Here is a 263,918-nt window from a genome sequence, read left to right on the forward strand (position 1 = left end):
GGGGGAGCCGGAGGGATCTTTGCACCACAGCACCGGATATGCTTAAGATGGCCCTGCCTCTTCTAATGTATAAGCAGCAGCAATCAACATTTACAAGCATGGCCCATGGAAGTTAATTACCGTATTTTTTGCTCTATAAGACTCACTTTTTCCCTCCTGAAAAGTAAGGGGAAATGTGTGTGCATCTTATGGAGCGCATACAGGCTGTGCAGCTATCCCAGAAGCCAGAACAGCAAGAGGGATTGCTGCTTTCACTGCACAGCGATCCCTCTTGCTGTTCTGGCTTCTGAGATTCAGAATATTTTTTATCTTGTTTTACTCCTCCAAAAACTAGGTGCGTCTTGTGGTCTGGTGCGTCTTATAGAGCGAAAAATACGGTACCACCATCACTATATTAAATATGTTCATAGCCTTCTTTTCTCCCAAGCTGGAATTTGAGGTGGCTTGCAACATTAAAAAAAAAAAAAACCATGATAAAATGCAAAGTAATAAAAACAAACTAGTGAAAAACAATAATTAAAATGCATCAGAACACCTTTAGAACCGGCCATTAAAATACAGTTTGCCTTGACAGGAAGCTAGCGGTCACCACTGTCTGCTCCTTCGTTTTCAAAGGCCTGTCTGAACAGGAAGCTTTGGACCTGCTGGCAGAAGAATAACAAAAAGGGAGCCCGTCTAACTTCTATTGGGAGGGAATTCCACAATATAAGCAAGAATTGGACTAGAAATGTCTTTAAGGTCCTTTTGAAGACTTAGCAATGATGGAGCCATGTAGATCTTCCTACATGGTGTGTCTGGGTTTTTGTTATTTTATATTTTAATTGCATTTATTTATTGTGCTCTGGTATTTATATTTACTGTAGGGTAGGTTTTTTGTATTTTCTTTTGCCTTAATCCAGTGGTTCTCAAACTTTTTCCCCTGGGCACCTCAAACATGTGGTCACCATTGCTGGACTACAAGACCTGGACTGCAGCATTTTTCAATTACAACTACCATTTATTATGGTGTCGACAGACCATTCTCTTATGCAAAGGAATGGGGCAACAAATTGCACAGTCAAGAGAAGACGGCGGGTTCTGAAAACGTCCTCGGAGCCAAAGACCGAAGAGATAAAGCAGACCCTCTTCAGCCCAAGAGGGAATGTACATAATGAAGTTGTCAAAGGCACCCATGTGGGGCGGGAATTCTACAGCTCACTCCCAGACTGCCATTGCTCCAAACTTCTGAGAGCAATAGACCACCAAGAGGGCCCTCTATGCCAGTCTTAACAACCAAGAAGACTTGCAGGCAAGAAGATGGTATTTCTCAGACCTAAGTCATTGAGCACGGGTGGCGCTGTGGGTTAAACCACAAAGCCTAGGGCTTGCCAATCAGAAGGTTGGTGGTTCAAATCCCCGCGATGGGGTGAGCTCCCGTTGCTCGGTCCCTGCTCCTGCCAACCTAGCAGTTCAAAAGTAAGTCAAAGTGCAAGTAGATAAATAGGTACCGCTCCAGCGGGAAGGTTAACAGTGTTTCTGTGCACTGCTCTGGTTCGCCAGAAGAGGCTTAGTCATGCTGGCCACATGACCTGGAAGCTGTACGCCGGTTCCCTTGGCCAGTAAAGCGAGATGAGCGCCGCAACCCCAGAGTCGTCCGCGACTGGACCTAATGGTCAGGGGTCCCTTTACCTTTAAGTCATTGAGGGCTTTGAACACTAGAATTGAACCCAGAATATACACCAGTGTTGCTGGTTTGGGGCAGCGCTGTCCAACTTTAATATCAAAGGAATACGCAACAGTACATCCAGAAATAATATTTTGTTCAATTCTTTTTGTGTAATCCCAATCAACCATAAGCCTAGGCATTTGCAGAGGAATATTCCACAAAGACCAAATCTTCCCTCATCTCATATTTACATCAGATTTGATACGAAAGCCTCAGCGCCTAGGACTTGCCGATCGAAAGGTCGGCGGTTCGAATCCCTGCTGCGGGGTGCGCTCCCGCTGCTCGGTCCCAGCGCCTGCCAACCTAGCAGTTCGAAAGCAACTCCGGGTGCAAGTAGATAAATAGGGACCGCTTACCAGCGGGAAGGTAAACGGCGTTTCCGTGTGCGGCTCTGGCTCGCCAGATGCAGCTTTGTCACGCTGGCCACGTGACCCGGAAGTGTCTCCGGACAGCGCTGGCCCCTGGCCTCTTAAGTGAGATGGGCGCACAACCCCAGAGTCTGTCAAGACTGGCCCGTACGGGCAGGGGTACCTTTACCTTTACCTTGATCCCATGTTCAGGTAACTTGCAACCCAAGCCATCTCTGGCTACATCGTCCAGACCCTGCAGTGTTAACATTTTAAAGGCAGACTCTAAAGCAGCTTCCCTGAGTTAACCTGGTGACCCCCAGATGTTTTGGATTCCAAATCCAGTCAGTCCCAGCCGGCACAGGCTGGGGTTTATGGGGGTTAGAATTCAAAACATCTGGAAGGCACCAGGATGGGGGAAGACTGCAAAAACGTAGCTGGATTTTGTTGGCAAACATCAAACTAATAGCGTTTAAGCTGCAAGGATGCGCTGGTTGGAACCCTTCATTATCTTCACATTATGCATTTATTTGCTTGACTGTAAATGCATCTGATTCTATTAATCTCTCTCTTAAAGGCACGTGCAATTTGAGCAGCCTGAACAGGAACTTTGTGGCTTAATGGCGACTCAAGAGCACCCTCTTGTGTCTTCTTGTTGCCATTAAAAAAGATCCTCAACCTTGTCAAAACGGATCACATTTTGCACTGCAGCGTACTCTCAAAAACTCCTGATATGTCAGAGAAAACGTATAGGAAATCAGACCATTCCATCTGGTTTGGTCTGGGGCAGGGGTAAACAACATGGTTTTCTCCAGATGTTGTTGGAGCAGCAACATCTGGAGGTAACTTGGTTATTCCTGGATAGCTGCAATCTCTTCTGGGTCACGGGCAGAGCAGGGCTTTTACCTGATCCTGTTGACTGGAGGTGCCAGCAGGAACCAAACTGGTGTCCTTCTGTATACATGGTATACCCATGGATAGTCTTGTCCCCCATGAATTTCTCTAATCGTCTTTAAAAACCATCCAAGTTGGTGGCCATCACTGCATCTTATGGAAGTGAGTTCCATCGCGGGTGGCGCTGTGGGTTAAACCACAGAGCCTAGGACTTGCCGATCAGAAGAAGGTCAGCGGTTCGAATCCCCGCGACGGGTGAGCTCCCGTTGCTCGGTCCCAGCTCCTGCCAACCTAGCAGTTTGAAAGCACGTCAAAGTGCAAGTAGATAAATAAGTACCGCTCCGGTGGGAAGGTAAACAGCGTTTCCATGCGCTGCTCTGGTTCGCCAGAAGCGGCTTAGTCATGCTGGCCACATGACCCGGAAGCTGTATGGCGGCTCCCTCGGCCAATAAAGCGAGATGAGCGCCGCAACCCCAGAGTCGGCCATGACTGGACCTAATGGTCAGGGGTCCCTTTACCCTTTACCTTTTTACATGAAGAAGGACGTTATTTCATCTCTCCCGAATCTTCCAATATTCAGCTTCACTGGATGTCCATGACTTCTAGTCTTGCATTAAAAGGCTGCATCTAAACATTACAGCATGGATAGTTCAGTTGGTTAGAGCTTGGTGTCGATAATGCCAAGGTTGCGGCTGCATGTTTCTGCATTGCAGAGGGTTGGACTAGATGATCCCCAGGGTTCCTTCCAACTCTGTGATCTGTCTCTTGGCCACTGCATCCAGGGAAGCTCCTCTCCATTTCACAATTGAAGAATGGTTCCCACCATATGTATTTATCAGCTGATGATTTAACAGTATTGAAGGATGACTTGTGTGTTTGTGAATGGTTCATCCTGGACAGAACTTTCCTTTGACCTCAGGCCACCCAGTGTTTAACAGAAGGCTCCTCCAGATGTCAGGATTATTCAGCATTCTTCCGGATTTGCTTGCACAGTGCTTACATGGAGGCTAGATTATAGAATGGTACCTCTGGTTACAAAGACAGGAGTGCCTGGCGTGCTCTAGTCCATGGGGTCATGAAGAGTCGGTCACGACTAAACGACTAAACAACAACAACCTCTGGTTACGTACTTAATTCGTTCCGGAGGTCTATTCTTAACCTGAAACTGTTCTTAACCTGAAGCACCACTTTAGCTAATGGGGCCTCCCGCTGCTGCCGCGCCGCCGGAGCGCGATTTCTGTTCTCATCCTGAAGCAAAGTTCTTAAGCCGAGGAATAATTTCTGGGTTAGCGGAGTCTGTAACCTGAAGCGTATATAACCTGAAGCGTATGTAACCCGAGGTACCACTGTATTGCGGTTTCGTTTAATTTGCGGAGCGGTTACATGACAACAAACATCTGCTCTGAGGTGTTCCACGTCTTCCCAGGAACAATTTGTTCATCTCACGCTTTACAATGCGATTCCTCATCACTTTCCAAACCTCAAAATCCTGTGGTGATTTTATTCAAAAAAGTGGATTTGTTGTTCTAGGTCATGGGTAGGCAAACTAAGGCCCAGGGGCTAGATCCGTCCAAATCGCCTTCTAAATCTGGCCTGCGGACCGTCCAGAAATCAGAGTGTTTTTACATGAGTAGAATGTGTCCTTTTATTTAAAATGCATCTCTCGGTTATTTGTGGGGCAAAGGAATCCATTCATTTTTTCCACCAAAATATAGTCCAGCCCCCCACAAGGTCTGAGGGACAGTGGACCGGCCCCCTGCTGAAAAAGTTTGCTGACCCCTGCAGTAGGTTCTCTTCGCTGCCACCCGGTGGTGACTGGCACTCATTGGCACAGCTGGCTGGAAGGCAGAGAGGGGGAGACGGAGCCAATGGCAGGTCAAGCCAACTAATTTTAAGTTAGAATCCATGGGGAATTTCGAAAAACCAGTGAAATTGTCTCAGCTAAAATGGCCGCTGTTTCTTTCATGCTTAAAAAGCTGGGTCAGCATGAGTCAGTGGCCTGCACCGGGTTGTATATATAGAGTGAGAAATGTTAGTTTGGTGTTGGGTTGGTTGGTTGGTTAGTGAAAGCTGGTAGTGTTGATGTGTGCACAGTTGGTTAGTCGCTTTTGCAGAAAGGCTTTTAAGAATAAAAGCAGAAAGTACTCTGCAAGGATACTTTTCTCGTGGACTCTTTTATGCCGACAAGGGTCCGAGGACCAGGCTGAGGCAGTGTGGTGTAGTGGTTAAGAGCGGTAGTCTCGTAATCCTGGGGAACCAGGTTCGAGTCTCCGCTCCTCCACATGCAGCTGCTGGGTGACCTTGGGCCAGTCACACTTCTCTGAAGTCTCTCAGCCCCACTCACCTCACAGAGTGTTTCTTGTGGGGGAGGAAGGGAAAGGAGAATGTTAGCCGCTTTGAGACTCCTTAAAGGGAGTGAAAGGAGGGATATCAAATCCAAACTCTTCTTCTTCTCTTCTTGAGGCAACAAGAAGTGTTTTTTTTACAAACACTGACAGGTTATGGGCCCAGTGTTTCTGAGCATGTGCAGAGTGCAAAACGACTGACAGCATCTCAGCAGGGAGCTGTTGAGTCCTGGTGGTTCATGGAGGCAATGGCTGTGCATTTGAGCAGTTGGTGGCAAGCTGTAACTGTCTGCAGTGATGCTGGAGCGGCTAGGATCTGAGGATCAGGAAAGCACTCAGCGTCGGCTACTGGAACAGTTTGAACTGCTACAGGACCACAGTAGGTGACTCACAGAGCGGCTACACCAGTTGCAGAGTCTGGGATTTTGCCAACAGAACCGGGAAGTGTTTGTTTGAGTATCAACAACTTTTGTGTCTGGATTTTTTTACTTCTTGAAAAACATGGCAATCCTACCTGCAATGCACAAACCCAGTGCTCTCCCCCCCCCAAAATATTTCAGGCTACTCTCATTTTCCTACTCATATTGAAATACCGCCCCTCAATGAGGCCAAACTTAGATTCACAAAATGTTTAGGGGTATGTATACCCCTGCGTCCCACCAGAAAAAAACAACACTTCATGAATCTTTTGCACAACTCGGGTCTCGAACCCACAACCCTGAGAGTAGGAATCTCATGCTCTACCGACTGAGCTATCCCAGCTATAATCCTGATGGGTCATGCAAATTTCATTACAGATAATAATAATAATAATAATAATATATTTATACCCTGCCCATCTGGCTGGGTTTCCCCAGCTACTCTGGGCGGCTCCCAAGAGAATATTAAAAACATGATAAAACATCAAACATTAGAAACTTCCCTAAACAGGGCTGCCTTCAGGTGTCTTCTAAAAGTCAGATAGTTGTTTATTTCCTTGACATCTGATGGGAGGGCTTTCCACAAGGCGGGCACCACCACCGAGAAGGCCCTCTGCCTGGTTCCCTGTAACCTCACTTCCTGCAGTGAGGGAACCACCAGAAGGCCCTTGGCACAGGACCTCAGTGTCTGGGCTGGATGATGGAGGTGGAAACACTCTTTCAGGTATACTGGGCTAAGGCCATTTAAAGGTCAGCACCAACACTTTGAATTGTGCTCGGAAACGTACTGGGAGCCAATGGAGGTCTTTCAAGGACTGGAGTTATATGTTCTCGGAGGCCGCTCCCAGTCACCAGTCTAGCTGCTGCATTCTGGATTAGTTGTAGTTTCCAGGTCACCTTCAAAGGTAGCCCCACGAAGAGCACATTGCAGTAGTCCAAGCGGGAGATAGCAAGAGCATGCACCACTCTGGCGAGACAGTCCGCGGGCAGGTAGAGTCTCAGCCAGCATACCTTTGACTACCACCTCTGGCCAATTTATTTATTTAGTAGTGTCAATATATTTTTAAATCCCTAAAAGGCACACACACACAAAACAACAGAGAACAGTACGTTAGGAAGAGTAAAACAGCATTATAAAACCAAAAACGGGTAAAACTAGGAATTCTGAAATAACGGGGTCTTTATAGGTCAAGGAACTCCTGGGCAAAAAGCTAGTGCTTCCTTTCACAGCTGAGATGGAGTGAGGACAAAAGAAAGGAATATAGTGCAGAACTCTGCACACAGAATCACACCATGGGTAAGAATAGCCTTTTCACCTTAGGTAGCCGATTTTGGGTCTTGCGAACAGGTCTCAGAGGCTAGGTCTGCTACCCAGTGGATGTGATGAAAGGTCAACAAATGGCCATTTGGTTTCTTATTATTGCACCTTGACTGCCAGGGAGCAGGTGGATTTTCTGCTTCAGGTACCAAAATGACTTGATTGGGCTTGGTTACTGCACATTGAATATATTGACTTTTTATTTTTCGTACTTTTATGGGTGGAGTGTCTGATTGTACCCAAAAAGGAATGTTATACAGCTGCCAGTCCCCACCTTTATATAACCGCAAGAGAAGACAGACACAAAATGTCCTTTAATGCTTTATTCTCATTTTCGCTGATTAATGCAGTTCTTGTAAGCAAGGCTTCGTGTTGGTGCGTACAGTGTGCACAGCATATATTTTTTTTAAATCTGTTTTGCTTTTCTTCTTAAAGGTTAAGCAACTCATATGCAACAAAAGAAACCCTCTCCTCTTAGTAATTATGATGCACCACTTACGCTACACATAAAAGAGAAGAGAATGCAGATTATCCAACGCAATGAAAGGAAAACAGCATTCTTTTTCTTTGGCGATCACTCGTAGTCATGTAAAATTGTCTTTCATTAACATGATTTTAACAGTGAGTCCATAGGTGACTGTGGAGGCCAATTCTGGATCCACACATCTTTCCACAGTGGGGACATAGGTTTCCAGGCAGGAGCTGGTCACGGTGAGGGTTTGCCAAACGTGCCTTCCTCTTAGCACATTTATCCTTTTCACTCTGATTTTGTGCTTTTTTAAAATATATGTTCTTATTAATTTTTAGCATACAAAATTATTAAAGACATACCACACAAGTTATTACAGACATATCCTTATTTGGACTTCCCTCAGCACCTCTGATAATCCTCCGTCTTAATTATTTCTCCTGCAATTCTTAACTTAATATTGCCTTTACATTTTCAAACAAATCATTTCTCCATTTCCATTTTTACAATATTTCTTAAATTACTCCTCACAGAACATCTTGCAATCCTACTTTACTTGTAATCTTACTTTGTGCTTTTTCAAAGTCCATGACACCTTTGGTAAAGGCTGTTCTCCAATTGGAGCACTTGCAGGCCGGTGTTTCCGAGTTGTCAGTGTTTATACTACATTTTTTTTTTACCTTGAGAGAGTCTTAAAACTTCTTTTTTTAATAATAATAATAATAATCAGCATTATTCTTTCCATTTTTAAGTTTGAATAGAATAGTTGCTTTGGAAGACGATAATCAGGCATCCAAACAACATGACCAGCCCAGCGAAGCTGATGTTGAAGAATCATTGCTTTAACACTGGTGATCTTTGCTTTTTCCAGTACACTGGTATTAGTTCGCCTGTATTCCCAAGTGATGTGTAAAATTTTTCGTATACACCGTTGATTGAATATTTCAAGGAGTTGGAGGTGGCATTTATAAGTGATCCATGTTTCACAAGCATTCAGTAAGGTTGGTAGTACAATAGCTTTGTTAACAAGCATTTTGGTTCCATGTGAATGTCTTGGTCCTCAAACACTTCAATTGGGAGAAAGCTGCACTCGCAGAGCTCAGGCAATGCGGGTTTTTGGCATCAATGTCGGCCGCTGTGGAAATAACTGCCCAGGTAGGAGAAGTGATCAACACTTTCCAATGTTACACCATCGAGTTGGATTTGTGGCACTGCAGAGGGGTTGTTTTGTGCTTGGTGCAGCACTTTGGTTTTTTGGCTGTTGAACAATAGGCCAAGCTTTTCATAAGCTTCTGCAAAGATATTTAGGATGGTTTGGAGGTCATCCTCTGAGGGTGCACAACACTACCTTGTCATCAGCCTACTGAAGCTCTCAAACCAGCCAGAAGGTTTTAAATGCTAGGAGGACCCCTGTTGTCTGTTTTCATATTTATATTAAAACAGTACCAGTTTTTAAGCAGAGGTTGGATGGCCATCTGTCATGGATGCTTTAGCTGAGATTCCTGCATTGCAGGGGGCTGGACTAGATGACCCTTGGGGTACCTTCCAACTCTCCAATTCTATGATTCAATTACTCATTCTGCCATAAACTTGTCTGTGATTTTTTTTCTTTCCCCTCCCTTGCCATTTTTAGCTTATTTGTAAATTCCCCATTTAAAGAAATCTGCCACGTCATTTGCTGTCACCATGTTGTGAGAGTTGCCCCTTCCAAAAACTGCCAACCACAAACCTGGCCGCAACCAGTAAATATCCAATTAATGGTTTAAAGTGAACATGCAGGTTTTCACCTTGAAATAAATTCAACAGGGCTAGCTCATTGGTTTTCTGAAGGCGTTGGGCTTTGATTTCACAAATCTCTGCGAAGATGAAATCCCCAGGAGACTTTGTCGCATTGCCACCACATGTGGAGGAAGGTTCCCTTAATTTTGCTCCCGCTGCAACACAGTGGGGCGTTGGATTCATATGCTGCAGGCATAAGATGCCATTTCTGAATAGTTTTCAGTGCAATTTCTTTGCATGAAACTGAGATTGCTTTGTAGGCGGGGTTTTGTCCACATGCACACAGCATCATTCTAATAATCTAACGGTGCTTTGACTTGGGCCGGGGGCAGGAGAAATGTTGCTTGCTGCTCTGCTTCAGGCAGCAAAATGTCTTGGGCTGTTCCTGACTACTGGCCTATTCATCCTGTGTCTACTCAACCTCTCTGGCTGCTTGACACCCATGTTTAAACTGGAGGATGCCAAGAATCAAACCTAGGATCTTTTACATGCCGAGTACGCACTCCTCGTCAGTGACTGCCTTTCCCCATCACAATGCAAATGGTAAATTATAAGCAGTGACTTGAGGCTGCATTTGCATCCATCTTCCCAAGCTATCTTTTCGTTCTAGGCACTAAATAAGCAACTAAATTGCATACCGATGGCTTTTTCAGCGGAATGGATTCTGCTTTTGCTAGCTTCAGCAGCAATCAAAAGTGCTTCGGCTTCCTGAGCTGTCTGCATGGCTGCATAAGTAACTTGTCTTATACAAGGTCAGGCAAGTTGCCCCCTCCCCAAGCAAACTGCTGGGGAATCTGCAGTCTTCCAGGGCCAGCTCCCAAGACCCCCAGCAGCCAGCATGTCCAAAGGTGATGGGTGTGGCAGGGCATATTCAAATCATACATTCAAAGCACTATGATCTACTCTAAGCAGTCAAGGTTTTCCCCAAAGAATTCTGGGAGCTGTAGTTTGTTAAGGATGCCGAGAGTTGGCCAGAGGCTCCTATTCCTTACTCAGAGTCAGAATTTCATGAGCAGCTTAACAATCCATCTCTCTTCCCAGGGAACTCTGGGAATTGTAGTTCTGTGAGGGGAATAAAGGTAAAGGGACCCCTGACTATTAGGTCCAGTTGTGACCGACTCTGGGGTTGCGGCGCTCATCTCACTTTATTGGCCGAGGGAACTGGCGTGCAGCTTCCGGGTCATGACTAAGCCACTTCTGGCGAACCAGAGCAGCACACGGAAACGCCGTTTACCTTCCTGCCGGAGCGGTACCTATTTATCTACTTGCACTTTGACATGCTTTCGAACTGCTAGGTTGGCAGGAGAGGAATAGGGACCTTTTAAAAAGCCATTTACATTGGCAGCCATCACTCCTTCCAGTGGGAGTGAGTTCCATAGTTTAACTATGTGCTGTGTAGGTCTGAGCGATTTCTGATTTACAACATAGCAATATACTGTATCCAGTTAAACATCACAATATACCAATACAGTATATCACCATGTCTGAAATAAGGATGGAGTTCGGTAGAGGCATTGGCTGGCTTCATGGTTTTTCCTGCATCATGATTTTTTGCTGGCGCCTGCTCTTGTGATTCACTGCCCCCTGCAGGAGGCAGGGGAGAGCTGAGCTGGCAGAGTTAACAGGGGGCTGCAGGAATCGAGAGGAGCATTGGCTGGCTTCACAGTTTCCCCTACATTGTGATTTTTGCATAGCACCCCAACCCACCCACTGTCACAGTCCAGTTCACAGGCGATTGAAGTCCCAGCAGGGGACATCAGGACTGGGGGCAAGATGGCGGGGTGGGAGCAGGAACGGGGGTCCAGAAGCCAGGAAGCCAAGAGGCCGAGGGTCAGAGAGCCAGGAGTCAAGAAGCCAAGGGTCTGAGGGTCAGGAATCAAGGAGTCATGAGGTCAAGTGTCCGAGGATCAAGAAGTAATGAGTCAAGAAGCCGAGGTTCAAGAAGCCAAATGCAGCAAGGCAGGCTGTGGCAAAGAGCCGAAGGGAAATGCTGAACTTATATCCCTTCCCAGCTCTTGCCACCAGGTGCTGTGAGTTACCAATCGGCCTCACCTGTGCGGCCTCTTCAGAACAAACTTAGGAAAGCCCCAGTCTTGCAAAGTCCTACTGGTCACAGGGCCTGGCTCCTGCATGCACTCCTAACAACCACCATGATTCGCGCTATATCGCCAGGTCAAAAATTTTGAAACCAATATCACTATATGGACTGCAAACCGGTTTGGGATGTTATATCAGTATATTGTCCAGCCCCAGGGCTCTGTGTAGAAGTACTTTAGCTGTCCTGAATCTTCCAACATTCCTTGTTGTTGGATGTCAATGAGTTCTAGTGTTATGAGACAGGGAGAAAAATGTCTATACACTTTCCGCACGCCACACATAATTATATATACTTCTAGCATGTCACCTTTTACCTGCCTTCTCTCTAAAGTCCCAAACACTGCAAGCTTTCCCTATAGGAAAGTTTAAAGCTCATTTAAAGTTTAAAGGGACGCGGGTGGCACTGTGGGTTAAACCACAGAGCCTAGGACTTGCCAATCAGAAGGTCGGCGGTGCGAATCCCGGCAACAGGGTGAGCTCCCGTTGCTCGGTCCCTGCTCCTGCCAAGCTAGCAGTTCAAAAGCACGTCAAAGTGCAAGTAGATAAATAGATACCACTCTGGCGGGAAGGTAAACAGCATTTCCGTGCGCTGCTCTGGTTCGCCAGAAGCGGCTTAGTCATGCTGGCCACTTGATCCGGAAGCTGTACGCCGGCTCCCTTGGCCAATAAAGCGAGATGAGCGTTGCAACCCCAGAGTCGTCCACAAGTGGACCTAATGGTCAGGGGTCCCTTTACCTTTACCTTTACCTAAAGCTCGTCCAGGGGCTTCACTTGTCATTGGCTCTGGCGCCACCTACTGTTGGCCTCCTTGATTTTTGTCCCACTAGCTCCAAACAGCAACGGCCGTCGTCACCTGTGGGTTGGGCAAGATGTGCCCTGGATTTGAAACAGGCTTGGACTTACGACCAGGGTCGCCCAGAATCCTGCCAGCAAGTGAACCAGGGTTCTCAGATGCTCGACGTCTTTGCAAGGCAGCTTGGGAGAGGCGGATGGGTCCTGACAGATAGCGGAAGAGCGTATGTCGAGCATGACCCATTTTTCAAAGATGCCTGCGCTGGGTATCTATGGTACGATGAGCGACTGATGGAACAGAGAATGACACGGACCTTTAGCAGCTAGGAGCTCAAGCTCTCACTCGAGGGCAGAGCGTATGCAAAATGAAACACTGTCAGAAAGAGTAGCAGAAGAAGGGAGAGAGAAAAAGATTAACGGAGCAGGATTTAGAGAGGAAAGCCTTGCCTGCCTGCCTGCCTGCCTGCCTGCTACTCTTGCAAAAGTGCTTAGCTCTTTATGGTGTCACCCTAGAAAAGTCTGTATGAGACTCTTAATCTCAGGGTTGCGGGTTCAAGCCCCACATTGGGCAAAAAGTTCCTGCATTGCAGGGGGTTGCACTAGATGACCCTCGTGGTCCCTTCCAACTCTACAATTCTAAACTGCTATCTCAAGGCAATTGATTTATTCATTCATTTCATAAAATTATATACCGTATTGCTTGATTGTAAGAAACCTCAAATGCCGTCATTCTAGATATCTGAGTAGGATAAGGCAATCTCTCTCTCTCTCTCCTTTTTAAGGCAATATCATGTAAGAGAATAAAAAACTTAAAAGCAACTCTGTGCCACAGAGAACTAGTAGGCTCCTTACTGACCGTGGAACCATTAGTGATCTCTCAGCAATGGAAGAACCAGACTGAAATGCCCCTGAACATACGTATGGGAAAATAATATTTGGGATACAGCAATGTCTGAGCATCTCACCAGATACAGGAGGTCAATTAAAGGCATAATGAATACAGACACCTTTCTGGACCCCTTTCTTTAACTATGTTAATGGCCAAAATCAAGACCTTCCTATTCCAACCGCTCAGTATTCTCAGTGGAGAGGTTACATTAAGTAATATGTTTGAATGTTGACTGTGTAAGTGCATGTCTAGAGACAATGGATAAAACAAACACCATTATTGGTGCTGCTGGATAAGTGTTTAATGGGCATCTGAGATCTTTGGATGACAGCCACCACGTTGTGGGGTTCTCCTATGCCCCACCGGGACTTCATTTGGGGGGACCCTTCTCATGCTAAAGTGCCAAAGTTGTGGTTAAAGCATTCCTGGGAACTTCTGAACCACAGGGAAGAAATATCAGCCGATTTTCTTTCTGGGCTTGGTTACCTGGTGCCCTGCAGTCCAGTGGGTGGACCAGGACTGCATGATTCTCCCAGCTGTGTTTTTCCATAACACAAAACAGCCTGCTTGCTTCTGTTATGTAAATGAGGCTGTTGTACTTACAGAAGCCTGGTCTTTGGTCTCCTCCCAGCTTCTCACAAAGTATGAGTCATCTTCCAGCTGAGGACACTGATACTTGTTCCCAGCCAAAGTTCAAGGTGCTCTTTTTGATCTTCATGAAGTTAGGGGGGGGGGAATCTTTTTCAGATTGAGGTCTGCATTCCCTTCTGGGCAGTTTCTGAGGGTCACATACCAGTGGTGGACAGGGACAGACCCTAAAGTGGGATTACATTTTACCTTTTTGTACAGTGAGCTACTTGCTACTATTTTTTACACATCACTTGGGAAAACAGACGAACTAATCCCTGTGTACCGGAAGAAGCAAAGATCACCAGTGTTGAAGCAATGATTCTTCAACATCAACCTCGCTGGGCTGGTCATGTTGTTTGGATGCCTGATTATCGTCTTCCAAAGTAGTAGTGGTAGTAGTAGTAGTAATAATAATAATAATAATAATAATAATAATAATAATAATAATAATAATAATAATAATAATTTATTATTTATACCCTGCCCCAGCCACTCTGGACGGCTTCCAGCAGAATATTAAAAAACAATGATTCATCCAGTATTAAAAGCTTCACTAAACAGGGCTGCCTTCAGATGTCTTCTAAAAGTCAGAGAGTTGTTTATTTCCTTGACATCTGTTGGGAGGGTGTTCCACAGGGCGGGCGCCACTACTGCAACTACTCTATTCTCAACTTAAGAATGGAAAGTGAAATACTGGTGGACAACAAAAGAGTTATAAAATGTAGTATAAGAAGTGATAACTGGGAAACACTGGCCTGTGAGTGCTCCAGTTGGAGAATAGCCTTTACCAAACGTGTTGGGGTCTTTGAAGAAGTACGAACTCAGGGCAAAAAGGAGAAGCAAGCTAAGAGGAAGGCACGTTTGGCAAACCCTCGCCGTGATCAGCTCCCGCCCGGAAACCTCTGTCCCCACTGTGGAAGGACATGTGAATCCAGAACTGGCCTCCACAGTCACTTATGGACTCACTGTTAAAATTGTTATCACGGAAGACAATCTTACTCGGCTACGAGCAATTGCCACAGAAGAAAGAAGAACTAGGATTGTGCAACAAATCTGTCTGAAGAGGCTGGTGTCTGGGGATGAAAGGTGGCTGAAATTCACCTTCAGAAGCCGGTAGAAATTTGTGGGTAGAAACCTGGGAATAAATGTGAATGAATGGAGATTTTGAATATGGCAGAAGCAAAATGTGTGTGCCTGAGCATGGAAGGGATATGCAAAGCGAAATTGGTTGATATTCCTGAATAGATCACCATCTTTAATTTATGTGCCACTCACATGCCCAAATGGCTTTTAAGCGGCTTATATGAATAATATTGGTTGTATGTGTGAGCTCTTCGGGTTCTTTTCTTCCTCTCAGAAGAGTTACTCAGAAAGTCTTCCTACATCTTCACAGCAGCAGCAGCAGTCCACCCCTCTCTTGGTGGATTCCCATGACAGGAATAACCACCTCACTCATCCAATTTTTTCTCTAAAGTCTTTATTATTTACATTACAAGTTGCAAAACAGTAGTGGCCTGTGGAACTATGTACAGATCTCTGCTCCCTTCAGCCATCTGGCCAGAGAGAGAGAGACTCACAGGCTTATTATGGCACACACTGACCAACCCTGACTGCCTCACAATTCACAGTATCTCCTCCAGATATGCCCTGATAAAGACGTCTGTGGCTGGGGAGAATTCTCATGGCTAAGCGGATGTTTTAGGCGTGCTTCAAGGCTCGTTTCAAGTTTATTTTGGCAATACTCCAACAGTATGAAACCCTGTGGAAGTTGGCTGGCAGAAGTTAGTGGGTGAAATCACTGGGTGAGGTTTTCTGAAGACCACCCGAGAAAGCAATTAAGACAGCTATACTGGTTAAGCAAGGCAGCTTATATTTATTATATTTATTTCCATTATTTTTCTTCAAAGACAGGTAATAGAAAGGTAATACAATATACAATATCTTTATTGTCACTGTCCCATGCAGAACAATTACATTGAAAAACTACATAAAACATTAAAAAACCCTTAAAAACTCTGAAACCCCATTTTAAAATATAATATACTATAGAGACCCCTTATGCTGCGTTTAGAACCAGAATTGCATTTGCGTAGAAACTGTTTCTCAGGCGGCTAGTCCTAGTCTTAATAACCCTGTACCTTCTTCCAGAAGGCAGAAGCTGAAAGAGATCATTTCCAGGGTGCGTACTATCCTGCGCTATCTCTGCAGCTTTCTTATGGCACCTGACAGCATAGATTTGATCTAAGGTGGGAAGAGTACACCCAATTATTCTCTCTCCAGTCTTTACAACCCTGGACATCATTGTTTTTTCCCTGGCCGTGCAGCTCCCAAACCACACAAAAAGACCATACTGGAAGCTAGTATCAGTACATAGGGCTGCCAAACGTTCAGATTTTCCTGGACATTACCAGGAAAGGTGGATTTTTTGGGGTGTATTTGTAAAAAAGAAAGAAAGAAAAAAAGCTCAACAGCTTTCTGGGTGTCCCAGTTTTTACTTTTTGAAATATGGCAACCCTATCATTATATAAAATGTACATACCACTTGATTGTGGGGGGGGGACTCTAAGCAGGTTACATGCTACCTCTTTTGCTAAATTCATGCCCTTCTCTTCCACTTGGAACAGCTTTTACGTGCTTTATTGTTGGAATTATATATATATAATGCATAAAATAAATAAATAATGCAGTTTTACAAGCAGGCCACAAGAGGCCAGGACGACCCCAGGGAGTGTGCTCAGGAACACCAGATGACTGTCAAACACCGGTCTACTGCTCCTTGAAAAGAAAAGAAGAAGCAACTATGATAAACCCTCAGCATCCTCCAGCTGCCTCCAAAATGATGCATGCAAAGCAGAATGCATTTTTAAAACCAGGCTCTCCCATGCATGAACTTTTGATATTGTGAATCCCACTCATTATCCTCAAGAAAAGTAAGTAAATGAATAAAAAAGTATGTGTGTGTTGGGGTGGAGCCATTGTTTCTTGGGTGTGTTTGTGTGTGGAATTACTCTAGAGAAGGGAGGAGATACCTGTATTGAAGGGCTAGACAATAAATAATGAATGTTACTCAGTAGCCTCATCCTGGTTTGCACAGACTGCCTTGTCCTGAGAGATTATGACTTTTGGATGTACATGCATGATTAATGATCTCGTTCCCTACAGGCAACCATAACAGGAGGAGGACGATGTCAAACCTGTTTTAAACAAAAGCCAGGCGTCACTCTGCAGCAGATTCTAGGATTACCGCCCACAAAACGACTCTCCTTCCAGCTGGGTTTTTACACGGCAAGTGGGATCTGCAACAAAATGCTGCAGCGTGGATGTGCCCCAATCAGAATTGCTGTCTCTCCATCCCATCCCCTGCTTTTTAATTTCCTTTTCCCGGCTGACATTCCATGCACACTGAAGCTGGTCCAAAGGCTCAGGACCAGGTGACTTTAACTTCAGGAATAGCTCAGTTGGCAGAGCACGAGACTCTTAATCTCAGGGTGTTGGGTTCGAATCCCACATTTGGCAGAAGAATCCTGCACTGTAGGGGGCAGGGCTAGATGACCCTTGTGGTCCCTTCTAACTCTACAATTATATGATTCTGGCAGCACCTTCACCTCCTTTGCTTCAGAGGAACACCACCAAATAGCCCTCGTTGTTCAGGTTGCACCTGAAGCAGATACATGCTTCCTTCTAAAAATATTTATTGGTGCTGAAACTTCTACACTGGCCAGAGTTGTATTATTACACTTATTGTAATAATGCAAATTTATTCTTGGAAATTTTATTTTATTGGGGGCGGGGCGGGTATGAAGAAACGAAAACAATAAACAGATCAAAATAAACAAACCCCTCTGGTGCTTTTCCAGTTTCTACTCTATCCATCAATTCCAATTTGAAACTGCCCATTGCTGAATGAGAAGACTAAATTAAGCTCAGCTGGGTGGCAAAGCCTGTTAAAATCCAGTTAAGCGGCAAGCGAGGTGGCTCCAGCGTTGGATAAAAGGAAACTGCAATGGACGTCCATAGAAAATGATGCAGTTCATGGTGTGCTAATGTAATAGCGAGTTACTACAACATCTTCATCATGGCTCACAGGGAACTGGGTGGTTAATGAAAGGTCTGAGAAATGGAGAGTGTGACAGGCAGGGCAGTGACTCAGGACAGAGGTGGTAGTCAGCAGTATCTTGGGAGATCTGGAAGAAGCAAATGAAAGATGTCTGGGAGGCTGGAGCAGCAAAAAGCAGGGCAGGCTCTATTATGCTGAGTGAGGTTGGTATCACAGGTCTTGGGCACATGGCAGGGATGGCACTGCTGAGTCTACAAACTTAGCCTTATCTCCCTAGAGAGACTTGCTTGGCTCCCACACTGCAATCCTTTAACGCCAGGTGAAAACATTTTTGTCCTTCACATTCAAAGCGCATTTCTCCTCTCAAAGAATTCCAGGCACTGTAGTGTGTTAAGGTTTGTGGGGAACTATAACTGCAAGTAAACTGCAATGCCCAGAATTCTTTGAGGGGAAGAAGAATGTGTTTTGAATGTGCTCTAAAAGCATAGTATGCACACTGCCTTAGCTGGTCAGCCAGGTATCTCCTTTCTGAACATAGAGGAATTTTTTTAGGCTGGGGGAAAACAACCACCTTGGTTCATGAATGTTAGGAGCAAGCCAGCAATAAATCACACAGAGTACGAAAAGTACATTCTTTATTAGAAGAAACAAGGTCTTCTTAGGAGTGCCTAATGAGCACAGCAACTCTTCTTTGCTAGGTCCCACCCCTGTGAGGCAGTTGTGGAGGCTGAAGGTCCCCACCTTCACACAGGTGCCTAAATCTGCTCCCCCCAGGTCCTTCCCAAGAGCCAGTGTGGTGTAGTGGTTAAGAGCGGTAGACTCATAATCTGGGGAACCGGGTTCGCGTCTTCACTCCTCCACATGCAGCTGCTGGGTGACCTTGGGCCAGTCATACTTCTTTGAAGTCTCTCAGCCCCACTCACCTCACAGAGTGTTTGTTGTGGGGGAGGAAGGGAAGGGAGAATGTTAGCCGCTTTGAGACTCCTTTGGGTAGTGATAAAGCGGGATATCAAATCCAAATCCAATCTGAGACTACGCTGGCACACCTGCCTTTGCTCCTCCCACGTCATACCTCTCCTGGTCCCAGGAGACCAGGAGTGAGGGTAGCTGGTCGCAGGAGGAGGAGGAGACACCCATGCTTCTTCACCAGCGTGACTCATTTCTGCCTTTTGGCTTCCCTCCATTAGCTTCTGCCTCTGATTTTTGACTTCTCTCTGCCACAGGAGCGTAGGAAGGGGGCGTGGGGGGCGTTCCGCCCCGGTGGCATCATGGGTTGGTTTTTTTTGACAAATTATCAAGGAACAATTACTGCCCTACTAGGGCGGTTCATAAAAAAAACTTTTTTTAAAAAAATGACTGCTCCAAAGGTCTTATCTTACTACACTAGGGATTATATAGCTATATCTGAAATCTCATGCATATCAGTTGATATCTTGACCCTCCTCCACGAAAATAACGGTTTACTTGGCCATATCATATGTCACGAAGGCTGAAATTTCAATTCAGTGGAGCCAAAACACAATCCATCCTGTAGGTTTAAGTGTCTGTCCACAGTCGCCTATTTGTTATCAGGGGCCCTGAATCCACATCCCTTTGTAAGAAAATATGAAATGATGTAAAACCATTTTTGCAGGCCAAAACCCCCCACAGTGTGTGTGTGTGTGGGGGGGGGGTGACAAGAAATTTTCCACACCGGGTACCCCCTGACCTTCCTACACCTCTGCTCTGCCATAGACTCTTCCGGCTCTCTAAATCCTGTTACCTCTTCAGCTTCCATCACCTCCTTCCTGGGTTCTGAGCCTTTTCCCCTCTGTATCCAGCCAGTCCATGACAATGAAGCACAATTTCTTCTCAAATGTATGCCACCCCAAGGGCAGAAAATTACAACTCTTGTTTATGTAGTGGTGTTAATGAACGCCAGTGATGCTGTCATGCATATCACAGGGAATGAATAGAAGAGGTGTCCTTTTTTTGGGGGGGGGGGAGACCAGATTTCAGTTGCCTTTAGGACTTCTCTGAACTTCCCTGACAAACTGCACTACATGACAATGAGAGATTTGGTAGGTCAATTTTACCATCCACAGACCTGAGATCTTCTGGTATCAAATGACCATCTTCTCTATCCTTCACCTCCCATCAGCCAACGCAATCTCCTCAACATGCAATCTCCTCAACAAATGATTTATTGACTAGCCACTTAAACAGCATTAAGGAAGCAATATTTTGATGATACGCCTTGATGTTCAATGGGGTTTGGCAAACCAGAAAACTGCAGAAGACTACTCTAGTGACTGCCTGTTTGTTCTTAAAGCAGGGGTGCTAAACCCAGACCCTGAGAGACGTTCTCTAGTATGAAGGGTGCTTCCAGACAGGTATTTATTATGGGATTATTAGGATGCGGGTGGCGCTTGTTGTGGGGATCAAATGAGGAGGAGGACAACCATGTGTGCTACTTTGAGCTCCTTGGAGAAAACAGTGGGATATAATTGCAATCAACAAATTTTCAACAAACACCATCAGAAACTAAAAATAATAATAATGCACACAAACAAATGAGTTACTTACTATTCCCTTTGTTATAAACATGGCATCTTTTGTTAACGAAGTATTTGCATAGAATTGCAAACCCCAAAGATTAGCCCAATCCCTCCTTGATCGCTGTTAAATACATTCCGTCAAGGAGTATCATTCCAAGTGATTCTGTCACAGGGCTCCGCTAAGTAACTTGATTTGAGAGGAACTCCAACCTGCTCAGCTAATCCCTGCACCACATCACTGGGCCCAAAAATATTCTCCTAATTAGCTGGATGGCAGCAATATCAAGGCTGCCTACCTGGTAGCACTACGGCACTAAAGGAGATCAAGGTGCTGTGATAGTCAGCAAAGGCCCCTCTGAATGGACAGGTGATGTGACAGCAAAGTGCACAATCCCCAATAGAAAAGTCAATTATCTAAGCTATCTGATTTGCTGTGGCTCATACGAAGCTGGAACTGAAGATGCCAGGGTGTTAGGTAAAGGTAAAGGGACCCCTGATCAGTAGGTCCAGTCGTGGCCGACTCTGGGGTTGTGGCGCTCATCTCACTTTATTGGCCGAGGGAGCCAGCGTACAGTTTCTGGGTCATGTGGCCAGTATGACTAAACCGCTTCTGGCAAACCAGAGCAACGCACAGAAACGCTGTTTACCTTCTCGCTGGAGCGGTACCTATCTACTTGCACTTTGACTTGCTTTCGAACTGCTAGGTTGGCAGGAGCAGGGACCGAGCAACACGAGCTCACCCCATCACGGGGATTCGAACCACCGACCTTCTGATCGGCAAGTCCTAGGCTCAGTGGTTTAACCCACAGCGCCACCCGCCAGGGTGTTAGGTGCATGGAAATGCTTGAAAACACTTTTCTTCGATTTCTTCAGACCCTAAAAAGCTCACTGGGTAACCTTGGGCTATTCACTACCTCTCAGCTTCAACTACCTCACACGGTTGTTGCAGAGTTCCAGTGAGGAAGGGGAAAGCCGTCTATGCCACCTTGAGCTCCTCGGGTCTCCCTCAGGAGATGGTGGACTATCCTTCATTGGAGGTTTCTAAGCAGAGGTTGGATGGCCACCTGTCATGGATGCTTTATCTGTGATACCTGCATTGCAGGGGGCTGGACTAGATGACCCTCGGAGTCCCTTCCAACTCTATGATTCCACACATGCATTTTAAGAACTGATTAACCACCCCAGCTGATCCATAGATCTTTTCGCACCAACTTTTTTCTGGGTCACAATACCAACTGCAATTGTAGGGTGGTGCTGTGGTCTAAATCACCAAACCTCTTGGGCTTGCTGATTAGAAGGTCCACAGTTTGAATCCCTGCGACGGGGGTGAACTCCCGTTGCTCTGTCCCAGCTTCTGCCAATCTAGCAGTTCGAAAGCACACCAGTGCAAGTAGATAAATAGGTACCGCTGCGGTGGGAAAGTAAACAGCATTAACATGCACTCTGGCTTCCGTCATGGTGTTCTGTTGCACCAGAAGCAGTTTAGTCATGCTGGCCACATGACCTGGAAAGTTGTCTGTGGACAAACACCGGCTCCCTTGGCCTGAAAAGCAAGTTATGCACCTCAAGTCGCCTTTCACTGGACTTAACCGTCCAGAGGTCTTTTACTTTTACTTTACCAAGTGCAACACAAAGCAGTGTGTAGAATTATTAACAGGTAGAAAGCTTTCCTTACTTGGCCAAGACAAGAGAAAATTCTTAGCAGTGTTCAAAGGTGAGAACTACACCAGCCCTATTTATGATGGTGACCCACCACAACCGATGCATGTATGGGGAACCAAAAAAAAACCTTAAGATGAACTGCTGGATTATTCCCGCACACCCTTTCACTGACCTGGATCATCCTCCAGTTTTCTGGCGACTAGCCAAGGGGGCCGCATCCTGGTTTTCATAATAGATAGATAGATAGACAGAGTGCCAAATTGACCCCACGATTGTGGGTACCCAGCCCCTTCATGGGGAATTTTGTGGGTACCCAGAGCCCCGGCACCTATGATAGATAGATGATAGATAGATGATAGATAGATAGATATAGATGGATAGATAGATAGATAGGCGTAGTGTGGGGGTGCAGGGGGGCCGGCCGCACCAAGCGCAACATCTGGGGGTTAGGGTTAGGGGGCGCAAATCCACGGGTTAGGGGGCACAAATCCACGGGTTAGGGGGCACAAATTACTTGCCTTGCCCCGAGTGCTGACAACTCACGCTACGCCACTGGATAGATAGATTAGATAGATAGATAGATAGATAGATAGTTGATAGATAGAAGCCAACGACTAGGGGCTGAGGTCCCTTCGCGCTCACCCCACCCAATGAAATATTTGGGGGGCTGGGCTCCCCCAAAGTTAATGGCCAGGCCTATTGCCATTCAAATAGTGTGGGAGTGCGGTGACATGTGGTTGCTTATGCGCGGGAGGGGGGGGGCAAAATAATATTTTATTCAAGTTGGCGCTCCTGGAAAGCAAGAAATGGCACCTCTCCTCTGCCCCCCCCCCCCAGCTTCCCGTCTCGCCGCTTAGGGCTCAAAGGAGCAAAAGCAAGACGGCCGCGTACTCCTCCTCGCCGAGCCCGCCCCCGGGGCGCTCGGCTCCGCTCCGCCCGCCCTGCCGTCGCAACCAAACTCCTCACCAGCCAAGGGAGGGAGAGGGAGAGACGGGGAAGCCGCCGCCGCCGCCGCCACCCGCGCCAAGCCGCCGAGGGCGCACGGGCGCGCACGACGCTTGTGCCACGGAGAAGCCTCGACGGCGTCACCTGATCTAACCTGGCGGCTTGGCTGCCGGAGGAGGCAGCCCGAGAGGGAAGGGCAGGGCTGGGCTGGGAGTACCGGGAGGGGTGGAGGGAAGGGAGAGAGAGGAGGAGGAGGAGGGCGAGGGAAGCGAAGAGCCGCCTCCTGACGTCTGGAACCTGCTGTGCAAGTGAGCGCAGGCGGCGGCGGCGCTCCTTGTGTCCTCCTCCCCGGGGCGAGAGAAAGGACGATCCCTCGGTGCGCGGCCATGGCAGAAGCCCAGCAGCGCCGGATCCGGAGAGGCTAGGGGAGGCTGACGGTGCGCCCTGGGGCTTGGATCGGGCGCCCCGCACCTGGCGCAGCGCTGGAGGGCGGAGAGCCGGGGGCCGCCACGCCGGGTAAGGCTGCGCCGAGTCAGGGGTGGTGGCGGTGGTGGTCGGGGCAGGCGGAGCCCACCCTCGGGGAAGGCGGGCAGGCCGGCGCGCAGGTCCGCCCCGCAGACAGGAAACAGCTGATCGCGCCTGCTGGGCTTTGGCCTGCGGCCTCCGGAGGCGCAGGGAGCACCTGGCCGCGTTGCGATGCGCCGTGCCAGCCCGGCCGGGTCAAGGGCCTGCCTGTCTGCGGGGTTGGAGAGCCGGGCATGCGGGGACTGCACAGGAGGAGGAGGAGGGAAAGGCGCGCTTCCCTCTGCTGCAGGATCGGGGCTGGGGAGAGGAGGTGGGGATGGAGAGCAGACCTCTTGGAAGGTGATTGTTGTTGTTATTATTATTATTATTATTATTATTATTATTATTATTATTATTTTGAGGGGGGGTGTATAGAATTGGTGGAGACTGGCCAGGCCCTCCCTCCCCATCTTTCTCAGACACAAAAGGAGGTGGGCTTGCTGCTGCTGCTGCTGCTAAGGCCAGATTTTGAATGGGAGCGGGTGCATCTATGGGGACAGAGGAGGGGGAGCATCTCAGATGGGGGAGGTGTCATTGAGAGATGGCCGCTGGTGCCGCAAGTACAGAGCCCAGCCCAGGTAAGGGGAGGGGAGGCCAAGCGAGGAGCTTGTGGGTGGATTGTGGCCAAGTCCTCTCCCAAAAGGGGTCCCCGGAGCCTTGGGGCGGGGGGTCTCAGCTGTTGGATAATGGGGGGGGGGATGTCAGTGCATCCAGCGTGGCAGGTAGGAGGTTCCCTTTATCTCTCAACAGCGAGAGAGGTATACAAAAGAGCAGAAGGCCACTTTGGGTAGGGACTGGCGGCGAGGGATCAATAGAGCTGGAGGCTTCCTCTTCCTCCTCCCGGATTCTGCTGCTCCCTGCTAGCTTCCTACCAAAATAATACCACCACCCCTTCCCAGGGATTCACACCGCTCGCCAGCTTGGATTCCTGCTGCAGCCCCAGATTCTTCCTAAACAAAGAGACGAAGGGTCCCTCCAGTCGACTTATCTATCCCCAACCCCCCTGGGGGTTTGAATGCTCCCCCACCCCTCGAAAGAGAGACAGATTTATCCGGCTGGCTGGCGGCTTTATTGTTGCACCTTCGGATTCTCTCCCCCCCCCCCAATCCTTTCCTTGGGTGTGGATAGCTGCCGGCAGTCGCTTTGTAATGGTGGCAATATCTGGGAGAAATCGCCTGGCTCAGCCAGTTGAACTGGCATCTGGTGGCACCAGGCAACCAAATGCTAACCATCTTTTGGAGCTGGTTTTTCTCCCTCTTGCTTGTTATGTGTGCTGGCTTCTCTCATTCTCCTTCTCTTGTAATGCTTTCCCCCCCAATCATGCGCTTCATTTAACCCCTTTCCTCTTCTCACCCCTTCCTCTTCCTCCTCTTCTTGTTTTAAAGCCTGCAACAAAAAGAAAACGAAAAAAACAACAACAATCAGGTGGCTTATGGTGGGCTCGATCTGTGGGTCTGGCTTGTGTGTTTTCCTTTAAATCTTCCCCTCCTGCTGGCAAAATGTCCATAATAAGCATTAGTTGTGGCAGAATCTGCTGCTAAGGTTTAGGGCGAGCTGATTAAAGCTACAGCCGCCGAGCAAAAGAAAAACGAAAAACGTTGGGGGGTGGGAAGAGAATAGAGTTGCAGGCTCCAGTCACTGCTCTGACTTGTGTCTGCTTTTGTGGGCCAATGGGGGCTCTTGCCCAGAGTGTTTATTCCCTTCCTCCTAGCAACAGATGCCAACATGCCCCTGCAGCTCCTAGCATGCACTGGAAGAGGGAGTGGGAAAATGCAGCGTCAAAAGGAGGAAAGTGTGAGGCCTGGGTTTCAGCAGTTTCCCAGGAAAGGGCTATATAGCTCAGGGGCAGTGCATCTGATTGGCATGCAGGAGGACTCAGGACCCATCCCCGGCATCTTCAGGTGAGGCTAGGAGAGACCCTGCCAGTCAATTTAGGCAGTGAGTTAGATGGACCACTGACATAAGGCAGCCTCTTAGGTTCATACTTAGCTTTCACATAGTGCTTTGTGAATGTTCAAAGCACTTACAGTTGCATGAAAAATCCAGCATTGCAGGGGGTTGGGCTAGGTGTCCCTTCCAACTCTACATTTCTGTGAAAATGTAGTGCTAAGGCTAACCTTGCATCAGTGCAAGCATTTGTCCTTGTGCAACAGGATGGCCCCCTTCTCTCTCTCTCCTTTGTGCACCATAAATTTGCTCTGGTGGTTCCCTGTGATTTTGCAACAGTCTGGGGTGTGAAAGTCCTGTTCTGCAGGTGCAATAATTTAGTTCACTTCAGACATAGGTAATGTCTTGCGAATCCACCTAACAGGAGGGGACATTGGCAGATAGATCCAGCACCTTAAGACAGCAATAGCTGGATAGCCCACAAACAAGAGTACTTATTCAAAAGTGTACTTATTTCAGTCATCAGACATTGCATGGTATGCAGATGGAGGCATGGGAGGGGAGCTGCTTTGAATTAAGTGAGGCGCAAAGGGAGCAAATTTACAAGTGAAATCTTCCATGCAGGAGAACCTTCCTTCCTCTATCAGCTCAGTGGTGAGGCAGCCTTTTCCCTTGATATGTTAAATTTCCTGCCCCAACTCTTACAGGGGGGATTTATAAAAACTAGGAAGTTGGAACATATTTCCCCGCCCCCCACTTTCACAGCAGCCTAACACACAGAAACATCTATTTATTACCTTTTAAAATAAGCATCACCCGTCAATTGCTTTGGACGTCTTGCACATAAAATATATGTTTGCTTTTCCCTGACCCATAAGATTGGACCAGATGTCTGTCTTTCATCTCTGTTTTTATGACTCTTTAGAAATTGATTTTGTATGTTTGGAGTTTTGTGCACTACGTACTTAGAGGTTTTGAAGATTCCGCAGTTTGTAAGTGCTTTGAAATAAACAAATGGGGTTTATTTTAAGCCTAGACCTCTGCACCCCAAGTTGCTCAGGACAGCACACAGGGTCTCTCTTCCCCCAGTCATAGAATCTGAAGGGACCACAGGGATCATCTAGTCCAACCCTCTGCAACGCAGGAATCTCTTGCCCAACATGGAGATTAAGAGGAGTCTCATGCTCTACCAGCTGAGCCATCATTTATAAGCTGGAACATTGGAAGCTGATTTATAGTGAGTCAGAACACTGGTCCACACTGGTCCCACACTGTCACCAGCTCTCTGGGGTTTCCTACCTGGAGATGCCAGGGTTTGAACCTTCAACCTTCCGGATGCAAAGCAGATGCTCAACCACTGAGCCACGGCCTTTCCCCAGGTCATAGGTTAGGCTAAGAGCTAGTGACAACTCCAGGTCACCTAATGAGCTCCATGACTGAGTGGGGGTTTGAGCCCAGCTCTCTCCAGTCAGTCCAACAGTCTTCACCGAGAATGAGATGGGTTGGCCCTCCAGAGATCAGACTACAGCTCCCATTACCCCTACCTGTTGGCTGTGCTGGCTGGGGCTGGTAGGACCTGCAGCCCAACAACAGCACCTGGAGATCACAGGTGCTCCATCCTTGCTCTAACCACAGGTGTGGAGATAAGGAGTGGGAAGAGTGCTGAATTCCTGTGTGTCAGTCTGCTGTTAAAGGTGTAGGATCAGGTTATAGGTCAAAACTTGAAATGCCTCTCTGTACTTCCCTAGAGCATCAGGTGGGCCTTCCAGGTGAGGCACAGGTGGTAACCAGGAAGGAAGGCACTCAACTCTAATCTATCCCGGAGACTTCTTGACATAGACTGGCTTGTTCCGTATGACCTGCTCTGCCTGTTTCCGTGTGTGGATGTTGTGCATGGAATTCTGTGAGCATTCTGTGTTTTCCTGCCTCCTTTCTCCTTTTGTGTTGGGCTTCTTGAATGCTTTGTGCATGTAAATCCTCCTAGCACTGAAAGTTCAGCGTCACCAAGAGAAAGGCTGCTTTTAAAAAAGTCTATAAGGCAGAGGTGTTCAACCTTTTTGAGTCCATGGCTCCCTTGACTAACTATATTTTTTCTGTGGTACCCCTGCGGGGCTCAGGAGCCCAGTTATGTCGTTCCTTGCCTGTGGAGTCAGCAGCCCCTCGCCCCTTTTTGAACACCCTCCCTTGGGGAGTGTTCCTTTGGCCTCCTCTCTTCTCCTTGGGAGGCCTCTGGGCAGCCAGAACTGCTGCCCTGGTCTCTGAGCTGCTCCCCCTGCCCCAAAGAGAGGTGCCTCCTCAAATTGCGCCACAGGGGCCTGGGAGGGTACCATTCGCCTGCGGAGCTTGTAGCCAGGGCTGAAGCAACAAACAGCTGTGTAAGCCTTTGGGAGGCAGAGATGCAAGAGGGCATCAGAGGAATCATAGAATCATAGAGTTGGAAGAGACCACAAGGGCCATCGAGTCCAACCCCCTGCCAAGCAGGAAACACCATCAGAGCACTCCTGACATATGGTTGTCAAGCCTCTGCTTAAAGACCTCCAAAGAAGGAGACTCCACCACACTCCTTGGCAGCAAATTCCACTGTCGAACAGCTCTTACTGTCAGGAAGTTCTTCCTAATGTTTAGGTGCAATCTTCTTTCTTGTAGTTTGGATCCATTGCTCCGTGTCCGCTTCTCTGGAGCAGCAGAAAACAACCTTTCTCCCTCCTCTATGTGACATCCTTTTATATATTTGAACATGGCTATCATATCACCCCTTAACCTCCTCTTCTCCAGGCTAAACATGCCCAGCTCCCTTAGCCGTTCCTCATAAGGCATCGTTTCCAGGCCTTTGACCCTTTTGGTTGCCCTCCTCTGGACGCGTTCCAGTTTGTCAGTGTCCTTCTTGAACTGTGGTGCCCAGAACTGGACACAGTACTCCAGGTGAGGTCTGACCAGAGCAGAATACAGTGGCACTATTACGAGGAGGGAGGGAAGGAATGAAGGACAGAGACCAGTGTTGCCCACGGCATCCCTGACCATCATTCAAGGCACACTGGTTGAAAACTACTGCTATAAGGTGTTCGAGACCCGAGCTCAAGTGCTTTAAGCATGATTCCAGGCTTGATGTCTGGTGGGCTTTGGCTCCTACTGAACTTCCTGGGCTTTGAGATTATCATCCAAAGCTCTTTTTCATGTGTCACCTCTGAGGATGGTGATGAAAGAAGGGGCCATTTCTGCCCACCACTGATACTCTCCTTGGAGAGGCCCTCCTGGTGCCAACTTTGCCATGTTTCTGTGCCAGGCAAAGTCTGTTTTTGTTTTCCTCGGCAATTGGACATCACCAGTGAGTGGATCTTTTTGTTCTGTGTTTTTAATATGCTTTTTTATTCTTGCTGTAAAAAGTCTTGCTTTTCAGGACTTTTTGTTGTGGGAAGTGGTTTGTAAATTCAGCAAACCTAACCAAACCTTTCCTTGTCTTCCTGGTTGGCTTTGGGTGGATATTTTCTCCATTTCCCTTTTATAATAACTCTGTGAACTACCGGTTGGGAGGCTCCCTGGCTCAGTGGTAGAACATTTGCTTTGCCCACAGAAAGTCCCAGGTTCCTTCTCGAGCATTTCCAGGTTGGGAAACTCCCTGGTCTGAAACCCTGGAGAGCTGGTTTTGGTCAGCAAAGAACGGGGCTGGGAAACACCTGGACCTCCAAATGTTGCCGAACTGCAGCTCTGAATTTCTGCACACCTGCACCTGGGGGACCAGAGGTGGGCAAAGGGTGCATTAGGATCTGTACTGTTGGTGCATCTCTGGGTGATTTTGAAGTAGATCCGCGGGGATTTCTGACTCCCAGTTATTTAACAACGGCAATATCAAAATATCTAACCAGGAGCGGGTTTTTGTGACTGTGAGCTCGGTTCAGTTTTGGTACCCAGAACAAATTCCTGGGCTCAGGATGCTTTAATCCTAAATGCATGCTGTTAGCTCCTGACTCCTTAGTTGATAGATATTTGTGTATTAGTAAAAAGCAAAGTAGGTCTTGAAATCTGCCCTCATATGCGGTGGTAAAGGAATTAGTGGTCATGCTTTTTTCCCCCCTCTCTCATCTAGGATGGTGAAAAGTTGAAGTGCCAAACACCAAAATGAGTGTGACGTCATGGTTTCTGGTGAGCAGTGCAGGCATTCGCCACCGGCTCCCTCGGGAGATGATCTTTGTTGGCAGAGAAGACTGTGAGCTGATGCTCCAGGTAAGTGATTATGCCTCCGTTCTCATAATTAGCACAACTTGGGTTTCATCTCTGAAAAAGAGCAAGGACACACAAACACCCCTCATGCATTTAGAACACCTGTAGTACACACTTTTTAACAGTTGTGGAGATCTCGGGAACTTTAGTTTGCTAAGGGTCCTGACTTTACTGTTGAAGTAGTGTGAGTGCTTCAAATGTGGATTTTTCTTGAGACTCCAAATGCAATAGTAGAACTTGGCATGTGCCCCCAAACCGAAAACGTTATGGGTCTCTGTACAGAGCGTATCTGAGTGCTCAAAATTTGGTGATATTCGTAGTTGCTCAATTTCTATGCAGACAAAGACTTTTAGCATGGTGACACCAGTGATTTGTTGGAATTAGCTTGGCACCTACAATCCTGGTATTTTATCACCTGCTGAAAATGTTTTTTTCCTTTCTTTTCATTTCTTTGAGAGTTTTTACAGAATTGATCCAGGAGTGGTTGTTTGCTCTGTATTTTTTAATTTTATTTAACCTTTTTTATTTTATTTTGATGGTTTTGTTGTATAGCACCACAGTGAGCTGGAGATTTATAAATTTTCTTACAAAACAAATAATTAAACATTATCCCCGTATTTCAGCAAGGGGTAAATAGTAAGACTTATGGACTAGGAATATGCCTGAGGCACCTTAGTAAAACTCGAGTTAGATTAGCGAAAGGTAGATTAGGATTTATGGGTAGATCTCTGGGCAACCAGAAGTAGATCGGTTCTTCTTATGAATATTTCAGTTCTGTATTTGTTTAAATCACTGGTTCTTTATCCTTTTTCATACCCTGCCCCTGGGCTCTGTTGGAGGAAGGCTGATTCATAAATACAATAAATAATAAATTAGGATAAATAATGCTGAGCATCAGGAAGAACCAACTAGATCAGGCCGATGGCATATCATCCAATTCTCACGTGGCCAACCAGGTGCTATATAAAGGTAAAGGGACCCTGACCATTAGGTCCAGTCGTGACCGACTCTGGGGTTGCAGTGCTCATCTCGCTCTATAGGCCGACGGAGCCGGCGTACAGCTTCCGGGTCATGTGGCCAGCATGACTAAGCCACTTCTGGCAAACCAGAGCAGCGCACAGAAACGCCGTTTACCTTCCCGCCGAAGCGGTACCTATTTATCTACTTGCACTTTGACGTGCTTTCAAACTGCTAGGTTGGCAGGAGCAGGGACAGAGCAACGGGAACACACCCCATCGTGGGGATTTGAACCACCGACCTTCTGATCGGCAAGTCCTAGGCTCTGTGGTTTAACCCAAAGCACCACCCGAATCCCTAGGTGCCTATATAGGAAGCTCAAAATAAAGGAAGCTGCGGGGAAGGCAGAGAGTGTAACCAGACATGGATTTTTGTGCAGCAGGACTGGGGCTGGGTGATAGCTGGTTTTCAGCATCTCGATATATCACCAGCTAAACACAGCTGTATACTGACCCTTGGGGTGCCTTCTAATTATTTTCCCAGTGATCAAAACTGCTAGCAAGAAAACCTTGGGGGAAACCTTGTGTGAATCAGCAGTGAAACAGTACAGAAATTGTGATTTCTGGCATGATGTGGTGGTTTGAGTGTTGCACTTGGAATGGGGGCAGCCAAGTTCAAATCCCCTCTCAGATGCTCAGCTTATTATGTGATGTTGGGCTGCTTGCTGTCATTCAGCCCAATGTACCCCATAGGTTTGTTAGGATAAATTCTCTGTGTGTGTTGAAGAAGGGCCTTTGATGAGCTCCTTTGGAAGACGGGACAGTATAAGAATGAATGGATTAACACCATTCAGTCGATTCAGCACTTCTTCATTCATCTTTATAGCTGTTCCATTCATCCAAGCAAGCATCCCAACCTGCATGTGTAGCTATAAAAAAATAAGTATTTGCAAGTGGGTGCTCAGCATCGTTCTTCCACACACATTCTGTACTTAACCCTTGTTTGCTTTGATTTCACCCATGAATTTAGATAGGTCGCTGGGGGCAATATTGAGATGGGTGAAGGTGGTAGTCTTGAAGCTTGGGTATTTTGCTGTTGGGGGAAAAAAGCTTAATCTTTCAGGAAACCTTCTGTGCCTACTTTACGGCTTGGAAATACTTAAAATATTTGTGAGGATTAAGAAGCATGTATTGCTGAATTTCAGGTTGTGATTAGAATATTTAGAGGAAAACTGAGCATGCATTTACTCTTTTCCTGGGGGAGGGGAGTTAAGTTAGGTGCTTAGCGCCTGTTGCAGGCTGAATTCTGCCACTCTTTGTGTGCCAGAAATGCAATGGGGGGTCTGCTTTGAGTGTTGTATTTAGATCTGGAAATGCTCCCAGACTTGCAGAGATTGCACATGTCCACTCAGTGTTCCGGGCTTGTGTGCTTGCACCAAAAGATCAAGTCGTGGGTGCCAGAAGTTCTGTGGAGGGGATAGGCAGGTCTCCCTCAAATTGTCTGTAGGTGCAGTAAGTGGCAACCCTAAACAGGGCTTACTAGGGAGTAAGCCTCATTGAAACCAATGGAACTGCATAGGACTGGAGCTCCATGTCTTGCATTTATTAGGGATCCAGTTAACAAAAGTATAATGACGGCCAAAATGTGTGTGTGTGTGTAAAGTTTGTATGCTACAAGAGGAATTGAAGGTTAGATGCATGTTAGAAGCCGCTTAGCAAATGGGTTGTTTTATGTCCTGTGTCTGTTTTTGTGTTTTCATTTTGCAAATTTGTTTTAATGGCTATTCGGATTTTGAAATTGGCGAGGTGCCTTGGAGATTTTGCTGTTGTTCCAAAGGCAGGATAGGAATATTTTGATGTATTTGGGTAAGGACTTTATACTGTGTCCTCATACTTTGTCCATTTAGGTTGGTGTTGTCTGCACTGACTGGCAGCGGCTCTCCAGAGTTCCAGGCAAGGAATATTTCCCAGCCCTACCTGGCGAAACTGAACCTGGCACCTTTTGCATAGAATGCTAAGCAGAAGCTCTTCCCCCGGAGATTAAAGATTAAAAGAGTCCAAAGATTAAAATTACCCAAATGCACTAGGATGCTTTGATGCCACCTGTGCTGCAGCTGACAGGTGTGGAGCATCCCAAGATCATTGGTTAGGGTGTCGGATTGGAAGGTAAAGGTAAAGGGACCCTTGACCATTAGGTCCAGTCGTGACCAACTTTGGGGTTGCGGCTCTCATCTCGCTTTACTGGCCGAGGGAGCCGGCGTACAGCTTCCGGGTCATGTGGCCAGCATGACTAAGCCGCTTCTGGCGAACCAGAGCAGCGCACGGAAATGCCATTTACCTTCCTGCCAGAGCGGTACCTATTTATCTACTTGCACTTTGACGTGCTTTCGAACTGCAGGAGCAGGGACCGAGCAACGGAAGCTCACCCCGTCGCAGGGATTTGAACCGCTGACCTTCTGATCGGCAAGTCCTAGGCTCTGTAGTTTAACCCAAAGCGCCACCCGCGTCCCTCAGCCATGGTGCGCGCTGAGTGACCTTGGGGCAGTCACTGCCTCTCAGCCTAACCAACCTCTCAGGGTTGTTGTGGAGGATTAAATGAGGAGGTAGAAGGGGAACCGTGTGAACCACCTTGAACTCCTTGGAGTAAAAGGTGGGATAGAAATGACATGGCATGAAATGAATAAATTAATAAAATTGCCCCCAAAGCCCTTATCCTATCCATGAACCATGATTGACGGCACAAAGGGGGGAAAAGGAGTGATATAAGTTGGACATTTTGCAGTGGGCAACCTGTTGACTGATAGAGAAATATGTCTGCATATATGTATATTTTTTTGAGCATTAGGGAACTGTGTGCCCCCCCACTTTTCATCCAGAAAAACAACCTGCGCCATTGTACATAAAAAAAATTATTTATTTCAAATTATTACCAGTCATTCTCGCTCTCAAGTCTCAAGGCAGGTTGCAGCAATTTGAGACGCTACATCCACCTCTTTGCTTTGCTTCCTTGTTTATGTTTGGAATAGCACATACCATGCAATTAATTGCCCAATGAAATATAGATAACTTACCCTTTAAGCAGTAGATTTGGAGGGGATGCAATTCATCAAATGCCACATCCATTTCTAAATGACTGCAGCGCTTTCTCGAGAAGCGCCAGCTGGCTTGAAATGATAGCTTTGTATTTGCTTTTATATGTTTGTCAAGTGTTAGTCCTCTGACAGCACAGTCCTAACCAGGCCTACTCAGAAGTAAGTCCCCAGAGGAAGGACCGTGGAGCATGTGAAAGACATCTCCCTGTGACCTTTGAGAACCAAGACTCAATACTGAGGGATCCTGGCCTGGAGGGACAAATAGTATTTCCTGGTCTAAGGCAGCTCCTTCCGTTTCTATGAATTGCACAAGAAACCAAGGCTACGAGTCAGTGTAAAATCATATTCATTCACGTCGGCACATTCCCCTCAGCATCTCCTTCAGGAAACATCGTAGGGTTTTGACACCCAGTGTCCATAATGCACACTTTCTGCCTTCAAGGTGTAGTTTTTTCAGCTGATAGTAGCTTTCTTTTGATGGTGAAGATAACTCACGACAATTACAGAAGGGTGTAAAATGTGTGTAGAGAAAGAGGACAGAGGGGCATTCCTCTCCCTCTCTCGTAATTCTACAGCTCGCAGCCGTCCGGTGAAACTGAATGGCGGGAGGTTCAGAACAACAAACTCTTGTGTTGCAAACTTGACGCAACAAGCAATACAATTAACACGAAGACCAGTATACTAGATAGCACTGCAATTCTTATTGCATGATATACATGATTTAGTACAACAAAAACACAATGTGTACACTTGTAAATTCTCTAATATATTTGAAATAAATGAACACACGTCTGTCCATCTTTGAAAGTCCGTAGAAGTATAATAAGTCTATGGTTGAAACAAAATAATAGATGCTATCCTGTGGGCTAAATGGTAAAACTTTTTTTAGGCGTTCATGGTGCTGAATTAGTAAGTGAATAACAACGTAGGACAGTGATCCCGGATAATCTGACTGTTTCGCTGGAACCTTCTTCAGCACAACCCATAGATTAGAAAAATGCACATGGAGCAGTGGTCATGAGAATATTTACAAGTGTACACATTGTGTTTTTGTTGTACTAAATCATGTATATCATGCAATAAGAATTGCAACGCTATCTAGTATACTGGTCTTCGTGTCGCTCGTATTGTTTGTTGTGGCGGGAGGTTCAGGAGAGGTGAGGAACGGCTTCTTCACACAGCGCATAGTTAAACTGTGGAGTTTGCTACCACCATAGGCACCAACTTGAACAAAATAGGTCACCCCTTGCCTGCAGAGCTGGCAGCCCCTCACCCCTTTTTGAACACCCTCCCTTGGGAGTCCTCTGAGCTGCACCCCCCTTCCCTCAAAGAGAGGTGGCTCCACTTACTGCCCCACAGGGGCCTGGGAAGCACCCCCCAGCCAGCCCAAGAGGCACCATTCGCCTGGGGAGCTTGTAGCCAGGGCTGCTGCAGCAAACAGTTGTGTAAGCCTTTGGGTGGCAGAGATGCGAGAGGGCATCAGAGGAGGGAGGGAAGGAAAGAGGGACAGAGGCCAGTGTTGCCCACAGTGCCCCTGACCATCATTCAAGGCAGTCCAGGGTGGCACGGCACACTGGTTGAAGACCACTGTCAAAGCGGTTGACAACACATTAAAACATCAAATAGAACAGTCCAGAATAAAACAAACTCAAACTTCAAGGAAAATAATTCAGATCCTCCTCTTGGTGACTTTTGTTTTCCCCAGTTGCCAGCCTGGCATCCAGAGATCTCCACTTGGTCGCAGTTGGACCTGTGCCTATCACAAAACATGCCTGGCACCTAGCTAATTTCTAATGCCGGCCAAATAGGGGCCTGGAGGGACATAGTTGGCACCTACACCTGTGCTTCCCTGCCCCATGCCACTGTAGCAACATGCTGGATGAGACAGATAGCTAGGCTACAGGGCAGACAGTGCCCCATGATGGTCCTGTATACATGAAGGAGCGTCTCCACCCCCATCGTTCTGCCCAGATACTGAGATCCAGCTCCGAGGGCCTTCTGGCGGTTCCCCCGCTGCGAGAAGTGAGGTTACGGGGAACCAGGCAGAGGGCCTTTTCGGTAGTGGCACCTGCCCTGTGGAACACCCTCCCAGCAGATGTCAGGGCAATAAACAACTATTTTACTTTTAAAAGACACCTGAAGGTGGCCCTGTTTAGGGAAGTTTTTAATGTCTGGCGCTGTATTGTTTTTGATATTTGGTTGGAAGCCGCCCAGAGTGGCTGGGGAGACCCAGTCAGATGGGCGGGGTATAAATAATAAACTATTATTATTATTATTATTATTATTGAAAGGAGATCTCCATCACTTAACGACTTCTGTCGGAGGCATTGTGGCTCCAAATACCAGTTTCTGGGAATAGCAAGTGGGGAGAGTGTGGTTGTGTCTACCTTGCAGGCTTTTCACAGGCACCTCCTTGGCTGTTATGAGAACAGGATCCTGGCAGACCAGATGGGCCTTTGGCCTGATCCAGCAGGCACTTCTTATGTTCCTGTATTCAGGGCTCTTGCATTCCTAACAAACCTTCCTTGCATCCATTTTTTTCCATCCTGCCAGTTTGCAGGGTGGTGGCCTTGGTCCTGCTTCTGGGTCGCGGCAGGGAAATAGAAACACTTGCTCAGCATCTGCGAAGCTTTAATTGCACATTCAAGGAGTGCCCTATTAGAAGAAAACATGCACGGCGGCTTTGACTAACTTCCTGTTTCTGTCCATTTATTTAGAGAGGGTCGGCAGGCTGCAGATTGTGTCAATGTTTACCCTGCGCAAATTAGAAGCTGCACGTTCTCATGTTAGGAATTTATACAAAGTCCTTTGTGTGCATCGAGGGGGCTGCTATGTGCTGTGAAGTGTGAAGTCCCCCTAAAACACACAATTAAGTAACATGGCTCTGCTTTTTGACATTTGTTTTGGTGTAGCCTTGTTCTTAGACAGATGCAGATGAGGTGTTAAAACTCTGGACTAGGGATGTTGTCAACGGGAGCAGAAATTACCTGTTCTCTCTTGTTTGCCCTTTGTCCAGAATGGATCCAGCGAATATGATTGGCATTTGCTGCTGTTGTTTTCCAGTCTGAAAATGATATGCAATTGATGATGTACCCCTTCCACCCCCTCATTTGTATTGCATCTCCTATGCATTGAAATGAATGGCTTTTGCATTGGAATGAACTGTCTGGAATAATGTAATGATTACATAATCAATTACAGTTCAGGTTTATTTCTTTTAAACTTTATTTACCAAAATTTATATACCACTTGATTGTAAGAAAAACCTGTAAGTGGTTTATAAATATATATTAAAAAATTAAAATTATTGATAAACAGTTAAAAACAGGTATTTGGTGATAACATTCCAAAAATGATTAAAATCTACAGTAGGGAAAAAGAAAGAAAACACATACAACTTCTACTTGTTCAGATAGGCTTGTTTAAATGAAAATGTTTGAAGTAGGCATTGAAAAGAGCACAGGGAAGGGTCCTGCCTAGTATCAATTGGCAGGGAGTTCCAAGGTTTTAAGTGCTGCCACATTAAAAGATTGATGTCTTACAAGTGTGGAACAATATTATGCGGCACTTGTAACAGTGCCAGTTCTGCAGATCGAAGCAGTCTAGTGGGCATATATTGGGTAAAGAAATCCAGCCACTAAACTGGCCCCAAACTGTAAACAGCTTTATATCCTGATACACTTTGAACTTGCCTTGGTAGCAAATGGACTACCGGTGCAGATTTCTGACAGGGTCTCCCTCCTATCAGCAGCCATGTAGGGGCAGCCTTAATTGCACTAACTCCAGCCTCTGGGTTGAGCCCAACACAAAGCACATTGCAATAATCTAGCCTTGAAGTCACCAGTCCCTGAACAACTGTTTACTATCTCATCTGCTTTTCTTGGGTTCCCTGGCTGCTGTTGGACTACAACTCCCATCATCTTTAGCTAGCAGGACCAGCGGTCAGGGATGATGGGAGTTGTAGTCCCAACAACAGCCGGGGGAACCCAAGTTTGAGAAACACTGGTAAGACCTATGCCGTCACACTGGAACAGGTGCCAGGGCTAGGCACACACCCTAGCAGGTAATGTTGTATGTTGTCTTGGATGCCCTTGGAACAAAGGGCACTGCTCCTAAATTATGATAAATATAGATCAGTTTACTGACTCAGTAGGTACATTTCCCTCTTATGTTGAAGAAGTCTCTCTTGCTACATTGCTGCAGCTGTTAGAGCAATCTTTTGTCTTGCAGAACTGACATGTATAACTCTGCCTTCTTGGAGGAAATGTGGAGTGATGGGAACGTACAGTCATATGTGGTGGGATTGTCTGTTAGTTAATGAATTCCAGAAACAGATTGGTATAGAAATACTGGGAATTGTGGGTAGGAAGGTGGGAATATCTAAATTCATGGTTCTTATTAGCCTGAATAGCACCGAGTTAGAAACAAAAGAGGAATGTAAATGGGTAATTGCAGCCAGACAGGTTATAGCGAGTACTGTAATTGGAAAACTACAGAAGAGCTAGGGGTGAACCAATGGAGGAAAAAATGGAAAAACATTATAATCTTAAAATATCTAACTGTGAAGATACATAAAATGAAAGGGTTTAAGGTCAGTGAGAAGGAGGAGGATTGGTTTGAGAAGATACTGAATTATTTGGGTAGGTTTGAACAATTTGGGGCAATTAAAATGTTAAAAGTTAAATAAACCTTGTGGAGGGAGGAGTGTTAAAGGTATATAGAATTGTACATATGGTTGATTTGAGTATGTAATTATTTATTATGTATACCCAATGTATCAGACACCTGGGGGGGTTTCACTGTTTGTGTTTTGGTTGTTGGTAAAAAATAAAAAAATTAAAAATTAAAACAAAACTCTGCCTTCCTTCCCCCAGTCTCGCAGTGTGGATAAGCAACATGCCGTCATCAACTACGACAAGGAGAAAGATGAGCACTGGGTGAAGGATTTGGGAAGCTTAAATGGGGTAAGTAAGGAAGTCGGCTGCTGGATGGGACGGCTTCATTCCTGCTGGTGTTTGGCTGTGCGTTTCCATTTTGCTTTGCTAGGAGCGCTCCAAAGATCTATGTGCTGAAGGCGATTGAAGCATCTCAACGCGAAGTCAGTAGGGTTGATGCTAATCATGGAAGGATGTTGCTGTTGTTTAGTCGTTTAGTCGTGTCTGACTCTTCGTGACCCCATGGACCAGAGCACGCCAGACACTCCTGTCCTCCACTGCCTCCCGCAGCTTGGTCAAACTCATGTTAGTAGCTTTGAGAACACTGTCCAACCATCTCGTCCTCTGTTATCCCCTTCTCCTTGTGCCCTCAATCTTTCCCAACATCAGGGTCTTTTCCAGGGAGTCTTCTCTTCTCATGAGGTGGCCAAAGTATTTTGGTGGAACCCCTGGGTATAATGGATAGGCCAGCCCCAGCTGTACCTCCATAGATGCTTCAGAGTGTTTGGCTAGATCTGTCAGACGTTCAGTTTTTCTCCTCCTCCTCCTCATGTTATGGAAGGTCCGCAAAGGCCTGAAAGACATTTTGACTGGTAGCAATGCTGGTAAGGGTTGTTCTGCTTTCTTGTGGATTGAAACAAGACTTCCGAGTTACGTCTTCTGCTGTAGAACAGAACTTGCTGGATCAGGTCCAAGGACCATTTGCATGCAGGCTTCTTATACGCATCTGGTTGACCACAGTGAAAACAGGATATTGCCCTTCAACTGATCCAGCAGAGCTCTTCTTCTTATGTTCCCAATTGACGTATTTCAGATATTTCTGTTGTCCAAATTAAATTCTATCTATCCGTATTACGACTCGCCTTGTATTAAGGTATTTGGCCTTACTGGCAGCTTCATTTGTAATTTTAGTAGAAAGTTTTGGGTTGCATTCAATGTGCTGCTAAGGTGAATGTTCTGCTGGCAAAAGGATTTCTCCATGTGCGATGCGATGCCCTCCCTCTGTTCCCCTTGTATGCAGCCTAAATATGTCCTAGGTTTACTCACAATCCTCTGGAGCAAATACCATTGCACAAGCCCTAATAGTAGCAAAATAGGTTTGTTGAATACTGCTTATCCCTTTCTATGTGCATAGTTTTCTATAGAGTATCTGTGCCTGCTGGTAAGCAATAAAACAGGCATAGGCAAACTCCGGCCCTCCAGATGTTTGGGACTACAATTCCCATCATCCCTAGCTAACAGGACCAGTGGTCGGGGATGATGGGAATTGTAGTCCCAAACATCTGGAGGGCCGGAGTTTGCCTGCAAAAAAATAAACAGCTGCATTTTTAAAAAAATTGGGGGGCTGTTAGAAAGGGAGTAATTCCATCAGAAAACATTTGGAAGTTTTTATCGCTAAAGAAATAAGACCTGACCTCTGAAATAAAAGAAGACAACTTTTCAGAGAAACCATGGATAAATCAGAGGTATTCTTGGTGGTAAAGTATATAAACTTTTGAAAGCTAAATAAACACATTTTTTTAAAAAAGCTTTTCGGAGAAATGAGCTTTGAAAAGTTTTCAATGGCATGAAATGAAAGAACTGAGGGCTGAGCTTCTTGCTGAGAAGGAATGTGACTTTACAGATCCTGTAAGGAAGAGGAACTCTCAGTCAATGTGACTGTCTACTGGAAATACAAGTATTTCATATAGAGAGATACATGCAGAACCACTGACTCATGCATGACTATCTCCCAGATTGACAATCTCCCAGCTACTCTACCCCTGTATTCTACTGCATGTACAGATCTGGACATCAACACCATCTCCCATAATTGGTTGGGGTCCAACAACATCTGGAAGGCTAGAAATTCCCCATCCCTGGGGTAGACCTTGTTGCTGGGGCTAGATGAATATGGCAGGTCTTAAACTTGGGTCTCCAGCTTTTTTTTTGGGACTACAACTCCCATCATCCCTAGCTGGCAGGACCTGCAGTCAGGAATGATGGGAGTTGTAGTCCAATAACAGCTGGAGCCCCAGGTTGGGAAACCCTGGCCTAACACTTCTAAAGCAGAAATCCACTTCTGAAGCATTGTTTCAAATTGAGATTGGGAGCACAACTGTGGTTATAGCAAAACCACGCTGCATCATGGTTAGCTTCAAGAATGAAAGGGGATGGGGTAGAAAGTAGAAAGGGAGGAAGGAAGGAAGCAGGACAGAGTGTTTGAGCCCAAGAGATCTCCTTGCTGTAGGTAAGGGACCCACCCAACAGAGTTACTGATGTCTGCAAGAGGCCTTAGCTTGCATAAAAGATGTACCTTGCACAAGGCGCATAGTGAAAGGATTTTAAATGATTTCAGACATGTCCTGGTGCACAGAGCTCTCTCTTTTGGCTCCCCAAACCCCCTTCTTAACCTTGTGTGAGCCCCACTTTTTTACATCTGTGCTGTCGCTGTGGCAACATACGGCGACACATAATTTCCTGTCTCTGTTTGCTGTGCAAGTCCCATCTGCAAAAGATTGCTTGTGCTCTGGATTTTCAAATCCAAGTGCAGCTGTACGTGGTTTGGCTTTTTCAGCGTGCCAGCACATGTTTGCAACGTATTTGCATTTTAAGGGTGGAGAGAAGGCATTTGTTTCTTTGCACGTGCACACCCCTGAATGAGCAGAGCGGCTTTGTAGTTTAGGCTCAGGGCAGCCACTCGGACGCTGTCTTTGCAGCAGACCTCCAGTAGTGCCTTGGGTGAAAAACCTCAGGGGTCAAATGTGGCTCCCTAGGCTTCTCTTTCTGGCCCTTGGGATGGGAGACAAAAGCAGAGCAACTCAGACCTGTCTCTGTGCCCTCTTTGCACCCCCAACTAATCCAGCAGCCACAAGCTGCCGCTGCGTGAAAATGGCAAGGGAAAGAAAATCTGAATTCCGCAAGCTTTTACAAGCTATGCAAAGCAGAGGAGGAGGATCTTATCCAGCCCAAGGAACTGCCCAGCTTCCTCTGTGCTTGTCCTTCAAAAGTGCAGGCCATGACTTTCTCTCTACAGGACATTTGCACAACGGAGCTTAGGTACCCCTGGGAATTTGGCACCCCGGGCGGTTGCCAGTGCCGATGGTTGAATTTGCCCTCCGAGCCAAAGGCAGAAAGCCCAGCCAGCAGCCAAACGAAGCCTCAAGCGGTGGTTCCCACAGCGCAGCAACCCAGCAAAGGGGATGCAGCAAGGAAAAACACCGTCACCTCTTCACTGGGAAGCGCTGAGCAAAGGCGAGTCCCCAGGCAACGCGGCCAGGCACAAGGCATGCAAGCTCCACCCCCCAGTCGTTCTTAGACTCCTTATTGGGTGAGCAACGCAGCCAAGCAACACAGTTGGAGCCTCCCTCCTCCCTGGCTGGCAGGCAGGGAGGGAGAGGAGCTGCTTCCTTTGAAACCCAGGAAATTTAAGGGACATCGTCAGTAAGGGACAGCAGCAGGACACAGCGCTGGGATAAGGGACTTTCCCGCCAAATAAGGAATGGTTGACAGCTATGGCTATGCTCTATTACAGATCTTATGGCCTTTCCCCATTTTCCTGTGCTGCCCAGCTTTGGGCTTAGAATGAACATAGCTCTTCCCAGCTGAACTGTCTGTGTTAGCTGCTTTGTCGTTGTTATCTCCGTGGGGCCTCAAATAGGTTTTATTTCAAAAGCCCAAGGTCTTGACTTATGAAAGCTCACCAGGCCGACGTCTGAGAACACTCTGCTCTAAAGTTCAGAGCAAACACATTTACTAGACGGCGGCTGCTCTCTAGCATCGCCCGCTTATCAAATTTCAGAGTCTCTTCCTTGCTGTGATGCCAAGGAAGGCGAAACCACTTTGAGATTCCTTGGGCTGCCTGCAGATGTGTAGAATTCGTACTCTGCTTGGGTGAATAGTCCGAAGGCCTCTCCGCACATGGGTTGTTCAATAAATACGGCAAAAACCAATTGCATCTCTCTGCATCTTTCTCAAGGCGGATAAAGTGTGTGTGTGTGTGTGTGTGTGTGTGTGTATCATTGCAGCAATCGCAGTAAAGGGTGTCTGTTGCATTGCCTGGGCAGGGTTAGTCAGTGTGGTTTTCGGTTAGCTAGGTGTTGTTCAGTTCCAGCCAGCACAACCAGTAGTCAGGGATGATGGGATCTGTAGTCCATAACATCTGAAGGATGCCTCATTGGCTGCCAGTTAATTTCCAGGCCCAATCCAAAAGGCTGCTGTTGACCTATAAAGTCTTAAATGGCTCAGGACGGCAATACCCCAAGGACTGCCTCTCCGCAATTGAACCGACCCAAACCCTGCAATCATCATCTGAGACGTCTGGAGGATGGCAACATGAGAAAGGGCTTTTCCTGCAGTGGCCCCCCATTTGTGGAATGATCTGTCCAAAGAGGCTCGTCTGGCACCTTCATTGCATATATTTAGATGCTAGGTGAAAACGTTTGTCTGCCCCCAAGCACTCAACTCATTAGCATTCTATGGATTTTTAAATACCGTATTGGCCCGGATATAAGCCGCACCTGAATATAAGACACTCCCTTAAAATTCTGCAGGCACTCACACCCGTTTTGTTTTACCGTAGGTCTGTTTCAGCAGTGATATCGTAAAAGCCATTTTTTGTAAGGTCACGAATTTAAGCCGCACTTTTAACTTTTCATTGTTGGAATTTGGGGGCGGGGGGAAGTGAGGCTTATATTCAGGCCCACAAATGGTATGTTTGTGGGAGGGAGGTTATTGGTTTGTTATTGGTTTTGTTTTATGTCTTTTGTATTCTCATTTTGTATTTTTCTGTTGTGAACCGCCCTGTGATGCAGGGTGGCATACAAATTTTAACAACAACAACAGTCTTTTAAATGACTTTTTGCCCTTCTTCTCCACAGACTTTTGTGAATGATGTGCGGATTCCAGACCAGAAGTACATCACGCTAAGACTGAACGATGTGATCCGTTTCGGCTATGATATCCTTTTTGGGCATGCTCTATGGGCAGAATTTTGTGGGACCCTTAGCAACGTCCTTCCTTCCCACCGTGAGCCAATCCTGACTTCATGGGGCACTGTCCACTCCTGAAAGTCCGCCATAATAATAATAATACCATTATTGTCAATGTACAACCTGTGTACAATGAAATTAATGCACTCCTTAATGAAATTTACGGTTATTGCACTCTCTTGCAGCCTCATTTTGGAGAGGCAGTGTGGTATAGTGGTTAAAATTTTGGACTAGGACTGAGAAGACTCAGGTTGAGATTTCCATTCATCTGTGAAACTCATGGGGTGACCTTGAGGCCTATTTTTTCTGTGTATAAGACGCCCCCCCCCAATGTATAAGACGCCCCCTATTTTTGGGGACCCAAATGTAGGAAAATGGGGGGAGATGGCACAGAGTTGTTGAACTTTTTGGGGGGGAGGATTGCCCAGATTGCTTTTTTTTTTTTGCAGAGGATTGCTCAGGGGGGATTGCCAAAAATTGCCCACCCCGACGCGTCGCAACATCCGCCTCTCGTTTGTTCCCTCACCGACAGAAGCTGCCAATCACCCGCTCAATTACCGCAGTGTCAGCCAATCAACACCCCCCATTGACGCAGCAACCAATAACACGCCCAATAGCCACTGACAGCCATGGCAGCAACCAATCAAACGTGCACCCTATGCAAAATCCATGTATAAGACCACCCAAACTTCTTAGCGTAATTTTAAAAGAAAATAACCTAGTCTTATACACCGAAAAGTATGGTACTTCACAGGGTTGCTGTGAACAACTTGCTCGTTTGTTTATTTATTTGTGGCATTTATAACTTGCATATTTATTTGCAGAATTTGTAACTCGGTTCATTTATTAATTTGCAGCATTTGTAGCCAGTAAGTAGTGGCTTGCAAACTTCTGTCCTAAGACGGTCCCTGCCCTCAGCCTCACAATCTAAAACATCAGTTCTCAACCTGTGGGTACCCAGATGATGTTGGACTACAACTCCCATCATCCCTAGCTAGTAAGGTCGGAGCTCAGGGATGATGGGAGTTGTAGTTCAACAACATCTAGGGACCCACAGGTTAAGAACCGCTGATCTAAAAGGACACAACACACAAGGAAAAGGAAATGGGAGGGAGGAGATACTAAGGCAGTTTGAATCCTCATGGTGGTGTGTGTGTGTGTGTGTGTGTGCGCGCGTGCGTGCCTTGAGGGAGTTATCCTGCCCCCTTGCCAATGCCTGTGGCGGTTTGTATTTGGACAGTGAGTTAATATAGGTCACTCTGAGGATATGAAATGCAGGATATGAAAGCAAAGTTCTTTCCCTGAGACTCTCGTGGAAGAGCTTGCTTTAGATTTCACCCTCCGTCTCTTGGAGGTTTTTGGACATTTGGCACATGAAAAAATGTTTGCATCCTGGCCTTGAGCAAAGCCAAACAGTGGATTTTGTTGGCTTCAGTGGGGAATTCCCTCTGGATCCCCCTAAATTGGCAACAACAGCACTCTCGCTTTCCATCCCTGCCTCCCAAACCGGGATCGGTTGAAAAAACTTTCACTTGGCATCAGCTCCAGAGGGAAAGAATGCAATTGCTTAACTCTTTTGGAAACATCTGTGAGATGGAGCTGCAGAAGCTTTTGAGGCTGGGCTTTTAACCTCTTCATCAGAGTATCGTCTCCCAGTTGTCTGGTATCTTCAGCCAGTTACCAGTGTTGTGATCGCTTTCTGTGTGCGCTCTAGGCCAGGATTTTTAATAAAAATTGGCAGGTGGATGGACCATTTCCTCTGTGATAGAACCATAGTTGTCAACTTTCAGATTTGAAAATAAGGGATCAGCAGCCTCACCTGTCCTGAGGACAGTCTGCGGGATATCTAACAATCCAGGATAAGGGAATTTCCCGCAAAAAAAGGGAAGGTTGACAGCTATGTATGGAACCCATGATTTGCCTGAAGAAGGTTCCAGGTTAAATCCTGCACACCTGAGGTTAGCAGGTGCCAGGAGAGATTTCTTGCCTGATATCCAGGCAGCTGCTTTCAGCTGGAGTAGACCAGCCTTGTAAATAAGCCCCCAGAGGTTACTAGCCTGCAGCAATTACCGTATTTTTCGCTCTATTGGACGCAGTTTTTCCCCTCCAAAAATTGAGGGGAAATGTGTGTGCGTCCTATGGAGCGAATGCAGGCTTGTGCCATAGCCGCGCGCAACCCCTCCGGCAGGGAGAGGCTGCACGGGGCTATGGCTTCTTTAGCCCTGCGCAGCGTCTCCCGGCAAGGAGAGGCTGCACGGGGCTAAAGGGGAAGCCAAAACAGCGAGCGGGATCCATCCTTGCCTTCTTCCATAGCTGCGCGCAACCCCTCCGGCAGAGAGAGGTTGTGTGCAGCCTGTACGTTGCTCTTTGGGGCTAGGGGGAAAAATATTTTTTTCCTTGATTTCCCCCCCTAAAAACTGGGTGCACCCTATGGTCCGGTGCACCCTATGGTGCGAAAAATACGGTACTACTAGTGTGCTAGGCCCCGTGTTAGAAATTAGCCTGGTGTGTTTTGCGACCATCTATGGATGCCAGGTTGGCAACTGGGGAAAGCAAAACGTTACTTGGAAGAGTAGGATCTGAAATATTTTCCTTGAAGCTTGGTTTAATTCTGGATCGTTTGATGTTTTAAGGTATTGCAACCCGCTTTGAGATTTGTTCTTTAAAATATAAAGTGGTATAGACATGAAAGTAATAATAACAATAACAATTCCCATTGTGAAAAATGCACCTGGATATTCCATGGTGGCAACCGCAATTCAGGTTTAAGGTGCCATTTGGCGATTAGATTCTATATCTGAGTTTTTAACTCTAGCTGGGACTGGAGCAAGTTGGTAGGAGAGAGATGGAGAGAGCTAGGAAGGGCATGGCTGAGAGGACCTTTCGCCTCTGGCACATGCTAGGTTTCCGTGCTTGGCACAGTCCACTCACTTTTCTGCTTCCAGCTCTTCATTGCCTGCTTGCGATAGTCGTCTTCTTCTTCTTCTTCTTCTTCTTCTTCTTCTTCTTCTTCTTCTTCTTCTTCTTCTTCTTCTTCTTCTTTAGTGATCACTCGTAGCTGAGTAAGATGGTCTTCCATGAACATGGTCTTAACAGTGAGTCCATAAGTGACTGTGGAGGCCAGTTCTGGATCCACACGTCCTTCCACGGTGGGGACATAGGTTTCCGGGTGGGAGTTGATCACGGTGTGCATTTGCCAAGTGTGACTTCCTCTTAGCACGTTTCTCCCTTTCGTCCTGAGTTTGAGCGTCTTCAAAGTCCATTTGGTAAAGGCTGTTCTCCAACTGGAGCACTCGCAGGCCAGTGTTTCCCAGTTGTCAGTGTTTATACTACTTTTTTTTTATAGATTTGCCTTTCGAGAGTCTTTGAACCTCTTTTGTTGACCATTAGCATTACGCTTACCATTTTAAAGTTGGGAATAGAGTACAATGGTACCTCGGTTTACAAACTTAATCCATTCCGGAAGTCCGTTCTTAAACCAAAGCTATTGTTGAACTGAGACACGCTTTCCCTAATGTGGCCTCCCGCTGCCAGTGCCCTTCCACCTTTTTGGATTCTGTTCTTAGAGTAAGGTAAAGTTTGCAAACTGGGACACTACTTCCGGTTTTGTAGAGTTCGTAAACCGAATAGTTCGTAAACAGGGCTGTTCTTAAACTGAGGTACCACTGTAGTTGCTTTGGAAGACGATAATCAGGCATCCGCACAACATGACCAGTCCAGCGATACTAAGTGCTTTATGGCTACCAGGCTTAAATGCAAGGCTGGAATGGATAGCACTGGTCTAGACAAGCAAATAGCCTGACCTAGTTTAAGGCCACGTCTGTTTCATGCATTTAAAGCGCTCATATACCACTTCAAACATCCGTGGTTTCCCCGCACAGAACCCTGGGAGCTGGAGTTTGCTAAGGGTGCTGAGAGTTGCTAGAGAACCCTATTCCCTGTGCAGTACGACAATTCCCAGAATCCTTCAACAATCCAACCTCCTTCTGGTGGAATTGTAACTGTGGGGTGGGTGGGCAGAAAAATAAGGGATTGGGCCACGAAGATGATTTGGTATACGCAAGTTCATGACGCCTTTTCCTTTTTTGATTTGTTTGCCATGTTGTGGGTTCGAGGGACGTATGACCACAGGGGAAAAATCATCTGGCCCGTATTGATATAAATAAATGAAATATAAATATATGAATTTATATTATTATAAATTTAATAAAATAGTAAAATAATAATAATATTATGCTGGTACCGAGAGTAAATGGGATGTAAAAGGCGAAAGATTTATACGATCTGAAGAGAAACCAGAGTGTGTGCTAAACTTTGCTTATCCTGTGATCTGTATGATGAATGGTGGTGTTGGAGAACAGCTCTCTGGTGTGACATGTGCCTCCGGCCTATTCCCACCCACCCCTAATTTATATCGACCTCCTTTCATTAAACAGCCTTGATGCTAAAATCAGGTCAATGGGCAAAAAATTCCTGATTAGCAAGGCATTGATTTTTAAGCAGGTTCCTGAATTACCCCATGGTCCAGACCCACTTCTGGCTTTTTAATTTTTTCTTTAATTCGTCTACATTTCAACACTGTGTTTTCTGTCGAGTGCAAAAACGGGCATTATTCCACTTTAACATGCTTTGTGGACAAGCAAGGTTCTCTCTCCCAAATAGAGGGTGGCGGGGCTGGCATTTCAGTGCATCTTGGCAGCAGACACGGGTCTCTCTGCAGGCCTTGGCGTTTGTTCGGATCCTTGTGGTGTGTTTGTGTCGGAGGGAGAGAGACAGAGAAAGGGCAGCGGTGGTTGCAGGGCTAGGGAGAACCTTTTGCTGAAATGGAATCTTTTGCAGATGAAATTGCATGCCGAATTCCTGCAACCTGGTGCAGTTTACTCCATCCTCTCCCTACCATCTGACGGGCATTTTCCAAAAAAGCATTCTGTCTGTCCCCTTCTCGTTCAGCTCTTTATAGCTCGCATTGCCTGAGTCAGCAGTGTTCTCATGCAGAAGGCGACGCATCTGCCGCCGCGACAAAAACTGGCCGGTTTCCCCAACTGTGCCCTTGTCCTTGGTCTGTTCCCCTCTCTCTAAAAGCAACATGCACAATCCTTTCTTGCGGTTCCAAACATTCCCAAACAACCTCCCACCCTCCTCTGTCGGTGAAGTGCAAGCCAGCTATTCTGTGCAGCTGTAATGTGAGCTGTGTCAACGTTGCTCGTTTAAAACGGTTCGTTGTGCTTTCGAAGGGGCAGTCTTTTGTGCTGCGTCTATACTTATTGCTCCGGAGGCAGAGCCTGGTGTCTGGGTGTGGCAGACGCATTTTTGCACAATGCTGCTTTATTTGTGTGCCTGCCTTGCCTTCCCATTTCTCTCCATCCCAGGTGTTCTACTGTCTACCTGCACACAAAGCTCCCAGGATACAGTCCTGTGTTCCATTTTAAGCTGGAGCCTGTCTGGGCAATGGGCACCAAATCCATGGTGGAGCTCTGAACTTTCATTTTAGACTGCCCTTGATTGTGACAAACAGGGAAGCCTTTCCTTTCTTCCAAATAAATAAATACATACATACATACATACAGATGCTTATAGCATCTGCGCTTTCAGTTCATAGAGCCCTTTCTACAGATCAGTTACATTCAATGGGACTACAGTGGTACCTCACTTCTCAAATGCCTTGGGTCTCAAACGCCCAAACCTCGGAAGTAAGTGTTCTGGTTTCTGAACATTTTTCGGAAGCCAAACGTCCAATGTGGCTGTCGGCTATTGTTTCTGGGCCGCCTGCACCAATCAGAAGCTGCGCTTTGGTTTTCGAACATTTTGGAAGTCAAACAGACTTCTAGAACGGATTAAGTTTGGTGCTTTTGTTTTTGCTATTTATTTTTCATTTTTGAGGCTTTTCCGGTTAATTTGTTATTGTTACTGTGTGGAACCCAGTTCAGCTACTGATTGATTGATTGATTGTGTGACTGCGGAAATGGATAAAAAAGCCCCCCATCCAAACAATGACTATCATCAGTGCAGGTAAGATTTTTTTTTAATTTTTTTTTTTATCATCTACAATACTGTCTTATTTATTTTATAGTACAGTACATTGATTATTGCTTTCATTTTATGGTTCAATGGTCTCATTAGATAGTAAAATCCATGTTAAATTGCTGTTTTAAGGGTTGTTTATAAAAGTCTGGAATGGATTAATCCGTTTTGCATTACTTTCTATGGGAAGATGCCGCTTGGTTTTGGCACGCTTTGGTTTTGGAACGGACTTCCGGAACAGATTAAGTTTGAGAACCAAGGTACCACTGTAAAGTTACAGACAGTATGAGGCTGGAGGAGGAGGAGGAGAGAGAAAGGGGGCAGATAGCAAACTCTGGTATTTTTACATGGTGTGTGCATGAGGTTTTGGTGTCAGTGTCACGTGGGTAGGTTCTTTATCTATTATTAGTTTTTGTTGGCGATGAGAGAGATTGAGGGGCCCAGGACATGGTTGGAAAACCTTTTTGTCACCTGAGCAAACCTGGACCACCCACAGCTGAGTTTCTCAAATATCCCCCCTCCCCCTCTCTGCTCTTAAGGGTGTTGCCTTTCACCTGCATGGAGTGGAACAGGCCCAGCCAAGGATTCCTCTGGCAGCGAATCTGCCCTTCCCATGTGATTTTGGAAGCTGGACAGCTCAGCGCCCGTGTGCCACAGTGTCTGTGGTGGTCATGGTGGTCAAGGGGGCGGAAGGGGATGTGCACTTTCTAGCTGCCTCTGCTGAGCAGTGGCCAAACAGGGATGTATGGCCTGTGCAGCAGCGTTCGAAACTCCCATTGTTCTAGGCCAGGCATCCCCAAATTCGCCCTCCAGCTGTTTTGGGACTACAACTCCCATCATCCCTAGCTAACAGGACCAGTGGTCAGGGATGATGGGAATTGTAGTTCCAAAGCAGCTGGTGGGCTGAGTTTTGGGGATGCCTGTTCTAGACACATTTTGCGATAGGGGGTTTCATTAGCGTGAGCATTTTCTGAGCTCTGGGCGCAGTACTGTGCCTAAGATTTCAAGATAAAAATTGCAGAGTGGAAGGAAAGGAGGACCTTTTTCTGCCTCCCCGCTTCCAGTGACTCTCGGAAGACTGGAGAAGAGACCCTCTCAAGAATATTATTGGTGTGGGCAGGGGAAGGACTAGACCATGTGAAAAACGAATGTAATATTTTAGCTGCTGTTCATTCATTTTCAGCTTTGTATTCTTGTTATTTAAAAGGCACGCCTAGACATTCCGTTTAACCTGGGTTTAAGGTGCCGTTTAGCTCCTAACTTTCATATTTTGGTTTCTAACACTGCTGTGCAGGGATGGCCACATTTATGTCTGTGAAGAGGCCTGTGCGATAGTGTTGGTTTTCCGAACTGTGTGCAGTAGTGATGACCATTGACTTGGACTAGGTGTGCCTTTGGTCTGATCCAGCAGGGATTTTCCTAGGTGGTTCTCCTCTTCTTCCTCTTCCTCTTCCTCCTCCTCCTCCTCCTTTTAAAAATCTTTTAGTGTGAGCAACCCTTCATAGGAGAACTCATTTGAAATGAATGGAATGCACTCTGTTTGTTGCAAGGGCATGCCCTGGATTGGGGCAGCCATTCAGGGACTCTCAAGTGTCCTCCTTGCCAATTGAAGTATAGCTTAATTTAATTGCAGCTGGATGGATAGGTGTAAGAGGACTTGGCAGGAAGGGTGGGGGTGGGGGGGGAAGAGGCAGGCAGGGAGAAAGGAATGATGTCATCGCATAAACTTTCTCCTCTTGTGATTCTGAATCACCTGTTTTTTTCTCTCTTGACCACCTGAGGTTTTTGTTTTTTTACTTCCTTGTAGAAATGATGTAAGTTTTGGCTGCAAGGTGATCCTAGCTGGTGTGCTGTGTGTTTTTTCTTTTGAAGATGCAGTGACTTCCTTGTCTTTATTGATTTGTAGAATTTGTATACTGTGTTCTCTCTCTCTCTCTCTCTCTCTCTCTCTCTCTCTCTCTCTCTCTCTCTCTCTCTTTATGCAAATAATGATATAATCGGGGGGGGGGGGGTCTAGTGTCGAGAGCCAGTGTGGTGTAGTGGTTAAGAGCGGTGGACTCGTAATCTGGGGAACCGGGTTCACGTCCCAGCTCCTCCACATGCAGCTGCTGGGTGACCTTGGGCCAGTCACACTTCTCTGAAGGCTCTCACCTTAATCACCTCACAGAGTGTTTGTTGTGGGGGAGGAAGGGAAAGGAGAATGTAAGCCGCTTTGAGACTCCTTCGAGTAGTAATAAAGCGGGATATCAAATCCAAACTCTTCTTCTTCTATATCCTTTCATGTACATATATAACAATAACAAATGACACTTTCTAAAAACTAAGCAGAAACAGAATAAACCTGTATTATAAGTAAAACTGGGCAGTGTACGATTGAAAGTTGAGAATTGGAGAGCTTGAAATATTGCGTAAACTTCTTAAAGAGGCATCTAAAGCTGGCGTCTGTCTCTGCCTCTCAAAACAACAAGGGGGACAGTATTCTAAAGATGGGAGCTACAACCCAGAAGTCCTGCTTCCTCATCAATAAGTGATAATCTGCTGGTCATGGGATGACTATCAGGATCTCCTCGGAAGATCTTAAAGCTCTATTGGGCCTGTGCTGAGACGGCCAGGGATCTGCTGGATCCCAAGCTGTTGCATCACCTCATCGGGCCTGATCTGGGGCTGATCATCCTGCTCTGCAACTTCCACCCCAGCTGTCATGAACAGCAGGCCTGCAGATGTTTTGATAGCTCCCCGCTGGCGGGAGTGGGAAAATTTGGATTGCACCTCAATTATAACAGCAATGTTCAGTTTTGACATATGCACTGCATCGCAAACCAGTCTTGTCACAGATGGTGAATCTGCATCCCTTACACACTTTCCCTTTCCAGCCGCTGTACGATGAATGTTTATTTATGGCTCCTTTGAAATCATCTGACATGACCGTGTTGGGAGAGGAGTTGCCGTTGGCTTCTAATAATGTTACAGTTGGCTTCTAATAATGTTACAGTAGATGAGTCCTGCAAAAATAATTCCCTCTGCCTCTTTCCTTAACGTGGTCTCTACATGCCAACATGTATGTGCTTGAACACATCCAACACAAGGTCCCAGAAGAAGCACTAAAGGTGAGCATTTGCATTCCTTTTTGTGTTTGTTTGTTGGGGCGAGCGGGCAGGATGAGAATAAGGGGGGCTATTTATGACACGCTTCTTGTGCTAGTGAACTATTCCTGCAGCTCAGGGAGATTGCATGAGTGGCTCGACACCATTTTCTTTCGGCTGCTTAGCTTGCAAAATCCCCCAAAACGGGCGTCGGGGAAATGGGATTTCCCAGATTCATAGGAGGCGTGGGATCTGATGCCTCTGATAGCTCTCAGAGGGGCTGCGTGGCTCAGTGGTGGGATGCATGCTCTGCATGTTTCCATGGATAAGCTGATATTGGGAAGGTCATTTCTGTGCCTGTAGAGAGTGTCAGGGAATTCTACGCAATATTGATCCAGAGCAGATTCCAAAGTATAGTTAGCAGAGTAAAAACTTAAACATGTTGCAGGATTCCCCAAAAATAGACCAGAGGCAATTAATATTTCATCCAGCAGAGCTTTACTGCTACTGAAGGCAAATGAGCATAGTGGTCACAAATCCAATACAATCAGGATTGGCACTGACCACAAGAAATCCAGTTGCAGCAGACTTGAACTTAAATTTACAATAACTTATGATAAGACTAAACCTTAACACTAAGCATACTATGTACAGAACACCACACCAGAAGGAAGAGAGATAGAAACAATTAGAATAGGAAAGATCTCTACACATCAGATCAATACTTTCTGCGCTAAGAAATGCAAACGGACTCTCGCCCTGCATCTGGGTAGATAGTATTGGCTTAAGCTTAGGTGTGGGGAACATTTGGCCTTCCAGATGTTCATATAGGGTTGGGAGGAATCTCAGTTAGATCATACAGGACTGATGGTGATCGAACCTCTGCTTAGAAACCCCCAGTGGAGGAGAGTGAGTGTGGTGTGCACAATTCATTCTGAGCTTCTCATTCAGCCTTGTTGATGAGAACAGGTGTTGTGCAAAAAGCACAGATGCACCTTTGCACCACCACTCCCATTTATTTCAGAGCTTTCCCATGAGAAACACCCAGTGCAGTATGCTGAAACAATCTTAGATCAGAGTTAATCCCCAGCTGGCAGTTCCGTGTTTTGCCAAGACTGTTACTTCGCTGATTATTATATATCTCCACCTGTTCCATAGGATAGGCTGCCTTCTTCCCCTTGGCAAGGTTTTGGCCCATAGTCATGAGCATTAGCAATTTCACTTACTTATTCTTTTAAAGGGAGCCAATGACAAGGTTCTTGTGAAAGTCCATGGCTCAGGCAAAGTTGTCGGGCAGGATTCGGGCCATGTTTTGGCTGCCCGAGCCTGAGAAAATAATATGCACATCGTAAGAAAGAAACACAACAGTGCAGATTGGAGATCTTGTGTGAATTCTGTGGCAGGGCAAAAGAGCTTCTACAAAAGATCGGGGGGGGGGGGGTGTATTTGGAAAGAGTGGCTTGTTTCAGCAACGGGTTATAAGAAATGTCTCCAGCCTTCTTAGAAATCCTGGAAGCTGCCATGGACACACAAATACAGTGGTGCCTCGCAAGCCCATTTGCGAAGCAAGCCCATTGACAGCTTAGCGGATTAGCGCTACAGCTGTCAAGCGGCTTCCAGCAATCAGCTGTTAAGCGGCTTATCAGCGGAACAGCTGATAAGCGGCTTCTTGCGAAGCAACCCCATAGGGGAATTCGTTTTGCGAAGCGCCTCCAAAACGGAAAACCCTTTCGTCTAGTGGGTTTTTCGTCTTGCGAGGCGTTCGTCTTGCGGGGCACCACTGTAAAGCCCATTTCACAGAAAGAAAAACTAGTGATGGTCGCCTTTCCGAACAGCAACAGGCAGAACATCTACAACCCCCACAAAAAATAAAACACGCACACACACAAGTAGGCAGGCTCCCCAAGCAGGCAGACCACCTCAAAAGTCCAACCCCATCAGTTTTTTAAAATATTAAAAATAAGGGGTCTGAGGGTGCCATGGTGTCTATATGCACTGCCCCGGGACTTTGAAGAAGCCCCTTTTCTCCTCCTCAAGCTTCTTGCCTCTGTGCACCCGCCCTGCAAAATACTACCAAAATGTTTTGCGTTTCCCCGTTCCTATTTAATCCTCACACTGTAACAATGACAAATTATTAATTTCAGTTACAAGGTTCCTGCATTGCAGGGGGTTGGACTAGATGACTCTGATGTTCCTTTACAATTCTATGATTCTGGGTGTGTTTTCCCCCCCATGGGCCAGGCAGTCCCATCCAAGCACTGACTAGGCCCAGAGATGCTTTGCTTTGCATTCAGACCCATGCCCTGAGCCTTCACATCAACCTGTTTGCAGGTGTTCATGTCAACCGTTCCTCTGTGTCCACACACACTCCCAAGTCACACTTCTCACCATCTCTGACTTGTTTTTGCCTGGCTGGAATGTGTCCTTGAACAGTGCCGGATTTACGTATAAGCTAAACAAGCTATAGCTTAGGGCCCCACTCTCTTGGGCCACCCCTCCAAAAAAAAAACTAAAGGAAAAAAACCCCTGAATGTACAATTGTAAAATACAAGATAAAAAACAAATAAAATAAAATCTACATACAGCAACAGTGTTTTGTGTTGTGTAGGCTCCTATGAAGTAAGTAATGGGCCCCGCCTGCTAGTCTGCTCCCTAAAATATCACATATAAAGGGTCCCATTGCCTTCAGTAGCTTAAAGGATAAAGGGACCCCTGACTGTTAGATCCAGTCGTGGCCGACTCTGGGGTTGCGGCGCTCATCTCGCTTTACTGGCCGAGGGAGCCGGCGTACAGCTTCTGGGTCATGTGACCAGCATGACTAAGCCACTTCTGGCAAACCAGAGCAGCGCACGGAAACACTGTTTACCTTCCTGCAGGAGCGGTACCTATTTATCTACTTGCACTGGTGTGCTTTCGAACTGCTAGGTTGGCAGGAGCAGGGACCGAGCAACAGGAGCTCACCCCATCACGGGGATTCGAACTGCGACCTTCTGATCGGCAAGTCCTAGGCTCTGTGGTTTAACCCACAGTGCCACCCGCGTCCCTTTTCAGTAGCTTAGGGCCTCATCAAATCTAAATCTGGCCCTGTCCTTGAACTCCGACAATACTTCTTGCTTGCCTGGATAGTGGCTAGAGAGTGTATGAATAAGCTTGCCTGTGAATCAACTTAACGCTTATTTTGCTCTACCCAAAAATTGTATTGCGGCCCCCAAAGGCTTGCTCAGAATGGGAGTGTTGCCCTTGGGCTGGGAGAGGTTTTTCCCCCACCCCACCCTTGCGCTATAGACGTTTGTGTGTCTCTCTTTTGCCCTTCAGCATGAGAAGTACACCAGCCAGCTGCAGATGAGCTTCAAAAGTGCAGTCATGAAAAGGGTAGAGCAGCCTTTGGAGCACGGCGGAGAGACCGAGTCGCCCCAAGCGAAGCTGGAGAAAGGCGAGAAGAAAGCAATTACAGGTACCTGTATGGGAAAACCAGTTGGCCGGGCACCGAAACGAAACTCCCTCCCTCTCTCTCTCTGTTGCAAGTCTTGATTTTGCCAGTGATTAGGAGTTAGCCGTTCAGCAGGAGTGGGGGATTGCCATCGTGGATCTGGCGCAGTGTAATCTTGTCTCTCCTTAAAAGGTAAAGGGACCCCTGACTGTTAGGTCCAGTCACAGACAACTTGGGGGTTGCAGTGCTCATCTCACTTTATTGGCCGAGGGAGCTGGCGTACAGCTTCCGGGTCATGTGGCCGGCATGACTAAGCCGCTTCTGGCAAACCAGAGCAGCGCACGGAAATGCCGTTTACCTTCCCGCTGGAGCGGTACCTATTTATCTACTTGCACTTTGACGTGCTTTCGGACTGCTAGGTGGGCAGGAGCAGGGACCGAACAATGGGAGCTCACTCTGTTGCGGGGATTCGAACCGCCAACCTTCTGATCGGCAAGCCCTAGGCTCTGTGGTTTAGACCACAGCGCCACCCGTGTCCCATATTGCCTCTCCTTACCCATACCAAAATGAGATCTGTGTGAGATTTGAACTCGCTCCCACAGGAGGCAGCGATGGGCTTGGGTGGCATTAAAAGAGAACTTTGGCAGATTTGCGGAGGAAAAAGTTATGAGTGGCTACCAGCCAGAATGGTTTTGTTCTGCCTCCATGGATGGAGGTAGCAAAACTTAAACTGTAGGGTTTAAAAAAATTGTTTTAGTTCATTATTATGGTATGTATGTTTGTGTTTTTATATTGTAAACCTCCTTGTGATTTGTGGATGAAGGGCATAATAATAATAATAATAATAATAATAATAATAATAATAATAATAATGCTAGTGAATAGCAGTTCCTGGAAACCGGAGAGGTGATTGCTCTTGTGATAAAATCCTGCTTTCAGCTTTCCCACAGACATCCAATCGGCCACTGGCTTGATCCAGCAGCCTTCTCTCTTCAGGTTACTATTCTTAAGAGGGTCTTCTTTGATTACTTTTTATCTGGTTATACAGGCATTTTGTTTAAGGCAGCTTTTTAGCTGTTCTGCGTTGTCTTGCCATTTTGCTTCTTACGTCGACGCTTTTGTCAAACCGACCTATATAGGGAGCATTATTGCAGTATAAAGAAATAATAAAAGGAATAAATAATAAAGTTGCATTCAGTGCTGGTCACACTGAGAGTTGACCTATAAATGGACTTAGATTAGTCGTATCTGTTCCTTTTCAGTGTGACTAGCACTGACTACAACCCTAAATCTCTGATAAATGGGGGCAACCAGAACTGCATCAAATACAAGGCAGGTTTTTCCTTCCCTTCCCCCCTGTTTTCCTCAGGTTTCTCTATTTCAGGGTTAAGCAAAAATCTCACTTTCAAATAAACGCGAGTCCTCTTGATTCCAGGCGTTTCCTCCTTGGGGATTAGCCCGTAAGCCAAATATTTCACCCAGTTTCATCATGCGCTGAGGTGGGAAGAAAGGCTTCTCTCTGGCATCGCTCGAGAGGCCGCCATCTTGAATGGCAGATGCCCTCTAGTTTTTGCTGGACTCCAGCTCCTATTAGTCTTGCTCAGTATGGCCAGTGGTAAAGGGTGGTGGAAATTCCAGTCAGCAAAAACCATGTTTCCTGGCCATCTGCCTGGCCTTAGGTCTGATCCAGCAGCTAGACCCATCTCATGTTCTTATTGGAGGGCCTCAGTTTGGGGCGAGGCTGGTGTGGAGAACAGAATAAATGTATGGAAAGGGTCTGAGGAGAACTAGGCCGAGGAGTATAGCTTGGCGTAGTTGTGCTTTAATTGAATTAATTATATTTTAAGAATGTGCACACCTCAGTAAAGCTTAAGCGATATTCCAAAAGGTATGGGGCAGGGGTGGTGAAAGCTGAAGAGACCGACCGACCCCTTCCTCTCCCCTCAACCACGTATTATTAGCGTTGTCTTGAAGGCCAGTTGTTGCCCTGGCAACCCCTTGTGCGTTAGAAGGAAGGAAGGCAGCCAGGAAGTTTTGATTCTTTATTCTGCTTTATATTTGCTGGAAGCCGCCCCAGAGTGGTTGGGGCAACCCAGTCAGATGGGCGGGGTGCAAATAATGCAATTGTTGTTATGATTAAGACTGACAGGAGTCTCCTTTCAGTTCACCCTTAAAGCCCATCTCAGTTGCAAAGGGAAGGGAAAGGGATCCTTTGCTGGACTTATGGAGGCTGGTCTCAGTGATGGCAGTTTCTCGTGACCTTAATCTTCCATGCGGGCGTATTTGTCCTTGCAAAAATCCTCTCTAAGCTGGGATCAGGTATTAGAGCCATCCTTTCCCTGTCGGTTCTTTATTTGAGCTGAGAGAGAGAGAGAGAGAGAGTTCGCAGGCATGCGTCTACTTCTTTTTCTTTCATGTGTTGTGTTCAAAAGGCACACCTCCTCCCTTTCGGGGCTTGTCTCCATTTACCTTTCCTCCGTTCTTTCCAGGCACAGTCTGTGATTTGAAGCTCCAGGTCCGAGAGGCCTTTTTTGCCTTGAGCTTTCCCTGCCAACCCCCCCCCCCCAGCTCTTTTTAAAGCTCGATTGGAGCAAACCGTCAATCTGAGGAAAACCCAAATTGATGTTTGCTCGGATTCAGCTTAAAAGAGCTGGTTTCTGTGGGGAAAGTTCGGGGCAAATACAAATATAAATGCTTGGACATTGAGCTTTAAATCGTGGAAAGAGAGGGGCAAAATATAAGGGCGAGCAAGCCCTGTGTGGCTGGTGGCTGTCAGTTTTACCTGTGATGTCTCCAGCAGACATGACAAGCTCCGTTTTGCATTGCTCGGAGCAAGCCAGGAGTTTGCGTTCAGCAGGAGCCGCTTCCCGTGATGAGCTGCGACAGCAGACAAAGGTGAAAGGAAGCGACTGTCTTCTCAGCCCTGAAGGAAACTTCCCAGTGGCAACAGCTGTCATGCGAGCCAGATCCTGGCCGTGCCGTTGTAAAGCACAACCGCCCTCCCGTGTCAATCCCCAGAGTAATTAATTCACATCCCTTGCCCGTCTTATCTTGTCGGCTGCTGGAGATTACACAAGTTCGCCTACATCTGGGGCAGCCAATGTGCTATCATCCAGATTCTGGACTGTAGCTGCCATCATCCCTAACCATTGGCCGTGCTAGCTGGGGGTGACGGAAGTCTCAGCCCAGGACCATGTGGAAAGCTGCCATGTTGACTATGCACCATATGGACCAGCTCCTTGCAAACTAACATTTGCAGTAGGTTGAAAATTGGTGGGAAGTTTGGGCATGCTCAGAGTTCTGTTAGAACCCAGCTTTACAGGTCTGCAGGCCATCCTGCTGCTTTTGAGCCTGTTGGCCGTGCCCGTCCATTGCCTGCACATTTGCAAAGCTAAACAGGGTCTGGTATGGTTTCAGATTGGATGGGGGGCTGCGTGTTGAGATTCCTGCATTGCAGGGGGTTGGACGAGATGACCCTGGGAGTCCCTTCCAGCCCTACAATTCTATGGTTCTATGTTTAGCATTACTAAGAAGAGGATCTAAGTGTGTACAGTTGCATTGCTGCAGCACCTGTGGGTGCCCGGCGTGTGGCCAGTTGGGTGCTAGGTGTTTGAAGCCATGGCCAATAGATGTGGTTTTGCCTTCCCTGCCATGCATTTGGTGTATGGGCAGATGTCTGTCCATACCACCTGTCTGGGCAAGTAGTAGTAGTAGTAGTAATAATAATAATAATAATAATAATAATATATTTATACCCTGCCCATCTGACCGGGCCTCCCCAGCCACTCTGGGCAGCTTCCAACAAAATATTAAAATACAGTAATGCATCACACATTAAAAGCTTCCCTAAACAAGGCTGCCTTCAGATGTCTTCTAAAAGTCTGGTAGTTATTTTTCTCTTTGACATCTGATGGGAGGGCGTTCCACAGGGCGGGCGCCACTACCGAGAAGGCCCTCTGCCTGGTTCCCTGTAACTTGGCTTCTCACAGTGAGGGAACCGCCAGAAGACCCTAGGTGCTGGACCTCAGTGTCCGGGTAGAACGATGGGGGTGGAGACGCTCCTACAGATATACCAAGGCCGTAGCTGTATCAAAATCCAGATCTGGAAGTGTGTGTTCTAAAAGTCATGAGAAGTACCTTGGGGAATGGCAGTTCGTTAAGGGTGCAGAGTAGAGGTAACCAATGTGGAGCTTCCAGATGTTGTTAGACTACAACTCCCATCATCCACTGCTGGCTGAGGCTGATACCTGATGCTGATTGCCCCTGCTGGAGAGCACTATTGCACCAATTTAACACTCATGGCTCGCCCCAAAGAATCACTGGAGCTCTGCAAAGAGTGCAGAGAGTTGTCAAGAGATGCCTATTCGCTTCACAGAGCTACAATTCCCAGAGTTCCTTGATTGCTAAACCACTCTGGGAATTGTAGCTCTGTGTGGGGAATAGGGATTGCCTGTCAACTCTCAGCGCCTTTAACAAACTGCAGGTCCCTGCATTCTTAGGGGAAGCCGTGGCTGCAGCGGCGTAGCGTGGGTTGTCAGCACCCGGGGCAAGGCAAGTAATTTGCGCCCCATAACCCGGGGCAAGGCAAGTAATTTGCGCCCCTAACCCCTAACCTGCCGCCGCTGCCAGCTTCTTGCTGCTGCCTGGGCCGGGTATTCACAGTTCTACAAATCTTTGGCGCTGGCTTGCTCCATTAGTTTAACTTGGGGGGGGGGTGAGAGAGAGATTGCAATCGTGCTATGTGCACCGAGAGGGGGGGGGCACGGTTGTAACGCAGTGGGGGGGGGAGAGAAGAAGAGAAACTAGCAGGAGAACCTTGATTTCCCTCTGCAGCTCTGTGGGGAAGGAGGGCGCAGACTGGGCTCCTTCCTCGCCACAAGATCCCTCGGCTGGCCGGGCCTAGGCCCCGCGGGGCTCCTCCGCGCTCCCCTCCCCCGGCCGGCAGCGCCTGCAAAGGCTGCGGGTTCCGCTGCACCTCCGTCTCTCTTTCCACTGGTAGCGAGAGCGGGTGGGAGGAGGCCACCCGGGAGCCGGAAATGGGCGCCAAATAAGGAGAGCGGGGCGGGCCTGGATCCTGGCCTTGTTTGGCGCTTCCCCTCGGCCGGTCGCCCAGCCAAGCCCGCGGCGGCGGCGAGGCGATGCCCGCGCAGGGGGGCGCCCACCCCTCGGCCCCGCCCGGCACTGCCGCCCCAGCACCTGCCCGCTCCTCCCAAGGGGCCTCCTCTCCCTCCCGCCTCTTCGCAGCAGTCCTCGCGGGGCGGACAGGCTCGACTCTCCCCTCCCTCTTGCGCCCCATCCCGCGCCCGATCCTGGCCAGGCTCCGGCTCCGGACCTCCTTGCTGGCGCCTGCTGCTCCCCCTGGTCACCCAGCCCGACCCCTCCTCCCAAAGGAGCTGAGCCCCGAGGCTCTTCGGCGACTCTGGAGGTGGCGAGTGCGCCCCCCCAGATGTTGCGCCCGGAGCGGCCGGCACCCCTTGCACCCCCCACGCTACGCCACTGCGTGGCTGTTTAAAGTGGTGTCATGCTGCTTTTAAGTGTATTGTGCGGATGTTGTCCCACCAGAGTAAGGACTTCAATGGGAGCCCTGCAGTGCAGGTGGAACATGGTAGACTGACCGGGCAATGGGAAAAGGCGAGGCCCCTGTTATTTCTGCCATGCCTCGCCAATGCAGAGGCTTCATAATATCTGCCAATTACAACACCTGATGTTGCACAGCCCCATTCACTTCTGAGGCGGAACAGGGCTCTAGGGCTTGAGCACTCACTTGTCCCAGGTCACTCACAAATTTAGATATCAGACTCAGGCTTAGTCTATGTTCTGGAATCCTTTGGTCTAAAATTGCTTGCTTTCCACAGGCGGGGAATCTCTTTTTGAGGAAAGGCAAGGGGAAGGAAGAATAATCATTTACAGATTTAGTAGTCTGGGAAAATACGAAAAAGGTCTTCAGTGCCAGAAAAGCTAGCAGAGTAGTCCCAAGGTGAACCTCCCCTAGAAAGTGCATTCCATAATTGTGGGGCCACCACTGAGAAGGCACCTGCCTCATTTCTGATGCTCACCTGGAGAAAGGCCTCCTGCAAAGGGGTTTCTTCAGGTGTCGTGGTCCTGAATTGTACAGGGCTTTATGTGGCGGATGCATTTGATCATGTTCCGGGCTGTGAACCACCCTAAGGTATTTGGATGAAACATACAAATTTAAACAATAAATAGTTGATCAGTTTTGTTGAGTTGATTATTAAACCGATTAGTTTTAATGGGGTTTTGAATAAATGTTCAGTTAATTGCCACTGCTATGAATTCCATTGTGCTATTGTGAGACTCCTAATCTCAGGGTTGTGGGTTTGAATCTCATGTTGGGCAAAAGATTCCTGCATTGCAGGGGGTTGGTCTAAATGATCCTTGTGGTCCTTTCCAACTCTGATTCTATGCTTCTAAGTTATCCCTTCTTCATTATTCTGAAGGAGTCCAACGATCCCACGAGGGCTGTATTGTACTCTTCTCAACGCATTGATCCGTTAATGAAAGTCTCGTGCAACAGGTGTATGGTTTTGCATTACACCACCAATCCGGCTCTTGTAGACCCTTTTAGTCATCCCCCTCCCTAAGTTTGAGGATTGGAAGTGGGTTTAAATCATTAATGGAATAAAGAACATAATACCTTTAGCAGAAAAGTGGGCTTACTCAGTCATGGTGGAAAAGAAGCTTTGGAAGGAAAACTGCTGGGTTAAGCCTATAGGTATTTAGTAATTTGCTTCTAGCAAATTGAAGCAAGCTCTGAGGTGAGCAAATTTCATTTGTTTGTTTTCCTTCTGTTGGAAGTTGAGAGCCCAGGAGAACCGAGCTAGGAATCCAAACAAGTAAAGCCTCTTTCAATCCCTCTCATTGCCTGCAATACGTTTTTGTAAAATGTTGAAAAAGCAACACAGTGAAAGTTTGTATGAGATGATGATTATTATTTTGCTACCTTTTCTCAATACATCGCAGAAGCCAGCTTCAGCAAGTGTCATTCCACGGCCCTGAGAACTTTTATTGAGACCCAAGTCTGTTTCAATTCCCGATCGTCAGTTGCCTGTGCTTTGCAATATTTTGTTTTCATTTCATAAAACAGATTGAAAAAGAGAGCTCTGTCCTCTTGCAATTTAGGAATTAGCTGATCCCCCTGATTAGATTAGGAAGGAGTATAGCACATGATTTGCCCCTGGGCTCATCCTGCAGCTCTGAAGTCATCTTCCTTCTCTCCTGAGCCCCAGGTAGGCTTTACCATTTGTTTTCCTTTATGCATGGAAGCTGGCTGCAAATTTGCGTCTTTTGGAAGTGATTTGTGGAACAGCACAGGACGTTGGCAGTTGGGGTTGTGGATTCTTTGCAGGTATGAAGTGATTTAGTTCTCTTGGTCAGCCCAAAATACTGTTTTAAACCCCGGTGCGGCCCTAAGTATATCTACTGTGAAATAGCCTCACTCTGTTCTATGGGGCTAAATTTGCTTAGCATTAACAATGATCTCCCCCCTACTTTTTTTTGAGAAATGAATGTGGTTTTCAAAGAGATGTGCTCTTATTGTGTTATCTATCTATCTATCTATCTATCTATCTATCTATCATCTATCTATCTATCTATCATCTATCTATCTATCATCTATCATCTATCTATCATCTATCTATCATCTATATCTATCTATCATCTATCTATCTATCTATCTATCTATCATCTATCTATCTATCTATCTATCTCTATCTATCTATCATCTATCTATCTATCTATCATCTATCTATCTATCATCTATCTATCATCTATCATCTATCTATCATCTATCTATCTATCTATCTATCTATCTATCTATCTATCTATCTATCTATCTATCTATCATCTATCTATCATCTATCATCTATCTTTCTTTCTATCTATCTATCTATCTATCTATCTATCTATCTATCTACCATCATCTATATCTATCTATCTATCTATCTATCTATCTATCTATCTATCTATCTATCTATCTATCTATCATCTATCTATCTATCTATCATCTATCTATCTATCTATCTATCTATCTATCTATCTATCTATCATCTATCTATCTATCTATCTATCTATCATCTATCTATCTATCTATCTATCTATCATCTATCTATCTATCTATCTATCTATCTATCTATCTATCTATCTATCATCTATCTATCTATCTATCTATCTATCTATCTATCTATCTATCTATCATCTATCTATCTATCATCTATCATCTATCTATCATCTATCTATCTATCATCTATCATCTATCTATCATCTATCATATCCTGTTCTTCCTTCTGCTAAGAAGGCTTCGGTATTGTTTAAAAAACCCTGCAATACCTGTTTTGCCTGGGTGCAAAGGATGTGTGGTACATTGTGGCCAGTAGGACAGGTCTCTGATTTAATCCCTGAAGTTCAAGATGCAGTTCCTCTCCTACCAGTGAGAGTGATGTGTGCCTGAAAATATGTGAATGAGCATATCTCTGTGTGTGACCAGGCCCTCGGAGGGGGTGACTGGACACCCCCTGAGCTGTAAAAGATAAACTGCCCCTCTAATTCTTGAGGGACAGGTAGGGAGGGGGAAGGCTTGAGCGCCTCCTTTTCCCCCTCACCATGTTCTGAACCCTGCAGCAGCTGCCATGATGGAAACTGCCAGGCAACCGGGCTTCCTCACCACAGCTTCTGCTCACTCCAGGAGAAGTCTAGAAAGCCATAGAAATAGGCCAGAAAGTGATCCCTTCTCCATGCAGAGCTTCATCACTCTAGGCATAGCAATAGGAAAATGGGGGCAGTGGTTGGCCAGAAATACATACCTGCTGAAAAGCCCTGCTCTTTAAGCTGGATAGCTCAGTTGGTTAGAGCATTGTGCTGGTCATGCCAAGGTTGCAGGTTTGATCCCCGTAAGGGACAGCTGCATATTCCTGCATTGCAAGGGGGTTGGACTAGATCAGGCATAGGCAAACTCGGCCCTCCAGATGTTTTGGGACTACAGCTCCCATCATCCCTAGCTAACAGGACCAGTGGTCAGGGATGATGGGAATTGTAGTCCCAAAACATCTGGAGGGCCGAGTTTGCCTATGCCTGGACTAGACGAACACAAGGGCCTCTTCCAACTCTACAATTCTATGATACTTCTTCTTCTTTGTTGATCACTCATAGCCGAATAAGATTGTCTTCCATGAACATGGTTTCCACTGTAAGTCCATAAGTGACTGTGGAGGCCAATTCTGGATCCACACATCCTTCCACAGTGGGGACATAGGTTTCTGGGTGGTATTGATCATGGTGTCTTCCTCTTAGCATGTTTCTCCCTTTTGTCCTGAGTTTGAGCGTCTTCAAAGTCCATGAAACCTTTGGTAAAGGCTGCTCTCCAACTGGAGCTTTGGCAGGCCAGTGTTTCCCAGGTGTTGGTGTTTATACTACATTTTTTTAGATTTGCCTTGTGAGAGTCTTTAAACCTCTTTTGTTGACCACCGGCATTACACTTTCCATTTTTAAGTTTGGAATAGAGTAGCTGCTTTGGAAGATGATAATCAGGCATCCGAACAACATGACCAGCCCAGCGAAGTTGATGTTGAAGAATCATTGCTTCGACAATGGTGACCTTTGCTTCTTCCAATACACTGACATTAGTTTGCCTGTCTTCCCAAGTGATGTGCAATTTTTTTTGGAGATACCGTTGATGGAATCTTTCAAGGAGTTGGAGATGGTGTTTATAAGTGGTCCATGTTTCACAAGCACTTGCAGTACACATGGAAACTGAATGAGTGTCTCATCAGAAGAATGTGCCCTGGCCAGGACACCATGTGTAGTGCTCCTTTGGTCCAGTTGGCCTTCGCTGGAGTCCAACATGACAGCATCCGCTTGGTGTTGTGACCCCATGATCCACCTTTAGCTCCCGACCCCTTCGTTGAAGACCTGTGATTTAAACCACCAAAGATTCAATCAGATTCCCCACCCTGCTTTTCTGCTATTTTTTCCCCTCACTGCCAGTCCATTCGTTATCTGTGTCTGCTGGAGATGGAAGCTGTTAATAATGAATGGGGAAAAGGCTAGACTGCAGTGGTATGGATTTTCATTTTGAGAGAGATGCCTTTGTTACAATCCGCCACTTTTTCTTTGTCTCTCTGAAGGATGCTTTTCCTTTCTTTGGGGTGTGTGTGTGTGTGGGAGAGGGGTCACTTAAAAACTTCCATTGGCAGCCCAGGCACTCGTATGTGTGTGTGTGTTTGTGTGCTACTTTTGTGGGGGGGAAATGTGCAGAAATATTTTGGTTCCAAAGAAAATAGAGTGAGCCGTTGCCATGATCAAAGCTGCAGGAACCATCAATTAAAAGCCGTCTCTTGGGACAACTGCCCTTATTCCAATGCCTGGCTCTCCTTCCTCTGATCTGCCCAGACGGTATTTTTAGATCAGCACTCAAGTTCATTGTCTGGAGAGAGCTGGTGCAGTGCCCTCTTTGCAATCGCTCATTTTATTTTTATTGACGTTTTAGTGGGACAGAGAGGGGGTTGGGTGCCACGCTGCTTCTCCTAACGCACTGCTGGGTTGATCTAACGTGGCTCCTGGCCTCCCGTCCCAGTTATGGCTAATGGCTCCCTCTTCCCACCTCTTTTTTTCTTTGCCACTTTCTGCCACATCTGCTGGGGAATTCCAAACTCTGCAGAACTTAAAAAGATCCTTCCAGTAGCACCTTAAAGACCAACTAAGTTAGTTTTTGGTATGAGCTTTCGTGTGCATGCACACTTCTTCAGATACCAAGTATTCTTCAGATACTTCTTCAGATATCTGAAGAAGTGTGCATGCACACGAAAGCTCATACCAAAAACTAACTTAGTTGGTCTTTAAGGTGCTACTGGAAGGAATTTTTTTGTTTTGACTATGGCAGACCAACACGGCTACCTATCTGTATCTGCAGAACTTGCACGCCATAGATCTAAAGCACATCCAACACGTGCCCTTTCAAGTGTGTGATGCGCCCTCTGGTTGCCGTCACCTACTCAGGTCCCAAAAACCACTGCTGCCTTTGTGCATTAACCCTGCTGTCGCCCTCCTGCAATCAGCTCGTACCATGGATTTGTTAGCACTGTTTCCCCCAGTACTCCCATTGGCCCTCAAATTCCTTCTCCCGTGAGCTTGAACAAAAGAGTTCAATCCAAAGAACCGAACAGGGCATCCTGGAAATTCAGGAGTACCAGGATTGGGAAGGACTCTTCCCCCCGCCCCCTTGTGACTCGAGGGAGGTGGGTTCAAGAGATGTTGCCAGTCAGTGCTGGCAGTGCCAGGAAGAAACCGTCCGTGGCTCAGGTGAGGCAGCAGTGTTCATTCGTGTTTGTTCAGCCAAAGGCCTGGTTGTAGAGCAACGTTGTTGCCTGGCTCCTAAAGATATGTAGTGAAGGTGCCAGGCAAGCCTCCCCGGGGAGAGCTTTCCACAAACAATGAGCCACCGCAGAAAAGGCCCGTTCTCATATTGCTGCCCTCCTGACCTCTCGTGGGAGAAACATGCAAAGAAGGGCCATGGAAGAGGATCGCAGGGTCCGGGTTGGTTCTTATGGGGAGAGGAAGTCCTTGAGTGTCTTGAGCTGTGAGTGATGGCAAATGGGACCTGCAGCCAAATTTTGCAGGGTGCGAGCTAGTTCTGCCTTCCCCCCAGTATATTCCATCTCTCTCTCTGCCACCAGTTTTCCACTGAACACACACACAGTCTTGTGGATTCTCCCATCTCAAGCCTTGATTCTACCACCCGACTTTTCTTGTTGTATTTCTGCAAATGTTGAGATTCTTCCCCATCAACCTCTTGTCCCTTCTTTGGCTACCTAATAATTGGCTCCTGGAGAATTAAGTTCGTTATTAGTATATACATGATGGATGGCACCTTGTTCTGGAACTCCCATAATTCTTTGCTGGGTTAAATACAGTCCACTGGAACTTGATAATTTTGATTGGCGGTGCTCTGTTGGTCTTCCTTTTCATCTTTTTTCCTTGCCCATTTTTATCTTGTGAATCCAACTCTCGCTCTCTCCCCGCCCCCAAATGTTGGTGGTGTTTGTAGTATCGCTACCGCCACCCAACAGTTCAATATTTATCTAGACTAGTGACCTCGATCTTGTCATTTAAAGGGATGCTGTTCCCCACTTCGCCCTCCCTGGGCTGTCTGGCTGGATTGATGAGCCAAGAAAAGTGCCTGAATGAATTGGAGCCATCTGGACAGGCTGGCATAAAAAGTTGTGGCAGAGGGTTGGGGCGGCGGATGGGTGCTTAATGAGCCAGGCTCGGAGACACTGGCTCTAATACAATTAGGACGACAGAACTGTTTAGTTACTTTTCACTGAAGCTTCAGGCACTGCCGGTTGGCTCTTTATGTAGGCTTCTTCTGTGCTGTGGGTTAGGGGGTTTAGGCTAAACCCAGGCTCCAGGTCATGGCTTCAGCCTCAGCGGGTCCAGGTGAGATCAGTGCTTGGGATAGGAAACTTCCCGGAAACCCTATTGCAGTGGTACAATTCGGTGGTTTTAGAATCTGGACTTGATGGTCTTATCACAGCAGTGGAGAACCTCTAGCCCATGGGTCCATTCAGTCATTCAGTTTGTACTCCACCCTTCATTTGAGGATCACAGGGTGGTTTACAATATAAAAGCACAAATTGTTGTTGTTAAAATTTCTATAACACCGTTCACCCAAGGATCACAGTATAAAAACAGCTCCAGCTAACGTGGTCAGTGGTCAGGGATGATGGGAGTTGGGAGTCCACAAGTGAGAGCCAGGGTGGTGTAGTGGTTAAGAGCAGTGGACTCGTAATCTGGTGAACCGGGTTCGATTCCCCGCTCCTCCACATGCAGCTGCTGGGTGACCTTGGGCCAGTCACACTTCTCTGAAGTCTCTCAGCCCCACTCACCAGAGTGTTTGTTGTGGGGGAGGAAGGGAAAGGAGATTGTTAGCCACTTTTAGACTCCTTAGGGTAGTGATAAAGCAGGATATCAAATCCAAACTCCTCCTCCTCCTCCTCACAAACATCTGGAGCAGGGGTCAGCAACCTTTTTCCGCCATGGGCCGGTCCACCGTCCTTTAGACCATGTGGGGGGCCAGACTATATTTTGAAGAAAAAAAATGAACGAATTCCTATGCCCCACAAATAACCCAGAGATGCATTTTAAATAAAAGCACACATTCTACTCATGTCAAAACACCAGGCAGGCCCCACAAATAACCCAGAGATTCATTTTAAATAAAAGGACACATTCTACTCATGTAAAAACATGCTGATTCCCGGACTGTCCGCCGGCAGGATTGAGAAGGTGATTGGGCCGCATCCGGCCCCCAGTGCCTTAGGTTGCCTACCCTCATCTGGAGGCACCATATTGCCTGTCCCCAGTGTAGAGTAATTTCTAACCTGACCCTTCCCGCCCTCGCCCCCCGGTCTCCATAAGAAGAGCCCTGCTGTATTGGACTAAAAGATATATCTAGTCCAGCATGGTGTTCTCCTGGTGGCCAACCTCCTGCTTCTGGGAAGCCCACCAGCAGAATATGAGCATAATGGCCCTTTCCCTATCTGTGAAATGGGTATAATGATGACCTACCTCAAAGCAATGGTTTAAGACCACGATGGGGAACCCTGGAGCCCAGCAGATGTTGTCGGACTGCAAGTCTCATCGCCCTTGATCACATCTGGAGGGCCAGAGCTTCCCCATCCCTGATTTATGGCAAAACAGTAGAGTACAGCAGTTTTTTTGTGAGATAAAAGTGCTACAAAAAGCGTTGCTTTTATTAATACTGATGGAAGAAGGATGGGCAAGTCGGTACACATCATGGAAAGAGATTTCAGGGGAGGCATCCAGAAAGAGAGCAATAATTATGCGTTTCAAGTTCTTGCTTGCTTTATCCTCGGCTCTTGGGGTGTGAATTATAATTTTAAAAGGGTACATAGCATGTCCAGGGCTGGATTTAGGTTTGATGAGGTCCTAAGCTACTGAAGGTAATGGGGCCTTTTATATGTCCAGCTGTCTTTTGTCAACAACAAATTGTCGCTGTTTTTAGTGTTGAATATATGCTGTATGGTAATTTATGGACCTAATAGGTATCTAAAGACATTTGCACATAACAAAATAGGTATTTTATCAAAGTAATTGTTGAACTGAAATACAATTAAGAAGTGTATTAATAGTGAAATACAATTAAGAAGTATATTCATAGTGAAATAATTATTAAGCTCTAACTGTATGTAGGTTTTATTTTATTTGTTTTTTATCTTATATTTTGGAAATGTACATCCAGTTTTTTCCCCTTTAATTTTTTTGGGGGGCCCCCAAGAGAGTGGGGCCCTAAGCTATAGCTTGTTTAGCTTATAAGTAAATCCGGCACTGAGCATGTCAGGCTGAAGCAGAACCCATGTGCCGAAGATTTCAGCCCCCTTTTAAACCACTTATGCTGGTCCCCACAAACCAACCTCGGTCTTCTGAAGATAAAGTTCAGGTGGGTTACTAGGGAGGCCAGTCACCCAGAGCGAATGTCTTTGTGCAGCCTGAATTTGCTACACAAAGGAAGCAGTTGCAAGAGTACCTTTTTGCTTGTTGGGATGTGGAGGTGATTCTGCATGGCTCTCCCAATATGACAATAAGTGCTTGTGTGTATTTTTAGTGGGGTGTGTTAGGATGACTGGAAGCCCAAGGAACCTGTATTTCCTGTTCCCCTTGCTTATTCCTGCATGGGAAATGGCTCTCAGGTAGCTGAACCTGTTTATTTAAGTGCCCATGTGCCCATTTGCATGCATGGTACTGAGTTTAAGCCACTATCTCCCTGGCTGGTGTGAACTGGCAGGGTTTTGGATGTGATGCTAGATCTACCACGCCATTCCTCTCCTGACCCCACTTAGGATTGCTCTGTCTGTGCTGTAAGAAGTCTGTGGATGGATAAAAGAATACTTGTAAGCCTTCTGCAGGTTTAAAACTACAGTGGTACCTTGGGTTATAGACGCTTCAGGTTACAGACTCCACTAACCCAAAAATAGTACCTTGGGTTGCGAACATTACCTCAGGATGAGAAGGGATATCGTGCGCCGGCAGCGTGGTGGCAGTGGGAGGTCCCATTAGCTAAAGTGGTACCTCAGGTTAAGAACAGTTTCAGGTTAAGAACGGACCTCTGGAATGAATTAAGTTCCTGAGGTACCACTGTATATATTTGTCTCGTTTAAATCTCTTACAGTGGTATCTCGGGTTAAGTAATTAATTCATTCCGGAGGTCCATTCTTAACCTGAAACTGTACTTAACCTGAAGCACCACTTTAGCTAATGGGGCCTCCTGCTGTTGCCGCGCCGCCGAAGCACTATTTCTGTTCTCATCCTGAAGCAAAGTTCTTAACCCGAGGTAATATTTCTGGGTTAGCGGGGTCTGTAACTTGAAGCGTATGTAACCTGAAGCGTATGTAACCTGAGGTACCACTGTATTGGTAATACATTGTTAGCATCAGGACTTGTCAACAGCCTGGTTTTAGAAAGACTTGGAAAGGACGTCCTTATTGAACTGACTTAACAAAGTTTGGCAATTGGCCCTGACAGAGAAATTGACCAAACAAAATACCACTAGCTGAAGTACAGAGACTCATTTAAAACTCACCGGTACTGTTTTAATGAATAATAATAAAGAACTTCTGCAGGCAATCGAGACTTTTTTGGTTGGTCTTTTTCTGCAGGCAATCGAGACTTTTTTGGTTAAATAATAGTCCACGTTTTAGACTTCTGACGTGTGTGCTATGCTGTGTTTTCAGTATATGCCTTGCAATGATTTTTTTTTAAAAAAAATAAAAAATAAAAATCAAGTTACACACATGTCTTCAAGTGTAACTTGCTAGGTATTCCAAATAACCAAGATTTGGAAGCAAGGTTTGCATTTGGTAGCACCATTTAAAAGCCAGTCTGACTACTTCAGAAGCCTAAGCGATGAGCAGTTGGTTTATGGAACACTTTTCATTAAATATTTTCATTACCGTATTTTTCGCCCCATAGGACGCACCAAGTTTTTTGGGGGGAAATAAAGAAAAAAAAATTATTTTCCCCCCCAGGCGCTCGCGGGGCAGGCAGCGGGGAGAAGCGCTCTTCTCCCCACCGCCTGCCTGCAGACCAGGTCCAGGGACAGCGGGAAGACACGCTGCACCTCCCCGCTGTCCCCGGAGCTCACGGGGCTGGCGGCGGGGAGAAGCACGCGTCTCCCCGCCGTCAGCCTCCAAACCACATCAGGAGACAGCGGGATGGCGGCGTTCTGCCTCCCCACTGTCCCCCGACCTTGTGGGGCTGGCGCTGCGGCTCTCCTGAAGCCTGGAGAGCGAGAGGGGTCGGTGCGCACCGACCCCTCCCGCTCTCCAGGCATCAGCGAAAGCCTGCATTCGCCCCATAGGACGCACACACATTCCCCCCTCATTTTTGGAGGGGGGAAAGTGTGTCCTATAGGGTGAAAAATACGGTAAATATTGTTGCCCTTAGTTTTCTAAAAGGTGTCTTTTGGAGTAGGTGTCCCTTTGCCACCATCTTGAACTTGATAGCAATAGCTGCCAGCAAACTAATGCTACCTTTTGTGTGTGTGTTGTCTACCTCCAGAGACGACAACTACTTACCGCACACCCCTTTATGGCCAGCCATCATGGTGGGGGGAAGATGATGAAAACAACAAGTTGGAGTCAGCAGATGACAGAAGGCAAGACGAGCCGTATCCAGGTAAATATACCTGTTGCTTCTCTTTTCAACAGTTAAGGGTGAATAGTGTGATAGAAACTTTACATAACTGTGACTTTATTGAATTGCATTAATTCATTTTGAGTAATTTGCTGGTATTGTGTGCTTTAACTGTATGCTACTGTGTTTGGTTCATTTTATTTATTTCAAACAATTTATATACTGTTTGATTGTAGGGGGGGACTTTGAGGCAGTTTACAAAAAAGATAAAGCAATAAAATGATCACTAAAAGATTTGCAACCATATTTTAAAACCTACAGAAACTTAAAACTGCAACAGAATAGACTGAAATTGATTCAAACTCGTATAAACTTTCAAAACTTCTACGTAGACTTTGATTTTGATATTGGGATGTTTGCTGTTGGTTTTTTTTAAATGCTTCTGTTGTGATTGTTGTGAGCTGCTTTGTGTTCTGTGTTTGTTGTTGGAAGAGTGGAAGGCAAGTATTAAATAAAAATAAAAATCTTTGATGTCAAATTAAAAGAATAAAAGCAAAACAATACTTCCCTCCCCCCTTTACCCCGCAGAGAGAACAAAAGACATAGGTCAGCACGGAGAGGAAATCAATGGGAACATCACCGGCTACAGCGATCCTCAAGGCGACTCTGTCTACGCCTTCCGAAGGGAGCCTAGTTACTTTGAAATCCCAACGAAAGAATTCCAGCAGCCGGTGAAAACTCCAGAGGCCCAGGTCCACGAAATCCCCACCAAAGACGTTGACGCGGTGGCGCTGCCCGTTGTGCAGAGCCACGCCTCTTTCACCATAGAGTTTGACGACTGCACCCCGGGTAAAATAAAGATAAAAGATCACGTCACCAAATTTTCGCTCCGGCAGAGAAGGAACCTCGGCAAAGAAGGCGGCCACGCGGAAATGATCTCGGCAGAGAGCAAAGTGGCCGACTGGCTGGTGCAGAACGACCCGAGTCTTATGAGGAGGCCGTCCCCGGGAGAGGACGTGTACAGTACGAAAAGCGACCTCCCAGTTCACGTCAGGACTCTGAAAGGTAAATGCCAGTGTTGCTAGAGTTGCTAGCTGTGGTCCAGGGCATTCGTTGGCTATAGATGCCTTCCTTATTCGTCTTTGAAGGGATGGGGCGCATTTGAAATTGCAAACATTTGGAATGTGAACTTACACAGTTTGGAAATCCCTGCTACATTGTGAACTTGAGTTTCATTCTCTGCATTAGGCCCTTGTTCATCATGGGGTTTGTCCTGCTACCGGCCATCTTTCTGTTCCATTTCTCCTATCCTTCCAAGGATACTCTTCCCAAAGCGAGGGAGGAGTTTCTTGGAGCCGGGTGGTCTTGCTTTTGGGTGCACAAGAAATCTTGCAGGTCTGTTTATGCTAGCGCACATGCTTGGGAGCATCATCCCGCCAGGGTTCATGAGATTTGTAGTGTCCTGTGCATAGCTGTCAACCGTCCCTTATTTGGCGGGAAACTCCCTTATCCCAGCGCCATGTCCCGCTGCTGTCCCTTATTGATGATGTCCCTTAAATTTCCCGGGTTTCAAAGGAAGCCGCTCCTCTCCCTCCCTCCCTGCCAGCCAGGGAGCAGGGAGGCTCCATCTGTGTTGCTTGGCTGCATTGCTAACCCAATAAGAAGTCTAAGAACGACTGGGGGGTGGAGCTTGCATGCCTTGGGCTGATCAAATCGGCCGCATTGCCTGGGGACTTGCCTTTGCTCAGTGCTTCCCAGCGGAGGGGTGAGGTGGTTTTCCTTGCTGCATCCCCTTTGGCGGGATGCTGCACTGTGGGAACCACCACTTGAGGCTTCGTTTGGCTTCTGGCTGGGCTTTCTGCCTTTGGCTCAGAAGTTGAACATACCTGTGCTTGGAAAATCCCTTGTTTTGGCTGCTGATCCCTTATTTTCGAGGCTGCTAGTCCCTTATTTTCAAATCTGTAAGTTGACAGCTATGGTCCTGTGACTCCTCACAAACATGAACCGGGAGGCACAGAAAGCCATGAACCCCAGCAGCAGATGTTGTCTACCTTTAAACAGAAGTCTGCAAGACCATTTAATAAGAATAATAATAATAATAATAATAATAATAATAATAATAATAATAATAATTTTTTATTTATACCCCGCCCTCCCCAGCCAAGGCCGGGCTCAGAGCGGCTTACAAGCAATAATAAAAACAAGATGAATGATTACAACTTAAAAATAAAAATAAAATACAACATTAAAATAATGGAACATTAAAATATTAAAATGTAGCCTCATCGCAGGAGGAGAAGGAAAAGAAAGGGAAAAAAAAGGAAAAAAAAGAGAGGGAGGGAATCAAATTGGCTCCAAGCCAAAGGCCAGGCGGAACAACTCTGTCTTACAGGCCCTGCGGAAAGAAATCAGATACTGCAGGGCCCTGGTCTCATGAGGCAGAGCGTTCCACCAGGCTGGAGCCAGAGGTGAAAAGGCCCTGGCTCTGGTTGAAGCCAATCTAACTTATTTAGGCCCTGGGACCACTAGGGTGTTGTTATTATTTGTGGTCTCAATGAGTCCTCTCTGCCAGGAGTTTGCCTGTCCTTTGGAAGCATAAGTCTGCTTGGAAGTGGGGAGACTGTCAAGGAAGGGGAAGGGTTGCTTTCCTTTTATCCCTCCACCCCGAAAAGATTAGAAGCCCTTCTGGGGGACAGTTCACTGAGTAAGCTCAGAAAAAAACAAGTTGTTTCCCAAGGGAAATAAACTGTGTGCATGGTTAAACTGTGGAATTCACATTCTCAAGATGTAGGTATGGCCACCGACTTGGATGGCTTAAAAAGAGGAGAGGACAAATTCATGGAAGATAAAGCTGTCATTGGATAATAGCTGCAATGACTATGTTCTGCGTCTCCTGTTGCAGGCAGTATTCCTGCAAATCCAAGTTGCTGGGAATTGCAAATGGAGAGAAAGTGCTTTGGCCACCCAGGTCCTGCTTGCAGGATTAGATGGGCTCCTCTGTTGATGTTTGGGGCAGTGGCACAGCAGTAAGTACTCTCTGTCCCAGGACAACTCTAATTGCACATCCACTTTGCAGGGAACAGGCATGAAGATGGAACTCAGAGCGACTCTGAAGACCCAGTAGCCCCCAAAGAGGATGAGACTCCTAGTAAAGAACATCTGGCTGAGCAAGCCCGGCTCCAGCGCCAGATCCGCCGCGACCCCCAGGAGATGCTCCACAACCAGCAGGCCTTCGTCATCGAGTTCTTTGACGACGACACGCCTCGGAAGAAGAGGTCGCAGTCCTTCACGCACAGCGGCCAGTCCAACCAGAACGACGTGGACCCCGCCTTGAAGACCAAGATTGAGAAGCGCAAGATTACCGTCCCCGCGGAGAAACCGGGGAGCTCTGTGCTCTCATCCCATCTGCCTCCGGCAGGAACCAAGGGTCCAAGCAACTCTTTCACAGCCCCCAGAGCCGGATCCTTTAAGCGGGAAAAGACGGAGGAGCGGATCAGCTCGTCGTCGTCGTCGAGGACCTCTGGAAAGAACCATGGCAGTGTGGGGAGAAAGTCGAAGATCACTCAGGAGTTTGCTGCCGAGTGTTTAAGGGAGAGCTCTCAAGCTGCGAAGGCTAGTGTTGAGAAGCCAGCCCCGACACCGGCACCACTCACCCCGCGGGTTGTAGTGCCACCACCACCGCCGCCACCAGCGCCCGAAATAGTCCCTGAGCCAGTGGCTGCCGATCCTAAGTTGGTCAAAGCGAGGAAGCAAGAGGAAGACGACAGCTTGAGTGAAACGGGCACGTATACCATTGAGACGGAGTCACAAGATAAAGAAGTCGAAGAGGCTCGAAAAATGATCGATCAGGTGAGTCTGCCGTTCTTCGGAAAATTGAAGTTTGTGTAGTTTGGCCCCCTTGATAGTTGCAGCAATAGGTGTAAACAGAGCAAGGCCCAGGGCAAATGTAATAATAATAATAATAATAATAATAATAATAATAATAATAATAATTTATACCCTGCCCTCCCCAGCCAAGGCTGGGCTCAGGGCGGGTAACAAGCAATAATAAAAATAAGTTGAATGAATACAACTTAAAAACAAGATTAAAATACAACATTAAAATATTGAAACATTAAAATATTAAAATGCAGCCTCATCGCAGGAGGAGAAAGGAAAAGAAAAAAGAAAGAGGGGGAGGGAATCAAATTGGCTCCAAGCCAAAGGCTAGGTGGAACAACTCTGTCTTACAGGCCCTGTGGAAAGAAATCAGATCCTGCAGGGCCCTGGTTTCATGAGACAGAGCGTTCCACCAGGCCGGAGTCAGTGTTGAAAAGGCCCTGGCTCTGGCTGAAGCTAATCTAACTTCCTTAGGGCCCGGGACCTCTAGGGTGTTGCTAATTATGGACCTTGAGGCTCTCCGTGGAGCATACCGGGAGAGGCGGTCCCGTAGGTATGAGGGTCCTAGGCCGTGAAGGGCTTTAAAGGTCAAAAGCAGCACCTTAAATCTGACCCTGTACTCCACCGGGAGCCAGTGCAGCTTAAAAAGCACTGGGTGAATATTCTCCCATGGCAGAGACCCCGTGAGGAGCCTCACTGCAGCATTCTGCACCTGCTGGAGTTTCTGGGACAGCTTCAAGGGCAGTCCCGCGTAATTACAGTAGTCAAGCCTGGAGGTGACCGTCGCATGGATCATGCATCACAAATGTAATGCTTGTTGACCTCGTGGATAGGATATTCACTGTTTTGTTCTAAGCTGCCTCTCCCCCATCTCTTGGGTTTATCAGGTGTTTGGCGTTTTGGAGTCTCCGGTATTTTCCAGAATTTCCCCTGCCTTCAGGCCCGTCATAAAAGGTGAGAAGGAGGAGCTGGCTCACTTGATGGGCGAAAATGGCTCAAGCCCCAAGGTTACCATGATGCAGGTCATCGCTTCCAAAGTTGCCAGTGAGCATCACGCGGAGATGCAGGTACAGTGAATGTGTGAAGGGCCCAGCTCTCACTTTGACTTTCCTTGCACTTGAGGGCAACTTGCATGCCTATTTCTGGTCCTCATGGCCTGCGAAGATTTTGTTTTGTTATATACCGAACAAAATTGTAGACCTCATTGACTGGTCCTCAAACGAAAGACCCCTAAGCGATTTAGAAAAAACTTGTTAAAAATACCTATAGAAGCAAACCTTTAAAAAGAAGTTACATGAAAAAAGACTAGCGGTTTTATTAGAGGTGAAAGTAAGTGAGCGAGACTTTGCTAGTAACAATCACTATTTGTTCCCAAGTATTGTGCGGTGAACAATGCGGAAGCCCTGCCTGCAGGCTTGCAACCTAATGGAACTGTAAATCTTGCTAAGTCGCCCAAGGCAGTTTGGCGATGGTGCAGGCTTTGCAGAAGAGATCAGGGAGCAAGACTTCAGTGCCCTTCATAGTTTGTTACTCTTCTCCATGCTTTGCAGGAACAGAATAAATTATGTGAAATAAGCAGATATATTTGCATCATTTAAACAGGTAGCAGAGTTTAGCGCTTTCATGAGCCTAGGTGGAACAGAGGGCACACACAAGCCCTGCCTGCATACTGAAACCTTAATAATTTAAAAATGCCAAACAACAGTTAATTAGCTAGCTTTCGGCACCTGCTCAAAACTTTGTTCGGCAAGCCTGCCCAGGCATGCAATTTGATTATAGATCTGTATCTATGTTCTAAAGCTATTGATTTTGCTTATATTTTGATATGATTTCATGTCAATTTGATTTTATCAGCATTTTCAACAAATATTTTATATTGCTCTGTGTCCGGGTTTCCCAAACTTTGTTCCCCAGCTGTTTTTAAACCACAACTCCCATCTTCCCTAGCTAGCAGGACCACAATGGTCAGGGATGATGGGAATTGTAGTCCAAAAAACCCCCAAAAAACCAGATGCAGATCTAAGTCTGGGAAACCCTGCTCTACCTAAACCACTAAGAGCCTTTTGTTGTGTTAATCAGTATATAGATCTTTTCCAATAAATGAAATAAATAAATGAATATAATCCTGTTGAATCCAAATTTGGCTTACGTCTGAGTAGCCACGTAGGGTTGAATTGAACATTGCACATTAGCATCATTCCATCGGCTCAAGAATCTCTGCATGCCAAATCTCCACTCCCCTCCCTCTGTTCTGCACATTCTCCCACCCACCCCAAGCCAGTTTGGAGGGGAAGATCGGGGAGGAGGAAAGCCCCATTGTGATAGCAGAACTTCTGCCAGCTCATGCTAGCACAAATAATTACTTGAGTCTTGCCCCATAACGTTTGCTTGTTTTCTGTAGACATCCTCAGGCAATGATGGGTTGTATCCAATTGTACACTGCCCTGGGATCTTTTTTTAATGAAGGGTGATTTTGAGTTTTTCAAAATAAACCAAACAGACAAATAGTGCCCCTCTGGTTGCAGAAGGCTAGTGGATCCAGGTATCAGTTCTCTTCAAGGATTATATATTGGCATAGCATAGCATTTCCTGCTGGGAATTGAGCCATAGCAAATGTTGCCAAAAACAAAATGGCCAAATACTGTGCATTATGGTGAGAGTTTGTATGAACGGTGTGGGATTTCCCCTTCTCTCTCTATCTGCAGTTACCATTGGCATCTCAAGGTGGTCAGAAATGGGTATCGAGATGGGCAAGCCTTGCAGATAGCTATACAGACTCAGGATCTGCTCCGGGAGTTGGGGATGCTCACCTGCAGGGACCCCTCTCTCAGGCTGGCATAGGTAAGTACAGCACCTGGCATCATTTCCACATTGCCAAAGGACTTTACCTAAAAAGGGACAGGTGACAAGCGCCCCTGGTTCGTGCTTCCTCTTTCTGCTGCTGCTGCTGCTTAGGCCTAATGTTCTATTCTGAGAGGTCTGGAATGGGCAACACGAGAATGGGCCTTTTCTGCAGTGGCCCCCTGTTTGTGGAATGCTCTCCCCAGGGAGGTTCAGCTGTTGCCTTCATTATACACCTTTAGGCGCCAGGCGAAAACATTCTTCTTCAACCAGACCTTTGGTTGATTGACATCCAATGCCCTTTTAAATGGGTCGTGGGCGAGGGGATTATTGGTTTGTTTTTGTTCTTATTTTTATTGTGTACAGTGGTACCTTGGTTTTCGAACAGAATTCGTTCCAGGAGTCCGTTTGACTCCCGGAACCGATTGAATACCAAAGTGCGGCTTCCAATTGGGTGCAGGAGCGTCCTGCAGCCAATCAGAAGCTGTGCCGGACGTTTGGCTTCTGAAAATTGTTTGAAAACCACAACACTCACTTCTGAGTTTCAATCGTTTGGGAGCCAAGGTGTTCGGCTTCCAAGGTATGACTGCATTTTGTGTTTTTTATATTGTAATTTTATGTTGTAAACTGTCCTGAGATCTTTTGATGAAAGGTTTTATATCATCATCATCATCATCATCATTACTAAACTGCCTGTTTTGTTGTCTTCAGTAAATGTATTTTCTTTTTTTTTGTATATATTTTTATTGGGGTTTTTTTAAAACATATTTCCAACCATTCATATAACATAACTTCTTATCTTATACAATGTTTTAGACTTCCGTCAACACCTCTGATGGTTTTTTGTTTTTTATCACTTATTCTGCATTTCTTAATTTTTCTATTACTCTTCATTATAATTCTCCTCATAGTGTTTCTTGCAATCTTTCAGTTAATCCTCCTTACAAAACTTCTTGCACTCCTACTATCGTTATTTGTTCATTACCATTACTTTTCAAATAGTTCATATGTTTACTCCAGTCTTCTAAGAATCTCTGATCCCGCAGGTTTTGAACCCTTCCTGTTCATTTATCTAGTTCTGCATAGTCTCAGTACATGTATTTTCATTCCCCTTAGAAAGGGACTGCGGTCCCAGAGTGGCAGAGTCTGAGAGCTCCCTGGCGTTACGGACGAGGCGTCTTCTTCCCCAGCTCCCTCCGGGTGACAAGCCGGAAAGCCCTACGCCAACCATTTTGATTTGTCCAGAGGCATATTCCGACACTTCACCAAGGAACGCTGCTAATAGCCACGTAGCAGAAATGTTTGTAGATCCTTCCAGCCGACTGGTGGTTCAGGAAGATTTGGATCCCGATAGCCTTAGTGACGCCAGCAAATCTGACGACGGATTTGGCTTGGGAAAACGCAGGAAGAGCCACAACAGCACCAAAACACTGGAGCAGAACCAGGGAAAGGCGGAAAACGTGAAAGCCAAAAACCACCAGCACACGGTGCCGAAACTGTCGGGTCTAAGAGCTTCCAGCGACCCGCTGTCGACATCTTTCTATATTGGCGACGATGAAGAGGAAGTCGGAGTTCCTTCGAAACTTCCTTCCAGCATTTCTCCTACTCAGGCGGAAAAAGAAGAGGCTCTTTTCAAGTGCGGGAAGCCGGCGGCCAAAGGTGTCAGCAATACCTATGTCAGCTCCAACGGGAAAATGGTGATTTCGTTGCACCAGGGGCTTCCGCTTCCGGAGCAAGAGGTCGTGGCTGCGAAAGAAGCGTCGTCCTTCGTCCGTCAGGAAAGCTTTACCAAAGAGAAATCGAGCAGCAATGTTCCTCAAAACCGGCTGCCGCATATCTCAAGCCACCCTCTGCTCAAAGATCTCGATGTCACCCGAGCAAATCGCATGGACTATAACCAAGACACCCACCTCCTCCTTAAAGATACCGAAACTGCCCTGGCAGCCCTGGAAGCCAAAATACTCTGCCAAACCAACCAGCTGGACACTCTGGAGAATTCGCCGGGGCAGTTGGAAGACTCCTTGTCCGGAGAATCTGACGTGGACACGGCTAGCACCGTCAGCTTGGTGAGCGGCAAAAACTTACCCAGCCACTCGCCGAAGGGCAAACCCGTGACAACCTCGCAAAAAGAGAAGACTTCTCCCACGCCTTCTGCCCAGGATCAGAGTCTTCAACCCAGCGCAAGGGAGAGGCTTTCAGAGAAGCGGAAAACTCTTCCGCTTGAGGCGGGGAGCAAAGGCGAAAACGCGAGACGCTTCCAAGTTAAGCGTAGCCCAGGGACGGGGGGTTCCCTGGACTATACAGATGATGAACGAAGTAGCAGCCTCCCATATCTGCCAGCGAATGAAATCGCCTCATCTGACCATGAGCAATCCACCTCGAGGCCTATCTCCAGGAAGAAGCCCTTCTCGCAGTCCACGAAAGAGGAGCACAGCAAAGTGACGCCCACCGTGCAAAAGATCCAGCAGGTTCTCACCAGGTCCAATAGTTTGTCTACCCCGAGGCCCACCAGAGCCTCCAAACTTCGCCGGGCCCGGCTGGGGGACACCTCGGACAACGAGAGCGCCGATACCGAGAAAGCGACGCCTCACCACGAAGGAACGGCGGCGCCTTCCAAGCAGCCGGCGGAGGCCAAGAAGCTGTCGAGGCTCGACATCCTGGCCATGCCCAGGAAACGGGCGGGGTCTTTCACCGTGCCGAGCGACTCGGAGAGCGCGCCAGCCAGGCCGACGTTCTCCGGGCGCAGCGCAGAGTCCTATTATTCTACCCGGAAGCCCCCCGTGTCGGAAGCCAGGAATGCCGCTAGGAAAACGGCGGCGGCAGTCGCTGCTTCGAAGCAGCCTTTCAGCAGGACACGCTCCAGCAGTGTCAAATACTCCTCTTCTTCTAGTGAGTAACTGTGTGTGTGTGTGTGTGTGTGGAGTGCTTGATCCTGCCATTGCTTGGAGGTAGAGCATCTGTTTTGCGTGCAGAAGGTCCCCAGGTTTGATCCCTGGCATCTCCAGGTAGGGCTGGAGAAAAGTCACCTGTCTGAAATGGCGGAGGGCTGCTGCCAGTCAGTGTAGACACCACTAAACTACATGTAACCAAGAGTCTGACTTCGCAGGGGTTCCCAGACTTGGGTTTCCAGCTGATTCTGGACCACAACTCCCAGGGATTGTGGGAACTGGTAGTCCAAAAACAGCTGAAGACCCAAGTTTGGGATCCCTGGACTATGCTATAAGGCAACTTCCTATGTTTCCACATGTGTTGTTAGGATTTTAAAAAAATTCCAATCCAGAAGAAAACAATTTGGAAATAAATCTGCAGCCCTTTGCAACGGATACAGAGCCCCGTTCTTTTTTAAATATTAAGCGCTGGGATTTTATAACCCAAAGAGAGTTGCCTTCTCCCTTGGTTTGTATCTGTGGCGAATGTTGGCTGCCATTTCAATGCAGAAGCTCTGATAGCCCAACATCTGGTAATTCTGTAGCATAACCCTGCTTGATAGCTTATTGAATCATCTGGTGGTATAGGCAGAAAACACTGAACGGGGGTGGACTCTTGGCTTGTTGCAATAAGGTAATTATTATATACTCTCAGTGCCCTTGCTTTGAATTGTTCTGTGACCTCTGAATACTCACTAGCTGCTTGTTCTTACGTCAGGCTTGCCTCGTCGCCTGTGGTGAGTACAGATCTTCTCCTGGCAACCAGACAGGGGAACTTGTGGAATTGCAGGAAGGTTAGAGTTTGAAACTTTCAGCCAGCAATGTGCCAATCAGTCACAAGCATTGCTTAGGAACTTTTGCTTAGAAACACTGAAAAGGGGACTAATTTTTCTCAGTTGTTTAAAAAAAAGGGGGGTCACCCTGAAATGAAAAGCTGGGCTCACCATATATGTAACCGTTACTACTCATATTAGTATTAGCACTTTTAAAAAGTGTATGGAACTGTCTAGAATTTTTACAGCTGCCTGGAACTTCCTAAAACTGTGTTGGCGAATCACTGGAAGCAGGAGCCATCCATGCGCCAGATACCAAGAAATAATCAGTGTGCAGAATGTGCAGTCAAAGTGATGCGGGAACTTTATGGTGCTTGCAGCGGAAACAAAGGCAAACTGCAACCTTGACTGATTCTAAGCAATAATGTACATTGTACAAAACATTATACAAGTATTAGAAAACTTGCAAGCCCTATTTTTCCTGTATACATGCTATGTATATAACATAATACAGTGTACAGTTACATATACAAAAAATGATTTATTGATTTCAGGGTCACCTTTCTTTTCAAAAGATTTGGAAATGACAGTTCATCCCTTTGTTTTTAGGGGAAAGTTCATCTAACTAATCTACAGGAACACGAGGTTGTAAAAAAAGGTTATAACCCTAGTAATCATATGTCTTGTCAGACCTTTGCAAGCTGCAGGAGTCACCCTGCATTAATTCCCCACCCATCTGCATTGAACATGGGGGAAATATTCCATCTGATGTAGAGCATGGCTGGGGAATGTCTGGCCCTCCAGGTGTTCTCGGGACACAGCTTCAAACAACCCTGGCCTTTGGGCCATGCTGGCTGAGGCTGATAGGAATGGGACTCCCAACAGCATCCTGCAAACTGACCTCCCCCTCTTCCTAGGAGTTAATTCCTATTACTTTTCATTCAGCACAAGCACAAACTGAGATTGCAGGAAGTTCCTTTGACCTGATGCACTCCTAGCGGCTGAGCCCTGGGCGATGCAGTTCCTTTTAATTTATGAGTAGCTGCTGCTTGTTGCTGGATAATGCTTAAGCCGTTCACCACTCCAATGATTTAAACTTTGCAGATGACACTGTGATTTAATGGTGCTGTGTGCATAATAACAAAGCAGGGATCGCGGTGTGCATTGTTGGTACTGCAGAGCTGAAGTGGTTTAATCGCCATGACTTCCCTCGAGGAACCCTGCGACTCACCGCCTGGCGACACCGCCGAGTCGCTTTGCCGAGAGACGACGGCCCGTCCTAACCGTGCCTAATCTTGTTCCAAATGAATTGGTTTTTGTCTTCCATTTCCTTTGCCCCAACGGCTAACCGGGTTTTAGTGTCAAATTAACCTTGGGAGTTACTATGCATCAGTATACGACTAACATGACTAACCTACTAATTCCACCGGGGTTATGGACCTTGTGCAGGCATTATGCTTGGTTCTCGTGTCATATATGGTGCCAGGTGTGGGACACATAAGGGCAGGCTCTGGCAGAAAACCCTTTGGGCAGCACATCCCAAGTACCGACAATTAGCTTGTTTTGGGGCAGTGCAGAAGCGCTTTGCAAGCCCTGTGCTTGTCACTTGGGGAGCACTGAGCATGGGGCTTGCAAAGTGATGCATGCTTGCAAAGCCCCTTTGGGCCAAGCCTCGTCCTTACCTTTCCCATACCTGATGTCATATAAAATATTAGAGGTGGAGCATGTTGGCTGTGGTTTGGCTGAAACAGCCTTTGGGGCCAAATGGGGAGGGCTGGCGGGCCCAATTTGGCACATGGGCTGGAGGTTCCCCACTGTTTACACACACACTCAGAGTCTGGGAGAGGAGATTGTGGCCGCTTTGCTCCTCGCTGCTTGTCCCATTGTTGAGCTGAGCTATGCCACGCTTTGCCTTAGCATGCCTTCCAAAACCAGGTTTGTGGATTAGCTCTCTCCAGGCTCTCTCAGGGGTAGAACATCTGCTTTGTACATAGGAGATCCTTGGTTCAATCCTGGCATCGCCAGGAGAGAACCCTGCCTCAGTTCTTGGAGACTCAGTCGGTGTAGACAATAATAAGCTAGATTGACTCAAATGGTCTGATTCAGTTTAGGGCAGTTTCATATGTTCCTGTGGGCTCTGCACAGCAGCAGAATGACCAGGGGTGAGCAAAGCGGTCGCAGTCTCCTCTACCAGAGCCTGTGCAAGAGCACTAAGCCAAGGTTTGGTGTGGTGTGTTGTGCAAACCAGACAACAGAGTTCCAGCTTCCCAGTTATGTGTCTTTTTTCTCGTGAGCAAATGGATAAGAGAAAAAAGTCAGCGTGGAGAAATGTAAACACCGCAAAGCAGCTGATAATCACTTATCAGAATTGGTGCACTCTGATAAAGCACAATAACTTTGAAGCTGAAAAAAGGATCTTTCCGTAGCCCGGTAAAAGAATTTCCAGGGAAACAAAATGAGTGGTTTCTATCCCCTTGACCAGGAACATCTCTTTTGGGTGTAAAAGGGTGTTGCCTGTAAACTGCAGCCAAATGCAGCATGTAAATGCTGCAGGGCAAACCCAGGGATCTCATGGAAATAATTATGATCATGAACATGATGTGAGCAATCTCCAAATGGGGCTGCCCTTCTGGTTGAAGTTTCCTCTTTCACTTGGCTGAGCTTGTTTACACAGTCAGTAATCCCGAGGCAATTAATACTCATGGAGTTGTTAAATGGTGTGCATGAAGCAAGTCAAAAGTAAGGGAAGATCCCTCTGGAACCACCAGGCCTCTGAATTTGCCACTGTTCTATCTTGAAGCAAATAACCGCATGTAGTAACTTAGCATGGCTGTTGCATTGGGTGTCAAGAGATGCAGCGGGAGTTCAGGGGGAAGGCCCCTAGCTCAGTGGTAGAGCACCTGCTTGGCATGCAGAATATCCCAGGTTCTATCCGCAGCAAGAGTGCTAGGAAAGACCCCCATCTCCTGAAGCCCTGGAGAGCAGCTTCCAGTCAGAGCTGACAATAATAAATGGGCCAGTGATCTGGCTTGCTGGAAGGCAGCTTATGATATTTGGAAAGAACCTTCTCCAACGTGGTGCCTTCCACATATTTTGGGCTACCCCAGCCAGCATTGTGCAAATTTCAATCAGGAGATCTTTTATGGAACAGACTCATAGAATGGTAGAGCTGGAAGTGAACCCTAGGGTGATCGAGTCCAACCCCCTACAATGCAGGAATCTCAGCTAAATCATCCATGACAGATGGCCATCCAACCATGCTTGGGAGGTTGTAGACTCTCCTTCCTTGGAGGTTTCTAAGCAGAGGTTGGACGGCTGCCTTTCATGGATGCTTTAGTTGAGATTCCTGCATTGCAGGGGGTTGGACCAGATGATCCTTGTGGTCCCTTTCAACTCTGCCATTCTATGATTTTATGATGCCTTCAGTGCTGATGGGAGTTGTTGTCCAAAACATCTGAAGGGTACCAGGTTCAGGAAGGCTTTTTTGGAATGTAAGTAAGCAGGCCGTGAGTGGTATGATGGTGCTCCAGTTTTAGGGACCCTGGCCTAAATCAGGGGTGGGGAACCTGCCGAGAAGGGAAATAGCCCAGTGGCATAGAACATCTGCATTGCATGCAGAAGGTCCTAGGTTCAATTTCTGGCCTCTTCAATTAGAGCTAGAAGAAACTCCTTGCCAGGAACCCTGCCAGTCAGTGAAGACAACTGTGAGATAGATGGACCAAATGTACTCACTTGTACACATCTTCATCTGTTTATTGGGAGGAAAGTGTATTTGGGTGTACCTGAAGCAAGCACCTCACCCCCTCTACTCCCTACCCTTCATACCATTTGTGCCCATCACTAAATTTGAGAACCACTGGATTAAGGATGACAACAGGATGATCTCTGTAAACAGACCAGGGGTTTCCTGAGTGTGTAAACAAGCCAGCTGTTTCTGCTCTCCATCTTGGAAGTCCTTAACCTGTGTGGAAATGAAGTCACCTGAACTGGTGGTTTGCTGAGGGGGGACACCTGGAAGTCTAACCTGCCTGACGTTTCCTCCTGGGGCCTCCTGTGCATGTGGCAATTCAGGACCACACCCCACGCTGGAAAATCCCTCCAGTGGAAGGCGCTTCCGTACAGGGATTCACGCGAGGTGCCTTCCACACAGGAAATTTGTAACATGAGCGTATACATTTTGCCACCATAGAATTGCAGCAACCTTCTCTGTTGCGACTGGTTAATTTGTGGAAGCGGAGGGCGGGTACAAATGGCCATTTCGCCAAAAAAATTATCACACGTCTGCACCTGATCTGTGGTAAAAAAATTCTCTTTACTATTTGACTGGCTGGTGGAAATAGCCCTCCACTGTTGCTGCGACCACAGGGTAAGCTCTCTCTCCCTGGTTGTTGTGTGGCTGCCTTTATCTTCCTTGCCTTATTCATGTGCCAGAGAAACAAAACTTTAATGTCTGAATAAGAGGCCAATGGGGCTTCACCCTAGACACCGCCCTCAGTATCATCTGCCCGCTCGGCTTCACCCCTCCAAACGTCCGCCAGTCAGGCAGAAATCTGAAGGTGGAGCCAGCTGTCCTCATATAGGTTCCTTGACGGGATCCAAATGGGCGTGTGGTAACATATTCTCACTCGTCTCCCTGCTAATGCTCTTTTGGCAGAAGAGGGGAGCAGGATCTGGCCAATGGGACCAAGTCTGACAGGTTTGTGGGGGAAGCCTGAGAGGCCCAGGTTAGACCCTCAGGTTGCCCCTATGCTAGAAATGAGCTCCTGTCATATTTCATTATTTATCTGTTTAAGCAACTTATATGCCGCTTAACTGCAGTAGTCCCTTAATCGGTTTACAAAGGGGCAATGCAAAAGAAATGAAAACCCGTTAAATCTATAAAATTCCAACGTCAGTTAGAATGCCAGTCAATTAAAGATCAGGTGCAGAAGTGCGATAACGTTATATGGTTGTTGTTTTTTTTTAAAAAAGGTGGCATCTGTATTCGCCCACAGTAAAAATGCAAACAATTCCATCTTTTTATTCCTCCAAAGTTCTCTGCATTTGGTGGGATGCACAGGAGTTTCCTAGTTCACCTTCCTGCTCCTCCTGCTCCTTGGGCTGTTTTTGCATTCACGGTTTTTTGTTTGTTTCTTAACCTTTTGAAGCCTGTCTCAAAAGTCTTTTTCTTTGCCTTCTCTCCTTCCTATTCTTCTTCCCCACCACCGCCGCCCGAAACCAATTCATTTCTTATAAGCTTCAAGGCGGCGGCCGCAGGGCTCAGATTACACTTCCACTTCCGAGGAGGAGTATGGCTCAAACCACAGCTCCCCTAAACACAAACGCTCCCATACTTCAACAGCTACCCAGACGCCCAGGGCCCGGGGCTCCGGACTGAATAAGCAGAAGCACAGCAACAGCAGGGAGACGGAAGACGAAGACTACGACGATCACGACCCCTACAACTTCATGGCGCAGACGGCAGAGATTGCCGAAATCGCCAGGTGAGGGACGGGTTGCGGCGGCATGTTGAGCTGTTGGAACCTAAACCATTGGTGGCACACTGTGGGTCAGGTGAGAAGAGAAGGTAGGAATGAAGGAGGGTGGAATATTGGTTGTGTAGTGTTATGCAAGGTAGAAAGAGCTGGGCCCAGGGGTTGGTAAACTTTTTCAGCAGGGGGCCGGTCCACTGTCCCTCAGACCTTGTGGGGGGCCAGACTATATTTTGAAAAAAAATAAAATAAAAAATGAACGAATTCCTATGCACACTGCACATATTTTATTTTATTATTACGGTCACAGACCAGTTCCGGCTCACTTACAATATCAGGAAAATCATAAAACACAACAGGAATACATTGAATTGCAATTGAATATAACAGAGACAATTCAGATATTTGTTGTTGTTTAGTTGTTGAGTCGTGTCCGACTCTTCATGACCCCATGGACCAGAGCACGCCAGGCACTCCTGTCTTCCATTGCCTCCCGCAGTTTGGTCAAACTCATGTTGGTAGCTTCGAGAACACTGTCCAACCATCTCATCCTCTGTCGTCCCCTTCTCCTTGTGCCCTCCATCTTTCCCAACATCAGGGTCTTTTCCAGGGAGTCTTCTCTTCTCATGAGGTGGCCAAAGTATTGGAGCCTCAGCTTCAGGATCTGTCCTTCCAGTGAGCACTCAGGGCTGATTTCCTTCAGAATGGAGAGGTTTGATCTTCTTGCAGTCCATGGGACTCTCAAGAGTCTCCTCCAGCACCACAATTCAAAAGCATCAATTCTTCGGCGATCAGCCTTCTTTATGGTCCAGCTCTCACTTCCATACATCACTACTGGGAAAATTCAGATATAGAGGCAGTTAAAAATATATATTAAATCTTGATCACTGCACATATTGTATTTGAAGTGCATAAAAAACAGGAAAAACAATACAAATAACCCAGAGATGCATTTTAAATAAAAGGATACAGCATGAAGGAGCACCAGGCAGGCCCCACAATTAACCCAGAGATGCATTTTAAATGGACACAGCCACCCCCCCAATGACTCTCCTCTCCCTTCTCCACAGCACCAGACAAGCCCCAGTGGTTGCTTATCTGTGTCTTGTGAGTGGCAGGGGCTGGCGGCGGCAGAGGGATGATGAGCGGCGTGCGAAAGGGCTCCGGAGAGGGGCTGCTTTAAATGGCCGCTCGACCTCTCATGCTGCTGCTGCTGGCACCGACAAAGCCCTGCCCCTTCCTCTCAACTCTAGGCAGAGCAAGGAGAAGCCAGGAGGAGGGAGGGAGGCGCCGGCGCCACGGTGTGTGGGTGTGTGTGGGGAGGGGGAACGGCACAGCCCAAATGTTCAGATCCGCACGGCAATTCCCAGACCATCCGCAGGCCGAATCCAGAAGGCAACTGGGCCGGATCCGGCCCCTGGGCCTTAGTTTGCCAACCCAAGAGCTGGGCTCATCTGCGCTATGCGGCTCCAAAAGTTGGGTGCCTCCCCCGTTCTTTATCTCCCACAGCAGTGCAAACCGCCTCCAGACAGCCTGCCCAAGATGGACACACACACCCTTGTCCTTCTTGCTTCTTCCCAGCAACCCTTGCTCAAAACTCTCTTTTTCTGTCACCTCACACCCAGTTGCCCTGGCCGACTTACAAAGCTCCAGTCTCTGTTCACAACTAAGGGCAGAACAGTTCTCTTGCATTGCCAATGGCTCTCAACGGCCCTGTATTGCTTCTTAATGGCCTTAGCTTGGCCTGGGGTCATTTTGTATATTCTAGCCCAGGAATTCCTCTGTAGTTTGTATTTCGCCCTTCACACCCCAAATCATCAAAACCCTACTATTTATTAATGTCTTGGCTTTAGCCCTGCCCCCCAAATCTATAACAATACATTTAAAGCAGTATCACCCCACTTCTAACAGTCGTGGCTCCCCCCCCCAAGAATTATGGGAGCTGTAGTTTGTTAAGGGTGTTGAGAGTTGTTAGGAGACCCCTGTTCCTCTCACAGAGCCACAATTCCCAGTGTTTCCTGGAGAGGAAGTTGTGGACTCTCCTTCCTTGGGGGCTTTTAAGCAGAGGCTGGATGGCTATCGGTCATGGATGCTTTAGCTGAGATTCCTGGATTGCAGGGGGCTGGACTAGATGACCCTCGAGGTCCCTTCCAAGTCTACAATTCTAGGATTCTGTGATTGATAACCATTCTGGGAATTGTAGGTCTGGGAGGACAATAGTTTTTGGTTTTGACTCAACCCACTGTGGATATGACAGCAACCATGCTTTTGCCATTCCACTGAACTGGGAAACCATGGTTAATTAGAAGCCTGGTTGCTCATGATGCAAAGGGAGGAATGAAGGGTTTTGTGTGCTTGAGCAAAAGGGCCTGTTCTCCAAACTCTTACTGTCCAAACTATTCATTTGGCACCTTAAGAACTAGCCGATTTATTGTAGCGTAAGCATCAATCTAGGCTGACTCAGTGTAAGGCAACTTTCTTTACCAATATGAAAGGTTGTTGCAAGGCTTACTGAGATAATGCTAATCCCCCTCAACACTATAATAAGGTTAAGTATTATATTATTAGCATTCTCCTTTTAAAAAATCATATGCGTCAAAAAACGCGTAGGAAAAGTTCAGGTTGCACAGCTGTTAACGGGAAAGCCTTGTGGGAAGGTTGCGTTACACAATCTTGCCGTTGTAGTTGCTGAATAAATCTGGCGGTCGGCTCATTCTGGTGCGGTACGTTGTCTTCTTGATAATGGCACAGCTGGGTGTTTAAGGGATGGCAGCTCTTCAGGAACTTAAGCATTACACAGCTCTCTGTGTTCTATAAATACTTTCTGCTTAAGAAGCCAGCTCTCACAGATTGCAGAAGCTAAGGCTGCATGCTTGCCTGTGATCCGTCTGGCGTCAGGGGCAGAAGGTGCTCTGCCGGATTTTGCAAAAAGGCCGCCCCATAATTGCAGTCTTTGCCTCCCGCCTCTGCTGCGGCTTCTGAATCAACAGGGAGGCACAGTCTAGAATAGCAAGTGAGGGTTCAAAGGGAAATTAGTCCCCCTTGTTTACACTGGGCTTAATCACGTAATTGAGGCATCAGAAGAAACTGCTTCGGCCCCAGACAAACCTAGCCACTCAATTAGTCATGCAGTTCTGAATATTACTCCATTTTAGCTCACTTGTGCCTTTTTGTTTCCAAGGAAACAGCTGAAAGGTACCGTATTTCTGTAACCTTGCATGTTTCTGCGGAATCTTATTCACCGCATAGAAAACAGGACTGCAACCTTCAATCCCTTTAGCTGGTAAATTAATCAACTAAAGTTTTAGCTGATAAATTTTCAGGAGGCCAGTTTTCATCAGTGAAGCTGAACATTCAGAGCACACTTGCCTAGTTTCTGAGATTATCTTTATTCTGCTTAGTTGCACCAATCAGGAATTTTAAAAAGAAAATGTTAACAGTTGACATTTCCATGTAATGATAAGTGATAGTTTTGATCAAATTGTGACTTAACTCACGCTTCATTTAGTATCGCAGAAAGGTGTTGGGAAATTCCAATTTAATTACATGTCTTTGATTAATAAATCATTTGGTTAGAAACAAACGATGATCAATTAAAACCCCCCACAAAAAGACAACAGAAGAGATAATGCAAGAACCAGATTTTAATGTATTGTCCTGAGGTAGCAAAATAGACGTTCTGCAATTTCATAATTTAATAAGTGTAACTGCAAAACTAAATTGGGTTGTGCATTTTTCAAGGGCGAGGATCTTTCCCTTGGTGTGTGAGACAGAGTGAGTGAGTGAGAGAGAGAGAATTATAGTTCCAGTTTTTTCTTGAGTACAGTGGTACCTTGGGTTAAGTACTTTATTCGTTCTGGAGGTCTGTTCTTAACCTGAACCTGTTCTTAACCTGAAGCACCACTTTAGCTAATGGGGCCTCCTGCTGCCGCAGCACGATTTCTGTTCTCATCCTGAAGCAAAGTTCTTAACCTGAAGCATTATTTCTGGGTTAGCGGAGTCTGTAACCTGAAGTGTATGTAACCTGAAGCGAGGTACCGCTGTATATCCCCTGTCTAGATAAGATGTAGACAAGGGCTGAGCATGATGGCTTTGTAGCTGAACGTTCCTCAGTCCTTAAGTTCTCCATGCTGTTCCTCCAGATTGAGCCAGACTTTGGTGAAGGACGTAGCGATCCTTGCTCGAGAGATTCATGACGTTGCTGGAGATGGAGATTCCCAGAGCTCATCGGGAACGGGGCCAAGCACCTCCCACAGTTCTGTGCCTAACACCCCTGCCTCTACCATATCAGCAAGGGAAGAGGTAAGATGCCGGCTTAAGACCTATGCGGTAGTGAATGCAACCAAAATACAGAGGTTAGAGGAAGCTTCATTAGGTCAGAGCAGCATTTCCCAAACGTGGGTCTCCAGCTGGTTTTGGACTACAATTCCTATCATCCATGGCCACTGGTCTTGCTAGCTAGGGATGATGGGAGTTGTAGTCCAACAACAGCTAGAGACCCAAGTTTGGGAAAAGCTGAGCCAGAGGCTCCCAGTCGACCCAATCCCTGTTTCAGAAATTCTGTACCAGCTAAGGCCCATCTAAATTCCCCTTGATTTCCTCTCCTTCTTGGGAGCAGAGGAAGAAAAACACACGCCACGCTCTCAATTTAGTAAAATTAACTTTAGCTCACCCCACCTATGCCCTTTTTGCTTGTTCTTTCTTTTGTAGCAAAATGATGTCAAAAGCTGTTGGGATACAAAACCAGTTCTCCACCAAAATGTTTAGTTACAGAGACTCCTGCCGTATTTCCGCAACCCTCTCAGCAGCTTCCAGTAATGGGGACCAGGAAGAGGGACTGTGATGGGATGCCAGGCATGGGGTGGTGGTAACGGCAGTCCCGTGCCCAGTTCTTCCTCTTCTCCAAGTGACACTTGGTTCCTGAAATGTGTGACCTGTCTTCATCACACCCTGTGTTTCTCTGCCCCCAAGCCTTGTGGCTGGTTACCGGTTGCTGTTAGATTGGGGTAGGAACATGCACAATGCCCTGATGTTGCGTCTTGTTCCTCCCTATGTTTTGCAATCAGTTTCCCTTTCACAAAGAATTCTGGTGTTGGATATTGGAAATCTGCTGTATTCAAGGTCAGCTCTCCCCACTGAAAGTCAAGCCTTCGTTTTGGGATTTTTGTTAAGTTGTGGGTGAACATATCAGACGACACAGCGATTCTTCAAACAGCTCTTGTTTATTCACAGGCCAGAACATAACTGAACTGAAGGGTTCAGTCAGCCTGCTTATATAGAGCTCCAGTACAATGTTACTGTAACAAATTTCTAAAACTATCCAATCACTGAACGTCACTTTCGATCCCTTATTTGCATAACTATCTACAGTATCCCCCTGCTGGCCCAGGGTGAGAACTTCAGTACATAACAATTTTTATAAGACATGGTGCACTCCCCACAAACACCCCTCCTTTCTCACTAAGATTCAGTAACTGGCTAGCTTTTCTACATTACATCCAAGTTTTATACTCCACGATCATTCATTTTGCATGCACATTCATATGCAAAGCTGCAACATGTATCTTTTCAGTTAAGGAGGGAGTAAGAGGTACTTCTTTCTGGTTGCACTCTCTGTCATAGTGCCATTATCGTGCATGGCGCTTTACAGAGTTCGAGCGAATCGGTCCCTTCCTCCTGGAGTTTATAACCAGAAATTCAACACAGGAGGAAGTGAGAGAGGAGACAGGGAGGGAAGGGGTAACAGACTCCTGTTCTTGAGAACAAAACTACTAAAACTCTTGGAGCATGCAACTGTGGTTAATGGGGACTGGGGCGAGATCAGGGCATTACATCAATGTTTCATCACCTTCAATGGCTTCTAGCCAATTCAGAGTACAGGGATTAATGTCTAAAGCCCTAAATGGCTTGAGGTCAGGATACCAGAAGGATCACCTCCCCTGTACATACCTGCCCGGACTATAAGAGCCTCACTGGAGACCCTTTTTCCAGGTTCCCCCACCTAGTGAAGTGAGCTGGATGGATACTAGGGATAGGGCCTTCTCAGTGGTGGTGCCCTGTTCCTGGAATGCTCTCCCCAGAGAGGTTGGCCTGGAGTTTGCATTGGGAATTTTCAGTGATAGCAGGGAGACCATTTCATGTTTTTAGTTCTTGCAACTACTTTGTTTCCCCCCTGGTCGGTTGTTAGTGTTGTTGCATTGATCCTATGCTGCTTTGTTCGCTGGTTTTTGCTCATTTTATGTAGGTGCTGCTTTTATATTGATTGTTTTCGTGATGGTATTTAAATTCAATGAAATGCAATTTCTGGACTGCCCAGAGGACATGGTTAACCGGGAGGTATTAAACGTGATTGCTTTGCAACTGAAATCTCTTTCGCTTGCACAGCCCTGCATCTCTCTAATTTGAAACCTCCGTCCAGTGGTTGCCCCCTGCAGTTCCTGAGCAGGAGGACCCTGTTCTGCCAAGTCAGTTTTGAGAAGAGCAATTCCTCTTTTAGCAAAAATAGCCATTCAAGGGTACTGCCAACAAATCCAATTCAGCACCTCTGAAAGCAAAGACAGGAAAAGTTAAGCTAAATAATAATACAGCTGGCAGTGGTTAGAGGGTTGGGCTAGGACCCAGGAGATGAGAGTTCGAATCTCCACTCAGCCATGAAGCCTGCTCAATGACCTTAGGGTAGAAATATAATCATATGTGTGTACATTGTGTCTTGGCCTCCTCACACTGGAGTTAGAATCCCTACTGTAAACCATCGGAAAAGCCTTAGTTCTGTTGTTATGTTCTTCTGGTGGTTGTATATTATGAGTTACCAAGGCAGAGCCCGGGGCACTCAGTTGGGAGGGCGATATTTTCCCAACAGAGAATGGGTAACATTGGGTTATTAAATTACTTACTTGCAGATCTTGTCGTTTGAAGCTGCCAAATAACCATTCTCCCTCTTATCTCTCAGTTCCATATGGACTTTTTATTGCCTGTAAGTAAAATATTAATAGAAATAGATTAGTATAGTATAGAGAAGTCTTCGTGTGTGTGTGTGTGGTGTTTTGTAGACCTGCTGTACTTCCCCACCTTTAAAATCTGGTTGAAATAGCAGTGATTTGCAGGTGGAAAAGAAACCCTGTAGCTCCCATTCTCATACAAGCAAGCTAGGCTTAGATGCATGTGGTGGTCTGTAAACTATGGGACTTGATCTTGTGTCTATAAATAAGGATACCTGCTGGGAAGGCTGGAGAACTAAGGTGTTAAAGTTGAGAGGAAAACGCCATTAAAATATGATAACCCCAACCTGAACGTTTTGTTTGTTTGAGCTATAGGTGCAATCCTAATCCCAACTAATGGAGATAGTGCAGCAATTGAGTCTGGATTGAACCCAATGCTGTCCTGTGATGGCGGGTGGGGCCAGCTCAGCCACTCTCCACCCCCATGTTGGGGCTTTTGGCTGGCAGCCCCTAGCAACAGGGAACCTGCCAACAGCACTGGCCCCCCTTCCTGCACATTTGGTGGGCACAATGGGGAATTTTATGCCAGCGGAGTGCCTCTGTGCAATCCAGCCTCCCCAACCTGGCACAAAGTGGGTTTGGATTCCACCCTGGGACCTGAAAGGGGGACACCCCTAACCCAAAATAAAGGCTGCCACCTTCCCATCACTAACCCGGAGACAAGAGGTCATGGTTGATGCTGTCAGTCTACTTGGAGTGATATCCCGCTTTATCACTACCCTAAGGAGTCTCAAAGCGGCCAACAACCTCCTTTCCCTTCCTCCCCCACAACAAACACTCTGTGAGGTGAGTGGGGCTGAGAGACTTCAAAGAAGTGTGACTAGCCCAAGGTCACCCAGCAGCTGCACGTGGAGGAGTGGGGAAGCGAACCCGGTTCACCAGATTACGAGTCCACCACTCTTAACCACTACACCACACTGGCTCTTGGGGAGTTGGGGAGATTTGTTCCTCCCTCCCTTAATGCCAGCAGCCTGCAGGCTTAACCCCCACCTCAAAGATCACCCCACCCCAAGTCCAAAGATCACCCTACAGTGTCCTTAAAAGATGCTCAGTGTAAGATTTTAGCAGCACTTCAAGGGCTTTTCTCTGTTGCTTTTGGACATCTGCTAGTGCCTCTCTCTGTGCTCCGGTCCAGTTTTGGTATCTAAACGCAGCTCTTGGAAAGCAACCAAGAGTCCCTGCCATCTTAAAGCCATATCTTGCACAATTTTCTATTTTCCATAATTTTTCAGAAGGATACCTTAATCTACATACATTCATGATGATTATTTTTTTTCTGGAGAATACCTTGATTAGTAAATCTTGACTCATCATAGTGTCATTTCCTGTTAAACGATCTTGGGTACCAGCGCTGGGAAGGAGCCGCCATCAGTTCAGGAACCTCTGCCAATCAGAACAGACAATTCAAGACAACATGGATCCTAACTCAATAGGAGGCAGTTTTGCATGCTTGAATGCTATGTTTGAACTTTCTATGATAACATTGCCGCTTCTTTGATTTGCTTTTTGCTTTCTCAGTTACATTATTCTGTACTTTTGCCTTTTGGCTCACCCTCTCTGTATATGTGTGTGCAAATTCTGTTGCTCTTATGATCAACATTGATCTCTTTCTATCTCTTCTTTTTCTTTTCTTTTTTTAAATGCAGATTGCTCATTCATCTTTGCGGGCAGCAATTCCATCTCAGGTGCATTTTCCATCCCACTTATTTCTACTTTTTAAAGCGCTCTTAAAGTTGCTTTTTTAAAAAACAACAACCCTCATTTAAATTAATATGTTTTAAGCTAGGGATGTAGGGTTTTTTTAAAATTAAAAAAAACTATTATTATTTGGCTAATCTTTATGGCATCACCGTTCTCTGCCTTTGTTTTCCTTCCCTGAATTTTCTAGCATTGCATTAATTGCATTTCTTTGATCTGGTTATGTTATATATTTATTAAAGATGAAGTTCAAATAGGAAAAGATGCAATCGGGAGCCGATTATTCCTCCTCGCTCCTGCCCCAACTTTCCCCACCCGTGACCCGAGTATGTTTGACACAACATCTACATGGCATGTATGCACTTAGAGTTCTGTTCACCTGTGCCAGGCCTGTGACATATTTGCCCTTTGATTTTTGGGCTTTTCAGAACGCTGGTTTGTGGAAGTGAACTTGATAGCCCCATTCCCAAAGAAAACGTGCCACCCCCTGCCCCAATTTCTGCTTGTTTGGTGGAAGTTCCGAACTGAAAGCCTGCATGCATATAACTGTATACCCAGGGCTACTTCAAGCCATTTCACTGCATGAAACAAAGGACAATTTCCATATAGAGAAGCTGCCTGGACTGACAGCTGAATTGTACTGAATTGGCCCGAATATAAGCCACACCTTGACAATTCGGCGGCTTGGGGGAGGCTTGGGAGCAGCAGGCGGGCTAGACGCTGTTGCCCCATGCTCCTGGGTTGCTTCCTGGGGAGAGTGGAAGAGAGCTGCACCGCTTTGCCGGTGGCATATGGTTGCGAATATAAGCCACACTTTAACTTTTCACGATTGGAATTTGGAAAACAAAAGTTCGGCTTATATTCAGGCCAATACGGTACTTCAGCGCTGGGGACTAGATAGTGTCCAGCGCTGCACCTAAGCTCTACAGGCCAGATTAGGGGAGACTGTGTGGTCACAGAGCTGTGTCTTTCATCCCCTCACCCCATACACACACACCGGCCCCAGCATCTGCCACTTGAGGCAGCTATACCTAACGGTAGAGCCGGCTGTTTGTATGCACATTAGTTTCCTCCACACGGCTGGCAACCTTGCACAATACGGATCCCAAACTGCTCTGAGGAGCCTAGCACTGCACCCACGTGGGCCTCTCATTCACACCTCCCACCAAACACGCAGAGATTTGGAGGCAGAGCCTGTTGTCCCTGGGTGCAGCCTCCTTCCCTCTTCTGCATGTTCCTGCATCACAAAATTGTATAGTTGGAGGGGCCCCAAAGGCCATCCAGTCTAACCCTCTGCAATGCAGTGAAAGTGCGAAGGGCATTTTTTAAAAAAAATGGTAAGGATTGTATGTTACTTGGGTTTATGCACATGGTAACCTAAGCTGATATGCGCTATTAATACGTGACAGCAAGCATGTGCGGACTGGGAGCATGCTTGCCTGCCACATGGCTGGCTTCGCCCAGTTCAGCTGTGATGTAGGGATGTGCAGATCAGTTTGTTTTGGTTACTCTCTGTTTCTCGTTTGTCAATTCACTTATCCCCGTTTTCACATCAGTTTACATTTTTTAAAAAACAACCACATGAAAATTTGTAGGCTTTTTTGTGTCCCTTTCACCCCATGTACACATTTTTCCTATGCAATTTTGCCTAATATACACTTTTCTTGTTTGCAAGCACCCCCCCCCCCCAATTTCATGCTCTCTTGTGCACTGATAGAACCGTTTTGTCACCTTGCTTTCCCCAATGTACACTTCTTTAAGAAAGCATTTTTTGCTGGTGGGAGAGCTGCACCGCAAAATTCGGTGAACGGCTGGTTGTCACGTTTCGCGTATTTGCGTGGAAAGGGCGAGTTGGGTAGCTCCATGTTAAATTGCGAACTGAACACATTTTTTTTTACTTCCATCCCTGGAGAGATGCAAACAAACGTAAGAACTGCCTGGAAAACGGGTTAACTGAGCAGTGAGCTGAATAGAAAAAGGTGTGCAGAATGCCTTGTGCTGTTTTGATAGTTTCCCTGTGAAATTTTGACTAAACCTAATGGGGGCGTCGGGAAAAGGCCTCAAGATTTTGGAATGGCTAAGGCTGAAAAGACGCATGACACAGGAATGCTGTTGAAAGTGTCGCTGCATCGATAATCTGTTCTCCTCTACTCAACCTGTGATGGGACACCATCACGTTATGAGTTTTTCTTGCGGTTGTAGCTGGTGTTGTCGAACTGGGGCAGGAAAACAGGCTGTGTGATGTCATCAAGTCACATGGAGGGCACCCGTATGCATTAAAGAGGGAAATAACTAGAGGTTGGGCTGCCATTTTCAGGCATGTCCCTGGGATACGTGTAACATGTAGTTTGGCCTAGATGAAGCAGGGCGTAGTGTTCACCTGTGTCAGGCATACCCAAAGTCTGTTTTGGGGGCTTAATCCTGCCCGCTGGATGGTTTAATTCGCCCCTGTGGCAGTTTATTTCCAGGGGGTAAAATCCAAAAAATACCCTCTACAAATTCAATCCTAAGCTCAACAATTTTGGGGTAAAATCATAAAAAAGGTCAACAACTCATGGGGACCTCATGGTCCTTCACTTCATCAAATCTGGCCCTCTTTGAAAAAAGTTTGGACATCACTGATCTATGTGCTTTACCCTACAATTTTATTCCTCTGTCCCGATATACAATAAATTCTCTCGTTGTTTGTTATGTATTTCAAAGCTGGTGCAGCACATACCAGAAGCAAGCCTGAACTACCAGAAGGTGCCTCCTGGCTCAATGGGATTCCACGATTATGACCAAAATATGAATGACAGCCGAGAAGAGGATCTCACAAGGAAAACAAGGATGATGAGAAACAGGGAAGAGGTAAGTTCTTGCCAAGTGTGCTCACAAGCCACACAGCAGATAGTTTAACACCAGGTTGTCAAAGTTGGCAGTTACAGGGCCGCCCACCTGTCAGTCACCTGACGTCGCATAGAGCACAACTCTAGGCTAGCTGATCAGCTGATCCTCAGGGCATGTAGGGAAGGTGGGTGTGGCTCAGGCAAATGGGAAGGTCTTTCGTTCTAATCAGGCCCATGGAAAAAGCCAGGGGTGAGAAGGTGAAAAATGGCTTTGTCATGTATAATGAGACATCAGGAATCACAAGACAGAGAAACCAGTAGGAGAACACTTCAATCTCCCAGGACATTCTATACAAGATCTCAAAGTAGCTGTTTTACTACAAAGGAATTTCAGAAATAGACTGGAAAGAGAAGCTGCTGAATTGCAACTTATTACCAAACTTAAAACCATGGAGAGACCTGGTCTGAACAAAGATATTGGATTCTTATCTCATTATACATGACAAAGCCATTTTTCACCTTCTCACCCCTTGCTTTTTCCTGTAAGACCTATTGCAGTCGTTAAGAGTCGTCAACAGGCTCATCACAGCTATCTGCCAATCACCCATTCCCACCACCCTTCTGAGTAACACCCCTCCCCACCTTCTCACTATATAGAAGGGTCTGGTGACTTCTGTTTCAGTGTATCTGAAGAAGTGTGCATGCACACGAAATCTCATACCAAGAACTAACTTGGTTGGTCTTTAAGGTGCTACTGGAAGGAATTTTTTTTGTTTTGACTATGGCAGACCAACACGGCTACCTATCTGTAATAATAATAATAATAATAATAATAATAATAATAATAATAATAATAATAATTTATTGTTTATACCCTGCCCATCTGGCTGGGTTTCCCCAGCCGCTATGGGCGACTTCCAACAAAAGATTAAAAATACATTAAAACATCAGTCATTAAAAACTTCCCTAAAGAGGGCCTCCTTCAGTTGTCTTTTAAAAGTAAAATAGTTGTTTATTGCCTTGACATCTGAAGGGAGGGTGTTCCACAGGGCAGGCACCACTACCAAGCAGGCCCTCTGCCTGGTTCCCTGTAACCTCAGTTCTCACAGTGAGAAAACTGCCAGAAGGCCCTCAGAGCTGGACCTCAGGGTCCGGGCTGAATGATGGGAGTGGAGATGCTCCTTCAGGTATACCATCAAGCCCAGCCAACATGATCCAGTGGTCAAGGAACAGGGTAGTTGCAATCTAGCATAGTCTAGCAGGCCACAGGTTTCCCATCCCTGTTTCAGTTTAGCTGATCGAGCAGTAGCCTTTTTGTGATTATTTTTTTAAATTGTTTTTAAAATCATGGAAGGACTTCAGGAAGTTTCAGCAGATTCAAACCAGCTTGTGTGAAAAAAGTACATTGGCTAGGATCCTATGAAATTCTAAATGTATACACCAAGCTTCCCATGCAACCATTTGTATTCTGCCCATTGACACTTATCATATCATCTTATAATCTGCCACTGAAGCCTTTCTCAACCTGTGGGTCCCCAGATGTTGTTGAACTACAACTCCCATCACCCCTAGCTAGCAAGGCCAGAGCTCAGGGATGGTGGGAGTTGTAGTCCAACAACATCTGGGGACCCACAGGTTGAGAACCGCTGTTCTACAAGAAGACCTGATCCCTTCCCTGTTGTCAGTAACACAAAACATTGTTTCCTTTGGGAAAACACCGTGAATATATCCTCCAAATGCTGGGGTCTAATCCTGTTGTAGTACCACTTCTGATAAACACCATCTTCTGCTAAAAGAAATGTTGTTGTTTGTGGTGTTGCGTTTCAGGTAATCTTTGACAACTTGATGCTGAATCCAGTGTCCCAGTTATCCCACACCATCCGGGAACACACAGAGAACCTGGCAGAGAAAATGAAGTGAGTGGATGCCCTCAGTCTAAACTTCACAGTGGCAAAGCTGTGGAGGAAACCTGTTGCACGCTAACCCAGACTCCTGGGTCCGGAGGAGATGACTGATTCAAATAGCGAGGTTTTTTCCTGCCAAGATCTGCACATTTCCCAAGGCCTGTTGGAGATAATGTACTGTATATTGACAGGGAAATGTGGACAATTTGAGAGCCAGTGTGGTGTGGTGGTTAAGAGCGGTGGACTCGTAATCTGGGGAACCGGGTTCGCTTCCCCGCTCCTCCACATGCAGCTGCTGGGTGACCTTGGGCTAGTCACACTTCTCTGAAGTCTCTCAGCCCCACTCACCTCACAGAGTGTTTGTTGTGGGGGAGGAAGGGAAAGGAGGTTGTTAGCTGCTCAGAGACTCCTTAGGGTAGTGAAAGATGGGATATCAAGTCCAAACAACAACAACAACAACTCCTCTTCTTCTTCTTCTTCTTCTTCTTCTTCTTCTTCTTCTTCTTCTTCTTCTTCTTCTTGGAAATATTATGTGCACATTCTCCATGAGGCCTTCTGAATGTGCACTGTAGCAGGTCGTTATACATGTTAATCCCTCCCTCTCTTTATAATACAGTTTCTGTGGGCTCATTTAGAAGCCTAAATTGGAACTGCTGCCTCCCTCCCAATGCCCCTGACTTCAGAATGCAGGGGAGCTCAGAGAACGGTCTTTGATAGAATCATAGAATTGGAAGGGACCCCCAAGAGTCATCTAGTCCAACCCCCTGCAATGCAGGATTCTCAATAGATCACACATGACGGATGGCCATCCAACCTCTGATAAAAACTTCCAAGGAAGGAGAGTCCACAACCTCCCGAGGGAGACCTTTCCACTGGCGAACAGCTCTTAACCACCAGAAAGTTCTTTGTATGTTTCATTGAAATCTCCTTTCCCATAACTAAGGATGATCTTAATGCATCGACAGGCAGATGTGGGAAGTATAAATCTATAAGCCAGGGGCAGGGGAATCTGTGGTTGTCCAGTTGTTGTTGGACTACAACTCCCATCACCCCTATCATCAGCTTGGGCCTGATGGGAATTTAATTTAATTTAATTTTTAATTTATTAAATGTGTAGACCATCCTTCACCCAAAGATCTCAGGGCGATTCACAGCATACAAATATAAAAGGAAGAAGATAAAATACATAATAAAAAAGAGAGAGAGTGGAGACCACAAGGGCCACAGGTTCTCCACCCTAGTTTATTACTGTATTCCCGAGTGTGTTTCTTTTTTTAACAAAATATTATCTTATGTTGTGTGTCAGAATTCTGTTCCAGAATACTGAGCGGACATGGGAGGAGATGGAGGCCAAGATTAACTCTGAAAATGAAGTGCCAATTCTAAAGACCTCAAACAAGGTGGGGAATGTTTGTCCTGAACTGTGCGCTTGGTTTTACAAGATGTCTTTATCGATCTGCAACCCTTAGACTTACATGCACAAACCTACCTTCCTTCTTTTATTTATTTATGGCACAGTTGAGATGAATGCAGGGCACTGGAACGAGTGCAAGGGGGGGGGGCATGATAGAGGTGTATAAAATTATGCGAGAATTCAGGGACAACCAGCAAAACAAAGCTGAATTTTGGAAAGTTCAGGACAGACAGAAGAAAGCAATTTCTTAATGGAGCACATCGTTAAACTATGGAAAGTGCTTCCACTAGAACCACCAACTTGAGTGACTTCGTAAGAGGATTATGCCTCTGATTATCAGTTCCTGGAAATCACAATTGGAGAAAGTGCTGTCACTTTCAAGATCTTCCCCTAAGCATCTTTTCAGCCACTGTGAGAATATGATGTTGGACTAGGCAGCCTCTTCTTCTGTTACGTTCATTGAAATGTGCATCTGAAGCAGAAATCTCGAAACCTGGCACGTTACAGATTTTGGTTCTTAATTTTGTCTCCTTTTTTCACACTTCTTTTTTTTTGAAAGGGCACTGGTACATGGCTGCTCTTAAATGTCAGCAGCAATATCTGCACATTTGTAAGGTCAAAATATTGAGTTTTACTACTACTAGAGGGCGGGTGGGGTGAAGCTTTCAAAAACCAAATGTGACTTTTAAAACCTTTAAATAGAAAAAAATAGAGGCAAATTTAGAAACTTTGCCCCAGTTTATGTTTTAATATGGGAAGTTGAACAGATCTGGAGCTAAACAGAAATTGCTTTCACTGATAGAATAAACGCATTCTCAGTCCCTTGAGCATTTGAATTACTAAACATTTCGTTCTTTATTACTAGGAAATCAGCTCTATTTTGAAGGAGCTCCGCAGAGTCCAGAAACAACTAGAAGGTTTGCCTTATTTTGACTTCCCTGTTTCTCTTTGATTTGCGATAAATGCAGTTTATTGTATTAAGAGCTGGGCTGGATCTACACTCACCTTTTTAAACGTCATTAGAGCGATATTGCCTATGCTGTTCTAAAACGTCACAGGGCATACTGCAAAAATTACATTCATTACCTTATTGTTATTCCTCTGTTCCCCTTACTGCCCGGTTCCTGGTTGCTCTGCAGGGCCCTCTGGTGTCACATTTACTAACGCTTTATTAACCTTCTTAGCAAAACGTAATGTGACCCTTACGTTTTGGAAATCATCCCTTAACTCTTTCTTAAAGTTATAAACCATGAGTGTAGATCCACCCACAGATAAAAGGGAAAGAAGAACATATGTACGTTTCCGAGCACAATTCAAAGTGTTGGTGCTGACCTTTAAAGCCCTAAACGCCTCGGTCCAGTATACCTGAAGGACCGTCTCCACCCCTATCATTCAACTGGGACACTGAGGTCCAGCTCCGAGGGCCTTCTGGCAGTTCCCTCACTGCGAGAAGCAAAGTTACAGGGAACCAGGCAGAGGGGCCATCTCGGTAGTGGCGCCCGCCCTGTGGAAAGCCCTCCCATCTGATTTCAAGGAAGTAAACAACTATCTGACTTTTAGAAGACAGCTGAAGGCAGCCCTGTTTAGGGAAGTTTTTAATGTTTGCTGTTTTATTGCTTTTTATTTATTATTATCATTAATATTTTGTTGGGAGCCGCCCAGAGGGGCTGGGGAAACTCAGCCAGATAGGTGGGGTATAAATAATAAATTATTATTATATTATTATAGTGCCACCTGCTGCCCAGCTCCCTGCATTCCAGGTTTTATATCACCTGGCATTGTTTTGGAGATGGTGATGATGATGGTGATGATGATGATGATGATAATAATAATAATAATAATAATAATAATATTTATACCCTGCTCTTCTGGTTGGGCCTCCCCAGCCACTCTGGGCGGCTCCCAACAGAATATTAATAATAATAATAATAAAGCGATAAAACAGATAACACTTAAGAAACAAAATAAAATAGAAGCCTTTCATCTGCTTGACTGCCAGCCATCAAGTGTGAAGTAACTGGGTTTTAGCATTGAGTGGAGAGAGAGTGAGAGAGAGAGAGAGAGAGAGAGAGAGAGAGAATATGAGAATGTGTAGCCAGCCCTGTAACCCTATAAATCCATCTTAAGTCTGACTTGGCTTTCTCCCCCTCTTTTCTGCAGTTATAAACGCCATCATTGACCCAAGTGGAAACTTGGATGTGCTCGCCAATAACAAAATGTCTTCTGCTACAACACAGTCTGTGGCGGCGAAAATCAGGACTGCTAACAACAGCTCCGGGTCCACGTTGGAGGCGTTGTCTCCTGTCAAGAAGAGAAATTACGTGCAGAAATCAAACTTTGGCTCTGCTAGCCTGCAGGATTCTACGTTTGTTCCGGATGGGGAGAAATACGTGATCTAGCAAGAAAGTTTTCTATCGCTTTTCCTCTTGTCTGTAATTTGCCGTGGTGTTAGTATTGTGTACGAGTGGTTGTGGGCAAGTCCGTGTGGAGCAGTTGTTTAGATTGCTAACACATTGCACAAAAGAAAAGAAAACGAAAAGGTACAATCTCTGCTGTGTGAGCATGAGTGGAAGGCCTATGTATACGCCTTCTGGAAGGGGAAAAAATGGACTGTGGAACAGCACATACTCAGCACAGAGGCAGACTCTGATTATTTTTTTTAAACAGAAAGCAAGTGATGCATAATTTCTCCAATGTGCCATAGCAAACAGGCTTTGCGTATTCTTCACTCTGTACTGCCGAAGCTCTGATATGTTATTGTATTTAGCCTGTTTATAGCTGTCTGTTTTAGTTGTATAGAGGCTCCGTTTTGAAAATGTACCTTTTGGGGGCACTGGCTGGCTGTTGCTGTATATTTAATTTTAAATACAATCGTTAAATGGTTCAGCCAAAACTGATTTCCCCCCCTCTCACGCTTGTCAGCTGAGCAATGCACCGTGGAAGTCTTTTTTCCCCTTTTCCTTTCAGAGATCCAAGAGCAGTTAACTTGCAAACATCTCCAAAAAGGAAACCAAGCTGACATTGAATCATTCCGCTTCCAATCACACAGCTTTTACGATTCCACTGGGAATGAGTAATAAAGAGTACAGATGATGGAGAGGCAGTGATTAAGTTTGCATTTTTGATTCCCTTATTGTAATCAGTAAAAGAGGGAGGGGGGAGAAATTCAGGTGTAAAGGAGGCAGCAAATTAGTCACAAGGTCAGGATTTTGTATAGTGAAGTTGCCAAATTTGTACTATTTCATGGCAGTTGTTTCATAACTAAGTTTTCGGGTGGTCAAAATGTGTTTTTAATGCAGTCCACAAAGTCTCCTGTTTATGGCATAGAATTCTGAAGGCGCTAAAGAATTGAGTATTACATGTGTGAGCAATTAAGATCACCATCCTGTGCTTCTGAATCTCATTGACATGCATAGGAAGTTTAAGAGCATAAGGGTTGAGCTGCTTTTTGCACTCACAGGAATCCTGTCTTGAGCCTCGTTCCTCACCCTGCAAGGCATGCTAAATGGAGGCCTCCTTAATAGAGCTTGAGGAGTGCAAACTAAGAATTGTCTTGTGCTGCCTCCAACTTCCTTGGGTGCTCTCATGCAGCTCTGTTGAGCCAGCAAGACCCTGGGCTCCTCTTTTGTGCTCTAGCCAGCTTGTCAATCATTTTGCAGCGAGATCACCGATCGCAGGCATGGCACCTTCTGCAATTCCCCTGGTCTCCCCAAAATTCAGGCTGGCAATAATGAAAGTTGTTGCCACAAATCATGGTGAGATTCCAACTTTTACTGCCTTACGTTGATTGCATGAATGTGGATTTCGGGAGTCCGTCTTAGAAGCATCCCACCTGGGGTTTCCATGGGTGGGTTCAGAGTTCACCCTCGTGTTTGTCTCTGTTACCTTATTTGGTCCCATTTTGTATGTTGTCTCAAGCATTCCTACCAAGATGAATGGGGAATTTGAGTTGGCAAATCCGGGCAAACTGTAATGGTGAATGTATTGCTCTCGTTCTTTCCCTGCAACACGCACAAACAGCTGGAACCTCAGTTTACTTCAAGCACTGTGTCCACCCTGCGACTGTCGAATCCAGATATGTGAGCCCTTCCGGCTAGTAAGAATTAAGTGAGTGAAGTGGGTGGCTTTTAAATACAGTATTATTGAAATGATCTTATACTTCCACCAATACAATCTCGGATAAGGCCAAGGATAGTTTTGCAGCAATTCTGAGGTGTATGCTAATAAAAACACAATTTTTAAAATAATAATAATAATTTTTAAAAATTCATTATTTCCCACTCCCACTTGCCAAATTAGTGCTTGCTGTCTGGGAGGGGGCTGCACGTATTGAGATGCCAGTGAATTTTTTCTACTACAAAATTCCTCTTTTGCCTAAATAGCTAAAAAAATAAAATAAGGAACGTGCGTCTTTGTTGTGAAAAAGACAGTACTGAACTGGCTTGGCCTTTCCCAACCCAATGCTCTGCAGACATTTTGTGTTACAACTCCTGGGGGTTGATGGGTGTTTTAGACCAAAACATCTGGAAGTCTGGGGAAGGCTAAGCTAGGTGGACTAACGATGCAAACCAGCACCGTCTATGATTTCTGGTGGTAGAAAGATAATTCTTTTTAGAACTGACTTCTGTAGTCTCGGGTTCTCCCCCAGTTATGTATACTTAACCCCCATCTCTTATGGGACTTATGTGGGTAAGGAGAAGACAGGAAATGTAAGCAATTACACTTAGAACATCTTGGGCATTTGCAATGCTCTTTATCCTAACGACTATTTGCTAGGTTATTTTGTTGTGCTGCTTGGTTAACAAACAGGTTATCTGCATGGCCCTGGCAGTCGACAAGGAGAATTTCACTACTCCCCGGTCTGGTTGGGTTCCTGACAAGGTGCAAATGTGGAGTCAAATTCCCTTCATCACTTGCCAGAGTGATACAGAGGACTGTTACAACTGCCTACATACAGCCCTCCAATAGCTATTTATGAAGCAGTAGGCTTCATGTATTCATCCTGAGTCTGTGAAATTGTACACAAAATGTCTTAACGCTGCCGGGGTGGATCTCGTGTCCGTCTTTTTGAAAATGAATGGAATTGAATGATTTTCTGGGGGAGGGGCACTGTTAGTCTGATGATCCCCAGTTGCCGTAGATGGGGGTTAGGAAAGGGGGTGGTGGCTGTTTTTGTTGTTGTAGGTGGGAACCTACTGGTAATGTGGGCCTGGGGATAGTGGCTGTATTCAGTAGAGAGGACGGCTAGTCTATTAAATGGAATTTGTTTAAAACAATGCAGGAGATGGCAGGAAGCAAAGTGGTCTGGCAAGTGAACAACATACGCAGCCTCCTTGTGTTTCTCTAACGGCTTGTGGAAGACCCATGATGTCTAACTGGTTTTAGTTTTATAGCATGCGTCTTTCTTAGATAAGTTGGTTGTGTAACTTAGAATGCTGCCATTGCTGTAGAGACACAGCAGTAAAGGTTTCCAAAGCTCTTCTTACTTAAAGAAGGACCCAGCAAGTTACACATTCAGTTATTTAGGTCAAATCCACACCATACATTTAAAGGGCAATTCCGCCAAAGAGTCCTGGGAACTGTAGTTTTAGCCTTTCCAGAGGTACGATTCCCATCAAACTGCAGTTCCCAGAATTCTTTGGGAGAAGCCATGTGCTTTGAATATGTGGTGTGGATCGGACCTTCAGTTCCACACGGGGGAGTGGTGGTGTTTGCCAACTCAGCTTAGGGTGCATCCAGCCACGTTGAGGAGATGTCAGCTGTTGATCTTGGCATGTGGTCAGCCGATTTGTTCCTGTCTGTGAAATCAATAAACCACATGGGAATGGTGGAGCACATCAAATTCACCTAAAGACCTACTTCAGACTGGGTTGTCCCACAAGAGACTGAGAAGAGGCTGTAACCTGGGCAATGCTTGCCTGTGTCCACTTGGTTTTTAAGGCTGAGATATTATTATTTTTGCCTCCCCCTTGATCAAGTTATTCAGTAATATATTCCAGGACATTATTCCAGGACTTTGAAATAATGAGCAAGCCCAGAGGAGGTGGCTGGATCACACCATCGTTTGACTTCCCCAGTTCTTCCCCATGATCAAACAGAGATGCAACACAACTCTTGTGTTTGCCAACACCAAGTCTAAATTTGATTCTCTTTTAATATAATGCTGTAATTTTTTTTAGCACAGGCTTAGTTTGAACAAGCTTAGAACACTCTTAGGGAAGGGTAGTATCTGTCAACCTCTTGGATAATCCCACATACGGTAGGTTGTAATGCTTTCGTAGGGTCTACAGATGTAGACCCAAACTACACTGTAGTTTACCTTTTTTTAAAAAATAAAATCTGGGCAGTGGTCCTGTCATTCAGGTCTAAATGTGAGGTATTTTATGTGCACACATGCTAAGCAGGTACTACATTTACATGTGGATATTCCCTGTACTCTAGCATCTGGGTGGCAAAGGGTGATCCAGTGTGTTTTCCTGCTGCACATTGCATTATAGGTTAATCAAAACAGGGCCTGCAGTCTGGTCTGTATTAAATTGTCACATGTAGTTATGCCAAAGAGGAAACCTCATGACTCTAAACTCTGTCCAGCTTTGGGTCCCTCTGACATATACAAACGTAAATCTCCAGTTTTATGCTGCATACTCTTCGTCCTGATACTTCTTGAGTAGTCCAGATCCTATTTACTTTAGGGTTTCAACTTTTGTGGTTTCTTTCTTTCCTAGAGTGTCTTGGCTCAATGACCCCTTCCTGTTTTCACGTGTATTGTCATGCTCTGTTTTTTTCTTCTTCAAATGTTTATGCTAAACATCTATCTTTGGCTCGTAAGTTTTCAGAGAAATAAAAAGCCCATATCCCGTTGAAATTAAGTGGTGAGGTGGGTATCAGTTTGCCTCAGGATTCTTTCTGAAAACTGAGCTTGGTTCTATATGTTGGGGGGGGGGAGTGAGTTTTATTTTGGGTATGTTAACATGTTGCATTCTTGTTGTTCATAATGATGGAATGGATGTATATATCTGAGAGCGAGAGAGTGAGCGCACATGGTTGCATTGAGCATATAATGTGCAGCCTGTCACTCTCATGCTGTTGGTGACAACAATGCTGAATTAAGTGGCAATTCGCAGGACCATTTTTAACCAGGTCAAAGTCTTTGCACAAGTTCGAAACACTCTTTTCCAACAATTCGGCATGTGCCTAGATGATGAGCCCAAGATGTTTGAGATACACTCACCCTGCAGGGTTCCTCCCCCAGGGTACATTCAGGAGCTTTGTTCACAGGTTCAGTGACCAAACATGTCCATTTGAGGGAGGTTGGAAGTGGAATTGGCTTGTGTTGATGAACCTGAGAAAACTTGACCTGCAAATCAGCCGGGGGGTGGGGAATCTTCACACATTACAGGCAAAATAAGGTTTGTCACGGGAGCGTGCACTGATTGTATTAGCATGGTACACCTATTCTCCTCTTTTCCTCTCGCACACTTTGTTATTTTGGGATGCACTTAACAGGTCTTAGGTGTACACCTAAAACCCATAATGTGTGAATGGCCCCCGACTCATCCTTCAATGAGTTAAAGAAAACGTTTACAGATGACCTACTTTAAAAATAAAAATAAAAGTGTATGAGTGCAAAGATGCTACTGATATTGGTAAACTGATGCGAGGTCTTTCTCTTTTATTTTGAATCCAGCAAATGTATACATTGCAGCTGTAAAATGTACATTAACTACCTGTTCACTTTCTGATGTGCCCCTTGCTGAATTGTGCCTAACTATATGCTGTTGTTATGCTGCTGAAATCATTTTCTGCTGTTCAGAAACACACACAAACTGTTCATGGAGTCATTCATTCCATCTGCATGCGACACAAATGCAAGCTGGGCTGTATAGCAGAAATTCAACTTTGTATAATTCAAAACTGTTTCAGTGACTTGTCTTTTCTTTCATTTCCACACCCTCTCTTGAAATACTCTGTATAATTTTAATCCGGAATACCCCCGTCAATTCGTACATAGTGGGGCATTTCCCATCCTCCCTTATTTTTTCTTTTTTAAAAAAAAATATGGTAATTTATTTCATTTGGTTGATAGGCAACTTATCTGTATATTTTTGTTCGAAGGTGATGTTGTGGATGTCTTTAAAAACAAAATAAATTGTTATTTTATATAATTTTATCATAAATTTGCTATAATAAATCATTCTTTTTTGTTTTCCACGAGAGGTTTTCTTTCATCTCCAAAAATGTTTTCTCAAGTCCTTTTAAGACTTAATTTTAATAAATTGAAATACAGTGGTACCTTGGGTTAAGAACTTAATTTGTTCCAGAGGTCCGTTCTTAACCTGAAACTGTTCTTAACCTGAAGCACCACTTTAGTTAATGGGGCCTCCCACTGCCACCGCGCCGCCGCTGCATGATTTCTCTTCTCATCCTGAAGCAAAGTTCTTAACCCGAGGTAATATTTCTGGGTTAGCGGAGTCTGTAACCTGAAGCGTATATAACCTGAAGCGTTTGTAACCCGAGGTACTACTGTAAATGTCAGGGAAAGGCTGAAAAAGGGGGAAAAATATATACACCTCAGTTTTGGGAGCACAGCCAACCTGGATCAAATGTAAATTTGGGGGAAGGCTTAGATGACTATGATGGCTAGTGGCCTTATCCTTTGATACAAGAGTGGAGAACCTCTTGTTCAGGGAACAAGGTTGTTCAGGTTCAGGGAACAAGCACAGAACTCCAGGCCTCCCTAACTGGTCCCCAGCGCTTTCTCTAAGCTTTGCATCCGCTCTCCAAGCCGCCACACTCCTGACTGGCCCTGCTCTACAACCTTGAGGGCTTCCCAAGAGGAAGGTTGCAGAATTATGATGAAGTTGGGGATGAAAGGCAATGGATGGGGGAGCGAAAAATCAGTTTGAAGAGAACAGAGCATGCTCAGTCTTCACATGTTGATGGGGCGGGGTGGAGGCAATCCGAGGGTGAGGCAGAATGGAATGGAGTATTCTTGAAAGGGGGATGGATGGCTGGGACCCTGAACAGAAAAAGTATTCCACACTGCAACATTTTGTTGCAGGTCCTACTTGAACTCTTCCCCCTGACTACTGCAATCTCCTTTCTAGCCTTCTATTGTGTCATTTCTATTCATCACCCTGCTGCCCGATTCCTTCCCCACTCCTTAAACTCCTACACTGGCTTTATGCTCTCTTCCAGATCGAGCACTGATTTGGGAATCTTGCTGAAAACCAGCTTTTGCTAGACGGCATCAAACATGGGCATTGCAAAGGGGTGCCTCAAGAGGAAAACTACGTCCTCCCGACCAGCCCCTGTTTGTGCAAAGTGCTATGATTTGCTTGTGGTGTTTATTCTCATCCCACAAAGTACTCCGGCAAGCAGGTTTTTGCAGCCTTTCAGAAACCTGCTGAAAATAATATACTGTATTTTAATATTTTGTTGGAAGCCACCCAGAGTGGCTGGGGAATCCCAGGCAGATGGGCGGGGTATAAATAAAATAATAATAATAATAATAATAATAATAATAATAATAATAATAATAATAATAATTTATTATAACCTGTTTGACCAGAGATGACAATAGTATATACACTTAAGGGCAGTGATCCCTCTACAATGGTCCTGACATTTTTTGAGAAATCTAATGCGAAACTATTCACTTCTTGAGGCAGTGTGTGTAGCACAGATAGCCTTTACCAGACAGTCTCTATTATTCAAATCTAGCAGCTGTGAAATTCTGGTTTGAAAGGGGAAGTTCCACTTGTGGCACTGTGGGGGAGGAAAAGCAACACGCACAGCTTGTGGCTAATTGATGAAACCCCGCTCAAACAGTAGCAGAGTGTTACTTGCTCCTCTGAAGGAGGTAGAAAGACTTCTACCTGGAACGACCTAAGACGGTGAGCATTTTTGAATGATTTGGAGACAATTGGTCACTGATTACTTAAATGCACTAGTGAAGCTAAGAGATGGTTTGGGTTGGGGTGCTCACTAACAGAGGGCATGTCTTTGTGTGCAGAAAATCAGTCCCTAGTCTCTTAATGAAGTGGGGTCTTAGATAGCAGGTCCGGGGAAAGACCCCCAGCATGAGACCTTGGAGAACTGTTGACAGCTGAGGTAGATCTGGTGGAGAACCTGTGGTGTGTTGAACCTTGCAGAGGTTGCTGGATTCCAGCTGCCATTGTCCTTGAACATTGGTCATGTTGTCTGTGGGCTGATGGGTGTTGGGGTCCAACAACACCTGGACGACCACAGGTCCCCCATCCCTGGGCTAAATAGAGCAACTATCTGACTCTGCATAAGGCAATTTCATCTGAAGTAGACTTTCTGGGAGCACTGAAGCCATTCGCTCTATTTCTTCCAGTTCCTTGCCATGCGTTTCTGTGTTATAGATCATGAAACACGCCCCAATGAACCCACTGAGGACAAACAGGCCCTTTTATTTGAAATTGCACCCAAGCGAGCAAACGTGCATTAATGTGGTAAGTACCAGAATAAAACCAAGTTGCACCTACTAGGCGGTGAATAAATGTCTCTCTGAATTAGCTTGACTAAGCAGAATCTTAGTCCTGTGGTAGAAGAATAGAACCCTCCGTGTCAAGTCTTTAGGAGGGTTGTACTTCAAAACTGGTTCCTTCACTCCAGTCATCAGCCAGCAGAGAAGGGTGGTCAGAGAGGGGTGGTAATAGGTTGGTGAATGTCCCCTCCAGTCTTTCAGTGTCAGGTTCCTCTTGGACTCTTGACCATCATTCAAGGACAATCCTGTTACTGAGTAGCAACCTTCAGGCTACACAGTGAAGGGTGTCAAGAATGGGTCAGCAATAAAACACACGGAGTGAGTGAAGTCAACGCTTTACTAGAAGAAACAAGGTTGCTCAGAAGTGCCCAGTCTAATGAGCACAGCAACTCTTCCTCATAAGTCTTGCCCCTATGAAGCAGTTATGGAGACTGAAGGTCCTCACCTTTCCATAGCTGCCTAAGCCGCCTCCTCTCTCGGGTCCTTCCCAAGCAATCTGAGACTCCGCCGGCACGTCTGCCTCTGTTCCTCCCTCTTCATACCTTTTCTGGTTCTGGGAGACCCAAGGGGAGGGGAGCTTGTCACAGCAGGAGGGGGACAACACCTTGGCTTCATCACTGGCCTGACTCATCTCTGCCTATTGACCTCCCTCCTCTCCTGCTTCTGATTCTGGACTTTGATCTGACACAGACTCTCCCTGCTCACTACGCCCCGTGACCTCTTCAGCTTCTGACGCCTCTTCCTCCAGCTCTTCTCCCTCTGCACACCCATTCGTCCCACCACCAACCCCTGGGCTCTGAGTCTTCTTCCCTTGGGGTTTCCCCAGCTGGTGCCTCATTCCTCTGCATCCAGCCAGTGCATGACAAAGGGGGTATATATTATCTGATGTCAGGAATTGATGTCTGAATAGTACAGCAAACGATAGCCCAAACAGGGCCCATGATGAAATGTTGAAGAAATTAAGGATGTTTAACCTGGGGTCTAAATGTTGCCTCATGGAGATCAGTAATGGTTGATGACCTCCCCAAAAGAGATTACTTCTACTGCAACTACTGCTACTACTTAGAAGGGCCATACCCCAGTGCTGGAGTCCGTGTCCGAAAGCTGCTGCCAGTCAGTGTAGACAATACTGACCAGTGGTATAAGGCAGCTTCCTATGTACTACTACTATGTATCAAGCATTTAACATTTTTTAAAAGACATTCCCTGCCCACAGGCTCCCAGTCTAGCTAGCATAATACAAAAGGGAAAGGAATGGAGGTGCAAGCAAATTTAGAGACCAAGAAGAATCATCTGATCTGGGTGGCAGGGCCGCCTCTGCCATTGGTCGCTGTGAAGTGGCCTGGCTGCCTCAGGTTGCCTATTCTGGTTGTTTAATGAAAGCCCAGCAAATTGTTAGTTATTTGATTTATTTTTTACTTCCCGGGAGAGGTGCTTGTGGAGTCTTCTGCCTCAGGTGCCAAAATAACCCACCTAACCTTGAGTACCATACACTTTGGTTTGCGGGGAGAGGGGGCACCGTTTGCTCGTCCTCCTCAGGCAGCAAAATGTTTTGCTTCCAGCCCTGCAGGTGGGCTGCACTGACATTTCCCTGTACTTTATTATAACCGCACTGTGATGAAAATATAAAGAGGAAGTCTCATCCACCTGCTATATGACACAGGCGGATGGTTAGCAGAGTTTCACTCTCTTTAATAAATGAAACTGGTTTTGAGCTTGAGAACTGAAATGAGACTTAAACCCATTCCCTCCCTCCCCAAATTGCAAATGTGGTAAAAGGATGGATTATGTGTGTACCAAAGGAATAGAATCAAAATCCTGAATTTGATATACTTAACTATATAAAACCTATGAAGGAACAGATTCACACTCTAACCTTCTTATGGGCTAATAGACATTGCCAAAAGGCTACTCAATCTCAGGAGCTGGTGTGGTTAAGAGCAGGAGTTAAAAGATCCCTGATTTAAATCTCAGCAGTAAAGTAAAGGTAAAGGTACCCCTGCCCGTACGGGCCAGTCTTGCCAGACTCTGGGGTTGTGCACCCATCTCACTCAAGAGGCCAGGGGCCAGCGCTGTCCAAAGACACTTCCGGGTCACGTGGCCAGCGTGACATCGCTGCTCTGGCGAGCCAGAGCTGCACACGGAAACGCCGTTTACCTTCCCGCTAGAAAGCGGTCCCTATTTATCTACTTGCACCCGAGGGTGCTTTCGAACTGCTAGGTTGGCAGGCGCTGGGACCGAACAACGGGAGCGCACCCCGCCGCGGGGATTCGAACCGCCGACCTTTCGATCGGCAAGCCCTAGGCGCTGAGGCTTTAATCCACAGCGCCACCCGCATCCCCTAATCTCAGCAGTACCAGAATGTTATTGGGCTGTTCAAGATAAGGCTCTTTTGTCCCTCCTCCATCTTCCATTTGTTGTTGTTGTTGTTTAGTCGTTTAGTCGTGTCCGACTCTTCGTGACCCCATGGACCAGAGCACGCCAGGCACTCCTGTTTTCCACTGCCTCCCGCAGTTTGGTCAAACTCATGCCTGTAGCTTCGAGAACACTATCCAACCATCTCGTCCTCTGTCGCCCCCTTCTCCTTGTGCCCTCCATCTTTCCCAACATCAGGGTCTTTTCCAGGGAGTCTTCTCTTCTCATGAGGTGGCCAAAATATTGGAGCCTCAGATTCATGATCTGTCCTTCCAGTGAGCACTCAGGGCTGATTTCCTTCAGAATGGATAGGTTTGATCTTCTTGCAGTCCATGGGACTCTCAAGAGTCTCCTCCAGCACCATAATTCAAAAGCATCAATTCTTTGGCGATCAGCCTTCTTTATGGTCCAGCTATCACTTCCATACATCACTACTGGCTCAGAGAAGTGCTGCCAGACAACATTTCATGCATGTTCTTTCCATGTTCCAGGTGTTTGGACTGCTTGCAGCAGCTGGGCTTCTGTTTGTGATAAGAATTCATGTCATGAAACCCTCCACTGCAGTTTCTCCGGGAGAGGAAGACACCCACAATAACGAAGATCAAAACACAGAAAGAGACAGAGTGATTAAGACGGACAGCAGCCCTAGATGCAATGATTCATGCAAGTAAGACAAGCAAAGTGTTTTTTCCCCCTGGGGTGTGTGTGTGTTTCCAGTGGCTTTTTTGGTCCCAGCATAAGAAGTGCCCCTGCAGGATGAGGCCAGTGGCCTATTTAGTCCAGCATCCTGTTCTCACAGTGGCCAACCAGATGCTTGTGGGAAACTCGCAAAAAGGAACAGTACTCTCCCTATTTGCAGTTCCCACCCACTGGCCTTCAGAGCCACACTGCCTTCGAGCATGGAATAATAATAATAATAATAATAATAATAATAATAATAATAATAATAATTTATTATTTATTATTTATACCCCGCCCATCTGGCTGAGTTTCCCCAGCCACTCTGGGCGGCTTCCAAACGAGTGTTAAAAACAATACAGAATTAAATATTAAAAACTTCTCTAAGCAGGGCTGCCTTCAGATGTCTTTTAAAGATAAGATATCTGCTTATTTCCTTCACATCTGAAGGGAGGACGTTCCACAGGGCGGGTGCCACTACCAAGAAGGCCCTTGGTAGTAACCTGTAACCTCACTTCTCTCAATGAGGGAACTGCCAGAAGGCCCTTGGTGCTGGATCTCAGAGTCTGGGCTGAACGATGGGGGTGGAGACGCTCCTTCAGATATACTGGGCCAAGGCCGTTTAGGGCTTTAAAGGTCATCACCAAAACTTTGAATTGTGCTTGGAAACGTACTGGGAGGCAATGCAGATCTCTCAGGACTGGTGTTATGTGGTCCCGGCGGCCACTCCCACACTTGCTGTGACTAGTAGCCGCCATCTTTTTAAAATGTAAGTGTTGTGAATGTGCCTGATACAGCATGCAATATTACTTCATTTTATTTTTTTAATTGGAGCGTTTATTTACGTATTTGCACATTGACTTTCATAGAACATCTCAAGGCGGTGCACAAAAGAAAATACGCAATCGTTCATTAAACACATTAAAGCATTGTTAAAATCTTTGACAACTAAGATACACCAGTGATCCATGGCAAAAGCAGCACAATTCCGCCCCACATAGGGTTGCCATAGTTCAAAAAGTAAAAAACAGGACACCCCGAAAGTTGTTGAACTTTTAAAAAATAAAACACCCAAAAAAATCCCATGATCTTTCGATTGACTTGCCTGAGATTCAGGACAAAGCGCCACCTTTTGGATATTCCCTCTGGCTTTGAAATACCGGTAATGTCTGAAAAAAACAAGACGTATGGCTGTCCTAACTCACAGGAATGACGTGGGAACAGAAATACGTCTTCAAAAGCCACTGGAGCATCCAAAAGTGTTGGGACTTTACAAGTTCAAGGCAGAAGTAATTCCACAGAAAGGGGGCCACCACAGAGAAGGTCCTCTTCTCCTAGTCAATACAAAATCAGTACCAATCTATAATAGAGATACTGCCCTAAACACACACACACACACACACACACACACACACACACACACACTCATTATAGAGAAAAGTGTATGTGATTGAATAAAGGAACTGATCAAAATTACAGCTGTCACCTATATTGGAATGAATTTGTTTTACATACTCCTTCCTTCTCTAATTTGGATGTGACAGGTTAATTTTGGCATAATTGCAAAGCCTGGAACATAGGAAGCTAACCTATACGGAGTCAGATCATCGGTTCATCTAGCTCAGTCTACACTGACAATGGAAGTGGCTCTCCAGGGTTTTAGATGAGAACATTCCTAGCCCTACCTGGAGGTACTAGTGGTTGAGTCTGGAATCTTCTATGCGCCAAGCAGATCCTCTGCCACTGGGCCTCAGCCCTTGTCCTGTGTGTGAGCAGCCAGAAACTGTCTGACACAAGCGGAACAACACATTTCTTTCAATCTGAGGCAGCAGACAGCATGTCTGTTACTAAGCCAAAGGGCATCTTTTCTATATTATCCCGTTCATTTGTAAATTACCCTGGAAGAAATGTTTACGGAGGGTGGTATGCAAATTCCTTCAGTCAAGGGTGGCCAAGCCTTTTCAGCTTGAGGGATGTTTTGAGGGTTGGCCACCCCTCTGATGGCTGCGTGCCAAAGATGGCCGCCGCCAACCCACTGATGTGCACAACAACTCTTGCTATGCTTATGACGCACGAAAATTGGCAGGCAGGCACACAAACATCCAGGCAGGCAGAAAGCCTGGAAACACACACACACACACACACACACACAGCAGAGGGATGGCTGGACAAGGGTGGAGAACCTCAGCTCAGGGGCAGAATGTGGCCCTCCAAGCCTGCCTATCTGGCCCTTGAGACACTCCCCAGGCCACCACCACTTTCTGCAGCCCTGATCTTGTTCTGCTCCCTCCCTGAGTGGCTGGAATGCATCACTGAACTCCTGAACTGGCTCTTTAGCACACATTTAGCACACCAAGCATGCACATGCTAGAAGGCTGATTCTAACTTCCACTACTGCTTTTTTTGTTTTAAGGCAGCTAAAAGTAAAATATAATCTGGCAGGGGGACTCGACATCTTGCCTTTTACACAAGCCAGTTTGAAAACAATCCGGAAGGCTGGTTGGTCTGACATTATTATGCAGATGTGGCTAATTCAGGAAAAAATGTTACTGACCTTTTCTCTCACCCTGAAGTCTACCCTGTGAACTGGGGACTTAGCTCAGGTTGTCTTGGCGGCAACTGTTTTGACTGCGAAGTATTCTGCTACCCCTTCCCTCTTGCAGTTTCCAGCTAGTGGAAAGCCTTCCTTGGGACATGCCTTATGGACCAAACAGCAGTGCTGCAAAGCCTTTATACCAAGCATGGATGGAGTTGTTAAATATAACCCAGGAAAGCATTCACGTGGCTTCTTATTATTGGAGCTTGACTGGAGAAGACCTTGGAGTAAATGACACATCGTCTAAGCAGGTGAGATAAGAAAGGGTTGTTTTTTAAATAATACTGTATTTTTCGCCCCATAGGGCACACCTGCCCATAGGGCGCACCTAGTTTTTTTTTTGGGGGGGAAATAAAGAAAAAAAATTTTATTCCCACCCCCCCCCCAGGTGCGGGGCTGGGGCGGGGGAAGCCCGAGCTTCCCCCGACCCCAGAACAGGCTGCTATCCACAAGCCTAGGGAGCCCGGTGGGAAGCCGCGCCGGTCTCCCCAGGCTTGCGGATAGCTTCCTGAAGCCTGGAGAGCGAGAGGGGTCGGTGCGCACTGACCCCTCTCACTCTCCAGGCTTCAGCAAAAGCCTGCATTCGCCCCATAGGACGCACACACATTTCCCCTTCATTTTGGGAGGGGGAAAAGTGCGTCCTATAGGGCCAAAAATACGGTAATAATAATAAAATCAGCAGCTGTGTGTAGGCAGCATTTTAAAGGATGGGAAGACTTTACCACCACGTTGTTGACAAACCAACCTGTCTCGCATCCCCCGATCTGGAGGGATATTTCCCATGCAGAATTAGGCATGTGCCGCCCCTCGTTCGATACAAGTAAGCGATTTGCCTTCTGTAGGGTGAAGATGTTCTCAAGAAATTCGAAAGCCTGCTTCTGAAGAATGTGTCTGTGTTTATTGCAACAAGTGTGCCATCTAAGGCTAAACATTCAACTGATCTTGAAGCCCTGGAGAAAAGAGGTAACTGTTTATTAAAATACTTCTATTCTGCCTTTTGGCACAGCAGCCCACCCCCCCCCCCAGCAGCAAACAACATGAAAACAGTCATAAAATGCTTATGACCTCCCCCCCCACTCCCACTGAGACAACTAAAAATCCAGCAACTAAAAATCTTACACAAGAATTAATACACAAGTGTTAAACTGCAGGGCCTCTTAAAACTGCCATATCTTTGTTGCACACCAAAAGGTGAGCAAAGAGGGAACTAAATGAAGCCTCCTAGTCCTGATGACTCTGAATGCTAGTTGCTGTTTTGTTATTATATTTCATAGAATCGTGGAAACATATAATTGTAGAGTTGGAAGGGACCACGAGGGTCATCTAGTTCAACCCTCTACAGGAATCTCAACTAGATCATACATGGCAGATGGCCATCCAACATCTGCTTAAAAACCTCCAAGGAAGGAGAGACTCCCCGCAAGGGGGTCCATTCCTCTGTCCAACCGCTCTTACTATCAGATAGTTCTTCGTGATGTTTAGTCAGAATCTCTCTTGAATCCATTGGTTCAAGTCCTAACATCTGGAGCAGGAGAAAACAAGCTTGCTCCATCCTGGTTATCTCCCGCTTGGACTACTGCAATGCACTCTACGTGGGGCTACCTTTGAAGGTGACCCAGAAACTACAACTAATCCAGCACGTGGCAGCCAGACTGGTGAATGGGAGCGGCCGCCGAGAATATATAACACCGGTCTTGAAAGACCTACATTGGCTCCCAGTACGTTTCCGAGCACAATTCAAAGTGTTGGCGCTGTCCTTTAAAACCCTAAACGGCCTCGGTCCAGTATATCTGAAGGAGCGTCTCCACCCCCATCGTTCTACCCGGACACTGAGGTCCAGCACCGAGGGTCTTCTGGCAGTTCCCTCACTGTGAGAAGCCAAGTTACAGGGAACCAGGCAGAGGGCCTTCTCGGAACGTCCTCCCACCAGATGTCAAAGAGAACTACAACTACCAGACTTTTAGAAGACATCTGAAGGCAGCCCTGTTTAGGGAAGCTTTTAATGTTTGATGTATCACAGTATTTTAATATTCTTTTGGAAGCCACCCAGAGTGGCTGGGGAAGCCCAGCCAGATGGGTGGGGTATAAATAATAAATTATTATTATTATTATTATTATTATTATTATTATTATTATTATTATTATCCTCCATGTGGCTGCCTTTGAGATATTTGAAGATCACCATCATAGCTCCTCTCAGTGTCTTCTTCTCCAGGCTAAACATACCCAACGCCCTCAACTGTTCCTCATAAGGCTTGGTTTCCAGATCCTTCTGAGATCAACAGTCTTACTACGTGCCTCAGTCCCACAACTCTGTAGGGGGTATTTAGTGAATTTGCATAAGGGCTTCCAGTGAATGTGTGTTACAGCTTGAGAGCATCTCAAGAAACAGTTCTTTGATCTCTTAAAAAACAACATTTTTTTCCATAGGAGCCCACATAAAAAGGATTAATTTTGGACAGCTCACCCAAGGTGTCATGCACACCAAATTCTGGATTGTAGACATGAAACACGTATTTCTTGGTAGTGCCAACATAGACTGGAGAGCCCTGACTCAGGTGAGAGATTTAAGGCTATTAAGCTGAAGCAGCACAGGGGTGGGAGTGGGGAGACTGAGTTCACAATACTTAACAAGAAGACAAAATTTGTGCGGAAACATCCTGAGAACCAGTTCTGTTAAGACAGGTGATTTTATTTGGGGAGAACATAAAAACTTATTACCTGGCCAAGCTCAGTTGTCTTCTTTCCTTCCAGCTGTCGGAACATTTTGTTAGTCTTATACTATCTATTTAAAGATGCAAACGAGCTTGTCCTACATTTGTGTTTCTAACCATAGCCACTCAAGTTGTTACGCTACATCAGTAGTTTTCAGATTTTTCTGCCTTGAGGGGACTCTTTCCATGTTGCCTGCCAAGACACTGCTCCAGCTTGGCTGTGTGTTGAACAGGATTCTGGGTACACACTCCATTCACACATGGTATTGCTATGGTTCTTGGGCCACTGTCATCCTGTGCCAACTAAGGGCCAAACTTGACATGATGTGGTAGATCTGCAAATTGAATTTCTAAAGCGCTACTAGTTGCAGGGCAGTTTGGATTGGGAGTATGGCATTGAGGGAAAACTGCCTAATCCCTTCCCTGCACTATTTCCCCATACCGTATCGTTAATTCTCCTTTCCCAAATGCTCTGGTCCAATGGCGTAGCGTGGGGGGTGCAGGGGGGGCCGGCCGCACCGGGTGCAACATCTGGGGGTTAGGGTTAGGGGGCGCAAATCCACAGGTTAGGGGCGCAAATTACTTGCCTTGCCTCGGGTGCTGACAACCCACGCTACGCCACTGCTCTGGTCCACCCAGATCTCCAATGTCACACCCACTTGGGACGTCAGATTGCACCTTTGCAGCAGAGGTGCTTGGTGCAGTTGCACCAGGCGCTGCCCTGCAGACGGGCACCAAAACAATGCTGTAGAACAGAGTACGAGAGGTGGGGTGGTGGGTGGACACTGAATTATAGTGTCGAACAGGGCACTGCTGAAATCTGAGAGCCCAATTCTGCCGCTGTTTGGAGACACCCAACATCCCTCTATGGCTGCATGTTATGGAGAAAGATCAGTTTTAGTGGGCAGGTTTATCCTTCAGGAAAGCTAGTCCATTGTTACTGCTCTTTCCGTGAAGATGGAATGATTAGGTAACGAGAGAGCGAGAGCACAGGTGTTCTTTAATAGTTTTATAGAAGAGGGAATTTCAACAGGCCTAGCTTCTCATGCAACTATCAAGTGTACAAGAGAGCTCTTTGCTATTTGGGGTTACCCTACTTGGATGACTCCTGACAAGTTCCTGAGAACCCAAGAGTTCTAATATTCCACACACATTATCATAGTAAGCTGCCTTGTGGTCAGGCTGGTTGCCCATGTAGTCCAGTATTGCCTACTTGGACTGGCAGCAGCCCTCCAGGTTACGATCCCCAGAACCCAGGTTGTGCTACGTGACTGCAGAGGTGTTGAACTGCTGAGCTCCGAAGCACTTGTAAAAGGGCATTTCCGCTTTCTGTATTTTGCTCTATGATTTCATTCAAACTTATGCCCTTGCTAGATATATTACCACACCAGTACAAAGAAAGAGTGAAAGCAACAATTTCCGCCCCCCTTCCCAACAGGTGGGTGGGGTTTGCGACACCGAGGAGGCTTACCTGGTCTGGTGCCTCCCAGCTGGGTCAGGCTGGCTATCGTCCAGCCTCTGGCCTGGGAGAACAATGGACGGCCAGCTGGGGCTGGGGCGAAGGCCAAGGGAAAGAGGCCGACCCCTTTGGCCAAACCTCACTTTGTTTCTTCCTCTTCCAGGTTTGGTTTGGAATATTGGTCTCCAGTTTCTCTCTTTCTGCAGGTGAAAGAAGTGGGGGTTTTGCTCAGCAACTGCAGCTGCTTAGCTAAGGATCTCTGGAAAACCTTCAAAACCTACTGGGATCTTGGGGAAGCAAACGCCACCATCCCATCTCCATGGCTGAGCAATTATTCTACCAATATCAACAGCTACAGTCCTTTGGAAGTGCAGTTAAATGGAACCAGCACTGAAGCTTATTTTTCTGTAAGCAGACAGTTCCTAAGCATGTTTTCCTCAGATTAACCCTACTGAATTCAGTGGGATTTCCTCTCTAGTGAGTGTGCATAGGATTACAATGAAACCTTCTGTAGGAAATGTTTATTCTCACTGAAAAAAACATGGGGATCAATAGATGATGTAGTAATTAAAGTTCTCCTTTCCTCTAGGCTTCTCCTGCTTCCTTTTGTCCAGGGGGTCGCACCTTTGATCTCGTGGCAATTCTCGATGTTATCTACGATGCAGAAAAATTTGTCTATGTCTCCATGATGGATTATTTCCCTACGAGCCGCTTCAGACACCCACCAAGGTATGAAGTGAAACCTGAATATATGTGCACCCTTTTATATTCTTAGCTAAATGCCAATTAGTTGTTTGACTGCTCCCTGCACCATCAGCTCTGAATTACACAGGTTTTGGGGTGTCACACTGTAAAAGCAATGCAGGTCAGCCTGGGCTTCATGGGACAATAATGTAGTGAAAGACAGCTAGCTAGCACCAGAAGCTGTTACTTCTCTGCTTTAGTAGGAAGCCCAAAACTGAATAGTTCTTGTGTCTATAAAGCTCCCCATTGATTGTTTTACAAGCGTTTGTGGCTGCTGTTCACTTGGACTGGTGAGGTGTAAGGCAGGAGGCCAACAGTAGGTGGAGCCAGAGCCAATGAATTATAGTTTCCTTCCCATTCTCCTCCCAAGTTCTACAAGGGCAACTGAGACGGAGGAAGCTAACAGCTAGTACCACCCTCTGGTTTGGTTGTAAGCAAGAAGGCAGGCAGGTGGGGGGCTGAAACTGAGGTTAATGGGGCAGTACCCATTTGCCCTTATGGTCCAACCTTCACTAATTACAATGTTGTTTTTGTAGATACTGGCCACCCATCGACAATGCTCTGAGGAGTGTGGCGTTACACCAAAATATACACATACGGCTTTTAATCAACTGCTGGGTCCATACTGATTCTTCCATGTTTCGTTTCTTGGAGTCACTGAGTGTCCTTAGTGATCAACATGCCAACATCACAATCGAAGTGGTAAAACAAGCATGCGTTTGGGCCATGGGCTCCTTACAGATGCACATGTGTCATGTTCCTGGTATTGATAGTGACTTATGTAGTTTGTACACCAAGTTTTAAGGGTCTTTTCTGGGTCATATATCATAGTGTAAAATGTGAACATGACAACCCTCAGACTCTGTTGCTTTTTCTGCACCTATAATGCCAACTTTTTAAAAATCTACACTGGCTAGAGCTGGACTGCAGTTTTAAAATGCAACAAAGTCTTCCAAACTTTCCTCATAGGTCTTCTTTCCCAGACAGTTGACCATCTTCGTTGTCCTCCTCATCTGTGCCAATTGAGATGATGTGCACCCAAAAGGCACTATTAAATGCAAAGCTCTCTTATAATTTTTAGCAGTGGGTTTTTCCTTTTTCTTTTACTGGCGAATGGAAGTGGAAAGTCTACTCTAGCTTAGCCAAAAGCTATTCCTATTTTATTTCCATTACTTGGAAAAGGCAGGCAATTGTTGGAAACTCATAAAGTCATCTGTGTTTAATTCCCACTCATTGTAGACATGTTTTTATATTTACATCTTACCAGAAAATCTTCACTGTTCCAGTTGGAAATCACACAAACATCCCCTTTGCAAGGCTGAATCACAGCAAATATATGGTGACTGACAAGGCAGTCTATATTGGTAAGTGTTGTGGCCTGGTAGAGATTGTGGTCCATGTAGAAGTCAGCTATACAGCTGCAAACATAACATTTCAAGTGCATTATACAGTGCTTAAAAAAAATATGTTTAGGGGTACTGTCATTTTCCTACTCATATTGAAATACTGCCCCTCAATGAGGCCACACTTAGATTCACAAATGTTTAGGGGTATGTGTACCCCTTGTTAGTTTCTGTTTGCCACTGAGCAGCTGCTTTTGGAGTCACAGGACTCTGTTTACATTCCAGGGATTCCAGGCTATTGGAAGTCTCATGGGAGAAGGGAGACGGATGTGACGTACTGGTTTCTCTGTTCTTTTGTTCCTTTGTTCAGTTGCTCTCTGTCTTTCATAGAGAGAGGATGTATACCATATTTTTCGCTCAATAAGACGCACCAGACCACAAGACGCACCTAGCTTTTGGAGGAGGAAAACAAGAAAAAAAATATTCTGAATCTCAGAAGACAGAACAGCAAGGGGGATCGCTGCGCAGTGAAAGCAGCAATCCCTTTTCCTGTTCTGGCTTCTGGGATAGCTGCACAGCCTGCATTCGCTCCATAAGATGCACACACATTTCCCCTTACTTTTTAGGAGGGAAAAAGTGAGTCTTATAGAGCAAAAAATACGGTATTTCTTTGCTGTCTGCGTAGTAAGAAATGAAGCATAGTGATGTAGCCATAAATCTCATCACTTCTGCTGCTTTGAAGCTCTGCTGAATGGGGGAACGTGCCTGAGGCCTTATCTGAGGAAAATGAGCTTTATCAGTTTGGCCAAGAGGAGATTCCGACATCCCTGTGTACCCCCAGAAAAAAAGCACTGTACAAATGTGACACTAGATGGCAATGGTGAGCTCATGGCAAATTCAATATATTTTTCAAAATGTTTTTTTAAAAAAACATTTTCACAGCATTTTAAAATATGTGTTTAGATTCCACCCTAGAGCACATTGCAATAATCAAGTCTTGAGGTTACTGGGGCATGAATCACCATGTCCAAAAATAGCCATAAGCTGATAAAAAGCACTCCTAATAATTCACATTAGTTTTGGGTTTTTCTTGACACTGGATCCTGCCTGTTTCAATCTCTTTCCTCTCCCTCTTCCTTGAACTCTGCAGCTTTTGCTTCAAGTGAATATTGTAGCAATAGTGCTTTCAATTGTTTGAAACCAGAAATCTTATACGTTTGCCATAACAGGGAAATTTGAGCTTTTTTTGGGGGGGGTGACTAGATAAAATAAAATTGCACCCTTATATACACTGCATTTTATACATCTCTAGGAACTTCTAACTGGTCAGAAGAGTACTTCAGCATCACTGCAGGTGTGGGACTGGTTGCCAAGCAGTCTTCAACAGACGCCACCAAGAAAAACCCTACAATACAGGAGCAACTGAGGGCTCTCTTTGAACGAGACTGGAATTCCAAATATTCGGTAAAAATGGAAGACCTGCCTGGGCAGAAAGACTGTGCTTGGGAAGATGGATTTAAAAGTTCTTTTAAAAGCTAAATTATTCTTATTTTTTATTGCTAATGGGAATTCAGTTACGAGCTTTCTGCGTGTGAAATCTAGGATTGTTGTGGATTTGCCAGATGATGAATGTTTTAGTTCAGGATGTCTCAAACCTTGATCACGGAGTAGTCCTGTTCACAAATTTCATTTTTATGGAATCGTATAGCTGCAAGGGAACTTGGATGTCATGTAATTCAATACACTGCTCAGTGCAGGATCTACAATGCAAAATGCAACCGCAGTGTCCCTGGAAGGTGACCACTTAAATGCACTCAGTGAATGATAGCCCATTGCCTCCCAAGAAAGTCTGTTCCTAACAGTAAGAGCTATTTGACATGGAAGTTTTGCCTAATGTTTAGCTGAAACATGCTTCTCTGCAATTTCTATTCACTGGTTATATGGTGGTACCTCTGGTTACGAACTTAATTTGTTCTGGAGGTCCGTTCTTAAGCTGAAACCGTTTTTATCCTGAGGCACGCTTTCGCTAATGGGGCCTCCCGCTGCACGTGTGCCTCTGGGGCGCGATTGCCATTCACATCCTGGGGCAAAGTTCACAACCAGGAGCAGCTACTTCTGGGTTAGCGGAGCTCGTAACCTGAAGTGTTCGTAACCAGAGGTACCACTGTAGTCATGTTGTATACTATAAAGCAACAGAGAACCTGTCTGCTCCATCTTCTGCACGGCAGTCCTTCAGATATTTGAAGACCACTATAATGACTCCTCTTAAATCTTATCCTCTCCTGGCTATGCATATCTGCAGCTTTGATCCAATATTGTGTATCGTGGAATGGCTAGGTTAGAAGATGTATTATAAGAGGGTACATGAGAATTGGCCATCACTTGTCGACACTTGATCCTTATCCTTATTAATACCTTGACAATAAATGATATTCTATGGTGTGCTTTGCCTTTTAGTCCGCACCCTTTGAAAAGCGATTTCAAGCCAGCACACTCAAAAAAATAAACCCCAAGAAGGGAAAGCTAATTCTTTAGTTGTACTGCGTTGAAATTGTGCAAATACTCATTGGTTGTACAATTTCAAATTGCAGCCCAGAGATCAAAATAGAGTTACGCAACCGGGCAATTGTTGCATTAGCAAAATTCCACAAGGTGGCAATGTTTGAGAAAATTATGGCCTGCTTTACTTTGCTCCCCCCTCCCCGCCCATTAAAAGCTGTGCTTCATAAACCACTAACATTCTGTTTCTCAGTTCAGAACTGACTTCATCAGCACTGCTCCAGAAAGGTTTGAAGACTGTACCCTCAATTCTGCCTGAAAAAGGCAGCTGCAGAATAGCAGTTTTAAAAAGCTTTGTCTGCTGTTGCCAGCAAGAGTTGCTTATTAAATTAGATTTCTATGGCCTTCTGTATTACGGTTCCTTGAATTTCAAGGTGGCTAGTAACATTAATTGTTATATCTGCCTTGTATTGGAAGTCATTTCTATTTTGCTTTTAAAAATAGGGAACTGAGGCCACCAAGTGAATTGACCCAGGCCTGCCTAGTAAATCTGTGTCCAAGCCGGTTATGGGCTTGAATAAGGAAAATTTATTATGTTTTCCGTATACATTACTGTGGGATGTAATTATGTAAATATATCTAAATAAACATTTTGGTGTGGGTGATGTGCATATTTATATTGTCACCAACTACTTATAAGGCCACTTTACACCTATTTTCTCCACATGGAAAAATAGGACATACGGTATATACCTGTGTTCAGCTTTCTGAATTGAAATCATATGAATATATATTTTGCTTTGATGATTTGTGTTTAGGAGTCACAGTGCAGAATGAGCCTCAACTAAACAGACGTGTTTTCGATCACATGCCCCATCTTCCTATTGCTCCAGATCTATAAACTATGGCCAGAGTGAATCCATCTTCTTGTTTCCTGGTTTGAATGGTTACTCTCTAGTTCTTTCCATGGCATGGGCATATGTGGACATCATATCTCAGGTTTTGCAAATGCTAGAAACTTACGTTTTCTAAATAAATAAACAAATAAATAAAATCCGGATATCTGGGGATTATGGTATGTCTACATAGGGTGGAATGGAGGGACTTGGTTGGCGCTGTGGTCTAAACCACAGAGCCTAGGGCCTGCTGAGCAGAAGGTCGGCGGTTCGAATCACCGTAACAGAGTGAGCTTCCGTCGCTCGGTCCCTGCTCCTGCCAACCTAGCAGTTCGAAAGCACATCAAAGTGCAAGTAGATAAATAGGTACCGCTCAGGTGGGAAGGTAAACAGCATTTCTGTGCGCTGCTTTGGTTCGTCAGAAGCAGCTTAGTCATGCTGGCCACATGAGTGTCTGTTGACTCCCACTTCCCTTTCCCGGGCGCAATATTTTTCCCACCTGAGGCCAAAGTCTCATAAGGCTACAGTACCCCCCTGAAAAAAACCATTTAGCTTATACAGTGGTACCTCAGGTTAAGTACTTAATTTGTTCTGGAGGTTCGTTCTTAACTTGAAACTGTTCTTAACCTGAAACACCACTTTAACTAATGGGGCCTCCTGCTGCTGTTGCGCCGCCAGAGCATGATTTCTGTTCTCATCCTGAAGCAAAGTTCTTAAACTGAGGTAATATTTCTGGGTTAGCGGAGTCTGTAACCTGAAGCATATGTAACCTGAAGCATATGTAACCTGAGGTACCACTGTACGTAAATCCGGCATTGCTTGGAGGCCAACAAGTGGCACAACTTCCCTCACCGTGAAACGACCACAATGTCTACCATGGGTGGAATATCCAAGGAGAATAAGGATATTGATTTGCGCACATCGTGAAGCTGTAATAAAAATGCATAAAGGCCTAATGGAAATTGGACTGCTGGGCTCTGACGGTGGAAAGACCCACGGCAAATTTTGTTAACTGTGAACTCAGCATGCCGAAAATATGTTTATTGTTCCTTTGTCTTAACTGTGCTTGCAGAGTTGGTGTGGACATTTGTGCTAAATTAATGGGCATTTATTTAAAAAATGGAGGAAGGATACAACTGATAAGGAAAGTTGAAATAGACCCGCTTCTGTCTCTCTGTAATTCTTAGCCGGGAAGCAGTAGGCATAGCTTTATATATTAAAAAGTGACAATATACTGCTTCTACTAGGCCTGGGGTAACTTTTTCCAGGAGTAAAATGTGTGGATGGGACCGGTTGAAATCAAGAGAAGTTCCTTCAAATAATCTAGTCCCAAGCCATTTTGCACCGTTGTGATAATTACCAGCACTTTGAATGATATCTGGAAATGAACTAGAGGCCAGTGTAGCTGAAAAGCCGAACGCTCAAGTCCTTCTTAAAAAAACCTGCTTTGACTAACCTCCTGGTGTGGCATTATATTATTTTAAACTGACTTGCTTTTACACTTTCTACTTTTGTGGTTTTAAAGGCTTTTTTTTAAAAAAACAACAACAAAAATTGTTGCACGGATTACATTACTTTTTTAAAAATTAGATATCTGTGTTTTTAATTTGGAGGCTGCCTTGAGGACCCTGTGGGGGCCAAAAGCCAGGGTGGAACCATTTTGAATACATAATTGGGTACATGCTTTCATGTCCATCAATACCACAGGGCAGGGGTCAGCAAAAGAAGGCCGTGGGCCGGATCAGGCCCAATTGCCTTCAGGATCTGTCTGCCGGACTCTCCGTGGATCAGCATGCCATTCCCCCCCCCCGCACCATTCCATTCCCCCCTCTGCCTCTCACAAATTGGCTGGCTGAGCGCCATTTTAAGCAGCCCCTCTTCCCTCTGCTGCCGCTGCTGCCCTGGTGCTCCTGTGGACCAGAGAGCAGAGCAAACAAGCTCCCTCTGCCTACCGACGAGAAGCAGCAGTGGCCCATGCCCCCCTTGCCTATTCTTGCTGCCCCCCCCCCGGTGCCGCTTCTCCAGCCCGCCACAAGGTCTGAGGGACAGTGGACCGGACCGTGGCTAATTTTTTTGCCAACCCCTGCCACAGGGCAACCCAGTCAGAAGGTTGGCATATAATTAAATTACTAAGGCCCTAATTTCGTGGGGGAGTTCACCAATGGCCTGAGCTTCCACGGTGCAGCAACAGCAACCACCCCTGTCACTTGCCCACCCCTGTGGGTAGGGCAATTTGACTCCCTCTAGCTTCTCAGTGCCACGCTACTGACATATTGCCATGGACTCTCTAAACCCGGAAAATGACCCTGTAATCTAGCACTGGTGGCTAGCGATCATTCGCTTATTTACGTCACATGTGGCTTGATTGTAACAAACACATAAATAACCTCAAAGCAGTTATCATTAAAATCTATGGCACAAAGTAAATGGGCTGTAACTGGCAAGTGTATAGAGGACTGACAAATTACCCGCCGAACCCAGGTTTTGTTGTTCTCGGGTACTTTCTGACATCTGCAGTTCACATGGCACAGTAGTAGTTTCACCTACTACTTTGGAAATTGTCCCAGGTCCCCCTGCAGACTTTATCTACAGTACAGGCTTAACAGTCATTGTCAGACTGCTAAACTTGAATGCAAGAGAAGATAATTTCCAGATTTGCAGATAATTCCCAAATCTGCAGATGGAAGGGAAGGAGTTCCATCTCAGGGACATTCTCTCAGGGACATTCCAGGGTTTTGTTGTATTTGTTTTTGCAAATGAACTCAGAATCCTAGTCCTAACAACCAGAGATTCCCCAATCCCCAACTTTCCCAGACATTTTAGATAGCCACACCGGCATGTTAGCATGGATAGTATTTCTTCAGAATCAGAATGACGATCACAATACTAATGGTACTACTTTTATTTCTGTATCAGGAGGAGCATAGCCAGGATACAATCAACATTATTGCCGTACATAAGCACAATGTTTCGCAGGCATGTGTGTACCATCTTGTTGGCTGCATACGTGTAGCAAGCATTCATATAATCCAAAAGGCAAACAATAACTATTTACAACCTATATCCTTAGGAAAGTTAAAGCCACTTACATATGCTCCCTTCCATCTTATCCAAGCACTAAACTCCTGACTATTAAGTTTTATTTCTGAAGTCACTTGAACGCCAGTTTACAATCCAGTCACACTGAAGTACACACCTTAAGCCACTTCAGCCCCCATTGTGTAGGGGTACTGTTGTGGTCAGAAGGTTCTCTTTATCAAGACAGTTGGATCTTATGACCCTTGTCTTAAGATTGGAGTCAACGAATGCCGCTTTTGAATGGTTAGATGGATTAATGAATGTGACGGCTTTGGTCTGCCCAACACATGTCTTTGGACTGAGAGTGATTACTGGTGATCATGTGGTTACATATCTGTACCTGGCCTGTGGGGGTTTGTTTTTACTGCTCAGCAGAAGGGTACCAAACAACACTGGGGTGAATGAGTCACCCTGGGGTGAATGAATGTCAACAAATGAATACAGATTATGGTGGACAAGTCATAACTTATGATGTAGGCATTTTCACGTCAACTGTAACCCCCTTCATGCCTCATATGGCTGAAGTGGGGATGACCCCATGGACCTTACCCCACCCAGTCTGTCATGACCTGGCAACTGACACCATTGTCCTCCACGTTTAGAAAAATACTTCAGCGCCAGGGATCCTTCTGAATCCCTTGCACAATTTAGAACACTGGTGAATCCGATGCTCTAAATCACACGGGCAGCCTAAATGTGTACAGGAAGGTCCCTAAGGTTAGCTCTGCCATTAGGCAGAGTGGAGCGATTGCCTCAGGCAGATACTAGGTGGAGACAAGCAGCAAGGTGTTGGAGGACAGAGCAGTGTGTGCCACAATATTGCCCTGTGTCCCCTGTAGGTGAGCCCTCTGCCCTCAGATGCACTGTTCTACCTGCTGGCAGTGTTGCAGTAAGGTTCAGTCGGCAGTCTGCTTGGCTTCTGTATGAGGAATAGGGGAAAGGGGGGCATCTTGTCTTTCACCTCAGGTAGCATGTCTTGAGCTGGCTCTCCCCCATCACACAATAATGAGGGAAGAACAACAGAAGAGGCTTGTTTTGTCTTGCAAAATTGCATGAGGAATTCTGCCGCATTTCTCTACCTGATTAGAAATGTGAGGAGGTGTGGGTCAAACTCTCGCCGCTTGGCAGGACAAAACAGACACCAATTAAATATGCACCGCGGCAAGTTTTCACATAGTAAGTCATTTGTATCCATCCTGTATCCACCATACAGGCATACAGCCTGTATCTGCTCAGGTAATCATTTACAGGCATGGTAGCCACAGGAATTTTGTGTGTGTTGGCCTCCAGTCAGTAGGAAACTGGCTGTGTGCATCATGTACCAGGTTCAACTTTTGACTCCCCAGTGCAAAGGTTTGAAAAAATATTTGCAGGGGCATAGTTAAAACTGCTTCTTCCGTACAGTGGCAAATGCATTTACCCAACTTGCCACAGGACAAGCATGAAGGCAAGCAATATTTTTCTTATAGCTACTTTTCACCCAGGTGACCAGATGTTGGCTAGTCCCGATATTTTACATATATAAAATTTCAAAAGGCACGCTAACACATATCTTAAGACACTGGTGCTAAGATTTTTTGTCATTAAAAAGAAATTTCAGAAGTAACATTTATATATGCTGTTCTGCAAAATGTTTAGGACTGATATGCAATGTCTTTTAGGTGCCGATACTTCAGTTTAACTGATAGTCTTGAAAACTGGCAAGATGCTTTGTGACTGGAAAGGAAGAATAAGCATTGTAACATTTACAGTATTATTTCCATTTGGTCTATGTTTCAAAACGATCCTGAAATATGCCTATTGCTCAAAGATAATGAAAATATATTTATATATACTTTTCATAAGATAGCAGCAGAAATACAGTTAAAAAAATAAAATCTAAAAAAGAAAATATGTCTTCTAATTCTCCCAGCGCTAGCTTCCTAATACTCTGCAAATAATCTAGAACAAAATCATTGCTGTGATTTGATTCTCAACTTTTGTCCAGTCTTTATTCCTCTAAGTAGGTCTGAAGAAGGAACACTTGTGGGAATTAATAGAAAGGGTCTTTGTTGGTTTCGTTAGAACTACGGATGTCTCTTGTCAGTAGCTTCCTTTGTCTAATTTGTTTCCTTATGTCTCATGCAACAAGTGTTTTTGTTAAGAACTATTTTTCTATATTTCAATGAGCTTGAAAACAGTACTGTAATTTTAATCAAAACATTTCTTTGATCCTTTTAATGTAATGTTTTGTTTTCTTTTGCTGGAAAGAAGGCAATGTGTTTTCTAATTCTCCCCTGCCTAGAAAAGTGTTTCATCACATTTTTATGTATGCTTGAATTTTGAAGGAAAAGAAACCATCTTAATTTTATGCCTCTTCAGGAACGCTTTGGGTTGGAGCTTTCCCTTTCTCTAGCAGTATCAATTCAGTTCTTGCAGAAGATGAAACAATGGGTGTGGTCTCTGAGGTTTCACTCTCTGCGATTGTCTCATTAGGTGGCAAGCATTCTTGTGCATCAAAAAAAGTTTCTGATTTTTCTGTTGGACTTTCCTCATCCTGAGCTTTTTCTTCTTTTGGACCTGTCTCTTCTGCTTTATCAGTTTCCCTTCCCTTTTTTGTTGGAGATGAAAAACCTAACTTAGGGAATCTAAACCACCCAGCTTTTTCAGTTTGTTTGGCAGTGTCACTGTCTGATGTGGATGGGACATCGACTTGTGTCTCTTCTTGAGATGGTTTTTGAACTTCAGGTTTGGAATCTGTGTCTGTGTCATCAACAGAGGAAGAAAACCCAAGACTTGGAAGCCAAAATTTAAACCTGCCAGAAGATCTCTTACTATCAGATTTTTCCTTTGGATCTGTTGTTGACTCTTCTTCAGCCCTTGCAACTTCAGTTTCTTCGGTAATTTCTACAGCTGATTCAGACATCATTGAACTGTCTGCAAACTCATCAGAAGATTGTACTTCAACTGCAAATGCTTTCAGCTTTGCCAGCTTAGTAGCAGAAGATGCTTCTTCAGTAAGTTCTTGGCCTTTGTCTGATACTTTCAGTTCAGCAAAGCTGGTCTTTTGTGTTGTTTCTCTTCCCTTTTCACCTGAAGGTTGGTGATCTTTACTCTCAAACATTTCATTCGTATATTCTGTAGAAGACAGTTTCACTGGCATATCCAAGTTCACAAGTGATTCCTGAATTTTCACTTTTAAAAGAGAAAACCCATAGGTGGCAGTTTGAACTTCTGATGGAGGAATCTCTGATTCTCTCACTATCTGAGTTGAGAAAGATTCCTGACTTTCAGAATTGCAGGAGTCAAACGCAGATTTACCTTGTAGCTGTTTTCCGTTTCCTTCAAAGTATGGTCCTTCAATGTGCAGTGATGAACTTTGAATAAATGTCTCAGTAGATGGGAGTTTACACTCAAGTTGTGTTGTCTGAATATCTGGTTCTGTCAGTGTTGTAATTTTAGCTACTGATTTTTGGACTTTACCGTTCATGGTGTCTATTTTTTCTGTAGGGAATTTAATGTTGAATTCCACTGGCCTCTGTATGAGTGTTGTTGTCTCCTCAAAAGAACGATCTGTAGATGGCAGTTTAGTTTCCACTTGTGTTCTTTGGATGTCAGACAATGTTGTAATTCTGACTGTTGATTTCTGGATATTACAACCAATGTCTTCTACCTTCTTATCGAGGAATGTAGTTCTGAATTCTTGTTGAGGGGCACAATCACCATCTGTATCAGTAGCAGCACATTTCATGTGTGTTGTGTCTTCTGAAGTCAACACTTGTCCTTCAGCTACAGATGTGCTGTATGTGAACTTGGGTATTTTAAGTTTGTGAATATGGAAATTTATCTCTGAATCTTCAAAATCTTGTTTGCCTGTGGTGTCTCCTGGTTTCTCCGCAAGGTCAAGCTTTCTACTTTTCATGTCAACAAACTCTTCTGCTTTTTGAGCCTGGATTCCAAATATCTGTCCTTCAGTTTTATCTAATGACACCTCAGCCTCTGTTTTTGGTGGGTCAGCATCAACTTCTGCACTTCGTGATTTGGTACGTAAACTGCCAAACTTTGGCATCTTGAATTTTGATGATTTTGTTTTACTTGAGCCATCTGTCCCTTCTGCTTTCACTTCTTCCACGGGCAAATCTTTTTCAAAGCCTTCTATTGGGTACTCTATTATTTCAAAGTCTTCATCAGTGACTGAAACATCCATTCTAACTTCTGGTGGTCTAACATCAGGCTCTTGCAAGTCAGATGTAGCATCATCAACTTTCTTGGTGGCTTTTGTGGTTGACCATCCAAAAGAAGGCACACTGAACTTTGGCATTTTGAATATGCTTTCTTTTCCTTGAATATCCTTTTTGGGTGATTTTATTTGGCTCTCCTTTTCAGCCTTTGCATCAGGGCTTTGCTCAGCGACGTTTGCCTCTGTAATGATAGCACCAACTTTTTCCTCTGTTCCAGCCACTGTAATTTTAGTGGCATGTGTCTCAGCCACTGTCATGTCAATATCCACATTTGGTACACTGATTTCTGATGTGGGGTCAGTGGATGAAGTTTTATGTACCTGTACAATCTGTCCTTCAGCACCATGCTTAACTACATCAGCATATGTTTTAGATCCCAGGGGACTTATTGTATCGTCAGCTTTTCCTGAGGCCTGTGAAAAACTGCCTTCCCCCATTAATAGGCCAGGTCTGAAGTCCTTTTCCTTCTGTATTGAAACTCCACCTTTTGTAATGTCCTCCTGAGGAAACATGACTTTGCCTTCTAAAATGTCCTGTCCAGAATACAATTCACTAACCACATGGGGAGACTGGGTTGCCAATTCAGGAGCTTTTATTTCTACTTCAGCAAGAGGAGCTTTTCCTGTACTGCCATCTCCTTCGGCATCACCTTTTTTCCCCTTTGAAGATGATCGGCCAAATGAAGGCATCCTAAACTTTGGCATTTTAAACCAACCCGGAGACTCCTCAGTTTGACTCTCTCCAGACTTTGCTTCATGTTCTCCTTGTTCTTTTGCATCCTGCTCAGCAGGGCTGCGAACAGATATGTCAGATACTTCGATGTCAACTCCGGGCATTTGTATTTCTCTAGCTGACACCTTTATTTCTGCATCAGCGGGTTCAGCTTTTACTTCCAAGGTTGGAGCTTCTCCGCAAAGTCTCTCAAAGTCTTTTGTTGCTTGTAGATGAGAAACTTCAGCTTCCATTTCGGGTAAGGTGACCCCAGTCTCTGGCAATTTTCCTTCTGGAACTGAAATTCCAAATTTTGGCATTTGGAGTTTTAGCATTCTAATTGTGCCCTCCGCAACATCAGTTTTCATACTTCCACTATCCACATTGATTTCACTTTCAGATCCTATTTCTGCACTTTTCAGTTCAACTGAACTATCTATGGTGGGCTCCTTAATATCAACTTTAATATCGGTATCTACTTGGGGAGCTTTGATTTCCACTTTTGATGTGCCCTTTGGCATTTTTATGCATATTTCGGTTTCTTCTTCTTCCTGTGTGGTAAAACTGCTCTCTATATCAGGTATGTGTACCAAAGCCCCTTCTCTTTCCACGGTAATATCTGCCTCCACTTTTGGCAGGCTACCCTGCGATTTCGGTAGCTTTGGCCTGTGAAGGGAGATTTTGGGCATATTAAAATGTGGCCTTTTCATCTGACCTTTTTTCGTAGCTATTTCAGCATCTAGCTCCATGTGGACTTCTTGATCTTCTGACAGAACTGCTGTTAGTTCTGCATCTGTATCATCTGATAAGATAGTCAGTTTAGGTTCTTCCAGAGGTTCCTTTGCAGTAGTTTTAAGACTTGCTTCCTTTTTAGGTGACCAATTAAATGATGGCAATTTGAATTTTGGCATTTTGAAATGCCCTTCTTTTTCTTCTGCATCTATACTTCCAGTCTTTATATCTCCCTCAAATTTAGCATCTTTTGCTGCAGCAACCAAATCTTGAGCCTCCGTCTCTGGCTGTGCCACAGAAAGACCCACTGATGGTAATTTTATGTCTATTGCTGGAATCTTCATGTCGGCTCTAGGGATTGGGGGCATTTTAATTTTTCCTTCGGGGCCGGTTTTTCCTGAACCAGCTAAGTCACCTTCTCCTTCAAGTGTTGGAGCCTCTACTGCAATATCTGCAATATCTGCAGTCGTTTTCAACTGAGGAACTTTTGCATCTTCAGATGGTAAACTAATCTCGGTGTCTGGAGTTTTTCCTTTAGAAAATGAGATTCCAAACTTAGGCCTTTGGAATTTAGGCCTTTTCATCTTCCCATCCATCCCTTCAGTTTTTATCTCTGTTCCATCTACAGAGATATCAGTGGACGGTCCTTCGACTCCTACTTCTAGGCCTTTCACCACAGGGACTTTAATTTCTGCCATTGTTTTACTAACATTATCACCAACATCAAGTGATTTTAATTCTGCTTCTGAAAGACTGGCATCAGGTATAGAAAGTTTGACATCACTTTCAGGTAAGCTGATTTCCATGTCCATTTTTGGAACTTTAAGTTCTGGTTTGGAAAGTTCTAGGCTTGGAAGCTTAATTTCGGGCATTTTAATGCCTTTTCTAGAATCACTACCACTGATATCTGTATCCCGCATTTCTAGTGACATCTTTCCTTCATCCTCTATCGTAGATACTGTCATGTCAGCATGCAACTGTGGTACAGATATTTCTGCTTTATGACTTTTCATTTTTGGAAGCGATATCCTTGGCATGCTAAAATGAGGCCTTCTGATTTTGGTTTTCTCGCTGTCTTTATCAAAAGATATATGTCCCTCCAGGTCTTCAATGTGGACTTCACCTTCCTCTACAGTGAGTGTTAATTCAGATTCAATATCACCTGTTGGAACTGGAACTGAGGAATCTTCTAAATTTGCATAAATATCAGTAGAAACACTTGCTTCTTTCTTTGGAGACCAGCTAAATGATGGAAGCTTGAATTTTGGCATTTTAAATTTGCTTTCTTTTTCAACAATTTCTTTTTCATAGCTTTCACGTTTAATATTTTTGCCTTCTGAATCTGGTCCTTGGATGTCAGCATCTGATTTTGGAACAGAAATATCCACAGATGGAAAAGTGATCTCCTCGTCTGCACCTTTCGCTTTGGAAAGCGAAATTCCAAATTTGGGCGCTTGGAGCTTTGGCATCTTAAATTTACTGTCTAGGCCCTCCATCTTTGCCTCAGCACCATCCAGAGTAATCTCAGCAGAAGGTACCTCTATTTGTAGGTCTGCAGCTCTCAGTTCCAAGGAAGTCTCCCCCTTTGGAATATTCACATCAGGTGCGGAGAACTTGACATCTGCTGAAATGTTCCCTGTCTTCATCTCAGGCTTGGTTACACTCACATCCGGAAGAGCAATGTCAACCTTGGGTGCACTGACATCCACATCGACTTTCGGACCTTTAATTTCTGGTTTGGAGAAACCCATGCGCGGCATCTTGAACTTTGGCATGTGTATTTTCATCCCGCCACCATCAATGCTGCCTTCTGCATCAGGCACCTTAACAGAGACCTCTGCCTCTGGAACTTCCACTTTTGCTTTGGGAAGGGAGATGTCTGCTTCAACCTTTGGCAGCGAGACTCCCACTTGAGGAGTCTTCAGCTTGGGAACTTTGACGCTTGGCATTTTGACATCAGGCATTTGAATTTTGCCCTTCTCAGCGACCTCCAACTCCACACTAGGTGCCTTCATTTCAGATCTGGGCAATTTCACGTCAGTCTCGATGCCCACAGAGGGCAGGGTCACTTCCCCTTTCAGTTCTGGTTTGGAGATATCCACTTCCACAGAAGGTAAGGTGATTTCTCCCTCTACAGTGGCTTTCCCCTTGTGAAGTGACATTCCAAACTTGGGCTTTTGGAATTTTGGCATCTTAAATTTACTATCCGTGCCCTCCAGCTTCGCTTCAATTCCACCTAGAGTGACATCTGCTGATGGTGCCTCAACGTTTAGGTCTGGAGCCTTCAGTTCCAAGGAAGTCTCTCCTTTTGGAAACTTCATGTCAGGTGCTGAAAGGCTGGTGTCTGCTGAAATGTCGCCTGCTTTGATCTCAGGCTTGGTTACACTGACGTCTGGAAGAGCAATGTCAACCTTGGGTGCGCTGACGTCCACATCGACTTTCGGACCTTTGATCTCTGGTTTGGAGAAACCCATGCTGGGCATCTTGAACTTTGGCATGTGTATTTTCATCCCTCCACCCTCGATGCTTCCTTCTGCATCAGGCACCTTAACAGAGACCTCTGCCTCTGGAATTTCCACTTTTGCTTTGGGTACAGAGATGTCTGCCTCAACCTCTGGCATCGAGACTCCCACTTGAGGAGTCTTCATTTTGGGCATTTTGACACCAGGCATTTTGATATTGCCCTTCTCAGCGACTTCCAGCTCCACACTAGGTCCCTTCATTTCAGCTCCGGGCAATTTCACATCAGTCTCGATGCCCACAGAGGGGAGGGTCACGTCCCCTTTCAGTTCTGGTTTGGAGATATCCATATCAACAGAAAGTAAGGTGATTTCTCCCTCTGCAGTGGCTTTCCCTTTGGGAAGTGACATTCCGAACTTGGGCATTTGGAATTTTGGCATCTTAAATTTAGTGTCGGTGCCCTCCAGCTTCACTTCAACTCCACCTAGAGTGACATCTGCCGATGGTGCCTCAAGCTTTAGGTCTGGAGCCTTCAGTTCCAAGGAAGTCTCTCCTTTTGGAAACTTCACGTCAGGTGCTGAAAGGCTGATGTCTGCTGAAATGTCGCCTGCTTTGATCTCAGGCTTGGATACACTGACGTCTGGAAGATCAATGTCAACTTTGGGTGCGCTGATGTCCACATCGACTTTTGGAAATTTGATTTCTGGTTTGGAGAAACCTATGCTGGGCATCTTGAACCTTGGCATGTGCATTTTCATTCCGCCACCCTCGATTCTTCCTTCTGCATCAGGCACCTTAACAGAGACCTCTGCCTCTGGAATTTCCACTTTTGCTTTGGGAACAGAGATGTCTGCTTCAACCTTCGGCAGCGAGACTCCCACCTGAGGAGTCTTCAGATCAGGGACCTTCATACTGGGCATTTTGACGTCAGGCATTTTGATTTTGCCCTTCTCAGAGACCTCCAACTCCACACTAGGTGCCTTCATTTCAGCTCCGGGCAATTTCACGTCAGTCTCGATGCCCACAGAGGGCAGTGTCACTTCCCCTTTCAGTTCTGGTTTGGAGATATCCACTTCCACAGAAGGTAAGGTGATTTCTCCCTCTGCAGTGGCTTTCCCCTTGGGAAGTGACATTCCAAACTTGGGCATTTGGAATTTTGGCATCTTAAATTTAGTGTCAGTGCCCTCCAGCTTCGCTTCAACTCCACCTAGAGCGACATCTGCCGATGGTGCCTCAATGTTCAGGTCTGGAGCCTTCAGTTCCAAGGAAGCCTCCCCCTTTGGAATCTTTATGTCAGGTGCTGTGAACTTCATGTCCGCTGAAATGTCACCTGCTTTGATTTCAGGCTTGGTTACACTGACATCAGGAAGATCAATGTCAACTTTGGGTGAGCTGATGTCCACATCAACTTTGGGACCTTTGATTTCTGGTTTGGAAAAACCCATGCTGGGCATCTTGAACTTTGGCATGTGTATTTTCATCCCGCCACTCTTAATGCTACTTTCTGCATGAGGCACATTGACAGATGCGGAAGCCTCTGGATTCTCCATTGCTGCTGTGGGAAGAGAGATGTCTGCTTGGACTTTTGGCAGTGAGACTCCCACCTGAGGAGTCCTCATTTTGGGGACCTTGACGCTTGACATTTTGACATCGGGCGCTTTGATTTTTCCTTTCTCAGAGACCTCCAATTCCGCACTAGGTGCCCGTATTTCAGCTCCTTGCAATTTCAAATCTGTCTCAATGCTCATAGAGGGCAGTATGACTTCGCCTTTCTTTTCTGGTATGGAGACATCTACTTCAACAGAAGGTAGGGTGCCCATGCCATCTACACTGGCTTTACCTTTGGGAAATGAAATTCCAAACTTGGGCATTTGGAATTTAGGCCTTTTAAATTTACTGTCCATGCCTTCCACCTTTGTCTCAACACCTCCCAAATCAACATCGACTAGTGGTGCCTCAACTTTAACGTCTGGAGCCTTCAGTTCCAAGGAAGCCTCCCCCTTTGGAAACTGTATGTCAGGTGCTGTGAACTTCATGTCTGCTGAAATGTCACCTGCTTTGATTTCAGGCTTGATTACACTGACGTCTGGAAGATCAATGTTAAACTTGGGTGCGCTGACGTCCACATCGACATTGGGACCTTTGATTTCTGGTTTGGAGAAACCCATGCTGGGCATCTTGAACTTTGGCATGTGTATTTTCATTCCGCCACCTTCGATGCTCCCTTCGGCATCAGGCACCTTAACAGAGACCTCTGCCTCTGGAATTTCCACTTTTGCTTTGGGAACAGAGATGTCTGCTTCAACCTTGGGCAGTGAGACTCCCACTTGAGGAGTCTTCATTTTGGGCATTTTGACACCAGGCATTTTGATTTTGCCCTTCTCAACGACCTCCAACTCCACACTAGGTCCCTTCATTTCAGCTCCGGGCAATTTCACGTCAGTCTCGATGCCCACAGAGGGCAGGGTCACTTCCCCTTTCAGTTCTGGTTTGGAGATATCCACTTGCACAGAAGGTAAGCTGATTTCTCCCTCTGCAGTGCCTTTACCCTTGGGAGGTGACATTCCAAACTTGGGCATTTGGAATTTTGGCATCTTAAATTTACTGTCCGTACCCTCCAGCTTAGCTTCAATGCCACCTACATCAATATCAGCCGATGGTGCCTCAACCTTAAAGTCTGGAGCCTTCAGTTCCAAGGAAGCCTCCCCCTTTGGAATCTTTATGTCAGGTGCTCTGAACTTCGTGTCTGTTGAAATGTCACCTGATTTGATCTCAGGCTTGTTTACACTGATGTCTGGAACAGCAATGTCAACCTTGGGGGTGCTGACGTCCATATCGACTTTGGGACCTTTGATCTCTGATTTGGAGAATCCCATGCTGGGCATCTTGAACTTTGGCATGTGTATTTTCATCTCTCCACTCTCAATTTTCCCTTCTGCATCAGGCACCTTAACAGAGACCTCCGCCTCTGGAATTTCCACTTTTGCTTTGGGAAGGGAGATGTCTGCTTCAACCTTGGGCAGCGAGACTCCCACTTGAGGAGTCTTCATTTTGGGCATTTTGACACCAGGCATTTTGATTTTGCCCTTCTCAGATACCTCTAACTCCACACTAGGTCCCTTCATTTCAGCTCCGGGCAATTTCACATCAGTCTCGATGCCCACAGAGGGGAGGGTCACGTCGCCTTTCAGTTCTGGTTTGGAGATATCCACTTCCACAGAAGGTAAGGTGATTTCTCCCTCTGCAGTGGCTTTTCCTTTGGGAAGTGACATTCCAAATTGGGGCATTTGGAATTTTGGCATCTTAAATTTAGTTTCGGTGCTCTCCAGCTTCGTTTCAACTCCACCTAGAGTGACATCTGCCGATGGTACCTCAAGCTTTAGTTCTGGAGCCTTCAGCTCCAAGGAAGCCTCCCCCTTTGGAAACTGTACGTCAGGTGCTGTGAACTTCATGTCTGCTGAAATGTCACCTGCTTTGATCTCAGGCTTGGTTACACTGACGTCCGGAAGAGCAATGTCAACCTTGGGGGTGCTGACGTCCACATCGACTTTGGGACCTTTGATCTCTGGTTTGGAGAAACCCATGCTGGGCATCTTGAACTTTGGCATGTGTATTTTCATCCCTCCACTCTCGATTTTCCCTTCTGCATCAGGCACCTTAACAGAGACCTCTACCTCTGGAATTTCCACTTTTGCTTTGGGAAGGGAGATGTCTGCTTCAACCTTTGGCAGTGAGACTCCCACTTGAGGGGTTTTTATTTTTGGGACCTTGACGCTTGGCATTTTGACATCAGGCATTTTGATTTTGCCGTTCTCAGCGACTTCCAACTCCACACTAGGTGCCTTCATTTCAGTTCCGGGCAATTTCACATCAGTCTCGATGCCCACAGAGGACAGGGTCACTTCCCCTTTCAGTTCTGGTTTGGAAACATCCACTTCCACAGACGGTAAGGTGATTTCTCCCTCTGCAGTGGCTTTCCCCTTGGGAAGTGACATTACAAACTTGGGCATTTGGAATTTTGGCATCTTAAATTTACTGTCCGTGCCCTCCAGCTTCACTTCAACTCCACCTAGAGCGACATCTGCCGATGGTGCCTCAACCTTTACGTCTGGTGTCTTCAGTTCCAAGGAAGTTTCTCCTTTTGGAAACTTCACGTCAGGTGCTGAAAGGCTGATGTCCGCTGAAATGTCACCTGCTTTGATCTCAGGCTTGTTTACACTGACGTCTGGAAGAGCAATGTCAACCTTGGGGGCGCTGACGTCCACATTGACTTTGGGACCTTTTATTTCTGGTTTGGAGAAACCTATGCTGGGCATCTTGAACTTTGGCATGTGTATTTTCATTCCGCCCCCCTCGATGCTTCCTTCTGCATCAGGCACCTTAACAGAGACCTCTGCCTCTGGAATTTCCACTTTTGCTTTGGGTACAGAGATGTCTGCTTCAACCTTGGGCAGTGAGACTGCCACTTGAGGAGTCTTCAGCTTGGGAACCTTGACACTTGGCATTTTGACATCAGGCATTTTGATCTTGCCCTTCTCAGCGACTTCCAATTCCACACTAGGTCCCTTCATTTCAGCTCCGGGCAATTTCACATCAGTCTCGATGCCCACAGAGGGCAGGGTCACTTCCCCTTTCAGTTCTGGTTTGGAAACATCCACTTCCACAGAAGGTAAGGTGATTTCTCCCTCTGCAGCGGATTTCCCTTTGGGAAGTGACATTCCAAACTTGGGCATTTGGAGTTTTGGCATCTTAAATTTACTGTCCGTGCCCTCCAGCTTAGCTTCAATGCCACCTACATCAGTATCAGCCGATGGTGCCACAAGCTTGAGGTCTGGAGCCTTCAGTTCCAAGGAAGCCTCCCCCTTTGGAATCTTGACGTCGGGTGCTGTGAACTTGATATCTGCTGAGATGTCACCTGCTTTGATTTCAGGCTTGGTTACACTGACATCTGGAAGAGCGATGTCAACCTTGGGGGCGCTGACGTCCACATCAACTTTGGGACCTTTGATTTCTGGTTTGGAGAAACCCATGCTGGGCATCTTGAACTTTGGCATGTGTATTTTCATTCCGCCCCCCTTGATGCTTCCTTCTGCAACAGGCACCTTAACAGAGACCTCTGCCTCTGGAATTTCCACTTTTGCTTTGGGAAGGGAGATGTCTGCTTCAACCTTGGGCAGCGAGACTCCCACTTGAGGAGTCTTCATTTTGGGCATTTTGACACCAGGCATTTTGATTTTGCCCTTCTCAGATACCTCCAACTCCACACTAGGTCCCTTCATTTCAGCTCCGGGCAATTTCACGTCAGTCTCGATGCCCACAGAGGGCAGGGTCACTTCCCCTTTCAGTTCTGGTTTGGAGATATCCACTTCCACAGAAGGTAAGCTGATTTCTCCCTCTGCAGTGGCTTTCCCCTTGAGAGGTGACATTCCAAACTTGGGCATTTGGAATTTTGGCATCTTAAATTTAGTGTCAGTGCCCTCCAGCTTCGCTTCAACTCCACCTGGAGCGACATCTGCCGATGGTGCCTCAAGCTTTAGGTCTGGTGTCTTCAGTTCCAAGGAAGCCTCCCCCTTTGGAAACTGTATGTCAGGTGCTGTGAACTTCATGTCTGCTGAAATGTCGCCTGCTTTGATCTCAGGCTTGGTTACACTGACGTCCGGAAGAGCAATGTCAACCTTGGGTGTGCTGACATCCACATCGACTTTGGGACCTTTGATCTCTGGTTTGGAGAAACCCATGCTGGGCTTCTTGAACTTTGGCATGTGCATTTTCATCCCTCCACTCTCGATTTTCCCTTCTGCATCAGGCACCTTAACAGAGACCTCTGCCTCTGGAATTTCCACTTTTGCTTTGGGAAGGGAGATGTCTGCTTCAACCTTTGGCAGCGAGACTCCCACTTGAGGGGTTTTTATTTTTGGGACCTTGACGCTTGGCATTTTGACATCAGGCATTTTGATTTTGCCCTTCTCAGCAACCTCCAACTCCACACTTGGTGCCTTCATTTCAGCTCCGGGCAATTTCACATCAGTCTCGATGCCCACAGAGGGCAGTGTCACTTCCCCTTTCAGTTCTGGTTTGGAGATATCCACATCAACAGAAGGTAAGCTGATATCTCCCTCTGCAGTGGCGTTCCCTTTTGGAAGTGACATTCCAAACTTCGGCATTTGGAGTTTTGGCATCTTAAATCTACTGTCCGTACCCTCCAGCTTCGCTTCAACTCCACCTAGAACAACATCCGCCGATGGTGCCTCAAGCTTTAGGTCTGCAGCCTTCAGTTCCAAGGAAGCCTCCCCCTTTGGAAATTGTACGTCAGGTGCTGTGAACTTCATGTCTGCTGAAATGTCACCTGCTTTGATCTCAGGCTTGGTTACACTGACGTCCGGAAGAGCAATGTCAACCTTGGGTGCGCTGACATCCACATCGACTTTGGGACCTTTGATCTCTGGTTTGGAGAAACCCATGCTGGGCATCTTGAACTTTGGCATGTGTATTTTCATCCCGCCACCCTCGATGCTCCCTTCTGCATCAGGCACCTTAACAGAGACCTCTGCTTCTGGAATTTCCACTTTTGCTTTGGGAACAGAGATGTCTGCCTCAACCTCTGGCATCGAGACTCCAACTTGAGGAGTCTTCAGCTTGGGAACCTTGACGCTTGGCATTTTGACATCAGGCATTTTGATTTTGCCCTTCTCAGCAACCTCGAACTCCACACTTGGGGCCTTCATTTCAGCTCTGGGCAATTTCACGTCAGTCTCGATGTCCACAGAGGGGAAGGTCACGTCCCCTTTCAGTTCTGGTTTGGAAACATCCACTTCCACAGAAGGTAAGGTGATTTCTCCCTCTGCAGTGGCTTTCCCTTTGGGAAGTGACATTCCAAACTTGGGCATTTGGAATTTTGGCATCTTAAATTTACTGTCCGTACCCTCCAGCTTAGCTTCAATGCCACCTACATCAATATCAGCCGATGGTGCCTCAACCTTAAAGTCTGGAGCCTTCAGTTCCAAGGAAGCTTGTCCCTTTGGAATCTTTATGTCAGGTGCTGTCAACTTCATGTCTGCTGAAATGTCGCCTGCTTTGATCTCAGGCTTGGTTATACTGACGTCTGGAAGATCAATGTCCACCTTGGGTGCGCTGACATCCACATCAACTTTGGGACCTTTGATCTCTGGTTTGGAGAATCCCATGCTGGGCATCTTGAACTTTGGCATGTGTATTTTCATCCCTCCACCCTCGATGCTTCCTTCTGCATCAGGGACCTTAACAGAGACCTCCGCCTCTGGAATTTCCACTTTTGCTTTGGGAACAGAGATGTCTGCTTCAACCTTCGGCAGCGAGACTCCCACCTGAGGAGTCTTCATACCAGGGACTTTCATGCTTGGCATTTTGACATCAGGCATTTTGTTTTTTCCCTTCTCAGATACCTCCAACTCCAGACTAGGTGCCTTCATTTGAGCTCCGGGCAATTTCACATCAGTCTCGATGCCCACAGAGGGCAGGGTCACTTCCCCTTTCAGTTCTGGTTTGGAGATATCCACTTCCACAGAAGGTAAGGTGATTTCTCCCTCTGCAGCAGCTTTCCCTGTGGGAAGTGACATTCCAAACTTGGGCATTTGGAATTTTGGCATCTTAAATTTACTGTCCGTGCCCTCCAGCTTCGCTTCAATTCCACCTAGAGCGACATCTGCCGATGGTGCCTCAAGCTTTAGGTCTGGAGCCTTCAGTTCCAAGGAAGTCTCTCCTTTTGGAAACTTCACGTCAGGTGCTGAAAGGCTGATGTCTGCTGAAATGTCGCCTGCTTTGATCTCAGGCTTGGATACACTGACGTCTGGAAGATCAATGTCAACTTTGGGTGCGCTGATGTCCACATCGACTTTTGGAAATTTGATTTCTGGTTTGGAGAATCCCATGCTGGGCATCTTGAACTTTGGCATGTGTATTTTCATCCCTCCACCCTCGATGCTGCCTTCTGCATCAGGGACCTTAACAGAGAACTCTGCTTCTGGAATTTCCACTTTTGCTTTGGGAACAGAGATGTCTGCCTCAACCTCTGGCAGCAAGACTCCCACTTCAGGGCTTTTTATTTTTGGAACCTTGACGCTTGGCATTTTGACATCAGGCATTTTGATTTTGCCCTTCTCAGCAACCTCCAACTCCACAGTAGGTCCCTTCATTTCAGCTCCGGGCAATTTCACATCAGTCTCGATGCCCACAGAGGGTAGGGTCACTTCCACTTTCAGTTCTGGTTTGGAAACATCCACTTCCACAGACGGTAAGGTGATTTCTCCCTCTGCAGCGGATTTCCCTTTGGGAAGTGACATTCCAAACTTGGGCATTTGGAATTTTGGCATCTTATATTTACTGTCCGTACTCTCCAACTTCGCTTCAACTCCATCTAGAACGACATCCGGCGATGGTGCCTCAAGCTTTAGTTCTGGACCCTTCAGTTCCAAGGAAGCCTCTCCTTTTGGAAACTTCATGTCAGGTGCTGAAAGGCTGATGTCTGCTGAAATGTCACCTGCTTTGATCTCAGGCTTGGTTATACTGACGTCCGGAAGAGCAATGTCAACCTTGGGTGCGCTGATGTCCATATCAACTTTGGGACCTTTGATTTCTGGTTTGGAGAAACCCATGCTGGGCTTCTTGAACTTTGGCAAGTGTATTTTCATCCCTCCACCCTCCATGCTACCTTCTGCATCAGGCACCTTAACAGAGACCTCTGCCTCTGGAATTTCCACCTTTGCTTTGGGAGCAGAGATGTCTGCCTCAATCTTGGGCAGTGAGACTCCCACTTGAGGAGTTTTTATTTTTGGGACCTTGACACTTGGCATTTTGATTTTGCCCTTCTCAGAGACCTCCAACTCCACACTAGGCACCTTCATTTGAGCTCCGGGCAATTTCACGTCAGTCTCGATGCCCACAGAGGGTAGGGTCACTTCCCCTTTCAGTTCTGGTTTGGAAATATCCACTTCCACAGAAGGTAAGGCGATTTCTCCCTCTGCAGCGGCTTTCTCTGTGGGAAGTGACATTCCAAACTTGGGCATTTGGAGTTTTGGCATCTTAAATATACTGTGTGTACCCTCCGGCTTCGCTTCAACTCCACCTAGAGCGACATCTGCTGATGGTGCCTCAACGTTTAGGTCTGGAGCCTTCTGTTCCAAGGATATCTCTCCTTTTGGAAACTTCACATCAGGTGCTGAAAGGCTGATGTCTGCTGAAATGTCGCCTGCTTTGATCTCAGGCTTGGTTATACTGACGTCCGGAAGAGCAATGTCAACCTTGGGGGCGCTGATGTCCACATCAACTTTGGGACCTTTGATCTCTGGTTTGGAGAATCCCATGCTGGGCATCTTGAACTTTGGCATGTGCATTTTCATCCCTCCACCCTCAATGCTCTCTTCTGCATCAGGCACTTTAACAGAGACCTCTGCCTCTGGAATTTCCACTTTTGCTTTGGGAACAGAGATGTCTGCCTCAACCTTTGGCAGCGAGACTCCCACTTGAGGAGTCTTCAGATCAGGGACCTTCATACTTGGCATTTTGACGTCAGGCATTTTGATTTTGCCCTTCTCAGAGACCTCCAACTCCACACTTGGTGCCTTCATTTCAGCTCCGGGCAATTTCACGTCAGTCTCGATGCCCACAGAGGGCAGTGTCACTTCCCCTTTCAGTTCTGGTTTGGAGATATCCACTTCCACAGAAGGTAAGGTGATTTCTCCCTCTGCAGCGGCTTTCCCTTTGGGAAGTGATATTCCAAATTTGGGCATTTGGAGTTTTGGCATCTTAAATTTACTGTCCGTACCCTCCAACTTCACTTCAACTCCACCTAGAACGACATCCGCCGATGGTGCCTCAAGCTTTAGGTCTGGTGTCTTCAGTTCCAAGGAAGCCTCCCCCTTTGGAAACTGTACGTCAGTTGCTGTGAACTCCATGTCTGCTGAAATGTCACCTGCTTTGATCTCAGGCTTGGTTACACTGACGTCTGGAAGAGCAATGTCAACCTTGGGTGCGCTGACGGCCACATCGACTTTCGGACCTTTGATCTCTGGTTTGGAGAAACCCATGCTGGGCATCTTGAACTTTGGCATGTGTATTTTCATTCCGCCACCCTCGATGCTCCCTTCTGCATCAGGCACCTTAACAGAGACCTCTGCTTCTGGAATTTCCACTTTTGCTTTGGGAACAGAGATGTCTGCCTCAACCTTCGGCAGCGAGACTCCCACTTGAGGAGTCTTCAGATCAGGGACCTTCATACTTGGCATTTTGACGTCAGGCATTTTGATTTTGCCCTTCTCAGAGACCTCCAACTCCACACTTGGTGCCTTCATTTCAGCACCGTGCAATTTCACATCAGTCTCGATGCCCACAGAGGGCAGTGTCACTTCCCCTTTCAGTTCTGGTTTGGAAACATCCACTTCCACAGAAGGTAAGGTAATTTCTCCCTCTGCTGTGGTTTTCCCTTTGGGAAGTGACATTCCAAACTTGGGCATTTGGAGTTTTGGCATCTTAAATTTACTGTCCGTGCCCTCCAGCTTCGCTTCAACTCCACCTAGAATGACATCCGCCCATGGTGCCTCAAGCTTTAGGTCTGGAGCCTTTAGTTCCAAAGAAGCCTCCCCCGTTGGAATCTTTATGTCGGTGGCTGAGAGGGTGATGTCTGCTGAAATGTCGCCTGCTTTGATCTCAGGCTTGGTTATACTGACATCAGTAAGAGCAATGTCAACCTTGGGTGCGCTGACGTCCACATCGACTTTGGGACCTTTTATTTCTGGTTTGGAGAATCCCATGCTGGGCATCTTGTACTTTGGCATGTGTATTTTCATTCCGCCACCCTCGATGCTCCCTTCTGCATCAGGCACTTTAACAGAGACCTCTGCCTCTGGAATTTCCACTTTTGCTTTGGGAACAGAGATGTCTGCCTCAACCTTTGGCAGCGAGACTCCCACTTGAGGAGTCTTCAGATCAGGGACCTTCATACCTGGCATTTTGCCGTCAGCCATTTTGATTTTGCCCTTCTCAGAGACCTCCAACTCCACACTTGGTGCCTTCATTTCAGCTCCGGGCAATTTCACATCAGTCTCGATGCCCACAGAGGGCACAGTCACTTCCCTTTTCAGTTCTGGTTTGGAGATATCCACATCAACAGAAGGTAAGGCGATTTCTCCCTCTGCAGCGGCTTTCCCTGTGGGAAGTGACATTCCAAACTTGGGCATATGGAATTTTGGCATCTTAAATTTACTGTCCGTACCCTCCAACTTCACTTCAACTCCACCTAGAACGACATCCGCCGATGGTGCCTCAAGCTTTAGGTCTGGTGTCTTCAGTTCCAAGGAAGCCTCCCCCTTTGGAAACTGTACGTCAGTTGCTGTGAACTCCATGTCTGCTGAAATGTCACCTGCTTTGATCTCAGGCTTGGTTACACTGACGTCTGGAAGAGCAATGTCAACCTTGGGTGCGCTGACGGCCACATCGACTTTCGGACCTTTGATCTCTGGTTTGGAGAAACCCATGCTGGGCATCTTGAACTTTGGCATGTGTATTTTCATTCCGCCACCCTCGATGCTCCCTTCTGCATCAGGCACCTTAACAGAGACCTCTGCCTCTGGAATTTCCACTTTTGCTTTGGGAAGGGAGATGTCAGCCTCAACCTTTGGCAGTGAGACTCCCACTTGAGGTGTCTTCATACCAGGGACCTTCATGCTTGGCATTTTGCCGTCAGGCATTTTGATTTTGCCCTTCTCAGAGACCTCGAACTCCACACTTGGTGCCTTCATTTCAGCTCCGGGCAATTTCACATCAGTCTCGATGCCCACAGAGGGCAGGGTCACTTCCCCTTTCAGTTCTGGTTTGGAAACATCCACTTCCACAGAAGGTAAGGTAATTTCTCCCTCTGCAGCGGCTTTCCCTTTGGGAAGTGACATTCCAAATTTGGGCATTTGGAATTTTGGCATCTTAAATTTACTGTCCGTGCCCTCCAGCTTAGCTTCAATGCCACCTACATCAGTATCAGCCGATGGTGCCTCAAGCTTGAGGTCTGGACCCTTCAGTCCCAAGGAAGCTTCCCCCTTTGGAATCTTGACGTCGGGTGCTGTGAACTTGATATCTGCTGAAATGTCACCTGCTTTGATTTCAGGCTTGGTTACACTGACATCTGGAAGAGCGATGTCAACCTTGGGTGCGCTGACATCCACATCGACTTTGGGACCTTTGATGTCTGGTTTGGAGAAACCCATGCTGGGCATCTTGAACTTTGGCATGTGTATTTTCATCCCTCCACCCTCGATTCTTCCTTCTGCATCAGGCACCTTAACAGAGACCTCTGCCTCTGGAATTTCCACTTTTGCTTTGGGAAGGGAGATGTCTGCTTCAACCTTTGGCAGCGAGACTCCCACTTGAGGGGTTTTTATTTTTGGGACCTTGACGCTTGGCATTTTGACATCAGGCATTTTGATTTTGCCCTTCTCAGCAACCTCTAACTCCACACTAGGTTCCTTGATTTCAGCTCCGGGCAATTTCACATCAGTCTCGATGCCCACAGAGGGCAGGGTCACTTCCCCTTTCAGTTCTGGTTTGGAGATTTCCGCGTCCACAGAAGGTAAGGTGATTTCTCCCTCTGCAGCAAGTTTCCCTGTGGGAAGTGACATTCCAAACTTGGGCATTTGGAGTTTTGGCATCGTAAATTTACTGCCGGTGCCCTCCAGATTAGCTTCAACTCCACCTACTGCAATATCAGCCGATTGTGCCTCAATCTTTAGGTCTGGAGCCTTCATTTCTGTTCCAAATTTGGGCATTTGGAATTTTGGCATTTTAAACGTAGTGTCCACGCCCTCCTTCTTAATCTCAGCAGCACCCAGAGACATATCAGTTGATGGTGTCTCTAGTTGTATGTCTGGAGTTTTAAGTTCCAAAGAAGCTTTGGCTGTCGGCATACATATGTCAGTTGTTGCTATCATGACGTTTGAATCTTCTTCATTTTGATTAATTACTCCTTTGATGCCATCCATGTCTTTTTTTTCATTTTCTGTTTGTTCATTGTCCATTTGTAATTTTGTATACATTTTTTCTGTGGATCCCTTTTGCTTCTTTTTTCGTTGTTTTGGTGGTGTTAACTGTTTTATTTGTACATCTTGTATTTCACCTGTTTGCAATATAGGTTTTGTTATCTGTGTTGTTATCACAGTCGTTTCTGATTTTTTTGTGATGGCTTTGGATTTTGATTTCTTTTCTTTTGTTTTTTTAATTGTTAATTCAACTTCAGGGTATTTACCTGTATGGTATGGCAGTTCAAATTTTGTTTCCCTAACATCTTTTCTGGGTTCCTGTATTTCCTCCAGTTTTTTCTCTTTAGCCCGTGAAGTAGAATATTGCACTGTTATTAATTCTGGGATTTCCTGCGCAGTATCATTTTCATAGTCTGTGAGAGGTTTAACTTCGTATTTTGTCCTCTCCTCTGGTTCTTGTTTAGTTCTGTGCATCTTGAATCCAATACTGGGGAATCTTAGTTTCTTTTGACTTCCTCTTTTAACTTTTGCATGAATTTCTTCTGGCTGAAATTGTGATTCTGTGTCTGTGCTTGTTGGGGAAATATCCGGAATCGCATGTTCGTATGCATCTGACGTGCTACGAGATCTCCTTTGCCCCAGTATCTTTTTACCTTTTAATGACTGGAATTTTGGCCAGGAAAGTCTGTCCTTTTTGGATCTTTTTGGTCTTCCAACTCTTTGTTTTACAATTAAGTCTGCTTTATCTTCTTCTGTGAATGTCTTTTCTGATGTTTCCAGTGCTTCCTTCCCCTGAGAAATAGAATTTCCAAAATAAATGGTTGTAGTACTTAATACGTATGTATTTAATCCCCACCCCTTTGCATCTTCAAAATTGTTGAAAGCAATGTACATCAGAATGTTTAAATGAATCAAATAGCAACAAGAAACCCCAAAACGTTAAAACAGACTAAATTAGCAGAGAGACTTTGGCTGTGTACACATTACCAGCTTAAAACACAGTGGGACAACTTCCCTGTGCTTCATTTCAAATCACATTTGGACATCGTCGCACACACCAGCATGGTTGGGTGTATTTCCCTTTAATAATATATTTTTTATTAAAGCTTTTTCATAATAAAGGTAAAAGATAAAGGGACCCCTGACCATTAGGTCCAGTCATGACCGACTCTGGGGTTGCGGCACTCATCTTGCTTTATTGGCCAAGGGAGCCGGTGTACAGCTTCCCGGTCATGTGGCCAGCATGACTAATCCGCTTCTGGCGAACCAGAGCAGCACACGGAAATGCCGTTTACCTTCCCGCCAGAGCGGTTCCTATTTATCTACTTGCACTTTTGACGTGCTTTCGAACTGCTAGGTTGGCAGGAGCTGGGACCGAGCAACGGAAGGTCACCCCGTGGCAGGGATTCAAACCACCGACCTTCTGATTGACGAGTCCTAGGCTCTGTGGTTTAACCCACCGCGCCACTCGCGTCCCTTTTTTTCATAATACAATGAGATAAAAGGTTGGATGTTTTTCCAAGTTTCCCATTGCCTGTCCACATCAGTGGGTGGAGAGGGGCATGGATGTCATCATATGGCTTACATTTTCAAATCAGACTGAAGCTGGTTAGGGAGAAAACACATAAAAATGCAGTATTTCTCAGGGAACTACAGGATAGATGTGACTTGCAGCCAACGTTGTGCATGCACGGCTTCAGAAACCAGTGCTGGGAGCTCACTGGAAGCAGAGCAAACGCGAGTCTCCAAAACAACTGATTCACATTCCATAAAAGCCTCATGCTTCCGGGAATGTAAAAAGGTAAAGGGACCCCTGACCATTAGGTCCCTCTAGCAATTCAAGGTGACAAACACTTGCTGAAAAATATCATGTAGATAATACAACTTACTCAATTTTGCAGTCTTTTCCCATTCCCCAGTGATGTACCCCTCCTGAAACCTAGATGCAATGTTCCTAGCCGCTACGACACAGTGTGAAGCTGTTAATAAGAGAAGGTGTACTCCCTTGTGAAAAATAATTGAAACAAAGCATGTTTTCTATCTTACTCGTAATCCTGTACTCAAAACAAACACGAAAAATGAGTTGGTCATAATGGTGTCGGAAGCCTGCAGCCAATAGAAGGAATAATGTGTTCGCCACAATATACTGAGGTTCTACGAAAGAGAGTTATTGCAGAGCTGGAAAAAAACGTATCCTGATGGTACTGGGATATTGCAACAGGACTTAGCCCCCTGTCACACATTGAAAGTGATGAAGAAAATCATGACAGATCAGCAAATACAGGGATTGGCCAGGGAATTCCCCAGACGTAAATCCCATTGAGAATTTGTGGGCTATATGCAAAAATTGCCTCCATGCTGTAGACTGTATGACTATGGAGCTCATTCAGGCGCTGATTCAAGTGTGGTACAGGGATCCAAAAATCAACAGTGACTGTTCGAAACTAGTAGACTCCATGCCAAACCGTGTTCAAATGAGAAAGATGAGAAAGATGAGAAAAGTGAAGAAGGAAGTCACTGGATTTTCTGGAATACTGGAACTTAAAAGAGTAAAGAAAAATGACTGGGACTTCCTCTTCTTCTCTGAGTTTGAGAATGGGGAACTTTGGCAGCAAGTAATTTCAACTATTTTGGGCGCAAGAGATGACGATGTGGCTGTGACAGATTTCCCTCGAGACCTGAGGACCAACAAAAAAGACTACCAACAAAACCGACAGAGAGAGACTGACAGAGATTTGAAGGCCTCAGATGTGAGGAATCCGGGCTAGGAACTGTATGGGTGGACGTTTACTTGGGAAGGGACGAAAACCGGGGTAGGGAGGGAGGGGGAGAGCAGAATTTGGAAAATTTATGACTTTTGTGTTTGGTTATTTTGACTTATATTTTTAATATAAAATAGGGGAAATTTGTGGAAAGGGAATCTAGGTCGATCTTAGAAAAAGGACTTAATGTATATAAGAGAAGGGGACAAGCATAATTTGGCCTAACAAAAAGAATCAAGTTTAAACATAACAAGAATAGGTTAAAGGGAGGGATAAGAACTTGCTGAACTAATTATGGAAATTGGGATGTATGAGGGGTGGGTGAGGGGAAGTCAGGGAAAGACGGTTAAGAAAGTAAGGATATAAAATTATATATGTGTTGTCTTTGTCTTTTTTCTGTGTGTGTGTGTGTCTTTAAAAAATGTGAAAATCCAATAAAATTTTTATAAAAAACAAAAAACAAATGCTGCTTAAAAATAAGTAAGGGTAAAGGGACCCCTGACCATTAGGTCCAGTCGTGACCAACTCTAGGGTTGCGGCGCTCATCTCGCCGTTTACCTTTCTGCCAGAGAGGTACCTATTTATCTACTTGCACTTTGATGTGCTTTCGAATTGCTAGGTTGGCAGGGGCAGGGACCGAGCAACGGGAGCTCACCTTGTCATGGGGATTCGAACCGCCGACCTTCTGATCGGCAAGTCCTAGGCTCTGGGGTTTAACCCACAGAGCCACCTGCGTCCCTTGCTTAAAAATAGTGGAGGTCATATCCATTACTAATGTGAGTTTTCTACATGTATATGTGAGTTTTGTACAATAAACTACATTGTTTGTTTCAATTAATTTGCACCAGGGTGTATAATGACCCTGCCCTGTGTAAGAGGACCTTGGTCTTGCATCCTTGTATCTCACAACTGGAGTGTGCATTGTGTTCCGTAGGTCACCACAACCTATATTTATAGGAGACCTGCTCTGCTCCAGAGGAAGAACTGAGGGGGGAGGGAGAGACTTTCTGCAGGCAATGGCATTTCCACCTGCCTTGTCGCAACCTCCATCCCCAAGAGCCTTTCCCAGACCATGACTGTGAGAACAGCAAAAGCAGCTGGGCAGAGAGTAGTTCAGGGATAGTTTTTAAAAACTGAGTTGTGTGTCCTTGTTTCTGGGTTTGACCCTTTTACATGGTTTTGTGCGTTTGCTGTTATTTTATGCATTGCGATTTGCTGTTACTTTATTGATTATAGATTAGTAATTCTTTATTGGAATTGATAAGTGTAAACCGTTAAATTATTATCTGCTGATGTTTAATTTTACCGTTTACTATTGGATTATTGGATAGTGCTTTATCTGATATAAATTTCTTATTTTGAAGTTATTGTGACTTTTTTATGTACTATAGAATCTGATTGTTACTATTAATGTTTGATGTTTTATTATTATTTATTTGTGTGTTGGAAGCCACCTGAGGCAACCTGAGGTGGGGTATAAATAAAAATATTACTATTATATATTATTATATATATAGGCCATCTGCATATTCCTGCATTGCAGGGTGTTGGACTAGATAACCCTGGGGATCCCTTCCAGCTCTACAATTCTATGTTTCTAACACAATCATATTAGGATGTCTGCTCTGCACAATGTCAGAAATACGCCCTTAGTGTGGCAGCATGGAACTTCCTCTAGTTATCAGATAGGTCTGGTGATTATTGTCTTTTTTTGTGCCAGCTGAAGGCTTTCCTCTTTCTGCAAGCCTTTTAAGTGGAGGTTTTCATCCCAACTGGTATTTGAATTTATTTGGAATCGCTTTCTATGTGCAGTTGTTTAAATTGCTTTTATACAAGCAATTGTTTCAACTGTCTTTACGTAACCAGCTGTTTCGTTTGTGGTTTTTATCGTCGTGAAATTGCTTTGAGATGCTTCATAGGAAGCGATTAATTGCGGGGGGGGGGGGGGGAATACTTCTGCTCCAAGAAAGTGTCCTTAGGCACCATACTAATATGCCAGTAGTCTTCAGCTTGTCAAGTGCTGTGATTCACCTGAAACGTGAAGCTGCAGACAGGAGGCCTGCTTCTCAGAACCCATTAACCTGGGGATTGGGCCTAGCATTACAGCAGCCGACCACACGAAAACAGAACAGGAGGAGGCACTTTCTCCTCAGAAAACAAAATGCTGTCAGCAGCACTGCTGAGACCAGGGCTCCACTCCACTTTGGGGCAAAAGGCTAAGAAGTTGGATAATGCGAGTTCTTGTGGCTGAAATGCCTTTACTCGCATGCAACTGCTAGGCTGGGGACTCAGCTATACAGCTGCAAATAAAAAAAAGTGCACTATACAAATGTGACACTAGATGGCGACAGTGAGCTATGGCAAATTCAATGTATTTTTCAAAACTTTTTTTTTTAAAAAAAACAACAAGAAGCGTTTTCACAGCATTTTTAAAATACATGTGCAGATTCCACCTGGCTTTCGGCATCATTCTTGCCCTCAGGTTACAATATTCCTCTGCAATTTCATCGTAGCAACTATTGCAGAGTCTTCTGCAATTTATTTCCTCTCATTGGTTCCAGCCAACTTTATTTTAACAAATTACATGTGCAGCAAACATTATACAGACTGTATTTTGAAACTTTTTCATATTCTCCCAGTGTGCTACCCTTGCCATTGTGGCAGCACGAGGTTGCCATTCTGTGACTGGACTTACGTTACTTGTTGAATGGTTCATTTATCCAGTCTGTATAACGTTTAAGTTGTTAAGACAGAGTTGTACATTTATCCACTCCATGTTTACACTATTTCCAGGCTTTGTCTTGCACATGGCACCTTAGTATGTTTGTTGTTTGAATGGTTACAAGTCTATCTCTATTCTAGCTAAATTTGGTTTTATACTTATAAGCCAGTTTGTGGTGTTGTTGTTTTGTTGTATTACTATTACTGTCACCACATTTGATACTTTGGATAAAAATGTGGCCTGCTATACAAAGAGCCATGTTCCTCATCAAAGTATGTCTATGGCCGCTCCCACTTTTACCTCAGGCCCTGTCTGCTGCTGGCCTGTGTCCCTCAGGAAGTTGTCCATGAAGGAAAGTTGTCTTTGGGCTTAAAAACACCCCCTTTATGTATCTGTTTTATTTATAAAAGCATTTACATACTACCCTCCCATGAAACATCAGGTCAGTGTACAGCAATATAAACACATTAAAAAAGTAGTAAACCTCACTCCCAAAAAACATTTAAATGACTGGCTGCTCGAGAAATATGTAAACAGCTGCATGGGCCTGTTGGCATTAAAAAGTCTTCAAGACATTAACTAGGCCTTTGGTTCATCTGACACATCCTATGCCCTTTTAAAATGTGGGGGGGTTTTTTGTGTATGGGAGGTATTGGGTTGTTTTAATTTTTACTATGTATTTTGTGGTTTTATATCTTGATTTTATTCTGCGAACTGCCCTGAGGACCCCCCCCCCAGGTATAGGACGGTATAAAATTAAATAAATTATAATAAAAAGACGCCCAACAACCCAATGTGACACACACACACACACACACACACACACAGAGATTGCACCCTATTCTGAGAGGCTTTCTGCATTTTTACAGAAACTGAAGAACACACACAAAAAGGGGTTCAATAATTCAATGCCTCAAAGGTCGCATCCCCTCAAATTTCACTTCCACTAAAAAAACAACAACCCCTGAAGGTTGGATCCAGAGACAGATGAGTGGGTGTTAGTTTGCATGATGGGGGTTTCTTGGCTCACTTCTGGAGCAATGTGTGGTGCAGCAATGGAGTGGAGAGGCGCAGCAGTGGGGTTGAAAAAATTGTGATAATTTGACAGGGCTACCTTGGTCTAGCAGAAATGCCTTTCTGTTTGCTCAATATATCGCCGGATCTAGACCACTGTCCTAAAATTGCACGAGCGATGGTCAAGTTAATAGATCCATGCCTTGATCTGAAGTGTAATTTTACAACTGTGCATTACCTGATTCATTTTTTCTTTTTTGGATTGCGTTGCAAAATGCATTGTTTCAAGATCTTCCTTCCTGGCGAGCTTTCTTTTGAGGTTGAACTGTACTTTGTACGGCTCGGAATACTGCAGAATCTTGAGTGCATCTTCATATTTGATATTATCGAAAAAGATCGTGGCACTTAGAAGCTGATCACCTGTGAAAAGAGGCAGCAGAAACTAATTGGGTGTCAAAAGATCGGGCTCGTTAATTAGATGCCTTGTTTATGCAAATACATCTATCAACAACAAGAAACACCCCATCCACCCACCCATGTGGGCCATAGCTCTCAACTTTTCCCTTTTCTTGCAAGGAATCCTATTCAGAATAAGGGTATTTCCCTTAAAAAAGGGAAACGTTGACAGCTATGATGTGGGCATTTCTAAATCTGTTGAAAAGGAGCCTGTTGTACCATTAAAAAACACATATTCTAGTGTCTTGATTCAACAACCTGCTCATGAAAATACTTACACATATCTCCCAGAATTAAATGCTAGTATTGACATCTTGCATAGAATTTCCAGTTACAGTAATTCTGCATGGACATATGTCATATGATGGAAATAACAAGCTTCCCAAACTTGTGCATGCAGAATTGTGGCCAAGCTGGTTTTCAGAGAGATCTTTGCAGATAATCCTGCAGCCTGGGCACTATATGCATGCATTCACAAAACCAGGTTGCAAGTGACCATCAAACAGGTTCTTGTCTCAGGTGTGTGCGGGGATCACCCTGGAGTACAAAACTGCTGTATCTGATCATTTGAATTGTCCCTTAGGTTGTGTGAGCATTCATGAGCAGGATTTTATTTGTACAGTTGTTTTTTTTACAGATTCTAAGCCCTCCAGCTACAGCTGGCTATCCGTCAAGATAATTTTAGATCACAGCCAATTGACTAAGACTGCAGTCCTATACCAGCTTGCCTGGGAGTAAGGCCTACTGAATTCAATAGGGCTTACTTCTAAGTAGACATTTATAGGATTCCACTGTAAGTAGGTTAGTCCCGGCTCTTCTACTGTTATTTGTTCAGCCATTTGTTTAAAAAAGAGAAAGCCCACTTTCTCCTCCTCTATAGATTGCCCAATGTGCTTTTAAAAAAAAGTTTGCATAAATTTGACCAACATTTTAATTAACTTTTTTATTAGGTTAATAATAATAATAATAATAATAATAATAATAATAATAATAATTTATTTATTTATACCCCATCCATCTGGCCGGGTTTCACTTTCGTAGCTACTTTTACTAAAATAAATGTGACATAAGACCAAACTGTACCTTCTCTCAGACTGAATAACTTTGATGCTGGGGACTCTTTGAGCACTTGCTTCACAAATAATCCTTCGGTTCCTCCACCAGCCACACTAAATCCACTTGCACCAGATTCGACTTCCGTTTGTAAGGTAACCTCCATGGATTCCTAGTCGAAGCAAAAAGTACATTATCAAAACTCATTTCTAATACTGTATGTTGAAGACTTCAACCCATTCCTGTCTAACATCAGTAAACGTCAGCTGAAGGGTGGTTGCATCAAAGGCGCACTTCTGCACATTGTGTAGATTTACAAAAGCTTCTAGAATGTTCTAGCCCCTGAAAGGCTAAAAAGTTTCCTTATCCAGGTTTTAAACCAAAACAGAACTCTAACTGCATCTCAAGTAAGTAGTCTCTCATCCAGAGACAGTAGCACGACTATTATAATGCTCTGAATATTATTAAATTTGGCTCCTTTTGAAAAACAAATGTTCACTTAGGTGTACTATGAGTATATTCAATATCATTCTTCACAGCTCCAGCCACCTGCATATCCTCTTTTGTTTCACAGGTGTGGCTGCTCTACAGCAAATCAATTGAACCCCAAGGTAACTTGGGTAAACAGTTTGATTGACTGTGAAAAATCTACGTGGAGATCTTCCCACACAATTTGGTTTCAGCCTGACATTATACTGAATAGTTGAAACTCTTGGCATCCAGAAAACAGCAAACTACACTGACAACAGTGGAACTGCTGGGCTTATTTGCACATACTCAGAGTCAACATAAAGGTTTTCTGGGTAGAGTGTTTTCCAGTTCAGATGACTTCCAAGGGGGAAAGTGGCCATGTCTCTTCCCATCCCATTACAAGCAACATCAAAATAAACTATGGGGAAAAGAAAACATTGTAGAATAAATAATGCAAATATTGTTGCAGAATCCATCATTGTTTGGGTGTCCTGGACACAGATATTTAATTATTATTCTTAGCATGGAGTACAACAGAGCCCTTGATATGTATACGTAGAATCTTCAGTGCTGTGACAAGTGAGAATCTGTGGGTAGGGACTTTGGTCTATCACAATCTCCCTTGAAAGACTGGGGAAACATTTCAGAAAGCCTATAGGCTGGTTCACACAGGCAGTGAGGCTTGAATGCATATTTCAGGCACACACCCACATGCGCCCACACCATGTGTAGACCGAGTTGTGTGAGTGTGTACCTGTACATGCATATTTTCCAAACATACAACTTACACACACCCAAGACTTGCATGGACTGGCCCTCTGTGGCTTCGCAAACTGGAACCAGTTTGGGAAGTATTCTTTGGCAAGTAACAGTTAAAGCTTGTATTTGTAAATCTGTGGTTGCATTCCCGTCCAGGGACAGGTATCAATGAGAAGATCATTCAGTTTGAAGAGCTCCGAAACAATGCTCTTCTGTACAGAAGGGCGTACCTGGTGTTTATCAGACACCTTAAGCTCACCTGTGAATCACTCATTTTGATAGAAGAATCCCGTCTTTGTCTGTTCTCTATATCTTGCTGAAGCTGCAAACAGAGGTGTAATTTTTAAGTTAGCTAAAATGGATTTGCACAGATCATGCCAAACTTCTCACACATCTGTCATTCTGTAGTCATTAGCTATTTTTCTGTGGTGGGAGTGGCACTGAAGTTAACAATAGCTGGACAATAGCTGTACACACCCACACACAGGGACCAGGAAAAAAACCTATTTATTCGCATTTATACACTGCATTTCATTCAAGGATCATAGGGCGGTTTACAGTATAAGAACACAAAAATATATGACATAATAGCACAGAAAACACTAAGTTTAGTTTAAAAGGCCCTACATTGTTTAATTAGCCAAAGATTTGGGTGGGTGAAGAGGCACATGGTGCCTAAAGATATACAATGAAGGTGTAATTAAGCAGTATATGAATTGTCAAAAATAAATAGTACATAAAATGCAAATAAACTATAGGGCCATTTTGTCACCAGGCAAATACACTTTTATTTGCTCAGATGTTCCAGCTGGCCATATATGCTTGGTTTCAACGGTTTTATCTAGGGCAGGGCCAAAGTACTCAGCCAAGTATTAGGCCGAGTGAGAGATGGCTTATCTTTATAATCATGGCGATTATAAAGCATCACCACTCTTTCCTTGCAGGGCTTAGCTGCCTTAATGGTCCAGTGTCTTTCCCTCTAGAATTTGGGGCAACACTATGTCATTATGTAGTGTCTTGCATGGGGCATTCTTTGGGGAAAGAACAGGTGGTTCTCTCCACGGCCAACTGATGCCAGTTTTGCCTTTAACTTCAAAGGGCTAAGGAAGCCATTGTCTCGGTGGTCCAAAAGAAATGAGAATTTCACACTAGCAAAACAGTGAAAGACAAAATCCCGTTGTGTCACATCTTGCCTTTTTGTTAAAATATTCATCTTCTATGCAATACTCATAAACAGGAGAGGATCCTTGTGGTCTTGGTCGTATGTTTTCACTTGTCACTTCGTCGACCTGTAGGAGTGGAACAACAACAGAATTTAGCATAGAATTGTAGAGCTGGAAAGGAACCCAGTGCAGGAATCTCAACTGAAGCATCCATGACAGATGGCCATCCAACCTCTGCTTAAAAACCCCCAGTGAAGGGAGGCAGTCTCAAGGGAGCCTCTTCCACCATCGACAGGTACCCCCTATTCAATATTACTTGATGAACAATGGATGCTGCCAATTTGAAGAGTTTACATCAGGGCCAAGGATCTGGCGCATGGTACGTATTTGTGTAGCCTGCATCCCTTCCTTCCTAGTCTCAGTTTCTCCTCCTAGCCTCTACCCCCAAGGTCACTCTATTGTTCATCTGACAGCCCACTGTGTTTTTGCAATGGGTGCTGAGGAAGAAGAGCCTCTTTCTTGGTGCCCAGCACAGAAGCCAGACATTTCCAGAGAAGAGGTGGCAAAAGAGAGAGCTTAAGGTCTCCCTGCCCACTTTTAGCTGCAGCTCTGACCACCCTTAGCTCTCTCCCTCCCCCGCATTTGCACACCCACCCACCCACTTTTCCTGATGGAATGTGGCCACTGGCTTAAAAAATGTTCCCCATCCCTAATTTAAGCAGAGGAAGCAGCAGAGGAAGGGAATCCTTTGAAATCATTGCACCACCTTCCCCCCAGCGAAATGTGACAAAACTAAAAAAAGAGTTAGATGTGTATCTGTAAAGGAGTGGCAGTAAAACCAGGATCAAAGGTGGTATGCCTGTGAATGACATTTCCTGGGGGCAAACAGTGGGAGAGGCGATATGCCTTCATACCAGCGCTGTGAGTTTTTAAGAGTCATTTGCTTGGCCACTGACGTAATGGTGGATTTTTCAGCTGATCCAGCAGGACTCTTTGGACATACTGTGATAGGAATATTATGGTCTTAGATATATGGTAATGTTCATAAGTGTACCAACCAAGCACATACATAGATCAGCACAGGAAGGCCAACCTGGAACCATTTTGATTCCTAAACTGACCAAATGTTTTCTATGCAAGGTCAAGGTGGGAAACCTCCCCATTGTCTCTTTCCTCACAAATCCTGTCTTACGGACACATTTAAGATATGAATAGGGTGTGAGCCTGTGACATGGCCCAGGAACTAAGTATTTATCACTACAAAAGAATGGCCAGGCTCCCCAGGCAATCCAATCAAGTAACCTGCCAGACAGGAGATAAACAACGACAGGAGAAAAACAACATTCAAATTTCCGTTTAGAACGCCTTTTCTGTGATGTAGGTATGATGTATCTGAGGGGTGGTCTTAGGTTACACCCCTTCTGTGATGTATGTATGGTGTTTCTGGGGGTGGTCCTGATCTACAGGATGGGAATTTCAAAAGTCTTTATAAGGCCTTGCATGCCATTTTTCTGGGTTCCTCCTCTCTCCTGCGTGTGAGGGGAGCACCCTGTTGCAACGGATCAATAAAGATCAGGCTTACTAGCTGCTTTGCTTCTCAATATTCTCTGGTTGGCCTCTGTTATTCTCTCCTACCAATAGAGAACCCATGTAAGGACTCTATATGGGCTCTTGGATACCCCATAAGGGAAAAGGGCAATTTTTGTTTACAACAGATACCTAACTTTTTTTTTCCACAGCCAAAATTTTCAAATCGACTATGCAAACCATTATTTATTACATATAACTGGGGCTGCCGCCTCTGCTCACCAACCCCACTTACTCACCAATCCCTTTGCCAACCCCCTACTTTTCTCACACCATTCCTCCTTTACAACTGACAAAAAACCTTTATTTACACCTCATCCAACCCTTTGTCTATCCCTTCACAGCTCAACCCAAGCCCCTCCCACTTTTAAACAGGTGTGCTGTATGATGCAGCCCAGGTAAGAGCCCACCAGCCATCTTCATTTGCCCAGAGGCAAATATGTGCCATGGGCTTTAGCCCCGAGTATTTTTAAGTACCAGGCAGTCATCTCCCAATTTTTAGGTTTCTGCTCTGGGTTACATTTAATATGGACTGGAGACTTTCAAATAAAATTGCATATTCTATTCCAGGTCTGAGCATAAAAGGGAGTCAGTATGGTTTCTGAATTAAACTCAGGCTTTAGTTTGACTTCTTGATCTTCTTAGCTCCTGTCGTAAAGGAAAAGATGCTGAGAAATCTCTGAATTAAAACCAGTGGTGGCTATAAAACTGTAGGGTGTTACTCACAGAGTCATCTTCTGCATCAGCCTCGCCGTCAGCCTCAGTGTCTTCTGGTCTGAGCTGTCTCCCCGAAGCTGGAATGATCAAACAAGCCATCAAACAATTGTCCCACCCACAGCAGTGAAAAACAAAGGTTATTAACCTCATGGTAGATATGGAATTGAAATATGCCCGAAACCCAAAGCAATATGGTCCTGATCCACCTGTGGGCACCATGGACAACTACACTCATGGCCCTCATACACTCGTTGAATGCAACATGTGAACACTCCCTTCTGTCTGAACGGTGCCTGCTGTTTAAAATAAAATCATCATCTTTTTCTTCTATTTATATCCTGCCCTCCCTGGCCGAAGTTGGGCTCAGGTGGGTTAACATCAGATATATAACATTGGTATAAAATCAAACAATAACTAAATTACCTCCTAAAAACAGGTCAAAATCAAATTAAAGTCTAATTAGATGGCTTTCCGCAGGGTTAGGGTTGGGAACAGTAAGCGCTCAATTAAATTTAAAATTAAATGAACAATTTTAAAAAATGAAGTTGAGAAATGTTGACTTTTCAGGTAGTTAACCCGTTCACACCCGGCCAGACATAAACCCACGATTGGACACTTCTGTGCTCCTGGGCAGTGTCAAGTGAGAACAGAGGAGAAAAATGACAGACCATCCCATCTGGAAGAGCTCACTTTAAATCCAGTTCCAGGGATTTAAATCTCAAAGCAGAGTCATTCGGGTCCACAGATAAGGATTTCTCTGAAGTGCAATGCCTGGGAGAATTTAGAGGGTTATGTCAATTTGGGGTTTTGTTCCCCCCCCCCTTTTGTTTCTTTTAAAAAGAATTTATAAAAAGCTTAATTAAAAAACCACTAACTGTTGTACGTAAAATGATATATCATATATTTTATGCCCGGACGCTGAGGTCCTGCGCCGAGGGCCTTCTGGCGGTTCCCTCATTGCGAGAAGCAAAACTACAGGGAACCAGGCAGAGGGCCTTCTTGGTAGTGGCGCCCGCCCTGTGGAACACCCTCCCATCAGATGTCAAAGAGAAAAACAACTGCCAGACTTTTAGAAGACATCTGAAGGCAGCCCTGTTTAGGGAAGTTTTTAATGTATAACATATTAGTGTATTTTTGGTCTTTGTGGCTGGGGAAGCCCAGTGAGATGGGCGGGGTACAAATAAATTATTATTATTATTATTATTATTATTATTATTATTATTATTATTATTATTTAGATGCCCTTTTGTGTTGAGATTCGTAGAGACACCACCGATCCTTTGCTGAAGAGGCTTGCCAATCTTTCAGACAAATTTAAACTTAATTCTCTCCTCTTAGGCAAAGATCATAAGACGATCTGGCTGGTAGCCAGATTCTGCGCCCAAATTTGTAGGCACAGACCATCATCTAGAATAAAATAGCTTACTAGGAAAATGCTGAAGTTGCCCTTTGGGACACCTCAGGGTCAATTTTTTACAGTAGCCCAAATCTCAGCTGTACAGGTGTATGTATATATCTCAATTTTAACTCATGAGCTATTGCTGCAATCTGCTCCAATTGTACATTTTATCTTTATGAACACTGTTTTTATTATGTTATGTGAGCTGGTCTTTGATGGTAATAAATTATCTATCTACATAGAATGATATAAAACCAATGATATAATTACCAATGACATACAAATAAATTTAACAAAATAAAAACAAATCTATGTAACTAGTTTATATGTGCTCCTGATAGGTTGGCTGAAACAAATGACTTCTTGCTGAAAAACAGTCAACGCAAGGAACGAAGGCACATACAGCTTCCTGTATTGTACCAATGGTTTAGTTGCTGCATTCTGGAAGACTCAAGGCATATACTTGTTGGAAAGTGAGAAAACAAATGGAAGGGACTGCCCATTCAGGGTTCTCTTGACTTGCTCTCTGAGAACCACTGACTGAAGCAAGCTTGGACACCTCGGGGAATGCAGCTCTCCAGAGTGGACATGTTTAACTTCTTTGCTGTTTCCCTGTGACTACAAAATCAGGAGATTTGACACGGGTGGCGCTGTGGGTTAAACCACAGAGCCTAGGGCTTGCCAATCAGAAGGTCGGCGGTTCGAATCCCCGCAACGGGGTGAGCTCCCGTTGCTCTGTCCCTGCTCCTGCCAACCTAGCAGTTCGAAAGCACATCAAAGTGCAAGTAGATAAATAGGTACCGCTCCAGCGGTAAGGTAAACGGCGTTTCCGTGTGCTGCTCTGGTTCGCCAGAAGCGGCTTAGTCATGCTGGCCACATGACTCGGAAGCTGTACGCCGGCTCCCTCGGCCAATAGAGCGAGATGAGAGCCGCAACCCCAGAGTCGACCACGACTGAACCTAATGGTCAGGGGTCCCTTTACCTTTACCTTTATGCAAGACAGGGATGGGGAAGGTTAGGTCCACATGTCTCTCTATCTGTTCCTAGCCACAGCCCTGCTTTGAACCCCCCCTTGAGTAATTTAGCCGTACTACTATAGGACCTTGATCTCTGATTATGCTTTTTACTTGCCGGGATGAAGGGCAGAGAGGCATGTGAGTGAAGAAGAAACTAGCCTGCTGTCCAAAGGTGAAACTCACATTTGTTGCTCAGCCCCACTTTTCCCTCTGGCCCCTTCCACCAGCAGTATGTGGCCCCTGGGATGTTGCCCAGAACGGTTCCCTGTCTGCACCGTAGCTCAAGATACAAGTCTGGTGTGCTCTGGCTGGATCACAAATGGCACGGATTTGAGCTACTGATGAAACATCACATGGGCTATCTACTCAGCCATACTGCTGTTTAACGTGGATAGTAAGCTTCCTGATCTCTGTATTTTTTCATACTAGAGATACTATGAAAAGGACAGGATATGAGAAAATATGGATTGAGAGAGGGGCAAATGTGGGAAGGGAGTGATTTGGAGGAGAAATTAATATGGTCAACAGAGAGCTGGGAATCTTACAATCCACATGAAATGAACAGTATGGATGAATCTGTGGCATTTTCTTCCTGGTGAGTGGCTTTGCAGGGTTTATAAGGGACTGAATATGAATAGTTTTTCTCTATCAGCTGTTCTGTTCTGTGACTAAGCAGCCTCACACCACAAGGGGCTCAAAAACAGGCTTCCGGAAATCAGAATGAACGAACCACACATTGAGCAAATCTCGCTTCTTTTCCTATATACAGAATTACACGTAAAAACTCTCACTCTGGTTAGTCACTTTTCAATGCAGCCAACATTTCCAGAGTTTTCACTCCTTACATAAATCTCTGACAATTGATGCTTTGTGTCAACCTCCTTCTGAGAGGCATTGATGGAATTTGTGGCTGTAACTATTTCCAGTAGCCACTGGACTGCTTTCAAAACAAGGGAATAGTTTTGAAAGAAGTCTGTAGGCGTTAAGACAGATCAGAAGAACATTTAAATATCATAAGACGATCACACACGCACACCCACCCATACACACAGAAAGAGAGAAAGAGAAAGAGAGAGAGAGAGAGAGAGAGAGAGAGAGAGAGAGAGAGAGAGAGAGAGAGAAGACAAAAGATATGTGTGTATATGCAGTATTTAAATGTTATCTCTTATTTAGATTGGGGTTGGGCAACCTGTAGCCCTCCAGATTTTTTATTTTGGACTACAAATCCTATAATATCTGACCATTTACAATGTTTTCTGGGGCGGATGGGAATTGGAGTCCAACAACATCTGCAGGGCCACTTTGCAGAACTGAATGGCGAGCGAGATGTATGAATGTATATAATTGCTTTCTTTTCCCCAAGTGCATCATCTGGGATGAGCAATCTTTGGCTCTCTGTCTGCTAAATGTGCTGTCTCTGGTACGAAGAACACAAAAATAGTTTTCTCACTTGATGTCATCAACATCAATTTATTTCCATATCTTCTGCTTTCCCCAGAGTTCAGGGTCTTCAGCTCCAATTACAAATGGAAGTAGCAACCTAATGCTATATTAAAATAGCACAAAATGCAACATTTTCATGAGCTCTTAGATCTTCAGTTACCAAAGCAAACCGCAATGGACTTGCTTTCTGAAACTACAGTGCTCAAGAGACACCATTTAGAACCTGTGATTCAGCTTATGCTAAACCATAATAAAAGCATTTTATAGTCTGGCAGCGACTTCAATGGCCACCTCTTCCCATCAATCATAACCTCGGGCCCTTCTGTGTCCTTCCTCCATGACAGGTCCAGATGGTGACAATATAAGAACGAGTCTTTTTTGCAGTGGCCCCCCATTTGTGGCATGCTCTCCCCAAGGAGGCTTGTCTGGCGCCTTCACGATACATCTTTAGGAGCCAGACAAAAACATTCCCCTTCAACCAGACCTTTGGCTGATTAACAGACTATGTCCTTTAAAATGTGTTCATGGAAGGGATGGTATAATGGGTTTGTTTTGTTCTTGTTTTTATTATGTCCTTTGTGTTTTTATTTTGTATTTTTTTTATGCTGTGAACCTCCTTGAGATCTTTGGAAGAAGAGCAGTATACAAATTTAATATAAATACAGAAATACTATTTAAATGGGGGAAAATTGATGTTCTGTGTTATAAGTGAGAGGTCTATGGCCCTTTAGATGTTCTGGACTCAAAATTTCATCAGCCCTGGCCAGTATAGCTAATGGTCAAGGATGGTTGGAACTGCAGTATGGAAACATCTGCTGGGTCACAGGTCACTTCCACTCCCCATTTGTGGAAGACGGGGGGGGGGGGAGCAGCACCGGTTTGTTTCTCCTTCCTCTCCCATTGGCAGGTATATGGCAACTTCTAATTGTGTTAAATCGAGGTGGGGACACAACTGGTCTCCCAATCTCAAGGATATTTAGACATGTGTGTGGAACCTGGATGAAACATCTAAGGCTGCAATCTTATGCTTGCCTTTCTACCTACCTACCTACCTACCTACCTACCTACCTACCTACCTCGGGGAAAGTTCCAATAAACTCAACAGAGCTTACTTGTGAGTGGATAGCTGTAGGATTGTGCCATAAGCAATTTCATGGGTACCCAAAAAAGCTTTGGCAAGACAAGTAAAGTTTCGCAGAGGGGCTTCTGTGCATCCCTTAGCTGTTGCCTGATTTCATCAAAAGTGAAAATCAGCTTGACTTTGGAGGCTGTCACCATACAGCAGGTGTGGGGAACATCTGGCTTTCCAGATGTTACTGAGATGAGACTCCCATCATTGCCAACCATTGAGGGGATAGTCCAGAAACATCTGGAGGGCCAAGGTCCCCCCCCATCCTGTATAGATCACATTTTGCTATACAGTGGTACCTCAGGTTAAGTACTTAATTAGTTCCGGAGGTCCGTTCTTAACCTGAAACTGTTTTTAACCAGAAGCACCACTTTAGTTAATGGGGCCTCCTGCTGCCACCGCGCCGCCGGAGCACGATTTCTGTTCTCATCCTGAAGCAAAGTTCTTAACCCGAAGCTCTATTTCTGGGTTAGCAGAGTCTGTAACCTGAAGCGTATGTAACCTGAAGCGTATGTAACCCGAGGTACCACTGTATAGGTATCCCAAGGAACAGGGGTGTGGAACCTCAATCCCAGAACCAAATGTGATCTTCCATGCTCTCTATCTGGCCATTGGGACTCTCACACAACCACACCTATTTCCAGGCCACATCTCTTCACTGGCCCCAATCCATGTCCTCTCAAACATTTTACTAGAATTTGCCTTTGAGCAATCATAATGCTTCAGTTGAGGATGGAGAAGTGTGTATGTGAGTAGAGACCTCTGAATTTTGTGTGGCTGAATCACAGCCTATTGTACAAGGGATACAGTCACATCCATTGTTCCACGCACTTTTGCCTCTGGCCCCACAAAAAGAGGGGAATGTGGACCCCAGGCTGAAAAAATACTCTCTACTCCTATTCTAGAAGCTTTGCAACAGTTGCTGGTAATTTGTTATTCAGAATTTGCTTTGCCTCTTTCCATCCTGTCACATTCCCAGTGTATTAGCTGCACACTTGTGCCCATTGTTAATGGGGAAATGTCAAACAATTACTTATGACTGGATTTGTCCCATGAGGGAACTGATATCACACTTGGTCAGATGAAATCCTCACTAAAAAAAAAGCGTTTTTAAAATGACTCATGGGTGTTCTGTTGAATGATCATTTCTATGCCAATGTATTCCATCTCTGAAGGCCAAACAAGAGTTTGCTGACTAATAAATATGCCAATTAGATGTGGTTGATCATTTTATTCCCTATCCTTTAGCACAGGTGTGGGTGGAGCCTTATTGTTTCGGGACGAACCCCGTGGACCATATTTAACAACCTGCCAATCACATGACATCATTATGTCATCACAGGATTGAAAAGCGGACAGGGGTGTGCACACCTGCCAAATGTGCAGTTTAAAGCCTTTTGCAAAAGTGCTGTTTGAAGCATCTGCCCCCTTCTCCTTTACATGAAAGGTGTGTGGCTGTTTCAAATAGCACTTTTGAGAAGCGCTTTAAGACAGCCCTCGTGCTTCTGTTTCAGCTAGAGTCTAGAACAGGGGTGGAGATGGGGCTTTTCCTGCCCGACTGAAGTATCGCCTTGGGTGCAACCTTCAGGGGTGCCCACATGTGAATGGTGGGCATGGCCAAAACACAGTGGGAATTCCCAGAGGTAAAAATGTGTGATGCAACCAATGGGCTACCCTTGTGCAAGAGGCCACATTCCAGCTACACGGAAGCCAGCAGTTTCTAAGTGTACACCCTCTTCATCCAAGCGAGCAAGAGGCACTGTTACAGCTCAAGGACAGCTGGGTAAACACACTCAAAGGTCCCATCTGCCACAGCACATTTAAAGCAGTATCATGCCTCTTTAACCATTCAGGCCCTCCCCCAAAGAATCCTGGGAATTGTAGTCTCTGAGCGTTCTTAGGAGACCCCTATACCCTTCACAAAGCTACAATTCTCAGAGTTCCCTGAGAAGCAGTATGGATTGAGAAAGCACTCTGAAAATTATAGCTCTGTGCATTTTTGCACATTCAACTATATTATGGCACCTTAAAGATGCAATAAACTTTATTATGGCACAATATTTTCATGGAACAGTGTTTACGGCTTTGGTCTCCCTCCCACGTCCATTCCTCCCTGTCCTAAAGAGGTGCCTTTTTTTTAGACCAGACCAACAATTTGTTATTGGCCACGCTGAGAGGAACTCTGACAAGGTCAGAGAAATCAGGCGGCTGGGGGAGTTATATACTTCTGTAAGTTTAGAAGTTGTCATGAGTCTGTTGGTTTTATTGGTGATGTTTCTAGAGAAGAAACATCTAGCCTCTGTGTAAAAATCACCATAAATGGCATGACTGCTTGCAAAAAAACAAAACGAAAACCCTGACACTTGCTTGGCAATGAGAACCAGGCATTTAATAAGGAAGCTTGGAGACAAGGTATTTATGGGAATCATGAGTTTAGACAATTGGTAGAATCAGCCCTTTAATTTATAGAGAAAAGGAGCTACCAGAGTTCAAATCTGTCCTTGAATAGAAATAAAAGTCCTATTTGTCTGGAAAACTTTCTCTCTGGTGCTGTGTGTGTGTGTGTTCTTTGTAGTGACTCACTGCTGGCAGAAGAACACTTTGCAATTGCTCATGAGCAGATGGGATTGCAAGCTGACCTGAAAATAATCACCTTGGCCTAGCCTTGTGACCCACAGAAATTGAAAGAGGAAGCTTTGTACTGCATGGAGAGGTGCTTCCAGCTGCATCCCTCATGTCCTGCTTATTTAGGTGCTGATGGGTGGCACTGTGGGTTAAACCACAGAGCCTAGGACTTGCCGATATAATGAACTTTTGCATGTTTTATGCATGAATATATACAGTTATATGCACACACTTTACCCTAGTACAGTGGTACCTCGGGGTACATATGCTTCAGGTTACAGACTCCGCTAACCCAGAAATAGTACGTCAGGTTAAGAACTTTGCTTCAGGATGAGAACAGAAATCGCACAGCAGCGGTCCAGCGGCAGCGAGAGGCCCCATTAGCTAAAGTGGTGCTTCAGGTTAAGAACAGTTTCAGGTTAAGAAAGGACCTCCAGAACCAATTAAGTTCTTAACCCGAGGTACCACTGTACAGTGGTACCTTGGTTTAAGAACAGCTTAGTTTATGAACAACTTGGATTAAAAACGCTGCAAACCTGGAAGTAGGTGTTTTGGTTTGTGAACTTTGCCTTGGAAGCAGAACATGTTCTGCTTCCTGTCGAGTGTGTTCCATTTGTAAACTGAGTCCCCCGCTGCTATTGGAAAGCACACCTTGGTTTAAGAACGCTTTGGTTGAAGAATGGACTTCCGAAATAGATTAAGTTTGTAAACCAAGGTACCACTAAGTGCTGTTGCACTCAGGCCCTAAATGCTGGCTTCCCACAGGCATCTAGCTGGCCACTGTAAGAAGAGGATGTTGGGGAAACAAATATCAGAACTGGAGAGAGAGCTGTTGGAATGTAATGTAAAATTGTTGTCTCAAATGTATAAGATATTATTGGAATTGGAGACAAAGGATGAGCAAGTAAAATCCTCAATGATACACTGGACAATAGATATTGGCCATAATATAGATATGGAGGCATGGGAACGATTGTGGAATATGGATATAAAATTTACAGCATGTTATGGTCTAAGAGAAAATTATATGAAAATGATATATCGATGGTACCTAACACTGAGTACCGTATTTTTCGCCCTATAGGACGCACTTTTCCCTTTCCAAAAATGAAGGGGAAATCTGGGTGCGTCCTATGGGGCGAATGCAGGCTTTCGCCGAAGCTTGGAGAGCGAGAGGGGTCGGTGCACACTGACCCCTCTCGCTCTCCAGGCTTCAGGAAGACATCCGCAGCCTAGGCAGCCCTGTGGGAGTTCCCGCAGGGCTGTCTAGGCTGCGGATAGTAGCCTGCTTCCCGGAGCGCCGGGCGCTGTGGAAAGCAGAGCGCCTGGCGCTTTGGGAATACATCCACAGCCTAGGAAGCCCTGCGGGAGTTCCCTGCAGGGCTCCCCATGCTGCGGATAGCAGCCTGCCACCCGGCGCGCAGGGCACCCTGAAGCAGAGCGCCCCTCGCGCCGGGCAGACATCGGCCCAGCCCCACAAGCTTGGGGGACAGCAGGGAGGCGCAGTGCCGCCATCCCGCTGTTCCTCGACCTGGTTCGGTTTCCCCGACCTGCTTGGGGGGGGGGAAATAAAGGAATTCCCCCCCTTTATTCCCCCCCCAAAAAAACTAGGTGCGTCCTATGGGACGAAAAATACTGTACATTGGCAAAAATGTATAAATCCAAACCAAATAAGTGTTGGAAATGTAAAGAGAAAGGTTCTTTTTATCATATGTGGTGGTCTTGTACTAAGGTTAAAGCTTACTGGGAAATGATATATAATAAATTGAAAAAGATGTTTAGAAATAAAGTTTGTAAAACAACAACAACCCAGAAGCTTTCCTTTTGAGAATTATAGGGACAGAACTACCCAAACTGTATATAAATTTATTCATATATGTGACTACAGTGGCAAGAATGTTACTTGCTCCAAAATGGAAAGAAGAAGTCGTCCCAGCAAAAGAAGAATGGATACAAAAACTTATGGGATAGGCAGAAATGGCAAAACTCACCCAATAAATAAGAAATCAAGATAACAAACTTTTTGTAAAAGAATGGAACCATTGTAAAAGAGTTCCACTATTGTAAAAGAATGGACTATTTACAAACAAACTGTAAACAGATAAGAACATTGGCAGGATTATTGTAATAAACTGCAGTTTTATTATAAGAGTATATATTTAAAGAAGATGAATAAATGAGCAAATTAAGCTGATTTGGATATGCAGAAAATATTAAAAATAAATTTAAGGAACCGCAGAAAGAGGGGGAAGGAAGTCGAGTTTTCAAATGCTAAAATGATTATAAAATTATTGAAAAGTATAAAACTGAAAATCATAAATGAAATATAAAAAATGATGAAGAAGATGCTGCTGGATTAGATGAGACTATGGCCTGATCCAGCAGAGCACTTCATATGCTCTTATTTTAGTTTATGATTCTCATTCATAGTCTGCAATTGAATTCTGAGTTTTGGCTTCTGTATTTACACAAAACATTGGCAGAATGTCTGAAAGCGAGTTTTGACATTTTCCGAGGCATGTTCCTAAACAAGCTGGGCCAGAAGTGCTTTTGCTGAAGCATGTGATGCAGGGAAACAAACAAACAAAAAAACATTCTTTATGTTCCAGAAATGTTCAACAACAGTCAGTCATGTTGCCCAGAGTGAACTAATCATATTCAAGTGACCAAGAAGAACATTTAGGGATTGTGAGATATAATCTCATCAGCGATGAAAACACATGTAACATTTGCCCAAGACCAGTGGTTTCTGAACTTTTTGGGGCCGCTGCATCCTTGGTTGCATATATTCACCCCCAGTGCCCCCTACCCTGCTCTATAAAAAAGCATGACTCAGAATAGTGGTTTGCCTGACACACTAAGGAAGATAATAACACAATAAAATTCAAAACAGCCACAATTAATTGCACATTTATCCAAAATCCAATTAAAACTATTTACAGGCAGCAGTCATTTTGCATGGGGTTCTTTGCCAGTGAAGGAAGTATGATGACCACATGCACTTCCTTGTGGCAAAGAGTTCCAGAGATAAATTGCTACTACAGGGATCTCTATCTGCCAAACATTGAGTTGCTAAATCAAGCTTTCCTCGCAACATCCAAACCACAAAACTGTGATTTTGTTGCGGGCACAGGAAAGGGGGAAAGATAGAGCTCTTGAAGCCTGATTTTGTTCCTGCTCTAACATACTGTTAAGTTGTGGGTGAACATATCAGACGAAACAGCGATTCTTCAAACAGCTCTTGTTTATTCACAGGCCAGAACTGAACTGAAGGGTTCAGTCAGTCTGCTTATATAAAGCTCCAGTACAACGTAACTGTAACAATTTTCTAAAATTATCCAATCACTGAACGTCACTTTGGAACCCTTATTTGCATAACTATCTACAGTATCCCCCTGCTGGCCCAGGGTGAGAACTTCAGTACATAACACATACCCTCCAACATTTCTCCAATGAAAATAGGGACGTCCCATTCCATAATGATAACTTTACTATTTATACCCCTCACATCTTACTGGGTTGCCCCAGCCACTCTGGGCAGCTTCCAACATATAAAAAAATAATTAAACATTAAACATTAAAAAAAAATCTTCCCTATACAGGATTGCCTTCAGACAGTTCGGGGGTCAGATAACTCCACACCCTCCAAGATTTCTCCAATGAAAATAGGGACGTCCTAAGGAAAAGCGGTGCTTTTGAATTATGGTGCTGGAGGAGACTCTTGAGAGTCCCATAGACTGCAAGAATATCAAACCTTTCCATTCTGAAGGAAATCAGCCTTGAGTGCTCACTGGAAGGACAGATCCTGAAGCTGAGGCACCAAGACTTTGGCCACTTCATGAGAAGAGAAGACTCCCTGGAAAAGACCCTGATGTTGGGAAAGATGGAGAGCACAAGGAGAAGGGGACGTCAGAGGACGAGATGGTTGGACAGTGTTCTCGAAGCTAGGAACATGAGTTTGACCAAACTGCGGGAGGCAGTGGAAGACATGAGTGCCTGGCATGCTCTGGTCCATGGGGTCACGAAGAGTCGGAAACAACTAAACGACTAAACAACAACAAGGAAAAGCGGGACATTTTGGGATCAAATCAGAAAGTGGGATGGCTTCTTTAAATCAGGGACGTCCATGGAAAATAGGGACACTTGAAGGATCTGCTCTAACATGTGAGCTGTTGGATCTAGAACTTTGCATCTGGACCAGGCCAGTGGCTAACCGAAGGTACCTATGTGATTTTCCTACCTAGGTTGGCTGGATGCCATGCAAGTAAATTATTAAAGGTGCAGGAATCCTGTCCCCTTTTGCATCTGACTCCTCTGTTCCTAATTTCCAGGAGTTGGGGGCAGGAGGTGGGATGGGGTGAGGAAGAAGAACCGAACCTGTTTTTCAATCATTCAAATGCAACACAAAATTAAAATGTTGCTGACATGGTGTCTGCAAATTTTCTGATGGGGGGCTCTGGAGAACTTTAACAATTGCATGACAGAATGAAATTTAGCAGGCTCAGCTTCCCTGCCCCCTCCACTTGGAGCGACGGGAAAAAGGGGTGTACTTCTGTTGGGAACTCAGAGTAGATATCGGGGGAAACTTCATTTTCTACAGCAGGACTCAGCAGCATGCCACAGAAACTAAGAAAACGCTGGGCAATGTCTGGGGCGGGGGGCGGGGACGGACAACGTGTTTATAGCTCTATGCCAGTTTCTGACTCACGGTTTTGTTTGTTGCTATAGAGAACCACACATGAATCCACCAGCCGAAAGCATGTTTATGAGCAACGTTGTGTCTCCGAGGGCTGAAAAATGGGAACTGAGGAAACAATATAAGGAGGCCTGGGAAAGGAAACACCCTCTGGGGCACCAAATCTTTGTGAGCATTTTAAAAAAAAAAGGAGAAGAATGCAGAAACAGAGGAGAACATGTTTTATTTTTTTTAATGACCAAATAAAAGGGTAAAGGTAAAGGGACTCCTGACCATTAGGTCCAGTCGCAGATGACTCTGGGGTAGTGGCGCTCATCTCGCTTTATTGACCAAGGGAGCCGGCGTACAGCTTCCGGGTCATGTGGCCAGCATGACTAAGCCGCTTCTGGCGAACCAGAGCAGCACACAGAAAGGCCGTTTACCTTCCCGCTGGAGTGGTACCTATTTATCTACTTGCACTTTAATAATAATAATAATAATAATAATAATAATAATAATAATAATAAAAATTTTTTATTTATATCCCGCCCTCCCCAGCCGAAGCTGGGCTCAGGGCGGCTAACAACAATCACTTTGATGTGCTTTCGAACTGCTAGGTTGGCAGGAGCAGGGACCAAGCAATGGGAGCTCACCCCATTGCGGGGATTCGAACCGCTGACCTTCTGATCGGCAAGCACTAGGCTCTGTGGTTTAACCCACAGCGCCACTCGCGTCCCTTAAAAGAAAGGGACAGCCCACTAAATTATGATTTTTAAAAAGAGGTAAAGAGGGGTTTATTTATAATAATTCGAGAACCTGGGAGAAACGTGGTTGTCAAATTATGTGCCCAGGAATCTCAACGTTCTCTGGAGGTCTGCCAGAGCTTTCCTGAAGCAGAATCTGAGCACAAGAGCGCTCTTTCCTCTTGTGATTTCAGCTTTGCTGCCTCCTGAGTATTACTAGCCCAGAAATGGAAACAAGATGAAGTGCCAGCGAAAGAGAAGTGGCAAGCAAAACTGATGGACCATGTGGAGATGGTAAAACTGAGGGGAAAGATCCGAAACCAGGAAGACCAAGCATTTGAAAAGGACTGGAACAGATTTGTACTTATATTTAAAAGATCACTGCAAATATTTAAAGACACTGGCAGGAATGTGAAGATACTTGTAATGTGAAATTCTACTATATTCTACTTATGATTGACACAATGATGCCGCTAATTATGGGATAAAGAAAGAACCCATGGAGGGGCTGGAGGGAAGTTCAAAGGTTCAAAAGAACCTAATAAGCAGAGTCGAAAATGAATATTGTGAGGATGTGGAAAATCAATAAAATATTATTATAAAAAAAGAAGAAGCTTTGTTGACTCCAATCCTGGAGGCACAGCATAGTCATCATGGCTAATAGCCACTGACAGTCTTATTCTCCATGAATCTGTCCAGTCCTCTTTTAGGGCCATTTGTGTTGGTGACCACCACGACTGTCTCTTGTGGAAGTGAGTTCCACAGTTCAGTTCCACACTGCGTGAAGAAGTTCTTTCATCTGTCTCGAATCTTCTAACATTTGAATCTTCGAGTGTTATGAGAGAGGGAGAAAAACCTTCCTCGATCTGCTTTCTCCATGTCTTGAATGATTTTACAAAGTCTATCATGCCCCCTTCTCACTTGCCTTTTCTCGAAACCAGAAAGTTCCAAAAACTGCAACCTTTCCTCATAGAGAAGTTGCTCCACCCGCTTGGTCGTGTTGGCTTGCCCTTTTCTGAACCTTTTCCCACTCTATCATGAGATAACCAAGTGCTGTGGGACTCGAACTCCCATCAGCCTCTGCTGGATTGACCAGCCATTAAGTTTGGTGTGACTTTTGGTCCTGTAGCATCTGAAGGGCAGCTCCTTGCTACCTCTGATGTAGAGTGTTCAAAGGAAGCAAATATAATGCTTTATTGCAACCTTCCCTTCTAGGAGGATGGCTATCTGTCATGGATGATTCAGCTGAGATTTCTGCATTGCAAGGGGTTGGACTAGATGACCCTTAGGTTCCCTTCCAACTCTACAATTCTATAATTCAATGTTTTGGCCTATAATTCACATCAGTCAATATTGGACTATATGGACTTTGTTGTCATTCTGCCACAGAATTCTTGCGTTCTTAAAACCATTTTACAGCATACAGAAAATATTACTTTTAAACAATCCTACGTCCAAGGAAAACAATAAAAGTTTTCTAGTTCCGAGAAAGAAAGGAAAAGCATCTGGCTATGACTGATCGAGGACCTAATTCGGTGAAATCTAAGAAAACATGATTAAGCAATTTCTGCATCTGGAATCATTCCCCGTTAGATACACATTCTGCAACATGAGATCAGTTTTTAACTGTAGTTTCGGTTTTTGAAAGAAAACTTTCCAAAGGCATTGTCTCATCCGTAGGAAAAACCAACAGCTCCTTGTTGACATTAGCTGCTTGGTCCCCCGTTTTCTCACTAACCTCTATTCACAAATTAACCTCTGTCCCCTCCCAAAGGTTTGCAGCATGTACAATGCTCCTGAGGACAGAGCTTTTATCAGGACTGTGTTTTGTCAGCATTTTGACCTTGGAGGTCTCCTGGCTTTGAGGTCAGCTTGGATAATGGCATTTTAAAAAGCCTTCCCCCCTCTCTTTTCTTTAGAAAAGCACGAAGGATTCATGGGATAGAGAAGCAAAAGGGGAAAGGGGGGGGGAAGCATTTAAAGGCAGTGGAGAAGTGTGTCTTGATTGTGCCCGGGGCGACGCCAGTCCCTACAATGGTTGAGTTGGAAGGGACCCCACGGATCATCTAGTCCAGGGGTCAGCAACCCGTGGCTCCGGAGCCGCATGTGGCTCTTTTACACCTATGCCGTGGCTCCGGGGCAGATACTAGCAAGGGGAGGAGGCGCACTGTGCGTCCCGACACTCCCCACTGTGGCGAGCGCTGTACTGGCTGTGACGTCGCATGGGGGCGGTGCGTGCGTTAGTCACGCACCATCCCGACGTCACCTTCCCTTCCGCTGTCAGACCGTGGCTCCGGAGATATATTGTTTTAAATGTCGCAATGGTTTTGCGGCTCCCAGATTTTTTTTCTTCGGAAATGGGTCCAAGTGGTTCTTTTTGTCTTAAAGGTTGCAGACCCCTGATCTAGTCCAACCCGCCCGCCAGGCAGGAATCTTTGGCCCAAGGCAGGACTCGAACCCACAACGCTGAGATTCAGAGTTTACTCCAAGGATTGAACCTGAGACTTTTTGTGCATTCAGCATGTCGCTGTCAGGCTGCAACGCTTTCCAAATACAAATGATTCCCTCTGTGGAAAATAGAATAACGCATAGCTAGAAACTAGCATCTCAGGGAGATTAATTTTGCTTGTGGTCGATTACTATCAATTCATTTTACACTCAGAGGTGCTCGTCTTTTTCAGCACTTCACACACCCCAGGGTGAAGTCCTAGTGCTGAGAACAGATTCTTTGGAGCCTGTGCCCTGGGACAAATTGAACTCCATGCAGCTTAACTCTATGCTGACAACACTCCCATTGCATGAATGCCGCTCAAACAGGTGTTGGGCTAAAGCACAGTCCAGGGGAAAGGCGAGTCCATAAATAACAGGACAGGGTCGTTTCCCTGATGCTTTCCTGTTTTTTTCGCAGTGAAAGTGTTCTTTTAAAAAAACTTGTACAACCTGCTTTTGGAAATGAAAAAAATCAAGAAATGCCAGAAATGCAAGCTTTGTGGGCCTGTTGGAATTCCACTGCTGGGAGCTTTTTCAGCCGGAGGTGAACAGTATTTCACAGAAGCTGTTCTGTTGTCAAAAGAACAAGGAAATGCAGACAGTGGGTTTTTTATTACCTCCTTACTGATAGGCTGTGAAGGTGGCTTGATGTAATTTCAGCTTCGCAGCAGGTGGCTCATAGTATCTTCTGGGCTTCTGGCAGAAGCCCTGTTGACATGAATGTGGCTTTGGGGCTTGTTCTCGCCCAGGGCTAGTGGTCTCCGACTTCACTTTGGAGCAGGCCTGAAAAAACACTGACCCCCCCTAAGATGAACATGACAAGCTGCTTCTGACTGTCTGCACTGACTGGCAACTGCTCTCCAGGATTTTAGATCGGGAACATTCCCAACCCTACCTGGAGATTTCAGAAGTTTAACCTGAGACCTGGTTCGCATTCCCTGCCTTTAATACACTCATAAAGTTTGAGAAGTTTGGCAATGCCTGAGCTGGCAGAAGCCCCCAAAAGGGAAGATTTGGGGGCATAAACAAAATTAAAAAATTCCTTCCAGTAGCACCTTAGAGACCAACTAAGTTTGTTATTGGTATGAGCTTTCCTGTGCATGCACACTTCTTCAGATACAAACTTAGTTGGTCTCGAAGGTGCTACTAGATTTTTTATTTATTTTGTTTTGACAACGGCAGACCAACACGGCTACCTACCTGTAACTGGGAATATACAATACTGCACATGCATTTTCATGTCTCTCCGCTGCCGTCACCCAAAGCTGGCTTTCAATTCTGCAACAAGCTCAACATTGCAATTCAAGCAGATTAGGTAACATAAATAAAGGTGTCTTTATTTCATGACATCTTACTATTTTTGTGCCTGCCATTTGCCTCTTCCTGGCTGCAAGGCATCTTAATTCCAGAAGCTGAAGTTTGCCACTGCAAAAGAGGCTTGGAGAGGAGAATGATTTACACTCTGAGACGTCTTAGATGAGCACTGCCAGAGCTCCACCCCAGCCAGGAAGGAGTCGCAATGACTGGAAATTACTCTTGAGTTCTTGGAGGAGACGAGAGCGAAAGAAATCAAAACTAAGCTGGGGAGAAGATTCTTTGCTGTGTGCATTCTGTCATCTGCCAACCGTTTGCTAACACATTCTCCCTGCTTTCGCTGCTCTGTGGCAAGGCCTGTAACACCTGGCTCTTGTAGACTTCCTTGTTCTTTCCTAGGCCGGGGGAATGTAGGTTCTTTCCAGAGGAAGAAGGAGTTGGATTTTATCTTAAGTACTTTGGATTGCCAGGTCTATGGTACCTTCACATTGGCTGCTCTGATCACATTTGCCTCTGGCTCTGCTGACACTCCAAGTGTCTCTATTTTCCAGGGACAGTCCCAGATTTACAGAAGCCACCAGTACAGTGGTACCTCGGGTTACATACGCTTCAGGTTACATATGCTTCAGGTTACAGACTCCGCTAACCCAGAAATAGTACCTCAGGTTAAGAACAGGATGAGAACAGAAATCGCGTGGCAGCAGCGGGAGGCCCCATTAGCTAAAGTGGTGCTTCAGGTTAAGAACAGTTTCAGGTTAAGAACAGACCTCCGGAACGAATTAAGTATGTAACCAGAGGTACCATTGTATCTGATTTGATCCTGGAATGACCCACTTTTCTTTAGGACGTCCCTATTTTCATCAGAGAGATGTTGGAGGCTATGGAGTTATGTGATCCCCAAGCCAAGGAGATAAGCAACTATACAACCTTTGGAAAACATCTGAAGGCAGCCCTAAATGTTTCTAAATGTTTTATCAGGGCTTGTTTTGTCAGCCGGAACTCAGTTCTGGCACCTCTCAGGCAGCGGCGGAGGAATGCCAAGGAGCGGGGCAAATGGCCTGGTGACGCACATGCGATGTCCCTATGGACTGCACATGTGCAGCATCCCATATGGTTGCCATGCGAGAGGCAGCCCGTATGGGTGCCCGTATGGACAGCGCACGAGGCTGCTTGCAAAAGGGCTTTCAAAGAGCCCCATGCTGCACTTTGAAGAACCACTATTTGGGGCTTCAAAGGGCAGCATCACTTGATGTCATAGTAATGCCAGGTGTCGAGGTAATGTCAAATTTGGCCCATCGTGGGGTTGGTTGGGGAGATATGGATCTGGCTTGCTGGCCACAAAAGGTTCCTTACCCCTGGACTATGGTGATGAGTCTGCTCTGCATAGTGAATACTGAATGTATGAATTGGGGCAGCAGCTTCAGAGCCAGATACTCCCCGAATCACAACATTTCCTCAACAGCCAATATTTGAACTCTCAGTCACTGGGCACACCTGCATTACTGTGATCTTTGCATCTAGCAGTAGAGAAGGAGACCTCTCCTGTGGAACCTGACAGACTGGTATGTGAATTAGTGGGCGATTCTGCTGAATCAGGCTCAGCAGAATTCTCAAGGTGAGAAGGCTGAAAGGAACAATGGGAGGGCAAAGCCTTTCTCAGGAACACAAAACATCCCCTTATGTGTGGCCAGTAAGCCCTGAAGAGAAAGGCTGCCAGCATTCAAATCAGCTGCTGAAGGAAGTCCTTTCTTTAGAAACAAATAAAGGCTGCGCAAACACCATACACTTAAGTCATGTTAAAGGCACATTGATTCCCCCAAACAATGCTGGGAACCGTAGTTTTCCCCTCACAGCGCTGCAATTTCCAGCACCCTTAAACTACAGTTCCCATGATTGGTTTTTTTTGGGGGGGGCTTTAAATGGACAGCGTTTTTGCAGCCAATCACACATAATAAGTAAATCCTTGTGGGTTTTCCCACAGCATCAATCAGCATACTTAAAAGGTACAGTGGTGCCCCGCAAGACGAATGCCTCGCAAGACGGAAAACCCTCTAGACGAAAGGGTTTTCCGTTTTGGAGGTGCTTTGCAAAACAAATTTCCTATGGGCTTGCTTTGCAAGACGAAAATGTCTTGCGAGTTCCTGCGGTTTTTCCCCCTCCCCCCTTTCCCCAAGCCGCTAAGCCGCTTAACAGCTGATCTGCTAAGCCGCTAAACAGCTGAGCCGCTAAGCCGTTTAACAGCTGATCCGCTAAGCCGCTTAACAGCTGATCCGCTAAGCCGCTTAACAGCTGAGCTGCTAAGCCGCTTATCAGCTGATCCGCTAAGCCGCTTATCAGCTGATCCGCTAAGCCGCTTATCAGCTGATCCGCTAAGCCGCTTATCAGCTGATCCGCTAAGCCGCTTATCAGCTGATCCGCTTATCAGCTGATCCGCTAAGCCCGCTAAGCCGCTAATAGCACTAAGCCGCTAAGCCGCTAATGGGCTTGCTTCGCAAGACGAAAAAACCGCAAGACGAAGAGACTCGCGGAATGGATTCTTTTCGTCTTGCGAGGCACCACTGTAGACCCATACCTAATATCATGCCTTGCCTGAGAGCTAACAGCTTACAAAAAGAAGTAAACAGCATTTGGCAAATAAATTATAGCCATATAATATATTCACATATATTAAGGCATTTATAGTTTCCTTCCCTAACTCAGAATTTTGCACACTTTATCAGACCAGCCCCCCCCCTCAAGCTTACTAAAGCCCTGCTCAGGCATTTTTTTTTTAATGTATGATTACTCAAACTGTGTAGGGGTGCATGCCCCAGCCCCCAAATTGCCTGTGCACACCAGCCCCAGCCCTTTTTGCCTTTTACATATTGAACATGAAGATCTATTCTATGGAGAGATTCTAGCTATCTTCACCAACAATGAACAATGAAAAAGAACAGCTAGTTTGGGATGTCACTTAGAGGAGGGAGAAAGGTTGTTTTCTGCTGCACCAGAGAAGCGGACACGGAGCAATGGATCCAAACTACAAGAAAGAAGATTCCACCTAAACATTAGGAAGAACTTCCTGACAGTAAGAGCCGTTCGACAGTGGAATTTGCTGCCAAGGAGTGTGGTGGAGTCTCCTTCTTTGGAGGTCTTTAAGCAGAGGCTTGACAACCATATGTCAGGAGTGCTCTGATGGTGTTTCCTGCTTGGCAGGGGGTTGGACTCGATGGACCTTGTGGTCTCTTCCAACTCTATGATTCTATGAATTCCTGAAAGGTTTTTTGAGGGTGGGGGACAAGGCTGGTGCATGTGTCCCCAGACCTCTTAGGGATGGGCCGATTTGTCCCCTCTCCTCCCCTCCCCCAGTTTCTCATTTTTCCAACCTTACATTCAATTCTTCCCATTTCCACATCAGTTTGTGAGGTGTTTTTTTTAAAGAAGTCCTCATGTAAATTCATCAGCTAACTTTAGCACAGATTTCTTCTAACATTTCCCCATGCAATCTTGCCCAAGTCACACATTTTTTTGCAAAGCAGTTTCCCCAAATATAATACATATTTGCAGATATGTTATTTTCACTAAAATGTGCATTTATTTGCACAATTTACACTGGTATATGCATCTTAGTACACATTACTTGGCTGGAAGACTGCACAGCAAAATTCTGAGGGGAGGCAAATTTCAAAGGGCGTTTTGTGTTTTGTTTCAGAATTTGTGAATTAGGTATCTGAAGAAGTGTGCATGCACATGAAGGCTCATACCAGTAACTAACTTAGTTGGTCTGTAAGGTGTGACTGGAAGGAATATATTTTTTTTTAAATTAGAGATGTATGCCTTCAAATGCAAACAGAATCACATGTCTACTCCATCCCTAGGGCCCCTGAAGCGTTTGAGCCCTCCTGTGTTATCAATGCCTGGAGAGGGCCTGCTCCTTTGGTTCCTTCCCTCCAACACTGGATGTTTCTACACCGGAGGTTCTCAACCTTTTTGAGTCCATGGCTCCCTTGACCAACTGCATTCTTTCTGCTGCACCCCTGTGGGGCTCAGGAACCCAGTTGTGTCACCCCTTGCCTGCAGAACCGGCAGCCCCTTACCCTTTTTCAAACACCCTCCTTTGTGGAGTGTTCCCTCAGCCTCCTCTCCTCTCCCCTCTCTTGCAGAGTCCTGGTCTCTGAGCTTCCCACCCCACCTCCCAGCCCCAAAGAACTGTGCCTCCTCACACTGTCCCACAGGGGCCTGGGATTTGTCTGTCTATTCCTGACAGCAAGGGCTGGTGGGCTGGTGGACTGGCTCCCTGGGCTCCCTTGTCTGCTTGCTTGCTTACTCTGATGCCCCCCTCAGCTCCTGGTAGCCAGTACCCCTTAGCCAGCCCCAGAGGCTCCATTTGCCTGGGGAGCTTGTAGCCAGGGCTGCTGCAGTAAACAGCTGTGCAAGCCTCTGGGAGGCAGAGATGTGAGAGGGCATTGGAGGAGGGAGGGAAGGAAAGAGGGACAGAGGCCAGTGTTGCCTGTGGCATCCCTGACCATCATTCAAGGCACCCCAGGGTGCTACAGCACACTGGTTAAAAACCACTGCTCTACACAGCTCCCACACAGTTAAAGTGCCGTTCGTTCCCTACTACATTACAGTGGGCGCTCGGGTTGCGAACGTGATCCATGCGGGAGGCACGCTGGCAACCCGCAGCGTTCGCAACCAGCAGCTCCGCGTATGCGCAGGTCATGATTTAGCACTTCTGCGCATGCACAAAGCGCAATTTAGTGCTTCTGCGCATGCGCCAAAACCTGGAAGTAACCTGTTCCGGTACTTCTGGGTTTGGTGCAGTGCGAAACCCGAAAACACGCAACTTGAAGCGTCTGTAACCCGAGGTATGACTGTATCAGTATTGACATTTTTGCTGTACAGCTTCTCGTGCCAAATCTTGCCAGCAGTGGTACAAGAAAAAGGAAGGAAGGAAGGAAGGAAGGAAGGAAGGAAGGAAGGAAGGAAGGAAGGAAGGAAGACTTGCAGCTCAGAGGCAGAGTAACTATGCTAAATGTGCAAAGTCCCAGATTCATTCCCTGGCATTTGCTATTAAAAGGATATCAGATAAAAGGATTGTGAAAGGCCCCCACCTGCCTTTCAGAATAGACAGCAATTGGCAGAGTAGACAGCAATAGTCTGATCTGACAGAAGGCAATTTTCAACGCACATATTGTACTCTAATTATTCATAGCAATGGATGGATAAAGCTAATTCCAGATTGTAACAGCTTTGCCCGTGCTCATTCATAAGTCTGTGTCATTCTGTTTCTGCATTACTTTGTGATTTTTTAAAATAAAAAAGCACAGAAATTATATTTAAATATACGTTTTCTCGCAAAAATATGCATTTGCAAATATATATTTTCTCTCACATTATGCATTTCTAGCTGTAGTTTATCCCAAAATGCAGATTTTTAAAATAAAAAAGGGGACAGTTTTTGAGCAGATATCTGTCACGATATCTGGAGGAATGTAGTGCACTCCTTAGTCCTGGAGCCACAGATCAGGTTGGTCCGTCTAGGAATTTGCAAAGAATGAATTCCTCAAGAATTCCTGAAGCACATATTCCGCAATTACACATATTTGCTTGCGCAATGATGACACAATTGTTTGCTTTCAAGGAAGCCTGAAATGTTGATGTTTTAATGCATAATTCCAGGGTTCATAAATCTCATAAAGAGCTCAGTTTAATGGCTAGAATTAGCTCCTCTGGAATAATGGAAACAGTTCTATTAAAATAATACACTGACCATCTTTTTCCTGTACTACAGGAACAACACACATTCCAACCTTGCCTTTCTTTCCAAAATGCCAGGCTTATTTTTTGTGTATCGCTGGGCCTTCTGCATTGGACTGATATTAGAAACAGGAAATGCTCTTCTGCTAGGAACAGGAAATATTGGCAGTCACATGGAAACGGTATCTCTTTTGGAGCACAGTGATAGATTTTAATCTCTCAGAAGTCCTTGTTTAAAACTGTATTATGTGGCAGACAGTGCTGTCATTGGGTGTTTTCACTGGCACCCAAACCCCATGATCTCTAGCCTATGAGTTTTAGCATAGAAAGGAATAAGGACTGGCCTTATACAGCCTTGCAAAAAGTTACTAGCCTGGTAAGAGGCTGGTAGGCTACATTTCCATGTTCTTGGGATTTTTTAAAGGACCGCGCCCCTGCACACCTTTTCTTCAGTAATTCAAGCACACTGGGCTTAACATATACAAAGGCCACATGTAGACATCACACAATGAGCTTGTTGTTGTTGTTGTTTAGTCGTTTAGTCGTGTCCAACTCTTTGTGACCCCATGGACCAGAGCACGCCAGGCACTCCTGTCTTCCACTGCCTCCTGCAGTTTGGTCAAACTCATGCTGGTAGCTTCGAGAACAATGTCCAACCATCTTGTCCTCTGTCGTCCCCTTCTCCTTGTGCCCTCCATCTTTCCCAATGTCAGGGTCTTTTCCAGGGAGTCTTTTCTTCTTATGAGGTGGCCAAAGTATTGGAGCCTCAGCTTCAGGCTCTGTCCTTCCAGTGGACATTCAGGGCTGATTTCCTTCAGAATGGATAGGTTTGATCTTCTTGCAGTCCATGTTGTTCACAATGAGCTTAGCACACCCCAATCATATAGCATGTTTAACTGTAGAAAGATGATCTCAGGGTTCCTTTCAACTCTACAATTCCATGAATATGAATTCAGCAAGTATGAGGAACCTGTGGAACTCCAGACACCGTTGGACGGGAACTCCCATAAGCCCCAGCCAGTCAGGGATGATGGGAGCTGTAGTCCATCAGCTGTTGTTCATCACAGGCAGAAACTTCATCACACCTTGTCCCCAATGTTTGGTCCCATCTGCACCATACATTTAAAGCATTATTATACCACTTTAACAGTAATTGTATCCCCCAAATAATCCTGGGAACCCCAGCTTCTTCAGGGTGCTGGAAGTTGTTAGGAGACTCCTCAAAATGCTATAGTTCCTGGCACCTTTAACAATGTACACTTCCCAGGTTTTTTGGGAGAAAGCCATGGCAAACCGGAGGCCTTCTGCATATACCTACTGGGCTATGGCCTTCCCTGATGGGTTGAATTTCATACAGACGCTGCTTCCTTGTTTGAGTGAATCCACTCTAAGCAGGTCAAATGGTGCTTTTAAAAGTAACGTGAGGCTCATGCCTTATTGTCTGTGTTTCATGTTAACAATGAAGGCATTACCAAAAACCAACCAAGTTAAATGGTGCGGAGACAGCATCCACTGAACCGCATCAAGAGCAAAGCAGAGTTAATATTTGCCTGGGAGAGAATAGCTGTTCTTGCAATGTTGCCCCGGCATTCTACTGAATGCCTGTTGACAGATTGTGAAATCCTGTCGTTGAATCATAGAGCTGTAGAGTTGGAAGGGACCCGGGGGATCATCTAGTCCAACCAACACTCTGCAAAGCAGGAATGAATGCGCAGCTGTCCTATGTGGGGATCGAACCTGCAACTGTTCCTCATCAGGCTTGCTTTTGAATGGCTTTAAAAGAGGAATGGGCGAATTCAAGGAGGAGAGGACTACCAATGGCTACTTAGCCAGTTGGCTATGTTCTACTTTCACTGTTGCTTCTGAATACTAGTTGCAGAAAACCCAGGAATGGACACTCAGGTCCTGCTTGCAGGATTTCAATGGACACTTGGTTGGCAACTGTGATAGCAAGATGCTGGAATAGATGGGCGTTGGCTTGATTCAGCAAGGCTCTTCTTATTTTCTCACATATCCACAATTCCTGAACTGCATCAAACTTTGTGAATCCTAAATTGCTCTGCCCCAAATGCTAATTCCAATCACCGGGCCTCAATATATTTCACCGTATCATCCCCTGACCACTGGACTTGATTATGGTGATTAACAGCAAACCTGGCCAAAGAGAACTAAAGGCACACTGACCTCATAGCTGGGAATAAAAACTGACCTAACAAGATGATGAATACTATAACTTAAAAATATTCCCTATCACCAGGGCCCAGAAGAATATCCCCAAAGAGAACTTTTGCCAGCACTCTTTCCAGACTGGGGAAAAATATATATATACCCTTGATGCATTTTGCATGAAAAACAGTTGTACTGCAGCCTGGAATGCAGCCATCTTCAGTGAACTGCTTTTAAGTAGTGGCTGAGATCATCTTTAACACACTTGCCCCAAATAAGATTTATATAAGCCTCCCATCCACAGGGCTGAGTTTACTTTAGGAAAGTGCTATACCAAAAACAGTAAAAGAAAAGAAAAGAGGTAAACACAGACAGATCAAAGGAAACTGGCTTACTCGCTGTATCAACTACCAAACCTGCATTAACATACAGCTGAATGGGAATGTCAGGATAAATAGGGCTTGTGGAGAATGAAAGAGTCAAGCTCACATGATTCCCTCCCACGGCAGTTTACGATAAAATCAAGTAAAATCTGGCCATTAAGGATGGAATGAGACATTCTGCAGAGAATCTGGTTCTCTGCAGAACAGCTGAAAAGCAGAGTGGGGAGGGCATGATTTGAAACAGAGAAGCAGTGAGCGGAATGGGGTGCTTAACCCTTCCCCACCCACCACTTTCTCCCTACAAACCCTGCCCCGACGCAGCTAAGTTTCTGGACATGCTGTTTTGCAGGGAAATCCTAGAGTTGAAGGAGTCCCTGAAGGCCATAGAGTCTAGCCCAATGCTTGATACACAGAATTCCAACCCAGAGCATTCCAAAGAGAAGACCTCCAGCAAGGGAGATCCTACCACTGCAAGGTGGATTCCATGGTTGAACTGCTCTTCCATTAAACATTGGGGTGTCTCCTAATGTTCAACCAAAATTACCCTTCTTGAAACGGCTTTAGATCCAGTCTACTGGCGGAGGAAGGGGGTGTGATGGGTGGTACCCACCCCAGGTGTCATCCCTGAGGGGGGTGACATCGCCACACCACCCCCTGGGCAGCTCGCCGCGGGCGGCACTGTTGGTTTCTGTTTGTGCCACTGTGCAGTGCTTGGAGTCACAAGACTGTTTTGCATACCAGACATTCCAGGCTGTTGAAAGTCTCACGGAAGACGGGAGACGGATGTGATGTTACTGGTTTCCTGTTCCTTTGTTTCTCAGTTACTCTCTGCTTTCACAGAGAGAGCATGTATATTTCTTTTCTGTCTGCGTAGCTAGAAAGACAACTCTTTGCAATGTAGTTCAGACTATCTTGTCCTTCCCTGCTGCTGGATACTCTGCGTAATGGGGGAAATGCTTGGAGCCTCATCAAAGGCTCAGGTCGTTAATCACGTCGGAGGACTTGACTGGAGGATGAGGTGCCGACAGGCACCTCCCCGGGCCGCTCACCACTCGTTGTGTGTGGCGTCCCCATGGCAGCTAGCCCTGCTCCCAGGTGCACAGCATGTCCGCCACTCCGGGTGCCAGAGCAGATAGCTCTGCCCCTGATCCAGTCCTGCCTTGGCAGGAAGCAGGTAAGACGTCTTTGCCCTCTTCTATGTGGCAACCCTTTGGGTCCAGCGCTGAGGGCCTTCTGGCGGTTCCTTCGCAGCGAGAAGCCATGTTACAGGGAACCAGGCAGGGGGCCTTCTTGGTAGTGGCACCCACCCTGTACAACGCCCTTCCATCAGATGTCAAAGAGAAAAATAACTACAGTGGTACCTCGGGTTACATACGCTTCAGGTTACATATGCTTCAGGTTACAGACTCTGCTAATCCAGAAATATTACCTCTGGTTAAGAACTTTGCTTCAGGATAAGAACAGAAATCATGCAGCGGTAGCAGGAGGCCCCATTAGCTAAAGTGGTGCTTAAGGTTAAGAACAGTTTCAGATTAATAACAGACCTCCAGAATGAATTAAGTACTTAACCTGAGGTACCACCATATCAAACTTTTAGAAGACATCTGAAGGCAGCCCGGTTTAGGGAAGCTTTTAATGTTTAGTAGGTTATTGTATTTTAGTGTTTTGTTGGAAGCCGCCCAGAGTGGCTGGGGAAACCCAGCCAGATGGGCGGGGTATTAATAATAATAATAATAATAATAATAATAATAATAATAATAATTGAAGAGGGTTAGCCTGTCCTTTCTCAGCCTTCTCCAAAGTGAAGATCCTCAGTTGCTTCCACCTTTCCTTATAGGACTTGCTTTCCAGATTACTAACCATATTTGTTCTGCTCTGGCAATTAGGCAGCAGGGAGAAGGGGACACAGAAGGAAAGCGGCAGGCAGGGGAAGGGTTATGCATCGCCACCTGCCTGCAGCTTCTCAACTTAAAACTGTACCTGCCTACCAACTCTTGGCAGCTGTTTGGCAAAGATCCACCGAGGTTCCCTTCTGTTACACTCAACCATTCCTGCCCCACCCATCAAAACAGAACCACCAGAATGACAAGCTGGGGGAGGCAGCCAGACATCGCACTGGGAGCCGCCCATAACCACAAAATCTCAGGCTTCTAAATCGTTGGAGGGATGAGAGCCTGGAAGACCTCCCCAAGGTTGGTATTCCATAAAAAAGTGCCACAGTGGTGAAAGCTCTGCTTGTATTAGCTGTGATCAGAGCCATCTTTACCACGGGGTGCAAGGGGTGTGGGGCACCCGGGTGCTGAATTCTGGGGGGGTGCCTGGCACCTGCTGCTGAAGTCGCCTCAGCTCTTAACTATCTACCTGTTGCGAAATAATAAATCATTTTGACCAAGCTAGAAAAGCAAAATGTATACCTACTGTTTCACTAAAGGACTTTCAACTTTGTGCGCTCATTTACCAAAGACACGGCGCACTGGCAGCAGCGCTTGTCATTCACAGCGACGGCACTTGTCAGACTTGGGGGCGCCGGGCGGATCTTTGCACCCCGGTAGCACATATGCTAAAGACTCCCCTGGCTGTGATTCCTGCACTGCAAGGCGGTTGGACCAGATGACCCCCAGAACCCTTCCAATTATGGAAATCCACTTGGCTACAGAATCCTCTCCTGTGGACCCCGGGTGGAGATTTTTGCCTACAGGGCTGCAGCCATCAGGGTTCCAGACCCATCCATCTTGAATAGCTCGGTTGGTAGAACATGAGACTCTTAGTCTCATGGTCATGGGTTCGAATCCTATTTTGGGCAAAAGTTTCCTGCATTGCAGGACCAGATGACTCTCGTGTTCCCTTCCAACCTTACAATTCTGTGGTCTACGATTTCTTTTAAAAGGAGTGTCCTTTACAGCCCCGGCACAGCTTTGCTTGATCAGAGCACCAATACCAGACTTCCACCTTGTGCCAGGGCCCTGCTGGCCAGATCCTGACAGTCTGCTAGCTGCCTGCTCAGCTAGAGATTGCTGGTGAGGGTAAAACACAGGTTTGGACAATTGACCGGGAAGGAGAGTCCAGGGGAGCTTGCAGCCAGTGGTGGAGCTTCACGCGTGTCCTGGGGGCATGGTGTGCCACCTGCAGGGGTGTGGCGCGTGTCCTGGGAGCATGGCGTGCCTCCCACAAGGGCATGGCACCCAGTGTGGGCAGGGGGGCAGCAGTGATGGGACCCCACCAGGATTGTGCTGCCACGGGCAGTGCATTCCCCCCGCACTCCTCTTCCTCCGCCAAGGCTTGCAGCTTCAGAGCTGAGCCAGATAGGATTCCACCAGCTGGCTGAGCAACACCAATTGTGAGCTGTGGCTGCCCCAGAACCGGGGGGGGGGGACTTTCTCAACTTGGGGGCCACATTGCCTCCCTGGCAAGCTTCCAGGGGCCACATGCCAGTGGCCGACAGGGCCAGAGGCAAAAGCAGGGTGGGGTGCCAGGTGTGACTCTTACCTTTGTACAGTAGGCTACATTTCAGAGGTTTCCACCCACAGCCCTATTGCATCTCTCCATCCATCGTCCATGCAAGCAAGAGGGATTTCAAGCACACATCCTGGTCAAAGGCAGTCAAGGAGGACATGGAGCACAGCAGCTGAGAGGCTCAGAGCAGCGAGCCAAGAGCAAACCTTGGTTTGTGTGGGGAGAAGAAGCACATCTAGATCCCAGGTTTGGATCCCCCACCAACGCAGCACTTTCCGTGCTGTAAATCCTACCCTATCTTTGCATGCAACTTGCTCAGGGCAGACCCGTATTTGAAGACCCAAATCTGAGGACATGACAGCCAGACCGAAAGTTAACCTAACTGAGGGTTGGGAAACTTTAGCAGGCTAGTTTCCGCACGCACACAAGCACGGCCCTCTCTATTCTCCATCCAAACAAGGGGCAAGTTCAGGGTCACGTTCCAGCTGGGCAAAAAGATCTGGGAAGCAGAGCAGGTCCAGTGAGGGGTGTGGTCTGCGGGGAGAGTTCTAAGGGCCAGACAGAGTGTTTCAGAGGGTCACATGCCAGGACTAAAGCACCCCCAAAATCCCTTCCAACCATGAATGGAAGGATCTGCCAATTTCACTTCTCTCAGTTGCTCATTTTTCAAGCCTTATATTCAGTATTTCACATTTCTGCAGTAATTCATGTTTTTTTTTTTTAAAAAAAAACACATCATAAGCATCCATCAGTGTTTTTGTGTAATTTTATCGCAATAAACACATTTCTGCATGTGGTTTTGACCAACGCACACATTTTTGCAAGCCATTCCCCCTGACAGAATGCCATTTTGTATGTGAATTTCACTGACAGTTTCAGTTTAATGCACACTTTCTCCTAACATATGCAATTCTGTACACATCGGTTGGAAACCGGCACTGAAAAATTCAGACAGGTGCGAATTTCAGTTTCAGTTTGTGTGTTGCTTCTGAGAGTGTGCGTTTAATAGTTTCGACTCTAAATGTGCACTGAACCCATCCCTGCTCCCAACTTTATGCTTTTATGAACTTGCAGACGGGCCCCTGCAGCTGTCCTTTCACTAGTCACGTAAAGTGCAGCAAGGAAGAGGTTAAAATAATAGCTTCTCCTGGCGAACTCATGGCTGTAGCTCCAGCTGCACAGGAGCAGGCCGGGCTGGGTTTGTCTGGCCTGCCATTCCTACATGGAAACCAGAAGTTGTTGTTTCATGCTCTGATGGAATCTGCAATACTGATAGGCACCTGGAAGCCCTGGGGTCAAATCTGGCTTCCAAAGGCTTTGAAACCTCCCAAGCTGGCTCAGAGCAGAACCTTCAATCCTGCGTTTCACCCACTTCTGTTAAACAAACATACACCTCAGCCAATATACAAATATATTGTACTGAAGGGCCAAATATACAACTCCCCTCAAGCCGAGCAAAACGACTCTCTTCCTCCAGTACAAACAGCGACAAAAACTCTGCAAGAGTCCTCTAGTTATTTAATCTTAAGTATCTCTAAGCCACCTTTCTGGGCCAAAAAGCCCTCTTAAGGTGGCTTACATAAAACTATTCAGCTATAAAACATACACAAGCACAATATCAACCAAAGGGACATAATTTGAAACAGTAGCTAGGGAAGCCCAGCCAAGAGACCTGTAACATTACGATGGAGAACACACTTGAAACCAGCTGCAGGAGAGCCCCTGGGATAAGTCAAAACTCGTCCAAGTGATTCGCCAGAAGACAAATCAGCTAAAAGCAACAATTGCTGCAAAGCCCACTTAAAATCCAGAACTGAAGGGCTAACTGTTCGTCCACTGGGAAGGACTCTCACGGATAAGAGACCACCACGGAGAAGGCCCTATCTTTAGCACCTGCAAATTCTGGAAATTATATCTGTTTGTTTCTTTTTATCTTGCGTTTATAGAAAAGTATTCAGGGGAACGTGCAAAAAGAAAAACGAAGCACTGAAATCAAAACATGCTTTAGGCAGTAAATCCACAACGCACCAAAAACTACAAACACCCGCCTTACTGACTTTGGGGACAGGCCAGAGAGGAGGGACTTTGTAAGTCTGCAGTTCTAAGTACATTTACTAGGGAATGCATCCCAGTTAACTCACTTGTGAGCCTACATGTGTAGGATGAGGCCACACAAATCTTTAATTTGGAATGGACCAGCCCCAGAAATCTAACATTTCTTTTGCACGTATTTTTCATAGTCCCCCCCTTTCTTTTTAAAATGGGGCCTGCAAGGAGATGCAATGGTCATTTAATTTCCCTACAGACTGATGCAGAGAACAGAAGCACAGAATAGAAGCCAACCAAACCTGATCTTATAGAAATAACAGAAATGTAGAGTTGGAAGGGATGCAGCTGTCCCATACAGGGATCGAACCTGCAACCTTGGCATTATCAGCACCAGACTCTAACCAACTGAGCTATCCAGGCTTCTAAGCCTATGGCACCCAGTATTCCCAGGCAGGGTCCCATCCACATACTGACCAGGCTTGACCCTGCTTAGCTTCTGAGACTGGACAAGATCGGGCATGTTCAGGGCAGGTGGAAACCTTTGGGGAGTCCGTGCTTGTGGCAACTCTATAAGGGAAGGCTGCAATGTTACCCCCTCCCGTTGAAAGCTTGCTGGGTGCGTAGGGAAGGCTTGGTTGTTGTAAGGAACTGTACAGGCAGCATGTCCTTGTGGAAGGACCCAAAGCTCAGTGGGAGCACTTTGCTCGAAGGAAGTCCGGAGTTCGAGTCCTACCATCTCCAGGTAGGGCAGGGAACGATGGTTGTCTGAAACTCTACTACTACTGCCACTCAGTGTAAAACAGCCCTAAACTGACTCTCTGCAAGGCAGCAGTGTTCTAGATACAGAGGGACACGCCTTCCTCTCCCACATCAGAAGTGCAGTGCCTGTTTTGCCTTCCACGCATGGTCTCAAAAGGCAGTGGTCAGAATGGCTGAATGGCAACTACTCATTTGCATGGTGTAACTTGTAGACCCTGCTGAGCGAGTGGGTGGGGCTAAGTCTGCAGCAGGCCCCTCACCCCCAGCCATTGACAAGCAAGACCACTCCTGCTCATTCTCAAATATTTTAGGGTGTATGTGTGCTGGCTGTGCCTATTTGCTCTGGGCATATGGAGACTAGGGATCAAAGGATTTGCCAGTTCCCATCCTCTCATTTTCCCAAATCTTAAATTTGGTTCTCCGCATATGTGCTGCAATTTGCAATCCTCCCCACTCCCTCCACCAATCATCTTGCAAATTATCCAGCATTTTAGTTTGACTTTCTCCTGATATATGCAACTTTGTCTACTTTTTTTTACAAGCAATTTCTCCTAATATAATCCATTTTTGTATGCTGCTTCCAGCAATGCATTCCTATTTAGGCACACTTTCCTTAAATATATGCATTTTTTTGCAAACCTTATTTGGTTGGAGAACTGCCTCAGAAAATTAAGATAAATGCAGATTTTGAAGGTGCTTGGGTTCTCACTGTTTTGAATTTTGATAGATTCACCTTTATATGTAAAAACTGAACCAAAGGCATTGGAGCTCAACTTCCACACTGAGCCAGTATGCTTTGCTGATACACACAAGACTTTACTGCCAGCATACAACCCTGTGAACACGCCCCTGGAAGAAGTTGATGGGACTCTCCTTCTGAATCTAACATGCACAGGTTTGAGCAGAAAACTTTTAACTGCATACCTTACTGATACAGATCTCATTCACCTGTAAGAGTTGTCCCTTATCTCTGAACTCATAAAGCAATCTGTTGAGTCATCACTGTTTGCTATACTTTTGATCAAACGCCCCTCACCTCAAAGTTACCCAAAAGCCCAATTCCACAACCTCTGAGGTGTTCATTTCTGGGTTTTTTTACTTCTGCAACACAGCAAGACTTGATGGTGGGCGCACAACATACTCTCCGCACCTTTTCCTCATCACATCCCTGGAGCACTGTCCAGCTTGACATGCAATCTTTACGCTCTCTCTTTAGATCGCAGGGCATGCAGACAGTGAACCATCCCCGAACCAAAAAGCTCATGCCTGGGTTTGCAGTCTGGTGCTGCAAGCCCACATACCCCAACAAAACAGGAGGAAGAAGGTGGGAAGAAAAAAGACTTACCAAAACAGAGAAACAAAAGTTCTCAGAAATGGCTCTGTAGTTCAAACAGATAAAGCGTGCAAGTGCGGGATCGGCTCCTCCAAGCAGCCCTCTGCGAAGTGAGGCACGCAGAACTTCAGCAAAACAAACGTGTTGTTGCTGTTGCTGAATCTCAGAAGTCAGGCTGAGTAGGGAGTTCCTCTCATCAGGTTAGGAAGAGAGCTGCCTCGTAGTCTCCGCCAGGAGTCCTCCTGCCCTGCCCCACTCCAAGCTCAGTGGAGCAGTTGCAGCTCAGGCAGCCTGTGATATCCAGCTCCGACCCCCCTACTCCACCCCTACAGGAAGGCAACAGCTGGACTGCTTCATTCAGGGCTGGAGCAACTCTCCATGCCTTTTGCCGAGTCTGTGACTCACCCTCAGGCATGGAGGGAGAAGACTGGGGCGGGTGGATTTCAATACGGACTCTGTCTCTTAAGCCTACATTTGCAAGCACCAATGTGGATCCAGGGGTGGAGAAAGAGAGAGAGAGAGAGAGAGAGAGAGAGCGCAGAAGTTTCCCTGTGGCTGCAAATGCATTGGGAACGAAAGCACACATAACAAAACATCTCTCTTCCTGAGATTCATTTCCAATCTGGCCTCAGGGCAATGAGTCACGGTGCTCACCAAACACACACGTAGCCAAGAACACACACAAGAACACATGCAAGGGCCATAGTTAAATATCTTGCCACCGATGGCGTCCTTTAGACATCCTTTTTCAGGCTGATCCAGCAAATTTATTGCAACCCTGCTATTTTAGCACCAAGTGGACTCAGGATACAGGATCGCTGCCTAATCACACAGTCTCTTGCCAGATTTGCATACCTGTTGTGGCCACGTGTGCAGGTGTGTGTATGTGTGTGTATGAGTCATCATCACATTGCCTGGCGCTATGCAAGGATCACACACCTGCGGGCCTGCGATGGTGGAGCGCCCAAGTTTTTGGGGTGTGGCTGCGTGGGATCAGCATATAGATTGGCAATATGTGTCTTTCAGACTTTCCTTACCATCGCACTACTGGGGCCAGGACAGTACAAAAACACACATTCTAGCTGGGATCCAGCTCAGCCATGATGAAATCCTGTTGAAGCCACTGGGACAGGTTCACTAGTTGTTGTTGATAGCACCTGTAAATTGAGCTATGATCCTATGCACACCTAAACTAAGATGCGGCTGGCGCTGTAGTCTAAATCACTGAACCTCTTCGGCTTGCCGATCAGAAGGTCGGCGGTTCGAATCCCTGTGATGGGGTGAGCTCCCGTTGCTCTGCCCCAGCTCCTGCCAACCTAGCAGTTCAAAAGCACGTCTGTGCAAGTAGATAAATAGGTACCACTGTGACGGGAAGGTAAATGGCGTTTCCGTGCACTCTGGTTTCCATCACAGTGTTCTGTTGCACCAGAAGCGGTTTAGTCATGCTGGCCACATGACCAAGAAAGCTGTCTGTTAACAAACGCCAGCTCCCTCAGCCTGAAAGCAAGATGATCGCTGCAAGCCCATACAGTCATTCCTCGGGTTAAGGTTGCTTCGGGTTAAATCTTTTCAGGTTGCATCCTGCGGTGACCCGGAAGTAACGGAATGGGTTACTTCTGGGTTTCGCCGCTCATGCATGCACAGACGCTCAGAATGATGTCACACGTATGCACAGAAGTGGCGAATCGCGACCCATGCACGCACAGACGTGGGTTGCATTCTGCTCATGATGCGAACAGGGCTCCGGAACGGATCCTGTTTGCACCCAGAGGTACCACTGTAGTTGCTTTTGACTGGACTTAACTGTCCAGGGCCTTTACCTTTTAACCTAAGAGTATGCCCCACTGGCCACATGAACCAGAAGCTGTATGTCGGCTCCCTCGGCCAATAAAGTGAGATGAGCGCCACAACCCCAGAGTCGGTCACGACTGAACCTAATGGTCAGGGGTCCCTTCACCTTTACCTTTACGCCTCACTGATCTCAATGGGACATTGAGCAGAGATGGGAAGGATTGCACCGTGAACAGGATTGTGTGAAGATCTTACCCTGATGGGCAGGTCCTCTGTAACGTTGGTTAATTCCCCTTTTAAGCCTGTCTAATAACAGCTTCCCACCAATCATATGCGTGTGTTTTTTTCTGAAGCAAGGCCCATTATGCTAATTCCTCTTGTTGCACAATGGGGCAGTGTGTCTGGCTGTTAACCAGAAGGTTGGTGGTTCGAGCTCACCCAGGGAAAGCTCCCTTCCAATTCTATGATTTTATGGTGAATGGGGCTAACTCCTAGGAAACTATGCAAGGGATTGCCTTAATTCTGTGCCTCCTGCAGTTTTTTAACACTTTGAGGACTTAAAAACCTACGGCTGTGGAATATTCATGTTCAATTAACACTGGGAGCCGGCAGCCAGGCATATGCATTCGCTTGGAATATTATTGTAAGTCTAGGTCAGGGTGTGTTGGTTCTGCATCCAAGATACTCATAAGCGAGAAATGTTGCTTAGCATTTGGTAGAAAACTGGTTTGTTCAAGTTCCGTTCAGGCCCTCCTCCAGTGATTCCCCCTTTGGGAAAGTGCAGTGGGTGGGGGGGGGGGGAGAAACAGGAGATCAACTCCTTTGATAAAATGCCAGAACAAACCTCAGGATCATCATCTCAAAGGAAGCACAGTGGCTCAGCCTTTTTGTCCCACCCGAAGCTCAGATTGGAACCAGAGCAAATATTGCTGAACACACACTAGAAATGCAAGAGTTTGGCGCGATCTACCAGCATGTTATGACAGCAGAGCAAAAGGCCGCAAGATACGATAGCAAGTATATGCACATGCATGCTGATCGTTTGTGGCAAAATATGGCATGATTCCCCGGAATTCTAGGATTTAAATCCCAAACCTGCTTACATTTGGCTTTGCTGAATACTTCAGGCGAATCGTAGAACTGTAGATTGGAAGGGACCACAAGGGTCATCCAGTCTAACCCCCTGCAATGCAGGAATCTTTTGCTCAATGTCGGGCTCAAACCCACAACCCTGAGATTAAGCGTCCCATGCTCTACCAATTGAGCTATCATGTTGAGCTTCTCCATGGACAGAAATCAATGAGCCACAAACCACAGTCAAATGTTGGTTCTGTTGATGCCGAGTTCTACTTTAAGGAACACCTCATGGAAAGGAGTTGGTTCCCCCCTTCTTCTTTGATACTATACAGGCCTTTACCACTTCCAACAGAATTTGGGGAGGATTACCTGAGTGCATACAGCCCTGTCATCTAAAGAAATTGAGCACACTTAAAATTAGAACAGAGACATCACCTTGCCAACAAAGGTCCGTATAGTAAAAGCTATGGTTTTCCCAGTAGTGATGCATGGAAGTGAGAGCTGGACCATAAAGAAGACTGATTGCCGAAGAATTGATGCTTTTGAATTATGATGCTGGAGGAGACTCTTGAGAGTCCCATGGACTGCAAGAAGATCAAACCTATCCATTCTGATGGAAATCAGCCCTGAGTGCTCACTGGAAGGACAGATCGAGAAGCTGAGGCTCCAAGACTTTGGCCACCTCATGAGAAGAGAAGACTCCCTGGAAAAGACCCTGGGAAGATGGAGGGCCCAAGGAGAAGGGGACGACAGAGGACGAGATGGTTGGATAGTGTTCTCAAAGCTACCAGCATGAGTTTGACCAAACTGCAGGAGGCAGTGGAAGACAGAAGTGCCTGACGTGCTCTGGTCCATGAGATCACGAAGAGTCGGACACGACTAAACGATTAAACTTTTCTTTTTTCTATTCAAAGCAGCGAATAGTCTGTAAACTACTAGAATCATAATACTTAAACATCTCCCTAAAGCAAACAGCATCTTAACCATCTTCAGATATCTCAAGGCTATCCCATGGAAGAGGGAACAAGGTTGCCTTCTCCTGCTCTGGAGGGTAGGACTCGAACCCATGGCTTCAAGTTACAAGGAAGGAGATTCCGAATAAATAACAGGAAGAACTTTCTGATAGGAAGAGCTCCTCTACAGTGGAATGGAGGTGGGAGACTCTCTTTCCTTGACAGAGGTTGAATCTGTCCTTATAGAGAAGTTGCTCCCTCTTATGAACCAGTTCCAAGTCTACAATATCAAGAGATAACCAAGTGCTGTGGGACTTGTGATAAGAATTTTAAGGTCTTAGATATATAATAAATGTTCATAAATGCACCAACCAATCACGCACATAGAACAGCACAGGAAGATCAGCCTGAAACCATTTTTTATTCCCAAACTGACCAAATGTTTCTCTGCAAGGAGGGAGGAGGGTCAGGGAACCTTCCCATTGTCTCAGGAATTGAGTAATCAGCATTTCAGTGGGTGACAGAATATCAGGAAAGGCAATCAGATAAGGCATTATCAGATAACCTGGCAGACAGGAAAAACAACATTCATATTTCTGTTTTAGACCACATTTTCTGTGATGTAGGTATGATGTTTGTGGGGGGGTGGTCTTGGGTTACACCCCTTCTGTGATGTATGTATGATGTATGGAGGGGTGGTCTTGAGCTCCAGGGCAGGGAATTTAAAATGTCTATGTAAGGGCAGGGACACCTTTGTTCTGGGTTCCTCCTCCTTTGGTGTGAGGGGAGCACCCTGTTGCAACAGATCAATAAAGATCAAGCTTACTAGCTGCTTTGCTTCTCAATATTCTTTGGTTGGCCTCTGTTATTTTCTCCTACCAATAGGGAACCTACGTAAGGACTCTATATGGGCTCTTGGATCCCCCATAAGGGAAAAAGGGCAGATTTTTGTTTACAACAGAAGGCACCCATTGGTCATCTAGTCCAACCCCCTGCAATGCAGGAATCTCAGCTAAAGCATCCATGGCAGATGGCCATCCATAGATGCTTCTTCCTTGCTTGGATGGAGGAGAGAGAGAGAAGGGTGTGGGGAGGTGTAGGTGTCTGTTTGGAGAAACTAGTCTGCTGCACGAAACTTATAATTACGGCTCTGCCCACTTTGGCCTCTGGGTGCAGCCGTCACTGTCATGTGACTCTCGGAAGGTTTTCCAGAAGAGAATGTGGCCCCTGGGATGAAAAAGACTCCTCCCTCCCCTCCGCATGAAATGGTCCGGTGCAGCCACCATCAAAACGGAAAAGGGGCCTGCTGGAATGAATGGAGGACCAGGTGGATCCGACTCGTTCCAGTTCATGCCACTTTTGCATGTGTTTGTCATTAAGGCTGTTCCATTTCATTTCCAAATCAGTGAGCATTTTCATGAAGGAACAGCATGGAAGTTCTTGTTGAAACACACGCAGTATGAGAAGCTGTTCCCACGGCTGCCTTTAAGAGCCGCTCCAAGCAGCTAGGAAGCCTGGCTTGTGTGCGCGCATTCGGAGTTTAACGGTGGAATGGTCTCCCTCGGGAACCTTCGTTGGAGGTTTTTAAGCGGAGATTGGATGGCCAGCTGTCATGGAGTCTTGCACTGCAGGGGGTTGGACCCTCAAGCTTCCTTGAAACTCTACAATTCTGTGACACTGCATTGCAAAATGGTGCAATTCAACAATATATAGCAATATATAATTTGTTGTTGTTGTTGTTGCTGCTGTTGTCATTACAACTTTTGTTCTGACATTCTCAGACCGTTTGAAGTGTCTCTATTTTCCAGCGACAGTCCCAGCTTTACAGAAGACATCCCAGTTTCTGATTTGATCCTGGAATGCTTCTTGGGAGAAAAGCAATGACAAACCTAGACAGCATCTTAAAAAGCAGAGACATCACCTTGCCAACAAAGGTCCGTATAGTTAAAGCTATGGTTTTCCCAGTAGTGATGGATGGAAGTGAGAGCTGGACCATAAAGAAGGCTGATCGCCGAAGAATTGATGCTTTTGAATGATGGTGCTGGAGGAGACTCTTGAGAGTCCCATGGACTGCAAGAAGATCAAATCTATCCATTCTGAAGGAAATCAGCCCTGAGTGCTCACTGGAAGGACAGATCGTGAAGCTGAGGCTCCAATACTTTGGCCACCTCATGAGAAGAGAAGACTCCCTGGAAAAGACCCTGATGCTGGGAAAGATGGAGGGCACAAGGAGAAGGGGACGACAGAGGACGAGATGGCTGGACAGTGTTCTTGAAGCTAGGAACATGAGTTTGACCAAACTGCGAGAGACAGTGGAAGATAGGAGTGCCTGGCGTGCTCTGGTCCATGGGGTCACGAAGAGTCGGACACGACTAAACAACTAAACAACAACAACAACAAATACATTTCAGAGCAATGTTTGCTGCGAGTTTCTGCAAATTGGGTGCCTGCAGGTTTATTCCTGTTTTGCTTCTCTCCTATCTGCCAGGATACCTGATAATGCCTTATCTGATTGCGTTTTCTGGGTAGCCTGACCATTCCTTTGAGATGGTAAATGCTTTAGTTCCTGAATCTCTTATGCATATTCATAGTTTTCCCAGCTTAACAGATACTTGCCAGTTACAGATTGGTAGCCGTGTTGGTCTGCCATAGTCAAAACAAAAAAATTCCTTCCAGTAGCACCTTAAAGTCCAACTAAGTTAGTTCTTGGTATGAGCTTTCGTGTGCATGCACACTTCTTCAGATACTTGCCAGATATTTGAAAAGGGAGGTGTAAGCCCCTACAGTCCAAAGACAATTGGAGAGCATTTCCCATTTCCTTCCTCCTTGCAGAGAAATATTTGAGGTCAATTTGGGAGAGTCAAAATGGCTTCAGGATTGTTCTCCTCTACTATTTCAGACACGTGGTTTATATATTTGTGTATGTGTTTGCCTGGTACATTTATGAATGTTTATTTTATATCTTAGACCTTATAATTCTCACAAGATTACTCATCCCACCCACCCTGCATTTTGGAAATTCGGATGCAGTCCTTCCAGGTTTGCCACCGGCTATTATACATTCCAGGGCACTTGGCAACCTGCAATGATAACTTGTTTGCCTCGGCTTTGCATATGCAGAGCTGAGCGCCCTGGGTTCCACAGCAGTGGAGGCAAAGTCAATGTGGAGCCAGAGTAATCCAGAGTAATTGAAGTACTATTTAAGATTCCACCTTCAGGAGGCAGGGCGGGATATAAATTCAATAAATAAAAACAAAAACTAGAAACAAGGCGGCATTGGCAGGGATATGGGCCCTGCTCACAACACAGGAAATGGTAAGGTGCTTGACACCACTTAATCAAAATTTGGAATCAAGGTGAAACATTGCAGCAGGAATGTTTGCTGACAACCCTCTGAAGCCAAATAATACACTATACAGTGGTACCTCAGGTTACATATGCTTCAGGTTTGTGATAGGAATTTTATGGTCTTAGATATATGGCAATGTTCATAACCGCACGTACACAGATCAGCACAGGAAGGCCAACCTGGAACCATTTTGATTCCTAAACTGAGCAAATGTTTTCACTGTAAGGTCAAACTGGAAAAGCCTCCCCACTGTCTTTTCCTTCACAAATCCTGTCTTAAGGGTATGTCTCTGTTTGAATAGGGTGTGAGCCTGTGACCTGGCCCAGGAACTAAGTATTTATCATTACAAAAGACTGGACAGGCTACCAAGGAAATCCAATCAAGTAACCTGCCAGACAGGAGATAAACAAGGACAAGAGATAAACAACATTTAAATTTCTGTTTAGACCGCCTATTAGACCGCCTTTTCTGTGATGTAGGTATGATGTATCTGAGGGGTGGTCTTAGGTTACATCCCTTCTGTGATGTATGTATGATGTTTCTGGGGATTGTCTTGATCTACAGGGTGGCAATTTCAAAAGTCTTTATAAGGCCTTGCACAGCATTTTTCTGGGTCCTCCTCCTTCTGCGTGTGAGGGGAGCACCCTGTTGCAACAGATCAATAAAGATCAAGCTTACTAGCTGCTTTGCTTCTCAATATTCTCTGCTTGGCCTCTGTTATTTTCTCCTACCAATAGGGAACCTATGTAAGGACTCTATATGGGCTCCTGGATACCCCATAAGGGAAGAGGGCAATCTTTTATTTACAACAGGTTACAGACTCCGCTAACCCAGAAATAGTGCCTTGGGTTAAGAACTTTGCTTCAGGATGAGAACAGAAATCATGCTCCAGTGGCGCAGTGGCAGCAGGAGGCCCCATTAGCTAAAGTGGTGCTTCAGGTTAAGAACAGTTTCAGGTTAAGTATGGATCTCTGGAACGAATTAAGTACTTAACCTGAGGTACCACTGTACACCAAAAGAAGAATTATACTGCTCAGCAATCATGGCTTCCTCCAAAGGATCCTGAAAACTGTAGTTGGTTGTGGGTGCTGAGAATGGTTTGGAGGCCCCGATTCACCAGCTATACAGTGGTCCCTCGGGTTACAGACACTTCGGGTTGCAAACGCTTCAGGTTACACACTCTGCTAACCCAGAAATAGTACTTTGGGTTAAGAACTTTGCTTCAGGATGAGAACAGAAAGCGTGCGGCGGCAGCGGGAGGCGCCATTAGCTAAAGTGGTCCCTCAGGTTAAGAACAGTTTCAGGTTAAGAATGGACCTCCGGAACGAATTAAGTTCTTAACCTGAGGTACCATTGTAATTACCAGAGTTTCCTCAGAAGAGGGACTGATTGTTAAACCACTATGAGGGTGTAAGGGGGGGGGTGTCTCCTAACCGTTCTCAGCATCTTTAACAAACTACATTTCCCAGGAGTCCCTGGGGGAAGCCATGAGTGTTAAAAATGGAATGATGCTGCTTCAGAACCGTAGTGCAGATGTGGCCTAAGTTTGAGAAGCATTAGTTTTGGGACAAAGACAGGAGACCTAGGAAGCTGCTGTGTTATGGCAGTTAAGCTCTTTGTTCACTCTGTCTGGCAGAGGTTATGAGGTCTTTCTGCTAGCACTTCCTCTAAGGCAGCCCACCTCAACCTGCTGCCCTCTAGAAGTTTTGGATTGTGTGATAGGAATTCTGAGGTCTTAGATATATGTTAAATGTTCATAAGTGTACCAACCAAGCACGTACATAGATCAGCATAGGACTAAACAACAACAAGATATGAATAGGGTGTGAGGCTGTGACCTGGCTCAGGAACTAAGTATTTATCATTACAAAAGACTGGCCAGGCTCCCCAGGAAATCCAATCAAGTGACCTTTAAACAGGTAACCTGGCAGACAGGAGGTAAATAAACCACTCAGGTTTCTGCTGTAAACCGCCCTTTCTGTGATGTAGGTATGATGTATCTGGGGGCGGTGGTCTTGAGCTACACCCCTTCTGTGATGTATGTTTCTGGGGGTGGTCTTGATCTACAGGGTGGCAATTTCAAAAGTCTATATAAGGGCTTGCATACCATTGTTCTGGGTTCCTCTTCCCTCCTGTGTGTGGTGAGTGAGGACCCTGTTGCAACAGATCAATAAAGATCAGGCTTATGAGCTGCTTTGCTTCTCAATATTCTCTGGTTGGCCTCTGTTATTTTCTCCTACCAATAGGGAACCTACATAAGGACTCTATATGGGCTCTTGGATACCCCATAAGGGGAAAAGGGCAGATTTTTGTTTACAACAATTGCAACTCCCATCAGCCATAGCCAGTATGGCTGTGCTGGTTTGGGCTGATGGGAGTTTTAGTCCAAAACATCTGGAAAACACCGGGAAATGCTGCTTTAATGTGAAAATGCCAGTGACTGAACCTGGGAGGAATGACCTCTCGCTTTTGCCCCCAATCTCTCAGCTCACACCCATACTGTACATTTAAAGCACATTCAACACACATTTAAAGAACATCGCAGCCCCAAAGGAATATTGGCGACTGCAGATTTCTGAGGATACTGGGAATTGCTGTAGTTCTGTAAACTACAGTTCCCAGGATTCATTGGAGGGGGGACCATGTGCTTGTGGGTTGAATGTGCTTTTAATGTGTGGTGTGGATGTGGAGACGGTCATTTGAGGAAGCACAGAGATGGTGGCAAATGTGTGTGTCCGAAAAGAATGTCCTGGGAGCTACCAATTGCTGTCCCCCTGGACCGATTTATCAGAGAGGTACTCATGCTTCCCGATTATTGCTTTGAGAGCAGAGAAGCCCAATTTAAAATCAAACAGTGTTTCAACTCGCAGAGCCAACAGAAACGGCTCTTTCAACAAATCACTTTGTTAATCTAATCAAGGACACATGTGGGCCGAACGTTGGTTAGTTGGCAGAATTCCTCCCTTTATGAGAACGACATTAAAAGAACTTGACAGCTTGTTGCATGCAAAGCGGGGAAACCTTATACCGCTCAGTATTTATATAGTACCAGCAGAATGAAATAAAGCAAAAGGAAATACTTCTGGCTTGGGGAGATTGCAATCGAATTTAGATAGTGGGGAGGTGCGGGGGGCTTATGAGAAATGATTGTGAGCAAATGCAGTTATGCATAATTTAGCTTTAGTTCAGTTGCCAGAGGAGGAGGAGAGGTTAGATTCAGGGCCGTAAGAAGGAGATAGTTTTCTTTTCTTTTCTGCCCTGTATTTTCGCACACAGTCCTGTTTCACTTCTGCTGCAGTTTGCCTTCTGCCCAGAACTACTGCCTTCTGCTATTTGTTTCACTGGCTGCTGCAGCAGTTGTGTAATTACGTTATTCTACCCCATTCATTAAAAAAGGGGGGGAACCAGTGTGAATGGGGGGGGGTATAATAGATTACCCATCATTGGCAGATTGAAAGTAACACCGATGACAGATACCAATCATATTCACTGGGCTGATTTCCATTCTGGACATAGGAAGAATAAGGGAATGTTGGCAACTTCTGCTCCCATTTCCATTTTGTCTGAATTGCCCAACATCCCCAGCAAAGACTTCCTGGCAAAGGGGATTTGTGGGTTGTGGCATCACATGCAGCCAGCCACTTTCTCATTGCCCCAAGAGAGGAAGCGCATCACCACAACAAATGGACTAATATTGGCGTACAATTTGCCTATGCCAATTTTATATGCATACATGCAGATTTAGAAATGCATACATGCAGATTTACTGTAATTCTGGAATAGCCAACGTGGTGCCTTCCAGGTGTTTTTCCTGAAATCAGTGTGGCTGCAACAATTCCCAAAAGATCCATGGGAGAAGACGGTTAAATCACTCTGGGAATTGTAGCTTAGTGACGGGAATAGTTCTCAGCCCATTAACAAACTACAGTTCCCAGGATTCCATGGGGGGGGGAAGAAAAACGACAACTATTTAAAGTGGTATCTAAAGCTAAAGTTAAATGACCCCTAGAGGGTTAAGTCCAGTCAAAGGTGACTATGGGGTGTAGAGCTCATCTAGCTTCAGGCTGAGGGAGCTGGTGTTTGTTCACAGACAGCTTTTTGGGTCATAGAGCCCACAGAAGCGCTGTTTACCTTCCCGCCGCAGCGGTACCTATTTATCTATATTGCACTGGTGTGCTTTCAGAGCCATCTTACCCATAGGCGCTAGGGGTGCAGGACACCCAGGTGCCAGGCTCTCAGGGGCACCAGGCTGAGAGTCGGGGCCCAAGAGTTGAGTCCAGGAAAGAGCCCGTCCGTCCATCAGAGCACCGCAGCAGGCTCTTCTGCTGCGGGTGGCTCTGTGCCACGAGTTCGGGTGCTGACCGAGCCAGCGAGATGCTGAGGCAGCCGGCTGGCTCCGCCCTCCTGCACGCCTGGGACTGGGCAACCTGGGGGGGGGGGTGCCGGGCAGATCTTTGCACCCCGGCATGCTGCATATGCTTAAGACAGCCCTGTGTGCTTTCGAACTATATTGCACTGGTGTGCTTTTGAACTGCTAGGTTGGCAGGAGCTGGGACAGAGCAACGGGAGCTCACCCTGTTGCAGGGATTTGAACCACCAACCTTCTGATCAGCAAGCCCAAGAGACTCAGTGGTTTAGACCACAGCACCACCCACATCCCTAGAGTGGTATGATACAGCTTTAAATGCACCGTGCAGCACATGGCACCTCTGACGCACAGTGAACAGAATCATAGAATCATAGTCCTAATATCCCTTCTGAATATTCAGAATAGTCTGAAGCAAAGTGTTCTCTGCCAGGACTCCTTTGCTGACTTGAGCATTTTCACTGCTTGCACATGGCGTGGTAGGCTGGTTGTTATATAGGAAGGAATATACAAGCATCTTAATGTGCTCGTTTCCTTATGCTGCCATCCTATGCATGTTTGCATGGGAGTAAATCCCACTGAATGCAATGGGACTTACTTCTGAATAAACATGACAAATCAGTGTCTTTTTGTCTGTTGGCACAAACTATGATTGATGAAGGAGGACCCACATTTTGTGTGGGTGTGGACACGATCCTCTTGGGCGGTGAAACAACATTGCCCATTGTTCTTTTCGGGGCCCCAGGAAGGATTTAACATAATGGAGCCATAATGATTGTTTGTAACCATTAAGGTGTGCATGAAGCAAGCCACGTAACCTACTGTGTGCAGCAATGGTGTTTCTTGGGTGCTGGATGAAGGACTTATATCCCAAGAGGTTAAAAACTCCCGCTGGAAAATGTTCTGCTGCACAATGACTGGAAAAAGCTACCTGGCTTTAGCCACAGTAACCGGGGACATCTTACCCATTGAGGCTAGTGGCGCTGGGCGCCAGGGCACAAAGTTCTGGAGGGTGCCAGGGAAGAGGCGGAGGCTGGGCGTGGTGCCTCCCGGCATCAGCTCGCCACCCTCGCCCGCCTCTGCCATGCCGCGCCAAAGCAGCGCCATGCCTGGAGCCTCCACCTGCCATGGCCACCATGGCATGAAGCGGCCAGATGAGCCAGGAGCCGCTGCGTCCAGCCTCCCCTCTTCCCTGCCCTCCAGCCATTGCCCACCTCCTCCAGCCCTGCAAAACTGGGCGCGTCGCCGGCAGCACCGTCCTCCCTAAAAAAGGTTGGCAACTCTGGGAAAGGGAGGGGAGGGGCGCCGGAGGGATCTTTGCACCATGGCGTTAGATATGCTTAAGACGGCCCTGACAGTAACCACAGTACTTTCTGATCAGATGCATAGAAGCACATTCAGAGCTACCATGATTATACAGTGGTACCTCGGGATGTGAATGGGATTCGTTCCAGAGCCCCGTTCACATCCCAAAGCGAATGTAACCCATGTCCGCATGTCTGCGCGTGTCACATTTTGGTGCTTCTGCACATGCGTGTGATGTCATCTTGATGGTCTGCGCATGCATGCATGGCGAAACCCAGAAGTAATGTGCTCCATTACTTCTGGGTCACCGCAGAGCGCAACCTGAAAATGCTTAACCCGAAGCATATTCATCCCGAGGTATGACTGTATCTTCTTCCACCCATATATGTCAAAGCGATGCACAAAACATAATTGGGGAAAAAACCACCCCACCTCCCCCAAACACTTAAAAACAGCACACAAAAAACCCCGCAATATGAATTTAGAATGAATACAAGGTAGAAAACTATGGCAGAGACCTGTTGGAACACAAAGGTCTTCATTTGTTTCTGCAAAGTATGGAAAGCAGGTGCTTATTGTATCATGGCAGGAATGTTGTTTCCACAGAACAGGGGCAGCCACCCTGAAAGCCCTGCTCCAAGTTGTAGTGGATCAAGCCTCTGGGAACTCTGGAATTTGCTAGAGAAGCTCTGCTGTAGACCACAGTTGGCTTCCTTAGCTATATAAGGAATTAGGGGCCACCTGAACCCTTATGTCCCAGCTCAATCACTGAGATCTACTGCAGGAGTGTCATTGGATGTCTCCTGAGTTGGTGAAATAGAGCCTTTAGTGTCATAGAATTGTATAGTTGGAAGGGACCATGAGGGTCATTTAGTCCAACCCCCTGCAAGGCAGGAATTTTGCCCAACATGGGACTCGAACCCACAACCCTGCAGTTAAGAGTCTCATGCTCTACCGACTGAGCTATTAAGAATCTCATCAATCCCAATATGAAATTTACTGCATGTACAGCGTTAAAGGAGAATATTGATTGATTGATTGATCTTTATTACGGCCATTGGCCCGTCACACGACAGTTTCCCATACCACCATAATGTACTTGAACCTCCAAATTTAAAACCGCCAAAACTTACAAAAAAACAGACAAGAACCAAGCAAAACAAAAACAAAAGACCAACATCATACATTACAACAAATTTGTAGCATAAACATCGCCCTCTGCTCATAAATTAATAGAAGACATCAATGGTGATATCACCTAATTACATCCTAAAACATAGATCATGGTTTAAAGGGATTATCCGAGCCACACAGGAGTCCGTTTCTCTTCTTTAGGGATAGGACGCTGATCAAGAATCTGGCAACCATGAGTGATCTTAGGGGCCATCATCATTTAATAGATATCTCAGTTTGGCTTCAGTCGTATCATCGGCAATTCCCTTAAGATATTGAGCAAGAAACTTGCTCCTGGCCGATAAGTGAAAAGCACAATCAAGAATTATGTGATGCAACGATTCCGATGCCCCACAATTACAATCACATAAGAGCGATATCTGTCCATTGGAGAATCTATTTCTCAGCACGTTTGATGGGAAGGTGTTGAATCTTGCCTTTACAAAGGCATATCTATGAGCTGAGGAAGTTAAAGAATTCAAATAGTTTGGGAGCCTTAAGTGGGGTAATAAACCAAGATTTAGAGGTGAGCAGGTACCATTGCCCAAGATCATTTTCTGCTGCAAGTCCATCTCCTCTAGCTTACAGGTTACTGTTCTTTTAGCTGGAACTATGTCCTGCTCTAGTAATTTGGATGGGGAGATTCCCATTGCCATTATTTTCAGCTGTAAATTTTTTACCCATGGGCTCTGGAAATCATCTCTCCACATACATTGTATCAAGTACAAGTTTGGGAGATTGTGCCATAGAGATAACCAGTGACAAAGTATGTGCTTCCACAGAGCATTTTCCAGGGATACAATATTAAGTTCCATGCGTAACGCTGTATTACTTACACAGTTGGGCAGTTTCAATATCCCTCTTAAAAACTGATTTTGAATGACCTCCAGGTGAGATAGGTTGGCAAAAGTCCCCCAAATTGAGATGGCATAAGCAATCGTCGGGATCACCTTGGCCTTGAAGACTTTCAACGCCGATGGGATATGAAGGGCCCCATCGGTGAAGAAGAATCGCAAGATCGCCAAGGAGATAGATTTGGCTCTATTTGTAACATAGGCTACATGGGCCTTCCATCTGAGGTTATGTTGTAACCAGACTCCCAAATATTGGAATCTATAGACTTGTTCGATGACTCTCCCATCAATAAAGGAGAATATTATGAAAATGGTTTACAGATGGTACATTACACCCGTAAAGTTAGCAAAAATGTATAAAACATGTAACAAGTGTTGGAAATGTAAAGAAAAAGAAGGTTCATTTTTTCATATGTGGTGGGAATGTAAGAAGGTAAAGGGTTTCTGGGAAATGATATATAATGAATTGAAAAAGATGTTTAAATATACGTTTGTTAAAAAACCAGAAGCCTTTTTGTTAGGAATAACAGGAAGAGAGATAAAAAGAAGTGATTATAAACTGTTTCAATATGCAGTTACAGCGACAAGAATATTAATGGCCCAAAAATGGAAACAAGAGGAATTACCGACCTTGAGCGAGTGGAGAATGAAACTTATGGACTATGCAGAATTGGATAAAATGACTGAAAAAAATTAGATATCAGAAAGATCACAAATTCATTGAGGACTGGGGAAAGTTTACGGAATATCTGAAAACTATATGTGATGAACAGACAACGCTAGTGGGTTTTAAAGAGGCTTTGTGATAATACAAGTTATATTGTAAGAATGAAACTGAGATGGAAGGTTAATATCAAATCGGCAATATTACATAGAAAATGCGTAAAGATATGAAAAATGGATGATTGAGGGAGGTGCGGGTGGAAGTTCAAAAAAATTGTAAATTTGTAAACATGGTTGTCAAAATTATTTGTAAAAGAAAACTTAATAAAAAGTTATATATATATATAAAAGAATCTCATCAATCCAGTCCTGTGGAAAGCTCTGCCAACAGAGACTGAGCACCCACCTTCTTGTTTTAGCCTTAAAATCCCTGCTGAAAACTTTTTCTATTTCACCAGCCTCACTCAGGAAATTAAGAAAACATCTTTCCATAAAACTTAATGGATGGCCTCTTAAATAGTTACAGGATTTTGTTATACGTAGATATTACTGAGAAAGTGATTTGTTATTTTGTATCGCAGAGCAGTATATAAATATTCTGATGAATAAAATAAGGCAATCGCCGCCTTAGTATGTCACTGGCGGCATGCCACCCAGACTATGAGCGGGCAGCGAACAACGGCAGAGGACTTTATGCCCTCTTGTGGACTTCCTGGAGACACCTGCTTTGGGAAGCAGAATGCCAGACTAGATGGGGCTTTGGTCTGACCCACCAGGGATGCCCAGAGATGCCAAGGTGTCTGTGTTTCATTTACTGCAGGAAATCAATGAGGAAATCACAGAATGGGGGAGATCCCAAAGGTCTTCTTCTCCAACCTCATGTCAATGCAGGAAATAAATTGCCAGAGTAGGTAACAGTCAATCCCACTTCCCAAAGAACACTCAGAATTGTAGACCTAGGAGGGCAATAGGGGGGTCTCCTAGCAACCCTCCATCCCCAAAGAAACTATTTTCCCCAGGCTTTCGGAGGGAGGGGGGAATGACGGTTAAAGAATGCTGTAAGTTATGGTGTGGGTGTGCCCTGCTCTCAGGCCAGTGCTCCAACTTTAATCTATACTCATTTTTCAGCAGCTGAATATCTGGCCCAATTTGCTCCTCTGCTGATAAGCACTTCTCATTGTTACGTAAACTATATTTTACGACTGACCGCGTCACAGGGATATGGATTCGGTGTCCATGTTTGGTTCACCTAGTCCCTTAAACTGAAACTAGTGCATATGCCAAAAGCATGGCGGTCAGACCCACCTTGAAATGTTACATCATCCCATTTGAACACAGTAGCTCTCTACAATATAATTAGACTGCTCACCAGGTATGTCCCTCAAGTGGTCAAAAAGAGGCATGAAACAGTGAGAGAAGTCAGACAAAACACAAATTCTGCACTAAGTTAACTCAAATTCTGCAACTTCAAATTCTGCGACGTACACAAATTCATACCTGGATTTCGACTCATTCCACAGTTTTAACTTTTGCAGAACTTTGTTAAATTTGTGGACAGCACTAAGGAGCAAAAGAAAATAATAAAGTTCCATCTTTTTTAAGCACGAGGAAGTTTACCCAGTAAGTCCTTTGGCTATGGAGGTTTGCCAAACTTTGCTCAAGATATATCTACCCACGTATAACCATAAGGCAGCCATTATAGAGCTTTCCAGATGTTGATAGACTCCAATCAGCCAGTATTCTGAGGCATTCTGCCTCCAACAGTGGAAGTAAGAACATAGTCACTGTGTTAAGTATTGTAATTTAATTCACTGAAATTGTAAATGCTTGTGTGCATTACTATGTGTTTAAATGTGTTTGCTTGGTAGCTGAATTCTAGAGAGTTCTCAAGTAGTTCTCATGTGATTGGCTAACGTTGGTCACATGGGAGGTATCCAGTGAAGGACAGACTCCATTTTGTGTGTGGCAAGATGACTATGTTTTAGAATCCACTGTGAACACTGCTAAGTTGAATAGAGTGGGGGAGTGCTTAGAAGAAAGAGAGAAAATCTGCAGGAGAAGGTGAAAGTGGGAATCTCACAGGAGCTGCTAGGCATAACCTTAACAGGGATACAGAAGGCTGAAAGTACTGAGCTCTGGAAAGCAAGGAAAATACAGTTGTTTGGAAGTTAGAAGAAGAAAGCCCATGCTTAGAGAAGCATGTGACTTTAAATATTATGTTTTAATTCATCTATAAGTATCTGCATGGAAAGTTTTTCAATGTCAAAGTCTGGACATTGGTTTAATTTTCAAAGAAGGGTATCAGTTATATGCATGATTTGAGCTTCTTAGCTGTGTTTTTGCCCCTCTGACATCGGCGCGATGCTGTTAGCAAATTGAGCCACAGAGATTCGCCCACCACCAGTGGCAATGCATGCTCTCGTGTTGCTCTCATAGTCTTGGAAACTTTACTCCATCTCCACTCCCTGAAGCTGGCTCCTCTCCAAAGTGACATGACTGCAAATCCTGATTTCCCCCACCCCTATTAATCAAGAGCATTTTGATCTACCAGCTCGTTACAGGAACAATGCCACAGGATCACAAGCAAGAGATCACTCCTCTCGGCCTCCACCTTCTCCTTCTTGTGTTTCAGCAGAAAGAACAAGAACGCTGGCTGTCATCACCCAGCAGTTACGTAATAGCTTTCCGTTTATCCCCAGATAATGCCTAGCTGGAAAGTATGCAAATAGTATCTGTGAACCAGTGGGAAGAACAGGCATTCAAATCAGTTACAGATCGTGCTCTGCCTTTCTCGGTTAAAAATGCACCCTGACTTGAATGGAAGTGCAGCAACAACCGTAGTTTGATGCTGGGTTGGGGGACTCTGTGTCCTTCCTGATGTTGCTGGACTCCAGCTCCCATCAGCCCCAGCCAGCATGATCAAGAGTCATGATGGGATCTGTAGTCCAACAACATCTGGAGTGCCATGCTTCCCCCATCCCTCATCTATAGTGGAGACAAGGAAGGGTTCTTCAGCTTATAAAGACCCACTTTATTTAGAAATAATGCAAGGGTTGTGCCAGAGCTTGGGAAGGGGGAAAATCCGGATACCAGTTTACTGGAGTCCTCTGGGATCAAACCCAAATAAGTGACAGTCTCGAAAAAAGGGGTGGCACGCAACTGTCATGTCCCATCAGTGTGAGCATCCCCACTTGTGTAATTGTGATTGTGCAATCTCTGTTGGACACCCTTTGAATATCCTCAGAACCTCCCAAATCTGGGTCTGGAAACCAAGCCTTATGAGGAATGGTTGAAGGAATTGGGTATGTTTAAAGCATTAAAATCGAGATGTCGAAATATGGAAATAATGACGAGAGGCAGGATTGAGATTTGGAGATATGCTTCAAGGTCCAGACTATGGAAAGCCCCGAAAATTAAAAATTATAATTTGGAAGATCATTTTATTTTATTTTTTATTTTTATTGGATTATGATTTGATATGTTAATTGGAAGTTTTTTATTGGAAAATTAATAAAAATGATTTAACAAAAAAGAAGAAGAAGGAATTGGGTATGTTTAGCCTAGAAAAGAGGTGACTGATATGACAGGCATCTTGAAATATCTGAAGAGGGAACAAGCTTGTTTTCTCCTGTTCTGGAGGGTTGGACTCTAACCAGCGGCTTCAAGTTATAAGAAAGGAGTGTCTGGCTAAACATCAGGAAAAACTTTCTGACGGTAAGACCCGTTCGACCCTGGAACAGTCTCCCTCAGGAGGTTGTGGACTCTTCTTCCCTGTGGTTTTAAATCAGAGAATGGATGGCTATCTGTCATGAACGCTTTAGCTGAGATTCCTGCATTGCAAGGGGTTGGACTAGATGACCCTGGGGGGGTCCCATCCAACTCTACAATTCTACGATTCTATAAAATCTGTTGCCGAGGATTGGGAGAGCATTCAGAATAGATTAAGGTAAAGGGACCCCTGACCATTAGGTCCAGTCGTGGCTGACTCTGGGGTTGCGGCGCTCATCTAGCTTTATTGGCCGAGGGAGCCGGCGTACAGCTTCCGGGTCATGTGGCCAGAATGACTAAGCCACTTCTGGTGAACCAGAGCAGCACATGGAAACGGCATTTACCTTCCCGCCGGAGCGGTACCTATTTATCTACTTGTACTTTGATGCGCTTTCGAACTGCTAGGTTGGCAGGAGCTGGGACCGAGCAACGGGAGCTCACCCCACTGCGGGGATTCGAACTATCTACTTGCACTTTGACGTGCTTTCAAACTGCTAGGTTGGCAGGAGCAGGGACCGAGCAACGGGAGCTCACCCCGTCACAGGGATTCGAACCGCCGACCTTCTGATCGGCAAGTCCTAGGCTCTGTGGTTTAACCCACAGCGCCACCCACGTCCCTCAGAATAGATTAAGGGTGTGCAAAAGGAGAAGAGTAGGGAGAATGTCCTGCTGTGCAGCAGAAATCCTTGCATTGATGGAGTGAGAGACTTTGCACAACACCGACTCACACCCATGGTTTCATCAAAAGCGCCTTGGACCAATTTGAAGCCCTTACCTAGTAGAGCTTCAAGGGAGGTCCTATCTGGTTATGTACTATGTGGTTTCAATAACATTTGTACGTTAAATGCTACATTACTTTCTGCTGGCTCTGATCTCCTCCACACCCCATGTTTTCTCTTTCCAACATGACATTTCCCAGTTGATGCTCCCTTTTACTGGAAGCCCCTCCTCTTTGTTATCTTACACATGGCTACTTCTTGACTTGCTTTATATAAAAAACTCCTTCAAATGTCTCTCACTTCCCACAAATGATGCTTTTAGCACTTGTGGTCTGCCGCCTCTCTCTTTTTTAACAACCCGTCCCCCAGCCTCCTGAAGGCTGTAAACCTGAAGGTGGAGACTGCCTTTTATCTTATCTCAGTACACTGCCCGGCTATTTTAGGCACTTAAAATATTTATTATTAATAATCATACAGCTTAGCTCTCATACAGAGCATTTTAAGTCCTCAGAGTGCTTCACATACTCCCAGGAACCATAACAAGAGCTCTCTGAAGCCGGAGCTGGGTCTAAACAGGTTTGCCGGTCAGAATGCAAATCCTGGTAGGATTTTATGTGTGCAAAAATCTGCCCCCAAAATATGTATTTTACGTAAAGGATTATATGGGCCTTGCTAAATGAACGTGCAAATTAGTTTTGATAACTCTTATCTATGTTTTGATCATCCGATTATATCATGGTTTTTAAGGTCTTATTCTTTGGTAGATTTACAAAAGGAAACACAGTAAGAAATATATTTTAGAAGAGGCAGGATTAGATGCACATGCGCAAAGCATTTTTTTAAATAAAAAAATCAAGACTCCTTGCACAAAGCATTTTTTTTTATAGAAACAAACGCACAAAGTGCCCTACAGTGGTACCTCGGATTACATAAGCTTCAGGTTACATACGCTTCAGGTTACAGACTCCGCCAACCCAGAAATAGTACCTCGGGTTAAGAACTTTGCTTCAGGATGAGAACAGAAATCATGCAGCGGCACTGCAGTGGCAGCAGGAGGCCCCATTAGCTAAAGTGGTGCTTCAGGTTAAGAACAGTTTCAGGTTAAGAACGGACCTCCGGAACGAATTAAGTACTTAACCTGAGGTACCACTGTACTCTGCTACCCCAGGGGGGCCCTTCCCTCTGCCTGTACCTCAGAGCTCGCATGTCACACGGGGCTGAGCCTGGGTGCTAAGGGAGGAGGCCAGTGGCAGTGGCCCTGGAGAGAGAACCTGGAGAGGCAACAGGAAGCTCCCTCACAGCCACTGCTACTCAGGAGAAGTGCTGGCTCATTGTCCTGGCGGGAGAAATAAGGGCATTCTGGGATCAAACTGAGAAGCCAGGATGGCTTTTCTAATTCCAGGACTGCCTCTGGAAAATAGGGGCACTTGGATGGTATGCATGTTGTCAACCCTAAGAAGCACAAACACTAGGGCCCGTTTGTGTTTTTGGCAACCTGGTGTGATAGGAATTTTATGGTCTTAGATATATGGTAATGTTCATAAGTGTACCAACCAAGCGCGTACATAGATCAGCACAGGAAGACCAACCTGGAAGCATTTTGATTCCTAAACTGAGCAAATGTTTTCTCTGTAAGGTCAAAGTGGGAAACCTCCCCATTGTCTCTTTCCTCACAAATCCTGTCTTAAGGGTATGTCTGTGTTTGAATAGGGTGTGAGCCTGTGACCTGGCCCAGGAACTAAGTATTTATCATTACTGGCCAGGCTCTTCAGGCAATCCAGTCAAGTAACCTGCCAGACAGGAGATAAACAACATTCAAATTTCTGTTTTAGACCACCTTTTCTGTGATGTAGGTATGATGCATTTGAGGGGGTGGTCTTGATCTACAGGGTGGCAATTTCAAAAGTCTTTATAAGGCTTTGCGTGCCATTGTTCTGGGTTCCCCCTCCTCTCCTGCGGGTGAGGGGAGCACCCTGTTGCAACAGATCAATAAAGATCAAGCTTACTAGCTGCTTTGCTTCTCAATATTCTCTGGTTGGCCTCTGTTATTCTCTCCTACCAATAGGGAACCTATGTAAGGACTCTATATGGGCTCTTGGATACCCCAAAAGGGGTTAAAGGCAATTTTTGTTTACAACACAAAAAGATGGAAAATATTCAGAGAAAATTCTCAAAAGTACTCTTTCTTTTTCTAAGAAAAATCTCAAGAGTGCAAGTTGTGTGCCCAGAACTCTTGCTGCAAGTTACCTTTGCAGAACTGCCGGGTTCCCTGCCCATCAGAATGGGATAAATATGACACTATCTCCTCTCCCTACTCACATTTTGGGTTCAGCTCCAGGCCAGAGTGCATTTTAAAAAGAGCTGGATAAAGGAAACCAACCAGTTCGCTGCCAGATTCTGTTCCCTACCTGTCCTCTAGCTTAATTCTCATCCAGGGAGCACATCTGCAGTGCTGTTCACACACCACTGCCAAAGCCTGTTTAAACGACTTTATTAAAAAAGAAAAAGAAAAAAGTTTGGAAATCTTCCCAGATTGTACAGCCCATCTGCCATCACTTCTGATTTATATTATAGGGGATGTGAAGGTGACTGGCCATTGGTTGTTTTGCATTAAGGCTGGAGACAGATTACATTTTTTTTATCAGAGCTTGAGGCAGGATGCTGTGTCATTCAGCTCAAGCCAACATGCACAGACCTGCCACCAAATGTACTCTCGACCAAATCTCTGTTTTTCTGACAAGCAGGTGGGTGGTGCGCGCTGCCTCCTCCTCTCAGCCCTGCCCAGCTTGTCACAATCATGCTTTTCACTTTTAAGAGCGTGTCTGCAAAGTGTTAGGGGACCACACACAAGATACTGAGCGGCTCTGATCCTTCACGCCGGCTGTTGACTTTGAGCACGGTTGTAACCCTGGAAAGGTGGCATACAAATAAAACGAGGATGATGATTTCAAGAGCTTGCATTTCCTTTCTTATAAGGGTTAACGCCTTCAATGGAAGGCCTATCACTCACACGTCAGCTGAGGCTGCACGCACACTAACCCCTTTGCAGCACAAAAATGTAGTTTTCCCTAGTCTGGAATCATTCGTGCTCATCTTCAACACGCTTCTTTCATGGATCATACAAGTTGGAAGGGTGCTTGAGGGTCATTTAGTCCAACCCCCTATGATGCAGGAATGTCAACTAAAGCACGCATGGTAATAATAATAATAATAATAATAATAATAATAATAATAATAATAATAATATATTTATACCCCACCCATCTGTCTGGGTTTCCCCAGCCACTCTGGGCGGCTTCCAACCAAATATTAAAAACAATACAGAGTCCCTAAATAGGGCTGCCTTCAGTTGTCTTTTAAAAGTAAAATAGTTGTTTATTGCCTTGACATCTGGTGGGAGGGCGTTCCACAGGGCGGGTGCCACTACAGAGAAGGCCCTCTGCCTGGTTCCCTGCAACCTCACTTCTCGCAGGGAGGGAACCACCAGAAGGCCCTCAGCGCTGGACCTCAGTGTCCGGGCTGGATAATGGATAATGGGGGTGGAGATGCTCCTTCAGGTATACTGGGCCGAGGTCGTTTAGGGCTTGAAAGGTCGGCACCAACACTTTGAATTGCGCTCGGAAATGTACTGGGAGCCATTCAATCTAGCTTGAATATAGATCCTGCCATCCACAGGGATGGATGCAGTTACTTGGTGCACATTGGAAAAACCTCTCCTTTATTAGGTTATCCATGCTTTTCCCTCCCTGCAGATGCCTCAGGTATATGTTGGTGGGACCATCTGCATCAGTGGCAGAGCTTCGTGCTCCGGCACCAGGGGGGGGGGGGCGGAGAGCAGGCGGGGCGGGGCTGCTGCGCGTCCTGGGGGCGTGGCGCCCAGCGCAGGTGGGGGAGATAGCCGTGATGGCACCCCACTGGGATCGTACTGCCGGGGGCGATGCGCTCCCCCCGCACTCCTCTTCCTCCGCCAGTGATCTGTATCCGTTTTCATTTGTTTTCAAATCGTAACAGAATCCATCTGCAACAAGGCTTTTATTTTCATAACAAAACCAGTTTCTCAAGCTTCCCATAAGCACCCAGGCTTGAAACTGGTGTCAGCTTCTTTCATACTCCCACAATTGGAGGGCTGTCTGCTTTGTTTTCATACTTAATTCTCGCAAGGCGCTTCCCTTTTGCTGGCATATTTGCTTCTGAATAAACACTTCGCTTTATATTGGTTGGCAAGGGTTTTGATCTCACTTTTATTTGTTCATAATCTGGCTCCGGCAAAATATTAACTCGGGATCCAGCTTAAATGCAGCTGCTGCTCTGTGCAACTTCCTCACTGGGAGCTGATTACTTTCTGGTCTAATTGAAATGTTGAGGGCCATTGACACTGAAATATACTCGGAGCCGAGAGTGGATTTCATGCTCTTTATTCAGCTCATAGTGGTGAGGAGGAATCAAAGTTCCCCCAGAATGTCTGCTTTATATACATTATTTACACAATGGGACCCATGTAATTGGCTATTTCCAGGATTCTCCTGTAGGCCAATCAGGGTGAGGATTCACTTCCACCAGGAGCTGGATTGGCTGGCTCCTGTGGACCAATCATACTGCTGCATTCTGGATCCTATTTTTCTAGGACCAATCAGACTACTGCATTCTGACTCCTATTGTTCTAGGACCAATCAGACTGCTGCATTTTGGACCCTTTCAACTCAGTACATAACAGACACAATCACTCTTAAGCAGTCTAAGAGTACTCGTGGATTCCAACCTATCGCTGGAGTCTCGTGCCTTCATGGATGGAAGTGCTTATGCCCATTTTAGGCTGATTTGCCAGCTACAGCTAGACTGGGATAGCCGGGCCTCAGTTGCCCATGCTCTGGTCCTGTCTGGACTACTGTAATGCACTGTATGTGGGGCTGCCCTTGAAGATAGTCTCGAGGTCACAGCTACCGCAGGATGCAGCTTCTAGGTCAGTAAATGGGGCGGCCTAATGGGATTAAGTGTCAGTGGCTCTGGAAGTGCTGCATTGGCTGCCACTGAGCTGTGGGGCACTAGCACACAAAGCCCCAAACAGCTAAGGACCCAACTTCGTAAAGGAGCATCTCTTCCAACACTAGCCATATTGGACCCTACAATTGGACCCTGTCAGTGCTCCTGGTGTCGGTTCAATTGCCGAACCGGTTGGATTCTGCACATGGAATGGAGGGCACCAGCTTGTCCTTTGCCCCAAGACCAGGAAGAAACATTCCTGGTTTTTGTTTATCTGGGGTAACTATAGCATTGTGCAAACTCATTATTCATACGACAAACCTTTCCAAATGCTGCGTACTATTTAAAGCTGTATTGCGTTCCACGCCAGCTATGAGCATTTTTCCTTGTTCTCTCTCTCTCTCTCTTGTCGCATTTATAGCAGAAGATCTCATAGTCTGAGTCAACTTTCTTGGGCTGCATTGCTTTCTGTCTTGCGCACAGACCACAGCTCGGGTCCATTCAATTTCTTGGCATGAAGCTTGGCTGCTGCCGCCCTGCAGATCCCTGCAGAGTCTCTTGTCTATATTGTGGCAAATAATTCTGTCTCTAATGGTCAGGTCCTTATCGGAGGCTGGATCTGTAGGTATCTTGCTCCTAGCCTTCTCAGGGCAGAGGGAGCACATCTGGAACAGACCAGATGTTGTTGGATTCCAGCTCCCATGTGACCCACCCAACATGTCCAATGGTCTGAGATGATGGGAGTCAGAATCGAACATCTGGAGGAACATAATCTGTCTCCTCCATCCCGATTTAGGACCTCAAAGGTAAGAACCATCACCTTGAACTATGGCCAGAAAGAAACTAGGGAACCCAGACAACTGGGGAAATACCATCTGAAACTGGGGAAATACCCACTGAAATCTTCTACCCACTTACCTGGGAATAAGCCTCAATAAACTCAGAGGGAATTACTTCTGAAGAGGCATGTAAACCACCCAGAGAACTTAGTTATGCATAGGATTGCATTGTGCAGCAGGACAAACACTGCTCTGCTCTGTGCAGATCCTCCGGCAAAGTGCAGTAGACCAGGGGCAGCCAATAGCCAGATGTGAACTACAACTACCATAATCCTTGACCACTGGCTATGCTGCCTGGAGCTGATGGGAGTTGTAGTCCCAAAAGTCTAGCAGGCACCCCATTGGCTAAAAAGGTAAAGGGCGCCCTGACCATTAGGTCCAGTTGTTACCGACTCTGGGGTTGCGGCGCTCATCTTGCTTTATTGGCCGAGGGAGCCGGTGTACAGCTTCCGGGTCATGTGGCCAGCATGACTAAGCCGCTTCTGGCGAACCAGAGCAGCACATGGAAATGCCGTTTACCTTCCCGCCAGAGCAGTACCTATTTATCTACTTGCACTTTGACATGCTTTCAAACTGCTAGGTTGGCAGGAGCAGGGACTGAGCAACGGGAGCTCACCCATTGCGGGGATTCGAACTGCTGACCTTCTGATCGGCAAGTCCTAGGCTCTGTGGTTTAACCCACAGCACCACCCGCGTCCCTAATTTATTATTGATTTATTATTATTATTGAGACAGGCGATGACTTGCATAGCACATGATGCAAATATTCAGTTTAATTACTAGTCTTTGGACTTTTCCAAGTGTTCCTGATATACATTACACTCTGTTATCATAGAACCATATAGCTGGAAGAGACCATGAGGGGGTCATCTAGTGCAACTGCCCAACGTGGGATTCGAACCCACAGCCCTGAGATGATGAGTCTCATGATCTGCCAACTGAGCTATCCCAAAGTACATAATTCGTTATTATGAAGTCTTTGTCTTTTAAAAAGAAGTGGCAGCTTTTCAGCTGGATCCCACCCATGTTTTACTCAGAAGGAAGTGCCATCGGGTTCAAGAGGTTTTCCTCTGAGTAAAGGCTCATAGGATTTGCATCCAAATGTGCAAAAGACTGCAACTTATATTTGTCTCACGCTTTCTCAATACCTGTAATAAAGACCCATACTGAGATTTTGGCAATAAACTAATGAATGAATTCTTTGGGTTTAAAAAAGGCAGCACTTTTCTTTCTCGCTACTAAACGACCTACTAAGAGAACACAAATACTCTTTTTGGGGCAGCTTGGAATCATTACTAAGTCATGATGCCCACTTCCCTACTGAATCATAACTCTTGGCAACCGCAATCCATCATTCCACCAAAAAGCACATCTCCTTATTTTGACCAATTAAGTATAAAACAAGCATGTTGCTCTGCCCAAGTGATGAATAAAAAGAGCGCTTGTTGACTACAGTGTTCTGTAACACTGAGGTTTATTGCATACATTACACAATGTGCAGACAAGCTTATTCACACTAAAATGGAAATGCAGATATAGTGCTACAGGGAAGGCCTTGGGCTTTGAGGGGTATATACACCTCAGGTGGCTTATTCAATGGCCTCCCTTGCCAAGCAGCCTAGCATCATTCCATCAGGAGACAAAGCAGAATCTCAGCTCCTGCCGTAACACGTAGTTTGGGTATCACAGTGAATATGAGCTGGTTGCTAACAGGGGGTGGGGTGGGGGACGACTTGTGGGCTTGCTTTACCCCACATATGCCGTCTTGACCGCTTCAATCTGTGGAACAGACATTGTTGCAAGTGCTACTTAGCACCTGTCGCACACCTGTAAGACATCAAACTTTTAGTGTGGCAGCACCTATGGAACTCCTCGCCTCTTGACATCAGGCAGGCGCCTTTGCTGTATTATTTGGGCAAGCCTGTCTAGACATGTATAATTATTTCATCTCTTTTGCCTCTTGTGTGTTTTTAGCTACTGATGATTTCAATACTCTTTTGAATGCTTTTAAATGCCTGTTTTAAACTATTTTTAATTGACAATTTTTTTATTGAGAATGTTTAAGTTTTATTTTATATTTCTGTGAACTGCTTAGAGCTTTCTTCTTCAATCAAGCCGTATTTATATTTTGCTAGATAGATAGATAGATAGATAGATAAATAAATATATAAATAAATAAATAAATAAATGAAGGCAAGCAGGTGGGCAGGGTTGGGGATTTGATTGCATACATTTTACCTCTCAAGTGCTAAATAGTTGGAAGTATGCCAAGAGCAGCCAATGTGGTATGATCTGGCTGTTGCGGACTACATATCCCATCAGTGGACAGGGCTGATGGGATCTGTAGTCCAACAATATATGGAGAGCTGCATGTTGGCTATCCTTAAACTATAGATTGCAAGAAGCGAAGTTACAGGGAACCAGGCAGGGGGCCTTCTCGGTGGTGGCACCCTCCCTGTGGAACGCCCTCCCATCAGATGTCAAGGAAATAAACAACTATCTGACTTTTAGAAGACAGATGGGTGGTGGGGTATCAATAATAAATTATTATTATATTATTGACTGAAAAAAGCAATGGGCCAGTCCACCCATAATAAACCTGGATTTCTCAGCATCTCTCTCAGATGAATGGATATGAAGTGATTCTACTTAGGAGCATTATGTTTGGGGTGCAAGTTTATTTTATTTTATTTAAAATCTGCTTTCTGCTTTCATCCTGCTCTTCCTCCCTAGGGAGATCAGAGCACCCTACAAGGGAAATAACCCAATAACATAATATTCACAACCCTCCTCTCACAATTTCCGCCCTCCCTTCCCTACAGGTGGGCGGGGTTTGCGGCACTGAGCAGGGGCTCACCTGGACGGGTGCCTCCCACCTGCTTGGGTTGGCCTTTGACTCCCACTCGGCCAAGGAGGTCAATGGACAGCTGGCCGGGGGTGGGACTAAGGCCAAAGAAAAAAGGCTGACCCTTTTGTCCAAGCCTCACTTGGTTTTCTCCCTTCCATGATCACCCACCCACCCTCCCTCAAATTAATAATTTCTTGCCTCCAAATAATTTCATCCTAGGTCAGCAGTCATCAAGTTAACGATACTTTTTCCTTACAGACTAATATTTTGCGTTCCAGGTCAGCGGGCACTGCTGTGGTTGTAAGATGGTTGCTGTATTCAGAGCCGGGAAGGAATTTTCCCTGCATTGGCAGGTTTCGCCTTCCCTGTAGCATTTCGCCACAACTTTGGCGGTTTTAGGCCTTGGCAAGGTATCCTTTAGTCTATCATCAAGTCTGGGGGGGGGGGTGCATTCATGCTCCCTTCCCATGCAGCGGCGCTTTTGCAAGGCCTGTTAAAGGGCAAAACCGGGAGTCCCTGGCCCTAGAGTGTCAGCATGTAGGTCAAACTCCTGGGACGAGGTTAGTAGAAGGGCATGCTGTGTAAGTTTGTGCTTTACAGTCCCCCCTCACTGCACCTCGTCAACCTACATATCCTCAGCCAGAGGGGCTGAGAGGGTTACCTGCCAAGGCCTGTGCCAAGTTTCCCACTTCTGAAGCTCAATAAAGTTGTGGCCAATTTGAACCCATACTCTGGTCTCTTGTCTCAACATTTGGGGGGGAAAGGGTAGGCACCACAGACAGGGTTAGTGCATGTGCCCACAATTCTAACTTGCTTGAGTGCTCTACCTTTTAGAAGTAATTTGTAACTCATGCTAAGAAATAATAGGTTTCTATCAGCAAAGCCTTGACTCCTTGTTATGCATTAGGTGCAGGAGAGGTCAATTATTAGCAAATCGCTGTGGGTTAAACCACAGAGCCTAGGACTTGCCGATCAGAAGGTTGGCGGTTCGAATCCCTGTGACGGGGTGAGCTCCCGTTGCTTGGTCCCTGCTCCTGCCAACCTAGCAGTTCAAAAGCACATCAAAGTGCAAGTAGATAAATAGGTACCGCTCTAGCGGGAAGGTAAACGGCATTTCCGTGCGCTGCTTTGGTTCGCCAGAAGCGGCTTAGTCATGCTGGCCACATGACCTGGAAGCTGTATGCCGGCTCCCTCGGCCAATAAAGCGTCACGCCTGGACCTAATGGTCAGGGGTCCCTTTATCTTTACCTACCAGCAAAGCCTTGACTCTTTGGTATGCATCAGGTGCAAGAGAGGTCAATTATTAGCAAATCAGCAGCAGATCTCTTAGGTTTTCTCGGCTCCTTGGCATTGGACAAGCTGTTAATCTCTGCTTCAAAGGAAACCTACAAAAACATGGCAACTTAACTTATTGCAAGACCTTGCACCTGCTGCTCAGGCAGCCTGATCTGTAATTCAATTAAGCCACAAATGCTTGGAATTAAGATGAAGCCTCTGATCCTGCAGTCTGCAGTGAAAGATGCAAAATGGATAGGACTGGTGCAAGAGGGGTCCTGCTACTAGGGAGCTATCATGACTCACACCGTTGTATTTGTGTAAAGATACTCTCCACCTTTCCCATCGATCAAGATTGGCACAACTGAACCAGTGCATGTAGGAACGTTAACTCTTATAATATTGTTAATTTATCTGTCACCTTCTATGCAATCGTCTTAAGGTGATGTACGATAAAAATAAATAAAACACAGTTAAAAAGCACAAAGCAACAAATAAATGTAAAACAAAACTAGAACCATACAAAATATGTGTGGCAAAGTTTCATTTATCCAGCTATGACAGCCTGCCAGAAGAAAAATGTTTTCAGTTGTTTCGGGAAAATGTAGGGCCGTGGGTGCCTGTCATATCGATCCAATGAGCTCAGTAGTCTCTGAATTGGCTAGTGGTATTTCTCTGGGGTTTTAGCCCTGGACAAGCCAAGGTTTGAACCTGGGACCGTCCTCCCACTGAGCCACAGCCCTTTCCTGCAACCAGATGAGTAAGACCTTAGCTGAGGGTTCTGGCAAGTGTAGATTGGAGGCCATGGCAGAAGCCGAACAGAAACACATTTCTGCTCAAATCACAGCACCAGGCACTGTGTAACCACATAATGGGAGGAAACAACAGGCTGCGAATTCACCATACATTTAAAACACATGACTTCCCCTCCCACAAGAATCCTGGGAACTGTAGTTCACCCAGCATAGAGCCACAATTCCCACACTTAGAGACCAGGATTTTTTTTTTGGGGGGGGGGGAAGTTACGTGCTTTGATTGTGTTTGAATTGTGAGGTGTGTACATAGCTTCAGAAACATCAATGCCTACATCCAGAAAAAAAACCATAACTTCTCATGGGTAGTCAGACTGTGGCTCCATTTCTGCTATACCTTTAAAGCTGTATCATACCACTTTAAACAGTCATGGCTCCACAAGGAGAAACCTGGGAGCTGTGGTTTATTATGGATGCTGAGAGTTTGTATTCTCCTCAAAGAGAGATAATTCTCCGAATGGTATAACATTCAATCCCGCTTCTCACCGGGAACTCTAGAAATTGGAGCTCTGAGAGGGGAACAGGGGTCTTATAACAATTCTTGATATCTTTAACAAGTTCCTACAGTTTCCATGACTTGAAGGGGAGGAGGGCATGGAACCATGACGGCTTAAGGTGGCATGATAGCGTTTTAAGACGAATAGTGTGGGTGAGAGCTCTATAATAACCGTGGGACCCCCTAGCAGTTAAGAGGCTTCCCAAGTAAAAGGCATATGTGCTCAGAAGAAATGAAACTATCACTTGTGGTGGGAGCCTCAGGAATAAATGTTCTCAGAGAGAGAGAGAGAAGCAGAGTCCCTCCTTACATCCAGAATAAACAAGAAAAGACAGCAATACAATAGAGTTTTATGAAACACAGATGGAGTCGCTCCTATAGCACCAGAGTGAAACTATGAGCAAGGCCTTTTATCACAGCTTGATCAAAACGTGGTGGGGTCTCTGGGCCCCCCCCCCCCGGATAAAGTTGCTCCAGGAGTCAAATCCAGCCCTCAGGTTGCCAAACGGCCATCCCTGTTGTAAAATGCGAAGCTGGAAAATATTATTGTTCGGATGATGCTCATCTAATCAAAATATTATCCTGGGGTCAGGGGAAAGAGCTAAAGCTCTGTTTTTCTCTGGCGGAAAAATAGCCCCCAGCTCCGTGGAGTCCTAATCAGTAAAAGTCACTACTCTGCATGAGAATGAAGGGGAGATAAAGCCAGCCCCATAAATTCCAACGCATTAGGAAACAGGATTATAAGAGACTTGTAGAAAAATAACAAAAAACCAGGCATTATAACAAGCCATGTATTCAATACACACACCCTTAAGATCACTCCACCCCACCCCAAGCTTTTCACAAGTTGCAGTCTTTCAAAAGGCATGTCTTCTTGTGTGTGCACACACTTTGAATCACTAAAAGGATAACACAAGATGAGCCACCAGGAAAAGATTTGATGTTCGCTTTGATCTTGCAAGAAATAAATATCTCACTTATCGGGCACTCTAATTTGATACCGACCTTCTCTGTCTATTCACTACACACTTGCAATATATCAAACACATGGCAGCCAGCCAGCCAGCCTGCCTCCCAGACAATTGCGCTTGTTTCTGAAAAGTTGCCTTTGGGATGAATCAGCCAATCGCAGTTGCCTCCCCCTTTTTCTTTTTTTTCCCTAGGAGATGCCACACTGGGCGATGGTTATCATGCAAAAATAACAAGATCTACTTTGCCTTTCGGGAGAGGGGGAACAAGACAAGAGCCACTGTTGCTTGTCCGAAAATAAACAGGAAAATAAAACTCTAGCCAGCTCTCTGTTCGTCATGCTCTTAAACATTTCTCTCTAAACTCCACCTGCTAACCTGCTTCCACCATCATTCTTCAGCAATATTGCTCTTTATAGAAAAACACATGAAGGAATATGAAATGAAGAAGAGCGGCTTGAGGCATGCACAGAGTGCATTCTGGTCACTACTGGGCCCCTGTCCCCTCCCCCCAATACTGAGGATTTAGGAGCGCGGCTTCCAGACAAGACAGAATCCTGAAACCTCCTTTTAAAAAAGAAAAGAAAAAAAGCTTAAAACAATTCCACTTCCTTCCTCAAGAGGATTATGGGAACACAGCCTGAAATTATTTATGAAACTTTAAAAGCTTATGGTGGCATTACTGTAACTCTGCTGGACCTTATGCCGTGCCTGAAAATACCATTAACTTTCACCGCAATCACTCATAAACTCTTGACAGTAAGCATGAGAAATGTTGAGAACTACACATTCAAAGCGTGTATCGCATATTTTCAGTTGGAGTCAAAAGCCAGCTTTGTCTTGCGGTTCTTTTTAGAACATGCCATGCCCATGCACAGTGCTCCAGCATCCTGGCTGCTAAAGGAAGGGGTGGGGAGTGAAACTGAAGACATGCAGTCTGAGTTTAAAAAAACCTGACATATTCTGACAGGAACCACAAAAAGAGCACTTGACTTAATTGTACACATTGCAGGAGATTTCAGAGGTGACTTTGTCGCGTTGTAAGAAGGCGAAAGAAAGTTTTGCCCGTGTGAATATTTACAGGCTTGCTCTGAAACTCTGATGCATGCAGTTATCTGGTCAAAGCCACACCCTAAGAAGCTGCAGGGAGAGGAGGATATCAGAGAGGGAGGTTTCGCAGCTAGCAAAGGCATTTCAACAGTAGCGGCAGCAGCAGCAGAGGCGCAGAAGAAAAGTAGAAAAAACAGTTAAGCCCACCACTGCCTGGCGATCCCGGCCAGTTTGGAAGGACTAGATGAAAGCAGTCACACATCTTGGTGGCTTGGCTTGGCTCAGCAATGTGAGAGAGAGGAGGAGAGACAGAGAGGAGAGAAAGAGAGAGAAAGAAAGAGGAAAGCAGCCTCCTGTCTGCTGTAGGCTCAGTCCCAGCGCAGAAGATGGAAGGTTTTTGAGACGCAGGAAAAAGTGGCTCGAGGTGGGAGCAAACTGCTGGCACTCTCCGCCGGTCACCAGAGACTACTAGACGGTCCGGATCTGCCCTGCGTTGCAATCCTGCTCCATCGCAGCAGCCTTGCAGAGCTGGTGCTTTAGGTCATTGCAGAGGAAGGGAGTGGTGGTGAGGGGTGGAGACACCGCCGCCGCCTTGCAGGGACCGAAAAGACTCCCAGCGAAATGGGCTGAGGATGCCCAGCTGCATGCGCTCACCTGATTGGCTGCGGCTCTCCTATTAAACCAGAAGCTGAGCGAGCGAACTGGCGCACTGGTTAGAGGATGCGATTGCTGTTCTCTCTCTCTCTCTCTCGCCAAGATCAGACGGCGGTGTAGGGTCATCCCATCGCCAGAGATGCATGGCGAGATGGGAAACTCGAATCCCTGAGATGCCAAAGCTTCCTAAATGCGGGTTTGCTTATGCTCAGTCCCTAATTTTTACAACAGATTAAAGTGAATAAGGGGGAAAAGGGAAAAAGGAAAAACAGAAGAAGAAGAAAGCAAGGATAACAACCAGTGCCGGATTTACATATAAGCTAAACAAGCTATAGCTTAGGGCCCCACTCTCTTGCCCCCGCCTCCAAATAAAAGGTAAAGGGACCCCTGACCATTAGGTCCAGTTGTGACCGACTCTGGGGTTGCGGTACTCGTCTCGCTTTATTGGCCGAGGGAGCCGGCGTACAGCTTCCGGGTCATGTGGCCAGCATGACTAAACCGCTTCTGGCGAATCAGAGCAGCGCATGGAAATGCTGTTTACCTTCCCGCTGGAGTGGTACCTATTTATCTACTTGCACTTTGACTTAAAAAAAAACCCCTTCCCCTACAGGGCTGCCATCAGATGTCTTGGAGGTTGCATAACTCCATACCCTCCAACATTTCTCTGATGAAAATAGGGATGTCCTAAGGAAAAGTGGAGCATTCTGGGATCAAATCAGAAACAGGGATGGCTTTTGTAAATCCAGGACTGTCACTGGAAAAATAGGGACACTTGGAGGGTCTGTGCATCCCTCCCCCTTTTTTCACAGGCGTGCAAAAATAAACCCTGGGCACATGCAAAAAGAGGTCCCAATGCACACCAGTGTGAACAGGAACATGGGTGTGCCAAAAGCTGGAGAAGAGGGCAGAAGCTAGAGGAAGAAATGTGAGTGGTGGGGCGACATTTTATTGTATTTTTAATATTTTGTTGGAAGCCACCCAGAGTGGCTGGTGAAACCCAGCCAGATGGGTGGGGTATAAATAATAAATTATTATTATATTATTTTTCCTTTCTGGGGACCCTCTGGGAAACTCACCAAACCTGCTGTACCTGAAGAAGAGTTTGGATTTGATACCCTGCTTTATCACTACCCGAAGGAGTCTCAAAGCGGCTAACATTCTCCTTTCCCTTCCTCCCCCACAACAAACACTCTGCAAGGCGAGTGAGGCTGAGAGACTTCAGAGAAGTGTGACTGGCCCAAGGTCACCCAGCAGCTGCATGTGGAGGAGCGGGGAAGCGAACCCGGTTCACCAGATTACAAGTCCATCGCTCTTAACCACTACACCACCTGGAAGTGGATGGGGCGAGTACAGCTGACTGCTGGGTGGTACACAGCTCTGGGCAGCCATCTGCCTTGGTGCCTGTCCTTCCAAAACCAAGCCTAGTGTGGGAGACTTGGGTGATGTCAGCAGGTTCCAGGAACCCTCTTCATTCTCAGGTTTTTGCGGGTGAGCTGTGAATTTGTCTGGGCCCTGGCTGAGAGTCCTGGATGGATGGGTGGAATCCTGGCTGGGGGCCAGGATGCCGAGAGGGAAGGATGCAGAAGGAGACGGAATCAATGCTGAGTTCATGCATTAGTAATTTGATACTGATGTGACATTTTTATGCAACTGTGTTTTCGTGATATTTATCAGTGTTTAAGTTGTCTGTTGGGACGCGGGTGGTGCTGTGGGTTAAACCACAGAGCCTAGGACTTGCTGATCAGAAGGTCACAGTTCAAATCCCCGCAGTGGGGTGAGCTCCCGTTGCTTGGTCCCAGCTCCTGCCCACCTAGCAGTTCGAAAGCGCATCAAAGTGCAAGTAGATAAATAGGTACCGCTCTGGCGGGAAGGTAAACGGCGTTTCTGTGCGCTGCTCTGGTTCGCCAGAAGTGGCTTAGTCATGCTGGCCACATGACCTGGAAGCTGTACACCGGCTCCCTCGGCCAATAAAGCGAGATGAGCGCCGCAACCCCAGAGTCGGCCACGACTGGACCTAATGGTCAGGGGTCCCTTTACCTTTTACGTTGTCTGTTGCTGCTGTTTTAGTTTTCTGCACACCACTTAGAGATAACGTTGTACATTAAGGGGTACAGAAATAATCTATATAACTGCAAAATACAATAGAAAGACACCCAAAGACACCTTCATTCCATTCCATACCCCCTCTCCTACCCCACAAGAAAAGTCACTTGGGGACAAATCACTGCCGGAACATTAAGGGAATTAAGAGGAGAGCAGGCACAATGCTGCCTTGCCACCACAAGATGCCCAACGAGGCAACAATCTTTTCTCCTATTTTTTGTTCTTCTTCAAATTATGTTGTTGCTGCAGCAGCAAAGGATGCATTTCTCTGCAATTCCCGAGAGGGGCATTTGGCTGGGCTGTCATAGGTGCTCAATGCTTGTGCTCTTTTGCCCACAAGCTGAATCATGTTCCCACCGGGACACTTCTGCCAACGGGGGTTTGACACGCCAGCTGGTTCCATGTGTCCTGCCAACGAACCCATTCGTTAACTTCTTGTTTCTGATTTGTTTAATTTTGGGATCACAGGGCAGTTCACAACATAATGATACAAAACAAGAAGACAAGATACATAATGAAAACAAGGAACAAGAACGAACACAAACCATGCACTGTCTCAAGGCTGCGCAACCTCACAGATGTTGCTTGACTCCAACTACATCCACCCTGATTGTCGGCCACACTGACTGGCTCCCTCAACTCTGTTCTGGGTTTCATTTGGCTTTTGTGTCATACAGTGTAGGACAGTGATGAAGCCGGTTAGAACATCAGCACGATGTGCGAGATCATTGTTTACAGCAGTTAGCTGGCTTTTGGCATTCTTGGGTCCTTAGGCAACGTTATTTGCTTTATTCATTATTACTGGAATTTCCTTTGAGCAAAACCTCAAAACGTTTCCCTCCTGCGTCTCGCCTCCCCCTTTTTCCTCCCTGAGGAAATCCCAGCAAACGCACCAACCTGCCATGCCTTGTTTGCTTAGATGAGAAAACGGTTTTCCAGAGTTTTCCTTTGATAACCATCATATGGGGTGTGTGTGTTTTAGATGATGATATATAAACTTGCTTCCCCTTCAATTAGGAGGGCTTTTTAACTACTTTTCTGCTTGCGGTTATATATTGGGGAGGCATAAAATAGACCCAGGTGAACATCTCGAAAATTGCCTTTTGTAACCTCCTCCCCCAGTAAAAAAAAAGATTGCAAGTAATTTATATAGCAAAGCTTTGGCAGGGAAATGCTTTGGAATTCTTATCTCATTCTTCATCCCAACAGCCCCATCAGCTATTTTCATTTTATCAAGCAGAGGATTAAAAAATAAACAAATCCTGCATGATAAGAGGTTTGCTGAAAGCCGCCCGCTAAGTTTAGGGTTGGGCTATCATTTGAATTATAGCTGTACTGAATAGTACCTAGTTTCCAACTGGAGGAAGAAAGAAACTTAGCAGTTTCAGTGGAAAAGAATCCTGCCACTGATAAGTACAGATATCAATGAATATACATATATTTTCCTCTCCCTGTTCAGTGCCATTGCCTCCTCCGGCTATTGAGACTTCCTTTCCCCTAAATTAGATATATGGGTGGTTCCACCCACGCAGGATAACTCAATGAATGTTATGACATCACAAGAATGCACAGCCAATTGCTGGAAATGGCAGGTGGGGAGAAGGCTCTTGTGCTCAGGTCCTTCTTGCAGAATTCCCACGGGAATCTGATTGGACATCATGAGAATAGGATGCTGGATATTGATTGATTGCATTGCATTTATACACCACCCTTCATCGTAAGATCTCAGGGTAGTTCACGGAATAAAATACAGGAGAAATACAAATAAACAAGTAAAACAAAACAGCAAAACAATATTTTTATTTTTTATAATATTTATTAAGCTTTCAAATTTAATTATCCAATAAAAACCACATTAAAACATTCCTTTTTTTTTAACAAATTTTTTATTGCGTTTCTTTTCATAATTTTATGCATTCCAAACGGTACAGAAAAAAGAAATACAAGAAACAAGTATTTTTTTTTTTTTTACAAAAGAAAGAAAATACCCAAAAAGATTGTAAATACTTAATAGTTCAACTATCCTTGAATCCCTTTTGGACTTCCCCACACCTTCCAGATCTGCGTTCTTTAAATTAACAATGTCAGCAAATTATTACCTTATTTCAAACCTTATTGTAACTTCCAATCATTATGTCTTCAAATTCAATATATTGTAACTCAATTTTAACACCTTTATAATAAACATAATGTTTTAATTCAGATTGTCTCCTTTTCTCTTTTATCACTTATTTTGCCATTTACTTAATCATATTTGCTAAAGCATAACATTTCCTAATCGTGCACTAACTTAAGCTTCATACAACATATAATATTTTTGCAGATAGTCTTTAAATTTTTTCCAATCCACCTCAATTGTTTCTTCTTCCAAATCTCGGATTCTGCCAGTCATTTCGGCTAATTCCATATAGTCCATCAACTGCGTCTGCCATTCCTCCAGCGTGGGTAAATCTTGTGTCTTCCAGTTCTTTGCGATGAGTATTCTTGCTGCTGTGCTAGCATACATAAAAAAAGTTCTGTCCTTCTTTGACACTTTCTGGTCTACCATACCCAGCAGGAAGGCCTCTGGTTTCTTAGGAAAGGTATACCTAAATACCTTTTTCAATTCATTATAAATCATTTCCCAGAAGGCCTTCACTTTGGGGCAGGTCCACCAGAGATGAAAAAATGTCCCTTCTGCCTCCTTACATTTCCAACATTTATTATCAGACAGGTGATATATCTTAGCTAACTTGACTGGGGTCATGTACCACCGGTATATCATTTTCATAATGTTTTCCTACAAGGCACTACATGCCGTAAATTTCATTCCGGTGTTCCATAACCTTTCCCAGTCTTCGAACATAATGTTATGTCCAACATCCTGTGCCCATTTTATCATGGCAGATTTAACTGTCTCATCCTGTGTATTCCACTTAAGCAGCAAGTTATACATTCTCGATAGTGTCTTGGTCTTTGGTTCTAACAATTCTGTCTCCAATTTCGATTTTTCCACCTGGAAACCAACTTTTTTATCTATTTTAAAAACCTCTTGAATTTGAGCATAGTGTAACCAGTCCCGCACCTTATTTTTTAATTTCTCCAGGCTCTGCAACCTCCAATTGTCTCCAATTTTTTCAATTATTTCCCAATATTTCGGCCAGTAGGCCTCCATATTGAGTCTTTTTCGAGCCTTGGCCTCCATCGGTGATAACCACCTCGGGGTTTTACTCTCTAATAAGTCTTTGTATTTCAACCAGACTGCAAAAATTGCTTTTCTAACAATATGGTTTTTGAACAATTTATGAACTTTGACCTTGTCGTACCATAGATATGCATGCCAACCAAAAGCATTGTCAAAACCTTCCAGATCTAGGACATCAGTGTTTTCCAACAGAAACCAATCTTTCAACCAGCAGAAGGCTGCAGATTCATAATATAACCTCAGGTCCGGCAGGGCAAACCCCCCTCTTTCTTTCGAGTCGGTTAAAATTTTAAACTTTATTCGGGGCTTTTTGCCCTGCCAGACAAACCTAGATATATCCTTCTGCCATTTTCCAAAACATTCCACTCTGTCCACAATCTGTAGGGTTTGAAACAAAAATAACATTTTCGGCAATACATTCATTTTTATAGCTGCGATTCTACCCAACAAGGAAAGTTTCAATCTTGACCAAATTTCCAAGTCCTTTTTAATTTCCAACCAACATTTTTCATAATTATCTTTAAATAAATTCAAATTTTTGGAGTTTAAAAAAATAATAATTGTGATTTGGAATGTTTTAATGTGGTTTAATATGAAAACCACATTAAAACATTCCAAATCACAATTATTATTTTTTAAAAGCCGAATTTTATAACTTTGGGTGACTTCCCATGCTCTGAATTTCGTGAAGTGCTGATCATCTAATATCACATTGCATTTCTTAGTTAATCAACAAACCGTTCCGATGTTAATCCTTCATATAATTTCCCTTTACTTTTACAACCACTGGCCTGTTCAACTTTCACCTTCTTAATTCTGCGTGAAATGTTTTCCCCTGATGTTTTCCACAGAAACTGAAAATGGAATTGCTGGACGGGAGCCACAATATGCCACATCCCAAACAAAGAGACGCCATTAGCCCCGGGCAGACAAAAAAGCAAAACAATAATCCCCCCTCCCACAAACACATTGAAAAGACTGTGGAATAGTAATCAGCCCAAACTGGCCTGGTTGAAGAGGAATGTTTTCGTTTGGTGCCTGACGGTGAGCCACTACAGAGAAGGCCCCGTTCTCGTGTTGCCACCCTCTGGACCTCATGTGGAGGAGGCACACGAAGAAGAAGGGCTTCAGATGAAGAAGTGTGGGGTGGTTTATATGGGGAGAGGCAGTCCTTCAGGCATTGTGGTCCTGATCAGATGGGGCACTGGCCTGATCCAGCAGGCTCTCATTGTTTTCTTTGTTCTCAATTCCTCACTGATGTACAGTGGTACCTCGGGTTAAGTATTTAATTTGTTCTTAACCTGAAACTGTTCTTAACCTGAAGCGCCACTTTAGCTAATGGGGCCTCCCGCTGCTGCTGTGCCGCCAGAGCCCGATTTCTGTTCTCATCCTGAAGCAAAGTTCTTAACTTGAAGCACTATTTCTGGGTTAGCAGAGTCTGTAACCTGAAGCGTATGTAACCCGAGGTACCACTACATAACCATGCTGCAAAGAGATGGGAGCAAATCAAAACCAGACCTTGCCTAACCATAGACTTTGTGCAAGCAGCTCAGGAGGAATGGTCAACAAACAGGTGGTCTGGAGCAGCGCCTGGGAAGGTTAGTTCCAAAGCACCCAGGTCCATTTCGTACCTTGGGCCACTGATCCTGCAGGCTCTTAACAGTGTTCACAGCTGCTCTTTATCAGCAGACTGCTCACCTCCTGTCACGGAAAAGCTCTTTCTGACTGATGTTTGCTGCTCCATAAACAGCTGGCTGCCCCAATCCAAAGCCCGAATTGCAGAGTCACCTATCATTTCCTGACTGGGTCAGTTTTTATAGCCACTACTTCATGCTGTTCACGTTCAGCATCTAAATCTCTACAGGAAATCTGCTGTGGAAAAACATGCCTGAGTTGCCAAGATGTGCATCTATGGTCCCTCAAGGCACCGGGGCATGATGGTTTAATCAGCTACATCGGAGAGATCGAGCGACAACAAGGTGCTTCCCCCTGAGCCTCAGAGCGGAGCGTGGCCCTGCATTACCCACCGGCCTTTGTTTCGTTTTGAGCCGGAGCCACGAAGGCTGCTCCATTAGCAGTTTGCCGTTTTAGTAGAACCGAAGTTTGCTAAGGATGCTGGGAATTGTAGCTCCATGAGTGGGAGAGAGTGCGCAGAATTCTTTGTGGGAAGTACAGTGGTACCTCTGGTTGCGAACAGGATCCGTTCCGGAGGCCCGTTCGCAGCATGAGCAGAACGCAACCTGTGTCTGCGCATGTGCGGGTTCCAATTTGCTGCTTCTGCGCATGCACATGATGTCATTTTGCGCATCTGCACATGTGTGAGTGGCGAAACCCGGAAGTAACCCTTTCCGGTACTTCTGGGTCACCGCGGGACGCAACCTGGAAACGCTCAACCTGAAGCAAACGTAACATGACTGTAAGGTAAAGGGACCCCTGACCATTAGGTCCAGTTGTGACCAACTCTGGGGTTGCGGTGCTCATCTCGCTTTATTGGCCGAGGGAGCAGGCATACATCTTCCAGGTCATGTGGCCAGCAGGACTAAGCTGCTTCTGGCGAATCAGAGCAGCGCACAGAAACGCCGTTTACCTTCCCGCTGGAGCGGTACCTATTTATCTAATTGCACTTTGACGTGCTTTCGAACTGCTAGGTGGGCAGGAGCAGGGACCGAGCAACGGGAGCTCACCCCATCGTCATGGGGATTCGAACCGCCGACCTTCTGATTGGCAAGTCCTAGGCTCTATGGTTTAACCCACAGCACCACCCATGTCCCAGGTATGACTGTAATGGGCTTTAAATGTCTGTTGAATGGGCTTTAAGTGTATCATGTGGATCTGCCCCAATTCTTATTTTAGGAAAAGGGAGCATAACTAGCCTGGAGGCCAGATCCTTACCACCCTCATCACTCATGGGCCAAGTTTGACAGGTAGGTGGGGGCACAAAATCCCACCTACGCCCACCAGCTGGCAGGTTTTCGTTTGCTTGCTGTCAGCTGTGTTGCATCCTTTTTTGGTGCCAGGGCAGTGGTGGGGGGGGGGACACCACACCACGCCAAGCCTCACTGCCAAAGCTGCCAAGCATATGCGCACAGGGCACAGAGGATTTATGAAGCCCGGCCAGGCCTTGCCAGGCAAATTTCCCTGATTCTGGCCAGGCAGCCAAGGGGGCTGGGGTCATGGCAGCTAGGCCAAGCCGGGCTCTGGGACTCAGTGACCTCCAGCAGCAGGCAAGGCAGGATGGCGACCCCTGGGGTGTGTGCGCCTGGTTCTTGCCCCCTAAAAATTGTGTGCACCCCCTGCCTGCCCACGCTATGCCCCTGCTCATTGTGGGCACTGACAATCTGCTGATGAGATGTACTCCGAAAGCCCTGTTCTTTTGCAACAGTTTTCCCAGGACAGGACCTCACATGCCACCTTTTCCCAGGATGATGAGGAACCATTAGCAAGCATTCTGGTCTCAACTAGGGCCAGGCCTTTGCAGTACTGGCCCCAGCTTGGTGGAATGCTCTCTCACAAGATGCCAGGGCCCTGCGGGATTTGGCATCTTTCCACAGGGCCTGCAAGACAGAGCTGTTCCGCCTGGCCTTTGGTTTGGACTCAGTCTGACCCTTATGTTTACCTCCCCTTATGGTGACAGCAGCCACGAAATTAAAAGACGCCTGCTTCTTGGGAGAAAAGCAGTGACAAACCTAGACAGCATCTTAAAAAGCAGACGCATCACCTTGCCAACAAAGGTCCGTATAGTTAAAGCTATGGTTTTCCCAGTAGTGATGTATGGAAGTGAGAGCTGGACCATAAAGAAGGCTGATCCCCAAAGAATTGATGCTTTTGAATTATGGTGCTGGAGGAGACTCTTGAGAGTCCCATGGACTGCAAGAAGATCAAACTTCTCCATTCTTAAGGAAACCAGCCCTGACTGCTCACTGGAAGGACAGATCGTGAAGCTGAGGCTCCAATACTTTGGCCACCTCATGAGAAGAGAAGACTCCCTGGAAAAGACCCTGATGTTGGGAAAGATAGAGGGCACAAGGAGAAGGGAAAGACAGAAGACGAGATGGTTGGATAGTGTTCTCAAAGCTACCAGCATGAGTTTGACCAAACTGCGGGAGGCAGTGGAAGACAGGAGTGCCTGGCGTGCTCTGGTCCATGGGGTCACGAAGAGTCAGACACGACTAAACGACTAAACAACAACATGGTTTTGATCTATGGGCTGCATTTTAAATTGTATTTTAACCCGTATTTTAATAAATTGGTGGGGGTGGTTTTTTGTGTGGCCCCCCCCATTATGTTTTAATTGTAATTTTGCTGGTGTTAGCCGCCTTGAGGCTGGCTCTGGCCGAGGAGGGCGGGGTATAAATAAAAATTTATTATTATTATATTATTATTTGGTCCATCAACCAGCTACAAATTCACCCAACATCATCTAGCTCACATTTTACCAGCTTCTCTGCAAGAATACCACAGTGCTTGAAAGCCAGTGGCTTTTGTGTTTCCGTCTCGGCTGGGACGGACACGGTTAACAGCGTCTCTTCTGTACTGTATCCTGTATTTTATGCCAAGGCTGCCCTGCTAGTAGTACGTGCAGCACCGGGAAAGCGCTGTGATTGCCCCCAGGAGATCCTCATCTAAATTCGGCACGCAGGCAGCGAACAAACGTTAATTTTGCCGGATGGCATAAACCTCTAATCGTTCAGAGCCGTCCTTCCCTCGCCAACTCCCACAGCCTCTGAAGGAGATTCCAGCATTGCAGGGAGCAAGAACCTTTATTGCTGAGACATGCTTTGCGCTGCCAGTGCACCTTAGGGGTGGGAATGGGAGGGGAGCTATATGGAGGTGCGTTTCCGCTTGGTTCGTTAACTCCTTCTCTCCAGGCTACCTGTATCATTCTCGTGGGCTTGGGTGTGGAACCAGGGATGTTAGATTTAAACTGCTGGCCAGCGAAAGAGAAACAGCCCAAGGCAGTCTGAAGACAATGTCATTTGACACATTAAAGTGAAGCAGAAGCCGTCCTCCTTTGTGACGGTGCGGTTTAAGTCGTTCATACCTATGCAGTGGTACCTCGGGTTACATACGCTTCAGGTTACAGACTCCGCTAACCCAGAAATAGTGCTTCGGGTTAAGAACTTCAGAAATTGGGCTCCAGTAGTAAGGCAGCAGCATGAGGCTAAAGTGGTGCTTCAGGTTAAGAACAGTTTCAGGTTAAGAACAGACCCCCAGAACGAATTAAGTTCTTAACCCAAGGTACCACTGTAACTGCAAGAGGCCTCCTAGTGCAGGAGGGGCCTGGCGCACACAGCTGCAGCAGGGAGTGAGGCTTCCAGCCTGCCTGTCTTGCCCTGTTCCAGGATACTCCATTCCTTTCTCCCTCCCCTCCCTTGGCTTTCTGTCCTCTTGCCAGCAGTCAGTTGGCTTTTAAGAACCAAAGAAGAGCTTACTGGCCCATCTAGTCCAGCATCCTGTTCTCACAGTGGCCAAACAGAAGCCCGTGGGAAATCTTGAAGTGTGACCTGAGCACAAGTACAGTCTCTTCTCTTTCGGTTTCTAGCAATGGGTATTCGGAAGCATTTCTGCCTCCGACTGTGGAGGCAGAACATAGCTAGCAGCCATTGATTGCCATCAGTCTGACTCATCTCTGCCTCTTGGCCTCCCTCCTCTCCTGGCTCCAGCTTCTGCCTCTGATTCTGGACTGCTCTCTGCCACAGACTCTCCCTGCTCACTAAGCCCTGTGACCTCTTCAGCTTCAGACACCTCCTCCTCCCGGTCTTTTCCTTTTTGTATATAATTTTTATTAAATTTTCTTTTTTGCAGTTTAAAGTACTCCTTTTTACATCCTCAAAATATCAGTGACTTCCCATCTTCTCTTTCCACGTTTCATTTTACACATCACAAACCCCTGCATATTTTACAGAAACCATTCAGTATTCCATTATTACATCCATCATAACTTATTTACACTGTTGAATTCATCTTAATGCTGCCAACGTTTTCAGCTGTACACAGCTATTTCCCATATATTCAGTAAATGTTTCCCAATCTTCTCTAAACGTATGTTCTTTTTGTTCTCTTATTCTATATGTTAGGTCTGCAAGCTGTGCATATTGTGTCACCTTAGGTTGCCATTCTTCTTTGGCTGGGACCTCACTTGTTTTCCATTTTGGGGCTAGCAAAACATGGGCCACAGTACAGTAAAGGTAAAGGGACCCCTGACCGTTAGGTCCAGTCGTGGCCGACTCTGGGGTTGCGGCGCACATCTTGTTTTATTGACTCTGGGGTTGCGGCGCACATCTCGCTTTATTGGCTGAGGGAGCCGGCGTGCAGCTTCTGGGTCATGTGGCCAGCATGACTAAGCCGCTTCTGGCGAACCAGAGCAGCGCACGGAAACGCTGTTTACCTTCCTGCCGGAGCGGTACCTATTTATCTACTTGCACTTTGTGCTTTTGAACTGCTAGGTTGGCAGGAGCAGGGACCGAGCAATGGGAGCTCACCCCGTCACGAGGATTCAAACCACCAACCTTCTGATCGGCAAGTCCTAGGCTCTGTGTTTTAACCCACAGTGCCACCTGCATCCCTACAGTACAGTAGTGGCATACTTAAATAATCTTTTTGACTGCTGAAAATTTCAGTTTGAGTTATCCCCAACAGAAAGGACTCTGGATTTTTAAAACATTTTCTCCAATTTGTTATGGATCATTTCCCAATACTCTTTTACCCTTTTACAGATCCTCCACATACAAAAGAACATTCCCTCAACCTCAGTGCATCTCCAGCGCTTATCTGATTCAGTCTTATACATCTTACCACTCATTATCGTGGTAAGTTCATCAGCTGGTGCCTCCCCCTATTCCTTTGCATCTAACCAGTCCATGACAGCAACATCAAAAAGGAAATTAGGACGTTGTCTTATACCGAGTCAGAACATTGGTCTACATAACCCAGTGCTGTCTACACTGATTCGTAGCAGTTCTCCAGTGTTTCAGACAGGGGCTATTCCCCATCTTACCGGGAGATGTCAAGAATTTAACCTGGAACCTTTTAAGAGCAAGGTAGCATCCCTGCAAGGCACTAATGTGTAGCCACATGGGTTGTGAATGTGGTTGCTTTCGTTTTTCTCTGTGATGCCTCCATGATACACAAACATGTAACTTTTTTTTAAAAAAGTTTTCATTTATGCTTTTCAAGTTTATACATTTCATTATTTTTTCAATCATTTTAACATTTCAAAGCGTGACTTCCTTCCCCCCCTCTTTCTGCGGTTCCTTAAATTTATTTTTTAATATCTTCTGCACGCCCAAATTCATTTAATTTGCTCATTTATTCATCTACTTTAAATATATACTCTTATGAAACTGCAGGTTATTACTATAATCCTGCCAATGTTCTTATCTGTTTTATCCCTGTGGAACGCCCTTCCATCAGATGTCAAAGAAATAAACAACTATCTGACGTTTAGAAGACATCTGAAGGCAGCCCTGTTGTCTTCTAAATGTCAGATAGTTGTTTATTTCTTTGACATCTGAAGGCAGCCCTGTTTAGGGAAGTTTTTAATGATTGATGTTTCAATGTATTTTTAATCTTTTGTTAGAAGCTGCCCAGAGTGGCTGGGAAAACCCAGCCAGATGGGCGGGGTATAAATAATAAATTATTATTATTATTATTATTATTATTATTATTATTATTATTATTATTATTACAGTGGTACCTTGGGTTAAGTACTTAATTTGTTCCGGAGGTTCGTTCTTAACCTGAAACTGTTCTTAACCTGAAGCACCACTTTAGCTAATGCGGCCTCCTGCTGCCGCTGAGCTGCTGTTTTAGCACGATTTCGGTTCTCATCCTGAAGCAAAGTTCTTAACCCGAGGTACTATTTCTGGGTTAGCAGAGTCTGTAACCTGAAGCGTATGTAACCCGAGGTACCACTGTATTTGCAATTAATCCATAAATATTCCATAAACCATTTCCATTCTTTTATAAAAAGTTTGTTATCTTGAGTTCTTATTCTTCCGGTAAGTTTCGCCCTTTCTGCATATTCCACAAGTTCTTGTATCCATTCTTCCTTTGCTGGGACTTCTGCTTCTTTCCATTTTTGGGTGAGTAACATTCTTGCGGCTGTAGTAGCATACATAAATAAATTTCTATACACTTTAGGTATTATTCCCCCCCAAAAAATCTGGGGTTTTTTGTTTTTTTTTAAACAAAGGTTATTTTGAACATCCTTTTCCATTTGTTATATATCATTTCCCAGTAAGCTTTAACCTTACTACAAGTCCACCACATAGGAGAAAAAGAACCTTCTTTCTCTTTACACTTCCAGCACTTGTTTGATTTAGATTTATACATTTTTTTTGCCAGTTTACTTGGTGTTAGGTACCAACGATATATCATTTTCAAATAATTTCCTCTTCAACCATAACATACACAAACATGTATCAGTAGGGTTTCCAACCAGCCTTGAAAGAGGAATTTCTTGAGGAATTCATTTTGCCTGGTTAACTCGACACTATGTAACCCCCATCCTCGTGACTCAGCACACATTGGCTATGGAAGCATCAAATGACCGGGAGAATCATCTGATTTACAGAAGCCTCCCTTATTAAGAGTTTGGCAAATGGCCAACGATAGATTCTCCAAACCAGATGATGGAAAAAGGAACCTGAAAACAGGCAGATTCTTGGAAAGGTTTCTCTCTTCCTCATGCCAGTGCAAAGGAGCTAAGTTGTTGGAAAAGACCACTGGGCAGCTTTTGGTTCCATCTCCATGGCTACACTTAGGAAACCAGCCTGTTCCGGAAGCTGGTGGCAACAATTAAGACCCACACCTAAGGACGTCCTTGGTCAAAAACTCTTTAAGCAAGGAAATTGGCTTGACGTTGAGCTGCAGAAGTAAAAGTTTCCATGAAAACAGACGGAGAGTGGAGAAGGTAAACATCCCTTGGACCAGGGACAGCCTTCAGGCCCTCATCCTGTTTTTCAGTTGTTCACAATGTGGGCAATCGAGAAGAGGGAGGGGGGAAGGTCTGCTCAAATCCAGCGTAGCCAGTTTGGCCTCAGTAGCTAGGCTGCAATTTTGTGCACACTTTCAGGAGAGTAAGGTTTATACTAGAAAATGTGGGCAATTTACATGTCCTCACACCCAATCCCACTTTCAAAGCAACCTTGGATTGAGAACACATTGTTTGGGGAAGATTTCTCCTCCTCCTTCTTCTTAAAAAACTTTTCTCTCCATTGCATTTGTTATGTACTGAGTTGAATAGGATCCAAAATGCAGCAGTCTGATTGGTCCTAGAACAATAGGATCCAAAATGCAGCAGTCTGATTGGTCCTAGAACAATAGGATCCAGAATGCAGCAGTCTGATTGGTCCGCAGGAGCCACCCAATCCAGCTCCAGGTGGAAGTGAATCCGCAACCTGATTGGCCTACAGGTGAATCCCAGAATTAGCCAATCACGTGGGGCCCATTGTGTAAATAATGTATATAAATCAGACATTTAGGGGGAACTTGCATTCCTCACCACTATGAGCTGAATAAAGAGCATGAAATCCACACTCGACTCTGAGTATATTTCAGCATTTTTGTGATCAAAAGCTGACGCCCCTCCCTACAGCCACCAATGAAAGCTATTTGCCCTGCTTGTACCCACGGGTACAAACTGGAGACCAAAAGACAACTATTTTTTGGGGGGGGGGGCGCACGCTGCAATTTAGATTGGGAATATGGTGCAGGGGACATGTTCTACACCCTTGTCAGCATTTTGGTCCTGATCCAATTCTTCACATACATTCTCCTTCCAGCTGCATTTTTTTTTAAAAAGGAAAACATTGTAGGATCTGACTATAGATCTCTCCCATGTCTTGTCTATTTCCCCACTGAATTCACAAGGATTTACTTTTGAGTCACAAAAGTTTTCCTACTGAACTCTGGCTGCATCACTCTGGGCCTTAGGCACTTAACTCTAAGGGGCTCCTGGTACCTTCATCCCACCCAACAAAATTCTTAGGGGGCGGTGGCCCCCCAATATCTTGTGCAAGTCGGTGCCTCTACCTTCCTTGGCAAGCCTCCTCCACCCACCCCCAGCCAGGTACTGTCCTATTTTCCCAACTTGCCTTCTGGCTTTTGAACCCATTTCAGATTACTTCTGGGTCTGGGGCAGCTGGGGAGAGGTAGGCAGGTAGGCAGGCAAGCAGGCCGGTTGGAGAGACAGTTGGGTGGAGGTGGGGTGGAGGGCAGGAAGCAGATGAGCAGGCAGAAAAATCTTGCATGCGGGGGAGGGGGAGAAAGGTGAGTGGGTGGGGCAGGGAAAGGAGAGGCCAGCACCCACCGAGTGGGTGGCCCTCCAATATTTTGTTCAACCTGGCGCCCATGCTGAAGGCCAACATAAACAATCGCTTAAACATGTACCAGACCGCTGTATGGTTTCTTTTTCCTTGACTGAAAAGGGAGAGCCTGGTTTTTGCTGGGAAAGGGGCTTATTCAGGGGTTGGCAAGGTTTACCAGCCATGGGCTGGATCACTCCCACAGAGATTGTCCGTGGGCCTGACCGGAGCAGCGTGACGCCGGAAATCGCGTCTGCGCTTGTCCGCGGTGCCGAAAATTGCTTCTGTGCATGCCCAGACGTCAAAAATCGCACCTGCACAGAAGCAATTTTCAGTGTCTGGACATGCACAGAAACGATTTCCGGTATCTGTGCATGCGCAGACGCGATTTCCGGTGTGCTCGGCAAGTCCCCGTGCCACGCTGTGCTGGTTTAGGGCAGTGCGCGGGGAACTTGCCGAGTGGACGGCTCGGTTCAGGGGTGGCTCGTGGGCCAGTAAAACGGTCTTCGTGGGCTGCATCTGGCTCATGGGCCACAAGTTGCTGACCCCTGGGCTTATCTCTTCACTCCCCAATGAGATCAGAATGAAGACAGGGCTTTGAAGAGCCTTTGAAAAGCACATTGGCTTATCAGCAGCTGCCAGTCATTCATTCCCCTTGCTGGGGGTCATGAATGGGCAGATGCTATTGCTCTCATATCCTAACTGGCCAATGAGAGAAGAGAATGCTGGACTGCAGGCCTGGCTCCAGTAGTCAGCCAGTTTTGGCGCTGGCCGGGGGCCTCCGTGGCTCGGGAGCGCCCCTCGCCAGCCTCACCCTGCTGTGCCACTCTACTCAACATGCGCCTGGGTGGCTGTGTGTTTGCTGCCACCACCACAGCATCAGTGCTGCTGCACTGGGTGTTCACATGTTGGGGGATCGTTATCCGCATAAAAGACCACTCTAAAATAGAAAACCTTTATGGACACTTAAGGCAGCAGCATTAAAGAAAAAGATATCCAGCAAGCAAGATGCTGATGTGCAGGAAATTGGGTAATGTGCACTTATCGCTAGCCTCACATATATGGGAGAAATACAAGGCGGCGGCGGTGGGGATTGATAATCATTACAAAGAATAGCATTTGGTGGGTGAGACAAAGGTCTCTTGCTCCCTCTTGTGTGGGATGCCATCGTTTTTCACATGACAAAGTCATGTGCTGACGTAGCACAAAGTCCCACTGAAGACTCAGGAATGTGGGTACCACTTTTTGTGGGGTGTTATTAGCAGGGGGAATTGGTCTGCTTGGATAACTGGGACAGTGCCGTCCTAGAAACCTAAGGGCCCCCAACCCCAAGGCCAGTCTCTTTCCCAGCCTTGCTAAAGTTCCCTGGCAAGAGGCATGGAGGGCTATAGGGATTTCCGAAAGACTCTCATACAAAACACAGTTCCCAAATTTCTTTGGGATAATAATAATAATAATAATAATAATAATAATAATAATAGCATAATGCTGCTTTTAAATGTATAGTGCATATGGAGGTTCTTTCTTACATTCTACATAGTTCCACTGACTGAGATAGAGAATAAAATACATATTAAAGTGTTGCAGTAAAGTCCCATATTGTGTTGCAGATACCATGGTTCAAGATCAGGGGTCAGCAAACTTTTTCAGCAGGGGGCCAGTCCACTGTCCCTCAGACCATGTGGTGGGCCAGACTATATATTTTTTTGGGGGGGGGGAATGGACAAATTCTTATGCCCCACAAATAACCCAGAGATGCATTTTAAATAAAAGGACACATTCTACTCATGTAAAAACATGCTGATTCCCAGACTGTCCGTGGGCTGGATTTAGAAGGCCATTGGACCGGATCCCGCCCCCGGGCCTTAGTTTGCCTACCCATGTTCAAGATGCTCATTCTGGTCCCTTGTCACTAAATTTTCCATCCTGCCTCCCCACAGTCGAGTTAGAATTCTCTGGCCATTGGTGGATACTGGGTAGGGAAATAATTTTGATTTCCCCCGCCCCCTTTAATGAGAAGCTACCTACGGTAAATCGTGCTGCTTGAACCAATCAAGAACTGAAATCAAACTATCCTTTGAAATCCACACTTCTCTGAATTTTGTGGTGCAATTTCGCAACAAAACAATACTTACAAAAATGCATTTGTTTCTGGGAAAGGAGGCATAAAAATGAGAGGAGGAGGAAAATGGTATACACAGCTTTACCATATTAGGAGAAATTGTTTGCAAATGTGTCTATTGCTCAAAACAGAAATGTGCAGACTAGGAGGAATTAAAAAATGCTGATGAATTTTTGAAAGGATTTTTTAAATATAAAAATCTACATATTGCTGTAGAAATCCAAAGAATTGAATTTAGGATTGGAAAAAATGAGAAATGGAGAGAAACCAAAATTGGGTAGATTCGCCCATCTCTAGTCTCCGTCAAGCTATTTTATGGGATTTCCCCCGTAATTCCCCCTCTTTTGTATTTCAGCAAACCTTGGGGTTCTCCCAAGCCTTCAAAGATCTTTCTCTTGTGCATTTGGGGAACGTAAGGACAATCCTTAGGAGAATCGAGATTGCTCTTAGTATTGTGCAAATTAATTGAAACAAAGCATGTTTTCTATCTTACTCGTAATCCTGTACTCAAAACAAACACGAAAAGTCAATTGATCATTATGGTGTTGGAAGCCTGCAGCCAAGAGAAGGAATGATGCACTCACCACAATATATTGAGGTTCTACAAAAGAGAGTTATTTCAGAGCTGGAGAAGAAGAAGAAGAAGAAGAAGAAGAAGAAGAGGAGGAGGAGGACGACTTTGGATTTGATATCCCGCTTTTATCACTACCTGAAGGAGTCTCAAAGCGGCTAACAATCTCCCGTCCCTTTCTCCCTGACAACAAACACTCTGTGAGGTGAGTGGGGCTGAGAGACTTCAGAGAAGTGTGACTGGCCCAAGGTCACCCAGCAGCTGCATGTGGAGGAGCGGAGACGTGAACCTGGTTCCCCAGATTACGAGTCTACCGCTCTTAACCACACCACACTGGCTCTCTGTATCCTGACAGTACTGGGATATTGCAGCAGGACTTAGCCCCCTGTCACACATCGAAAGTGGTGAAGAAATTCATGACAGAGCAGCAAATACTGGTACTTGATTGGCCAGGGAATTCCTCAGACATCAATCCCATTGAGAATTTGTGGTCTCTATGCAAAAGTTGCATCCGTGATGTAGACTGTACGACTCTGGAGAACCTCATTCAGGCACTGATTCAGGTGTGATACAGGGATCCGAAAATCAACAGTGACTGTTCGAAACTAGTAGGCTCCATGCCAAACCATGTTCAAATGCTGCTTAAAAACAGTGGAGGTCATATCCGTTACTAATGTGAGTTTTCTACATGTATATGTGAGTTTTGTACAATAAACTACATTGTTTGTTTCAATTAATTTGCACCAGGGTGTCTGATGTTGCAGGCTGAGAGTCAAGGTGGGCCCTGGATCTGGAAGGATTGTGGGGGGCAGGGGGGGGGAAGAGGGCGAGTCTTAGCTCCCAGTTTTCACCCAACATTTCTGGAGAAAAGAGTTGCTTTCATCCCTGGCAGGGGTCCAGGTGGCTTGGCACACCATCATTTAACATGATGAAGTGCTTGCAGCAAGGCCTTCTGATGTTCCATCAGATCTTTCAGGATCAAAGAAGCCGAGCAAACCTAAGAAAATTGTTGTTGTTATCATTAATTCCTAAAGGTGTATCGGGTTTCCTGTGTGAGAAGGAGGGTGGGGGAAAGAGATATAATTTGAGAATTCAGTTTATAACTAGAGGAGGCTGGTGCCACGAAAGATCGTTTATTCTTGTCCTTAATTATTATCTACACAGAGGAAAGCAGCATGAAACCCCCCTCCGGAGAAGCAGAAATGGGGTAATATGATTCTCTCATCTGTTGAATGAAAAAGAGCCTCACACAGTGAGCTGCTGATGAAAGCGAGTCAGCGGCAAATTAACATTCCTTATTGGGGAGGTTAACCAAAGCAAACGCTCTTAGCACAGGGCCAACTGCCTGCGCCTCCTCTTTCTCAGAGGTTTCAGCTAGTGTGCTCCTCTTCCTTCTTATCTTTTGAGCCATCTCCTTCTTTACTGTTGTAACTCATTTCCTTTCAACAGACCTTGCACACCTCCCTACGAATTTATAGCCAAAAGCAGCAGGCAAGGCCTCTTGGAACATCTTGTTATGAAGCAAACATAATTCCAAAAAGGGAGAAAATTGGCATGGGTGAATCCATGTATTTCAGTTTTTTCTCGGTTTCTCATTTTTCCAAACTTAAGTTCAGTTCTCCACATTTTCACATCAGATTGTGATTTCTTTTCTTTTTCTTTTAGTCACCACAAAAATTCACCATGGAATTACTCCCAATATATCCATTTTTGTATGCAATCTCCCCTAATATACACATCTTTGCACAGCAGTTTCTCCTAATGCCGTGCATTTTTTGTATGTTATTTGCACGGAAATATGCACTTTTATGCACACTTTACCCTAGCAAATGGATTTTTGTATGCATTGCTTGGCTGGAGAGGTGCATTGCAAAATGCAGAGAAGTCCACATTTCAAAAGGTTGCTGCCTTTCAGTTTGTGATATCCTGTTGTCTATACCAGTGTTCCCCAACCTTGGGCCTCCAGCTGTTTTTGGACTACAATTCCCATCATCCTTGACCACTGGTCTTGCTAGCAAGGGATGGTGGGAGTTGTAGTCCAAAAACAGCTGGAGGCCCAAGGTTGGGGAACACTGGTCTATACCATGACTTCTTGGTTTACCTTACTCCCACATTTGTTGTGCTATAGCCCCTCTGGAAAGCACTAATGTGGGAGCCTTGGGAAACATCACAGAAGACACAAAAGCAGAATAAATCCACCATTCATGCACTATTATTGGGTCAAGGAACCTCCAGATTAAAGCACCAATCTGCAGGGGCCCATAACATGTTTCCCTCTCACTTGAAACTCTCTCTAGGCTAAATGCAACCAGAAGCTATTCCTCATATGACTTGACTCCTGCCTGCCATCGTATAATTGCAGGCACCTGAGATATATTTACTGACTCATCAGCAGAAGATAGTTGCTGCTGCGGCTTTGGAAAACTGTCTTTGCAACGGCTGGAATGACTCAGCACGGAGGAAGGCCAACTGAATACGGGCAGATTGCTATCACCCCTCCCAGCTTAAAAAGGTGTCATTTGTAAGATACCACTGACGTGCCAATACAAAGCAGGAGACCGCCTCTTAAAGTTGGTGGATCTTGTGGTTTGCTGGGGACAGGCCTCTGCAGGAAAGCACTGTCACACCATGTTGTCGAGTTTCCATGGGCCTTAACAGCCTTGCTTGTTTGGCATCAATGCAGCTTGACACCTTCGCTGAGGTTTCGCAGTTCCTGCCCAGGGTTGTACAGCCAAGTGTTAGATCAGTGATGAATTGGCTTCTATAGCAAAGGTTTACATGATCCCCAGAAAGAAGGGAGGGGAGAGGAGTGCTAGATATGAGTCACACGAAGATGGGAGGACTCAGACATGGCTCCCTGGGGAATTCTCGGTTCCTTTGGCTGTGCTCCGTTAAAGCCAATAACATTGACACTCTGTGCAATACTGCCTCTAACAAATGCTCCTTTGGCATTTAATCGAGGCAAGGCAATGGAAGGGGTGTAGGACAAAATGTCTGAACTGGAGCTCACTAGCCAAGGAACATAGGAAGCTGCCCTATACCAACAAAGAAGCTGGTTGGCTTCTCGGGGGTTTCAGGTACGGAACCTCTCCCACTCCTAGCTGCACATACTGGGGGTTGAATCATAGAATTGTAGAGTTGGAAGGGACCCCAAGGGTCATCTAGTCCAACCCCCTGCAATGCAGGAATCTCAGCGAAAGCATTCATGACAGATGGCCACCCAACCTCTGCTTAAAAACCTCCAAGGAAGGAGAGTCCACAAGCTCCTGAGGAAGACCGTTCCACGGACAAACAGCTCTTACTCTCAGAAATTTCTTCCTGGTGTGTAGTCGGAATCTACCTTCTTGAAACTTGAAGCCATGGTTCTCAAGAGCAGGAGAAAACAAGCTTGTTCCCTCTTCTATGTGACAGTCCCTAGGATATTTGGAGAGGGCTATCATATCTCCACTCAGTCACACCTTCTCCAGGCTAAACATACTCAGCTTCTTCAACCATTCCTCATAAGGCTTGGCTTCAAGAGCCTTGATCATTTTGGTTGCCGTCCTCTGCTTGTCAAATATCCTGCTTAAACTGTGGTGCCCAGAACTGGACACAGTATTCCAGGTGTGGTCTGACCAAGGCAGAATAATCTTAAAAAGCAGAGACATCACCTTGCCAACAAAGGTCCTCATAGTAAAAGCTATGGTTTCCCCAGTAGTGATGTATGGAAGTGAGAGCTGGACCATAAATAAGGCTGATCGCCAAAGAATTGATGCTCTTCAATCATGGTGCTGGAGGAGACTCCTGAGGGTCCCATGGACTGCAAGAAGATCCAACCTATCCATTCTGATGGAAATCATCCCTGAGTGCTCACTGGAAGGACAGATCCTGAAGCTGAGACTCCAATACTTTGGCCACCTCATGAGAAGAGAAGACTCCCTGGAAAAGACCCTGATGTTGGGAAAGATGGAGGGCACAAGGAGAAGGCGACGACAGAGGACGAGATGGTTGGATAGTGTTCTTGAAGCTACCAGCATGAGTTTGACCAAACTGCGGGAGGCAGTGGAAGACATGAGTGCCTGGCGTTCTCTGGTCCATGGGGTCACGAAGAGTTGGACACGACTAAATGACTAAACAACAACAAATTGCTTCCCTTGATCTGGAAACTAAACTTCTGTTGATGCAGCCTAGAATGGCATTTGCTTTTTATACTGCTGCATTACACTGCTGACTCATGTAAAACTTGTGGTCCACCAAGCCCACAACCAGGGACGTTCTGCATCCAAGGCAGACTCTCTACCACTTCCCCATTCAAGATCCTGAGATTAATATCTTGTTTTGATCTCCACCAGTCATGCTCTGTGGTTCTTTCTCCCCTGATTTGTTAGAAATGGCTGAGTAGTCAAGGCTACTATTATATATGCCAAAAACCAAAGCTCTCTTGAAACAAGCAAATGAAAACACCCACTGAGAAACCTTTTCAGCAATTGCCTTGAATGTCCATTCTGTTGCAAACACTCATTTATCTTCTATTCCCAGAATCCAATTAATATGAAATAATAATCCGATAGAGGACGGTGTGTCATTTTGTCGGGTCGAAGGTGATCACCAGCATAATAAAATGATGTCTCTTAGACTATTGAACCAGATGAGAAATCAAGACAGATGCTTCCTTTCCTCCAAATAGCCTTCTGTGCAAAGTAAATGGGACAGAAGTGTTCAGAATAGCCAGTAAAAGCAGGTTTTGAATGGAGGGAGTGGAGAGTAGATGCTAAGATAAATAAGTGGCTTGCGATTGGCTTCAGAACTCGGCAAATGTTAAAAAAAGTGATGCCCCAAAAGAGTCCCTAAAGAATGCAGTGATTTGAAAATGGTCTATTCTCATTATTCTGTAGAGGTTATTTCATGTGAACATTGAAATGTACAACCCAGGATGTTCAGAGCACAAGAAACCAAGACTTATGATGAGTGGTTGAAGGAGCTGGGTATGTTTAGCCTGGAAAAAGGTTTTTAAGCAGTGGTTGGATGGCCATCTGCCATGGATGCTTTAGTTGAGATTCTTGCATTGAAGAGGGTTGGACTAGGGCCCCTTCCAACTGCCATTCTATGATTCTAAGAAGAGCCCTGCTTGTTCAGGCCAAAGACCGTATAGTCGAGCAGTCTGTTCTCCCAATATCTAACCAGATGCTGATGGGAAGCTGGAAAGCAGGACATGAGAACAATAGCATTTCCCCAACTTGCAGTTCCCAGCAATGGATATTCAAAGCCATACGGCCTCTAGTTGTGGAGGCAGAACCACAGCTAGTTGCTGTTGATAGCTGCATCCTCAATCAATTCCTTTAATCCCCTTTCCAGGCCCTCCAGGTTGGTGGCCATCGTAACGTCAGATTTGCTCATGTCGTGAGGCCAAATCAGAGCAAGAGCAGGAAGCACTTCCCTCATTCTGAACAGGCATCACTGCAATGTCAGGTTTTGCAATGTAAAAAGAGCCCATCTTGTCCAGATTCCTCTTCTCACAGTTGCCAACCAGATACCTATGGGAAGTTCGTGAGCAGAAGCTGAGTGGTACAGCGTCCTCCCCGTTTGTGTTTTCCAGCAACTGGCATTCCGTGGAGTACTGATTCTGATGGTGGAGCTAGAACATCACCATCATGACTGGTGACTGCCATTCTCAGAGCAGTGCACTAAAGACTTTTGCTGTTTCTGCAATATTTTGCTTTATTTACAATTATACAAGAGTTCAAAGGTAAAGGGACCCCTGTTGCAGACGACTCCGGGGTTGCGGCACTCATCTCACTTTATTGGCCGAGGGAGCCAGCGTACAGCTTCCGGGTCGTGTGGCCAGCATGGCGAACCAGAGCAGCACACGGAAACGGTGTTTACCTTCCCGCCGGAGCGCTCCCTATTTATCTACTTGCACTTTGACGTGATTTCAAACTGCTAGGTTGGCAGGAGCTGGGACCGAGCAACAGGAGCTCACCCCGTCGTGTGGATTCAAACCGCCGACTTTCTGATCGGCAAGCCCTAGGCTCTGTGGTTTAACTCACAGCGCCACCAGCATCCCAGTATACAAGAGTTTAAGTGGGGACAAACAGCGGCCACTCCAACAAAGTTGATGGTGTCTTCAGAATCCTGTAGCTTGCTCTTCTGCCAAAATTAGAGAAAGGAGACTTTGCACATAGTACTGCAGAATCATGTGATGGACTCATGGCTCTGCTCTTCAGTTCTCCCATGTGGTAGTGATTTGAGGATCAGCCTGGGTACCAACAATTGACGATTCACCTTAGACATTGTGCCATGTGAGATAACTGTTCTAAAGATAATAAGGCAGGGGAGCTTACTTCTCTTCCGTTGCTCACCTGCCCAGGTTGAATTTTGCTGCATTTTTAAAAAAAGGGAAAACAGCAGTTGTTCCTGTCAGAGCAAAGTGCCTTTGATGTATTGACCACATATAATTTGATGGTTAATGATCACTTCTCGAAATCTTGACTCAAGGAAAATATAACTTCACAAGCTAACTGAGTCAGGAAACCGGAGATTCCATTATAAGCTCCAATGGGGGAAAACTATACGAGCTTGTCAAATATGAAAGGAAAGCAGATGTGAATTCATCGTAAAACAGGAGCCCATCAGTGGGTTCATATTATTTATTAATAAATAGGTGCACGTTTTGCTGTCTCCTTAAGGCAGCCTTTCACGTAGTTGTTCCGTGTCTCTGGCCTGAAATAAACCAGGACCTTTAAAATCAGGATTTGAAAATAAAATAAAGAAAATAAACATTCCTTTTTGCATAGACTCATTATTTGACAAATGGGAAGAATCCTATTTTTCTCAGCAGAGGTGGCTGCTGCCTATTATGGTGACAGGGTAGAAAGTGGGGAGGCCAGCCCTAGGTCCAAGACCTGAAGTTGATTCCCAACTCTCTATGAAGCGAACCATGTCACCTTGGACTTCAGCCCATTTTGCAGTGTTCTCATGAGGCTTGGAACTGTGCTTTCTTTTCTTTTCCCCCAATTTATTCATTTTATAATACAAATAAAAAACACAAACAGAAAAGACAAAAAATTCTTGTCATATCCTTATTTTTCTAAACATTGTTAAGTGGGCTTCCCCAAGTCCCACCTATCTGATTTTCATTTTACTTCATCTTTAGCAGTTTACATATATCATAATTTCTAACCAGCTCCTTTTTTTAAAATCACACTTAAAATAACTTCACATTTTATCACTTACAAATAATACTATTTTAAAATACCCTATCTTCTACTTCTAACCCTACAGCCTATATCCACTTCCAAAGCTATTCTAAGATTTAAATATTAACATATATTTTTTCAAATATTCCTGAAACTGAGTATGATACATTTTTGCTAACTTCACTGGTGTTAAATACCATCTGTACATCATTTTCATCAAATTTTCTCTTAATACATTACAAGCTGTAAATTTGAATCCCTTTTTCCACAATTTCTCCCAATCCAGCATCATGATATTGTGCCCCACATTCCTTGGAACTGCGCTTTCTAGGCATGGGATGAGTGCAAGCCCGGATGAGCCCCACGTCGCTCTGATGGAGCAGGGCCCCAAACAGCTGAGTGTAAAACTCTTTTCCTACTTACCTATATTAGATGCTGCTGAGAGCCTGATCTCAGCAGAATTCAGCGATGATGAAAATACAAGTAGACTGGTTTACTGGAAGATGTTGGCCGCCCTATTCCATTATTTATAGCATGGCATTTTGTGGCTAAGCGCCAGGGAACAGCAAGAGCTGTAGCGGCAGCATCAATGCGCTTGGGAAAACGTGAGCAGAGTGCGCCCAGAATAAACATGGGTACCTGGTCTAACAACCCAGCAAAGCAGATACACAGAGCAGCAGAACAAGGGCTGTCAAACAGACCACACAGAGCAAGTTTGAAAGGCTGATTTCTATCTTGACAAAGAAAGACTAAACAATTGGAGAGGCAGGTGAGCTCCTGGTACTGTAAAGTTTACCCTGGAATGCTCTTCTGTTTGTTATGGCTGGAGTGCTTGGCTTTGTCCAGAGGAACTTTTAGGCTCCTGCCCAAATATGGTGCCAGTTTCTTAGCTCCCCATCTGTGCCTGGCAGGGGAAGGAAGGAAGGAAGGAAGGAAGGAAGGAAGGAAGGAAGGAAGGAAGGAAGGAAGGAAGGAAGGAAGGAAGGAAGGAAGGAAGGAAAGAAAGAAAGAAAGAAAGAAAGAAAGAAAGAAAGAAAGAAAGAAAGAAAGAAAGAAAGAAAGAAAGAAAGAGGAAAGAACTTGCCAGAGGTGACACCCAACACAGCTTTCTTGCGTTACTTGTGCACATCTGTGGATGTTGTTAAAACTGGATCGAAAGGGAAAGGCAGCCATTGGTATCATACTTGGTTGGCAGATGTCGGAAATGCAGGCGATTTAACCGTCAGTGAAAATGGCCCCAGGGGGAAGAATGCTCCAGAATGATCTTCTATACTGAGATTGTCTTTGGATGCGATCTCACTGCACATCCGAGATGGACGTAAGAAGAGCCTTCTGGATCATGCCAATGGGCCAACTAGCCCAGTATCCTGTTCCCACAGTGGCCAACCAGATGCCCTTGGGAAACCCACAAGTAGGATTTGAGCACAAGGGCCCTGCCCCCTCCTCTAGTTTTCACCAACTGCTTTCAGAAGCATGGTTGCCTCCAACTGTAGTGGCAGAGCCGAGCCATCATGGGTAGTAACCTTCATTAGCCATGAATTTGTCTAATCTTCTTTTAAAGCCATCAAGGTTGGGGAGCCTGTAGCCCTCCATAGGCTGTTGAACTACAGCTCCCATCTATCTCTGGCTGCTGCTTTTGCTGGCTGGGGATGTTGAGAGTTGGAAATCAATAGGACTTCAGTTGGCCTCATGGAGTCCAGTGGGTCTACAGGACATCTAACGCAGGTCACATCCACATGGTACATTTAAAGGCCTATGGCTTCCCCATAAGAATCCTGGGAACCTTGCTTCCATAAGGGTGCTGGGAATTGTAGATTCTTTGGGAAAAGCTATGAGCTGTACAGTCATACCTCATGTTACGTCCGCTTCATGTTACGTTCTTTCAGGATACATCCTGCGGCGACCCGGAAGTACCGGAAAGGGTTACTTCCAGGTTTCGCCACTCGCACATGTGCAGACACGTAAAATGCCATCATGCGCATGTGCAGAAGCGTTGAATCGCAACCTGCACGAATGCAGATGCGCTGCTGCGGGTTGCACTCTTTTCACGCTGCGAACGGGCCTCTGGAACGGATCCCGATCACAACTAGAGGTACGACTGTAAATGTATGGTGTGGTTGTGACCTTCGAGCCCAACCTTATATACATCTTCTCAGAAATGAGTCCACTTGGGTTCAGTGTGGCTTACTTCCTGGTAAGTGGTCAGGATGCAACACCACATCAGTATGCGGATGATACCCAGCTCTACCTCTCTTTTAAATCAGAACCAGTGAGGGCAGTGAAGGTCCTGTGTGAGTGTCTGGAGGCGGTTGGAGGATGGATGGCGGCTAACAGATTGAGGTTGAATCCTGACAAGACAGAAGTACTGTTTTTGGGGGACAGGAGGCGGGCAGGTGTGGAGGATTCCCTGGTCCTGAATGGGGTAACTGTGCCCCTGAAGGACCAGGTGCGCAGCCTGGGAGTCATTTTGGACTCACAGCTGTCCATGGAGGCACAGGTCAAATCTGTGTCCAGGGCAGCTGTTTACCAGCTCCATCTGGTACGCAGGCTGAGACCCTATCTGCCCACAGACTGTCTCGCCAGAGTGGTGCAGGCTCTAGTTATCTCCCGCTTAGACTACTGCAATGCACTCTACATGGGGCTACCTTTGAAGGTGACTCGGAAACTACAACTAATCCAGAATGCGGCAGCTAGACTGGTGACTGGGAGCGGCCGCCGAGACCATATAACACCGGTCTTGAAAGACCTACATTGGCTCCCAGTATGTTTCCGAGCACAATTCAAAGTGTTGGTGCTGACCTTTAAAGCCCTAAACAGCCTCGGTCCAGTATACCTGAAGGAGTGTCTCAGCCCCCATCATTCTGCCCGGACGCTGAGATCCAGCGCTGAGGGCCTTCTGGCGGTTCCCTTGCTGCAAGAAGTGAGGTTACAGGGAACCAGGCAGAGGGCCTTCTCGGGAGTGGCGCCCGCCCTGTGGAACGCCCTTCCAGCAGATGTCAAAGCGATAAACAACTACCTGACATTCAGAAGACATCTTAAGGCAGCCCTGTTCAGGGAAGTTTTTAATGTGTGATATTTTACTGTATTTCTGGTTTTTATGGAAGCCGCCCAGAGTGGCTGGGGAGGCCCAGCCAGATGGGCGGGGTATAAATAATAAATTATTATTATTAAATTATTATTATTATGCAACATTACTTTTCAGATTCAAAAGACAAAGATGGTCCACGAGGATTCTTCAACAACAAACAAGACGTTGACCACACAAGACTGAAATGACAACCCTGCTGTAGTTCAGATGTTTTGTTTTGTAAGGCCAGTCCCATGACACACACACATTTTCAATTCTATTCTGAGGATGGACAACAACCACCACCCACTAATCATGACATGTGAAGAAATTTGGCATGAGGTTTACTTTTATGGAGAAATAACATCTCTCTCTCTTCTTATTATAGTTTTGAAAAAGCTGGCTTTATTTAATACCATACAATGTCCATAATTGTTTGAGCATCAACGTTCTCTGTTCTTGTAAAGATCTTTCATGCTTTTCTTAGAGAATAAAGATCTTCAGCTGGATATCCAACAGCTTTGATGGCATTTCTATCTACTAGTGAAATGACAGGACTATTTCCTGCATTTTTGTAGAGCTGGAAGGGATCCTGAGGGTCAACTAGTCCATCCCCTTACAATGAAGGAATCACAGCTAAAGCATCCATGACAGATGGCCACCCAACCTCTGCTTAAAAACCTCCAAGGAAGGGGAGTCTGCCGCCTCCCAAGGGAGACCGTTTCACTGCTCTTACTGTCAGAAAGTTCTTCCTGATGTTTAGTCAGAATCTCCTTGTAACTTGAAGCCATTGCCTTCAGTCCTACCCTCAAGAGCAGGAGAAAACAAGTGAGCTCCCTCTTCCATGTGACAGCCCTTAGGATAGTTGAAGATGGCTATCCTATTTCCTCTCAGTCTCCTCCTTTCCAGGATAAACATACCCAGAACCTTCAACTGTTCCTTATAAGGCTTGGTTTCCAGACCCTTGATGATCTTGGTTGCCCTTTTCTGCACACATTTCAGTAGAGGGCAGAAGCAAGGTCAGGGCAGTGTAGACACACCAGCAGAAACAATGGATGAGCTCTACCAGTGCATCCCCACAGCCCTGATCCCTGCTGCCACACTGCCTCTCCCCCCCCCTTGTTGCCATTACGGATGGCTGGACTAGCATCCTAAATGGCTGTGGTCCAGTATACCTGAAGAAGCGTCTCCACCACCATCATTCTGCCCGGAAACTGAGGTCCATCTCTGAGGGCCTTCTGGCGGTTCCCTTGCTGCGAGAAGCCAAGTTACAGGGAACCAGGCAGAGGGCCTTTTTGGTAGTGGCACCCACCCTGTGGAATGCCCTCCCACCAGATGTCAAAGAGAAAAACAACTAGCAGACTTTTAGAAGACAACTGAAGGCAGCCCTGTTTAGGGAAGCTTTTAATGTTTAATAGGTTATTGTATTTTAATATTCTGCTGAAAGCCGCCCAGAGTGGCTGGGGAAACCCAGCCAGATGGACAGGGTATAAATTAATAATAATAATAATAATAATAATAATAATAATAATAATCTGACCTCAGCACCAGAGAGAGGACAGCATCCTGACATCTCACCGCTCTAGCTAATGCCTGCTTGCTACTCACCCAAATACCACTCATGGCATCTCATGAGCAGAGTGACACATGTGCATGCTGTAAGCTGAAGTATGTGGCCTGTGTCTTCTGCCTCCTTGTTGGCTGATAGATGCCTGGCAGGCAGGTGACCAGGCTAGCCCAGGCCAGCAAAAAACAAGCATTGCAGACTGGGGGAGAAATTGGCTCGACTTCACCTTTTAACACGAGTCTTCCTCATTTGCAATGCCCTAAACACTGTGGGAATTGAATTGCAGAAACCTGCACTTCTGAGTTTTGCAGTGCCATTCCCCAACCAAAAGAAAATATGTTCAGAATGTACCTATTAGGGGGGAAAGTGTCCATTAAATGCATATATTAGTGAAAATGACATTGCATATCTTATATCCATTTCGGAGAACTGTGTTTCAATATGTGATATTTGACAGTTTGTTCTCTGTGGCGCTTGACCACAGGCAAAATACGAAATGACATTTAGAGCCGACAGCTGAGATGCAGCCATATTTAATGGACCTGACAATTACTGATGCAACATTTTGCAACATTCTTAATATTTTGTAGCTGAAATGCTAAGGCATTTTAACAGGATTTGACAACTGACAGCTTATTTTCATACTTGGCACCTGCCAGCATCAAAGCAAGAAATGCCGACAAGTCTAAAGCACTAACGTTTCCAAGTTTCAGGTAGAATTTTACCCCCAATTCAAATTTGAAATTCTGCATGCAAACTCTTCATAGCAAAATTTGAAATGTGTTCATTTCAACTCGCTGTTGGGTCATAACACGGGGGGGGGGGGGAGAGATCTGGATCAGCCTCGTTGTTAATATCGTTATTTTATTATTTATACCCTGCCCATTTTAATGTGAACCAAAGTCATTTGCACTTCTGGAAATAATATGCAAAATGAAACACAGATACCCTTCAAATTTTTCACTTCT

The 263,918-nt window shown here is 45.6% G+C and overlaps 3 protein-coding genes across 8 annotated transcripts; 2 read left to right on the forward strand and 1 right to left on the reverse strand.

Annotated features, from left to right (window-relative positions):
* The first annotated feature begins 22,933 nt into the window (after nt 1-22,933).
* CEP170B (centrosomal protein 170B) lies at nt 22,934-111,649 on the forward strand. 6 transcript variants are annotated; one of them, XR_014167849.1, is made up of 21 exons: nt 22,934-23,401; nt 29,421-29,557; nt 38,477-38,566; nt 43,396-43,474; nt 52,576-52,634; nt 55,926-56,064; nt 72,631-72,747; nt 73,294-73,770; nt 75,782-76,554; nt 77,472-77,651; nt 79,290-79,425; nt 80,542-82,314; nt 88,362-88,608; nt 92,739-92,898; nt 97,241-97,279; nt 99,996-100,142; nt 101,948-102,036; nt 103,331-103,424; nt 104,304-104,355; nt 105,599-108,685; nt 108,730-111,649. XR_014167849.1 is itself a non-coding variant. In XM_081908910.1 (20 exons), the coding sequence occupies exons 2-20, from the start codon at nt 29,453-29,455 to the stop codon at nt 105,835-105,837; spliced, it is 4,995 nt and encodes a 1,664-aa protein (XP_081765036.1). In that variant the 5' UTR covers nt 22,934-23,401; nt 29,421-29,452; the 3' UTR covers nt 105,838-111,649. The 6 variants fall into 6 exon arrangements, 5 of the variants coding, with proteins under 5 accessions (XP_081765036.1, XP_081765040.1, XP_081765039.1 ...); XM_081908910.1 differs by having other exon boundaries at nt 105,599-111,649; XM_081908914.1 differs by having other exon boundaries at nt 88,467-88,608; nt 105,599-111,649.
* A 1,385-nt stretch (nt 111,650-113,034) lies between these two features.
* PLD4 (phospholipase D family member 4) lies at nt 113,035-129,433 on the forward strand. Its single transcript, XM_081912572.1, has 11 exons — nt 113,035-113,334; nt 113,827-113,916; nt 116,858-117,033; nt 119,708-119,891; nt 120,483-120,603; nt 122,071-122,198; nt 124,020-124,220; nt 124,403-124,542; nt 125,094-125,259; nt 125,825-125,921; nt 127,213-129,433. The coding sequence occupies exons 2-11, from the start codon at nt 113,830-113,832 to the stop codon at nt 127,437-127,439; spliced, it is 1,527 nt and encodes a 508-aa protein (XP_081768698.1). The 5' UTR covers nt 113,035-113,334; nt 113,827-113,829; the 3' UTR covers nt 127,440-129,433.
* A 2,749-nt stretch (nt 129,434-132,182) lies between these two features.
* AHNAK2 (AHNAK nucleoprotein 2) lies at nt 132,183-166,297 on the reverse strand (the record flags this gene model as incomplete). Its single annotated transcript, XM_081927738.1, has 9 exons — nt 132,183-147,194; nt 147,918-148,475; nt 149,907-151,042; nt 151,766-154,286; nt 160,231-160,412; nt 161,532-161,673; nt 162,991-163,053; nt 163,925-164,020; nt 166,208-166,297. The coding sequence occupies 9 exons, from the start codon at nt 166,295-166,297 to the stop codon at nt 134,721-134,723; spliced, it is 17,262 nt and encodes a 5,753-aa protein (XP_081783864.1). The 3' UTR covers nt 132,183-134,720.
* Nucleotides 166,298-263,918: the final 97,621 nt, after the last annotated feature.

This window comes from Podarcis melisellensis (assembly GCF_964234715.1).
Source record: "Podarcis melisellensis genome assembly, chromosome: 1".
In the NCBI taxonomy this organism is placed as follows: domain Eukaryota; kingdom Metazoa; phylum Chordata; class Lepidosauria; order Squamata; family Lacertidae; genus Podarcis; species Podarcis melisellensis.

Excerpts from the sequence above, each read along its gene's own strand:
- CEP170B (XM_081908910.1), top strand. The coding sequence starts at position 29,453 with ATGAGTGTGACGTCATGGTTTCTGGTGAGCAGTGCAGGCATTCGCCAC. Across the intron at positions 29,558-38,476 it reads ACTGTGAGCTGATGCTCCAG|TCTCGCAGTGTGGATAAGCA; the intron begins GTAAGTGATTAT and ends TCCTTCCCCCAG. Across the intron at positions 97,280-99,995 it reads GGGCAGCAATTCCATCTCAG|CTGGTGCAGCACATACCAGA; the intron begins GTGCATTTTCCA and ends TGTATTTCAAAG.
- PLD4 (XM_081912572.1), top strand. The coding sequence starts at position 113,830 with ATGAAACACGCCCCAATGAACCCACTGAGGACAAACAGGCCCTTTTAT. Across the intron at positions 124,543-125,093 it reads CGCTTCAGACACCCACCAAG|ATACTGGCCACCCATCGACA; the intron begins GTATGAAGTGAA and ends TTGTTTTTGTAG. Across the intron at positions 125,922-127,212 it reads TGACAAGGCAGTCTATATTG|GAACTTCTAACTGGTCAGAA; the intron begins GTAAGTGTTGTG and ends ATACATCTCTAG.